The sequence below is a fragment of the Salvelinus namaycush genome, chromosome 7 (genome assembly GCF_016432855.1).
Source record: "Salvelinus namaycush isolate Seneca chromosome 7, SaNama_1.0, whole genome shotgun sequence".
NCBI classification, from domain to species: domain Eukaryota; kingdom Metazoa; phylum Chordata; class Actinopteri; order Salmoniformes; family Salmonidae; genus Salvelinus; species Salvelinus namaycush.
The window spans coordinates 32,729,193-33,017,550 of record NC_052313.1 but is presented as its reverse complement, the minus strand read 5'-3'; the positions used below and the strand labels follow the sequence as shown (position 1 = coordinate 33,017,550).

The window sequence follows — 288,358 nt, the reverse complement described above, 5'->3', positions numbered from 1 at the left end:
CATGGCGGAGAAATGTTGTTTATATCTGAGCGCACCTCAGGGGTTGAGATGGAGAGCGACCGCATTTCAGCCGTGCGTAATTGGCCGACTCCCACCACGGTAAAGGAGGTGCAGCGGTTTCTAGGCTTTGCCAATTACTCCCGGAGGTTTATCCGGGGTTTTGGTCAGGTAGCGGCTCCCATTATCTCACTGCTAAAGGGGGGTCCGGTTCGGTTGCAGTAGTCGGCTGAGGCGGATAGGGCTTTTGGTCACCTAAGGGCTCTGTTTACCTCGGCGCCCGTGCTGGCCCATCCGGACTCTCTTTGGGGTTCACGGTCGAGGTGGATGCGTCCGAGGCTGGGATAGGAGCCGTGCTCTCTCAGCGCTCGGGCACGCCACCGAAGCTCCGCCTTGGTGCCTTCTTCTCGAAGAAACTCAGCCCGGCGGAGCGAAACTATGATGTGGGGGACAGGGAGCTGTTGGCTGTCGTCAAGGCATTAAAAACGTGGAGACATTGGCTTGAGGGGAATAAACACCCCTTTCTCATCTGGACTGACCACCGCAACCTGGAGAACATCCGGGCAGCGAGGAGACTGAATCCTCGTCAGGCAAGGTGGGAAATGTTTGTCACCTGTTTTGTTTTCACCCTTTCTTACAGACCAGGTTCCCTGAATGTGAAGGCAGACGCACTGTCCCGGCTGTATGACACAGAGGAGCAGCCCATGGATCCTATTTCCATACTCCCTGCCTCCTGCCTGGTGGCGCCGGTAGTATGGGAGTTGGACGCGGACATTGAGCAGGCGTTACATGCAGAGCCCGCTCCCCTCCAGTGTCCCACTGGGCGTCTGTACGTTCCATCTGCTGTCCGTGACCTGGTGATCTATTTTGCTCACACGTCACCCACCTCTGGTCATCCAGGGATCGGTCGGACAGTGCGCTGTTTGAGTGGGAAGTACTGGTGGTCCACCTTGGCTAAGGACGTGAGGGTTTATGTTTCCTCCTGCTCGGTGTGCGCCCAGTGTAAGGCTCCTAGGCACCTGCCCAGAGGTAAGCTACACCCCTTTCCCATTTCACAACGGCCTTAGTCGCACCTGTCGATTGATTTTCTTACCGATCTCCCCCCTCACAGGGTAACACCACGATCCTAGTAGTTTTGAACCGTTTCTCTAAGTCCTGCCGTCTTCTCCCTCTGCCCGGTCTCACTACAGCCCTACAGACTGTGGAGGCCTTGTTTACTCACGTCTTCCGGTACTACGGGGTGCCTGAGGATATAGTGTCTGATCGAGGTCCCCAGTTCACTTCGAGGGTCTGGAGGGCATTCATGGAACGTCTGGGGGTCTCGATCAGCCTTACCTCGGGTTTCACCCCGAGAGTAATGGGCAGGTGGAGAGAGTGAACCAGGATGTGGGTAGGTTTCTGCGGTCTTATTGCCTGGATAAGCCGGGGGAGTGGGCGGCGTTCGTGCCCTGAGCTGAGATGGCTCAGAACTCGCTCCTCCACTAACCTCTCCCCCTTCCAGTGCTTACTGGGGTACCAGCCAGTTCTGGCGCCTTGGCATCAGAGTCAGATCGAGGCTCCTGCGGTGGACGACTGGTTCAGGTGCGCGGAGGAGACATGGGATGCCGCCCATGTTCACCTCCAGCGGGCTGTGCTGAGCCAGAAAACCAGCGGAGACTGTCACCGCAGTGAGGCTTTCGACCCGAAACCTGTCCCTCTGCCTACCCTGCCGGAAGCTGGGACCGCAGTTTGTGGGGCCATTTAAGTCCTGAGGAGAGTGAACAAGGTTAGTTACAGGTTACAGTTTCCCCCCGATTACCATATTAACCCCTCGTTCCATGTTTCTCTCCTCAGGCCGGTGGTGGCTGGCCCGCTCCAGGAGTCTGAGGTGCGGGAGGTTCCTCCGCCCCCTCTGGACAAAATGGATTAAATTGAGATCTTGTGTCACTGGCCTACACACAATAACCCATAATGTAAAAGTGGAATTATGTTTTATTTACATTTTTCCAAATTAATAAAAACTAAAAAAGCTGAAATGTATTAAGTCATAAAGTTTTCAACCTGTTTTGTTATCGCAAGTCTAAATAAGTTCAAGAGTAAAAATGTGTCCCTCAATCGAGCAGTGAATTTTGAACACAGATTCAACCACAAAGACCAGGGAGGTTTTCTAATGCATCACAAAGAAGGGTACCTACTGGTAGATGAAAAAAAAGCAGACATTGAATATCCCTGTCAAGGTTGTGCTCTACTGGTGGAGAAGTCAGGTGCAGGAGAGCAGAGTTGTGAACAGGCGCACACTTTATTTAGGCAGAGGCAAATAAAACAGACAGACGCCACTGCGTCAAAACCTCCAGCCAAAGGTAAAAAGTGCAAGGCGCGAAAGTCACAAAAATAAGCAAATGTTTAATAATTTAACATCCTTCGTGAAATACCACGGAATACAGGGAAAAAACCAGCCTGGCACGTAACACGTAACATGAAACACGTAACAAAAACAATTCCAACAGAAAGACATGGGAGGGGGGGTGCAGAGGAATAATAACATGCAGTGTGATTAGGGAATGTAAACCAGGTGTGCAGGGAGAAAGACAAAACAAATGGAACAATGAAAAAATGGAGCGGCGATGGCTCGAAAGCCGGTGACGTCGACCGGCGGAAGTCGTGACAATCCCTTTGAGCATGGTGAAGTTTATAATTACAGTTCGGATGCTGTATCAATATACCCAGTCACTACAAATATACAGGCGTCCTTCCTAACTCAGTTGCGGGAAAGGAAGGAAACCACTCAGGAATTTTACCATGAGGCCAATGGTGACTTTAACTTCTTCTGGCTGCAAGCCCGAGGCCGCCCACAACATGACAACAGCCACTTCAAGTGCAGGGCGCGAAATTCAAAATATATATTTTTAAAATATTTAACTTTCACACATTAACAAGTCCAATACAGCAAATGAAAGGTACACATCTTGTGAATCCAGCCAACATGTCCGATTTTTAAAATGTTTTACAGCGAAAACATCACGTATATTTATGTTAGCTCACCACCAAATACAAAAAAGGACAGACATTTTTCACAGCACAGGTAAGGTAGCATGCACAAAGCCAACCTAACTAACCAAGAACCAACCAAACTAACCAACAAACAACTTCATCAGATGACAGTCTTATAACATGTTATTCAATAAATCTATGTTTTGTTCGAAAAATGTGCATATTTCAGGTATAAATCATAGTTTACATTGCAGCTACAATCAGAAATTGCACCGAAAGCAGCCATAATAATTACAGACACCAACGCCAAATAACTAAATACTCATCATAAAACATTTCTGAAAAATACATAGTGTACAGCAAATGAAAGACAGGCATCTTGTGATTCCAGCCAATATTTCCGATTTATCAAGTGTTTTACAGCGAAAACACAATGTAGCGTTATATTAGCTTACCACAATAGCCAAAAACACAAGCAATTTCCCAGTAGCAAAAGTTAGCGATCGTAACAAACAAGCAAAATATATATAATTTTTGACTAACCTTGATTTTCTTCATCAGATGACAGTCCTATAACATCAGGTTATACATACACTTATGTTTTGTTCGAAAATGTGCATATTTAGAGCTGAAATCAGTGGTTACACATTGTGCTAACTTAGCTACTTTTTCCACAACGTCTAAACAGCAACGATATTTTTCTGACACTTTTTCTGACACACATATTCTGACCAAATAGCTATTCATAAACATAACTAAAAAATACATGTTGTATAGGAAATGATAGATCCATTAGTTCTTAATGAAATCGCAGTGTTAGAATTCTAAAAATAACTTCATTACGATATGCAGCTTCGGTATAGCTAGAGTACCCAAACGTTGGGCGTCGGCGACTAGTTCACATGTACGACAGATATATGAAATAGCATCATAAAATGTTTCTTACTTTTGCTGATCTTTCATCAGAATGTTGGACAAGGTGTCCTTTGTCAAGAACAATCGTTGTTTGGATTTGGAACGTCCATTATCCCTCTCGATTTAGCAAGCACACTAGCCAAGTGGCACGACGCTCTCCATGTCAACAAACGGAAGAGAACGGAACACGGCAAAACTCCCGGAAAAATTTCAATAATCTGATTAAACTTTATTGAAAAAACATACTTTACGATGATATGGTGACATGTATCAAATAAAATCAAAGCCGGAGATAGTAGTCGCCTATAACGATAGCTAAACAGAAGGCAAATCCATGTCTCTCTTCGCGCCTTCCTGAAAACAGGAAATGGAGGACACGTCATTCCATGAGCTGTAATTCGAGTCCAGATCAAGTTACACAGTCCATTTCTTCTCTCACTCCTTGTCGACATCTAGTGGAAGACGTATGAAGTGCATCTAAACTAATACATAACAAGGGCTTTAATAGGCAGCCCCTGGAACAGAGCCTCAATTTTAGACTTTCCACTTCCTGTCAGGAAGTTTGCTGCAGAATGAGTTCTGTTTCACTCACAGATATAATTCAAACGGTTTTAGAAACTAGAGAGTGTTTTCTATCCAATAGTAATAATAATATGCATATTGTACGAGCAAGAATTGAGTACGAGGCCTTTTTGAAATGGGCACCTTTTATCTGGCTACTCAATACTGCCCCTTCAGCCCAAACAGGTTAAAACAATTACAGAGTTTAATGGCTGTGATAGGAGATAACTGAGGATGGATCAACAACATTGTAGTTATTCCATAACACTAAACTAAATGACAAAGTGAAAAGAAGGAAGCATTCACAGAATAAAAATGTTTTTAAACATGCCTACTGTTTACAATTAGGCACTCAAGTAAAACTGAAAAATATGTGGCAATGAAATGTATACAAATTGTTATGTTTGGGGTAAATCCAACACAACACATCACTGAGTACCAGGCTGCTCAGTATGTGTAGGTAATCCTTTCAAAACACAGATTTTTTTTAAAGATAGCTCTTCACTTTCTGGAAGACCGAGTTTTGAAAACAGTGGAATGCCCAGTGGAATCAGAGTATGATAGATAAGGTGATGGAGAAAATTCAGGTGTTTGATTGCAAATGAGGAAAGAGTTGAAAGAGGACACAGAAGGCTGTTGTATAAAACTAAGGGCAACCGTGGCATCCGTGACAGAGAGGGTCAAGCATTCATCCATACATGTGTAACAGTTTAACTTTAGTCCGTACCCTCGCGCGAACCAGGGACCCTCTGCACACATCAACAACAGTCACCCACGAAGCATCGTTACCCATCGCTCCACAAAAGCCACGGCAAGGGGAACCACTACTTCAAGGTCTCAAAGCGAGTAACGTAACCGATTGAAACGCTATTAGCGCGCACCACCGCTAACTAGCTAGCCATTTCACATCCGTTACATTCACCCCCCTTTCGACCTCATCCTTTTCCGCAGCAACCAGTGATCCGGGTCAACAGCATCAATGTAACAGTATAACTTTAGTCCGTCCCCTCGCCCCGACCAGGGCGCGAACCAGGGACCCTCTGCACACATCAACAACTGACACACACGAAGCATCGTTACCCATCGCTCCACAAAGGCCACAGTCGAAAATGTATACTGTTACATTGATGCTGTTGACCCGGATCACTGGTCGGGGGGAAGCCTGTTGGATTTTAAATAGACAGTAGTGTGTGTGTGCCTTTCCACATCATGTCCAATCAATTTAATTTGTGCCAATATAATCCTCCAAACAACGGTTTCAAGGGCATTATCACTTTTATACAATATGTTAGCAACATATTCAAATAATGATTGACACATTTTCATTAACGTTATTTTGATGAATTTATTAATACTATTTCATCCATCCACAAGATATAGTCCAGACACAATTCAAGGGTTGCCACCCAAGCCAGCTGGCCATTTGTTCTATTGGTTTCAGTTTCAGAAACATGAATGCTGAAGAATCTAGGATTGGTTAGCAGCTACGCTGGACTCCGAGTTGGTTTTAACTGACATATCAACAATTCCGCTCTCAGTTTGGCATGGAGTATCTAGAGGAACAGCGAAATCACAATGAGCAACAATGTGTATGTCGGCTTAATTAAAAAGTTGAGGGAAGATGGGTAAAAAGCTGCCCACCCAGTGAACGGCTACATACGGTATGTAACTGTTAGCTAACTAAATCATTCCAATGTGCCTTGCAAAAGTATTCATCCCCCCTTGCCGTGTTTCCTATTTTGTTGCATTTCGATCTGTAATATAAATAGATTTTTATTTGGATGTCATGTAATGGACATACACAAAATAGTCCACACTGTATCTTTGTAGTGACTGGGTGTATTGATACACCATCCAAAGTGTAATTAATAATTTCACTGTGCTCAGAGGGATATTCAATGTCTCCTTTTTGTTTTACCATCTACCAATAGTTGCCTGTCTTTGCGAGGCATTGGAAAACCTCCCTGGTCTTTGTGGTTGTAATTCAGTGCTCGACAGAGGGAGCTTTCAGATAATTGTATGTGTGGGGTCTACAGCAATGAGGTAGTCATTCAAAAATCAATGTTAACACTTATGTATGCGGAGTCCATGCAACTTATTATGTGACTCGTTAAGCACATTTTTACTCCTGAAAGTATTTAGGCTTGCCATAACAGAGGTTGAATACTTATTGACTCAAGACATTTCAGCTTAAATGTTTTTATTCATTTGTAAAAATGTCAAAAAACATTTAATTCCACTTTGACATTGTTGTGTGATCCAGTGACACAAAATCTCTATTTAATCCATTTTAAATATGGGCTGTAACAACAAAATGTGGAACAAGTCAAGGAGTATGAATACATTCTGAAGGCATTGTATACTTTCTGTATATTTCAGCAGGGCACTGTGGAAGAATAACCTGAGTTTTACAAAGAGAAAATAACATGATTACATGGTCCTCAGTCTAACCACATGTGATTAGAGGTAACAACAATAACACAAACAACATTACCCAAATTCATGTTTGTGCCATTCTTACTGTAAAATGAGGAAACGTGGCTGTCAATTTATAAAGCTTTTGCCATCTTACCATCACCACATATCCATGAACCTCCCACGAAGCTCTGCGGCCCAACCCAAATACTGGGATGGAAGCAAATCTAAGAAGTTATAACTTCATAACAAATCATGCAAAACATTTATAGTAAAGAGAAATATGTTAGTTAACTGCAATCCCGCTGACGGGATCGATATGACAACAGCCAAGTGCAGGGCGCCAAATTCAAACAACAGAAATCTCATAAATAAAATTCCTCAAACATACATGTCTTATATCATTTTAAAGGTAATCTTGTTGTTAATCCCACCAAAGTGTCCAATTTCAAATAAAATTTTCAGCGAAAGCACCACAAACGATTATGGTAGGTCACCGCCAAATCACAGACAAACACAGTCATTTTCCCAGCCAAAGATAGGAGTCACAAATAGAGATAAAATGAATCACTAACCTTTGATGATCTTCATCAGATGACACTCATAGGACTTCATGTATGTTGTGTTTGAACAAGTTCATATTTATATAAAAAAATCAGAGTTTACATTGGCGTGTTACGTTCACTAGTTCCAAAAACATCCAGTGATTTTGCATAGCCACATCGATTCAACAGAAAAACTCATCATAAATGTAGATGATAATACAAGTTATACACATGGAATTATAGATATACCTCTCCTTAATGCAACCGCTGTGTCAGATTTCAAAAAAAAATTACGGAAAAAGCAAACCATGCAATAATCGGAGACGGCGCTCAGAACAATAGTCAAATTATCCGCCATTTTGGAGTCAACAGAAACCAGAAATTACATGATAAGTTTTCCCTTACCTTTGATGATCTTCATCAGAATGTACTCCCAGGAATCCCAGGTCCACAATAAATGCTTGATTTGTTTCGATAATGTCCGTTATTTATGTCCAATTAGCTACTTTTCTTAGCGCGTTTGGTAAACAATTCCAAAGTCACGAAGCGAGTTCACTAAAACCTGACGAAATGTCCAAAAGTTCCGTAACAGTCAGTAGAAACATGTCAAACGATGTATTGAATCAATCTTTAGAATGTTGTTAACATAAATCTTGAATAACGTTCCAACCGGAGAATTACATTGACTTCAGATGAGCGATGGAACGGAGCTCCCTCTCATGTGAACGCGCATGGTCAAAGAATGGTCACCTCATGGCAGACATGACTAATTCTTCTCTCATTCGCCCCCCCTTCACAGTAGAGTCATCAGACAAAGTTCTACAGACTGTTGACATCTAGTGGAAGCCGTAGGAAGTGCAAACTTATTCATAACTCGCTGTGATTTCAATGGGATCTTGGTTGAAAATCCACCAGCCTCAGAATTTACACTTCCTGTTTGGATTTTTTCTCAGGTTTTTGCCTGCCATATGAGTGCTGTTATACTCACAGACATAATTCAAACAGTTTTAGAAACTTCAGAGTGTTTTCTATCCAATACTAATAATAATATGCATATATTAGCAACTATGAATGAGGAGTTGGCCGTTTACTCTGGGCACCTCTGTGCACCTTTCATCCAAGCTACTCAATACTGCCCCTGCAGCCATAAGAAGTTAATGTAGAGACAAACAACTATGCATATTTTTGGGTTATAAAGTACATTTATTAAAATCGCTATTTCTCCCCCAAGAGTCAATTGACACACTGATGCGTCAATCTAAGTAACATAATACATAATCAAAATCCATCAGTTTAAGCTAAAGATAGTTTTCTTTGCAATCGATGCGTCTCAATCCACCGCATACGCAGATATCGCACTTCCGCATCTGTGGTGAAAGGTGGCAGAGCTAGAGCGGTGTTTGACAGACCATGACACATCCCGGAAATCGGTCTTCTCACGAAACATCTGTAGCGTCCGAACACTTTGACCTACATACTACTATGACCACTCTATGGAAAGGGGATACTCTCGTCTTAGCTTGCTAATTCTTAAAAGTCTATATGACAAGCTAACATTAGACAGCTAACTATACATTTAGCTTGCTATATGGGCATTTGACATTCGTGTTGTTTAATGTTTTAGGGACTCTTGATCAAACCAGCAAACCAGGCTGTCATCTTGTGAAACCCAGTGGATGTCAAGAAAATGCTTTAGCTAGATAATGTTACTGCAAATTTTATAAACAATTTTGTAAGCAAGCTTTGCTGTTCATAAAAAACAAGTGTGACTAGTCATTGTTCTTTATTGTAGAAACGTTAACCTTAGAGATTGAAGATATTTGCCAGCCAATGTAGCTGAAGTAACGTAGCCAACTAACTATGTTGCTTAAAGTCTGGGTAACCATTTGATTAGCTGTTCAGGAGTCTTATGGCTTGGGGTAGAAGCTATTTATGAGCCTCTGACCTATTTTTTGCATTCTGGTAGCCTCTTGCTGTGCGGTAGCAGAGAGAACAGTCTATGGTTAGGGTGGCTGGAGTTTTTGACCATTTTTAGGGCCTTCCTCTGACACCGCCTGGTATAGAGGTCCTGGATGGCAGCAACCTTGGCCCTGGTGATGTACTGGGCCGTACGCACTACCCTCTGTAGTGCCTTGCGGTTGGAGGCCGAGCAGTTGGCATACTAGGCAGTGATGCAACACGTCAGGATGCTCTCGATGGTGAAGCTGTAAAACCTTTTGAAGATCTGAGGACCCATGCCAAATCTTTTCAGTCTCCTGAGGGCAAATAGCTTTTGTCGTGTCCTCGTCGCGACTGTCTTGGTGTGCTTGGACCATGTTAGTTTGTTTGTGATGTGGATGCCAAGAAACTTGTGCTCTCAACCTGCTCCACTACAGCCCGGTCGATGAGAATGGGGCCGTGCTCAGTCCTCCTTTTCAAGTACTCCACAATCATCTCCTTTGTCTTGGTCACATTGAGGGAGAGGTTGTTGTCCTTGCACCACGTGGTCAGGTCTCTGACCTCCTCCCTATAGGCTGTATCATCATTGCCAGTGATCAGGTCTACAGCAAACTTAATGATGGTTTTGGAGTTGTGCCTGGCTGTTCAGTCATGAGTGAACAGGGAGTACAGGAGCGGGCTGAGCACGCACCCCTTAGGGGCCCCCGTGTTGAGGATCAGTGTGGCGGATGTGTTGATACCTACCCTGACCACCTGGGGGCGACCCGTCAGTAAGACCAGGATCCAGTTGCAGAGGGAGGTGTTTAGTCCCAGGGTCCTTAGCTAAGTGATGAGCTTTGTGAGCACTATGGTGTTGAACGCTGTGTTGAATAACATTCTCACATAGGTGTTCCTTTTGTCCAGGTGGGAAAGGGCAGTGAATAGAGATTGCATCATCTGTGGATCTGGTATGCAAATTGGAGTGGGGCTACAGTTTCTGGGATAATGGTGTTGATGTGAGCCATGACCAGCCTTTTAAAGCATTTCATGGCTACAGACATGAGTGCTACGGGTTGGTAGTAATTTAGGCAGGTTAACTTAGTGTTCTTGGGCACAGGGACTATGGTGATCTGCTCGAAACATGTTGGTACGAAATTTTGAACATAAATACAAGGGTTCATTGGATCAGTCTAAAACTTTGCACATACACTGGACAAAATCTAAATTGCAGCTGGGCTGGATTAATACATGAAGGCCTTTCTCTTGCATTTCATAGATGATGGTACAAAAAAAAAGATAAAAAAAGTTGGTTGTTTTCTTTGACTTATCTTTTACCAGATCTATTGTATTATATTCTCCTACATTCACATTTCCACAAACTTCAAAGTGTTTCGTTTCTAATGGTACCAAGAATATGCATATCCTTGCTTCACGGCCTGAGTTACAGTTAGTTAGATTTGGGTATGTCATTTTAGGCGAAAATAAAAAAAAACGGGTCCAATCCTGAAGAGGTTTTAACCTGATGAGGACAGAGGGCGCTGTTGTCACTTTGGGGGAAAAACGTGCCCAATTTAAACGGCCTCGTACTCAATTCTTGCTCGTACAATATGCATATTATTATTACTATTGGATAGAAAACACTCGCTAGTTTCTAAAACCGTTTGAATTATATCTGTGAGTGAAACAGAATTCATTTGGCACAAACTTCCTGACTAGGAAGTGGAAAATCTGAAATCGATGCTCTCTTCTGGGTCCTGCCTATAAATGGGCATGAGACCTATTAGTATACATGCACGTCATACACCTTCCCCTGGATGTCAAGATGCAGTGAGAGAAGAAATTGAGTGTTTATCTTGGTCTGAGATGGAATACGTCCTCTTGGAATGACGTGTCACCGATTTCTGGTTTTCAGGAAGGCGCGAGGAGGACAGTGGGATTGCCTTTTGAAAAGCTGTCGTTATAGGCGACTACTATCTCCGGCTTTGATTTTATTTGATACATGTGACAATATCATCGTAAAGTATGTTTTTTCAATATAGTTTTATTAGATTTTTGAAATTTATTCGGGACGTTCGGCGTGTTGCGTTGTGAGCCCTTTGTTCAGAATGGAGAGCTTCGCGCCACTTGGCCAGTGTGCTTGCTAATTCAAGAGGGAAAAACGATGTTCTAAATCCAAACAACGACTGTTCTGGACAAAGGACCCCTTGTCCAACATTCTGATGGAAGATCACCAAAAGTAGGACCCATTTATGTTGTTATTTCATATATCTGTCGAACTGTGTACTAGTAGTTTTGCGCCCAGGTTTTGGCCACTCTCTCGCTATAACATAAGCCTTATGTCGTAATGAAGATATTTTTAGAATTCTAACACGGCGATTGCATTAAGAACTAGTGTATCTATCATTTCCTATACAACATGTATTTTTTTGTAATGTTTATGAATAGCTATTTGGTCAGAATAGGTGAGAGTCTAATAGAAATATCCGCACATTCTGGGAAAAATAAGCTACGTTAGCATAATGGATAACCACTGATTTCAGCTCTAAATATGCACATTTTCGAACAAAACATAAGTGTATGTATAACCTGATGTTATAGGACTGTCATCTGAGGAAGGTTCATGAATTCCTTTTCAGTGGAATGTGGGAGGAGTTCCGCTGGCGGAACGCTGGAGCAGTAAAGGTTAATCTGTCTGGCACCGGGGTTCCGCTAGCGGAACTCCTCCCACATTCCACTGAAAAGTCAGAGCGCGAAATTCAAAAAATATTTTTGAGAAATATTTAACTTTCACACATTAACAAGTCCAATACAGCAAATGAAAGATACACATCTTGTGAATCCAGTCAACATGTCCGATTTTTTAAATGTTTTACAGCGAAAACACCACATATATTTATGTTAGCTCACCACCAAATACAAAAAAGGACAGACATTTTTCACAGCACAGGTAGCATGCACAAAGCCAACCTAACTAACCAAGAACCAACCAAACTAACCAAGAAACAACTTCAGATGACAGTCTTATAACATGTTATACAATAAATCTGTTTTGTTCGAAAAATGTGCATATTTGAGGTATAAATCAGTTTTACATTGCAGCTACCATCACAGCTACCGTCAGAAATAGCACCGAAGCAGCCAGAGTAATTACAGACACCAACGTCAAATACCTAAATACTCATCATAAAACATTTCTGAAAAATCGATGGTGTACAGCAAATTAAAGACAAACATCTTGTGAATCCAGCCAATATTTCCGATTTTTTAAGTGTTTTACAGCGAAAACACAATATAGCATTATATTAGCTTACTACAATAGCCTCCCACACTACTGCATTCATTCATCAAGGCACGTTAGCGATAGCAATAGGCACGTTAGCGATAGCGAATAAACCAGCAAAAGATATTAATTTTCACTAACCTTCATAAACCTTCATCAGATGACAGTCCTATAACATCAGGTTATACATACACTTATGTTTTGTTCGAAAATGTGCATATTTAGAGCTGAAATCAGTGGTTATACATTGTGCTAACGTAGCAACTTTTTCCCAGAATGTGCGGATATTTTTATGACACTCAACTATTCTGACCAAATAACTATACATAAACGTTACTAAAAAATACATGTTGTATAGGAAATGATAGATACACTAGTTCTTAATGCAATCGCCGTGTTAGAATTCTAAAAATAACTTCATTACGACATCTAGCTTAGTTATAGCGAGAGAGTGCCCAAACTCTGGGCGCAAACGACTATTTCACATGTTCGACAGATATATGAAATAACATCATAAAATGGGTCCTACTTTTGATGATCTTTCATCAGAATGTTGTACAAGGGGTCCTTTGTCGGGAACAATCGTTGTTTGGATTTAGAATGTCCTCTTCTCCAGTCAATTAGCACAGAAAGCTAGCAAAGTGGCGCGAAGCTCTCCTTCCTGAACAAAGGCACACAACGCAACACGCCTAACGTCCCGAATAAATTTCAATAATCTAATAAAACTATATTGAAAAAACATACTTTACGATGATATTGTCACATGTATCAAATAAAATCAAAGCCGGGGATATTAGTCGTCTATAACGACAGCTTATCAGAAGGCAAAACCAGGTCCCTTCACGCGCTCTCCAGAAAACAGGAAACTGGTGACACGTCATGCCGAGAGCTTTTATTCGACCCCAGATCAAGTTATACACTCCATTTCTTCTCTCACTGCCTGTCGACATCTAGTGGAAGACGTATGAAGTGCATGTATTCTAATAAATATCAAGGACATTTATAGGCAGGCCCTAGAACAGAGCATCGATTTCAGATTTTCCACTTCCTGTCAGGAAGTTTGCTGCAAAATGAGTTCTGTTTTACTCACAGATATAATTCAAACGGTTTTAGAAACTAGAGAGTGTTTTCTATCCAATAGTAATAATAATATGCATATTGTACGAGCAAGAATTGAGTACGAGGCCGTTTGAAATGGGCACGATTTCACTGGCTACTCAATACTTTCCCTTGCAGCCATAAGAAGTTATTGTGTGGAGCATAAAAATGCCAATGGATGCGTAGCTATGGAGCCGATCTGTGTATGGACCCTAAAACATTTGGTATAAATATGAGTTCAGAACAGTGGTTTTAATTTTGAATTGCTTCCACTGGTTAATCATTCATCCTCAAGTGAAGGAAATGTGACTGTTACATGTCAAACTGCTGGTATGGATATTCCTGCTGCAGTACTACTCCACATTGATCTACAACCAGAGGGTGGGTACAGTCATTACGGGCACATTGTTGTTTTGCAGTTCTCATATGGCAAGTAAATATTTGTTGCATGAGAAAAATAAGGCAACCTATTATTGCCGCCCGTACAGGCATTGTGAAAAACACAAGGCTCATCGTCAATGAATTGCATGGTACACTATATTTTGGCCGCTTCTGCTGTTTGCTAGTGATGTCCCATTCCACACAGGGTTATTTATCTCTTCCTACCACTAGTTGCTATGTTTTCGAGGGGACACTCCCCCCACCGAGGAACACTCAAAAATAAGTGGGAGGGCTAAGGGGGTGTATTGGGATTGAGCCTTGAACTTCTAATAAAGAACCTTTGATTGTGCATTGCCTTTCTCTGTGGATATGTTGGCCATGGGATCCTAGAACTCTGCTTTTGTCTCAGACATGACATTTAAAAAAAGGTGACCAACTCATCACCACCAGCACCATTTTGCTTCCTCTTTCCATCTCTACCCAACCCCCCCCCCCCCAACACTCATCTCTCGCTCTCCTTTCTTTTCCTATGTTTCTGTACACTGAGTTCAGTGGGCAAAGATTAAACTGAATGCAAAGCTTGGCCTGATGATTCCAGGAACAGAGTAGCATACAAATGGTTACTGATGGAGGATATTTTCTTTAAAGACACCATGCTGCTGCAGGGAAGAATAAACCATATGAAAAATGTATGGACTGTAGGTGTCTGTAAATTACCTGCCAAAATGTTTCATGACTTGTAATATGCCAGCTACTGAAGAAGGAATGAGGGTATTTTATGCAATTGCATCCAACCATAATTCCATGGTGATTTCTGCTCAGGTTTAATTAAGTGATCATTCCCGAGAAGCCCGTGTTTGGAGGATAAATTTGCACGGGTGTTGTTAGGTCCGAGACGAAGTCGAGGCCCGGCAAATCGTGCCAATATATCATCCAAACTCCGGCTTCGAGGGCATTATCACTTTTATACAGCGGGCTACCAACATATTCAAATAATGATTGACGTATATTTTCATTAAAAACGTATTTTGGTGAATTTATTCATACTATTTGATCCTTCCAAAGATATAGTCCCGAAACAAATCTTGGGTTGCTACCCAACCCGGCTGGTGGTTCGTTTTATTGTTTCGGTTGCCAGAGACGCGACCCAGTCGTTCAGTCTTTTTGTTCTATATCTATGGACGCGTCCCAGTCATTTGTTCTAAATGTTCCATTGCCATACTGGCTGGCAACGTTCTTATCTCTTGCTAGCTAGCCAACTAACAGTCATGTCAAACAGTGCAGACAGAATAACAACAGTAGCTCCATTTGTTTAAGCTGTTTTCTAGTGACATTTATTTGGATACATCCATAACAATGAGCTAATGAGGCATGATTTCATCTGGCATAGAAAATGTGCTCTCTCGTTAGGACACTGTTGTGCAGAGGAGCTAGCCAACACAGCTATCACAACTTCCAACTGAAGCTGGAAAGACTGAAAACTACCTGCAATTTTTTTCGTTTTACCTTTGTATATATCCATCTAAAGGATGCCAGCTGATTCATTATTTAGACTGGCTGAGAAACGCTTCCTGCCTCTCTTTCTTCTCCCGACTCCCGACCGCTACACATTCATTTCTATGGGACATTTGGAGATTGAATTTGAATATTGAAGCAATGTTGCAAATGTCGGAGAGACAGACAGCAAGGTTTATACAAATCTCCGCTGTTGAAAACTAAATGTTGGTCTAAAAGAAATGTGAGAATTTTTTGATGCTTTTTATAGTGGAAATCAAGTTCATGACTTCCCTGCCTGGGCTGATGAGATAGTGGGTTGTGCAGTCAGATGGAACAGAGTAAATAAGCATTTTAACGTCATAGATTTTAGCTGGTGGTAACTTGTGGAATAGACACCGGCTGGATTGCACTTTTAACCAATCAGCATTCAGGATTAGACCCACCAGTTGCATAAACAGAGCTCAATAATGCACACCAAATAAGACCAACATGCAATTATAAATCAAACACCCTATGACCCCTTTTCATTCTAGAATGTTAGTCCCCTTTCAAAATTGGCCAACTACAATAATGCACTCTTGACAGACATTCTGATTTAGATTTTTCCTATGTCCTCGTTATTCATTATGATGCTGTGATGGCATTGTTCATCCTGTCTCTGACTCTGAGGTCTTGATACGATGGAAGGGAAAGACTGAGTGAGCATTCCAAATGGTATCCTATTTCCTATATAGTTTACTACTTTTGACCAGAGCCCTATAGGCTTTGGTAAAAAAGAATGCACTTTATTGGATATAGGGTGCCATTTGAGACGCAGTCTGACTGTCAGAGTAATGCTCATACAGCATGACTCACCCCATGGTCAGGTTATTACTTCTCTCCACAGTAAAGCCCATTCCCTAGAAGAAATTAGATTTAAACAGCAGAGCTAGAGGGTCAGGGTGTCGTTCTAAACCCCTTCATCAGGCTCTGTCATAAATAAAGTTATAACCACTGTGAAAAAGACTGGGACCCTAGTGATATTAAGTAAACATCTGTCGAGTTTCACAAAACGATACTTGGATGATATGTTCCCTCCAAGTATTGATGAAAAATGCATCCTATCATTGATTATCATTTGTGTAGATTTCCACCTGTAAGAGCTGCTGGGTCCTGGTATCTTCGCGAGGTGTGAAGGAAATCAATTTGATGATGGGCATGAAAACAAAAAAAGACTATGAGAGTAGATAGCACTAATCAGTGGCTGAGATATCTCCTTATAGTGATGTGATATACAAATCAATATCTCATTGAGTGATGAACTTTAATTTCACAACGTGTGTTTTGGTTTTTGTTTTGTCTATGCCTAGTAGTAGACCGACCCATACTTTGTGATATTCTGTCTTTTTATTCCAAGAGTTGGAAAACATACTTTTGTTGCCCTAAAGGTAGTAGTGGAATAGCAAGATGCTCTTTCAGAGATAAAGGGTAGAGTCAGGCTTTGATGTCAAACTGCCAGCTTTGACATCCTGCCTTTATTTAAGATGATTTTTGGGGTTATGCAGCATGAGAAAGATCTGATTGTGCTGTTCACTGAAACTTCTCTTATTTGCCACCACTAGAGCATATAAGGGAAGCAGAATATTTTTATATCTCTTTGCAGCACCTTGTCTATGGCTGAACTCTACTACCTCCTTTGCAGTTAACTGCAGACCCTGGTTTATGTCACAAATGGTCCCCTATTCTATATGTAGGGAATAGGGTGCCATTTGGGACAGATTCCTGTTAGCTCCATTTCCCATGTAGATCAACACAAATAGGGCAGTGGATGGATGGTTGCCTCCAAGCTTAGGAGAACATTACACACAGACATGATGCTCTGTTCTGGTGCAGCTTACTGTATATAATAACATGGTGAGAAAGGTATGGGACAACCAACCTTAAATACAAAAAAAAAAAAAAAGATATTTAAAATATAAAACATAAAATCAGATAATACTTGCTAAGACGTCACTCTCTCCCCAGTGGTTTTATACAGTTGAAGTCGGAAGTTTACATACACCTTAGCCAAATACATTTAAACTCAGTTTTTCACAATTCCTGACATTTAATCCCAATAAAAATTCCCGATCTTAGGTCAGTTAGGATCACCACTTTATTTTAAGAATGTGAAATGTCAGAATAATAGTAGAGAGAATAATGTTTTTCATCACATTCCCAGTGGGTCAGAAGTTTACATACACTCAATTAGTATTTGGTAGCATTGCCTTTAAATTGTTTATTAAAACTTCTTGTCAATAGGGGGTGCTGTTAGCACTTTGTAATAATTACGTTCCCAAATTAAACTGCCTCGTACTCAATTCTTGCTCGTACAATATGCATATTATTATTACTATTGGATAGAAAACACTCTCTAGTTTCTAAAACCGTTTGAATTATATCTGTGAGTGAAACAGAACTGGACTTAGAGCAATTTTCCTATGTGGATGTGAGAATGCAGAATTCTGCAAGCTGCTCTGAGATCTGTTTATAAATCTGCCTGTCTTCTATTGGTTGAGATGCACTGCATACGCCTTCCCCTGGATGTTAGCGAATAGTGAGACTTGAAATGGAGTCTCTACGCAGATCTGAAAGGTTATAAATAGCTTGGGAAGGAAGGGTCTGGTCTTTTCCCTCTTCGTTCTGACGCAGGGAGGACCTTGGCATATCGTACTAGAACCTTTGGTTATAGCTCTTAGAAATATCCGGCTGTGTTTTTATTCGATATAGGCGTTAAAGACATCATAATGTTGTTATTTTAAACCAAATTATATCAGTTTGTCAGTATATTGCGATTTTCGGGTATTTATTTTTGTGGCGTTCTAGGGAGTTGGGTATCTCTGGCTCACATGCTAATGTTTACTGCTAATTGCAACGTTGAAGACGACATTCTACAACCGAGCAACGATTCTTTTGGACAAAGGACACCTTTCCCAAGATTCTGATGGGAGTTCATCAAAAAGTAAGAACTATTTATGCTGTTAATTCGTTGTTCTGTTGAAAAATGTAAAATGCATAAGCCGCCATTAATTTCAGTGCAGCCTCGCTTTAACGCACGCTGTATGTTGTAGTAACGTTAATTTAAAAAATCTAACACAGCGATTGCATTAAGAACTAATGCATCTTTCATTTGCTGTCCAACCTGTATTTTTTAGTCAAGTTTATGATTATTTATCGATTAGAATAGGTGCCTCTCCCAAGATTTCTCCCGACATTTTCTTGGCAGCTTGGCTACTTTTCTCATTGTATAACCACGATTTGTGCCGCTAAATATGCACATTTTCGAACAAACTCTATATGCATTGTGTAATATGATGTTATAGGACTGTCATCTGAAGAATTCTGAGCAGGTCAGTGAAAAAATTAATATATTTTGGTGGTTTATACGTTATCGCTATTTTTGGCTTGAATCAATGCTGTTGTGTGTTTGCTATTGTGGTAAGCTAATATAACGCTATATTGTGTTTTCGCTGTAAAACACTTAGAAAATCTGAAATATTGGCTGGATTCACAAGATCTGTGTCTTTCATTTGCTGTACGCTGTGTATTTTTCATAAATGTTTTATGACGAGTATTTAGGTAATACACGATGGTCTCTGTAGTTATTCTAGTTGCTTTGGTGAGAGTTGTGATGGTGGCTGCAATGGTAAACTATGATTTATACCTGAAATATGCACATTTTTCTAACAAAACATATGCTATACAATAAATATGTTATCAGACTGTCATCTGATGAAGTTGTTTCTTGGTTAGTGGCTATTTATATCTTTATTTGGTCGAAATTGTGATAGCTACCTATGCAGGAAAAAAATGGTGGAGTAAAAAAAGTGGTGTCTTTTGCTAACGTGGTTAGCTAATAGATTTACATATTGTGTCTTCCCTGTAAAACATTTTAAAAATCAGAAATGATGGCTGGATTCACAAGATGTGTATCTTTCATCTGGTGTCTTGGACTTGTGATTTAATGATATTTAGATGCTACTATTTACTTGTGACGCTATGCTAGGCTATGCTAGTCAGCTTTTTTACTGATGGGGGTGCTCCCGGATCCGGGATTGGGAGGAATTAGAGGTTAACTTGGGTCAAACGTTTTGGGTAGCCTTCCACAAGCTTCCCACAATAAGTTGGGTGAATTTTTGCCCATTCATCCTGATAGAGCTGGTGTAACTGAGTCAGGTTTGTCAGTTCTGCCCACAAATGTTCTATAGATTTGAGGTCAGGGCTTTGTGATGGCCACTCCAATACCTTGACTTTGTTGTCCTTAAGCCATTTTGCCACAACTTTGGATGTATGCTTGGGGTCATTGTCCATTTGGAAGTCCCATTTGCGACCAAGCTGTAACTTTCTGACTTTTGTCTTGAAATGTTCCTTCAATATATCCACATAATTTTCCTCCCTCAAGATGCCATCTATTTTGTGAAGTGCACCAGTCCCTCCTGCAGCAAAGCACCCCCACAACATGATGCTGCAACCCCATGCTTCACGATTGGGATGGTGTTCTTCGGCTTGCAAGCCTCCCCCTTTTTCCTCCAAACATAAAGATGGTCATTATGGTCAAACAGGTCTATTTATTTCATCAGACCAGAGGACATTTCTCCAAAAAGATCTTTGTCCCCATATGCAGTTGCAAACCGTAGTCTAGCTTTTTTATGGCAGTTTTGGAGCAGTGGCTTCTTCCTGCTGAGCGGCCATTCAGGTTATGTCGATATAGAACTCGTTTTACTGTGGATATAGATACTTTTGTACCTGTTTCCTCCAGCATCTTCACATGGTCCTTTGCTGTTCTAGGATTGATTTGCACTTTTCACACCAAAGTACATTCATCTCTAGGAGACAGAACACGTCTCCTTCCTGAGCAGTATGATGGCTGCGTGGTCCCATGGTGTTTATACTTGCATGCTATTGTTTGTACAGATGAACGTGGTACCTTCAGGCATTTGGAAATTGCTCCCAAGGATGAACCAGACTTGTGGAAGTCTACAACTTTTTTTCTGAAGTCTTGGCTGATTTCTTTTGATTTTCCCATGATGTCAAGCAAAGAGGCACTGAGTTTGAAGGTAGGCCTTGAAATACATCCACAGGTACACCTCCAATTGACTCAAATTATGTCAAATAGCCTATCAGAAGCTTTAAAAGCCATAATCATTTTCTGGAATTTTCCAAGCTGTTTAAACCTCTCCGGGATATGTGGGACGCTAGCGTCCCGCATGGCCAACATCCAGTGAAAATGCAGAGCGCCAAATTCAAATAAATTACTATAGAAATTAAACTTTCATGAAATCACACATGCAATACACCAAATTAAAGCTACACTTGTTGTGAATCCAGCCAATGTGTCAGATTTAAAAAAGGCTTTACGACGAAAGCACACCAAACGATTATCTTAGCTCAGTACATAGCCACAGAAAAACACAGCCATTTTTCCAGCCAAAGAGAGGAGTCACAAAAAGCCTAAATAGAGATAAAATTATTCACTTTGATGATCTTCATCAGATGACACTCATAGGACTTCATGTTACACAATTCATGTATGTTTTGTTCGATAAAGTTCATATTTATATCCAAAAATCTCAGTTTACATTGGCATGTTACGTTCAGTAATGTTTTGCTTCCAAAACATCCCTTGATTTTGCAGAGAGCCACATCAATTTACAGAAATACTCATCATAAATGTTGATGAAAATACATGTGTTGTGCATGGAACTTTACTTCTCTTAATGCAACCGCTGTGTCAGATTTCAAAAAAGCTTTACCGAAAAAGCACACCATGCAATAATCTGAGTACAGCGCTCAGATCCCATACAAGCCAAAGAGATATCCGCCATGTTGATAGCATCTTATGCTTTAGCCGAAAAGCCTTTTTGAAATCTGACATGTTGGCTGGATTCACAACGAGTGTAGCTTTAATTTGGTATCTTACATGTGTGATTTAATGAAAGTTTGATTTTATATATATTTTTTTAAATTTGGTGCTCTGCATTTTCCCTGGCTATTGGCCAAGTGGGTCGCAAGCGTCCCGCCTATCCCAGAGAGGTTTTAACTTCTTATGGCTGCAGCCCGAGGCCGCCCACAATATGACAACAGCCAGCTCAAGTGCAGGGCGCGAAATTCAAAATATATATTTTTTTAAATATTTAACTTTCACACATTAACAAGTCCAATACAGCAAATGAAAGGTACACATCTTGTGAATCCAGCCAACATGTCCGATTTTTAAAATGTTTTACAGCGAAAACAGCACGTATATTTATGTTAGCTCACCACCAAATACAAAAAAGGACAGACATTTTTCACAGCACAGGTAGCATGCACAAAGCCAACCTAACTAACCAAGAACCAACCAAACAACTTCATCAGATGACAGTCTTATAACATGTTATACAATAAATCTATGTTTTGTTCGAAAAATGTGCATATTTCAGGTATAAATCATAGTTTACATTGCAGCTACAATCAGAAATTGCACCGAAAGCAGCCATAATAATTACAGACACCAACGTCAAATACCTAATTACTCATCATAAAACATTTCTGAAAAATACATAGTGTACAGCAAATGAAAGACAGGCATCTTGTGATTCCAGCCAATATTTCCGATGTATTAAGTGTTTTACAGTGAAAACACAATATAGCGTTATATTAGCTTACCACAATAGCCAGAAACACATGCCATTTCCCAGTAGCAAAAGGTTAGCGATCGTAACAAACCAGTAAAATATATATAATTTTTGACTAACCTTGATATTCTTCATCAGATGACAGTCCTATAACATCAGGTTATACATACACTTATGTTTTGTTCGAAAATGTGCATATTTAGAGCTGAAATCAGTGGTTATACATTCTGCTAACGTAGCTACTATTTCCCACAACGTTCGGATATTTTTCTGACACTTTTTCTGACACACATATTCTGACCAAATAGCTATTCATAAACATAACTAAAAAATACATGTTGTATAGGAAATGATAGATCCATTAGTTCTTAATGAAATCGCAGTGTTAGAATTCTAAAAATAACTTCATTACGATATGCAGCTTCGGTATAGCTAGAGTACCCAAACGTTGGGCGCCGACGACTAGTTCACATGTACGACAGATATATGAAATAGCATCATAAAATGTTTCTTACTTTTGCTGATCTTTCATCAGAATGTTGGACAAGGGGTCCTTTGTCGGGAACAATCGTTGTTTGGATTTAGAACGGCCACTTTCCCTCTCAATTTAGCAAGCACACTAGCCAAGTGGCGCGAATCTCTCCATCGTCAACAAAGTCAGAGAACGGAACACGGCAAAACTCCCGAAAAAATTTCAATAATCTGATTAAACTATATTGAAAAAACATACTTTACGATGATATGGTCACATGTATCAAATAAAATCAAAGCCGGAGATAGTAGTCGCCTATAACGGCAGCTAAACAGAAGGCAAATCCAGGTACCTCCTCGCGCTCTCCAGAAAACAGGAAATGGGGGACACGTCATACAAAGAGCTTGTATTCCACTTCAGACCAAGATAAACACTAAATTTCTTCTCTCACCGCCTCTTGACATCCAGGGGAAGGTCTATGAAGTGCATGTATACTAATACGTATCATTCCCATTTATAGGCAGGAAGTAGAACAGAGCCTCGATTTCAGACTTTCCACTTCCTGGTCAGGAAGTTTGTGCCAATTGAGTTCTGTTTGACTCACAGATATAATTCAAACGGTTTTAGAAACTAGAGAGTGTTTTCTATCCAATAGTAATAATAATATGCATATTGTACGAGCAAGAATTGAGTACGAGGCCGTTTGAAATGGGCACCTTTTATCTGGCTACTCAATACTGCCCCTGCAGCCCAAACAGGTTAATGCATTTAGCCAATCAGTTGTGTTGTAGCAAGGTAGGGGTGGAATACAGAAGATATACATATTTAGTAAAATACCAAGTCCATATGCAACCCAAATCGGGAAACTAGGGGTTTGTCGCTAGTCACGATTTCACAGGAGAGCTGTTTGAACATACAATTGTTTTTTTAGCAAAATGCTTTTTTTGGCAGAAATGCCTTCTTGAACATGAACTTTAATGTGCCTTAATATCAAACGTGTATGCCATCTGTAAATACAAATAAAATTGTTCAATTATGAGCCTAGTTGGTTTAGCCACAGAAAAAGCTTCCCACTAGCCATGATTTGCTGAGATAATGAGTGGTCTGGATGGGTCGCTAGCTAATGTTATGTGTATGATCTTATTCTTCGTATCTCAGACACATTTGCTTGACTAGTTATAGCCATAGAACCTGGTTGGTTAGCTACCTGCAGATTCATGCAGGGTAGTAACGTCATGAGTTTTGATCATGGTCCGTTGTTTAACTAGCTACATATCTTAACAAAAGGCTCCATTCTAATTTTGACAAAGTATTTTCATTTCATGTTAGTGTACTGTTAGCTAGCTAACATTAGCTAGCTGGCTCGCTAACTAACATTACGTCATGCGTTGGGATTCATTGTTTACGTAGCTAGCTATGTAGCTACATTTCTTAACAAAAGACTCTCGTCTTAGTGTGCCAGAGCGCAGAATAATGGATGAATTTTTGAAATCTCAAAATCGGTTGAATATGTCCGGTGTCAGTAAATGTCGGCAACAAAGCGTTATTCAATTGTTGCCAGCAGCACTGTTAGTCACCAACGCTCTGGATAACATGACAACTACCTAACCAGCTCTGCTAGGGGGAGTAAAATGGTCAGAGTGGGGTGTTCTCTCATTATGTGTCTGGAAGTAGCTAGCCAATGTTAGCCAGTTAGCTTGGGTGCTTGACTGTCATTGTGAGGTCAGAGCACTCTGAATTTACGAATGGACAATCTGACAGCACAGTTGCAGTCACCAACGATTTGGATAACTAAACAGACAAACCAGCTCTGCTAGGGTGTGTAAAGTTCAGTAAGCTCTCTCTCTTAGATGTCTGGAAGTAGCTGGCAAGTTAGTACAGAACGCACAGATCAGCCCCTAAAGAGATGGGCGTGGCTAAGGTTTAACTTAGGGTTAGGCTCCTTTTTTCTCCACTTCCTGTCTGAATGACGTGCCCAAAGTAAACGGCCTGTAGCTCAGGCCCTGAAGCCAGGATATGCATGTAATTGGTACCATTGGAAAGAAAACACTTTGAAGTTTGTATAAATGTTAAAATAATGTAGGCGAGAATCTAAAGAAAAAACTACCAGAATCTTTTGGGGAGAAAGACCATCCTCTTAGAAAGGCAAGAGAAAGGTCATGTTGAAAATTAGCTGCCTGTATGTAATTCCTATGGCTTCCACAGGGTGTCAGCAGTCTATGTTCAAGTTTTAAGGCTTGTAAACTCAAACAAATAAGAAATATCCATTTTAGCAGAAGGACACAGTCTTGGAAATTCGTCTTTGCGCGCACATGAAGACATTACGCTCCTGCTAAAATCGGTTTCCTATTGAACATACTTCTTTGCGTAAGAAATATTATAGTTTGATTACATTTTAGGGTATCTAAGGAGTGAATAGAATTTTTCAGATTCCTTTGTCTGCCTGTTGAACGAGTGGATTACTCAAATCGATGGCGCCAACTAAACGGACGTTTTGGGATATAAAGAAGGGTCTTATCGAACAAAACAACACTACATGTTATAGGTGGGACCCTTTGGATGACAAATCAGAGTTAGATTTTCAAAAAGTGCTGTGCTGGTGGAAAAATATTTTGATCTGGGGCCGTCCTCAAACAATTGCATGGCATGTTTTTGCTGTAATAGCTACTGTAAATCAAACAGTGCAGTTAGATTAACAAGAATTTAAGCTTTCAGACGATATAAGACACGTATGTACATAAATGTTTAAAATCCATAATATTTATGAATATTTCTTTGAATTGCGCTCCCTCCAGTTTCACCGGATGTTGTCCCTCTAACGGGACCCCTAGCCCTAAGAACAATGCTGAATGGGTGTAGACAAAAAAGGGCTCTCCAATAGTAGTACCAAAACATTGAAGGACGGTTTTCTTAAAAGTGGGTTTACAAGTTGATCAACTTTAAAAGCATAGTTACTTTCCCATTGTTTCCTCAAATGCAGTGTATGATATTCCATTTTGTGGCTCTGAGTCTCTACTTTTATCCAATGTAAAAAACTGAAATTCAAATGTTGCTACATAAGACCGAATCCAGGTGGTGAGTAACATATAATGGCAAGTACAGCTCAAATAAGCATAGAGAAATGACAGTCCATCCAATACAGCAAATGAAAGATAAACATCTTGTGAATCCAGCCATCATTTCCGAATTTTTAAAATGTTTTACAGCGAAAACACAATATAGATTTATATTAGCTCACCACAATAGCCAAACACACAACGCCATTTATTCACCGCTAACATAGCTTTCACAAAACCCACAAATAGAGATACAATTAATCACTAACCTTTGAACAACTTCATCAGATGACAGTCTTATAACATCATGTTATACAATACATTTATGTTTTGTTCGAAAATGTGCATATTTAGAGGTACAAATCGTGGGTTTACTTTGTGAATACGTAGCCATAATGCACCAAATTGTCCGGAGAAATTTTGGACAGTCACGTAATCTAACCAAAAAACTCACCATAAACTTTACAAAAAAATATAAAGCCATAAATATAAGCCAGTTGAATAGGCAGGCCCTGACACAGAGCCCCATTTTCAGAATTTTCACTTCCTGTTTGGAAGTTTGCTGCCAAATGAGTTCTGTTTTACTCACAGATATAATTCAAACAGTTTTAGAAACTTCAGAGTGTTTTCTATCCTAGCAGAGACCAATCGCTATGCCTTGGATCTACAGGAGAAGAGAGCCAGGAGTGGGGGGGGACAACCACAATTAGTGAAATGTATACCTTCCTGGTGACAGTTCTTCTCATGGGGATAGTAAAGAAGAACTCCCTTAGAGAATACTGGAGCAGACATCCTATGTTTGCAACTCCCTTCTTTGCAACCCTCTTTTCCCAAGACTGCTTCCTAATTCTGCTGCTATGCATTTCATCAACAACGCTACTGCCATCTTAAACGACCCGTTATACAAAACAAGAAATGTTAACAGCTGGCAGTAAAGTGCCATAACAAACGAGACGTTCATGTCCTCTCCACTGTCCATACAGCAACCATGTCGGCCACAGGGAAGGTGGACCACCTGACGTGAGAGAGAAACATCAAACCAGACTGTGTGCTTGACTATAACCTCAAAATGTGGGCAGTATATAAGGGGGACATGATAAACAGCTTTGTGGAATGCACTCAGAAAATGACCAAGTGGTATAAGAAGATATTCTTCCAGGGTAGCTTCAAAATACAACAAGCCAGTACTTCTGACGCAACTAGCATTGTTTTACAGAGCTAATATAAGAATGTAGCTAGGTACATCAGCACGATTGAATATAACACCATAACGTTCATGAAATGAGTAACGTTACCTCGTGTGTCTGCGGTTATAGGGAATATACACAAATATATTATGCTCCATACACACAGTGCGCTACAGTTGAAACGGTATAACACAACACACAAACTATTATAACGTAATAAGGCACTTACTTTGATAGAAATGCAGTCTGGATTTGAACATGGGTGTCTGTAGTGACGCCTCTAGCACTGAGACGCTGTGCCACTTGGGAGTCATAAGGCCAGGGTAGCTTCAAAATATAACACATGCTAATACTTCTCTGACGCAATTAGCATTGTTTTCCAGAGCTAATAGAAGAATGTAGCTGACTATCTAAGCATTGAATATAACACCATAAAGGTTACGAAATCAGTAACATTACCTTGCGTGTTCGCGGTAATAATGAATATACACAAATATATTATGCTACAGTAGAAACGACATAACACGACATGCAGAAAGTATTATAATGTTATAAGGCACTTTGATAGAAACACATTTCCAAAGTTGTTATTGGTAACAAAAACAACGTTGATTGCGATGCAGGCAACAGACGGAAAATGTGAACAAGGGTATGCAGGACGGGAGATGAGCAAATGTCTGCAGACTTGAACTGCATAAACAATTGGGAAGTGTTTGGGGAATTTTGTCCGGTTCAGAAATGTCCCAAAAATTAATTGGTCCGCAAAAGTTAAAATTACTACTTTTATGTGAATGAATGAGGCGGAACACACCTCCTATTCAAACTGTCAAACATCCCGGTAACGGGATGATATGACAACAGCCAGTGAAAGTGCAGGGCGCCAAATTCAAAACAACAGAAATCTCATAATTAAAATTCCTCAGACATACATGTTTCTTATACCATTTTAAAGGTAATCTTGTTGTTAATCCCACCAAAGTGTCAGATTTCAAATATGCTTTTCAGCGAAAGCACTACAAACGATTATGTTAGGTCACACCAAACCACAATAAGCACAGCCATTTTTCCAGCGAAAGATATCAGTCACAAAAAGCAGAAATATAGCTAAGATGAATCACTAACCTTTGATGACCTCCTATGACACTCATAGGACTTCATGTTACACAATACATGCATGTTTTGTTTGATAAAGTTCATATTTAAATAAACAAATCTGAGTTTACATTGGCGCGTTACATTCACTAGTTCCAAAAACATCCAGTGATAGTGCATAGATGATAATACAAGTTATACACATGGAAATATAGATATACCTCTCCTTAATGCAACCGCTGTGTCCGATTTCAAAAACGGAAAAAGCAAACCATGCAATATTCTGAGACGGAGCTCAGAACGAGTCAAATTAGCCGCCATGTTGGAGTCAACAGAAACCAGAAATTACATGATAAATGTTTCCTTACCTTTGATGATCTTCATCAGAATGCACTCCCAGGAATCCCAGGTCCACAATAAATGCTTGATTTGTTCGATAATGTCCGTTATTTATGTCCAATTAGCTACTTTGGTTAGCGCGTTTGGTAAACAATTCCAAAGTCACAAAACGCGTTCACTAAAACGTGACGAAATGTCCAACAGTTCCCTAACAGTCAGTAGAAACATATCAAACAATCTTTAGAATGTTGTTAACCTGTTTGGGCTGCAAGGGGCAGTATTGAGTAGCCAGATAAAATGTGTCCATTTCAAACGGCCTCGTACTCAATTCTTGCTCGTACAATATGCATATTATTATTACTATTGGATAGAAAACACTCTCTAGTTTGTAAAACCGTTTGAATTATTTCTCTGAGTGAAACAGAACTCATTCTGCAGCACATTTCCTGACCAGGAAGTGGAATGTCTGAAATCGATGCTCTGTTCTTCTTCCTGCCTATAAATGGGCACAAGACCTATTAGTATACATGCACGTCATACACCTTCCTCTGGGTGTCAAGAGGCTGTGAGAGAAGAAATGAGGTGATTATCTTGGTCTGAGATGGAACACATCATCTTGGAATGACGTGTCCACCATTTTCGGTACTCTGAAGAGCGTGAGCTGGGCAGTGGGGTTGCCTTTTGTTTAGCTGCTGTAATAGGTGACTACAATCTCCGGCTTTGATTTTATTTGATACATGTCACCATATCATCGTAAAGTATGTTTTTTCAATATAGTTTCATCAGATTATTGAAATTTTTTCGGGAGTTTTGCCGTGTTCCGTTCTCTTCCGTTTGTTGACATGGAGAGTGTCGTGCCACCCGGCTAGCGCGCTTGCTAAATGAAGAGGGAAAGTTGCCGTTCTGAATCCAAACAACGACTGTTCTGGACAAAGGACACCTTGTCCAACATTCTGATGAAAGATCAGCAAAAGTAAGACCCATTTTATGATGTTATTTCATATATCTGTCGTAGTCGCCGGCGCCCAAGTGTTTCTGGCTATTGTGCTAAGCTAATATAACGCTACATTTTTTTTTCGCTGTAAAATACTTAATAAATCGGAAATATTGGCTGGAATCACAAGATGCCTGTCTTTCATTTGCTGTACACTATGTATTTTTCAGAAATGTTTTATGATGAGTAATTAGGTATTTGACGTTGGTGCCTGTAATTATTATGGCTGCTTTCGGTGCAATTTCTGACTGTAGCTGCAATGTAAACTATGATTTATACCTGAAATATGCACATTTTTCTAACAAAACATATGCTATACAATAAATATGTTATCAGACTGTCATCTGATGAAGTTGTTTCTTGGTTAGTGGCTATTTATATCTTTATTTGGTCGAATTTGTGATAGCTACTGATGGAGTAAAAAACTGATGGAGTAAAAAAAGTGGTGTCTTTTGCTAACGTGGTTAGCTAATAGATTTACATATTGTGTCTTCCCTGTAAAACATTTTAAAAATCGGACATGTTGGGTGGATTCACAAGATGTGTACCTTTCATATGCTGTATTGGACTTGTTAATGTGTGAAAGTTAAATATTTAAAAAATATATATTTTGAATTTCGCGCCCTGCACTTTGAGCTGGCTGTTGTCATAAGTGTACCGACGTCGGGCTGCAGCCATAAGAAGTGTTAACATACATCTTAAATAACGTTCAAACCGGAGAATTACATTGACTTCAGATGAGCGACGGAACAGAGCTGCCTCTCACGTGAACAAAGCATGGTCACCTCATGGCAGTGGTTACTCATTCCTGTCTCCTTCGGACCCCCTTCACAGTAGTCATCAGACAAAGTTCTATTCACTTGACATCTAGTGGAAGCTGTAGGAAGTGAAAACTCATCCATATCTCGCTGTAATTTCAATGGGAGCTTGGTTGAAAATCTACCAGCCTCAGAAAAAATACAAACAGGAAGTGGAACTTCTCAGGTTTTTGCCTACCATATGAGTTCTGTTATACTCACAGACATAATTCAAACAGTTTTAGAAACTTCAGAGTGTTTTCTATCCAATACTAATAATGATATGCATATATTAGCAACTATGACTGAGGAGCAGGCCATTTACTCTGGGCACCTCTGTGCACCTTTCATCCAAGCTACTCAATACTGCCCCTGCAGCCATAAGAAGTTAAAATTGACAAGTTGAAAAAAAAACTATATAAAAACAGGCTGCGTGCTTTGGTTTGAGGGCAGCGCGGATTATTTTATTTTAATTTTATTTTATTTCACCTTTATTTAACCAGGTAGGCAAGTTGAGAACAAGTTCTCATTTACAATTGCGACCTGGCCAAGATAAAGCAAAGCAGTTCGACACATACAACAACACAGAGTTACACATGGAGTAAAACAAACATAGTCAATAATACAGTAGAAAAATAAGTCTATGAGCAAGTGAGGTGAGATAAGGGAGGTAAAGGCAAAAAAAAGGCCATGGTGGCGAAGTAAATACAATATAGCAAGTAAAACACTGGAATGGTTGATTTGCGGTGGAAGAAAGTGCAAAGTAGAGATAGAAATAATGGGGTGCAAAGGAGCAAAATAAATAAATAAATACAGTAGGGAAAGAGGTAGTTGTTTGGGCTAAATTATAGATGGGCTATGTACAGGTGCAGTAATCTGTGAGCTGCTCTGACAGCTGGTGCTTAAAGCTAGTGAGGGAGAGAAGTTTTTCCATTTTCAGGGATTTTTGTAGTTCATTCCAGTCATTGGCAGCAGAGAACTGGAAGGAGAGGCGGCCAAAGGAAGAATTGGTTTTGGGGGTGACCAGAGAGATATACCTGCTGGAGTGCGTGCTACAGGTGGGTGCTGCTATGGTCACCAGCGAGCTGAGATAAGGGGGTACTTTACCTAGCAGGGTCTTGTAGATGACCTGGAGCCAGTGGGTTTGGCGACGAGTATGAAGCGGCGAGAAGGATCGGAGGACCAATACGCAGAGTGGTTTAATATATTCCACGAAAACAAGACACAATACAAAATAACAAAATAACTAACCTAAACAGTCCCGTGTGGCGACAAACACTGACACGGAAGACAAACACCCACAAACCAACAGTGAAAACAGGCAACCTAAATATGGCTCCCAATCAGAGACAATGCAAAACACCTGCCTCTGATTGAGAACCATATCAGGCTAAATTAACAAACCTAAACATAGAAACAAATAACATAGACTGCCCACCCCAACTCACGCCCTGACCATACTAAATAAAGACAAAACAAAGGAAAATAAAGGTCAGAACGTGACAATTGCATAGCGGAAAAGGTATGGTGGGATTCGAAATGAAAGGTAATCTTTTTGTTGACTTGGCTTTCGAAGACCTTAGAAAGGCAGGGTAGGATAGATATAGGTCTGTAGCAGTTTTGGTCAAGAGTGTCCCCCCCCCCTTTGAAGAGGGGGATGACCGCAGCTGCTTTCCAATCTTTGGGAATCTCAGATGACACGAAAGAGAGGTTGAACAGGCTAGTAATAGGGGTGGCAACAATTTCAGCAGATCATTTTTGAAAGAAAGGGTCCAGATTATCTAGCCCGGCTGATTTGTAGGGGTCCAGATTTTGCAGCTCTTTCAGAACATTAGCTGACTGGATTTGGGAGAAGGAGAAATGGGAAGGCTTGGGCGAGTAGCTGTGGGGGGTGCAGTGCTGTTGACCGGGGTAGGGGTAGCCAGGTGGAAAGCATGGCCAGCGGTAGAAAAATGCTTATTGAAATTCTCAATTATAGTGGATTTATCGGTGGTGACAGTGTTTCCTATCTTCAGTGCAGTGGGCAGCAGGGAGGAGATGTTCTTATTCTCCATGGACTTTACAGTGTCCCAGAACGTTTTTGAGTTTGTGTTGCAGGAAGCAAATTTCTGCTTGAAAAAGCTAGTGCATCCGTAATGGGTCAGCGGTCAAACGACCTCCACTCATCACTGTCAAACGCTCCCTGAAACACTTCAGCGAGTAGGCCATTTTTTTTAAATAACCAGGCATCCTCTACTGACGGGAGGAGATCAATATCCTTCCAGGATACCCCGGCCAGGTCGATTAGAAAGGCCTACTTGCTGAAGCGTTTCAGGGAGCGTTTGACAGTGATGAGTGGAGGTCGTTTGACCGCTGACCCATTACGGATGCAGGCAATGAGGCAGTGATCGCTGAGATCTTGGTTGAAAACAGCAGAGGTGTATTTAGAGGGCAAGTTGGTTAGCATGATATCTATGAGGGTGCCCGTGTTTACGGCTTTGGGGTGGTACCTGGTAGGTTCATTGATAATTTGTGTGAGATTGAGGGCATCAAGCTTAGATTGTAGGATGGCTGGGGTGTTAAGCATGTTCCAGTTTAGATCGCCTAGCAGCACGAGCTCTGAATATAGATGGGGGGGCAATCAGTTCACATATGGTGTCCAGAGCACAGCTGTGGGCAGAGGGTGGTCTATAGCAGGCGGCAACGGTGAGAGACTTGTTTTTAGAGAGGTGGATTTTTAAAAGTAGAAGTTCAAATTGTTTGGGTACAGACCTGGATAGTAGGACATAACTCTGCAGGCTATCTTTGCAGTAGATTGCAACACTGCCCCCTTTGGCCGTTCTATCTTGTCTGAAAATGTTGTAGTTAGGGATGAAAATGTTAGAATTTTTGGTAGTCTTCCTAAGCCAGGATTCAGACACAGCTAGAACATCCGGGTTGGCAGAGTGTGCTAAAGCAGTGAATAAAACAAACTTTGGGAGGAGGCTTCTAATGTTAACATGCATGAAACCAAGGCTATTACGGTTACATAAGTCATCAAAAGAGAGCGCCTGGGGAATAGGAGTGGAGCTAGGCACTGTAGGGCCTGGATTCACCTCTACATCACCAGAGGAACAGAGGAGGAGTAGGATAAGGGTACGGTTAAAAGCTATGAGAATTGGTCGTCTAGAACGTCTACAACAGAGAGTAAAAGGAAGTTTCTGTGGGCGATAAAATAGCTTCAAGGAATAATGTACAGACAAAGTTATGGTAGGATGTGAATACAGTGGAGGTAACCCTAGGTATTGAGTGATGCAGAGAGAGATATTGTCTCTAGAAACATCAGTGAAACCAGGTGATGTCATCGCATGTGTGGGTGGTGGAACTGAAAGGTTGGATAAGGTATAATGAGCAGGGCTAGAGGCTCTACAGTGAAATAAGCCAATAAACACTAACCAGAACAGCAATGGACAAGGCATATTGACATTAAGGAGAGGCATGCTTAGTCGAGTGATCATAAGGGTCCAGTGAGTAGAGGTTGGTTGGGGTCACGGCGATTCAGACAGCCTGCCGGGCCATCGGTAGCAAGCTAGCATAGGAGGTCTGTTTTTAGCCAACTTGTGCGTTTCCTTCGGTAGATTAGTGGGGTTCCGTGTGGTAGAGGGGATCAATCCAATTGGCAAAACAGATATAGTTATAGTGACCCAAGAAAAATTGTCCGATAGACTTATTCAGATAGCAGCCGATAAGACAGCTAACGATTAGCGGGCCACCGATGGGCGTTCAGGTAACGTCGCGACGGAGGTGCCAGTTTGATAACTCCCTCGGGCAGATAACGTCGGTAGTCCAGTCGTGAAGGCCCGGTGGGGCTCCGCATTGGCAGTAAAACGGGTCCGGATAGGTGATTGTAGCCCAGGAGTGGCTGATGGAACTCTTCAGCTGGCTAGCTCCGGAATAATTGATGTTTGCTCCGGGATCGACGTAAGCCAATAGTCACACGGGTAGCAGCTAGCTAGCTGCGAAATCCAGGTGTAAATGTCCAGAGCTTGCGGTTGAAATCCAGGGATATGGAGAAAAATAGGTCCGGTATGTTCTGGTCTGAGTCGCGTTGTACAAAAGTGGTGATAGATTTTCGAGCTAAAGGAATAGCTGAAGACCACAAACCGTGGTTAGCTGAAATACTAACGTTAGCCAGTAAACTGGCTAGCTTCTGGGTAGCTTCTGGATTAGCTTCTGGCTAGCTTCTGGCTAGCTTCTATTGTGGATTTTCAGATTTGAGGTAAATAATACTTATTTTTTTTTATTGGTGAGGCGGGTTGCAGGAAAGTGTTTTAGGAAAAGAAAATATATAAAAGATATGCGAAGAAAGGTGTAAATATATATATATATATATGGGACACGACAAGACGAGGACAAAGGACGTGTGACTGCTATGCCATCTTGGAGACTAAAGAAGATTAAATGTACTGTTGCGTAACAATCACATTCTGGAATGGAGAGAACGTTCTAACATCACGTGCATAAAAAAACTCACGCTGGGGCGACCGTTAGAGATATTTGAAACTCACGCATGAAAGGGTTTTAATTAAGATGGCACAAACAATAATCAGTCATTTGGCCTGGTGAGCTCATCAGTAGTGACTGTACTGTGGCCCACCTCCAGGAGAGGGCGCAGTCGGGCAACTTGATCCCGCTGATCCCTCACACTTTTTTGGGGGGAAGGGGGATTTATTGGTGGACATAAGACTGTGAAAACATTAGGAAATCACTTCCAAGTTATTTTAATTTTGGAAATGTGTTACAAAATATTCCCACACATGATTGTATACAAATGTAAGCAAGGTTTGACATGATTATGGTCATTTTGCAGTCTACAAATAATTGTATTATGTTCCAGCCCCCCGTCCATCCAGTCAAGAAAAATGTGCCTGTGCCTGAATTTAGTTGGTGAGCCCTGAAGTAGTGTATAGAGTGCCATTTGGGACCTTGACAATACATTGTGAGGCGCTATGGTGATAGAGAGATGATGTCACTCGGAGGGAAAAGTTCAGCCTTGGGGCACAATAATAACTCCTTTCTTTCCCTTTTCCCTATCGTTATATGTAATATTAATGAGTGATGACTGAGCCTCGATAATGAATAAACTATTTATCTTATGACTAAATTGCTCCTCCTTAGGGGGTTTCAGATAACATTAATATAGAAGGTAGGATTTGTCGGTTAATCATCTAAAAATACAGATGATAAAAAATGTATTTCTCTAAACAAACAGTACCTGACATTAAATACTTACCTTTTTTACCTTACAAATATTCCCTCTCAATAGAAAAACTAGCATTGCACTCTCTCATTCACCTGAGGTTTGATGGTCATCCATTGAAATTAATTACGAAAAAGCCTGTCTGCTTTGATGCCAAACTGCCCAAAGAAAGCAAAGGTTGCTTTGAGTTGTGCGGAAAATACTGTATTATCTTATTTGTTTCTAATCCAATCCTTAGCATATTTCAGGTACACTAAAACACAATGTTCAGATGCAGTCTCAATGGTAAGCATGGTTTAGACTGTAGAAACCCCAGTGGTTTGTAGGGTTTTTGTATTTCGGTCTCTCCTAGTGATGGGAAGTTTTGATATTTTTTACTGACATTCAGATACTGATACTGTCACTCACTCTGCTGCTGCCCAAGTTGTGATGTTCAGAGGCTTTGCAGCTTCACAGAGTAAATTGTGACCAGGGATTGGTGTTGTCAGGGGCTGCATGGGGCTGTGAGTTAAGGATCTATTAAAATAGGAATCCTTTTCCCAGCGCCTTTCCTGGAACTGTGCAGGCAGCACTTCTTCAGGCAGACAGCTTTGGGAGCAGGGCAGATATAAGACAGTGGTGCCCAGCTATGCACATCCCAAATGACACCATATTCCCTACTTAGTGCAACGCAACACATTTCACTACTTTTGACCAGGTCCTATAGGGCTCTGGTTAAACATATTGCACTATATTAGAAGTAGTGTGCCATTTGGAACGCACACCAGGCCTACGATGGGGGCTATTGATGAGTGACTGCGGTAAACCACAGAACTGTGCTAGGCGCTGCTGCATCAGGCAGTGTTTGATGACAAGAGCAGTGTTTTAGCCTCTTTCAGCAGATCGCTAAATGATTTAAAATTGTGTTCTCTATCTCAATCCCTCTTTTACATATTCATTAAGAACTGCAAACAACTTAAATGTGCAGGGGTCTTAGAATACCAGCTAAATAGACAATATAACTACAGCAGACTACCGTATCTAATGTTCTTCAAAATGATTGCAAACATAAATAGGCTTTACTTATCAACCTATAAAAGCCTATTAGATAACTATTTGCAATATCTAAAAGTGTTGATTTCAGTAAAGCTCTCAAGGCACAATGTGGTATTGTTGGTAGGAGTCATTGAGTTATACTGTAGTTACATTTCAAAACAAATTTTATATGTTACATGCGCCGAATAAAACAGGTGTAGACCTTACAGTGAAATGCTTACTCACAAGCCCTTAACCAACAATGCAGTTTTAAGAAAAATACAGAAATAAAAATAACAAATAAATAAAAAGCAGCAGTAAATTAACAGTAGCGAGGCTATATACAGGGTCAATGTGTGGGGGCACCGGTTAGTCGAGGTAATTGAGGTAAAATGTACATGTAGGTAGAGTTATTAAAGTGACTATGCATAGATAATAACAGAGAGTACAGTGCCTTACAAAAGTATATATCCCGCTATGCATTTTTCCTAATTTGGTGCATTACAACCTGTAATATAAATAGATTTTTATTTGGATTTCATGTAATGGACATACACAAAATAGTGAAGTGAAAGGAAAAAAATTACTTGTTGCATAAAATTATACAAAAAAAAAACTGAAAAGTGGTGTGCATATGTATTCACCCGCTTTGCTATGAAGCCCCTAAATAAGATCTGGTGCAACCAATTTTAAATAAAGTCCACCTGTGTGCAATCTAAGAGTCACATGATCTCAGTAAATATACACCTGTTCTGAAAGGCCAAAGAGTCTGCAACACCACTAAACAAGGGGCACCATGAAGACCAAGGAACTCTCCAAACAGGTCAGGGACAAAGTTGTGGAGAAGTACAGATCAAGGTTGGGTTATAAAATAATATCCAAAACTTTAAACATCCCATGGAGCACCATTAAATCATTATAAAAAATGGAAAGAAAATGGCAACACAACAAACCTGCCAAGAGAGGGCCGCCCACCAAAACTCACAGACCCGGCAAGGAGGGCATTAATCAGAGGCAACAAAGAGACCAAAGATAACCCTAAATGAGCTGTAAAGCTCCACAGCGGAGATTAAAGTATCTGTCCATAGGACCACTTTAAGCCGTACACTCCACAGAGCTGGGCTTTATGGAAGAGTGCCCAGAAAAAAAGCCATTGCTTAAAGAAAAAAATAAGCAAACACGTTTGGTGTTCGCCAAAAGGCATGTGGTAGACTCCCCAAACATATGGATGAAGGTACTCTGGTCAGATGAGACAAAAAGAATAGCTTTTTGGCCATCAAGGAAAACACTATGTATGGAGCAAACCCAACACCTCTCATCACCCTGAGAATACAATCCCCACAGTGAAGCATGGTGGTGGCAGCATCATGCTATGGGGATATTTTTAATCGGCAGGGGACTAAATACAGGGAAATTCCTAAGGGAAACCTGTTTTAGTCTTCCAGAGATTTGAGGTTCACCTTCCAGCAGGACAATGACCTTAAGCATACTGCTAAAGCAACACTTGAGTGGTTTAAGGGGAAACATTTAAATGTCTTGGAATGGCCTAGTCAAAGCCCAGACCTCAATCCAATTGAGAATCTGTGGTATGACTTAAAGATTGCTGTACACCAGCGGAGCCCATCCAACTTGAAGGAGCTGGAGCAGTTTTGCCGTGAAGAATGGGCAAAAATCCCAGTGGCTAGATGTGCCAAGCTTATAGAGACATATCCCAAGAGACTTGCAGCTGTAATTGCTGCAAAAGGTGTCTCTACAAAGTATTGACTTTGGTTGGGGTGAATAGTTATGCAAGCTCAAGTTCTGTTTTTTGTCTTGTTTGTTTCACAATTATAAATATTTTGCATCTTCAAAGTGGTAGGTATGTTGTGTAAATCAAATGACACAAATCCCCCCAAAATCTATTTTATTTCCAGGTTGTAAGGCAACAAAATAGAAAAAAAGCAGAGAGAACAGTCTTTGACTAGGGTGGCTGGAGTATTTGACAATTTTTAGGGCCTTCCTCTGACACCGCCTGGTTTAGAGGTCCTGAATGGCAGGAAGCTTGGCCCCGGTGATGTACTGGGCTGTACACACTACCCTCTGGAGTGCCTTGCAGTCGGAGGCCGAGCAGTTGCCATACCAGGCATTGATGCAACCCTTCAGGATGCTCTAGATGTAGCTGTAGAACCTTTTGAGGATCTGAGGACCGATGTCAAATCTTTTCAGTCTCCTGAGGGGGAAAATGTTTTGTCGTGCTTTCTTCACAACTGTCTTTGTGTGCCCTGAACCATGTTAGTTTGTTGGTGATTGTCATGACCGTCGTATGAATAATTGGACCAAGGCACAGCATGAGTAGAGTTCCACATTTGAATGATAGTGAAACTTCCAAAACAACAAAGATATAACGATCGTGAAATACGTAGCGCACATAGGCACTCATACAAAACAATATCCCCCATCGCAGTTGGGAAAAAGGTCACACTAAGTATGATCCCCTATTTAGAGGTAACGATTATCAGCTGACTCCAATTGGGAAACATACACACACACCAACATAGAAATATAATACCTAGAAACCCTAGTCATGCCCTGACCTATTACACCATAGAGAACCCAGAGGGCTCTCTATGGTCAGGGCATGACAGTGATGTGGACGCCAAGGAACTTGAAGCTCTCAACCTGCTCCACTACAACCCCGTCGATGAGAATTGGGGCATGCTCGGTGCTCCTTTTCCTGTAGTCCACAATCATCTCCTTTGTCTTGATCACATTGTGGGAGAGGTTGTTGTCCTTGTACCACACGGTCAGTTCTCTGACCTCTCTATAGGCTGTCTCGCCGTGTTGGTTATCAGGCCTACCACTGTTGTGTCATTGGCAAACTCAATGAGTTGAATATCCGTTCCTGGAGCAAACAAACTACTTAACTCTGGAAAAACACCGAACAATGGTTGATGTGAAAGTGCACCTCATGTAAACATATAGTCAATTAAATATTGTGTACAAGATTGATTGTCATATTTTATATTTCAATAGTCATGTCCCCGCACATCTCCCCACACGCATCTCCTGTGCCATATTTCAATTCTCTGAACAAAAGGTGTCCATCCCACTCTTGCTAGCTTTTTAACATGACAGTTATTTCCTGCTGTAGACTAAGAGGGGGGTTATTTTATGCCAAGTCACGGTCAAGTGTTGAAATAGAACCAAGGCCTAAGAACAAGTCCTTATTTCTGCATGGCAGACAAGGTGTGAATCTCAAATCGCACTATATAAGGCTGTACTTTTGACCAGATCCCTCAGGTCACCAGTGTAGTATAGGTAATAAGGTGCCATTTGGGACACAATCAGAGAATGTCAAGCACCGACTAATTATAGTGTGACGCATTAGAACCATGCTCTAAGTCTGAGTCAAAAATGGCACCCTATGTGGGCTATTATGTGCACTGCTTTTGACCACAACAGTAGTGCACTATATAGGGAATAAGGTGCCATTTGGGACGCACCTAGTCTAACACAAACAACAGGTCTCAGCGCTCATCAACGTGTAATTAAAGATGCGTTACAGCAGCAATGGGTGTAGTGATAGAATAAAATACTGCTCATCACATCACTTTGGTTTGTAAAGGCTTAAGAATATTTTCTCATATTGATCCCCTGTATTCATAATATTCAGCTGATCAGTTATCATAATGGGGAATTGCAGTTGTAACACTTTGATAGCACAGCATTAGACGTCCAAACCAACATAGAAAAATGTCCACTCTCATCACCCCATTGTCCCGAGGTAATGTGGTAATCTGGTAGCTGTAATTAAGAACATTAACATTTCAACAAATCTTGTTGATTACACTGAACATTTCAAATGATTTGCAATGGATGTTTTTTATGAATGCACTGTATATACAGTACCTTATGGGTGTTTTTGGGATATATCACTAGAATCAACAGCATGCTCAAAAAGTATTTTTCATAATTTTTCAGGCTGTTAGCTTTGCTGATTAGCTTTACTTTGTAGACATGTCATTTCTCAAAAAAGACAAATCTGCTACTTATTTTTGATTGATGTAGAATATTTTTTTTTATCCCCCCTCATTGGAAAAAGCACATGGCGCCACACACCCAGAAAGTTGCCTCCTGTGTTTTGCCTTTGAAAACATGTTTTCATTACATGAGGCAAATGTGAATAAGTAATGCACAGCTCAAGGCACCACTGGTGTAAGAGGTATTGACTTGACTGAGTATTGTCATGGATGATAGCAGTGGGAGCAGAACTGGTAGTTCACTATCCACTATGCATAACAATGGGCTGACTGTTTTAGCAGCCACTGTCGGATGCAACCAATAAATAATGGCACTGACGTTCCACTATTTTAATAAGGTTTGTTGTATTAAATGTTCTAAAAAAAGAATGGTAACAATTGACGTACTTAACGGTATGTTCATGCAGCATCTTAAAGCACCTTATAGATTATTATTAAAGATTAGAAAACCAAGAAATGAAAGGTAAATGCATTAAAGTCCAGCCTTATGTCGCCATCTCCAAATAGTGGTTGGTTACATAATACACCCGGGTGATTTTGTTTAGACAAATTGTAAAAAAACATTGGAGAAACCATGTGTGAGTGAAAATTATGACGCTTTCTTCAAAGAGGACCTCTGAATAATTCAATCAAGTTAATGAAGGTTCGTGAAAAATGTAATTCTCATACATCGCAGTCTCTGACAGACACATCTCAAGAAAATTGGTTGCGAAAGAGTGTTCTGAAATGGGGGCGAAGCTCTCCATAATTCAAAATCTCAGGGGTTTGCTCTTTGAAATCAAGAATTAGTCAATCTAATTGAGAGGCATGATCCCGATCGAGTGATGTCTCAGTTGGGTTCCCAGTTTTCTGCACAGTAACAATTTCACATGCGAATAGGAGTTTCTGAGAACTTCCAAAGTAAGATATTGTTTCTCAATTCAATCAGGAAAGTATCTGTACTCTTTTTGAATAATTACATGGATAAAGTCACAGATGCCCCACACCAGGCTCAGTCTTGGCCATTAACACTCAGCAGGAGATGAGATATACAGTTGAAGTCGGAAGTTTACATACACCTTAGCCAAAAGCATTTAAACTCAGTTTCACACAATTCCTGACATTTAATCCTATTAAAAATGCCCTGTTTTAGGTCAGTGAGGATCACCACTTTATTTTATGAATGTGAAATGTCAGAATAATAGTTTCATCGCATTCCCAGTGGGTCAGAATTTTACATACACTCAAATAGTATTTAGTAGCATTGCCTTTACATTGTTTTACTTGGGTCAAACGTTTCGGGTAGCCTTCCACAAGCCTCCCACAATAAATTGGGTGAATTTTGGCCCATTCCTCCTGACAGAGCTGGTGCAACTGAGTCAGGTTTGTAGGCATCCTTGCTTGCACGCTCTTTATCAGTTCTGCCCACAAATGTTCTATATGATTGAGGTCAGGGCTTTGTGATGGCCACTCCAATACCTTGACTTTGTTGTCCTTAATCAATTTTGTAAGTATGCTTGGGGTCATTGTCCATTTGGAAGACCAATTTGCGACCAAGCTTTACTTCCTGACTGATGTCTTGAGATGTTGCTTCAATATATCCACATCATTTTCTTTCCTCATGAAGCCATCTATTTTGTGAAGTACACCAGTCCCTCCTGCAGCAAAGCACGACGACAACATGATGCTGCCACCCCCGTGCTTCACGGTTGGGATGGTGTTCTTCGGCTTGCAAGCTTCCCCCTTTTTTCCTCCAAAGATAACAATGGTCATTATGGCCAAACAGTTATATTTTTGTTTCATCAGACCAGCGGACATTTCTCCAAAAAGTACTATCTTTCTCCCCATGTGCAGTTGCAAACCGTGGGCTGGCTTTTTTTTTTGCCGATTTTGGAGCAGCGGTTTCTTCCTTGCTGAGCAGCCTTTCAGGTTTTCTCGATATAGGTCTCGTTTTACTGTGATTTCCTCCAGCATCTTTAAAAGGTCCTTTGCTGTTGTTTTAGGATTGATTTGCCCTTTTCACACCAGTACATTCATCTCTAGGAGACAGAACGCGTCTCCTTCCTGAGCGGTATGACGGCTGTGCGGTCCCATGGTGTTTATACTTGCGTACTACTATTTGTACAGATGAACATGATACCTACAGGAGTTTGGAAATTGCTCCCAAGGATGAACCAGACTTGTGGAGGTCTACAATTGTTTTTCTGAGGTCTTGGCTGATCTTCTGATTTTCCCATGATGTCAAGTAAAGAGGCACTGAGTTTGAAGGTAGGCCTTGAAATACATCCACAGGTACACTTCCAATTGACTCAAATTATGTCAATTAGCCTATCAGAATTCATTTTCTGGAATTTTCCAAGCTGTTTAAAGCCACAGTCAACTTTGTGTGTGTAAACTTCTGACCCACTGGAATTGTGATACAGTGAATTATAAGTGAAATAATATGTCTGTAAAAAATTGTTGGAAAAATTACTTGTGTCCTGCATGAAGTAGATGGCCTAACCGACTTTTCAAAACTATAGGTTTTTAACAATACATTTGTGGAGTGGTTGAAAAATAAGTTTTAATGACTCCAACCTAAGTGTACGTAAACTTTCGACAAACTGTATAATAATGTCTCTGTTTCAATAATTACACATTATGAAACTACATGCCTTGCTGCTGAGAGTACAGCTGGAGCTGCAGAAGACAACTATACATCCTGCTTTTGGGCCATAACTACACATGCTACAAGTAGCAAGTGTATTTGTTTTTTTTTCCATAGTTTGTGCAGTATTTCATGCATTTTGCGTCAATCTCCAAAAAGACTTTAATATTTTTCATAGGAGTGCTGTGAAAGGCACCACTTGATTAATAAGCACTTTATTGTCAGCATTGTGGAAGCACAAAGTAAATAATATAATTAAAGATTGACCACTTTGATTGAGACTAGGAAGACCTTACTGGAGTAAAGGTTTTTCAATGTGACTATGACAGAGAGAATCTCATTTCAACAACTGCACTGTCTGTTGCAACATAAGTGATCAAAACAAGCATATTGCCCAAAGAGACAGAACTAACTCTCTCACTCAGTCGCATGCACGCACGCACACTGAGGCTTTACCTCAGTAAATTGCAAGTGCCCTTCTCACCAGTTCATGCATAAAGATGTTGGGTGCCATTTGAGACAAATATTGATTGCTTTTCAAATGGCTAGTTGCCCAGTATGAAAATGATTCACTCACACCAATCTCTCCTCACTCTCTCTGCTGCATGTTGTATTCACGCTGTACCTCCTTCGATTATTTTACTCATTTGCTTTCTGCTTTTGATGAAAAGCATGCACTTGCATTTCTAAAAGTATTATTGATACGTGATTTTGAGGTTAATTTAAAAGAAAAAAATGGCTTCTGTATAAAATAGGTGAATGGCCATAGCAACAGGATACATTACAGAATCCTGCTTTAAGAACCAACTGCACCCTGCTCCTGATACACACCAGCCCCTCCTTTCTCTGTAGTCTCTATCAGTAAACTAGTGTGGCATCTGTCACTTTTAGTGGTTCTCACATTTCATGTGTCTGTATGAGATTTACAGTGCATTCAGAAAGTATTCAGACCCCTTGACTTTTTCCACATGTGTTACTCACCACCTGGATTCGGTCTTATCTTCTACCTCCCAATCCCGGGTCCGGGAGCACCCCCACCAGTAAAAAAGCTGACTAGCATAGCCTAGCATAGCGTCACAAGTAAATAGTAGCATCTAAATATCATTAAATCACAAGTCCAAGACACCAGATGAAAGATACACATCTTGTGAATCCAGCCATCATTTCTGATTTTTAAAATGTTTTACAGGGAAGACACAATATGTAAATCTATTAGCTAACCACAATAGCAAAAGACACAACTTTTTTTGTCCACCATTTTTTTCCTGCATAGGTAGCTATCACAATTTTGACCAAATAAAGATATAAATAGCCACTAACCAAGAAACAACTTCCTCAGTTGACAGTCTGATAACATATTTATTGTATAGCATATGTTTTGTTAGAAAAATGTGCATATTTCAGGTATAAATCATAGTTTACCATTGCAGCCACCATCACAACTCCCACCAAAGCAACTAGAATAACTACAGAGACCATCGTGTATTATCTAATTACTCATCATAAAACATTTCTTAAAAATACACAGCGTACAGCAAATGAAAGACACAGATCTTGTGAATCCAGCCAATATTTCAGATTTTCTAAGTGTTTTACTGTCACGGTTTTCTAAATTAGAACCCAGAAGCAGACCAGGACACGGAGAGTAGGACGAAGGTGAGTATTTATTTACAAGTTTAAACGTAGAGGTAGAATGATCCAGGTGGCGGAGCGGGCAGCGGAGGTGAGTTGATGGGAGTGAATAGGCAGATCCAAGGGAGTAACAGAAGCCACCGACGACCAGGCAGGGATGGGGTGAGTGTTCCGGGTGAATGATGTTCATGGCTAACGATCCGGCAGGGAATGTCAGGTCAGAGCTTATGAAGTGGAGGGGTGATGATCAGGACCAGGTGTGCAGATAGCTGATGGGATACAGGTGCTGGTAATCAGAGATCTCCCAACTAGCTACGTCGCCCGGCAACCAGACAGGGTGCGTTCCAGGACACCGGAAAAACACTCCAGGACAGAACACAGGCAAAAACAGACTCAGGAAGCGGGATTCGTGACATTTACAGCGAAAACACAATATAGCGTTATATTAGCTTACCACAATAGCAAACATCACAACAGCATTGATTCAAGCCAAAAATAGCGATAACGTATAAACCACCAAAATATATTAATTTTTTCACTAACCTTCTCAGAATTCTTCAGATGACAGTCCTATAACATCATATTACACAATGCATATAGAGTTTGTTCGAAAATGTGCATATTTAGCGGCACAAATCGTGGTTATACAATGTGATTAGTGGCCAAAACTTCAAGCAATCTGTCCGGCGCCATCTTGGAGAGGCACCTATTCTAATCGAAAACTATTCATAAACTTGACTAAAAAATACAAGTTGGACAGCAAATGAAAGACAAATTAGTTCTTAATGCAATCGCTGTGTTACATTTTTTAAATTAACGTTACTTCAGCATACAGCGTGCGCTAAAGCGAGACCGCACCGAAATTCATGGCGGAATTATTATTTGACATTTGTCAACATAAATACGAATTAACAACATAAAGATTGCTTACTATTTGCCGAGCTTCCATCAGAATCTTGGGCAAGGTGTCCTTTCTCCAGAACAATCGTCTTTTGGTTGAAAGATGTCCTCTTCTCATGTGGAAATAGCAGCTAACGATAGCCACCCACTGGATAGGTGTCCAACTCGTGAAAGCGCGTCACAAAGAAATCCAGGAAAATCGCAATAAACTGATATTAACTGCTATAAGTCGGTTTAAATTAACTACCTTATGATGTCTTTAACACCTATAACGAATAAAAACATGACCGGAGATATAGAACTGCTAAAACGAAAGCGTTTGCAGGACGCCATTGTGATGTCCCCTTGCGCCAGATGCCCCGTTGAAAAGAAGGCTACTTCCGTTCCATGATCCTTTATAGTGGCCCAGATTGCGCAATCCACTCCATTCAAATTCTCCCCGCTTACTGACATCTAGAGGAAGGCGTATGCAGTGCATGTAGCCCGATGGCTTACATGGGGACTTATAAACTGACCTCAGAACAGGGACCTCGATTTCTGAAATCTCACTCCCTGACAGGAAATGTGCTGCAGAATGAGTTCTGTTTCACTCAGAGAAATAATTCAAACGGTTTTAGAAACTAGAGAGTGTTTTCTATCCAATAGTAATAATAATATGCATATTGTACGAGCAAGAATTGAGTACGAGGCAGTTTAATTTGGGAACGTCAATATTACAAAGTCCCAACAGCACCCCCTATTGAGAAAAGGTTATGTAGCAAAATGTGAAATTATGTTTTTCACATTGGATAAAAGTAGAGACTCAGTGCTACAAAATGGTATATCATGCACTGCATTTGAGGAACAATGGGAAAGTAATTCTGCTTTGAAAGTTGATCAACTTGTAAACTTACTTTTGAGAAATTCGCCTTTGAATGTTTTGGTATCTAGTGAAGAGCTTTGTCTACAACCATTCAGCATCGTTCACCCCCTCTTACGCTTTAGCTCCAGCCATCTTGTTTCGTTCTCGGAGTGCACACTTGACGCTCTGGCTGAGGATTTGTTTACCTCTGGATAACATGAAAACAGCCTAACCAGCTCTGCTGGCCACAATTTCATTACACTTTTTTGCAGATGTTTCCTGACACTGGCCATAGTCAACGGGTGTTGTACACACGTCACATAACGTTAGTTAACGAGCCAGCCAGCTAGCTAGCTAACAGTACGCTTTAGCTTAATAAGATATATAGCTAGCTAGGTAGGTAAGTAAAAAAGAACCTAGCTAGGTAAACAACGTTTAAGATCACACACACGTCACGTTAGCTAACGAGCCAACCAGCTAACATTAGCTAGTTAAAAAACAATGAACAATGTGACAACAATGCCACAGTGCTGGGAACTAACCAACCATGTTCAATGTTAGCTAGCTAACGTTAGGCTCTAACCAGAAAAGCAAAGGCTCTGGGAAACAAATAATAACGTTAGCTAGGGAGCCAGCCAGCTAATGTTAGCAAGCTAATAGTACACTAGCTGGAACTGAAACCACTTACTGTCAAAATTAGAAATGTGTATGTAACGCTCGTCTTTATGTGGAAGAGAGGAGGACCAAGGCGCAGCGTGGTGAATGTTCATGATGTTGAATTTTAATGAATTATCCAACTAAACAGGACACTGACAAAATACAAAATAACAAAACGACGTGAACAGACCTGAACTTGAGAACATAAAACATGAACGCACGAACAGGTAGGCACAAACGAACGAACGAAACGAAACAGTACCGTGTGGTGAAACAAACACAGACACAGCAACAATCACCCACAAACAAACAGTGAGAACAGCCTACCTTAATATGGTTCTCAATCAGAGGAAACGTAAAACACCTGCCCCTGATTGAGAACCATATCAGGCTAATACAATGAACCCAACATAGCAACACATAACATCGAATGCCCACCCAGCTCACGTCCTGACCAACTAAGCAAGGCTAAACAAAGGAAATAAGGTCAGGAACGTGACACTACCCCCCCCCCCCCAAGGTGCGGACTCCGGCCGCAAAACCTGAACCTATAGGGGAGGGTCTGGGTAGGCATCTGTCCACGGTGGCGGCTCTGGCTCTGGACGTGGTCCCCACCCCACCATAGTTAATCCCCGCTTCCGTGGCCTCCTCATAATGGTGACCCTCCAAATTAACCCCACTGGACCGAGGGGCAGCACCGGACTGAGGGGCAGCACCGGACTGAGGGGCAGCTCCGGACTGAGTGACGGCTCTGGCAGGTCATGGCTGGCTGACGGCTCTGGCAGTTCATGGCTGGCTGACGGCTCTGGCAGGTCATGGCTGGCTGGCGGCTCTGGCAGGTCATGGCTGGCTGGCGGCTCTGGCAGGGCATGGCTGGCTGGCGGCTCTGGCAGATCCTGGCTGGCTGACGGCTCTGGCAGATCCTGGCTGGCTGGCGGCTCTGGCAGATCCTGGCTGGCTGGCGGCTCTGGCGGATCCTGGCTGGCTGGCGGCTCTGGCGGCTCCTGGCTGGCTGGCGGATCTGGCGGCTCCTGTCTGGCGGGCGGCTCTGGCGGCTCCTGTCTGGCGGGCGGCTCTGGCGGCTCCTGACTGACGGACGGCTCAGGCGGCTCCTGACTGACGGACTGCTCTGGCGGCTCCTGACTGACGGACGGCTCTGAAGGCTCAGGACAGACGGGCGGCTCTGAAGGCTAAGGACAGATGGGCGGCTCAGACGGCGCTGGGCAGACGGGCAGTTCAGACGGCGCTGGGCAGACGGGCAGTTCAGACGGTGCTGGGCAGACGGGCAGTGCAGACGGCGCTGGGCAGACGGCAGACTCTGGCCGGCTGAGGCACACAGTAGGCCTAGTGCGTGGTGCCGGAACTGGTGGTACCGGGCTAAGGACACGCACCTTAAGGATAGTGTGGGGAGCAGCAACAGGGCGCACAGGGCTCTGGAGACGCACAGGAGGCTTGGTGCGTGGTGCCGGAACTGGTGGTACCGGGCTGGAGACACGCACCACAGGGCGAGTGCGTGGAGGAGGAACAGGGCTCTGGAGACACACTGGAAGCCTGGTGCGTGGTGTTGGCACTGGTGGTACTGGGCTGGGGCGGGGAGGTGGCGCCAGATATACCGGACCGTGCAAGCGTACTGGCTCCCTTGAGCACCGAGCCTGCCCAACCTTACCTGGTTGAATGTTCCCCGTAGCACGACCAGTGTGGGGAGGTGGAATAACCCGCACTGGGCTGTGTTGGCGAACCGGGGACACCATGCGTAAGGCTGGTGCCATGTATGCCGGCCCGAGTAGACGCACTGGAGACCAGACGCGTTGAGCCGGCTTCATGGCACCTGGCTCAATGCTCAATCTAGCCCGGCCTATATGAGGAGCTGGAATGTACCGCACCGGGCTAAGCACACGTACAGGAGACACTGTGCGCTTTACCGCATAACACGGTGTCTGCCCGTACTTTCGCTCTCCACGGTAAGCTCGGGGAGTTGGCGCAGGTCTCCTACCTGACTTCGCCACACTCCCTTGTAGCCCCCCCCCCCCCCCCAAGAAATTTTTGGGCTTGACTCTCGGGCTTCCTACCGCGTCGTCGTGCTGCCTCCATTCGCCGGTATCCCTCCTCACACTGCTCCAGAGAATCCCAGGCGGGCTCCGGCATTCTCCCTGGGTCGATCGCCCACCTGTCGATCTCCTCCCACGTAGTGTAGTCCAGACTCTGCTCCCATGTCCATTCCTCCTTGCGCTGCTCCTGCCTGTTACCATGCTGCTTGGTCCGGTTTTGGTGGGTGATTCTTTAACGCTCGTCTTTATGTGGAAGAGAGGAGGACCAAGGCGCAGCGTGGTGAATGTTCATGATGTTGAATTTTAATGAATTATCCAACTAAACAGAACACTGACAAAATAACAAAACAACGTGAACAGACCTGAACTTGAGAACATAAAACATGAACGCACAAACAGGTTGGCACAAACAAACAAACGAACGAACGAACGAAACGAAACAGTACCGTGTGGTGAAACAAACACAGACACAGCAACAATCACCCACAAACAAACAGTGAGAACAGCCTACCTTAATATGGTTCTCAATCAGAGGAAACGTAAAACACCTGCCCCTGATTGAGAACCATATCAGGCTAATACAATGAACCCAACATAGAAACACATAACATAGAATGCCCACCCAGCTCACGTCCTGACCAACTAAACAAGGCTAAACAAAGGAAATAAGGTCAGGAACGTGACAGTGTAGTATCTGAAAATGTAGCTAGCTAACGCTAGACTATTTTATCTGTGTACATCATCATGATGGACGCATCTCCCTGTCAGGAATGCCATACTACGGATGCCCTTAATTTGAAAATGTAATCTGGAGACCGGTGTTTTCTCCATCTCTTTAGCTATCATACTCTAATTCCACTGATTTTAAAAACTTGATCATCCAGAAAATGGAGAGCAAAACTTACACAACCGTTCAAAAGTTTGGCGTCACTTAGAAATGTCCTTGTTTTTGAAAGAAAAGCACATTTCTTTTTACCATTAAAATAGCATCAAATTGATCAGAAATACAGTGTAGACATTGTTAATGTTGTAAATGACTATTGTAACTGGAAATGGCTTGTTGCAAAATGGAATATCTGTGTAGGCGTACAGAGGCCCATTATCAGCAACCATCACTCCTGTGATACAATGGCATGTTGTGTTAGCTAATCCAAGTTTATAATTTTAAAAGGCTAATTGATCATTAGAAAACCCTTTTGCAATTATGTTAGCACTGCTGAAATGTGTGCTGATTAAAGAAGTAATAAAACTTGCCTTAAACTAGTTGAGTATCTGGAGCATTTGTGGGTTCGATTACTTTCTTCTGAAACTCAAAAGTCTATTCTTGTTCTTAGAAATGAAGGCTATTCCATGTGAGAATTTTTTAAACATTTTATTTCACCTTTAACCAGGTATGCTAGTTGAGAACAAGTTCTCAATTACAACTGCGACCTGGCGAAGATAAAGCAAAGCAGTTCGACACATACAACAACACAGAGTTACACATGGACTAAACAAACACAGAGTAGAAAAGGTACAGTGTGTGCAAAGGATGTAGGATAAGGGAGTTAAGGCAATAAACAGGCTATGGTTGTGAAGTAATTACAATATAGCAATTAAACACTGGAATGGTAGATGTGCAGAAGTTGAATGTGCAACTAGAGATACTGGGGTGCAAAGGAGCAAGATACATAAATAAATAAATACGGTATGGGGATGAGGTACTTGGATGGGCTATTTACAGATGGAGTGATCTGTGAGCTGCTCTGACAGCTGTTGCTTAAAGCTAGTGAGGGAGATATGAGTCTCCAGCTTCAGTGATTTGTGCAGTTCGTTCCAGTCATTGGCAGCAGAGAACTAGAAGGAAAGGCGGCCAAAGGAAGTGTTGCCTTTGGGGGTGACCAGTGAGATATACCTGCTGGAGCGTGTGCTACGGGTTGTTGCTGCTATGGTGACCAGTAAGCTAAGAAGGCGGGGCTTTACCTAGCAGAGACTTGTAGATGACGTGTAGCCAGTGGGTTTGGCGGTGAGTATGACGCGAGGGCCAGCCAATGAGTGCGTACAGGTCGAAGTGGTGGGTAGTATATTGGGCTTTGGTGACAAAACAGATTGCACTGTGATAGACTGCATCCAATTTGTTGAGTAGAGTGTTGGAGGCTATTTTGTAAATGACATCGCCGAAGTTGATGGTCAGATTTACGAGGGTATGTTTGGCAGCATGAGTGAAGGATGCTTTTTTGCGAAATAGGAAGCCAATTCTAGATTTAATTTTGGATTGGAAAATCTTGGATTGGAAAGTCTGGAAGGAGAGTTTAGTCTAACCAGACACCTAGGTATTTGTAGTCGTCCACATATTCTAAGTCAGAACCGTCCAGAGTAGTGATGCTGGAGGGGTGGGCAGGTGTGGGCAGCGATCAGTTGAAGAGCATGCGTTTAGTTTTACTTGCATTTAAAAGCAGTTGGAGGCCACGGAAGGAGAGTTGTATGGCGTTGAAGCTCGTCTGGAGGTTAGTTAACTTCTCTAGGGTAGGGGGCAGCATTCGGAATTCTGGATGAAAAGCATGCCCAAAATAAACTGCCTGCTTCTCGGGCCCAGAAGATAGGATATGCATATAACTGGTAGATTTAGATAGAAAACACTCTAAAGTTTCCAAAACTGTTAAAATAGTGTCTATGAGTACAACAGAACTGATTTGGCAGGCGAAAACCTGAGAAGTCCATTCGGGAATTAGTTTTTTTTTTTTTTTTTCTAGTATTCTATTCGATGCCATTACAGTATCCATTGACTTAAGACTCAAATTGCAGTTCCTTTGCCTTCCACTAGATGTCAACAGTCTTTAGAAATTGTTTCAGGCTTGTATTCTGAAAAATGTGGAAGTAAGAGCAGTCTGAATGAGTGGACCCTAAAGTGTCACAGAGCTTTTTCATGCGCGAGACAGAGAGAGTGCCTTTCTTGTTTACCTTTTATATTGACGACGTTATTGTCCGGTTGAAATATTATAGATTATTTAGGCTAAAAACAACCTGAGGATTGAATATAAACATTGTTTGACATGTTTCTATGAACTTTACAGATGCAATTTGGATTTTTTGTCTGCTTGTTATGACTGCGTTTGAGCCTGTGGATCACTGAAGAAAGCGTGTGAACAAAACGGAGGTTTTTGGATATAAAGAGACTTTATCGAACAAAAGGAACATTTATTGAGTAAATTAATGTCTGCTGAGTGCAACCATATGAAGATCATCAAAGGTAAGGGATTAATTTTATCTCTATTTCTAAATTGTGTAACTCTTCTACTTGGCTGGTTACTGTTTGTAATGATTTGTCTGCTGGGCTATGTTCTCAAATAATCGTAAGGTATGCTTTCGCCGTAAAGCATTTTTTAAATCTGACACGTGGTTGGATTCACAAGAAGTTAATCTTTAGACCTATGTAACATATGTTTTGTTTTCTGAATTTGAATTTGGCGCCCAGCAGTTTCACTGGCTGTTGAAGAGGTGGGACGTTAACGTCTCACGTACCCAAGAGAGGTTAACTTCTTATGGCTGCAGGGGCAGTATTGTGTAGCTTGGATGAAAGATGCACAGAGGTGCCCATAGTAAACGGCCTGCTCCTCAGTCATAGTTGCTAATATATGCATATTATTATTGGTATTGGATAGAAAACACTCTGAAGTTTCTAAAACTGTTTGAATTATGTCTGTGAGTATAACAGAACTCATATGGCAGGCAAAAACCTGAGAAGTTCCACTTCCTGTTTGTATTTTTTCTAAGGCTGGTAGATTTTCAACCAAGCTCCCATTGAAATTACAGCGAGATATGGATGAGTTTTCACTTCCTACGGCTTCCACTAGATGTCAACAGTCAATGGAACATTGTCTGATGACTCTAATGTGAAGGGGGGCCGAAGGAGACAGGAATGATTCACCACTGCCATGAGGTGAACACGCATTGAACACGCGCGTTCATTTGAGAGGCAGCTCCGTTCCATCGCTCAACTGAAGTCAATGTAATTCTCCGGTTGGAACGTTATTCAAGATGTATGTTAACCTCTACTGGATGTTTGTCCCTAAACCGGGACAGTTGTCGCTTACGTGCGCTAATGACTGGAATGACGTTGTATACAACATCCAACTTTCCGGGACATCGGCATGTCTTATATGGGCAGAAAGCTTAAATTCTTGTTAATCTAACTGTGGTGTCCAATTAACAGTAGCTATTGCAGTGAAAAAATACCATGATATTGCTTGAGGAGAGCGTACAACAAAAAGCTTTTATTAGGGCAACTGGTTTGATACATTCCCCTCTGAAGGTAAATCATGTACTCACATTCAGTAATCTTGCTCTGATTTCTCATCCTGAGGGTCCCAGAGATAAAATGTAGCATAGTTTTGTTTGATAAAATCCATTTTTATGTTCAAATGTAGGGACTGGGGTCTACAGTTTGACCCCACTGCTGTCTCTGGCTTCCCCACCCCCTGCCTAGGACCAGGGTACATGCAAATTGATTTGAGTTTATATATTATATAATAGTTTACTCATCTTCTGAACTGTGTCAAAATGTGGTTACTGTAGGCCTGCTTTCAATGTGCTTTTGAGAGTAGGTCAGAGGAAAGAAACGTGTTCTACACTCAATTATTTAAAAATGCTCTGTGCTGTGCTTCACTTTAAATTGATTACTGTGAGGTCCTAAATGGCACCCTATTCCCTACATAGTGCACTACTTTTGGCCAGGGCCCTATGAGCCTCCATGTCTGATTCTCCACTTAAGCTGTCAATTCATTTAGTCTGTGATATGATAACCTGTCACATTCATGCTCAGATATTTGATTCAGTTGGAGGTGCTAGCTGAAATGACAAAAGCTGTTTACATGCAGTGCTGGCTTCAGTGTAAACCCCTGAGTGAATAATCATAGTCAATAAATCTGCATATTATTAATTTGGTTTGCTTGGGAAAACAGAACTGTAGAGATTTGCATTGCTCATTTAGATATTTCACAACTTTAAAAAAAGAAACAATCAATCTTTGCCTCAAATGTGAAAAGCCTTCAGACAAAAAGACGTTGCTGTTACTGTTTATTATCCATTCCGTTCCGTAGTCACTTTATCCCTACCTACTCTATATATAGTACATATCTAAATCAAGTACTGTACCTCGTACCCTCGCACATGTTACATTTGTTCTACTATTTTTCTTTTTTTCCCTCTCTGCATTGTTGGGACGGGCCCGTAAGTAAGCATTTCACTCTTAGTCTACCCCTTTTTTTTTTTTTACAAAGCATGCGGCAAATAAAATTTGATTTGATTTAGTTACTCAAAGTTGTTGCTAGCAAATCGTGCGACCAATTATCAACACTCAGAGAATGGAGTTGATTGTTCCTCAGCTATCTTTTGGGATGCACCCACATACTCAGCTAACTCTACATCTTGTATTAGGCAATAATTTATTCCCTGGCAGTCTGTGAATGTATAAGAAATTTGAGAATCATCCCCGGACTAGCTTTTCCAGTCATTATTAAACATAAAGCAGTATAACATAAAAAACTAGACTGCCAAGGATGGTTTGGATGGTATGGACGATTTGATGTATTGTACAACTAAATATGAACATGTACAGTATTATAAGTGTCATCCTCTCTTGGCTTGACTTCCATTCCGCCAAACCATTATATGCAGAATACTTTTGGTGATGGATTTAGGTCTACGTACTGTTCAAAACTTGTTGGATTTCGGTCCATAAATCCATGATTTTATATCTTGAGCTGACCTTACATATGCGAAAACAGATTTATAACAAATTAAATTATCTTGTCCCAAAATGAAACAAGCCTTTGCAACATGTTTAAACTGTCATGAATCCACTGGATTGGAAGCATCATCAAATGTCAATGTTGTCTATTTTTCCTGCAAGTCAATCATCTCAATGTGGATTTTAGAGATGTTAGATGTGTCTCACTCAGTGTCCAGCAGCAGATAATTACATCATTATTATTGTGCATCACAAATGGCACTCTATTCCCTACATAGTTGTCACGCCCTGACCATATAGAGCAGGGGTGTCAAACTCATTCCACGGAGGGCCTAGTGTCTGCAGGTTTTTGGTTTTTCCTTTCAATAAAGCCCTAGACAACCAGGTGTGGGGAGTTCCTAACTAATTAGTGATGTTAATTCATCAATCAAGTACAAGGGAGGAGCGAAAACCCGCAGACACTCGGCCCCCCGTGGAATGAGTTTGACACCTGTGATATAGAGCCTTTTTATTCTATATTTTGGTTAGGTCGGGGTGTGACTAGGGTGGGTAATCTAGGTTGTTTTATTTCTATGTTGGCCTGGTATGCTTCCCAATCAGAGACAGCTGTTTATCGTTGTCTCTGATTGGGGATCATATTTAGGCAGCCATTTCCCCACTGTGTTTTATGGGACCTTGTTTATGTGTAGTTGCCTGTGAGCACGCCATAGCTTCACGTATCGTTTGCTCTTTATTGTTTTTTGTGCGTTTCACTTCTAATAAAATGTTGTGCCGATTTCACGCTGCGCTTTGGTCTGAATGTTATTACGACGATCGTGACAATAGTGCACTATTTTTGACCAGAGCCCTGTAGGAATAAGGGAATTGAGACACAACCCACAACCATTATGACCAGATTGCCTAGAATAAAATGTTGGCATGTCGTCGTAAATTGACACCCATCTGTGGGTAATTTATGAAGTGTTCCGTCACAATGACAGAACCTATTACCTAAATAGGGTAAGCAGCAGAATTTTGGGGTTGTGATTGCTGGTGTTGTCATGATAGAATTATCTATTGTTTGATCTCCTCAGGTGAGAAGCCAACAATGTTAATAAAAAAAATAGCATGCATTTTTCCCTCTCCACATTTTGGTGCTGCAGGGATTGTAATTAAATAAATAAATAACTCCAGAAAAAGGTTTATTTTGCAGCTCTATTCAGTACATGCCAAGGATTGGCACTACCATTTTGATAAACATTGATAAAACATTACCACAATGATAAAAGGAAAGGACTCATGAATAGCCCTTATAGAAAAACACATTATTTTCACATGTAATTGTAACGGATGTGAAATGGCTAGCTAGTTAGCGGGTACGCGCTAATAGCGTTTCAATCAGTTACATCACTTCCTCTGAAACCTAGAAGTAGTGTTGCCCCTTGCTCTGCAAGGGCCGTGGCTTTTGTGGAGCGATGGGTAACGACGCTTCGTGGGTGTCAGTTGTTGATGTGTGCAGAGGGTCCCTGGTTCGCGCCCGGGTCGGGGCGAGGGGACGGTTTAAAGTTATACTGTTACATTGATGCTGTTGACCCGGATCACTGGTTGCTGCGGAAAAGGAGGAGGTTGAAAGGGGGGTGAGTGTAACGGATGTGAAATGGCTAGCTAGTTAGCGGGTACGCGCTAATAGCGTTTCAATCAGTTACGTCACTTGCTCTGAAACCTAGAAGTAGTGTTGCCCCTTGCTCTGCAAGGGCCGTGTGTTTTGTGGAGCGATGGGTAACGACGCTTCGTGGGTGTCAGTTGTTGATGTGTGCAGAGGGTCCCTGGTTCGCGCCCGGGTCGGGGCGAGGGGACGGTTTAAAGTTATACTGTTACATAATCACTTGATCTCATGAAATAAATGTGACAATATGGGGATGCAAAGAATTTCAAAATGTGATAAAATGAAAGTACAGGTGACAACATTAGAGCACATGTAAAAAAGAAAAAAAATTGTTATTGAGAAGATTTTTCTTTAAAATGCATATTTGACCTTAATTCAATTGAAACAGCCTTGGTCCCATGCAGGTTTTGTCTAGTTCCCGGTTTGTTCCAGGGAGGTCCCCAAGAACATCTTCAGGTCATGGTCCGCTGGATTATTTGGGACTCATCCTCACTTGGGATTTGAACTCACAACCAATTTTTCTGAAAATAGAACTTTGACAGAACATGTAACCATGGTATACCAGTAGTAACTGCGGGTGGTACATATGTGGTATATTAACTTTACAGAACTCACACACATAAGCAAATGTATTTGAACCCATGGGTTTATCACTTGCTAATTTCTGTTTACAAGGTACTATGTATACATGTGTTTTGCTATGTGGGAAACCCATTGATTCTCATGGATTATATGTATGTATGAGAACTCACAGGTTAACAATATATCAATGCATTTACACAATAAGCTCCACAATGGACACCAGATATTACCCCTATACCATGTTCCTTTACAACCAGGGAAGAAGCAACCCGTTCAGGAGCCTACTCTTCACATGAGAGCTTGTAATCGTAAAGAGTAAATAATGTGAATATACTCAGCAAGCTAATATAATGTTATTGTATTGTTAAAGCTAACATGCATGTCATGATGTAGCTAATTAGTGTGGTAATGGAGCGTGTTGTCCCACAGGTATTGTAATACAGTGCCTTCAGAAAGTAAACCACCCCTTGTCTTTTCCTCATAATTATTGTTGTGTTCCAGCCTGAATTCAAAATTGATTAAATTGAGAGATTTTTTTGTCTCTGGCCTACACACAATGGGGTCCTCTGTGTAGCAGACTCTGTTTGGCTAGAGTCTGATGTTACTTGTGTCCCAAATTACACCCTATGTAGTATGTACAACATTCTTCAAATGTCTCTCTTGTTTTTACTAATTCCGTCAGGAATACAGAACTTTGTTTTGCTACACAACTTTTGAATTGGCTACAACTACAAAAAACATACATGTTTTGTTAGTCAGGCTTGTAGGCCTGTTGTAAGGCAGGTCCTCACCTGACATAGCCGGCAAAAACGTTGTCTATGGGCACAAACCCACCATCGCTGGACCAGACAGGGCTGTACCTGTCCCGCAGGTGTGATGTTCGGATGTACCGATCCTGTGCAGGTGTTGTTACACGTGGTCTGCCACTGCGAGGACAATCAGCTGTCCGTCTTGTCTCCCTGTAGCGCCGCCTTAGGAGTATCACAGTACGGACATTGCAATTTATTGCCCTAGCCACATCTGCAGTCGTCATGCCTCCTTGCAGCATGCCTAAGACACGTTCATGCAGATGAGCAGGGACCCTGAGCATCTTTCTTTTGGTGTTTTTCAGAGTCATTAGAAAGGCATCTTTAGTGTCCTAAGTTTTCATAACTGTGACCTTAATTGCCTACCGTCTGTAAGCGTCTTAAAGACCGTTCCACAGGTGCATGTTCATTAATTGTTTATGGTTCATTAAACAAGCATGGGAAACAGTGTTAAAACCCTTTACAATGACGATGAGGTGAGGTTATTTGGATTTTTACGAATTATCTTTGAAAGACAGGGTCCTGAAAAAGGGATGTTTATTTTTTTGCTGAGTTTACAATGTAGAAAATAAATAAAAAATCAAGAAAAACCCTTGAATGATTCGGTGGCAAAAAAATTTGACCGGTTGTGCATATCTAATATTTCCATTACTTTAGGATATTATAACTTATACACAGTATTTATGTTGTGCATGGTATTTATTCGGGAGATTTAGATACATTTAATCCAGCGAAAGATGGTTGTTGTGTTTTCTGAGTAGTTGTTGCAGAACCAAAAGTTCAGAAACAGTATTATGTGTCATGTTGCAGTGTCTCCTTACGGTCATAACAGAGATTTGATCCAGTTTACTTCTAAATGGTTGACATCTCAGTTTGTTGTTTGATACTGTCATAAGCCTGTGTCTACGTGTCTCTGAAGCTACTTCTCACAACCAGTAACATACTACACACTAGCTGAAAATACATATACCGTACATGTCTCCATAAAGAAATAAACTTTAAACAGCACTCAACTTTTTTGTCTTTGTTCAGACACCTTTGAGAGATCATATCTTACATTTCTGCTCCCACAATACTCCTTCCTGAAACCGTGTCAGACTGTTCAAAAGAGCTCAGGCTAACACTGGCCTATTTCAGTGACAAGACGGGCAAGGGAGTACCTCTCTTTTTTCTTCTCCGAAACAATGATCTGGCAAAGAGATACCTCCCTTGTCTGTCTCCTGCCCCAAAATATTGTTTGTTTCTTTCTGAATTCTGTATGTTGCTAGTTCAGGTATACTTTCGACATAGACTAAATCAACAAATCAAAATATATTTTATATCTGAGAACCTTCATTTAGCCACCCTTTGCCTTGATGACAGCTTTGCACACTCTTGGCATTGTCTCAACCAGTTTCATGAGGTAGTCACCTGGAATGCATTTCAATTAAACAGGTGTGCCTTCTTAAAAGTTAATTCGTGGAATATCTGTCCTTCTTATTAATGTGTCTGAGCCAATCAGTTGTCTTGTGATAAGGTAGAGGGGTATACAGAACACAGGCCTATTTGGTAAAAGACCAAGTCCATATTATGGCAAGAACAGCTCAAAAAGCAAAGATAAATGACAGTCCATCATTACTTTAAGACATGAAGGTCAGTCAATCCGAAAAATGTCAGGAACTTTGAAAGTTTCTTCAAGTGCAGTCGCAAAAACGCTGTGATGGAACTGGCTCTCATGAGGACCGCCACAGGAATGGAAGACCCAGAGTTACCTCTTCTGCAGAGGATAAGCTCATTAGAGTTACCAGCCTCAGAAATTGCTGCCCAAATAAATTCTTCACAGAGTTCAAGTAACAGAGACATCTCAACATCAACTGTTCAGAGGAGACTGTGTGAATCTGGCCTTCATAGTCAAATTGCTGCAAAGGAACAACTCCTAAAGGACACCAATAAGAAGAGACTTGCTTGGGCAAAGAAACACGAGCAATGGACATTAGACCGGTGGAAATTGGACATTTTTGGTTCCAACCACCTTGTTTTTGTGAGACGCAATGTGGATGATCTCTGCATGTCTATTTCCCACTGTAATGCATGAGGAGGAGGTGTTATGGAGTGGGGTGCTTTGGTGACACTGTCTGGGATTCTACATTCTGCACCAATATGCCGACCTATCTGGTTTGGGCTTCGTGGGACTGTAATTTATTTATCAACAGGACAATGACCCAACACACCTCCAGGCTGAGTAAGGGCTATTTGACCAAGAAGGAGAGTGATGGAGTGCTGCATCAGATGACCTGGCTTCCACAATCCCCCAACTTCAACCAAATTGAGATGGTTTTGGATGAGTCGGACCGCAGAGTGAAGGAAAAGCAGCCAACAAGTGCTCAGCATATGTGGGAACTCCAAGACTGTTGGAAAAGCATTCCAGGTGAAGCTGGTTGAGAGAATGCTAAGAGCTAATGAAAAGCTGTCATAGCAAAGGGTGGCTATTTGAAGAATCTCAAATATAAAATATATACTTTTTTGGTTACTACATGATTCCATATGTGTTATTTCATAGTTTGTCTTCACTATTATTCTGCAATGTATAAAATAGTACAAATAAAATAAAACCTTTGATTAGGTATTCTTAAACGTTTGACCGGTAGTGTCACGGCCGTTAACAGAAGAGGACCAAGGTGCAGTGTGGTCAGCATACATTTTCTCTTTATTTGGAAAAAAGACACCGAACAAAACAACAAACACTACAAAAACAAACCGTGAAGCTAAAGGCTATATGCCCTAAACAAAAGTCAACTTCCCACAAACACAGGTGGGAAAAAGAGCAGCCTAAGTATGGTTCTCAATCAGAGACAACAATAGACAGCTGCCTCTGATTGAGAACCACACCTGGCCAAACACAAAGAAATAGAAATCATAGAAATCAAGAAACTAGAATGCCCACCCTAGTCACACCCTGGCCTAACCAAAATAGAGAAGAAAAGCCTCTCTATGGCCAGGGCGTGACAGGTAGTGTATAGTGAATTTACACCTGTGGTCTTTGTGATCATCAACACAATATATTCAGTAATGCAGCAGCTTTAGGGGTAGTCTTGGTCATGAGGGTTCTCAATTCCCACTGTCTATGTTCTTCACCTGAGGGTTATAGCTTTGCCATGGATAAGAACCCTGCTATATCCTCTGCCTGGGGTTGACAATCTTACTCAAATGCTGCTGAATGCTTTGACTTCTGGGTTAGTTGGCGCACTTAATAGAAGTTTTTGGCCAGTGGCAAAGTGGCAGTGTAGCCTAGTGGTTAGAGTGTTGGGTCAGTAACTTAAAGATTGCTGGATCAAATCCCTAAGCTGACATGTTAAAAATATGTCACTCTGCCCCTGAACAAGGCAATTAACCCACTCTTCCCTGGTAGGCTGTCATTCTAAATAAGATTTTGTTCTTAACTAACTGGCCTAGTTAAATAAAGGTACAAAATATATAGATACATTACCTTCATACTTAACATGTGGATTTTAGTATGTTATTTAGCAAAAAAAATATGTGGGCTTGGTAATTACATTCTGAATACTTTCCTGTTTTTACTAAGTGATGCTTTTAATTATAATTTCACCACAATATAAAACACAGTTTATATTTTTAGTGGGTGAAACATGTCTATCCTCTGTGGATCAAATCTCATAATGGTCAGTAGGGTGTATTTCTTGCACTTAAATAATAGCATTCTTGCACTTAAATAATAGCATTGGTAATGCCCCTGCAGGGACAGTGGGATTGTGAGAGATGGTGTAAATCAACTATGCGATACCAGGTGTTGGAGAGGAGAGTGTCGTTTTAGTTTTAGGATAGGGATGTGGATTTGTTGTCGGTACAGTGGTGGGGTAGAGGTATAGTGAGGGCTGTTGGTCATGGCTGAGTGCTCTGATCTCCATATCTTCACAACCCAGACTCGGTCTCCAAGGTCACCTTTTCCCACTCAGTGAAGCTGTAAGGGTCTCCGTGCATAATCCCCTATTTATTCCGATGGCGGAAAAGCACAAGCCGAACGAAGACACAATGCTCCAGTTAAGTTTGTTAAACCTTGTGTTTTTATGCTTATGCCCACCTGGAATTCTCATGTGGCAGTCCAGAATATATTACAAATGCTAACAAACAAAGGGGGGCGTCCACTCAGTCTTACAGTGAAGTGGTGTTACACAGAGGGGCCATAATAAATCCATACGTTTGCATGAATTACAATTTGGCGGTTTACAATTATGATTCCTTGTATCATAGCTGAAACTACGTGCGTTGGCAGTAGCATCAACTAATCCCACCAGACACAACAAAGGTATTTAGGGATCATGTTGGTAAACCATAGTCACATTGTAATAGTGCTATTGCATTATCACTTAACCTGTTGAGGATAGAGGGCACTATTTACACTTTGGGGGAAAATCGTGCCCAATTTAAACGGCCTCGTACTCTATTCTTGCTCGTACAATATGCATATTATTATTACTATTGGATAGAAAACACTCTCAAGTTTCTAAAACCGTTTGAATTATATCTGTGAGTAAAACAGAACTCATTTTGCAGCAAACTTCCTGTCAGAAAGTGAAAAATCTCAAATCGAGGCTCTGTTCCAGGCCCTCCCTATCATTTTGCTTGAGATTTATGACTATACATGCACTTCATACGCCTTCCACTAGATGTCAATAGGCTGTGAGAGGTGAAATGGGTCTCAATCTCTTTCTATGGGCAAAAGAGACAGCTTGGAATGACATGACCCCAGAATTCGTTTGTTCAGGAAGCGCATAAAGGTCACCAGTATTGGATTGGCTTCTGAAAAGCAATCGTTATAGACGTCTTATATCTCCGGCTTTGATTTTATTTGATAAATGTGAAAATATCATCGTAAAGTATGTTTTTTCAATATAGTTTTATTAGATTATTGAAATTTTTTCGGGAGTTTAGACGTGTTGCGTTCTTTGCGTTTGGTGACGAAGGAGAGCTTAGCGCCACTTAGCTAGTTTTGCTTGCTCATTCGAGAGGGAAAAATGCCATTCTAAAACCAAACAACGATTGTTCCCGACAAAGGACCCCTTGTACAACATTCTGATGGAAGCTCAACAAAAGTAGGACCCATTTATGATGCTATTTCATATATCTGTCGGAACATGTTTACTAATAGTTTGCGCCCAGATTTTGGGCACTCTCTCGCCATAACGTAAACTGCATGTCGTAATGAAGTTATTTTTAGAATTCTAACACGGCAATTGCATTAAGAACTAGTGTATCTATCATTTCCTATACAGCATGTATTTTTTAGTAATGTTTATGAATAGTTATTTGGTCAGAATATGTGAGTGTCAGAAAAATATCCGGACGTTGTGGGAAAAATATGCTACGTTAGCACAATGTATAAGCACTGATTTCAGCTCTAAATATGCACATTTTCGAACAAAACATAAGTGTATGTATAACCTGATGTTATAGGACTGTCATCTGATGAAGCTTATCAAGGTTAGTCAAAAATTATATATCTTTTGCTGGTTTGTTACGATCGCTAACTTTTGCTGCTGGTAAATGGCTTGTGTTTCTGGCTATTGTGGTAAGCTAATATAATGCTATATTGTGTTTTTGCTGTAAAACACTTAATAAATCGGAAATATTGGCTGGAATCACAAGATGCCTGTCTTTCATTTGCTGTACACCTTGTATTTTTCAGAAATGTTTTATGATGAGTATTTAGGTATTTCACGTTGGTGTCTGTAATTACTCTGGCTGCTTCGGTGCTATTTGTGACGTAGCTGTGATGGTAGCTGCAATGTAAAACTGATTTATAGCTCAAATATGCACATTTTTCGAACAAAACATAGATTTATTGTGTAACATGTTATAAGACTGTCATCTGATGAAGTTGTTTCTTGGTTAGTTTGGTTGGTTCTTGGTTAGTTTGGTTGGTTTTGTGCATGCTACCTGTCACGTTCCTGACCTGTTTTCTGTTGTTTTGTATGTGTTTAGTTGGTCAGGGCGTGAGTTGGGGTGGGTAGTCTATGTTATGTGTTTTCTATGTTGGGTTAATGGGTTGCCTGGTATGGTTCTCAATTAGAGGCAGGTGTTTGACGTTTCCTCTGATTGAGAACCATATTAAGGTAGGTTGTTCTCACTGTTTGTTTGTGGGTGATTGTTCCTGTGTCTGTGTATACCACATGGGACTGTTTCGTTTGTTCGTTCGTTTTAGGTAGTCTGTTCCTGTTCGTGCGTTCTTCGTCTATATGTAAGTTCGTTTGTTTCAGGTCTGTTGACTTCGTTTATTGTTTTGTAGTTTGTTATAGTGTTTTGTCAGTGTTTCGTCTTTCATTTAATAAATTAGTATGTATTCATCACCCGCTGCGCCTTGGTCCGTTCATTCACCACAAGACGAAGTTACAGAATCACCCACCAACAAAGGATCAAGCAGCGGTGTAACGGGAGAGAGCAACAGCGCACGAAGGAGGAATGGACATGGGAGGATGTTTTGGACGGCAAGGGTTGCTACACATGGGAGGAGATCCTGGCTGGAAAGGATCGCCTCCCATGGGAACAGCTGGAGGCAGCTCGGAGAGCGGAGGCAACCGGAGAGAGGAACCGCGTTATGAGGGGACGCGTCTAGCACGGAAGCCCGAGAGGCTCACCCAAAAATTTCTTGGGGGGGGGGGGGGGGGGCTAAAGGGTAGTGTGGCGAGGGCAGGTAGGAAACCTGCGCCCACTTCCTATGCTTACCGTGGAGAGCGGGAGTACGGGCAGACACCGTGTTATGCAGTAGAGCGCATGGTGTCTCCTGTACGGGTGCATAGCCCGGTGCGGGTTATTCCACCTCCCCGCACTGGGCGGGCTAGAGTGAGCATTGAGCCAAGTGCCATGAAGCCGGCTCTACATATCTGGCCTCCAGTACGTCTCCTCGGGCCGGTGTACATGGCACCAGCCTTACGCATGGTGTCCCCGGTTCGCCAACACAGCCCAGTGCGGGCTATTCCACCTCCCCGCACTGGACGGGCTACGGGGAGCATTCAACCAGGTAAGGTTGGGCAGGCTCAGTGCTCAAGGGAGCCAGTACGCCTGCACGGTCCGGTATATCCGGCGCCACCTTCCCGCCCCAGCTCAGTACCACCAGTGCCTACACCACGCACCAGGCTTCCAGTGCGTCTCCAGAGCCCTGTTCCTCCTCCATGCACTAGCCCTATGGTGCGTGTCTCCAGCCCGGTACCACCAGTTCCGGCACCACGCATCAAGCCTCCTGTGCGTCTCCAGAGCCCTGTACGCACTGTTCCTTCTCCCCGCACTCGCCCTAAGGTGCGACTCGCCCTAAGGTGCGTGCCCTCAGCCCGGTACCACCAGTGCCGGTACCACGCACCAGGCCTATAGTGCGCATCGAGAGTCCAGTGTGCCCTGTTCCTGCTCCCCGCACTAGCCTTGAGGTGCGTGTCTCCAGTCCGGTACCACCTGTTCCGGCACCACGCACCAGGCCTACTGTGCGCCTCAGCAGGTCAGAGTCGGCCGTCTGCCCAACGCCGCCTGCACTGCTCGTCTGCCCAGCATCGTCTGAGCCATCCGTCTGCCCAGCGCCGTCTGAGCCATCCGTCTGCCCAGCACCGTCTGGGCCATCCGTCTGCCCAGCGCCGTCTGAGCCATCCGTCTGTCCAGCGCCGTCTGAGCCATCCGTCTGCCCAGCGCCGTTTGAGCCATCCGTCTGCCCAGCGCCGTCTGAGCCATCTGTCTGCCCAGCGCCGTCTGAGCCATCCGTCTGCCCAGCGCCATCTGAGCCGTCCGTCTGCCACGAGCCATTAGAGCCGCCCGTCTGCCACGAGCCATTAGAGCCGTCCGTCAGTCAGGAGCCGCTAGAGCCGTCCGTCAGTCAGGAGCCGCCAGAGCCGCTAGCCAGTCAGGAGCTGCCAGAGCCGCCAGCCAGTCAGGAGCTGCCAGAGCCGCCAGCCAGTCAGGAGCTGCCAGAGCCGCCAGCCAGTCAGGAGTTGCCAGAGCCGCCAGCCAGTCAGGAGCTGCCCTCCAGTTGTGAGCTGCCCTCCAGTCGTGGGCTGCCCTCCAGTCGTGAGCTGCCCTCCAGTCATGAGCTGCCCTCCAGTCATGAGCTGCCCTCCAGTCATGAGCTGCCACTCAGTCCGGAGCTGCCACTCAGTCCGGAGCTGCCACTCAGTCCGGAGCTGCCCTACAGTCCGGAGCTGCCAGTAGTCCAGAGTTGTCCCTCTGTCCTAAGCTACCTCTCTGTCCTGAGCTACCTCTCTGTCCTGAGCTACCTCTCTGTCCTGAGCTACCTCTCTGTCCTGAGCTACCTCTCTGTCCTGAGTTGTCTCCTCTATTTAGGAGGGGCCTTGGTGAAGGTTCCTGGACCATGGTCGGGGGCGAGGGTCGCCACTCAAGGGACGCTAAGGAGGGGGACAAAGACAATGGTGGAGTGGTGTCCTCGTCCACCGCCGGAGCCGCCACCGCGGACAGATGCCCACCCAGACCCTCCCCTTGAGTTTTAGGGGTGCGCCCGGAGTTCGCACCTTGAGGGGGGGGGGGGTTCTGTCACGTTCCTGACCTGTTTTCTGTTGTTTTGTATGTGTTTAGTTGGTCAGGGCGTGAGTTGGGGTGGGTAGTCTATGTTATGTGTTTTCTATGTTGGGTTAATGGGTTGCCTGGTATGGTTCTCAATTAGAGGCAGGTGTTTGACGTTTCCTCTGATTGAGAACCATATTAAGGTAGGTTGTTCTCACTGTTTGTTTGTGGGTGATTGTTCCTGTGTCTGTGTATACCACATGGGACTGTTTCGTTTGTTCGTTCGTTTTAGGTAGTCTGTTCCTGTTCGTGCGTTCTTCGTCTATATGTAAGTTCGTTTGTTTCAGGTCTGTTGACTTCGTTTATTGTTTTGTAGTTTGTTATAGTGTTTTGTCAGTGTTTCGTCTTTCATTTAACTTGCCACTATAGGGGGTGCTGTTTTTGCATTAGCATAATTTCCTCTACAGATTAAACTGCCTCTTATTCAATTATTGCTCTTACTATATGCATATAATTAATACCATTGGATAGAAAACAATCTATAGTTTCTAAAACCGTTTCAATTTTGTCTCTGAGTTAAACAGAAGTCATTTGACAGCACTTTCCCTGACCAAGAAGAAGAATGCAAGATGTGTATGCTCGCTTCAACGCTCTGCCTATATATGGTCACGCCACCTATGACCCGAAACACACTTCATTCGTCTTCCTCTGGGTGTCAAGAGGACGTCAGAGGAGAAATTTTTTGTTTACCTTGTACTGACGTGAAATAAGACCTATTTCTTTGGCGTGACCGACAACTTCCGGTTCTCTGACTCGCGCTATTTGGAGGTGCGATTGTCTACTGTTTTGCTGCCGTTACGGATGAAAACTATCTCCGTCTCGAAGTTTGTTTGATACATGTGACCATATCATCTTAATGTATGTTTTTTCAATATAGTTTAATCAGATTATTTGAATTTTTTCGGGAGTTTTGCCGTGTTCCGTTCTGTGACTTTTTTTACTTTGGCCAGTCGACCAGTACATATGCTAAATGAAGAGGGAAAGTTGCCATTATGAATGGATTGAACGACTCATCAGGACTAAGGACACATTGATCAACATTCTGATGAAAGATCAGCAATAGTAAGACCCAATTTACGATGTTATTTCATATATCTGTCGTGCATGTGAACTGGTCGCGGGCGCCCAGCTGGTTCTGGCTGGCGTGGCTATGCTAATTTAGCGCTACATTTTGTTTTCGCTATAAAACATTTAATAAATCTGAAATATTGTTTGGATTCACCAGATGTTGGGCTTTCAATATCTGTACGCTGTGTATTTTTCTGAAATGTTTTAAGATAAGTAATTAGTTATATGACGTTGGTCTCTGTAATTGTTCTGGCTGCGTCAGCACTATTTCAGATTGCAGCTGCAATGTAGAACTGTGATTTATACCTGAAAAATGCACATTTTTCAAAAAAAAACTATGCTATACCATAAATATGTTATCAGACTGTCATCTTATGAAGTTGTTTCTTGGTTAGTGGCTATATATATTTTTATTTAGTCGAATTAGTGATAGCTACTGACGCAGGAAAAAACTGTTGGAGTAAAAAAATTGTGTCTTATGCTAACGTGGTTAGCTAATAGATTTACATATTGTGTCTTCCCTGTAAAACATTTTAAAAATCTGAAATGGTGGCTTTATTCACAAGATCTGTATCTTTCATCTGGTGTCTTGGACTTGTGATTTAATGATATTTAGATGCTACAATTTACTTGTGACGCTATGCTAGCTATGCTACTCAGTGGGGGGGGAGTGGGGGGTGATCCCGGATCCGGGTTGGTGACTCGTTAAAGGTTAATAAATTAGTATGTATTCATCACCCGCTGCGCCTTGGTCCGTTCATTCACCACAAGACGAAAGTTACACTACCTGTGCTGTGAAAAATGTCGGTGCTTTTTTGTATTTGGTGGTGAGCTAACATAAATATACGTGGTGTTTTCGCTGTAAAACATTTTAAAAATCCGACATGTTGACTGGATTCACAAGATGTTTATCTTTCATTTGCTGTATTGGACTTGTTAATGTGTGAAAGTTAAATATTTCTCAAAAATATTCTTTGAATTTCACGCTCTGCCTTTTCAGTGGAATGTGGGAGGATTTCCGCTAGCTAAACCCCGGGGTTAGACAGGTTAAATAACTTAACCAGAAAGTTGTGGTTTTTAACCACAGTAATGTGCTCTGAGTAAGGTGAGGCAAACAGTTTGTACTTTAACTAAATGATCCTCTCTTGTTCAGCCATCCACCAACTTGCAGTACTATATTTTGAGTTTGATGTTTTACCTTGGATAGATTAGCATGTTTCATTAAACAATGACAGCATCATAATAACATTTGTGTCACCAAACCTATACATTACCTTTCTTACAGATGTTCTTAAATGCAGCCTTTAGTTTTTTTTCACATTTCCCATCATATAAGCCAGGTGGGAAAATGGTGGGGAAAAAATATTAACGAAAGTGTTGACAAAGCTGTGACAACATTTAAGTTAGATTAACCTGTTTGGGCTGCAAGCCCGACACCGGTACAATTATGACAACATCCAGCTCAAGTGCAGGGCGCGACATTCAAAAGCTAGTTTTTAAAAATATTTAACTTTCACACATTAACAAGTCCAAGACACCAGATGAAAGATAAACTTCTTGTGAATCAAACCAACATGTCCGATTTTTAAAATGTTTTACAGGGAAGACAAAATATGTAAATCTATTAGCTAACCACGTTAGCAAATGACACGACTTTTCTAACTCCATCAGTTTCTTACTCCATCAGGTGCTATCACAAATTCGACCAAATAAAGATATAAATAGCCACTAACCAAGAAACAAATTCATCAGATGACAGTCTGATAACATATTTATTGTATAGCATATTTTTTTTCGAAAAATGTGCATATTTCAGGTATAAATCATATTTTACATTTCAGCTACAAATCAGAAAGTGCACCGAAAGCAGCCATAATATTTACAGACACCAACAGACACCAACGTCAAATGGCTTATTACTCATCATAAAACATTTCCGAAAAATATATAGTTTGCAGCAATTGAAAGATAGGCAACTTGTGATTCCAAACAATATTTCCGATGTATTAAATGTTTTACAGCGAAAACAAAATGTATCGCTATATTAGCGTAGCCACAATAGAGAGACACATTTGGGCGCCCACGACCCGTTCACATGCACGACAGATATATGAAATAACATCATAAAATGAGTCTTACTTTGGCTGATCTTTCATCAGAATGTTGAAACAGGCGTCCTCTGTCCAGATGAGTCGTTGTTTCGTTTCAGAATGAGAAATATCCCTGTTCATTTAGCATTTCCAGTAGCCGTGGCCCAACGTAAACACAGTCATACGACGGAACACGGCAAAACTCCCGAATAAAGTTTCAATAATCTGATTAAACTATATTGAAAAAACATACATTACGATGATATGGTCACATATATCCAAAAAAATTCGAGCCGGAGACGTTAGCCGTTCGTTAGGAAGGCAAAACAGAAGTCCATCCCACTTCCTTCAGAATACCGGAAGTTGGCGCTCAGGTCAAAGAAATCGTTTTTTTTCCACCATAGACCAAGAGGAGCAAAAAAATTCTTCTCTGACATCCTCTTTACACCAATAGGAAGGCGTATAGACTGTCAGCAGACTCCTAGATGTTATGACCATGTATAGGCATCAGATTGAAAAGAGCATAGATTTCTGACATTTCACTTCCTGGTCAGGAAAAGTGCTGCAAAAGGACTTCTGTTTCACTCAGAGAAATAATTCCAACTCTTTTAGAAACTAGAAAGTGTTTTCTATCCAAAAAGAATAATAATATTCATATTGTACAAGCAAGATTTGAGTAGGAGGCCGTTTGAAATGGCCACCTCTTCCAGGTTACTCAGTGCTGCCAGTTGCAGCCATAAGAAGTTAACTGCATGTTTCAAAAGAAAAGCGTCTTGCTCATAATCAAAAGATTGTGGCACACTCTTTGCATCCCAAATGTCACCCAATTTGCTATAAAGTGCACTACTTTTGAGCAGGGCTCTGGTCAAAAGTGCTGCACTGTATAGGAAATAGGGTGCCATTTAGGAAGAAGCCTGAGTTTCTCTCTCAAGTTTTTCTTCTTCAGGTTTACGAACAGTGACTCATTTGATAGCATTTCAGCACGGATCCTATCCACAATGGCATACTGTCAGAGCCGCAAATCAACTCTGTCAGTTCCAATAAAATCAAACGTTTTTTTCCTTCAGTGAAGATGCATACTAATGCACATTCTCACGCACACTCTTGGCTCTGTCACTGCAAATGTTGGCCTGCCATATCTCACAAAAGGGAGGAAGGAAAGAGGAGGGAATTAGGTCAGGACTTGAGGAACAATGTCTAATTTTAATGCATGAGAGATAAGACCTTCAAACACACACAGTATTTGAGTCAGTGGCTAAGATGCTGCTTTTAAGCTACCCTCAAAATGACAAAATTCTTTCATCAAAGAGTGGCAATAGAACATTCTGTAAATGGTAGGAAAAATGTACCTAGTCACACTAGATGGAGAAAGTGATGCTACTACTGTGAACTAAGCACTTCAATTTCAGGAGCATTTTTTCACAGCAGTTCTCCGCATGTGTCAGGATGACATTCATATTTCATATTTCCGAGTGATACTGGCAAGAGCAGTTGTAATTAAAATATATATTGTGAGAGTTCAGTGACCGGCAGGAGGAAGGTGAAGAGGATAGATGGGAGGTGTATCGGCTCGGAAGGTGAGTTAACTTCTTGCGAATATAGGGGGTGCTGTTTCGACTTAGCATAAATCGGGCTCCAGATTAAACGGCTTCCTACTCAATTCTTGCTCGTACAATATGCATATTATTATTATTATTATTGGATAGAAAACACTCTCTAGTTTCTATAGCCGTTGGAATTTTGTCTCTGAGTGAAACAGAACTCCTTCTACAGCACTTTTCCTGATAGGGATTGAGATTTCAGAAATGTTGGCCACTGGTCCCAGGTCAGTTTTAAAGTCCCTGTAAATGCTATGGAGAAACAGACACTGCCTACGTCTTCCTCTGGATGTCAGTACGTGATGACGCTTTGAATGGAGTCGATTGCGCAATCAGAGCCACTATAAAACACCAAAACGTGGAAGTAGCATTCTTTCCCTGGCTGCGCCTGACGCAAGATGGACATCAGACTTGCCTCCTTCCAAATGGTTGTTTAGCCAGTAATATTTCTCCGGTCATGTTTTTTACTCGTTATAGTTGTTAAAAACATCATAAGGTAGTTAATTTGAACCGTTTTATAGCAATTTATATCCGTTTAGTGCGATTTTGAGGAATTTCTTTGTGGTGCACTTTGAAGCGATGGGCACGTTTCGGGGTCCCGGTCGAACGTTAGTGGGCATTTCGACGGACAAGAGGACATCTTTCGACCAAAAGAAGATTAGACCCAAGAAAGGATACATTGCACAAGATACTGATGGAAGATCGCCTCATAGTAAGAAATATTTAAGATGATAAATCGTTGTTCTGTCGAAAAAATTTAAACGCATATTCCGCCATTTTGTTTTGTATAGCTTCGCTTGGCGAACCCTGTATTGCACAGTAAGGATAATTTTAGAAATGTAATTCAGCGATTGCATTAAGAACTAATTTGTCTTTCGATTCCTGTCAACCCTGTATTTTTTAGTCAAGTATATGATTAGCTATTGATTAAACTAGATCACTCTGAAAGATGGCGACCGACATTTCCATGCTTGTATTGCTACTATTTTCATTGTATAACCACGTTTTTTTATGGCTAAATATGCACATTTTCGAACAAACTCTATATGTATGTTGTAATATGATGTTACAGGAGTGTCATCGGAAGAATTCTGAGAAGGTTAGTGAAAAAATTAATATATTTTGGCGATGATTACGTTATCGCTCTCTTTGGCTTGAATCGATGCTCTGGTAACGTTTGCACATGTGGTATGCTAATATAACGATTTATTGTGTTTTCGCTGTAAAACACTTAGAACATCTGAAATATTGTCTGAATTCACAAGATCTGTGTCTTCCATTGCTGTGAGCTGTGTATTTTTAAGAAATGTTTTATGATTAGTAATTAGGTAAGACACGTTGCTCTCTGTATTTTTTCTAGTCGAGTTGTGATGGTGGGTGCAATTGTAAACTATGAGTTATACCTGAAATATGCACATTTTTCTAACAAAACCTATCCTATACAATAAATATGTTATCAGACTGTCATCTGATGAGGTTTTTTCTTGGTTAGTGGCTATCAATATCTTTATTTGGCCGAATTGGTGATAGCTACTGATGCAGTAAGAAAATGGTGGAGTAAAAAAATTGTTGTCTTTTGCTAACAGTGGTTAGCTAATAGATTTACATATTGTGTCTTCCCTGTAAAACATTTTACAAATCAGAGATGACGGCTTGAATCACAAGATCTGTATCTTTCATTTGGTGTCTTGGACTTGTGATTTCATGAACAATTTTTTTTATGATATCCCTGTAACTTTAGGCTAGGCTATGCTAGTCAGCAATTATGCTGGGGGGGATCCCGGATCCGGGTTTGGTGGTCGGTAGAGGTTAACCACTCCTTATTACGCCATCAAGCGGCGTCTCTTGTACTGGCTGTCCAAACGTAAAGGGGTAGAACAGGAACTGCTAATAGTTCCTGTTCATACAGAGATGTGGTGTTACACATGACCCATACACATATACTAAGTGGCCACCTCGCCTTGTATCCTTTTCCCTCTCGCTCTCATCCAACACTTCCCACTCTGCCCCTACTCGGATGGTATCGCGCCGTCCCAACCTTCGCTCTCTCTCCCCCGCTACTCTCTCCTCTTCCATCCTATCATCTCTTCCCTCTGCTCAAACCTTCTCCAACCTATCTCCTGATTCTGCCTCCTCAACCCTCCTCTCCTCCCTTTCTGCATCCTTTGACTCTCTATGTCCCCTATCCTCCAGGCCGGCTCGGTCCTCCCCTCCTGCTCCGTGGCTCGACGACTCATTGCGAGCTCACAGAACAGGGCTCCGGGCGGCCGAGCGGAAATGGAGGAAAACTCGCCTCCCTGCGGACCTGGCATCCTTTCACTCCCTCCTCTCTACATTTTCCTCTTCTGTCTCTGCTGCTAAAGCCACTTTCTACCACTCTAAATTCCAAGCATCTGCCTCTAACCCTAGGAAGCTCTTTGCCACCTTCTCCTCCCTCCTGAATCCTCCTGCCCCTCCCCCCTCCTCCCTCTCTGCGGATGACTTCGTCAACCATTTTGAAAAGAAGGTCGACGACATCCGATCCTCGTTTGCTAAGTCAAACGACACCGCTGGCTCTGCTCACACTGCCCTACCCTGTGCTTTGACCTCTTTCTCCCCTCTCTCTCCAGATGAAATCTCGCGTCTTGTGACGGCCGGCCGCCCAACAACCTGCCCGCTTGACCCTATCCCCTCCTCTCTTCTCCAGACCATTTCCGGAGACCTTCTCCCTTACCTCACCTCGCTCATCAACTCATCCTTGACCGCTGGCTACGTCCCTTCCGTCTTCAAGAGAGCGAGAGTTGCACCCCTTCTGAAAAAACCTACACTCGATCCCTCCGATGTCAACAACTACAGACCAGTATCCCTTCTTTCTTTTCTCTCCAAAACTCTTGAACGTGCCGTCCTTGGCCAGCTCTCCTGCTATCTCTCTCAGAATGACCTTCTTGATCCAAATCAGTCAGGTTTCAAGACTAGTCATTCAACTGAGACTGCTCTTCTCTGTGTCACGGAGGCGCTCCGCACTGCTAAAGCTAACTCTCTCTCCTCTGCTCTCATCCTTCTAGACCTATCGGCTGCCTTTGATTCTGTGAACCATCAGATCCTCCTCTCCACCCTCTCCGAGTTGGGCATCTCCGGCGCGGCCCACGCTTGGATTGCGTCCTACCTGACAGGTCGCTCCTACCAGGTGGCGTGGCGAGAATCTGTCTCCGCACCACGTGCTCTTACCACTGGTGTCCCCCAGGGCTCTGTTCTAGGCCCTCTCCTATTCTCGCTATACACCAAGTCACTTGGCTCTGTCATATCCTCACATGGTCTCTCCTATCATTGCTATGCAGACGACACACAATTAATCTTCTCCTTTCCCCCTTCTGATAACCAGGTGGCGAATCGCATCTCTGCATGTCTGGCAGACATATCAGTGTGGATGACGGATCACCACCTCAAGCTGAACCTCGGCAAGACGGAGCTGTTCTTCCTCCCGGGGAAGGACTGCCCGTTCCATGATCTCGCCATCACGGTTGACAACTCCATTGTGTCCTCCTCCCAGAGTGCTAAGAACCTTGGCGTGATCCTGGACAACACCCTGTCGTTCTCAACTAACATCAGGGCGGTGACCCGTTCCTGTAGGTTCATGCTCTACAACATTCGCAGAGTACGACCCTGCCTCACACAGGAAGCGGCGCAGGTCCTAATCCAGGCACTTGTCATCTCCCGTCTGGATTACTGCAACTCGCTGTTGGCTGGGCTCCCTGCCTGTGCCATTAAACCCCTACAACTCATCCAGAACGCCGCAGCCCGTCTGGTGTTCAACCTTCCCAAGTTCTCTCACGTCACCCCGCTCCTCCGCTCTCTCCACTGGCTTCCAGTTGAAGCTCGCATCCGCTACAAGACCATGGTGCTTGCCTACGGAGCTGTGAGGGGAACGGCACCTCCGTACCTTCAGGCTCTGATCAGGCCCTACACCCAAACAAGGGCACTGCGATCATCCACCTCTGGCCTGCTCGCCTCCCTACCTCTGAGGAAGTACAGTTCCCGCTCAGCCCAGTCAAAACTGTTCGCTGCTCTGGCACCCCAATGGTGGAACAAACTCCCTCACGACGCCAGGTCAGCGGAGTCAATCACCACCTTCCGGAGACACCTGAAACCCCACCTCTTTAAGGAATACCTAGGATAGGATAAAGTAATCCTTCTAACCCCCCCCCCTTAAAAGATTTAGATGCACTATTGTAAAGTGGTTGTTCCACTGGATATCATAAGGTGAATGCACCAATTTGTAAGTCGCTCTGGATAAGAGCGTCTGCTAAATGACTTAAATGTAAATGTAAATGTTGTGACACCTAACAACGCACTGCTCCCAAGCAATCATACCCTAACCCTCTTATCCCTCTCCCAATTACAGAGACCCTGTTTGAGCGCATAGCCATTGACCTGGTGGGACCCCTTCCCTATTTGGCGTGCGGACATGAGTACATCTTGGTGGTGGTGGATTATGCAACAAAGTTCCCAGAGGCTATTATTCCCCTGAGGTTGATGGCAACCAAAGCCATGGCAAAGGAACTGTATCTCATGTTCTCCCAAGTGGGCCTCCCGGCCACCATTCTGACTTACCAGGGCACGCTTTTCATGTCCAGACTGATGAAAGACCTGTGTCAATTATACCGCGTCGAACAAATAAGGACTAGTGTGTACCACCCCCAGACGGACGGGCTTTGTGAATGGCTGAATAAAACCATCAAGAGCATGCTTCGCCGGGTGGTGGGATGGGAAGATTTGTGATATGTTGTTTCCCCACATGTTCACGCTCTGGGGTGTGCCCCAGGTATCCACTGGCTTCTCGCCTTTGGAGCTATTCTATGGGCGGTCCTGTCACGGCATCCTTGACTTGGCCAGGGAGGCCTGGGAGAACCAACCCTGCCAGTACCATTCCCTCATCGAACACGTCACATTCATGAAGGACCGAATGGCAGCGATATGGCCTGTGGTGAGGGAACACATGGCCAAAGCGCAGGAAACCCAAGCCTGAGTGTACAATAGAACGGCCAAGCCGCAACAGTTCCGCCCTGAAGAAGATACTCCTCATCCCCACGCCGGAACACAGGCTCATGGCTAAGTGGCAGGGCCCATATCTCGTCTTCCCGGTCAACTACAGGGTGAGTCAGCCCGGACGACGGCGCCCTCAGCAGATATACCACATCAACCTGTTGAAAGCATATGTGGAACGAGAGGCAAAGGAGCTGATGGAACTTAACTTCTTTGATATAGGGGGCAGCATTTTCACTTTTGGATGAATTACGTGCCCATAGTGAACTGCCTCCTACTCTGTCCCAGATGCCAATATATGCATATTATTATTACTATTGGATAGAAAACACTCTGAAGTTTCTAAAACTGTTTGAATGATGTCTGTGAGTATAACATATATAACTCATATGGCAGGCAAAAACCTGAGAAAAAATCCAAACAGGAAGTGAGAATTCTGAGAGTGGTCGATGTTAAAGTCATCGCCTATTCAATTCCCTGTAATATATGGATCTGTTTTCACTTCCTACACCTTCCACTAGATGTCAACAGTCAGTAGAAAGTGGAATGAAGCTTATGCTGTGTTGTGGGACCGGATGGGAGGTGTTTGAGTCAGTGGTCTGGCAGAGTGCCAGTTCTTGGTCACGCACTTTCCTCATGATATCGTCATGCGTTCCATTACTTATAGAGACTGAAAAGACTGCTCCGGTTTGAACGTTATTGGATGTATATGATAACAACATCCTGAAGATTGATTCTCTACTAAGTTTGACCAGTTTATTCGACTTGTAATATAACTTTTTGAAGTTTTCGTCCGACGTTTGCCTGCATCTGCTGTAGCGTTTGGACATGTGTACTACACATGCTAGCAAAATTAGCTAATTGGACATAAGTAATGGACATTATCGAACAAAACAACGATTTATTGTGGAACTAGGATTCCTGGCACTGCATTCTGATGAAGATAATCAAAGGTAAGGGAATATTTATGATGTAATTTCGTATTTCTGTTGACTCCAACATGGCGGAGAAATGTTGTTAAATCTGAGCGCCGTCTCAGATTATTGCATGGTGTGCTTTTTACGTAAAGTTTTTTTTAAATCTGACACAGCGGTTGCATTAAGAACAAGTGTATCTTTAACTTCTACTTCCTCCCAATCCCGGGTCCGGGAGCACCCCCACCAGTAAAAAAGCTGACTAGCATAGCCTAGCATAGCGTCACAAGTAAATAGTAGCATCTAAATATCATTAAATCACAAGTCCAAGACACCAGATGAAAGATACACATCTTGTGAATCCAGCCATCATTTCTGATTTTTTAAATGTTTTACAGGGAAGACACAATATGTATTTCTATTAGCTAACCACGATAGCAAGACACAACTTTTTTTTCCCACCATTTTTTTCCTGCATAGGTAGCTATCACAATTTCGACCAAATAAAGATATAAATAGCCACTAACCAAGAAACAACTTCCTCAGATGACAGTCTGATAACATATTTATTGTATAGCATATGTTTTGTTAGAAAAATGTGCATATTTCAGGTATAAATCATAGTTTACCATTGCAGCCACCATCACAACTCTCACCAAAGCAACTAGAATAACTACAGAGACCATCGTGTATTACCTAATTACTCATCATAAAACATTTCTTAAAAATACACAGCGTACAGCAAATGAAAGACACAGATCTTGTGAATCCAGCCAATATTTCAGATTTTCTAAGTGTTTTACAGCGAAAACACAATATAGCGTTATATTAGCTTACCGCAATAGCAAACATCACAACAGCATTGATTCAAGCCAAACATAGCAATAACGTATAAACCACCAAAATATATACATTTTTTCACTAACCTTCTCAGAATTCTTCAGATGACAGTCCTATAACATCATATTACACAATGCATTTAGAGTTTGTTCGAAAATGTGCATATTTAGCACCACAAATCGTGGTTATACAATGAGAAAAGTAGCCAAGCTGCAAAGAAAATGTCAGGAGAAATCTTGGGAAAGGCACCTATTCTAATCGAAAACTATTCATAAACTTGACTAAAAAATACAAGTTGGACAGCAAATGAAAGATAAATTAGTTCTTAATGCAATCGCTGAGTTAGATTTTTAAAATTAACGTTACTGCGCAATACAGCGTGCGCTAAAGCGAGACCGCCCCATAATTCATGGCGGAATTATTATTTTACATTTGTCAACATAAGTACGAATTAACAGCATAAAGACTGCTTACTATTAGCTGAGCTTCCATCAGAATCTTGGGCAAGGTGTCCTTTCTCCAGAACAATCGTCTTTGGGTTGAAAGATGTCCTCTTGTCCGGTCGAAATAGCCGCTAATGTTAGCCACCAACTGGAGAGGTGTCCAACTCGTGAAAGCGCATGACAAAGAAAATCCCAGAAAATCGCAATAAACTGCTATAAACTGCTATAAGTCGGTTTAAATTAACTACCTTATGATGTCTTTAACAACTATAACGAATAAAAACATGACCGGAGATATAGAACTACTAAAACGAAAGCGTTTGCAGGACGCCATTGTGATGTCTTCTTGCGCCAGGCGCACCGTTGAAAAGGACGGTACTTCCGTTCCACGGTCTTATAAAGGGCCCCAGATTGCGCAATCCACTCCATTCAAATTCTCCCCGCTTACTGACATCTAGAGGAAGACGTATGCAGTGCATGTAGCCCGATGGCTTACATGGGGACTTATAAACTGACCTCAGAACAGGGTCCTCGATTTCTGAAATCTCACTCCCTGACAGGAAAAGTGCTGCAGAATGAGTTCTGTTTCACTCAGAGAAATAATTCAAACGGTTTTAGAAACTAGAGAGTGTTTTCTATCCAATAGTAATAATAATATGCATATTGTACGAGCAAGAATTGAGTACGAGGCAGTTTAATTTGGGAACTCATTTTTACTAAGTCGAAATGGCGCCCCCATAGGCTCAAGAGGTTAATGTGCAAGTAGAGATACTGCGGTGCAAAGGAGCAAGATAAAGAAATACAGTATGGGGATGAGGTAGGTAGATAGATGGGTTGTTTACAGATGGGCTATGTACAGGTGCAGTGATCTGTGAGCTGCTCTGACAGCTGGTGCTTAAAGATAGTGAGGGAGATATCAGTCTCCAGCTTCAGAGATTTTTGCAGTTCGTTCCAGTCATTGGCAGCAGAGAACTGGAAGGAAAGACTACCAAAGGAGGAATTGGCTTTGGGGGTGACCAGTGAGATATACCTGCTGGAGCGCGTGCTACGAGTGGGTGCTGCTATGTTGACCAGTGAGCTGAGATAAGGCGGGGCTTTACCTAGCAGAGACTTGTAGATAACCTGTAGCCAGTGGGTTAGGCGACAAGTATGAAGCGAGGGCTGACCAACGAGAGTGTACAGGTCGCAATGGTGGGTAGTGTATGGGGCTTTGGTGACAAAACCGATGGCACTGTGATAGACTGCATCCAGTTTGTTGAGTAGAGTGTTGGAGGCTATTTTATAGATGACATCACCGAAGTCGAGGATCGGTAGAATGGTCAGTTTTACGAGGGTATGTTTGGCAGCATGAGTGAAGGATGCTTTGTTGCGATATAGGAAGCCGATTCTAGATTTAATTTCGGATTGGAGATGCTTAATATGAGTCTGGAAGGAGAGTTTACAGTCTAACCAGACACATAGGTATTTGTAGTTGTCCACGTATTCTAAGTCAGAGCCGTCCAGAGTAGTGATGCAGGTGCGGGGAGTGATCGGTTGAATAGCATGCATTTTGTTTTACTTGCGTTTAAGAGCAGTTGGAGGCCACGGAAGGAGAGTTGTATGGCATTGAAGCTCGTCTGGAGGTTAGTTAACAGTGTCCAAAGAGGGGCCAGAAGTATACAGAATGGTGTCGTCTGCGTAGAGGTATCAGATAATCACCGGCAGCAAGAGCAACATCATTGATGTATACAGAGAAGAGAGTCGGCCCGAGGATGGAACCCTGTGGCACCCCCATAGAGACTGCCAGAGGTCCGGACAACAGGCCCTCCGATTTGACACACTGAACTCTATCAGAGAAGTAGTTGGTAAACAAGGCGAGGCAATCATTTGAGAAACCAAGGCTGTCGAGTCTACCAATAAGAATGTGGTGATTGACAGAGTTGAAAGCCTTGGCCAGGTCGATGAATACGGCTGCACAGTAGTCTCTTATCGATTGCGGTTATGATGTCGTTTAGGACCTTGAGCGTGGCTGAGGTGCACCCATGACCAGGTCTGAAACCAGAATGCATAGCAGAGAAGGTACGGTGGGATTAGAAATGGTCGCTAATCTGTTTGTTAACTTGCCTTTCGAAGACCTTATTTTTTTATTTCACCTTTATTTAACCAGGTAGGCTAGTTGAGAACAAGTTCTCATTTACAACTGCGACCTGGCCAAGATAAAGCATAGCAGTGTGAACAGACAACAACACAGAGTTACACATGGAGTAAACAATAAACAAGTCAATAACACAGTCGGGAAAAAAATGAGTCTATATACATTGTGTGCAAAAGGCATGAGGAGGTAGGCAATAAATAGGCCATAGGAGCGAATAATTACAATTTAGCAGATTAACACTGGAGTGATAAATCATCAGATGATCATGTGCAAGTAGAGATACTGGTGTGCAAAAGAGCAGAAAAGTAAATAAATAAAAGCAGTATGGGGGGTGAGGTAGGTAAATTGGGTGGGCCGTTTACAGATGGACTATGTACAGCTGCAGCGATCGGTTAGCTGCTCAGATAGCAGATGTTTAAAGTTAGTGAGGGAAATAAATGTCTCCAACTTCAGCGATTTTTGCAATTCGTTCCAGTCACAGGCAGCAGAGAACTGGAAGGAAAGGCGGCCAAATGAGGTGTTGGCTTTTGGGATGATCAGTGAGATATACCTTCTGGAGCGCGTGCTACGGGTGGGTGTTGTTATCGTGACCAGTGAACTGAGATAAGGCGGCGCTTTACCTAGCATGGACTTATAGATGACCTGCAGCCAGTGGGTCTGGCGACGAATATGTAGTGAGGGCCAGCCAACTAGAGCATACAGGTCGCAGTGGTAGGTGGTATAAGGTGTTTTAGTAACAAAACGGATGGCACTATGATAAACTGCATCTAGTTTGCTGAGTAGAGTATTGGAAGCTATTTTGTAGATGACATCGCCGAAGTCGAGGATCGGGTAGGATAAATATAGGTCTGTAGCAGTTTGGGTCTAGAGTGTCACCCCCTTTGAAGAGAGGGATGACCGCGGCAGCTTTCCAATATTTGGGAATCTCAGACGATACGAAAGAGAGGTTGAACAGGCTAGTAATAGGGGTTGCAACAATTTCGGCAGATGATTTTAGAAAGAGAGGGTCCAGATTGTCTGGCCCGGCTGATTTGTAGGGGTCCAGATTTTGCAGAACTTTCAGAACATCAGCTGTCTGTATTTAGGTGAAGGAGAAATGGTGGGGGCTTTGGCGGGTTGCTGTGGAGGGTGCCGGGCAGTTGACCGGGGTAGGGGTAGTCAGGTGGAAAGCATGGCCAGCCGTAGAGAAATGCTTATTTAAATTCTCAATTATAGTGGATTTATCGGTGGTGACAGTGTTTCCTAGCCTCAGAGCAGTGGGCAGCTGGGAGGAGGTGCTTTTATTCTCCATGGACTTTACAGTGTCCCAGAACTTTTTCGAGTTAGTACTACAGGATGCAAATTTCTGTTTGAAAAAGCTAGCCTTAGCTTTCCTAACTGCCTGTGTATATTTGTTCCTAACTTCCCTGAAAAGTTGCATATCACGGGGGCTATTCGATGCTAATGCAGAACGCCACAGGATGTTTTTGTGCTGGTCAAGGGCAGACAGGTCTGGAGTGAACCAAGGACTAAATCTATTCCTAGTTCTACATTTTTTGAATGGGGCATGCTTATTTAAGATGGTGAGGAAGGCACTTTTAAATAATAACCAGACATCATCTACTGACGGGATGAGGTCAATGTCATTCCAGGATATCCCGGCCAGGTCGATTAGAAAGGCCAGCTCGCAGAAGTGTTTTAGGGAGCGTTTGACAGTGATGAGGGGTGGTCGTTTGGTCTCAGACCCATTACGGATGCAGGCAATGAGGCAGTGATCACTGAGATCTTGATTGAAAACAGCAGAGGTGTATTTGGAGGACGAGTTAGTTAGGATGACATCTATGAGGGTGCCTGTGTTTACAGATTTGGAGTTGTAGCTGGTAGGTTCATTGATAATTTGTGTGAGATTGAGGGCATCAAGCTTGGATTGTAGGATGGCCGGGGTGTTAAGCATGTCCCAGTTTAGGTCACCTAGTAGCACGAGCTCAGAAGATAGATGGGGGGCAATCAATTCGAAAAAAATCAAGGGATCTGAATACTTTCCAGCTGCACCCGTCCTACCTACAGTACCAGTCAACAGTTTGGACACTCCTGCTTATTCCAGGGTTTTTCTTTATTTTTACTATTTTATACGTTATATAACAATAGTGAAGACATCAAAACTATGAAATAACACATATGGAATTGTGTAGTAACAAAAAAAGTGTGAAACAAAATATTTTGATTTATGTTTTAGATTCTTCAAAGTTGCCAACCTTTGCCTTGATGACAGCTTTGCACACGCTTGGCATTCTCTCAACCAGCTTCATGAGGTATTCACCTGGAATGCATTTCAATTAACAGGTGCACCTTGTTAAACGTTAATTTGTGAATTTCTTTCCTTCTTAATGTGTTTGATTCAATCAGTTGTATTGTGACAAGTTAGGGGGATAGACAGAAGATAGCTCTATTTGGTAAAAGACCAAGTCCATATTACGGCAAGGACAGATGAAAAAAGCAAAGAAAAACAACAGTCCATCATACCTTTAAGACATGAAGGTCAGTCAATACGGAAAATGACAAGAACTTTGAACATTTCTTCAAGTGCAGTCGCAAAACCCATCAAGCACTATGATGAAACTGGCTCTCATGAGGACCGCCACAGGAATGTGAAGACCCAGACTTACCTCTGCTGCAGAGGATACATTAATTAGCATTACCAGCCTCAGAAATTGCAGCCCAAATAAATGCTTCATAGAGTTCAAGTAACAGACACAGCTCAACATCAACTGTTCAGTGGAGACTGTGAATCAGGCCTTCATGGTCGAATTGCTACAAAGAAACCACTACTAAAGGACACCAATAAGAAGAAGAGACTTGCTTGGGCCAAGACACACAAGCAATGGGCACTAGACCGGTGGAAATCTGTCCTTTGGTCTGATGAGTCCAATTGATGATTTTCGGTTCCAACCACCGTATCTTTGTGAGACGTAGAGTAGGTGAATGGATGATATCCATGGACCATGGAGGAAGTGTGATGGTGTGGGGGTGCTTTGCTGGTGACACTGTCTGTGATTTATTTAGAATTCAAGGCACACAACTAGCATGGCTTCCAAAGCATTCTGCAGCGATACACCATCCCATCTAGTTTGCGATTTGTGGGACTATCATTTGTTTTTCAACAGGACAATGACGTTAGGGCTATTTGACCAAGAAGGAGAGTGATGGAGTGCTGCATCAGATGACCTGGCCTCCACAATCACCAGACCTCAGCCAACAAGTGCTCAGCATATTGTTCGAAAAGCATTCCAGGTGAAGCTGGTTGAGAGAATTCTAAGAGTGTGCAAAGCTGTCATCAAGGCAAAGGGTGGCTACTTTGAAGAATCTAAAATATATTTAGATTTGTTTAACACTTTTTTGGTTACTGCATCATTCCATTGTGTCATTTCATAGTTTTGTGGTCTTCACTATTATCTAGAATGTAGAAAATAAATAATAAATAAAACCCTTGAAAAAGTAGTTGTGTCCAAACTTTTGACTGGTACTGTACACAACTCACTTATCATATAAAATACATTTGGTAAGACTAGCCACCTCCTCATAATACCTGGCTCCATCTGCACCATTGTTTAAGAATCTCAATAAATTATCTATTTACAACATTAATGTATGCCAATTATGCTCTTTCAACTAAAAATACTCATAGCTCCTGGCCAGTTTACCTAAACCCTTCAACGGATTCTGTCTGAAATCTAACACAAGACGCTGCGATAACGTTCACCCTCCCCACTGCCGCACCTCACATAGTCAATTCTCTATCAGATATAGAGGTACCATACTCTGGAATCCTTATTTTCACATTGACAAAATATCATTATCCCTCAATAATTTAAAGTGACGTCTGAGGGTCAGCCTACTGAACCAAACTACTCAGTAATCTCCTCCATATAGCCTAACTCTTACAAACTCACATGAACACACACATTATATATATTTTTTATATTACTGATCAATCAATTTATACATTTATAATTAGTAGGTTTTTATCTGTGTTAACATTTTTTAAATATATTTGTACTTATGTATTGGATATTGTCTTTTTTGTGCTGTGGTTTTCATGTAAGCCGTTGGGCTACCAACCACACCTGCACAGTTTACATTTTTTTTTTACTTGTTTTTTATCTGATTTGATGTCTATCACTTGTTTTCTTTGGTGCAAATAAATAAATAGTATGCATCCTTGTTAAATGACTCACTAGTGGCAAAGCCTTCGGGGCTGGTTGAAAGCTGCTCTACTCTATAAAAAGACTCCAAAAGTGCAGCACTAACTTAAAGGAGATCATAGGCCAAAACAAGATATCTCAACCGATTCTGAAAAAAGGATTGAAGAGGCACGATGGTGGAATGTCCATGAGAAATAAGAGATACTGAAGTGGGTACATAAAAGGTGAAAACCATTTTGAAAAAAATAAGGCTGTGGCAGTCTCTTCGCTGTCTCATACCTCCTCCCACTGAAACAGACTTCCCACAGGATAAGTGAGCTTCACATGACTTTCTTCGGCCGGCGACAGTGCATTACAGAGCAAGCATCAAAATGTTCTGTGAGAGTAGCAGTCAATTGTGCCTATTGGGTAACGCTGCCTGCAGCACTTATGCACCACCCACAGCTATTCTACATCTCTTTCCATCTCTGTCCCCCCATCAAATGAAAAAAACCTATGATATACAGTGCAATCAGGAAATATTCAGACCCCTCGACTATTTCCACATTTGGTTACGTTACATTCTTACTCTAAAATGAATTAAATAAATAAAGAATCCTCAATCTACACACAATACCCCATAATGACAGAATCAAAACAGGTTTTTAGAAGTTTTGCAAATTAATTACAAATAAAAAACTGAAAAACCGTATTTACATAAGAATTCAGACACGTTTACTATGAGACTCTAAATTAAGCTCAGGAGCATCCTGTTTCCATTGATCATCCTTGAGATGTTTCTACAACTTGATTGGAGTCCACCTGTGGTGAATTAAATTGATTGGACATGATTTGGAATGTCACAGACCTGTCTATATAAGGTCCCACAGTTGACAGTGCATGTCAGAGCAAAGACCAAGCCATGAGGTCGAAGGAATTGTCTGTAGAGCGCCGAGACGGGATTGTGTCGAGTCACAGATCTTGGGAAGGATGCCAAAACATTTATGAAGCATTGAAGGTCCTCGAACACAGTCGCCTCCATCATTCTTAAATGGAAGAAGTTTGGAACCACAAAGATTCTTCCCAGAGCTGGCCGCCCAGCGTAACTGAGCAATCTGGGAAGAAGGGCCTTGGTCAGGGAGGTGACCAAGAACCCAATGGTCATTCTGACAGAGCTGCTGAGTTCAACTGTGGAGATTGGAGAACCTTCAAGAAGGACAACCATCCCTGCAGCATCCACCAATCAGGCCTTTATGTTATAGTGGCCAGATGGAAGCCACTCCTCAGTAAAAGGAACATGACAGCCAGCTTGGACTTTGCCAAAAGGCACCTAAAGACTCTCACCCCATGAGAAACAAGATTGTCTGGTCTGATGAAACCAAGATTGAACTCTTTGGCCTGAATGCCAAGCATCACGTCTGGAGGAAACAGAGCGCTCAGGAACTTGGATTGGGCCTAAGGTTCACCTTCCAAAGACAACGCAGGAGTGGCTTCGGGACAAGTCACTGAATATCCTTGAGTGGCCCAGCCAGAGCCCGGACTTGAACCCGATCGAACATCTCTGGAGAGACCTGAAAATAGCTGTACAGCTACACTCCCCATCCAACCTGACAGCGCATGAGAGGATCTGCAGAGAAAAATGGGAGAAACTCCCCAAATACCAAGCTTCTAGTGTCATACCCAAGAATTCTTAAGGCTGTAATCGCTGTCAAAGGTGCTTCAGCAAAGTACTGAGTAAAGGATCTGAATACTTATTTAAATGGTTATTTTAGGATTTTTTTTATACATTTGCAAAAAAACGTCAAAACTCCAAAAGCAAGACAGAGAGGAAAAAAAGAACATTACCATAACCTTTACCAAATGATTTTTGACCTTTCTTTGCACCTCAAATTCTCATTTGGTAATCTTATTCAAACACACCAAGACTGGACATGACAAACCATTAAATACTCCAGCAACATATAATATCTGGGCATCTAGTTTGCAAGGCTGAGTTAGGGAAAGGGGGATACCTAATCAGCTGTACAACTGCATTCAAATCAAATCAAAGTACAACAGGTGTAGACCTTACACTGAAATGCTTACTTACAGGCTTTAACCAATAGTGCAAAAAAGGTATTAGGTGAACAATAGGTAGGTAAAGAAATAAAACAACAGTAAAAAGACAGGCTATATACAGTAGCGAGGCTATAAAAGTAGCGAGGCTACATACAGACACTGGTTAGTCAGGATGATTGAGGTAGTATGTACATGTAGATATGGTTAAAGTGACTATGCATATATGATGAACAGAGTAGCAGTAGCGTAAAAAGGGGTTGGCGGGTGGCGGGACACAATGCAGATAGCCAATGTGAGGGAGCACTGGTTGGTCGGCCCAATTGAGGTAGTATGTACATGAATGTATAGTTAAAGTGACTATGTATAAATGATAAACAGAGAGTAGCAGCTGTGTGTCCCCCCTACCCCTCTTTTTACACTATGTGAATAGTCCAGTTGGCCATTTGATTACCTGTTCAGGAGTCTTATGGCTTGGGAGTATAAACTGTTGAGTAGCCTTTTTGTCCTAGACTTGGTCCTCCGGTACCGCTTGCCATGCGGTAGTAGAGAGAACAGTCTATGACTGGGGTGGCTGGGGTCTTTGACAATTCAACTGAAATGTCATCTGCATTTAACCCACCCCTCTGAATCAGTTACATAGTTGTAGTTAGTTAGTATTTCCAATATACTATTATTGTCTTTACACTGTTGTCCGATTGCTTCTCAGATTTGTACATTTCACTCCTGAAAAACACCATACACAGTTATGACCAATTATTGGCACCTTTGATGAAGATGTGCAAAAAATGCTGTATAAAATAAATACTGGGCTGCTGTATATTGTATACAACATTATATTTTATACAAATACAATTTTGTATAACAAGTTACAATTTTGTTTCTCAAAAAGGTAGGGGTCAAATTACTGGCACCCTTGTTTTCCATACTGCAGCACCCTCCCCTTGCAAGGATAACTATCAGGAATCAAGGTAAGACCCAGATGCAGATTGTCAAAGTAACAATGTTTATTGTGGCTACAGGGGCAGACAAAGACAGGTCAAAGCAGGCAGGGGTTGAAAATCCAGGGTATGGCAAAGGTACAGGATGGCAGGCAGGCTCAGGGTCAGGCAGAGAGGTGAGGCGGGCGGGTACAGGGTCAGGACAGGCAAATGTAAAAAACCAGGAGGATGAGAATAGAGGCTGGGAACCGATAGGCACTGACAGGAAAAACGCTGGTTAGCTTGAACGAACAAGATGAACAGGCAACAAACAGACAGAACACAGGTATAAATACACAGGGGATAATAGGGAAGATGGGCGACACCTGGAGGGGGGTGGAGACAACACTGAGCCTTTTCAACCCCCAAAAATATGAGATTGGAGAACACATTGGAAGGGATTGCAGACCATCCCTCCATACAAAATCTTTCCAGATCCTTGATATCCTTCGTCTGCGCTTATGGACTGCCCTCTTCAATTCAAACCACAAGTTTTCAATGGGGTTTAACACCGGAGACTGAGATTTTGATGTATGCTTGGGATTATTGTCTTGCTAAAATATTCAGTTGAGAGGCAACTAAAATGTCCTAGTTGTCACGATCGTCTTCTTGAGAGAGATTGGACCAAGGCGCAGCGTGTGCAAAATACATCTTCCTTTTATTGAGAAGAGAGAGAAAACACAAAACGAACACTATATACAAACTAACAAAACAACATACGACCGTGAAGCTAAATAACGTAAGTGCACAGACAAGCAACAAACGTTCAACATAGACACACATAACATAGAATGCCCACCCCAACTCACGCCCTGACCGACTAAACACATACAAAACAACAGAAAACAGGTCAGGAACGTGACATAACCCCCCCCTCAAGGTGCGAACTCCGGACGCACCAGCATAAAGTCTAGGGGAGGGTCTGGGTGGGCATCTGACCACGGTGGTGGTTCAGGCTCTGGGCGAGTTCCCCACCCCACCATAGTCACTACCCGCTTTCGTAGCCTTCTCCAAATGGCCACCCTCCACATTAACCCCACCGGACTAAGGGGCATCACCGGACTAAGGGGCATCACCGGACTAAGGGGCATCACCGGACTAAGGGGCAGCACCGGACTAAGGGGCAGCACCAGGATAAGGGGCAGCACCAGGATAAGGGGCAGCACCAGGATAAGGGGCAGCTCCGGACTGAGGGACGGATCCTGGCTGGATGGCGGATCCTGGCTGGCTGGCTCTGGCGGATCCTGGCTGGATGACGGCTCTGGCGGATCCTGGCTGGACGGCTCATGGCTGGCTGACGGATCTGGCTGCTCATGGCTGGCTGACGGATCTGGCTGCTCATGGCTGGCTGACGGATCTGGCTGCTCATGGCTGGCTGACGGATCTGGCTGCTCATGGCTGGCTGACGGATCTGGCTGCTCATGGCTGGCTGACGGATCTGGCTGCTCATGGCTCGCTGACGGCTCTGGCTGGTCATGGCTCGCTGACGGCTCTGGCTGGTCATGGCTCGCTGACGGCTCTGGCTGGTCATGGCTCGCTGACGGCTCTGGCTGATCCGGTCTGGCGGAAGGCTCTGGCTGATCCGGTCTGGCGGAAGGCTCTGGCTGATCCGGTCTGGCGGAAGGCTCTGGCTGATCCGGTCTGGCGGAAGGCTCTGGCTGATCCGGTCTGGCGGAAGGCTCTGGCTGATCCGGTCTGGCGGAAGGCTCTGGCTGCTCCGGTCTGGCGGAAGGCTCTGGCTGATCCGGTCTGGCGGAAGGCTCTGGCTGATCCGGTCTGGCGGAAGGCTCTGGCTGCTCCTGTCTGGCGGAAGGCTCTAGCGGCTCCTGTCTGGCGGACGGCTCTAGCGGCTCCTGTCTGGCGGACGGCTCTGTAGGCTCATGGCAGACGGGCGGCTTTGCAGGCTCATGGCAGACGGGCGGCTTTGAAGGCTCAATACAGACGGGCAGTTCATGCGGCGCTTGGCAGACGGACAGTTCAGACGGCGTTGGGCAGACGGGCAGTTCAGGCGCCGTTTGGCAGACGGGCAGTTCAGGCGCCACTTGGCAGACGGGCAGTTCAGGCGCCGCTTGGCAGACGGGCAGTTCAGGCGCCGCTTGGCAGACGGGCAGTTCAGGCGCCGCTTGCCAGACGGGCAGTTCAGGCGCCGTTGGGCAGACGGCAGACTCTGGCCGGCTGAGACGCACTGTAGGCCTGGTGTGTGGTGCCGGAACTGGAGGTACCGGGCTAAGGACACGCACCTTCAGGCTAGTGCGGGGAACAACAACAGGGCACACTGGACTCTCAAGGCGTACTATAGGCCTGGTGCGTGGTACCGACACTGGTGGTACCGGGCTGAGGGCACGCACATCAGGGCGAGTACGGGGAGAAGGAACAGTGCGTACAGGGCTCTGGAGACGCCCTGAAAGCCTGGTGCGTGGTGCCGGAACTGGAGGTACCGGGCTAAGGACACGCACCTTCAGGCTAGTGCGTGGAGGAGGAACAGGGCTCTGGATACGCACTGGAAGCCTGGTGCGTGGTGTAGGCACTGGTGGTACTGGGTTAGGGCGGGGAGGTGGCGCCGGAAATACCGGACCATGCAGGCGTACTGGCTCCCTTGAGCACTGAGCCTGCCCAACCTTACCTGGTTGTATACTCCCCGTCGCCCGACCAGTGCGGGGAGGTGGAATAACCCGCACCGGGCTATGTAGGCGAACCGGGGACACCATGCGTAAGGCTGGTGCCATGTAAGCCGGCCCGAGGAGACGCACTGGTGGCCAGATATGTAGGGCCGGCTTCATGACATCCGGCTCAATACTCAATCTAGCCCTGCCAGTGCGGGGAGGTGGAATAACCCGCACCGGGCTATGCACACGTACAGGAGACACCGTGCGCTCTACTGCGTAACACGGTGTCTGCCCGTACTCTCGCTCTCCACGGTAAGTACAGGGAGTAGGCGCAGGTCTCCTACCTGACTTCGCCACTCTCCCTTCTAGCCCCCCCCCAAGAAATTTTTGGGGTTTACTCACAGGCTTCCGTGCTAGACGCGTCCCCTCATAACGCCGGTTCCTCTCTCCGGTTTCCTCCGCTCTCCGAGCTGCCTCCAGCTGTTCCCATGGGAGGCGATCCTTTCCAGCCAGGATCTCCTCCCATGTGTAGCAACCCTTGCCGTTCAAAACATCCTCCCATGTCCATTCCTCCTTCGTGCGCTGTCTCTCTCTCCCGTTACACCGCTGCTTGATCCTTTGTTGGTGGGTGGTTCTGTAACGATCGTTTTTGGGTGAGAGATTGGACCAAGGCGCAGCGTGTGCAAAATACATCTTCCTTTTATTGAGAAGAGAGAGAAAACACAAAACGAACACTATATACAAACTAACAAAACAACAAACGACCGTGAAGCTAAATAACGTAAGTGCACAGACAAGCAACAAACGTTCAACATAGACACACATAACATAGAATGCCCACCCCAACTCACGCCCTGACCGACTAAACACATACAAAACAACAGAAAACAGGTCAGGAACGTGACACTAGTACTGGATAAAGTTCATGATGTCGTTGGCAAATCATCGGTACGCTTGTGGTGGAATATTCTAATCAAGTGAGAGAGACTGTAATTTCTTAAAACAAACATCTTTATTCATTATCGATTAATAATTGCAATAATGAAATGAAAATAGTCAGCCCAACAGTCTTGACAGTCTTGACTGTTGGGCCGAGTAGCCTAAATGATAATGAAAAAAACTGATCTTATATAGGACCTAAAAAATGCTTAGTCAGCCTGGTTCCACTCCTCCCATAAGCCACCTTGGTCCAACTCCTGGTTATCTGCACGGGATGTTGTTTTACCCCCAACCCGGCTTAGTTTCCCAGATGCCAGGAAGATGAGACAGAGGCATTGTTCAAAACTCTTCTAGGCTATCTCTATCTCAAGTCACACACACAACATATTCTCTATGGAATGCCAGCTTTAGGTTTTTATCACAAAGTCATTGTCAGCTCAAGCTATCTCTAGCAAAACCCATTTCCACCTCTTTACAGAAACCCAGAATTAAACAGAAATGTCCTTCTATTTGTCTATCACACGCTACAGCCATTTTTGTGAGGAATGATTTTCAGGATGTCTCTTGGTCTGACAAACTACGCTGTAATTCTGCCACCTTCCACCGCAGATGTGGAAGGCCTACAAGCGATTGCAGTGCATTGAGATGCAGCCCATACAAATGCAATTGACTCTCGTGGGTTAAAAACCCTAGCCTCTTAAGGATTAGCCCTTTTTTTTTTTCAATTTTCGCCTAAAATGACATAATGATATGGCTGGGACAATGCTGGGAGAAAAGGCCAAAAAAACTATACAGACAATGACCATCAAACAACACTGTTTCACGATGTGTCAGTGACATGGCCAGGTCATCTGATGCAGCACTCCATAACCCTCCTTCTCGGTCAAATAGCCCTTACACAGCCAGGGGGTGTATTGGAAGCATCAGCAATAACTTGGTAACATAGATCATTAAGATGTCTTATCTGCATAATATGCTTATATGATTGAACTGTTGAACTCTTGTTATTAGAATGTATCCCTTCGACTCTGGTGTTGGCAGTTGCACGTCCTCCTTCATTTAGGCCTCAGTCACCTGGGGCCAAGAGAAGTGATAGACAAGCCTGTCTTCTCCCATGCCCCTGTTGCTATGCAGAATATCAGAAAGAGAAGAGGAAAGGAGGGAACCAAATCTCTTTATTAATAACTTTTCATGTTCAAAATTGTGCACTCTCCTCAAACAATAGCATGGTATATTGGACAGTGCAGTTAGATTGCCAATATCAGATATGTCTATGTCCTGGGAAATGTTCTTGTTTTTTACAACCTCATGCTAATTGCATTAGCCTACGTTAGCTCAACCGTTAAAGAAAAACCACATGATTTCAAGTGGAAAATTGAAGTGTTTTTGGACAGCTTCACATGTGAAAACATGTTTTCACATGTTGCTTTATAGGTTGTCAAGTTATCACATTTACTTCACATGTGATCACATGAAAACATGTGTTTTAAGGGAAGGACGGTAGGACCAGTGGACCCAAAATAAGATCCACCACCACATTTTACAGTAGGTACGGGGTTCTTTACATCTTCTTTCAATGCCAAACCCACCAGTGGTGTGCATGGACAAAAATCTATATTTTTAATTCCCCCCCATTCAAGTTCCTCCCTCACTTCTTACGCATTGCCTTGTACGCTTTTTCCTTCAGAATCTTTTGCATTACTCATAGCAAGAAGTTATGTTGTCCTTGAAAGTGAAAATAAATCTATATGAATTCGATTTAAGGGCATGCTCTCTCAGAGATTGACTACAGACTACCTCTTGAAGCTCTGATTTTACTGGCTTAATCTCTTTACACACATGCACACACACACACAAATACACACACAATTCAATATCTGGTCCAACTTTTGAATACAAGTCTCCTCTCCTTTTCCTGACTGGTGACTGTACAGAGAGAGTTGTGAGGAGCAGCTTTTCATCAGTGAAAAAAAGCGGTATGGGAATTGTTCTGAATGCCACCTGAGTTGGCGAGTTTCGATTTCAGCGGTATGTACAGTGCATTCAGAAAGTATTCAGACCAAATTGTTTTACATTACAGCCTTATTCTAAAATGTATTAAATTGTTTATTTCCCTCATCAATATACATACAATAACCCATAATGCCAAAACTAAAAAAGGTTTCTATAAATGTTTGCAATTAAAAAAACTGAAATACCACATTTAAACAAGTATTCAGACCCTTTTACTCAGTACTTTGTTGAAGCACCTTCGAAAGCGATTACGGCCTCGAATTCTCTGCAGATCCTCTCAAGTTCTGTCAGGTTGGATGGGGAGTGTCGCTGCACAGCTATTTCTGGGTATCTCCAGAACTGTTTGATCAGGTTCAAGTCCGGGCTCTGGCTGAGCCACTCAAGGACATTCTGTGTCCCGAAGCCACTCCTGCTTTGTCTTGGCTGTGTGCTTAGGGTCGTTGTCCTGTTGAAAGGTAAACCTTCACCCCAATCTGAGGTCCCGAGCGCTCTGGAGCAGGTTTTGATCAAGGATCTCTCTGTTCTTTACTCTATTCATCTTTAACTCTATCCTGACTAGTCCCCCAGTCCCTGCCGCTGAAAAACATCCCTGCAGCATGATGCAGCCACAGCCATGGTTCACCGTAGGGATGGTGCCAGTTTTCCTCCAGACGTGATGCTTGGCATTTAGACCAAAGAGTTCAATCTTGGTTTCATCAGACCAGAGAATCTTGTTTCTTATGGTCTGAGAGTCTTTAAGTGCCTCTTGGCAAACTCCAAGCATGCAGTCATGTGATGTTTACAGAGGATTGGCTTCCGTTTGCCCACTATATCATAAAGGCCTGATTGGTGGAGTGCTGCAGAGATGGTTGTCCTTCTGGAAGGTTATCCCATCTCCACTGAAGAACTCTGTCAGTGACCATCGGGTTTTTGGTCACCTCTCTGACCAAGGCCCTTCTCCCCCAATTGCTCAGTTTGGCTGGGCGGCCAGCTCTAGAAAGAGTCTTGCTCATTCCAAACTTCTTCCGTTTAAGAATGATGGAGGCTACTGTGTTCTTGGGGACCCTTCCCCAGATCTGTGCCTCGACACAATCCCGTCTCGGAGCTCTACAGACAATTCCTTCGACCTCATGGCTTGGTATTTGCTCTGACATGCACTGTCAACTGTGGGACCTTTTATACAGACTGTTGTGTTCCTTTCCAAATCATGTCCAATCAATTGAATTTACCACAGATGGACTCCAATCACGTTGTAGGAACATATCAAGGATGATTAATGGGAACAGGATGCACCTGAGCTCAATTCTGAGAAAAAAATATTTAATCAATTTTCGAATAAGGCTGTAATTTAACAAAATGAGTAAAAAGTGAAGGGGTCTGAATTCCAAAGGCTCTGTATGTTTTGTGTTTAGTCATACGAGTTGAGACTGTGCCATTGTGCTGGAATATCTACAACTCTTCTAGCAAGGTACAGTATGTATGTGGACAAATCACCCCACCTGACCTCATCTCTTTCCACCTATGAGTGTGTTCGAAATCGCAACTATATTCTCTATTTAGTGCACTATATTGGGCATACAGTGCCATTTGAGATGCAACCTATGACTTAATCTATGACCCAACATTTTAATGAGTGAAAGGTAGCCAACTAATCACAAAATATTAAGTCCGATAATGACATGGTCAAATTAATATTATATTTGAAGATTGAATCAGGGGATGGTCTATGCATATGGTAAAGGTTTCAGTTCAATCACTCAACATCTGAGGAAAGCTTGGTTGAGATCTTAACAGTTTAGCTATGAACTATTAACTACTGTAGCTATTAGTGTTACTAAATGATATGTGGTTGAATTTACATGTAGACATTTAGGTAGCAGGTTGACATTTGTCTTGAGTCTTGCCCTGGAGGCAGAACTGAGCGGTTTCCACTAGATTTCCACTATATTGTAAAATTCATCAAAGCAAAAATGTGCATTTAAGGTTCAGTTTAGTAGTGTGGTTAACTTCTCTGTGCTACGGATCCCTTTAGCGGGATCATTTTCCTTAACAAACGCTGAATTGCAGGGCGCAAAATATTACTAAAAATATTTATAGTCATGCAATCACAAGTGAAAGCACTACAAACGATTATGTTAGGTCACCACAAAACCACAATAACCACAGCCATTTTTTCCAGCTAAAGATAGCATTCACAAAAACCAGAATAGAGATAAAATTAATCACTAACCTTCAATTATTTTCATCAGATGACACTCATAGGACTTCATGTTACACAATACATGCATGTTTTGTGTGATAAAGTTCATACTTATATACAAAAATCTGAGTTTACATTGGCGCGTTACGTTCACTAGTTCCAAAAACATCCAGTGATTTTGCAGCCACATCAATTTGACATCAATTTGACAGAAATACTCATCATCATCCGTCATCCGTGTTATACATGGAATTATAGATATACCTCTCCTTAATGCAACAGCTGTGTCAGATTTTAAAAAAAACTTTACAGAAAAAGCAAACCATGCAATAATCTGAACGGCTCTCAGAAAAAAAATAATAATAATTATCCGCCATGTTGGAGTCAACAGAAATCAGAAATAACATTATAAATATTCCCTTACCTTTGGTGATCTTCATCAGAATGCACTTCCAGGAATCCTAGTTCCACAATAAATGTTTGATTTGTTCGATAATGTACATTAGTTATGTACAAGTAGCTACTTTTGTTAGGGCGTTTAGTACATAAATCCAAACGCTCGTGCAGGTCCAGCCGAACGTCGGACGAAAAGATCAAAAAGTTATATTACAGGTCGTAGAAACATTTCAAACTAAGTATAGAATCAATCATTAGGATGTTTTCATCATAAATCTTCAATAACGTTCCAACCGGAGATTTCCATTGTCTGTAGAAAAGCCATGGAACGCAGGTCGCTATCATGTGAAATGCGCATGACCAGGACCTGGCTCTCTGCCAGACCACTGACTCAAAGAGCTCTCATCCAGCCCCACATCACAGTAGAAGCCTCAAACAAGTTTCTAAAGGCGGTTGACATCTAGTGGAAGCCGTAGGAAGTGCAATATGGCCCCAGGTGAGTCCGCACCAAACTCACCCAGAACCCCCTGTTGGTCACATGTTTGTCTTAATTTTTTTTCTTAAATTTTTTCCCTCTTGCCAGCATAGGGCGCTAGTCGATTCAGGCGCAGCTGGGAACTTTATGGACTCGCTCTTAAGTTAGGTGTTCCGCTTGTGCCGATAGATTCTCCCTTCCCCGTGCACTCCCTAGATAGCCGGCCATTAGGGTCAGGGGTGGTCAGGGAGACCACGGTTCCCCTGGACATGGTGACGCAGGGGAATCATAAGGAGCGTATCAGTCTTTATATTATTGATTCGCCTGCGTTTCCAGTGGTGCTAGGGATTCCCTGGCTGGCCCGGCACAATCCAGACATTTCGTGGAGACAGGGGGTTCTCCAGGGGTGGTCAGAGGAGTGTTCTGGAAGGTGTTTGGGAGTTTCCATCGGTGCCACGTCGGTGGAAAGTCCAGACCAGGGTCCCACGGTGTGCATTCCCCCCGAGTATGCCGATTTGGCAATCGCTTTCAGTAAAAAGAAAGCGACTAAATTACCACCTCATCGACCGGGAACGGATTGTGCGATAGATCTCCAGGTAAACGCTGCGCTTCCCAAGAGTCACGTGTACCCATTGTCCCAAGAGGAGACGTTGGCTATGGAGACATATCTCACTGAGTCTCTGGGACAGGGGTACATTCGGTCCTCCATCTCACCCGTCTCCTCGAGTTTCTTTTTTGTGAAGAAAAAGGAGGGAGGTTTGCGTCCGTGTATTGATTATAGAGGTCTAAATGCCATCACAGTGGGGTTTAGTTACCCACTACCTCTCATTGCTACGGCAGTGGAATCATTTCACGGAGCGCAGTTCTTCACAAAACTGGATCTCAGGAGCGCGTATAGTCTGGTGCGTATTCGGAAGGGAGACGAGTGGAAAACCGCATTTAGTACCACATCGGGCCATTATGAGTACTGCGTCATGCCGTATGGGTTAAAGAATGCTCCAGCCCGTTTTCCAATCCTTTGTAGACGACATTCTCAGGGACCTGCACGGGCAGGGAGTGGTTGTTTATATCGATGACATTCTGATCTACTCAGCCACTCACGCCGCGCATGTGTCTCTGGTACGCAAGGTGCTTGGTAGACTGCTGGAGCATGACCTATATGTCAAGGCTGAGAAGTGTGTGTTCTCCAAACGAGCCGTCTCCTTTCTGGGTTATCGCATTTCCACCTCGGGGGTGGTGTTGGAGGGTGACCGCATTAAGGCCGTGCGTAATTGGCCGACTCCGACCACGGTAAAAGAGGTGCAGCGGTTTTTGGGTTTTGCCAACTACAACCGGAGGTTTATCCGGGGTTTTGGCCAGGTAGCAGCTCCCATTACCTCACTGGTCCGGTGCGGTTGCAGTGGTCAGCAAAAGCGGACGGAGCTTTCAACAGGTTGAAGGCGCTGTTCACGGATGCGCCCGTGTTGGCGCATCCGGACCCCTCTCTAGCATTCATAGTGGAGGTGGACGCGTCCGAGGCTGGGGTAGGTGCTGTGCTATCACAGCGCTTGGGTACGCCACCAAAACTCCACCCCTGCGCTTTCTTCTCGAGGAAGCTCAGCCCAGCGGAGCGTAACTATGATGTGGGGGACCAGGAGTTGTTAGCGGTGGTCAGTGCTCTGAAAGTGTGGAGACACTGGCTTGAGGGGGCTAAGCACCCCTTTCTCATCTGGTCCGACCACCAGAATCTGGAGTATATTCGGGCAGCTAGGAGACTGAACCCACGTCAGGCATGGTGGGCCATGTTCTTCACCCGATTCCGGTTTACGTTATCGTATAGACCGGGCTCCCAGAACGTAAAGGCGGATGCACTATCCCGTTTTTACGACACGGACGATCGGTCCACCGAACCTACTCCCATCCTTCCCGCCTCGAGGCTGATAGCACCAGTGGTGTGGGAGGTGGACTCGGACATCGAGCGGGCGTTACGGGCGGAACCCGCTGCTCCTCAGTGTCTGGCGGGGCGGAAGTACGTGCCGCTTGGTGTTCGGGACAAATTGATTCGGTGGGCTCACGTCCTACCCTCCTCGGGTCACCCTGGGGTGACGAGGACAGTGGGGAGCCTTCGGGGGAGGTATTGGTGGCCTACCTTGCCTAGGGACGTTAGGGTTTATGTCTCCTCCTGTTCGGTATGCGCCCAGAGTAAGGCTCCTAGGCACCTTCCTAGAGGGTCTCCCTGTTTCACAGGGGTTGCTCGGTCATGCTCAGCACGTGTATCCGAGTGCTGGAGCTGATGACGTCCACCATCTCAGTAGTACCACTTGGACTACTGAGAATGAGAGACTTCCAGTGTTGGCTATCTGCCCAATGTCTGTGTACATGACGTCACCTCAATCAAAAGATTATGGTATAACCTCAGAATGTCGATTGGCTCCGTCACTGGAAGAGCTCCTCAATCTTCACTTCTGGCACTCCCTTAGGGGCATTGTCAACGTGTAAGCTGGTGATGACAGAGGCATCACTCAAAAGGTGGAGCGCAGTCTATGAGGGAAGAGCAGTAAATAGAGTGTGGTCCCAACAACTCCACTTCGCTCATTTAAACCCTCTCAAACTGCTGACAGTGTTTCTCTCACTCTCACTGAGGCACTTTCTGCTCTTCCTTCGGAATTGTCACACCCTGGTCAGGACAGACAATGCGACTGCGGGGCTTCCAAGATGAGGGTTACATCTTACACATATTATCAGAGAACTGGGGTTATGACAGTAACCCTACATTTTAAGTTGATAAAAAGTACTGATTTAAGTTCACAACACAATAATGTAGATTAATACATAAAATACACTGTAGAATATATTTTAGAATATATTTTACTGTCTCTGAAATGATAGTATGATTTTGCTCTTCACATTTATCTGTATTTTTAACGCCATTCAATTTGATGTATATTTTATTCTATTAATAATCGTTTTTGTCACATCAATTTAACATGTGAGCTGTGAGACTCTGACAGCAGCAGTTTGTGTCATGCATTTTTTATGTCTTTTAATATACTCACTCTGTGGCCTTACATTGCAATCAAGTTGAATGGCATGTAGTCAAACAACTTTTCAAGGTGAGAGAGGACTTGTTTGGAATGGCATACCTGTACATTTTACAGTGTAAAAAAAAAAAAAATTTACACGATTCAATTTGAATTCACATTAGGCTTTTTATCATTTTAATGGACCCGCATATTTGTACCCATATAATATTTCTCAATAAAAGCAGGTTATATCTATATGCATATTCGACGATTCAAGCTCTATTAATTTACAGCTTTTCCCTCACTCAGACAACGCGAGGTGCTCAAGTGCAGAGCGGCTGTCAGTCAAAACCCATACAGTGCTGTGAAGCGCAGAGCTCTGATGTCATGTATAGCATTTTACTGTACGGCCACTGTGTTCTGATTGAGGTGTTTAACAGTGCTCAAATCTGCCATTTTCAACCCGTATACGGGTACGAGTGTAAAGGAATACAGAATAATTTAAACATCATTGTTTATTTCATTATAGTAGCATTTCACAGTTATGAGAGGATTTCAGAAGGTCATCCAACAAGATAGTACTACGGTAATGATTGTGTTTTTATTCAAGATGTAGGGCAATTATTTTGCTTCTCTGTCGTTAACTACATACTTTAGTCGGAGACTGCCATCATTAAAGTTGTTGGGTTGGGGAGGTCCTCCGATCCAACTAATGTCTGTGGGCGTTTGATCCTGGTCTTGTCATCAGCTCTGCTGAGGGACCACATTGAGGGACCACTAGCTCTGTGGATGATGTGGGAGTAGATAGGATGAACGACCAATATAGGAACTAGACTTATTACAATCCCCATATGTCTCATGCAGAAACCAGTGATGAGAAATCATTTTGATCATAACATGAAATTATGTGTACAATAAACTCCCTCCTGTTTGATCCCATCTGTTCCCACCTGGGATATGCAGGACATCCGCTCTACGAAAGCAATTACCCACTATGCAATAAGGAAACCGCTACAAGTAAATACCGATTATACCTAAGCAACATTGTCCTTCATTCAATGTAATTAACTTTTCAATGCCCTTTATTGTTGCCAAATTTTTGGTAAACACGTAAAGTGTGAGTTGACGAGACAGCCTATAGGGAGGAAGTCAGAGACTTGGCCATGTGCCAGGACAACAACCTATGTCTCAATGTGATCAAGACAAAGGAGATGATTGTGGACTACAGGAAAAGGAGGACGGAGCACGCCCCCATTCTCATCGACGGGGCTGTGGTGGAGCAGGTTGTGCGCTTCAAGTTCCTTGGTGTCCACATCACCAACAAACTAACATAGTCAAAGCACACCAAGACTATGTTGAAGAGGGAACGACAAAACCTATTCCCCCTCAGGAGACTGAAAAGATTTGGAATGGGTCCTCAGATCCTCAAAAAGTTCTACAGCTGCACCATCGAAACCATCACTGCCTGGTATGGCAACAGCTCAGCCTCCGACCGCAAGGCACTACAAAGTATAGTGCGAACGGCCCAGTACATCACTGGGGCCAAGATTCCTGTCATCAAGGACCTCTATACCAGGCGGTGTAAGAGGAAGGACCTAAAAATGGTCAAAGACTCCAGCCACCCTAGTCATAGACTGTTCTCTCTGCTACCACACGGAAAGCGGTACAGGAGCACCAAGTCTAGGTTCAAGAAGCTTCTAAACAGCTTCTACCTCCAAGCCAGAAGACTCCTGAACACCTAATGAAATGACTACCCAGACTATTTGCATTGCCCCCCCCCCCCCCAACCCCTCTTTTACACTGCTGCTGCTCTCTGTTTATTATCTATGCATAGTCACTTTAATAACTCTACCTACATGTACATATTACCACAGTTACCTCGACTAACCGGTGCCCCCGTACTGGTGCCCCCTGTATATAGCTTCACAATTGCTATTTTACTGCTGCTCTTTAATTATTTTGTTACTTTAATTTTTTTTTGGGGGGGGGGGGGGGGGGGGGTATTTTTCTTAAAAGTGCGTTGTTGGTTAACTTCTTATGGCTGCGCTTCACCGGGATGATATGACAGTGACAGTGCAGGGCGCCAAATTCAAACAACAGAAATCTCATAATTAAAATTCCTCGGACATTCATGTGTCTTATATCATTTTAAAGGTAATCTTGTTGTTAATCCCACCAAAGTGTCCGATTTCAAATATGCTTTTCAGCGAAAGCACTACAAACGATTATGTTAGGTCACCACAAAACCACAACAAGCACAGCCATTTTTCCAGCGAAAGATAGCTTTCACAAAAAGCAGAAATAGAGATAAAATTAATCACTAACCTTTGATGATCTTCATCAGATGACACTCATAGGACTTCATGTTACACAATACATGCATGTTTTGTTTGATAAAGTTTATATAAAATAATCTGAGTTTACATTGGCGCGTTACATTCACTAGTTCCAAAAACATCAAGTGATTTTGCATAGCCACATCGTTTCAACAGAAATACTCATCATAAATGTAGATGATAATACAAGTTATACAAGTTATACACATGGAATTGTAGATATACCTCTCCTTAACGCAACCGCTGTCAGATTTCAAAAAAACGTTACGGAAAAATAAAGCATGCAATAATCTGAGACGGAGCTCAGAACAATAGCCAAATTAGCCACCATGTTGGACTCAACTGAAACCAGAAAATACATGATAAATGTTTCCTTACCTTTGATGAACTTCATCAGAATGCAGTCCTAGGAATCCCAGGTCCACAATAAATGCTTGATTTGTTCGATAATGTCCGTTATTTATGTCCAATTAGCTACTTTGGTTAGCGCGTTTGGTAAACAATTCCAAAGTCACAAAGCGCGTCCACTATAACGTGACGAAATGTCCAAAAGTTCTGTAACAGTCAGTAGAAACATGTCAAATGATGTACTGAATCAATCTTTAGAATGTTGTTAACATACATCTTGAATAACGTTCCAACCGGAGAATTACATTGACTTCAGTTGACCGATGGAACGGAGCTCCCTCTCACGTGAACGTGCCAATTCAATGCGTGGGCACCTCATGGCAGTGATTACTCATTCCTGTCTCCTTTGGCCCCCCTTCACATTAGAGTCATCAGCCAAAGTTATATTGACTGTTGACATCTAGTGGAAGCCGTAGGAAGTGAAAACTCATCCATATCTCGCTGTAATTTCAATGAGAGCTTGGTTGAAAATCTGCCACCCCCAGAAAAAATCCAAACAGAAAGTGGAACTTCTCAGGTTTTTGCCTGCCATATGAGTTTTGTTATACTCACAGACATAATTCAAACAGTTTTAGAAACTTCAGAGTGTTTTATATCCAATAATAATAATAATATATATCCAATATTTCCAATACTAATAATAATATGCATATACTATGACATAGGAGCAGGCCGGTTACTCTGGGCACCTCTGTGCACCTTTCATCCAAGCTACTCAATACTGCCCCTTCAGCCATAAGAAGTTAAGGGCTTGTTAGTAAGCATTTCACTGTTGTTTTCGGCGCATGTGACAAATATCATTTGATTTGATCTGTGTGATAGCTAGCGACGTGTTTTCCTCCTTGCACAGGTTCCCACGGTGCCCATCACTGTATATTAACCAAGCCCAATAGTTTCAATGTGTTAAGTTATTGAGGAGAGGTTTTCTCTTCCACACTGAGATCTGCAGATTACTAAAGATAGAAGCGTCGTTCAAGAGAGCACTTAGGAACAGTAGCTGTGACAGCTTCATTTCCATATTCAGAAAAACTCTTGAATCATGCCCCTAGATGAGGTATAAACTACTGTAAAATAACCCGAGTTGATTAAAAACACCTGTTTGATATTGGTTAATAGCTCTGAACAGCAGTGTGAATGGGTATACAGTATGACTCATAAGAGGAAAGTAATGCATAGATTCTAGAAAATGGAAGACGGTTATGAGTGAGTAGTCTTTGCCCACGTTATTGTCCTATATGCAAATGTGTATTGTGTTTTAAACATTTGGAGGTTTGATACACAGTGACAACACATCACTACTGGTCTCTCTTATTGTATGACTCCAAAATTGAGAAAATCCTTGACCAAAAATGTATAACCGTCATTAATTATGCACTGAACAGGATTGCTAGTTTTTTTGCTGTCTTACAACTGGTAGGAGGGTATTACCACTGCCAGATGGTGAAGCATGATTAATCACTCCAGAGAATGCATTTCTACTGCTCCAGAGTCCAATGGCAGCAAGCTTTACACCACTCCAGCCGACGCTTGTCATTGTGCATGATGATCTTAGGCTGCTCTGGAATTGAAACCCATTTCATGAAGCTCTCGACAAACACTTCTTGGAACTCGGTAGTGAATGCTGTAACTGAGGACAGACGATTTTTACACGCTTCAGCACTCGGCGGTCTCGTTCTGTGAGCTTGTGTGGCCTACCATTTCTCGACTGAGCCGTTGTTGCTCCTATACGTTTCCACTTCACAGTAACAGCACTTACAGTTGACCGGGGCAGCTCTAGCAGAGCAGAAATTTGACAATGACTTGTTGGAAAGGTGGCATCCTATGACGGTGCCACGTTGAAAGTCACTGAGCTCTTCAGTAAGGCCATTCTACTGGCAATGTTTGTCTATGGAGACTGCATGGCTGTGTGCTCGATTTTATACACCTGTCAGCAACGGGTGTAGCTGAAATAGCCAAATCCATCAATTTGAATTGGGTGCCCACATACTTTTGTATATATTGTGTATCCTCCCATCACCAGTATTTGCTTTGTTTTCTCTTTATCAATTCAGTATCTGTCTGCTAGCTAGCTCTCTCTCATGTTTATGCAGGTTGGTGAGCCTCCACTACTGCTGTCTGTATTTGGTCTGTCTGCATCTGGTCAATGTCAGTAACAGGGTGACTCATTGCTGAAATGTTGTGATTTTCAGAAAGGCCACACTAGAGCACCGGGGTATACTGGTCCATTACAACAGCCACCGAGATCAAACAATACATTCATAATGGCAGAAGCCAACTATTCAAAATTGATACAGAGCGGGGGTGACTGTGTTTCATTAAACAAACACCCACAGTTACTACTCCATGCTCTGGCCTCTGGGCATCAGCCTGTTATTAATATGGAAGGCTCCAAGCTTATAATGCTGTCTGTTCCCATTTCCGTTCCATTATCAATGGAATGCTCCCCATTGTCAATATTGTCACCAAAATTCCTAGACAATAGATCAGCTCGCAGGCCCCGGACAGTATTACAGTAGACTGAGGCTATAGGGACCTTATTGAATCAAACCTGGTATTCTGTTTCTGGATAAGAATAATATTACATTTCCACACAACGCCAAACCAGTTTGAGAATGTTCTTTCCCAAAACCAGAACAAAACATAAATCAATGAATCATTGTTTTTATCAGTGGTGTTTATTTAAGAAAACAGTGTTTATTACATTGACTGAACTGCATGATCTTGGTTAGCCCTAAATACATTTTTACAAGTACAAGTCTATACACCTGACTCACCTGACTGAAACTTCAATTTCCGTGTGGGTCATGGAATAATTAGAAAATCCTCAAGTGTCTTCAAAAATATGTATATGATTAAGAGATAAATAGATAAATACGTTAACAAAGGAACCCCCCCCAAAAACTCCATCACAATAAATAAATAATGATAAATAACATTCAGAATATCTTTGGCCAAACTTGGGCCACATAATTGTGTCATAACTTGTCCAACTGAGAGTAGTCTCAAAACGACATGCCTCTGTCTGCCAGTCAGCCTATGCTTGCGTGACCAGATTGAGAGAGATAGAGAGAGAGAGAATAAAAAAATAAGAAAACAATTATTGAGGCACTTATAAGGATATCAAAGAAGAAAATGCTTGCATTTTCTGTGTTTCTGTCTTTCTTCCCCCTAGCAGTGAGAAAACAAAGTAAAATAAATAAGACATAAAACAACATTCACTATAAAAGTAGTTGAAAGCCTGTCTTTTTCATCTAGCTATCTATCCTCCTTTTATACATCTTTGTGATTGAGGATAGGAAAAACCCAAAAGAAAAAAATTGACAAACAAATTCATTTGCTAAAATAGAAAACCCTTAAATAAAGGAAAAAAACTAAAATAATGGCATTTTATGTCCACTTTTGGATTCTATGAATAACATAATCAAAGTCTGTTTTCTGTTGTTGTCGTTGTGTCTGACTGAGTGTCCGACTGCTCTCCAAATAATCCTGCCAGAGTCTTAAATCGAGGACCCCATTCGTTGAGGTAATCATAGTCCTCATTGGTATCTACAACCAGAGACTCGATGGAGCTGAGCGACTCAGCTACAGAGCCCTCCCCTTCATAGGCGTAGGTAGCTAAAGAGTCATAGGGTGGGGCTGAGTTGTCCACATCATTTTCTTTCAGTCGCTGATTGATGAAGTTGCAGATATCTGCACTGTCTTGGGAAACAGGCGGTTGGTTTTTGCCGGTTTTCGTCTCGGGTTTGACGTCACGTCGGAAAAGGTCCCGGTTCTCTTTCAGGAGTTTCTCTTTGATGACTTTGGGGTTGCAGAGGGTTCCCATGTCGAAAGCGTGGGTGTCCTCTTCGCCCCCACCCTCGTCGTCGTAGTGGATCACATTGTCACGGATGTCCTCCTTGGACGTCATCAGGGTCTCCTTCTTCTGTCGTCTCAGACCCACGTAGAGGACCACAATCACTGGAGAGAGATCAAAGAGAGATTAAAACAGTGGTTTATGAAAACTATGAATCAATCGGAATGGTATTGGTAGCCTATATGGTGTTGGTTATAATATTGCTAATACAGCATAGTTTGTGAAAAATAGGCTAAGATATAATATACAGTGCTACTTGCATGGGGAAATGTAATAGAATGCATTTGATCAATTACCGCACGGCAGCGGTACCGGAGCGCCATGTTGAGGTCCCCCAAGCCATAAGACTCCTGAACAGCTAATCAAATGGCTACCCAGACCCCTCTTTTACGCTGCTGCTACTCTCTGTTTATATTCTATGCATAGTCACTTTAACTCTACCTACATGTACATATCACCTCAGTTACCTCAACTAACCGGTGCCACCGGACATTGACTCTGTACCGGTGCCCCCTGTATATAGCCTCGCTTGTTATTTTACTGCTGCTGTTTAATTATTTGTTACTTTTATTTTCAATTTTTTTGTTATCTGTTTTAAAGCATTGTTGGCTTGTAAGTAAGCATTTCACTCTAAGGTCTCTAAGGTCTAATTCATGTTTTTGTTGATGGCTTGAGACGGTATACATTTCCCTGGCATGCATGTTATGAGACAGGTCATGGTATTGTTTCCTGGCACAGCAATCAATTGACCTGCCAATGATGAAGTGGCCAAATCTCCCACACATGTTGTTTCTTAGCAACATACTGTATGTTATGTACTGAGTACTGACCTGACAACAAACATTACATAGCCTACTGACAATATATCATAGTCAAGCAAAATACACTGATCTTTCCAGGGGGGTGTATGGGTATTCATAAGAAAGTACTTCCACAGTGGCAACTGGCAAGTAATTTCCCTTACCTTACAGATACCCTTTTAAATCGTCAAACCCAATGGAATCTCTGCCTGTAGCTGCCCATATCGAATTTACATCTCTCACACACATTTTTTTAAAGCAAGGGGAACAAAATATTATTCCAAAATTTGTTCCTCCTCCCTGTGGTAATTCACAATAAACATTTCCCATATGGGTCTTCAATTGGAGTATTCACAGGGGAAAGCAATACATGGTTCCAAACACATATATATATCATATTCAATTGAAATGAAGAAAAGATAAAGGAAAAATTTAAATAAAAAGCATGGGTACTGGAATAGTTTGTCCTTCTCCTACTTTAATTTAACTCAAACAGTGTGTCAGCATCCCCCTGTGGTCAAGGTCTGTATTTCAAGCACTGTCATTATTATTTGGACATATCTTTCTAGGGTGGTAGCTGTGTGTGATCTATTTGTGATGGGGAGCTGTGCTGATGCGAGGCTGGGCTCATACGGCCAGTTCAACAGACAGTTTGATTTTCTCATTATTTCCACACAGGAAGGAACACCTGGGTTAGCTTGACAAATCCACCATAGAAAATAACTGTCTCTCCCCTCAAAAAATGTTTTTTCTTTAAGTTGTGTTACACACATTTTCTCAGAGAGCATGACTTGTTGGAATAACAGTTGTGCCAGCCAGAACCTAAGGGCTTGTTGACTCTGAGCTCTGATAACAGTTCTTACCATGTGGTCAACCCTTTCAACACTAACTCTTCCTTCACAGAGAGGACAGTGGGTGAAGAGGGCCTTCTTCTTACTAGCAAAGACTCATTCAACATGAAAAATATCTCCTCGCAGTTTGCTCAACTAATTTTATCTTTGTAGACCCGTAATTTACGATAAATTGACTTGGCAGGAGAAAAAGGAGACTTTAGGCCATGGTGTGGTCCAAGTAACACATTTATCCTCTACGGGATCGGCATCCCTATACCGTGACAGTTGGTGCTAATGTGAATAGAATGAAGTTGTAAGTAACATCCAACTTTCATAGACATGTCTTATATGTAGAAAGCTTAAATTCTTGTTAATCTAACAGCACTGGCCAATTAACAGTAGCTGTTACAGTGAAAAAATGTCATTCTAATGTTTAAAGAGTGCACAACAACAAAAAACTTTTATCACAGCACTTGGTTTGATACATTCACCTCTGAAGGTAAATAATCTACTTACATTCAGTAATATTGCTCTGATTTGTCATCCTGAGGGTCCCAGAGATAAAAATGTAGCATAGTTTTGTTTGATATATTCAAATGAAGGAACTGGGTTTTAAAGTTTGAACCCCTGCTGTTTCTGGCCCCACACCCATCCCTACCGGCCATCTAGATGTGAGAAGGTTAGTGTATTTGCTGTCGGGAAGCAAATTTTCCATCATGTATGACCTTCCTGGTAGTGTGTAAACTTACAAAATTATATGGTAATAAAAAATGTATGTTCTCTGTACTTGAAAATGTATCAATTGACCAATTTGGCACATTTGGGCAGACTACTGTGTGCAGTATTGCAATGCTTCACTGGATCAGTCTGAAACTTTGCACATACACTGCTCCCATCTAGTGGTAAAAATCTAAATTGCGTCTAAACTGCAATATTATATTATGGCCTTTCTCTTTTATTTCAAATATGATAAAACATAAATAATCAAAACACATGTTTTTTGTTTGTATTATCTTTTACCAGATCTAATGTGTTATATTCTCCTACATTCATTTCACATTTTCATGAACTTCAAAGTGTTTCCTTTCAAATGTTATCAAGAATATGCATATCCTTGCTTCAGGTCCTGAGCTACAGGCAGTTCGATTTGGGTATGTCATTTTAGGCGAAAATGTAAAAAAAGGGTATGATCTGTAAGAGGTTTTAATACACAATCCTCCTGTGTACATACATTCACATTCCATATGCAATATGTGAGAGCAAGTTACATCTTGGATGCAAGGACATAGTATTAACTGATGTGGCTAGTAGCAATAGCAGTTAATTGCAAATTATGTTTTCTGAATCGCAAGATTATATAGACATTTTTAATTACGTATGCATGCATCATAACAAATAGTGGTTGATATGAAACTGATAGATAAACTTTCAGTTGAACAGTGAGACATCTAATATTTTGTCATGTCTGGTACAGAGAGTGATGTTTAGCAGTTTGAGCCAGTTCAAGGTCTGTTTGCATATTTATAAGCTAACATATGGAATTGTTTTAAGATGGTCATACCAAGGATTATTTCGCTATTTGATTTAGTATTTTAAGACCTCTAAGGTTTCAAAAAAATAATGATTGGATGAAACATTGAATTTCCCATTACTGCTATTAGCCAATATAATCCTGTTTGTAACCCTCGTCTTCCTCCTCTACTGAGGAGGAATAGTAGGAAGGATCGGAGGACCAATGCGCAGCGTGGTAAGTGTCCATATTTTAATAAAGAAAATAGAACACTGAACGAACGAAAACCGAAACAGTCCCATATGGTGAAAACACAGACACAGGAACAATCACACACAACCCACAATAACAAACAGACTACCTAAATATGGCTCCCAATCAGAGACAACGACTGACACCTGCCTCTGATTGAGAACCATATTAGGCCAAACACATAGAAACAGAATAACATAGAAAAAGGAACATAGACTACCCACCCAACTCACGCCCTGACCATACTAAAACAAAGACGTAACAAAAGAACTAAGGTCAGAACGTGACAGTACCCCCCCCCCCCCCCCAATGGTGCGGACTCCGGCCGCAAAACCTGAACCTATAGGGGAGGGTCTGGGTGGGCATCTGTCCGCGGATGCGGCTCTGGCGCGGGACGTGGACCCCACTCCACCATAGTCTTAGTCCGCTTCAGTGGCGTCTTTGGAGCAGCGACCCTCACCGCCGACCTTGGACTGGGGATCCTAATAAAGGGCACCACTGGACTGAGGGGCGTGTCTGGACTGAGGGGCAGCTCCGGACTGAGGGGCAGCTCGGCCTAAAGGGCGGCTCAGGTGCCTCCGGACTGAAGGGCGGCTCAGGCGGCTCAGGACAGAAGGGCGGCTCAGGCGGCTCAGGACAGAAGGGCGGCTCAGGCGGCTCAGGACAGACGGGCGGCTCAGGACAGACGGGCGGCTCAGGCGGCTCAGGACAGACGGGCGGCTCAGGCGGCTCAGGACAGACGGGCGGCTCAGGCGGCTCAGGACAGACGGGCGACTCAGGCGGCTCAGGACAGGAGGGCGGCTCAGGCGGCTCAGGACAGGAGGGCGGCTCAGGCGGCTCAGGACAGGAGGGCGGCTCAGGCGGCGCTGGACAGGAGGGCGGCTCAGGCGGCGCTGGACAGGAGGGCGGCTCAAGCGGCGCTGAACAGGAGGGAGACTCTGACAGCGCTGGACAGACGGGAGCACCTGGAGGAAGGAAACGGAGAGACAGCCTGGTGCGTGGGGCTGCCACCGGAGGTCTGGTACGTGGAGGAGGCACCGGATAGATCGGACCGTGGAGGCTCACTGGAGGTCTCGAGCACCGAGCCTGCCCAACCCTACCTGGTTGAATGCTCCCCGTAGCCAGGGCAGTGCGGCGAGGTGGAATAGCCCGCACTGGGCTGTGCTGGCGAACCGGGGACACCATGCGTAGGGCTGGAGCCATGTACCCCAGCCCAAGGAGACACACTGGAGACCAGATGCACAGAGCCGGCTTCATGGCACCTGGCTCGATGTACACTCTAGCCCGGCCGATACGAGGCGCTGCTATGTACCGCACCGGGCTATGCCTGCGTACCGGGGACACCGTGCGCCTCACAGCATAACACGGTGCCTGCCCTGTCCACCTCTCTCCACGGTAAGCACGGGGAGTTGGATCAGGTCTCCTACCTGACTTAGCCACACTCCCCGTGTGCACCCACCCCGATACATTTTTGGGGCTGCCTCTCAGGCTTCCAGCCGCGCTTTTGTGCTGCCTCCTCATACCACCGCCTCTCAGCTTTCGCTGCCTACAGCTCTGCCTTGGGGCGGCGATATTCTCCCGGCTGTACCCAGGGTCCCTTGCCATCCAAGATCTCCTCCCACGTCCAGGAGTCCTGAACCCGCTGCTCCTGGGTACCACGCTGCTTGGTCCGGTTTTGGTGGGTGATTCTGTAACGCTCGTCTTCCTCCTCTTCTGAGGAGGAATAGTAGGAAGGATCGGAGGACCAATGCGCAGCGTGGTAAGTGTCCATATTTTAATAAAGAACATAGAACACTTAACAAAAACAACAAAGTGAACGAACGAAAACGAAACAGTCCCGTATGGTGAAAACACAGACACAGGAACAATCACCCACAACAACAAACAGGCTACCTAAATATGGCTCCCAATCAGAGACAACGCCTGACACCTGCCTCTGATTGAGAACCATATTAGGCCAAACACATAGAAGCAGAATAACATAGAAAAAGGAACATAGACTACCCACCCAACTCACGCCTTGACCATACTAAAACAAAGACATAACAAAAGAACTAAGGTCAGAATGTGACACTGTTGAATAACATATTACTACATGGAACAACAGATAGTGCCCCCCAAAAATCTAAAGGTAGTTTGTTCTGAAGTGTCTGTCCTATTTCTGAGAGATATAAGAAAGATCAGGAAACATGTATTTTTATTTTTACTTTTACTGTATTTATCCCGTTATTTTAGGCACTAAACTATTTCCATGTATACTTCCATTAATTTTTATAAACTTGTACTGCGGACCTTCAGACGAGTCTTGTGGGACTTGTGGGCGTCCTAGAGCAAAATGGGGAACAGCAACCTGTTCGTGAGAGTTGCATCTTAGTTTGTGGTCATAGTTTGTAGGCCAAACCATTCGGAGGCTACAGACGTTACTGTGAGAAGACCGATATTTGGGATGTCTCATGGTCTGACAAACATCACTCTAGCTCTGCAACCTTTCACCGCAGATACGGAAGGGCAATATCGTCAGATGCGGTGGATTGAGCCCATGCAAAAAATAGATCTCTAGTTTAAACTGATGGATTTTGATGGGAATGTTTTTATTATGTTAATTAGATTTCCGCTGGACCGCAGAAATTGTAGGCTATGGGTTAAGCAGATTAAGTATACTAGAAAGAATGGCACTGGAATGGATATCTGCCGTTTTACGGGCTCCTGAACAAATCTGCTGTTTTTTGCGCTGATCTGAACTTTTTGTGGTACTTGACTAGGGTAGGGGGCAGCATTCGGAATTTTGGATGAAAAGCGTGCCCAAATTAAACTGCCTGCTACTAAGGCCCAGAAGCTAGGATATGCATATAATTAGTAGATTTGGATAGAAAACACTCTGAAGTTTCCAAAACTGATATGGCAGGCAAAAACCTGAGGAAAATCCATCCAGGAAGTGGGAAATCTGAAGTTTGTAGTTTTTCAAGTGATTGCCTATGCAATATACTGTGTCTATGGGGTCAGATTGCACTTCCTAAGGCTTCCACTAGATGTCAACAGTATTTAGAACGTTGTTTCAGGCTTCTACTGTGAAGGGGGAGCAAATACGAGCTGTTTGAACTAGTGGTCTGATTGAAAGCCTTTAGTTAAGTAGTGCGCGGCCATGAGCGCGAGCTCAGTTCCCTTTAATTTCTAAAGACAAAGGAATTGTCCGGTTGGAATATTATTGAAGATTTATGATAAACATCCTAAAGATTGATTCTATACATCGTTTGACATAATACTTGTATTTTCATCAACATTTATTATGAGCATTTCTGTAAATTGCTGTGGCTCTCTGCAAAATCACTGGATGTTTTGGAACTACTGAACGTAACGCGCCAATGTAAACTCAGATTTTTGGATATAAATATGAACTTTACCGAATAAAACATACATGTATTGTGTAAAATTTAGTCCTATGAGTGTCATCTGATGAAGATCATCAAAGGTTAGTGATTCATTTTTATCTATATTTCTGCTTTTTGTGACTCCTCTCTTTGGTTGAAAAATGGCCGAATGCTTTCTGTGACTAGTTCCTGACCTAATATAATGATATGTTCTGCTTTCGCCGAAAAGAGATTTTGAAATCGGACACTGTGGTTGGATTAACGCACATTTTTTCTTTAAAATGGTGTAAAATACTTCTATGTTTGAGGAATTTTAATTATGGGATTTTTCTTGTTTTGATTTTGGTGCCCTGCAGTTTCACACTGCCAGGTCTTTGACCTCCTCCCTATAGTCTGTCTCACCATCGTTGGTGATCAGGCCTACCCACAGTCGTGTCATCAGCAAACTTGATGATGGCATTGCAGTCGTGCGTGGCCACACAGTCGTAGTTGAACAGGAAGTACAGGAGAGGACTAAGCATGCACACCTGAGGGTGCACGCTGACCCTCAAGACGGGTGAGTCTGGGTCTCAACCCCACCCTGTGCAACTGGGTCCTGGACTTACTGACGGGCCGCCCACAGGTGGTGAGGGTAGGTAACAACATCTCCACCCCGCTGATCCTCAACACTGGGGCCCCACAAGGGTGCGTTCTCAGCCCTCCTGTACTCCCTGTTCACCCACGACTGCGTGGCCATGCACGTCTCATACTCAATCATCGAGTTTGCGGATGACACTAGTGGTAGGCTTGATTACCAACAACGACGAGACGGCCTACAGGGAGGAGGTGAGGGCCTTCGGAGTGTGGTGTCAGAAAAATAACCTCACACTCAATGTCAACAAAACAAAGGAGATGATCGTGGACTTCAGGAAACAGCAGAGGGAGCAGCCCCCTATCCACATTGACGGGACAGTAGTGGAGAGGGTGGAAAGTTAAGTTCCTCGGCGCGTACACATCACGGGCAAACTGAAATGGTCCACCCACACAGACAGCGTGGTGAAGAAGGCGCAGCAGCGGCTTGTCACCAAAAACACTCAAACTTTTGCAGATTCACAACCGAGAGCATCCTGTCGGGCTGTATCACTGCCTGGTACGGCAACTGCTCCACCCACAACCGTAAATCTCTCCAGAGGGTAGTGAGGTCTGCACAACGTATCACCGGGGGCAAACTACCTGCCCTCCAGGACACCTACACCACCCGATGTCACATGAAGGCCAAAAAGATCATCAAGGACAATAACCACCCGAGCCACTGCCTGTTCACCCCGCTATCATCCAGAAGGCGAGGTCAGTACAGGTGCATCAAAGCTAGGACTGAGAGACTGAAAAACAGCTTCTATCTCAAGACCATTAGACTGTTAAACAGCCACTAGCGTTGAGTGGCTGCTGCCAACATACTGACTCAACTCTAGCCACTTTAGTAATGGAAAAATTGATATAATAAATGTGTCACTAGCCACTTTATATAATGTTTACATACCCTACGTTACTCATCTCATATGTATATACTGTACTCTATACCATCTACTGCATCTTGATGTAATACATGTATCACTAGCCACATTGAACAATGCCACTTTATATAATGTTTACATACCCTACATTACTCATCTCATATGTATATACTGTACTCTACACCATCTACTCTATCTTGCCTATGCTGTTCGGCCAACACTCATTTATATATTTTTATGTACATATTCTTATTCATTCCTTTACACTTGTGTGTACAAGGTAGTTGTTCTGAAATTGGTAGGTTAGATCACTTGTTAGATATTACTGCATGGTCGGAACTAGAAGCACAAGCATTTTGCTACAGTCGCATTAACATCTGCTAACCATGTGTATGTGACAAATAACATTTCATTTGATTTGGCTGACCAAGCGGATACAGGAGTGCCATCACCCAAACAGCTGGAAAGGCAGATGAAGGTTGCACTGGATTAGGAATCCCAGTCGTCAAGTATGTGTGAGCAATGCTCCCATACACTACACTATGCATGTGCAGGTTTCTTTTCACTGACCACCCGCTTGACTGAACTGCCTAATGGCATACATGAGTGGCTCATGACTCTTCGCATTCCGCTGATGAACAACTCCTCAGCCACAATCATCAGTGATGGAGGCGGTGAGTGTAATTTTAAAACATTTTGACCACTCTGTATTGGTCACGGGCACTGCAAAATAATGACACATTTTTACAGCCGTTCATGACACACACACCCTGGAAACAAGCTGCTATGAATGCAGATGAGCTTCTCTTTAAGTGGGATGAGTTTAAGACAATACTCTAAAGACAAGTTTTACAGCCCTGACCTTTAGGGTTAAGTTAAAGCTTAAATCAGTCCGTGTCCAAGGAGTAATGAGACAATGGGATTGGGTGATGTTTTACGAGGTCGATCCAATCCGGGGGGGGGGGGGTGCGGCGGGGGGGGGCTCAGGCTCAGCTCCCTCATTCCTATCCATCAAGGCTCATACCTCAGCACTCCATTAATATTTACTCTGTAATTAAATCCTAGCCCCGTGAATAAGACACAGGAAGTGACACTTCATTCTGCTCCCAATTGTCACGTCGACAAGTCTGTGAGGTCTGTGAGGATATTCTCACAATACATTGTTAAATGGATCACAATGGTTTGGAGAGCAGATCAAATCAAATTGTTTGGTCACTTACTGTACACATATTTAGCAGATGTTATTGCGGGTGTAGCAAAATGCTTGTTTTCCTAGCTCCAACAGTGCTAACAATTCACAACTATACACATACATCTAAAAGTAAAAGAATGGAATTAAGAAATATATAAATATTAGATTGAGCAATGTCGGAGTGGCATTGACTAAAATGCAGTAGATTAGAATACAGTATATACATATGAGATGAGTAAAGCATTATGTAAACAGTATTTAAATATTATTAAAGGTACTAGTGTTCCAGTATTAAAGTGGCCAGTGTCCAAGTCTATGTATATAGGGCAGCAGCCTCTAAGGTGCAAGGTTGTGTAACCGGGTGGAAGCCGTCTAGTGAAGGCTATTTGACAGTCTGATGGCCTTGAGATAGAAGCTGTTTTTCAGTCTTTCGGTTCCAGCTTTGATGCACCTGTACTAACCTCGCCTTTTTTAAATTTATTTTTTATTTCACCTTTATTTAATCAGGTAGGCTAGTTGAGAACAAGTTCTCATTTGCAACTGCGACCTGGCCAAGATAAAGCATAGCAATTCGACACATACAACAACACAGAGTTACACATGGAATAAACAAAACATACAGTCAATAATACAGTAGAAAATAAGTCTATATACAATATGAGCAACTGAGGTGAGATAAGGGAGGTAAAGGCAAAAAAAGGCCATGGTGGCGAAGTAAATACAATACCAAGTAAAACACTGGAATGGTAGATTTGCAGTGGAAGAATGTGCAAAGTAGAAATAGAAATAATGGGGTGCAAAGGAGCAAAATAAATAAATACAGTAGGGGAAGAGGTAGTTGTTTGGGCTAAATTATAGATGGGCTATGTGCAGGTGCAGTAATCTGTGAGCTGCTCAAAGCTAGTGAGGGAGATAAGTGTTTCCAGCTTCAGAGATGTTTGCAGTTCGTTCCAGTCATTGGCAGCAGAGAACTGGAAGGAAAGACGACCAAAGGAGGAATTGGCTTTGGGGGTGACCAGTGAGATATACCTGCTGGAGCGCGTGGTACGAGTGGGTGCTGCTATGGTGACCAGTGAGCTGAGATAAGGCGGGGCTTTACCTAGCAGAGACTTGTAGATAACCTGTAGCCAGTGGGCGACGAGTATGAAGCGAGGGCCAACCAACGAGAGTGTACAGGTCGCAATGGTGGGTAGTGTATGGGGCTTTAGGGACAAAACGGATGGCACTGTGATAGACTGCATCCAGTTTGTTGAGTAGAGTGTTGGAGGCTATTTTATAGATGACATCACCGAAGTCGAGGATCGGTAGAATGGTCAGGTTTTACGAGGGTATGTTTGGCAGCATGAGTGAAGGATGCTTTGTTGCGATATAAAAAGCCAATTCTAGATTTAATTTTGGATTGGAGAAGTTTAATCTGAGTTTGGAAGGAGAGTTTACAGTCTAACCAGACACCTAGGTATTTGTAGTTGTCCACGTATTCTAAGTCAGAGCCGTCCAGAGTAGTGATGCTGGACGGGCGAGCAGGTGCGCACAGTGATCGGTTGAATAGCATGCATTTAGTTTTACTTGCGTTTAAGAGCAGTTGGAGGCCACGGAAGGAGAGTTGTATGGCATTGAAGCTCGTCTGGAGGTTAGTTAACACAGTATTCAAAGAGAGGCCAGAAGTATACAGAATGGTGTCGTCTGCGTAGAGGTGTATCAGAGAATCACCAGCAGCAAGAGCAACATCATTGATGTATACAGAGAAGAGAGTCGGCCCGTGGATTGAACCCTGTGGCACCCCTATAGAGACTGCCAGAGGTCCAGACAACAGGCCCTCCGATTTGACACACTGAACACTATCAGATAAGTAGTTGGTAAACCAGGCGAGGCAATCATTTGAGAAACCAAGGCTGTCGAGTCTGCCATGCCTTCTGGATGATAGTGGGGTGAACAGGCCGTGGTTTGGGTGGTTGATGTCCATGATCTTTTTGGCCTTCCTGTGACATTGGGTGCTGTAGATGTCCTGGAAGGGAGGTAGTTTGCCCCCGGTGATGTGTTGGGCAGACCACACTCCCCTCTGGAGAGCCCTGCGGGTGAGGGCAGTTGTCATACCAGGAGGTGATACAGCCCAACAGGATGCTCTCAATTGTGCATCTGTAAAAGTGTGTGTGGGTTTAAGGGGATAATCCAAATTTATTCAGCCTCCTGAGGTTGAAGAGGCGCTATTGCGCCTTCTTCACCACACGGTCTGTGTGGGTGGACCATTTCAGATCGTCAGTGATGTGTATGCCGAGGAACTTTAAGCTTTCCACCTTCTCCAATGCTGTCCCATCGATGTGGATGGGGGTGTGCTCCCTCTGCTGTTTCCTGAAGTCCACGATCAGCTCCTTTGTTTTGTTGACATTGAGTGAGAAGTTATTTTCCTGACACCACTCTCCCAGGGCCCTCACATCCTCGCTGTAGGCTGTCTCGTCACTGTTGTGTCGTCTGCAAACGTGATGATTGAGTTGGAGGCGTGCTTGACCACCCAGTCATAGGTGAACAGGGAATAAAAGAGGGGGCTGAGCATGCACCCTTGTGGGGCCCCTGTGTTGAGGATCAGAGAAGTGGCGGTGTTGTTTCCTACCATAGGAAGTCCAGGACCCAGTTGCACAGGGCGGGGTTCCGATCCGGGGCCCCGAGCTTAATGATGAGCTTGGAGTGTACTATGGTGTTGAATGCTAAGCTATAGTCAATGAACAGCATTCATACATAGGCATTCCTTTTGTCCAGATGGGATAGGATGGTGTGCAGTGCGATGGCGATTGCATCGTCTGTGGATCTATTGGCGCGGTAAGCAAATTGAAGTGGGTCTAGGGTGATAGGTAAGTTAGAGGTGATATAATCCTTATCTAGCCTCTTAAAGCACTTCATGATGACAGAAGTGAGTACTATGGGCGATAGTCATTTAGTTCAGTTACCTTTGCTTTTTTTGGGTACAGGAACAATGGTGATGTCCGTAAACACTCCAGCCAGCTGGTCTGAGCGTGCTCTGAGGACGCGGCTCGGGATGCCGTCTGAGCCGGCAGCCTTGTGAAGGTTAACACCCATAAATATCTTACTCACATTGGCCAAGGAGAAGGTGAGCCCACAGTCCTTGGTAGCAGGCCGAGTCGGTGGCACTGTCTTATCCTCAAAGCTGGCGAAGAAGGTGTTTAGCTCATCCGGAAGCTAGACGTCGGTATCCGCGACGTACCTGGTTTTCCTTTTGTAGTCCTTGATTGTCTGTAGACCCTGCCACATAGGTCTCATGTCTGAGTCGTTTAATTGAGACTCCACTTTGTCTATGTACTGACGTTTTACCTGTTTGATTGCCAAACGGAGGGAATAACTACACTGTTTGTATTCGGCCAAATTCCCAGTAACCTTGCCATGGTTAAATGTGGTGGTTAGCGCTTTCAGTTTTGCGAGAATGCTGCCATCTATCCATGGTTTCTGGTTAGGGTAGGTTTTAATAGCCATAGTGGGTACAACACCTCCTATACACTTCCTGATAAACTCAGTCACCGTATTCGTCGATGTAATTCTCAGAGGCTACCAAGAACATCTCCCAGTCCGCGTGATCAAAACAATCTTGAAGCATGGGTTCCAATTGATCAGACCAGCATTGAAAATCTTAGTACGGGTACTTCCTGTTTGAGTTTCTGCCTGTAGGAAGGGAGGAGCAAAATGGAATCATAATCAGATTTGCCGAAGGTAGGGCGCGGAAGGGCCTTGAAGGCATTTAGAAAAGTTGAGTAGCAGTGGTCCAATGTTTTTCCAGTGCGAGCACTACGGTCAATGTGTTGGTAAATCTTTGGTCGCGTTTTCCTCAAATTTGCTTTGTTAAAATCCCCAGCTACAATAAATGCGGCCACAGGATAGGTACTTTCCTGTTTGCATAAAGTTCAGTCAAATCAAAGTATATTTGTCACGTGCGCCGAATACATTGAAATGCTTACTTACCAATAGTGCGAAAAAAGGTGTATGTGTAGGTAAGTAAAGAAATAAAACAAAAGTAAAAAGACATTTGAAAATAAGAGTAGCAAGGCTATATACAGACACCGGGTTAGTCAGGCTTATTGAGGTAGTATGTACATGAATGTATAGTTAAAGTGACTATGCATATATCATAAACAGAGAGTAGCAGCAGCGTAAAAGAGGGTTTGGGGAGGCACAATGCAGATAGTCCGGGTAACCATTTGGTAACCTGTTCAGGAGTCTTATGGCTTGGGGGTAAAACTGTTGAGAAGCCTTTTTGTTCTAGACTTGGCACTCCGGTACCGCTTGCCATGCGGTAGTAGAGAGAACAGTCTATGACTGGGGTGGCTGGGGTCATTGACAATTTTTAGGGCCTTCCTCTGACACCGCCTGGTTTAGAGGTCCTGGATGGCAGGCAGCTTTGCCCCAGTGATGTACTGGGCTGTAAGCACTACCCTCTGAAGTGCCCTGCGGTCGAAGGCCGAGCGATTGACGTACCAGGCAGTGATGCAACCGGTCAGGATGCTCTCGATGTTGCAGCTGTAGAACCTTTTGAGGATCTCAGGACCCCTGCTAAATCTTTTTAGTTTCCTGAGGGGGAATAGGCTTTGCCGTGCCCTCTTCACGACTGTCTTGGTGTGCTTTGGACCATTCTAGTTTGTTGTTGATGTGGACACCAAGGAACTTGAAGCTCTCAACCTGTTCCTCTACAGCCCTGTCGATGAGAATGGGTGTGTGCTCGGTGCTCCTTTTCCTGTAGTCCACAATCATCTCCTTAGTCTTGGTTACGTTGAGGGATAGGTTGTTATTCTGGCACCACCTGGCCAGGTCTCTGCCCTCCTCCCTATAGGCTGTCTCGTCGTTGTAGGTGATCAGGCCTACCACTGTTGTGTCGTCTGCAAACTTAATCATGGTGTTGGAGTTGTGCCTGGCCATGCAGTCGTGGATGAACAGGGAGTACAGGAGGGAACTGAGCACGCACCACTGGGGAGCTCCAGTGTTGAGGATCAGCGTGGCAGATGTATTGCTACCTACCCTCACCACCTGGGGGCGGCCCGTCAGGAATTCCAGGATCCAGTTGCAGAGGGAGATGTTTAGTCCCAGGTTCCTTAACTTAGTGATGAGCTTTGAGGGTACTATGGTGTTGAACGCTGAGCTGTAGTCAATGAATAGCATTCTCACATAGGTGTTCCTTTTGTCCAGGTGGAAAGGGCAGTGTGGAGTGAGATAGAGATTGCATCATCTGTGGATCTGTTTGGGCGGTATATAAATTGGAGTGGGTCTAGGGTTTCTGGGATAATGGTGTTGATGTGAGCCATTACCAGCCTTTCAAAGCACTTCATGGCTACAGACGTGAGTGCTACGGGTCTGTAGTCATGTAGGCAGGTTGCCTTTGTGTTCTTGGCCACAGGGACTATGGTGGTCTGCTTGAAACATGTTGGTATTAAAGACTCATTTAGGGACTTGTTGAAAATGTCAGTGAAGACACCTGCCAGTTGGTCAGCACATGCCCGGAGCACACGTCCTGGTAATCCATCTGGCCCCACAGCCTTGTGAATATTGACCTGTTTAAAGGTCTTACTCACGTTGGCTACGGAGAGCGGGATTCCACAGTCGCCTGGAACAGCTGATGCTCTCATGCATGCCACAGTGTTGCTTGCCTCGAAGCGAGCATCGAAGTGATTTAGCTCGTCTGGTAGGCTGGTGTCACAGGTCAGCTCGCGGCTGTGCTTCCCTTTGTAGTCTGTAATAGTTTGCCCTGCTACATCCGACGAGCGTCAGAGCCGGTGTAGCATGATTCAATCTAAGCCCTGTATTGACACTTTGCCTGTTTGATGGGTCGTAGTAGGGCATTGCGGGATTTCTTGTAAGCTTCCGGGTTATAGTCCCGCACCTTAAAAGCTGCAGCTCTACCCTTTAGCTCAGTGCAAATGTTGCCTGTAATCCATCGTTTCTGGTTAGGGTATGTACGTACAGTCACTGTTGGGACGACGTCCTTGATGCACTTATTGATAAAGCCAGTGACTGATGTGGTGTATTCCTCAATGTCATCGGAAGAATCCCAGATAATGTTCCAGTCTGTAATAGTAAAACAGTCCTGTAGTTTAGCATCTGCTTCATCTGACAACTTTTTTATAGACCGAGTCACTGGTGCTTCCTGCTTTCATTTTTGCTTGTAAGCAGGAATCAGGAGGATAGAGTTGTGTTCGGATTTACCAAATCTAGGGCGAGGGAGAGCTTTGTACGAGTCTCTGTGTGTGGAGTACAGGTGATCTAGAATGTTTTTCCCTCTGGTTGCACATTTAACATGTTGATAGAGATTTGGTAGAACTGATTTTAGTTTCCCTGCATTAAAGTCTCCGGCCACTAGGAGCGCCGCCTCTGGGTGAGTGGTTTCCTGTTTGCTTATATCCTTATACAGGTCTTAGTGCCAGCATCTGTTTGTGGTGGTAAATAAACAGCCACGAAAAGTATAGCTGAGAACTCTCTCGGCAAGTAGGGTGGCCTGCAATTTATCACAATATACTCTACTTCAGGTGAGCAAAATCTAGAGACTTCCTTAGATTTCGTGCACCAGCTGTTGTTTACAAATATGCACAGACTGCCCACCCTAGTCTTACCGGAGTGTGCTGTTCTATCCTGCCGGTGCAGCGTATATCCCGCTAGCTGAATATCCATGTCGTCATTCAGCCACGATTCTGTGAAGTTTTTGATGTCAGGTTGGTAGGATATTTGTGATCGTACCTCGTCTAATTTATTGTCCAATAATTGCACGTTGGCGAGTAATGTTGACGGTAACGGCAGCTCTCCTACTCGCCTTCTGCGGGTCCTGACGAGGCATCCTTCTCTTCGTCCTCTGTACCTGCGTCGCTTCCTCTTGCGAATAACTGGGATGTCGGCCCTGCCGGGTGTTTGGAGAATATCATGTGAGTCTTGCTTGTTGTGAGTCTTGCTTGTTCCGAGGTGAGTGATCGCTGTCCTGATATCCAGAAGCTCTTTTCTGCCGTAAGATACGGTTGCAGAAACATTATGTACAAAATAAGTTACAAATAACGCAAAAAAAACACATAATAGCACAATTGGTTGGGCGCCCGTAAAACTGCTTCCATTTCTTCCGGCCCCATTATCAGATTTAGTTATTGTGTAGTTCTTTGAGGGCCGTTGTGGTTTTGGCTTGAGGGGGAAAATACCCGGCTGTGACTATAAGAATTCTCTTAGGAGGCATTTGATTGTGAGGTATTTTAGGTCGGGTGAACAAAAGAACTTGAGTTTCTGCATGTTATCACAGTCACACCATGAATAGGTAATCATGAAACATACACCCCCGTCTTTCTTCTTCTCTGAGAGTTCTTTATTCCTATCTGTGCAAAATACTAAGAACCCAGCTGGCTGTATGGATGAGGACAGTATATCCCGAGAGAGCCATGTTTCTGTAAAACAGTGTATGTTACAATCGTTGATGTCTCTCTGGAAGGAGATCCTTGCCCTGAGCTTGTCTACTTTATTATCCAGAGACTGAACGTTAGCGAGTAATATACTTGGAAGTGATGGATGGTGTGCACGCCTCCTGACAAAACGTCTACTCTGAATTCCTCTTCTCCGCTGGCAGTGCTTTGGAGTAGCCACTGGATTAATTAAATTGCCCTGGGGGGTGCGAACAAAGATTCCAATTCGTATTCCTGGTCGTAATGCTGGTGAGTTACCGTTGCTCTGATATCCGCCCATAAATTCCGGCTGTATGTAATAACACAAAAGAAAATCTAGGCTAATCATGTAAGAAATAACACAGAAAAAAAAAATACTGCAAAGTTGATTAGGAGCTAGAAGTTGAGCTGTCATATCTGTCTGTGAACATCTGTGAACTAAATAGCCAGTGTGAGCTAATCTACCGGGCAGTGGCATCAGTTTCCCTGAAAGCTAAATTATTTTTGTCACCGGCCAAGCCAACCAATACTATAGTTTTAGTAAGGCAAGCGGTTATGATTCGTCAGCTTGTAGGGGTAAGGGTTGCATTACAGCTAGGGTTAGGGCTAGCCTTCATAAGTGATGTTAATGTGGGTTTCTCTCCTGGGTTGTATGTACAGGGACATTTACCGTTCTGTTACAGTCATTACTGTAAATGACTCATCTAGTAGAATTCCTTAAGGCAAAAGACATGAATTTCACATGTGAACTTGTGTGAACTTAATGTGATAACGTGACAACATGTAATAACATGAAACTACACGTGACATGTTAGCAAATTTGAAGTGCTCCAAAAACATATGATTTCACATGTGAAATTTCATGTTAAAGCATGTGTTTTTTTGTTTTAGGGATAACGATGCACAGAAAAAGGGCTATCAGAGCCCCTGTACTATGCCCCACCAGGAGAAATTACACAGTCATAATTTAGTAGACCCTACCACAAGAGTAAATTACTCAATATTCACCCAGTAGAATGACAATACACTGACTATTGTGGTGGTTAGTCTAGTGGTTACGACACTGCTTTGTGGGTATGTTAGTGTTTTTGTGAACGTTGGTTCATGCTCTGGGTGGGCCTTACAAGGATAAACAGCATAAGACAGTCAATTCTGACTAGGAGGAGTGAATGAGGCATAAATGACTCACCTAGTAGAATGATAATGCACAGGAGGATGGCTATCAGAGCCCCTGTACTCAGCCCCACCGGGAGGAAGATGGCCTCTGCGCTGCAGGTGAGGAGTGATCCGTCTGACTCGCAGCCACACACACGGATGGTCAGGATGCCTGTGCTGCTTTGGACGGGGTAGCCGTTGTCCTGGATTACAACGGGCAGGAAGTAGATCTTCTGGGAACGCCGTCGAAAACCGCTCTGCAGAGTCACTATCCCGGCTGTGTTATCTGGGACAGAAATAAACAAAACACCCCATTGTTTAACTATGGATGAATAGTAATATAGTCTTATTAAGGATATGGTACAAAGAAACAGCTATTGTTAATAGTCTTATTTGGGATACACTAACCTATACAATGAGACAATGAACCTGTGTTTTCTTGTGCATGTGTGCCTGTTGGAAATTACATCAGAAATGATGTAAGTTGGTTCTTTTACTGCCCCGTGTCATAAACAAGGCTGACCTGACCTGACATCAGCCAGCATGTTGCCTCAGAAAACATTTAAACTGCCTACGGGACAACATGGCAGCCTTACCCCCTACAACTGAGTGCTCTGGGAAACTGTTTGGTTTTGTTCATTCAGCTAACATTGCCTGCAAAGAAGAGTAAGGGAAGCATGTACTCAGAAAGTAAGGTGGTGTTGGGGCTGGTGCTGCAGCAGGTGTGAAGTTGGTCAGAGGAATAGACCTGGACAGTGTTTCTCAGGAACGAGGCGATGTGTCAGCTTGGACCAGCCCCAGACCTGTCCACTGTGTCTAGACTGTCTGACCCCTGTCAGGATTGGTTTGTTCGTCTGACAAAGCATGGGACTTTTTCCTGACAGGGGTTCAAGGTGTCAAAAAATACTTTCAATTTTATGCACAGACTATGGGCTCTGGTCAAAAGTAGTGCACTGTAAAGGGAAAATGGTGCCATTTGGAATGCCATCTGTATTTTTTCTCTTTTCTCCTGCTTTGCTAGACTTCGCCAGTGGTGATTTGAATGCCTTGTCCCTGCATATCAGATCTCACCCCTGAATCTGGAGATTGTGTCTCTTGGCAATGTGATGGCAGGGCAAAAAGCTGTGAGACGCTGTGTCCAAAAAGTAAAACTGGATCAGAGGTTCTAGCCAGGTCTCTCTTCAAGGTTGAGAAATGCATTCGTTTCCACAGCTTCATACTGCAATAGGTCACACTCGTCTTTACCCTCCTTTGCATGTTAGTCTTCCAAGGCTGTGTTTCACAATATCCCCATTGGAAAGAGACACATTACCTTTCTGAGAATGTACTATATGACAACATCAATTCTATAGAATTGACACAACAGTAAACATTTTTCTACATTTATAATAATCACAAATCAATTATATTACACAGTTGACTCCCAATGATGGTAATGGCCATGGTTCCTGCACAAAATGTCTAGAAATATATATTATTTTGCTTGGATATGTAAAATAACACTGTATATCAGGTCCTCACAAAAACACAAGGTACTCACAAGAACACAAGTCTAAAGGTTAAAGCCTGTGACCTTCTTGCAGGTGTTATGATGGATGCACTGTATCACCTAGAGATATGTTAGATGCTGTCATCATACTTCTTCATTATCAGGACTACTTTTTCTTCCTCCCTGGCATAGTGTCAGAAACCTGGTCAAGATAACTCACTTCCAAAGTCGCGGATAGTGAAGTTCTTGTTGTTGATGTCCTTCTCTGACGGTTTGAAGGAGAACTTATGACCATTTTGAGGTAGATCCTGGTCCTTTGCACTGAAGGTTTGAATTACCTGAGAGAGAAACATTTTTTACATTAAACTGGCACACTGCCCACCCCCCCCCCCCCCCCCCTTTTTTTCTCACTCAGTTACAATCTACATGTGGATAATGTGAGTATTTTTTTCCTGGTTGGCTAGGCCAAATATGACTGAAAACAAAGCCGCTAATTAAAGGTTGACTCACAGGTGCGCTTTAAGAATATACTTATGAATATTTTTTACTAATGATGATGATGATTCATTGAAACATTCCGACAAATATTTAGGTAAATAGTTACCAACACATCAAATAATCTGTTAGCGATTGTCCTAGTTTCTGTGTATAAGAAACAGGTTTTAATTGACCTTAAATGTTCCTGAGGGAGAAATAGTAATGATTTGTTCCCGGCTGTTGTAAAAAAAATGCATTTGGAATTTTAATATACAGAGGTAGTTTTATATTTTTCTAGTTATTTTAGCATTGTTTATACACAATACACTCACACTGTTGGGACATTAGGTTATCCTTTAAGTTCTGTGACTCATAAAGTTACATTAAGGAGTTTTTTTCTACATATTTCTTTGACTGGCAACAATATTAAAAATCTACCCCTTGCAGCCTTTTCTCAGAGTGAACATACTGTATTCCCCTGACCACTCCCATGAACACACAATGAATCATAGACTCACTATGCCCCATTCAACAGAAACAATTGAAATCAAATTAAGAATTCTGTTTTTATTTATCTAAATCTTTGCAACAATAAAGCCTTGTTTTATTATCACTCTGTAATGGCCAAAACCTGGACACAAAGCGATCTATACATACGTGTGACCTGAACAGGGACATATCCGTAAGAGAAAATTAATTAAACATTGTTTCTAAATGCACATATTCTAATGATGTTGTGTTTTACTTGTCTAAGGGCAACAGGGGGTAATGGATTCCTGTCACAGTCTATCAATGCACAGGGCTATGATCTCAATGGGAGGTTGTTTAGCCTCGCCTCTCATCCTCTCTTCGCTTCTACTCGCCTCGCCTCGAAACACTCCTCTTCCCTAATCTACTCTGCTCTCCTCTGTGTGGCTTCAGTTTGGGATGATAGCCCCTTGCTTCACTAAACTCGACCCTCTTAATTTTCGAATGCATTCAAGTACATGTAATTGTGTTTTTGATAGATTTCTTATTTTCTCTCTTTCACTGAGAATACACAAACAGTGTGTTTGTCACAGTCCATTAGCTGTGAAGGAACAGAACCTTTATCCTGCATTGCCTACACCTGACATTGTCGTATGTCCTAAGGCAAACGTCTCTGTTTAAAGAAGTCATACTGTATGCCTTCTGCGTAGCCTTCCTTGCTGCTTTCAAATGGAAATATGTATATCTTGTTTTTCTCACCTGAATACATCCCTGGTTTACTGTTCAGGGGAGGTTGATATTTTGGTATTTGGTATTTTATTAGGATCCCCATTAGCTGTTATAAAAGCAGCAGCTACTCTTCCTGGGGTCCACAAAAACATGAAACATAATACAGAATGACATAATACAGAACATCGATAGACAAGAACAGCTCAGAGACAGAACTACATACATTGCTGCTGCACAGTGTGATTTGCTTCAGAATACCTGTACTGTACTGTAAGTGCTTTGTCTGTTCTTTGGCAGGCAATTTGAGGGGGGATAATCATCAAAGGGTATGATGTCTCTTACAAAAGAAGACCAACCTTCTTTTCTCTTACAAAAGAAGGTTGGTGAGTAACAGCGGTTACTCACCAACCAGCTGTGAGTAACCGCTGTTAAATCTTGCTGTTAAAAGTACTAGTATGGAAAGCATGGAGTGGAACATATATTATTCTCTGAGGGAGAAGAAAGGCTACGTAAAGTTAAGTGTACATCTTGGCGATGGTTAATACTAGAGTTCCTGAAAATAGTTAGATCTAATGTTATAGGGTTGAGGTCAAGATTAGAAGTGGTGAAAAAAAGAGGTAATCACCAGCTCTGAAAAATGTGTAACTAATATATCATTAAAATAAAGGTTCATTGAGCAAGGCATAACCCACTCTGCACACCACATAATTTAAATGTGGATAATTGGGTAATATTTGGTTGAGACGTTGATCAATGAAATTATAACCTAATTATCACCCACTCAAAAAGTTTGTTTAATTTCCAATGTGTAATCACAATGCTTTCAGCCATCTAAAAGCACCACCAAAATCCAATTAAAAATGTCAGATTTCTGGTTTAGTTGTCACCCAAATGTATATCGCTGTTCTTTCAAACATTTAAAAGCACAGCAAAGTTCAAATGGGAACACAATTTCAAATACTGTATGTTATCACTGTGCTTCATCTAATAGTGGAACCAAATTACCTTGATTGCAGTTCAGAAAACATTGAAAGTACGTGGTGCAAGTGATCAATGCCGTTTGAGATTCTGCACAGATTATTACTGCAAATGTGAAGATCTACACAGACCTGCGACGACCTATGCATGCTATCTCAAATATGCACACTTTATATGATTAGCTACATATGACGAAATGTATAATTACAGTAACCTCAAAATGTGGCCATGGATGTGTTACTCATTTTAAGGTTGAATGTTACATTAGTTTGTAAAATAGCCTTAACTTTAAGCTGTTTACTGTGTTACAATAGCAATTAGGGGTTCAAGCAGCGAAGCTGCGTGAAACCCGAATGTACTTGTTAACATTGCTTTTTAGGGATTCCAGGATAGCATCTCAAGAAACATGGCCGCTACTGACCAATAAACATTGACGTGGGCGTGGTCTTGGTCATAAATACATAAAACTCTGACACGGATATTTGTATTGTAACAAAACTTGATAAACATGTACCAAACAAGACTCAACATATCTATGCACATTCAGATTGACCATACTGCGGTGCTATAACAAGCCATGTTTATATCTCCTGATCTGTTAGACTCAGAATAATGAAATTTTGCACATATGCTCAGGGATATGTGTTTAGCTGACCTGTAAAGTATGGTCACATGGCACTGCTTGACAGGAAAACACAATGCAAGCTTGTGCAAGCTTATTTGGCTCATAGTTGTCATATTGTGTTTTAAAATGTGCATCTATAGATGCTATATACTACATTTGGTGACGATCTGTCCAGTGGTTCTGTTTTAAAGTAGCCAACATCATGACATGTTTTCCAAAATACAATAAATGAGTATTGCATGATCTGTATGATTTTGAGTTCTGCTAATTGGTAATCATGGTAAGGAATGCGTAAGTAGCTTATCCTAGGGCAATGTTTCTAATTTGTCCTGATGGTGTCAAAGTGGGTCCACAGCTTGAACCCCGGCAATGCTGCTTGCAGCTATATTATTGAATTGTGTTTGGTTAACAACTCAACGAAGTAGAAACATTTAAAGGAGATGTATCTACTGCTTGGATAGTACCAGCTGAGCCACTGGCTTAATCCCGTTCTGTAAACTTGTATTTTTGGTTGAGTTGGAGACATGAATCCAACATATAATTTGTTAACTTGTCGACAAGTTAATAGGCTATTTAGTGTAATTCAAAAATGATATATAATTGTGTTTGGTTGTCAATGCAGCAAAATATCAACATTTGAAGGAAATGTGTCTTCTGTGTTGATAGCCTGCTTTATTTCCAGTTTGTACAAATTAATAATTGATATGTTGGATTCATGTCTCCATCTCAACCAAAAATATAAGTTAAAGAGTAAGACTAAATCAAATCAAACTTTAAATGTATTAAAAGTAATATGATTTAGTCCTATTCTTTAACTTCGATTTGGTTGAAATGGAGACTTGAATCCAACATTTCAATTATTAATTTGTAGAAAAACTGGAATTATAGCCAGTGGCACAGATGGAACTATCCAAGCAGAAGATACATCTCCTGCAAATGTTGATATTTGGTTGCGTTGACAACCAAACACAATTCAATATCACTAAATATCATTACATTTGAAATCAACCAGAGCTTGAAACCCTAGGCCTATTGTATTATCTATTTTTAGGTTCAGGTTGAATTGAAGTAATAGCTGTTGATGACATTGTTAATGCTTTAGTATTTAGACCAATATCATTGATTATACATGAGTGATTAAGTATGGTCACATGGAATTTGCTCTGTTAAACCTACCTTTTGGAATGACTTCAATAGCAATAGTGAATCTATTTAGTTTTGAAGTGATCTCTCAACAATCCTTCTCACTATAGCACATTGGTAATAGTCAGTGATATCCTAGCTAAGCCGGGCTTGGTTAAATCCCTGGATGGGAGACCAAAGGGTAACTGTAGATATATCAATTCTCCAGTAGAAGGTGCTGCCCAGCCTATTGTTATTTTTCTAATAGTGGATATAATGTTAAAGATCTGATGATGTTCTAAAGGTACAAATGACAAGGTGTTTCTATATTGAAATTTAGTTACCATGTTGACATGATACTGTGGTTGAAATGTTACCCTCAAAACACAGTTCAGGTTGTCTTTATTGAAATCCATATGTAATATCTAAGTAGATTCCACATCACAATTTGTTGACAAATGACTTTGAAACAACATTGATTCAACCAGTTTGTACCCGGTGGGAAGTAAGGATAATGCATCTTTAGTGTGTGACGGAAAAGTCTTTCTAGCTATTTGGTAAATCCCCAAAGGAGCTCTGTCGGCACACTAACTGCATGTAGATGTTTGCTAATATGCTAATTTGTAGGCACGGGTGGTTTACAATGTGCACATGCAGAGACTCCCCTGCATCCAAATAAATCATCTGAATGTACACTTGCTTGCTGATGAACAAAGCACTCCCAACCCCTCGATTAGCTGAAATAAAGCAGATGGTTTTAGCATTATGCAAAACTCTGATACAATGATACCAGTGATATGCATGGCAATGAGCTTTTGTTTTATATGATTTATTTAGTTTTAAATAAACATTTTAAAGCATATTGCACACAGCGGAATATTCATTTTTAATGGTTCTTTGTAACCACTATAGGCCCTGGTCGAAGGTAGTGCAGTACATAGGAAATATGGTGACATTTTGGACATAGCCTTTGGGACTCATATACACACACACACACACTCACTTACCTGGCCTACTTTGGCATTTTCACACACAAAGCTCTCGTAAGGGATGGCTAGTTCAGGGGCAAATTCATTGACATCCAGTACATGAATGGTGACAGCCACTCTACTGGTCAGCACTGGGCTATCTGAGGAGTAAAATCACAAACAACAATGAGCATAACAATTACAAATGCTTCTAGTTAATGCGTTTCATTGTGCTTACCTATGGGTTAGTTAGTGTAAGAAGAGGGAAAACAGAGTGTTAGATTATACAGTTCCCTATTGATTATACAACCCTGACATCATGTGGTTGTCTAATGCACTGCAGTCTTAGGATTCTCAGATGCCTGATGTATTCCTCAAAAGTGTCCATGTATTGGAGAATAAATACAAAGTCAATACCTTAAAATAAATATGTTCTTTCAGTATTTTAAAAACAGAAGACTATATTCCATGAACAATAAACACAGTATGATTGATCGATTATAGCTATACTTGGTTCTACCCATTAGTTGTGTACAGATTGTGCAAACCATTCTCCCTCAGACTTCTGCTATGGGCTCCAGCTTAAACTGCTGTTGAAATGCAAGTCACATATTAATGACATTGTCAAAGCTCCCTAGAGGAGCAGTTACCGGAATCTCTGCTTTTGAAACAATATTTCTATACAGCTATGGCACAAGGGGGAAATGTCTTCTTTGTATTCAGAGGCAGAAGTGAAGGTAAACTTTATGGATTTGAAGTGGGGGGGGATAGGCTATGCTTTGCAGTGCAGGCTTATAGGGAAGGGAGTGGTGGATGGCCCTCCTCCCCTCCACAGGGGAATTGAAGATGCAGCTAGGGCTCAGCCAGAGACCTGTGTGCGACCTTGATGGAAAAAGCAATCTTCCTCACAGAAAAAAAATGACACTGAGTACGGGATTTGCTGCTTTCCGCACTGATCGCCACCACTAACGCTGATACTCCTCTGGCAGAAATGTTGGACATTGCGCATCTGTCTCTATCTCTATACCTCTCCCTCCCTGTGATATTTTATCTGAAGGTCCTCTGGTTTTCTCTTGGCCCTCTGACGCAGAACAATGAGCAACTATTTTCTATGAAAGGTGCATTGTATCCTTTCAGGAAGCAATACTTGTAGACCTATTGTATTATAGACTGTGTTTATAATCAAATAGAGGTCACTAAATGGTATTTCTATCATTCATGGAACTGCAAGGCAAACCTCAACCTATCCAATGATTTATATACACTAGATGTTGTGTAGGGGGCACTGTGTTGAAGCCACTGCGCCTCCATCTTGGTTCTCCCCCACCAGTGTAAAAAATATTGTGGAAGCTATAGAAATGCAGTTATTTATGTATACATTAGTTTTTAGCACATTCCATTATATTATGTCAGATAAACATAAAACATATACAAATATTTTCCTTTAACCTCTACGGGATCGGTGTCCTGGGATGCCAAGAGCGTGCAAAGCTGTCATCAAGGCAAAGTGTAACTACTTTGAAGGATCTCAAATTTAAAATATATTAGGATTTGTTTAACACTGTTTTGGTTACTACATGATTCCATATGTGTTAATTCATAGTTTTATGTTTTCACTATTATTCTACAATGTAGAAAATAGTAAAATAAAGAAAAACCCTTGAATGAGTAGGTGTGTCTAAACTTTTGACTGGTACTGTAATAATTTGTTATCACTGTGAGCCCCTTATGCATGTTTGGCCTCCAATCCGATTTTAATCCACATAGTGGGAACATAACAAAACATAGCACACAGACAGACACACATCTAAGAAGAATCACACAGGGCCCATACCGGCCATTACAGGAGCCACTGTAAAACGCTCTGTCAGGCTCTAAGGTCTCACAACTGATCTAAAGTCAAAAGTTTGGAGATACAAAACTGTAGTCCCAGAGAGAGCCCAGGTTTATCTATATTGGACGCCAAGTGTCCAGGCATTCTATAGCATCCAACACTGTTACGTTTCCTATAAACACTGGACACAAGTGTATTCCGCTCACAAGTAAACGGCCTCTCTAGGAATTTAGGCCCTCAGAGGGGAAAGCTAGGTGGATGTAGGTGTGTTAGTGAGGGGAATAAAGGCGCCTGAATCTTCCCAGCTGAAACAGTTCGGAAAAGTGATGCTTTTGTTCGTTTTGGACGTTGTTCGGGCAGACCATTTAAAAAAAAATCAAGGACAGCCGAAGTTCAAGAGCCGAAGTCTACGCCCCTTTGTCCATGATTGGTCAACTGTAGGGGTAGGCAAGTTTCTTCTTCTCGATTCAGCCTGCAACTCAGTGTGCATTTAAGATTATGAACGACAACTTCAAGCATTGATTGACGAGGAGGTACAGAAGTACCTGCACCTCTACAATTCTAGCCATGCATTATATAAAGACCAGCATGCCAATTCATGGAGGGAGATTGTGGAGACGCTGGGGTCCGACCCAAATACTTGTTCACAAACGTTGATGCATCTTCCATGGCTTGTTCGGCACGTGAAGCATGGGAAGACTGAAAGCAACATGCCGACTACACCAGGTATGTTGGTGTATTTTGAGTCTGACAGGCGAACGGGGAAAGAAGGATGGAGGAATGTGAGAGGTATGTGTGCAAAAAGGTGATCCAATGAGCCCCAATCGCTGATTCACATGTTGAGTATGATGGCTGAGCCCCCATCACCCCCACATCCCCCCACCCATATCAGTCCATCCATCCACCTCTCCATCACTCCACCCCCCCCCCCCCCCACCACTCCATCCCTCCGTCCCTCCATTACCCCAATGACTCCAGAAACATAAATTAGAATTTCATGCCAGTTTTTAAGGCGATAAAAGCAGCTCACTTTAATGGCCCTTATTTCACAGTCCGTTCTAAAGAATATACAGCGTGGGTAATTTTGATTGAGCACCAGCCTGCCTACCAGATAATGACTTTGATGGCTCTTAGCAGATTTGATGACTTGATGACGATGGATTTGCTTATTTATCTGGAAATTTGCTCCACTTTTCTAAATAAAAATATATAATTAGTCTGATGGCAGGTCTTAAATTCACAGTGAGTGTAAATTAACTCTTAAATCAACACTGCAGGGCTCTCCATCATTAATATATATACCTCTTTTTTTGTGACGTGACTGAAAACATAGACTTTCTTCATCATTGTCAACATAAGATCATTCAAGCAAGAACATTTTGATCTTAAAGACATGCTCTGGAACTTCTTTTTTTTTTACCTCCCGCTTTGGGCTGGATGTGTCAATGTGTAGTTCATTTATGCCAAATCTATTAGAAGAATTGATGTTTTACCTCAATAAGCCACGACATCCCTAGTTTAAAAGAGCATGTTTTCGGGAAGCTTTACGGCACCATTTTCCCTCCATTTCCCCCCACGTGGGCCAGCCCCCTAGCAATTACCCAAGCAATTTGAGTTCTAGCCAATGATCTTCAGCCCCTCGCTAGTTGAGTGACATCTAGCAAGATGCATACATATGTGCACATATCTGCACATACAGTATGTGACATAGTACGCAATTTGCTGGTGACCATTTTTGGCTCGTGAGCTCTACTTTCACATCTACTGGCTAAGAAATATACAAAAGTACCAGAGAATCTATTTAAAATATAATGAAAAAGAAACCTTGAAATGGAAGGCAGTTAAAACATATTTTAAGGTAGAGCATGAAAAGGTAGAGAGGGTAAAGAATGAAGAGACAGACAGAGAGAGAGTTTCAGAGACAGTTAAGGTGGGTACGGCCAGAGGAAACAATGTCCTGATAAAATAAGCTCCGGGGGAGTATTCATGCTTTACGGTTGCCAATAAACGACTCAAACAAAATGAGATTGACTATTGACTTGATTAAAACCACCTTAAATCTGTCACACAGATTTCAAAAGACAAAGGCGACAGTGATACCTGCATGAATCGTGATCTATCTGTTGTCACATACTTACTAAGTTTGGTGGCCACAATGGTGATATTGTGCTGGGCGATATGTTCCCTGTCCAGTAGTTCGTTTGTGGAAATCGTTCCCTCCACTGGATCAATGTCAAAGTAGCTGTCCAGGTCACTCTTCCAGTCGATGGAATACCTAATAAAACATTTGGTAAATTAGGCAATTTCCCACACAAGAGGGTAGCAAGGAATTGATTTCCCCCATGGATAAATGTATAGAGTTAGGTGTAATGTATTCAGCCAGGGGTTGCATCCCAAACTGCACCATATTCCCTATGAATCCCTATGGGCCCTGGTCAAATGTAATGCACTATATAAGGAATAGGGTTCCATTTGAGACGCAGTGAGGTAATATTTATTACTCATACACTGAGGGCATTTCCACAGAATGGGCTGTGGTAAGCAGCATACATCACAATTGAGTAACGGTGGCGCATGTGTCTTGGTTATGCTGACTAAATATTTTTTTAGAGTGACACAAATGGAGTCAACAACATGCACAGTCTTTTAAAGAAACATTGCTCTAGACATGTACTTTCAATAAGAGTTAAGGACCACTGAAAGCAGCATCATCATTAAGATGTAGGCCACACAACGTTCCTACAAAGATGCAAGCTGATCAACGTATCGTTTTCAAACCAAAGAGGCATTTGTTGATTACTAAAGAGGCTTTTTTGTTAGTTATCGAAGAGGCATTTGTTCATTCCTAAAGAGGCATTTGTTATTGATGTTGCTGCATGGCAAAATTGATATGTTCAGCCAATGGTTTGTCTTCCGGTTATTGCAACGTGGTCGACTTGGGCCTAAACAATGTCTTTCTCTAATATTATTTCTGTAAACTTGGTACTCTTTGTATGGCGCTATACTGTGGTTAGTAATGTTATATATTGGTAGCACAGCTCTCCAACAGCTTGTAAAAAGGCAGTTTGGCCTGATTTTTCATGATATCTGTTTCTCATCATGTCTGATACGTGTGGAACCAGTTCTAACCAGATAACATGTTTCATGTTTTATAGTCAAACATCCAATTATCCTAGCCCTCTCTTTAACCCTGTTTAGTTGAAGGCCTTGAAGTAGACTCGATCTAGCCAGAACCACTCAGTGTTAGGCCTACTTTCTTTGATGAATATTACACTAGAACTCTGATCACTGGTTCAAAGGGAAGAATGCTTGTAAATGTATCCTTAGGGCATGACCATATTTTTCTAGTTGAATCTCAACCTGTCTATTTTTTTAAAACAATCTCCCTTTTGAAATGGTACTTTTGAGATATTCTTTGTAATTGTTAGTGTGCAAATATGGCATGACTTCAAAAGGAATATATATCATGTTTCCAAAAGATACCACCAGTCTTGAATTTGATATGAATTTAATATTGCATTTTACAAGAAAAATATGCTATGGAAAAATGCTAATAATCTATTGTTTTTATTTTTGATTTAACCTTTATTTAACTATTTATTATGATTTTTTATTCGTTTTTAACTTTAGTTTATTTGGTAAATATTTTCTTAACTCTTCTTGAACTGCACTGTTGGTTAAGGGCTTGTAAGTAAGCATTTCACGGTAGGGTCTGCACGTGTTGTATTTGGCACATGTGACGAATAAAGTTTGATTTGATTTGAACTAGGCAAGTCAGTTAAGAACAAAATCTTATTTTACAATGACAGCCTACCTCGGCCAAACTCTCTCCTAACACATACGACACTGGGCCAATTGTGCGCCACCTTATGGGACTCCCGATCACCGCCGGTTGTGATACAGCCCGGGATCAAACCAGGGTCTGTAGTGACACCTCTAGCACTGAGATTGAGAGCCGTAGACCGCTGCGCCACTCGGGAGCCATTATCCTCTAGTCCCATTTTAATAAAGAAAACCTTATCAATAAAAAACACGCCAACAGCTTTCATAAATACTTCATTGTGAGTATCTAACATAAGTTTGTAGTCAGTCAATGGAACGACTGAGTGAACAAAAATAAGCAAAGCTGACAATTTCACTGCAATGAAAAGCCACTGATAGACTCCAGTGTGTCAGTCTACTTTTCAGCACCTGGACAGCTCAACTCACTACTGAGCACCTTAGACAGCTCTAGACACTGTTCAGGACCATGGATAGCACATTTTATAGTTCAGCATCACACTGGTGAGTGATATAGCACTGAATTCAGCACGTCTATGCAGTGTTCACTGTGAACTGCAAAACTTTCTCTGTTCAACCCATTGGCATTGATGTACGTCCTGAGCCTCAAACTAGAGCAGTTTGAAGGACAAAGATTCACCACACCTACTCTTCTACTCTTTCAAATGCAATGTAATACAATGTATTTTCTGGCTCTCTTTTCTCAGACTTCTCAGAAAGAGAACTCAAAAGAGAACTCACATTTGCCAATCATGGCAATGGAACATGTTTCCTTTCAATATTTCTCATAAATATGAATAGGCTGTGCAGAAGCTTGCACATAAACTGAACACAACAATCTAAAATAATGTGGACAGTACAGTCAAGTATTTGTGTTGTGAATGGCACACACTTATGCTCTACTCCACAGCACAAACTAATGTTCGCCTCTATCAAGCCACTATTGAGAAAGCCTTGAAGGTCTTTCTTGTGATAGAGTATGATGGAGGAGGCTGAGAGTTTACAGCCAAGGTGGGGGCACTGGATGCTGCATCACTTCCTTTCACAATACTTTCAGATGTCCGTGATCTCTGGTCATGTCAGAAAAGGTTGCACAAATCCCTCAGAGTCATCTGAACTTTCAGTTGATGGTTGGAGTAATTGTAAAATGCAGTTTTCATGCTTGCGCTTCCCTTCAGTTAAAGATAACTTGGTGATGCACCATTGAATAGTGGGAGTTTGTGGAGGCAAAACTCTAAAAGTGTGATTCGCTATGCATGAAAAGTCATTGGTACTCTTGTTTTTAACTATGAGTTATTTTCTGACTGCATGAAAATGAACAATGTCAACTTTGGAGTTTCTGAATAATTAAACACACTCAAGACAAAGTGAAAAATCAAACAACTGAGAGCAAAGGCTTTTTGTTCTACAAATCTCTACCTCGCCCATTCTATTGTATTTTACGAGATTAAATATTCATATTAAAACAAATACTTTCTTGGATGCAACAGGCTATTTTTTGCCATTTGTGTCTTGTGCAACCACTGAATAGTACATCCTTGAAAATCCTCATTGTAGAACTAAAAGCAATCTGTCTGAACAGAAATAGACTCCAAAGCAAAATACCCCTCATACATTTTTTAACAATGCACTCTGTTTCCATCTGTGCACGAGACACTCAATTGTCTTCTACTGTACTCTCTGTGCTAAGATTTTAATTGAAATGCTATTTGCAAAAAACAGAGCGAGAGAGAGCTAGAGAGTGTTTGGGCTCAGGGTTGGGGAGTATCATTACATGTATCCTGTTATATGTATCTGATAAAAAAAAAAAGATTTTTAAAAGTCCCTGTAATCCTAATCCTTTTCAATGAAATTCAAAGCAGCATTGAAAAAAGGCACAAGTTTTGTTTTCCGCCTGAAGGAATATGACCACAAGTCAGAGACACACCAAATGCATTTGATGGATCACAGGAAAAGATCAGGAATAGGCTTTTGTAAGCTACAGTCCAAGCCATGTCTTTCAATGGTGTGACTGCTGATGACATCCAAAGATGATCCAATTTCAATAAACACTTTGAGGTTAGGGCGATAGCAGTGGTGTAGCCTATACGGGCGATACGGATATCACTTACTATTAATATTTACATAGCTCATTGAATCACACTGCTGCTCTCTCATTTAGCTTTTTGCGTCTTACGGATTGTGATTGTTGTGGATGGCTGTTCACAAATGTACACTACTGTTCAAAAGTTTGGGGTCACTTCGAAATGTCTTTTTTTTTTTAAAGAAAAGCCAATTTTTTGTCCATTTAAAATAACATCAAATTGATCAGAAATACAGTGTAGACATTGTTAATGTTGTAAATGAGTATTGTAGCTGGAAACGGCAGATTTTTAATGGAATATCTACACAGGCGTACAGAGGCCATCATCAGCAACCATCACTCCTGTACGAGATCTTCAGTTTCTTTGCAATTTCTTGCATGGAATAGCCTTCAATTCTCAGAACAAGAATAGATTGACAAGTTTCAGAGAAATTGCTTTGTTTATAGCCATTTTGAGCCTGTAATCGAACCCACAAATGCTGATGCTCCAGATACTCAACTAGTCTAAAGAAGGCCAGTTTTATTGCTTCTTTAATCAGAACAACAGTTTTCAGCTGTTGTGTGTGCATAGTGTGGATCGCAGCTATGGAGTTCCTCCCGTCTAAACTCTTCTGTGGTATTATGCTCCATACTGTAAAAAATGAATTTATTTCAAGAAGACCACGAGTGCAACTGAAAAAAATAAACATAAGCCTAACAAACACATGCTCAAACACACACTTTTTATAGACTTGAACAGCTGCAAATTATTGAGATATCAAAGTGTCACCATCAAAAACGTAGCCTAATTGTATTATCTGTAGTAGAAAGCAATGGGTTAGAAAAAGCCTACATAACCAGCCCATGAAGTAAAATTCAACCTCCATTTATTGCCAGCTATGTTAACTTCTAACATTGATTTATCCTGCAAAAGATGTTGATCAACTGGTAATATAAATTTTTTGTGTTCTTCTAATGGCTCTTAAGGAGAAAGTAATCTAAAAGTAACTGAAAGTAATCATATTACATTACTGAGTTTTGGTAATCCAAAAAGTTACATTATTGATAGGTCACTAGTAACTGTAACAGATTTCAATTAGAAAGTAACCTACCCAGCCCTGTTTGGGCTTTATTGTTAGTTGAGTAGTTAAATCAGGTTAGTATTGTTCAGCTCGAGCAAAAGTCTGTAAGTTGCAAAATGGGAGTCCCCCAGGCTGAGGAGTAATGAACAGAGTGTTACAGCACTACCCAAGGTATTTCTTAAACCATAATAAAAGTTGTAACTTTACTTGACAGGACTGCTGCTAGTTAGAGGTAGACTGCTAGAGATAAAGAGAGTTTGGGCTTTATTGTTGTTGAATCAGGTTAGTGTAGACCAGGATCAAAGATCTTACAGTGCCTCCCAAGGTCTTCTAGCTCCTCATGATATTCCCTAAACCATAATAAAAGTTTGTACTTTACCTGACAGGGCTGTTGCTAGCATCCAGATCCTGGGCGGTGACTGCTCCGATTATGTCACCTACAGGTGAGTCCTCGTATACATCCATCTCATAGGAGGGCTTAGTGAACACTGGAGGCTCATCTACATCCAGGACATTAATCTTCACTGTGGCCGTGTCTTTAAAGGCCCCTAAGCTGTGGAACCGTGGGTCCAGGTGGGCGTTGGATGCATCTACCTTGAAGGTGTAGGCCTTCTTCGTTTCGTAGTCCAGCGGCTGATAGAAAGGAAATAAATGATTAGGTGTGTTGACTTCAACACCTTACACTCATGGATAGGGCCAAGTGTAGATGTTTCTAATATAATAACTATACAAAGCATATGCGTGACCATTGTAGCAATTCAAAGAGAAAACTTTGGAGATCATGGGGTAATGATCAGACCAAAGGTGAGGACACAACATTTCACCTGACACAAGACTTAATCCAAACATCGCACGGATTAATTTATGTGCGTTTTACATTTGCTGTAGACCTACTATTCACGGCATTTGTGAATAACAAAAAAAGAATATACTCCGGATACATTCTGTAACATAATAATAATATTAATAGACATTTTGGAGTAGGTGCAAGATAAGAAAAAAATTATTACAAGGGTTTGAGTGAGAGGTCCTAACTGGTGTCTCCAAGTGGCCACACACCTCTCCGAACTGTGCACAGTTCATAAGTAATTTCAATGCACTTTTATGACTCAAGGAATGAGCCTTCAACTATAAGGTGCTTTTTTTGAGCTCTCCTAGCTTGACCATTGAGGAACTGAAGCAAGCACAGTTTAGTAGTTTTGTTTGGAACACAGCCCTGCATCCCCACCATCACACAATTACTGTTTTTGTTTACGAAATCCAAAAACATTCCGTTATAAATCGCAATCTTGGTCAGGTGGGCATCATTTGAAAGTTTATTCTACTGCCAACATGGCTAGCTATGTTATAAAGTATGATATTACAGTGTTAGGCTTTCAAACGGCACTTCAGATACATTTTGGTGTGCATAGAATGGAGTCATGAGTACATTCAAGAGCGCGTTCCCCAGCTAACTTTCTTCACAATACGACACACATAGGCTCATTCTGTTCAGGACAAACCAGGGTATAATGCATGTCATCCTTGTAACAGTGGATCAAATATAGCGATCATAAATGTTGATACTGTATATGACATGACTTTTCAAATATGGAAATGTTACATTCACATTTGTACTCATGGGTGTGTGGTTTGCTTGTATAACATCAAAGTGGTGTTTATTATAATCCTCTACATCTCATCTTTCAGAACATATTGACTGCTCATTTTACAGCATTTCCCTCACTCAGACAACAACAAATATGCAAAAGTAGCCCAATTTGCATGAGGGATGGGCGCATCTGCTTGTCATGTGAGGTGCTCAAGTTTATAACGGCTGTCAGTCAAAACCAATACAGCGCTGTGAAGTGGAGAACCTGAGCTTTGACTTCATGTATGTATAGCATGTTACTGTACAGCTACTGCGTTCCAATTTAGGCGATTATCAATGACTGAATCTGACATTTCCAGCCCGTATATGTAATGACAAAGGCTGTGCGTAGAAAGGGCTACCAAAGGTGAAATTGCAGTAATGCATGTTTAGTTACACCCACTCAATGTTTTCCACATCCTCAATGGATTTCACTCCATGCAATAAAGTCGAGCTGCTGTAGAATAGACCCTTCTACATGGTTCAAGAGCATTCACTGCTGCATGAAAGCTCTCTGAAACTGTCGGTTAACAGGTTAAAGTTGTTGATTTAAAGTGTTCTCCCTCCTATATCTGTGACATCTCTGATTGGGTTAATTAGCTAGAGCTCAGGGTTGCATCCGTAACCATCAGTAACCACGCTGTGTCTGCAGCTGCGATGTAAACATCCACTAGCGGTGATAACCATGTATGCACCACTACCTATCTCCTGGAATCTCACGTGTGACGGCCAGTCACTCACGTACGTATTTATACAAACACACACATACATATAAGTACACAGAGATACGTACCAGCAAACACACACACACAGATATATACACACACATGCAAGCATGCACACTATTGCACCCACCCACACACACACATACACTATCCACTCATGTGTTACCACAACAGCACTCACTCAGACAGATCCTGGTGGTCAGACTACACTAGTCTTGTGTCACATTTGTTTCTGTGTACTTCAACATTACTAACAGACAGTCACTATTGCACCAACACTGGCAACAAAATCCCCTTATTGTGCCAACAAGTAAAAGCATCTGGTAATAGCTGAGAGAAAATGTGTGTGTTTGAAGAGGCCGCAAGCGAGGGGACGAAGCTGTGAATTTAACATGATAGATTTTCTATGAGCAATCAAACACGGCGAATGTAGCAAGATAATGCAAAGACACAACCCCGGTAAATGACTACCATCCTTCTTCATGGTACTATAACTGCCTCGCCACGGTTTCGTTACAAATGGTAGCCTTTTTCCTACATAGTGTCCATAGGGCTCTGGTCAAAAGTAGTGCACTACATAGGGAATAGGGAGCCATTTGGAACACATACACTATCTCCATGGTAGCCTACAGTAGCCTCAGAACTATTACAGGTGTCTGATAAAAAATAAAATGCTGCTGTATGTGTGAACGGGAGCCAATTTGAGAGCAATCATTGACCATCATCCACTGTGACTGGTTTGATTACAGTGAGCCAGATGCAACTGACTGGGCTCAGCTCAGCAATAGCATCTCTCTCGACAGAAAATGCACTCCATTACTTGCGATCACTCTCAGCAATAAAGAAATACAGAGGAGCATGGTGCCTATAGCTACAGTTTACACAACACTTGTAAAATGGAATAGCACGTAATACATTCAAATTGCCTCACAATCAGACGCTTGATCATTGTAAATATGTTAAGGTAAATTAGTTGCTAGCTTTTAAAAGGTCACCTTAGGAAAAAAAGTACAGTATATGTCTATTTACGTTCTTTCATCACGCATAGGTATTTTTTATGTTCTTCAGGTTGGGGATCAATTGCATTCAAAGAAATGCTGTTCCCTTACCTTATAGCTCATACACACACTACACTACACTGCCTGCACTACACTGCAATGCATAGCTCAGCTGAAATACAGGCACAGGTGGAGGGAGGTTGAGAGGAGAGGTGGGCAGCAGAAGCTCTACAGTAGGCCTCATTAGACACACTCTCACTGGAGATCTGGAGCGATATGGCATACGCAGTACGCAGTACGCAGTACTAATACACAAACACCAATGAACGCGAGCATGCACGGACACACACGCATGCATGTACACACGTGCGCACACAAATTCAAGGTAAATTGGGTTCTGGAGTTATACTCAAATCTTTCCAAATCTTTAGAAAGAGAACATGATCGACTCTTGCTAAAATTGAATTACGTTAGCTATCCCCAAGCCTGTAAAAGTGTTTTATTGCTTGAACTTTTCCTTTGTCCTGTAAAATTTTTATCAAGTCCTGTCCACAGTGTTATTTTTCAAGGTCAGGAGCTTTGGCTTGTAGACGTCGTTGTAAAGTATAGTGTGCCAAGCAGTGAATTAAATTAAGATATTGTAACAGTAGAGTCAAAATGAGAATGCGGTTAGAGGAGGTAAACGCACTCTCGGCCAGCCACAGTTTTCTACTGCTATATGGAATTGTTTTAAGAAGGTCATACCAAGCAACATTTTGCTATTTGATTGTTAATCATAAAAAAATATATATACAGTATATACAGTACCAGGCAAAAGTTTGGACACACCTACTCATTCAAGGGTTTATATTTATTTTTACTATTTTCTACACTGTTGAAAAATTGTGAAGACATGAACACTATAAAATAACCCATATGGAATAATGTAGTAACCAAAAAAGTGTTAAACAAATTAAAATATGTTATATTTGAGATTCTTCAAAGTAGCCACACCTAGCCTTGATGACAGCTTTGCACACTCTTGGCATTTCTCAACCAGCTTCATGAGTTAGTCACCTGTGCCTAGTTAAAAGTTAATTTGTGGAATTTCTTTCTTTCTTAAATACGCTTGAACAAATCAGTTGTGTTGTGACAAGGTAGAGGTGCTATACAGAAGACAGCCATATTTGGTAAAAATACCAAGGTCATATTATGTCAAGAACAGCTAAAATAGGCAAAGAGAAACAACGGTCCATCATTACTTTAAGACATGAAGGTCAGTCAAGTGAAATCGAAAAAAACATCAAGCACCATGATGAAACTGGCTCTCATGAGGACTGCCACAGGAAAGGAAAACCAAGAGTTACCTCTGCTGCAGAGGATAAGTTCGTTAGAGTTAACTGCACCTCATATTGTAGCCCAAATAAACGCTTCACATATTTCAAGTAACAGACACATCTCAAATTCAACTGTTCAGAGGAGACTGTGTGAATCAAGCCTTTATGGTCGAATTGCTGCAAAGACACCACTATTTAATATATCTTTTTTAAAATATTTATTTAACTAGGCAAGTCAGTTAAAAACAAATTTTACAATGACTGCCTACCTCGGTCAAACCCTCCCCTAACCTAGACGATGCTGGACTAATTGTGCATCGCCCTATGGGACTACTACAGGACACCAATAAGAATAAGAGACTTGCTTGGGCTTAGAAATACGAGCAATGGACATTAGACCGGTGGAAATCTGTCCTTTGGTCAGATGAGTCAAAATTTTAGGAGTAGGTGAACAGATGATCTCCAGAGGAAGGAACAGAGGAAGGAAAATTAAGTGCATATATTGAAGCAACATCTCAAGATCAATCAGTCAGGAAGTACAAGCTTGGTAGCAAATGGGTCTTCCAAATGGACAATGACCCCAAGCATACTTCCAAAGTTGTGGCAAAATGGCTTAAGGACAACAAAGTCAAGGTATTGGAGTAGCCATCACAAAGCCCTGACCTCATCCTATAGAACATTGTGGGCAGAACTGATAAAGCCTGTGTGAGCAAGGAGGCCTACAAACCTGACTCAGTTACACCAGCTCTGTCAGGAGGAATGGGCCAAAATTCACCCAACTTGTTGTGGGAAGCTACCTGAAACATTTGACCCATGTTAAACAATTTAAAGGCAATGCTACCATATACTAATTGAGTGTATGTAAACTCACTGGGAATGTGATGAAAGAAAAGAAAGCTGAAATAAATAATTCTCTTTACTATTATTCTGACATTTCACATTCTTAAAATAAAGTGGTGATCCTAACTAACCTAAAACAGGGAATTTCTGGATTAAATGTCAGGAATTGTGAAAAACTGAGTTTAAATGTATTTGGCTAAGGTGTATGTACACTTCTGACTTCAACTTTATATACATATGGACCGTTCCAAAATAAATGATCTAATGACTCTGCCTCCTGGGAAGATTGTATCCCCAATATATATAACATTCTATTGTTTGAAAGATTTTTGTATAATTATTTATATTACAAAATGTGAAGTTTTGAATCCGGTGTTGTTTTGAGTGTCAATTCATAAACCATGTGCCATGGAATCGGTACATCGAAAATGTCTTAACAACTATTTTGCAATTTATGTGGCACAGCTGTCAATTTTTTGGTCCTTAAATGAAACTGGTATATATTTTTATTTATCACAATTTTCTTGCCAACAGACAAGTTCCTTACTTTTTCCCCTTTCCACTTGCCTCTTCCATTTTTGTAGTTATGCTACAATTAGTTGGTTGTAATTTTGGGTAGAGCAGACATTTCCCTATGTGTGACATAACTCCACCAGTCCTATTTATGATATATTTTACAAAGATTTGACCTTTAAAAAAAAAAAATATCGAAAAAAAAGTACTTTTTTATCAATTAGTATATATGGGTTTTACCATAATATTTGTTGTATTATGAGTTCTGTCTTTTCAGGTGGATTAACCTGAAATTGTAACCAACTTTCAATAGCTTGTTTAAAAAGTAACAATATTTTTGAGATTATTTCATTTTCAAATAACCGAAAGTGAGCAGTTGTAATCTGAATAAAGGGAAAAAGACCATTCTTGAACATGGGGAGAGACATTCTTACTAATTTACTAGAGAACCATTTTGGATTTAAGTATAACTTTTGTATGACTGATGCCTTTCGTGAGAGGTCTAATGCTTTAATATTTAATCATTTCTGCACTATGAATTCATATTCATTATATAAATAGGGCCTTTTAATTTTGTCTGGCTTGCCATTCCAAATAAAATTGAATATTTTTGTTCATATAATTTAAAAAGCGACATCTGTTACAAAACACCAAAACGTGTAATGACGTTTGGCGATTGTCATTAGGCCTACACTGTAGCCTGCAATAATGCATATTGCTTACAAATGTATCTTTTTTGTCATGTTAAAAGTTGGTACACCTGAAAAGGAGCTGAAATACTGGACGCAAATACAGCTGTGTCTGTCTTGAGCTGATCGGCGGAGGAAACTGTGGGGACCCAGTTAAAACAAAGTTGCAATTTCACTAGCAGGCTGAACCCAGTCGATACAGCAAGTTTGCTAGCAAAAGCTAAAGAAAGCGAGAGAGGCAGACAGTCGGAGTGGAGAAATTAATACAATGTGATTAAAATAACCTGAACCAACCGTCACTGGTTTAATCCATGACAGAGAGTTGGGGGAGTTCGTTTCTTTGGAATAATCTTTTATTTTCATATTTAACGCTGTATCACTACAACAATGCATTTCATAAAAATTGGTTAAACTAGAGCTCCTGCATTTAAGGAAGCTCATATCTCATTTTGGGGGAATGGGGGGGGGGGTCTCCCCCATAATTCACACACTGCTCTCACCTCCCTCTCTAGAACATGCCTCATGTATCCATGTCCATGGTCCATTTTGAGCTTTCCACATTCCTGAAGTGTTTCATTATGATAGGAATTGGTATGCAAGTTATTGTACGGTATTCTAGGCTGCATCCCAAATGGCACACTATTCCCTATATGGTGCATACTCTGTTTGGACCAGAGCTCCATGGACCCTTATATAGGAGGGTGCCATTTGAGACACAACCACAGAGAACGATTTCTCTTCTCAACAGGGGAATGTGTAAAGAGGACAGACAGACAGACAGACTTCCTCTCATGTCAGTGTTACTGCTCTTCAACATCACAACAGAGCCCGCTTTGAATTCTAGACGCGCTGGCCTAGCCCTTTGATATGTAAATGTACACCTTCGTTGCACTGGCGGTGATCCTGAATGAAGGAAACCCAAGGTTTTTCTACTGAACACTATTAATGATCCAAGGGGACTTTGTTAATTTTGAATTAATCAAGGTACAGTTGTCGTAATCATTTAGGTAAACAAGCTTTGAAAATATGTTTTTAGTCTATGATAAAAATGTGAATTTATAACACAGTACAAGTGACAACATTTGTTATACCAGCACTACCAGCACAGCATATTGTAAACTGTCAAATGCACTTTTTTAATCTATATGGCTTTGACTTTGGGGCTGCTTTTGGGCTTCTCATTCTGATCTACCTCCCTGAGCGCGTGAATGTGTTTTATGGAGGCATTTCTCAGCCTAGCTACTCCCTGGTGCTTTATTTTGGAAGCAGAAGCAGGATGATACATTTTTAATAGGTTCTCCATTTGTTTGTTTTGAGTTCAATATTAAAATAACTGATCTTTCAACAACCCCCGTTTTTTCCCTCTGTCTTCCTTTCTTCCTCCCTCCATTTTCATCCTTCCCTGCCTCCCTCCCTCCCTTCTCCCCCCACCCCAACCCCTCTAACCATCTTACAGTATGCTAACACATTGAGGTAAATACAGTATAAACCCGTTTTTTCACAGAATAATTGTTGCATTATGACACTTTATCACAACACAGCTCAATATCAACACACCTGTTTATGCTAGCTAAATGCAAGTATAACAACCAGACAAACAAACAACAAAACAAGCCGGAAGATGAAAGCAGGTTTGAAATAGATCAATCCTTCCTGATAAATATTTCATTAGAGGCTGAGTCATAAATCCCATTTAGTATTATTTTTGTACAATGTCACTCATGAATCATTAACTTCCCTTGTCTTCTTCACATGACGTCATCCCGATGAGAGCAAATCAAAGCCAAGCAGGGCAGTCAACACATCACAAACATTTTTTAATTCCACTCACGTGCATTGTAGTGATTTTCATAAACAACAACAGAGGAAGGCAAAAGAAGTAGGGTATTTTCTGACTGCAGATCAGTGAAGCCATTGTGTATAGTAAATGGCTCAGTGGTTGAGGGCCGGTCCAATAGCTCTGTTTGGAGCCACAGTATGGGGGTGATTTTCACAGGGTCATCTCAGCCATTGATTGACTGACAGCTCGACAAAGTTCTACCCATCATGGGGATGTCCAACTAGCATTAGGCCTCCACCTCCACCCTCCACGACCCATAGGGCTCTGGTCAAAAGTAGTGTGTTGTATCAGGAATAGTGTGCCGTTTGGGACGCAGACATTTGGTGCTGGTCTGAGAGACCTGCAAGCCAGCTAGTAGCCTAACAGAAGTTCTGCCTAGCTGTCCACACTGCAGCGAGCTGAGCCTATAGTAGTGGAGTGACTCCTCACACTACATACCTGGCACTCTAATAGGACAGGGTTTAGCCCCGAGATGAACCCTGGCACACAGCTCTAATCTATTACACCCCCACATCCACACGCCTCCAGGCCACTAGAGACAAACCACAACTCCATCCTGAGTGGCTCTTAGTCCTCCTTATTTACCTTTTTCAATCTCTTTATTTACCTTTTTCAATCTCTTTCGCTTCCTCTCTCTTTTGTCATAGAATTATTTCTATATACCCCTCTCTCTCTATTTGACTTTCTTTTCCCTCTCTTTGATACAAAAAACTAAAACACCATAAACACACACGTGTACATACACACACACACACACACACACACACACTTTCAAAGCGTGATGAAGGTGTTAGTCTGCGTTGGGCCACCTGTTAATCCTGCTGATCTGTGGCATCTTCTTTGCCTTCCTCCTCCTCTTCCTCCATGGGTGCCTTGCACACCAGGGCCCAGAATAACTCCACTAACCTCCTAGTATAATATCCAGCTCAAACCACAGCCGTTTGTTGTAAGACTGTTCTCTCCGTTTCAGCACGGCATGTGCTCTATCTAATAGTGTTACACTGTATCCAGACAGGAAGACTGCATTCAAATGAACAGAATAAATGCAAATTAGATTTTCATAACTTTGGGGTTTAGTTTGTTTTGTACTTTCAAAGGACTTTAATCTTCATTGAATAAATATTGAAACGCTCACTGGAATCCATTGATTCCTAAGTGCCCAATGGGTGGCACTGTGTCCACTTATATCTAATACTTCCACTTACTTCAGCTTTTGTTTGACAAGCAGAAATCCAGCCTCAAACTTTTCACTCCTCCACTGAAGACATTGCGGCTGTCTTTGCACTTAGCTCTCCACAAACATCATCTGACCATTACCTTTTTCAGAGCCCAGTAATAACTCATCAGGACCAAAGAAGCGGTAATGGTTTAGAGGCTCTCCGATGATTTAATGTTCACACAGCCCACTAATGGCATTTGTGATAGAGAAATGAGACTGCTGACAGTGTCTGGCTTTGGCAAAATTAAGTGTTACATTGATGACTACAGACCGGGATGAAAAGGTCCACTAGACTAGCTGAATACTGACAATGGTTCTGACTTTGAAAAGTAAAATTGTTAGAGAGGCAAGTTGGGGAGGAATAATTTCAGTTTGTCCTTCAATACTGCTGTTTGACTGTTCATTTTGCATTGTGTTCCTTTTTTTATTGCATTGTAGCTAAATGCATCTCTCTTTGGTGCTGTAATGCTATTGTTATATTGTACATTTTGAATGTGTGATAATATTAAAGGAGATAAACTAGCACCTCACATTTTTTGTGACCATGGACACTGTACCGAATTTATCTGCTCCGAATATAAATCACATACAGTGCCTTGCAAAAGTATTCATCCCCATTGCCGTTTTTCCTATTTTACTGCATTACAACCTGTAATTTAAATGGAATTTTATCTGGATTTCACGTAATGGACATACACAAAATAGTCCAAATTGGTGAAGTGAAATTAAAAGAATTAAATATTTTTTTAAAAACGTGAAAGTGGTGCGTGTATATGTATTCACTACACCCCCTTTGATATCAAGGCCCGAAATAAGATCTGGTGCAACCAACTACCTTCAGAAGTTACATAATTAGTTAAAATAAAGTCCACCTGTGTGCAATCTAAGTCTCACATGATCTGTCACATGATCACAGTATATATACACACCTGTTTTGAAAGGCCCCAGAGTCTGCAACAACACTAAGCAAGGGGCACCACCAAGCAAGCGGCACCATGAAAACCAAGGAGCTCTCCAAACAGGTCATTGACAAAGTTGTGGAGAAGTACAGATCAGGGTTGGGTTATAAAAAAATATCAGAAACTTTGAACATCCAAAAGAGCATGATTAAATCCATGATTATTACAAAATGGAAAGAAAATGGCATAACAACAAGCCTGCCAAGAGAGGGCCGCCCACCACAACTCACAGACCAGGCAAGAAGGGCATTAATCAGCGAGGCATCAAGGAGAACAAACATCTCTTTGGTCTCTGAAGGAGCTGCAAAGCTCTGTCCATAAGACCACTTTAAGCTGTACACTCCACAGAGCTGGGCTTTACGGAATAGTGGCCAGAAAAAAAGCCATTGCTTAAAGAAAAAATTAGTAAACACATTTGGTGTTCGCCAAAAGGTATGTGGCAGCCTCCCCAAACATATGGAAGAAGTTACTCTGGTCAGATGAGACTAAAATGTTGCTTTTTGGCCAACAAGGAAACCGCTATGTCTGGCGCAAACCCAACACCTCTCATTACCCCGAGAACAGCATCCCCACAGTGAAGCATGGTGGTGGCAGCATCATGCTGTTGAGATGTTTTTCATCAGCAGGGACTGGGAAATTGGTCAGAATTGAAGGAACGATGGATGGCACTAAATACAGGGAAATTCTTGAGGGAAACCTGTTTCAGTCTTCCTGAGATTTGAGACTGGGACGGAGGTTCACGTTCCAGCAGGACAATGACCCTAAGCATACTGTTAAAGCAACACTCAAGTGGTTTAAGGGGAAACATTTAAATGTCTTGGAATGGCCTCGTCAAAGCCCAGACCACAATCCAATTGAGAATCTGTGGTATGACTTAAAGATTGTTGTACAACAGCGGAACCCATCCAAATTGAAGAAGCTGGAGATGTTTTGCCTTGAAGAATGGGAAAAAATCCCAGTAGCTTGATGTGCCAAGCTTATAGTGACATACCCCAAGAGACTTGCAGCTGTTATTCATGCAAACGGTGGCTCTACAAAGTATTGACTTTGGGGGGGTGAATAGTTATGCACACTCAAGTTCAGTTTTCTGTCTTATTTCTTGTTTGTTTCACAATAAAACATATTTTGAATCTTCAAAGTAGTAGGTATGTTGTGTAAATCAAATGATACAAACCCCCCAAAAATATATTTTAATTCCAGGTTGTAAGTCAACAAAATAGGAAAAATGCCAAGGGGGTGAATACTGTCGCAAGCCACTGTACAGTATATCACACATTGGTTTTCATTGAGCTTTACTAGCTTGGTATTCATCTCATCATGCTGTACTTCTGGTTGGCACGCAGGATAAAGAGTCTTTCTAAATGAGAGACAAAATGAATCCTATACAGTATTTAAATGGATCCCCTGGACAGGAGCCAACAAGGGTTATGCCAAACATTTTGCCACTAAACAATATCATTACTTTAGGCTTAGTACATATCAGCAGCCCAGTCATTTTTTAAAGGAAGACTAGAGGAAGCGAATAAACACACAAACAGACAAATGCACCACAAACACATTTATTCTGACTAAAAGCCTCTTACAAGCACAAGCCCAGGATCTACTGTATGGGCAATTAGTTATCTCCCTCTGTTGTTCATTCTCAGTTTGGGTGTAACTTTGTTTGTATGTGTGTGTGAGTGCGCGTGTCACTGCATGTGTGTGTGATTGTGCTCATGCATATTCAGGCAAGTGTGTGTGTCTCTCAGCATGTGCGTGTGCATGCCTCCCTTGGTAGGACTTAGAGGTCACTGTAGAGGAAACCTGTCTATTGTCTCTGGTAATCTTTTCTTCTGCAAAGGGGATGACTAACCCCCAATGTGTACGTCCCCATCCCTCCAAGCCTCGCTCTGCATGTTTCTGTATGGGCAGACTAGGCACCAGATGATTATCCCCTGAAGCCATTACCATGCCTGATCCTCTTATCATTCAACAAACCTGAGTAGGGGTCTGCCAAACTGTGTGCAGAGCTGCTGCTGCTTCCCCCTGCCCTCTCCCCCGCTCACCACAGATGCTCAACGCAGGGGCGAGGAGAGAGGAAAGAGAGAGGGATAGAGAGAGAAAGAGAGAGGGAGTAGATAGAGAGAAAGACAGAGAGAGAGCAAGAAAGAGAGGGAGAGAGAGGAAGAGATTCAAATTGGGGCCTGTTTGCACACACCACTCTAGAGACGGGCAGCGATCCATTCTAAGACTGTCTGTAGGCGGCTCAGCATTCTGAGAACATGGTCAAGAACTCATAATGACTCCATCTCCAACCTCCTACCTTTTCCCTTTTCACACCCATCTACTCATACCCCACTGCGTCCTAGACATGGGTCGAAGAACATGTTGTTTAGAAAACTACACCGTGGGGGGATCCAATGTGAGTGGCTCAAAGATCTTCCCCATGGACAAAGGCTTTGTGCAGTCACCTCCCAGCGAGGGGAATACATCACACTGTTCCATTGTTGTGATGGCACCATATCAAACACAGGAGGTAAAAAACAATAAAGGAGCGAAAGGATTGAAAGGCATCCCTGGCCCATCCATCTGCAGTATTTACAATGTAAACAAATAAATGTCCTCATTTACATCATAATCTGGGCCTGTCTTCTTTTCTAATCCATTGTTCACAACTGGAGAAGGTCAGATTTTCTGATCTATAGCTATGATCCACTCGTAAGCAGATCATATGTATAAACACACACAAACGTACATACATACAAGCACACAAACATACGCGCAGTCAAGCACATGGCACAGAATCCAAATATGTATTCTCTTCAGCCAAATGTTCCTGCATAGTTCTAAGGATAAAAGGAGTACACGTACATTTGTTTATGTGGGAGGATGGACATTTTTTTTTTCAACCAGAGAAACAATTGAAGAATGTGTGATTCCCCAAAGTATCATATTCAGTCACTTTTTCATACATCCCCTGAAAAGGCACAGAAACAGAACAGAAGAACCAATTAATGATACCATTTTGTCATGTCTGCACCGGTTTAGCTACTTTTGTGCTTTTGAACTTGATTCAAAAATCTGTATTTTCCACACTAATACGTTTTGAACACAACTATTTGGATACATTGTCCTTCAAACTATTAGCCTCAAAAAGGTGCATTTTCAAATTTATACATAAACAACCACTATTGTGCTACAAGGGAAATGCCTCTGAAATACTACAACAAGAGAGCTTCTGTGAATATGCACAGTGCTCACATAAGAGCTTTGCCTGAAAACGGAGCAACTGCACATTTTAGTTCTTGAAAGCACCTGGTTGGGTGGCGTTGACAAATCTTGTTATATTTAACTGACACAAAGGTAGAAGATTTATGTAATTATTCTCTCTTTTGCTCGTTCATGCATCATACATCTTTTTTAATCAAGGGAGGGAAACCGTTTTTCCAGGAAAAAAACTAAATAATCTATCTGAGCCATTAATATCCAACAGCCGAGACTATCTTGAAAAGTAATGGATTCATCCCTATGTGACACCCTATTCCCCATAGGGCTCTGCTCAAAAGTAGTGAGACGTGTACGGAATAGAGTGCCATTTGGAACTCAGGCCAATGTCTACTTCTGACATTCATCTTTTCCTCCTTTGCATTTTGAAGATATCCTCGAACATGTCGGCGTTGTAATTATGCAAAGTTATGTTTTCTCTGGCAGTTTTGTTCTGTTTCCCGCGTTATACTTCTCACCGCGCTGCCAACATATAGCATTTAAAATCACTACTGGGGTTTTTAACTGCCTCAAACACCACCACCTAAAACTTGCCTGAGGGGAACTCAAGAGTACTGTGCGTAGGGAATGCATGTGAGTCAGTGTGAGTGGGAAGTGGGAACATGTGCAGAAATTGATGGCTCTAAGCAAGTTCTTGTTTGTTTTGACGGGGGCTAATATAAGCCTAGTCAATGTGTACAAAAATAAAATCAGGTTCAGTATCCAATAGGTATTTGCCTATTCTGGCAGGTCAACATGCATCGAGCATATTTATCCATTTTGCAAAGTGACCATATGTCATTTTAAATGAATCTTTCCATGGCAGGTTGGGAATATTTATAGATGTGGCACTTAAGATTTCATCCCAGAGCAACTGTCCTTACAGTAATGGACAACACCAAAGCAATACACTACCAGCAAATACTATAAACATGAATCTGTGAGTCTGTTTCCCAAACGGCACCATATCCCCTATAGAATACACTATTTTTAATCAGGGCCCATAGGGCTCTGGTTAAAATGTGTGTACTATATAAGCATTAGGGTGCCATTTCAGACAGAACAGGCTACACATATGCCTGTAAAAAAACAAAAAAAACAAGCTAGTCATATAGGTTCCATTTACCAATACAGACTAATGGGACTAATCTACGTTTTAGATTTAATTCACAGCAACAACTTAACAATAATAGTACTATATGAACTTCTTAGCCAAACACCTTGTACCATTTCTACAAAGCTTGAAATGACTAGTCAGCAGTATTGCTGACCTCATGAAAACACATGAGATCCTTAATCCATTATATTGTCCATAACAATGTCCTAATAAAGGCATTATGCGGGTAGACTGCATAGCCAATCCCCAAGAGCAGGGCTCTCCAAACCTCTTCCTGGAGAGCTATCGTCCTGTAGGTTTTCACTCCAACCCTTATCTAGCACATCTGATTCTAATAATTAGCAGATTGATACGCTTAACCAGGTTAGTTACAACTGGGGTTGGAGCGAAAACCTACAGGATGGTAGCTCTCCACGAACAGGGTTGGAGACCCCTGCCCTAGAGGACTGATACTAAAAAGCTTATGCAACTGAAGCAGTGTAGGCTGGTGAGGGGAGGACAGCTCATAATAATAGCTGGAATGGAATGAATGGAACGGTATCAATATGGACAATTGTGTGTATGACATTGTTCCAATCATTCCGTTCCAGCCATTACTACTGTATGAGCCCGTGCTCCAATTTAAAGTGCATCCAGATACCACGTGACTGATGAAGACGCTTACCCTTTTGAGAATGATGATTCCTTCTTGATTGTGTTCACTGGTGATGATGTCAAACATGTTGTCTCCGTCCCCCGGTACGACGTTGTACTCTACTTCTGCGTTCTTCCCGATGTCCAAGTCATGAGCTTTGATCCTTCCCACAGCAAAACCCACAGCAGAGGACTCAGGGACTCTCAGGTGAAAGAAACCTTACAGACAAAAACAAATAGATAGATTAAGCTAGACTAGTTCATTTTCAACTTCTGGCATTGTATTGGGCTTTTTTTCAGTGTGTCCCGAAATGGTTTGGAAGTGAGCAACAGGGCAACTGCATATGCTAATTGACATTGTCATTATTTGTGCAATGCAGCAAGAGAGAGAGAGTGAGAGAAAGAGAGAGAGAGAAAGATAGAGAGAAAGATTAAGAGACATTTAGAAAGAGAGAGGTACCGTAGATAGAGAGAGAGAGGCACTGTAGAGAGTGAGAGAAAGAGAGAGAGAGAAAGATAGAGAGAAAGATTAAGAGACATTTAGAAAGAGAGAGGTACCGTAGATAGAGGCACTGTAGAGAGTGAGAGAAAGAGAGAGAGAGAAAGATAGAGAGAAAGATTAAGAGACGTTTAGAAAGAGAGAGGTACTGTAGATAGAGAGAGAGAGGTACTGTAGAGAGAAGGAGAGAGAGAGAGAGAGAAGGAGAGAGAGAAAGAGAGAGAGGGGGAGAGAGAGAGAAAGAGAGAGAGAGATACATAGAGAGACAGACAGCAGCAGTAATAAATATCAAATAAATATCAATAAATAAATATATAAATATCAAATATCAATAAGAACACGAGAAAGTAAGAAGCTATATACAGGGTAAGTTCCATATTCACAATGTGCAGGGATACTGGAGTGAAAGAGTTAGATATAGTGCATTCGGAAAATATTCAGATCCCTTGACTTTTTCCACGTTTTGTTATGTTTCAGCCATATAAAAATATACAGTGGCTTGCGAAAGTATTCACCCCCTTGGCATTTTTCATATTTTGTTGCCTTACAACCTGGAATTAAAATAGATTTTTGGGGGGTTTGTATCATTTGATTTACACAACATGCCTACCACTTTGAAGATGCAAAATATTTTTTCTTGTGAAACAAATAAGACAAGAAAAACAGAAAACTTGAGCATGCATATGTAACGCTCGTCTGATGAAGAAGGAGTGGACCAAAGCGCAGCGTGGTTTGCGTTCATGATATTTAGTTAAATCTGAACACTAGAACAAAAATAACAAAGCGAGAAACGAACAGTTCTGTAAGGTAACTAAAACCATACAGAAAACAACTACCCACAAAGCATAGGTGGGAAAAAGATACCTAAGTATGGTTCCCAATCAGAGACAATGATAGACAGCTGTCCCTGATTGAGAACCATACCCGGCCAAAACAAAGAAATACAAAACATAGAAAAAGGAACATAGAATGCCCACCCAAATCACACCCTGACCAAACCAAAATAGAGACATAAAAAGCTCTCTACGGTCAGGGCGTGACAGTACCCCACCCAAAGGTGCGGACTCCGACCGCAAAACCTGAACCTATAGGGGAGGGTCTGGGTGGGCATTTCTCCGCGGTGGCGGCTCTGGTGCGGGACGTAGACCCTCGCCGCCGACCCCGGACTGGGGACCCTCGTAGCGGGCCCCGGACTGGGGAGACCTACAGGAGGCCTGGTGCGTAGAGGAGGCACCGGATGAACAGGGCTGTGGGAGAGCACTGGAGCTCTGGTGCGCAGCCTTGGCACCACTCCTCCAGGCTGAATTCCCACTTTAGCCCGGCACAGGCGGAGCGCAGGCATAGGACGAACTGAGTAGTCCCAGTGCACCGGAGACACAGTACGCAGGGCCGGCGCAGGATACCCTGGGCCGAAACGGCGCACCGGAGACCAAGCACACTGAGCTTCCACAATCCGCCCTGGCTTGGATGCCCACTCTCGCATGGCACTTGCGGGGGGCTGGCATATAGCGCTCCGGGCTATGAGCGCGCACTGGAGACACCGTGCGCTTTACCGCATAACACGGTGCCTGACCAGTACCACGCTGCTTACGGGGAGTTGGCTCAGGTCTATCGCCTGACTCCACCATTCTCCCCGTGTGCCCCCCCAAATATTTTGGGGGGCTGCCTCTCGTGCCTGCTGCGCTGCCTTGCCCAATATCGCCGCCTCTCAGCTTTAGCTGCCTCCAGCTCCTTTTTCGGGCGGCGATATTCCCCAGCCTGTCTCCAGGGTCCCTTTCCGCCCAATATCTCCTCCCATGTCCAGGAGTCCTGAACCCTCTGCTCCTCCATACCACGCTGCTTGTTCCGTTGGTGGTGGGTAGTTCTGTAACGCTCGTCTGATGAAGAAGGAGTGGACCAAAGTGCAGCGTGGTAAGTGTTCATGATATTTAGTTAAATCTGAACACTAGAACAAAAATAACAAAGAGAGAAACTAACAGTTCTGTAAGGTAACTAAAACTATACAGAAAACAACTACCCACAAAGCATAGGTGGGAAAAAGGTAACCAAGTATGGTTCCCAATCAGAGACAACGATAGACAGCTGTCCCTGATTGAGAACCATACCCTGCCAAAACAAAGAAATACAAAACATAGAAAAAGGAACATAGAATGCCCACCCAAATCACACACAGACCAAACCAAAATCGAGACATAAAAAGCTCTCTACGGTTAGGGCGTGACAGCATAACTATTCACCCCCCCAACCTCAATACTTTACAGCTGCAAGTCTCTTGGGGTATGTTTCTATAAGCTTGGCACATCTAGCCACTGGGATTTTTGCCCATTATTCAAGGCAAAACTGCTCCAGCTCCTTCAAGTTGGATGGGTTCCGCTGGTGTACGGCAAACTTTAAGTCATACCACAGATTCTCAATTGGATTGAGGTCTGGGCTTTGACTAGGACATTCCAAGACATTTCAATATTTCCCATTAAAACTTTTTAGTGAAGGAAGAGTTTTCGGAAATTCGGGTGAATGACTTGCCCAAAGTAAACTGCTTGTTACTCTGCCTCAGAAGCTAGGATATGCATATAATTGATAGATTTTGTCACGTTCCTGACCTGTTTTCTGTTGTTTTGTATGTGTTTAGTTGGTCAGGGCGTGAGTTGGGGTGGGTATTCTATGTTGTGTGTCTAGTTCGTCTGTTTCTGTGTTCAGCCTAATATGGTTCTCAATCAGAGACAGCTGTCAATCGTTGTCCCTGATTGAGAATCATATATAGGTGGCTTGTTTTGTGTTGGGGATTGTGGGTGGTTGTTTCCTGTCTCTGTGTTTGTGTTCTGCACCAGATAGGTTTTCTCGGCTTTCACGTTTGTTATTTTGTTATTTGTTAATGTTCATCGTTTATTGTTTAATTAAACATGTTGAACACTAACTGCGCTGCATTTTGGTCCTCTCCTTCATCCCAGGAAGAAAGCCGTTACAGAACCACCCACCAACAAAGGACCAAGCAGAGTGGCTACGGGCAGCGACAGCAGCGACAGCAGGAGCAGGGAAAGGAGAAATGGACATGGGAAGACGTTTTGGACGGCAAGGGTTGCTACACATGGGAGGAGATCCTGGCTGGAAGGGATCGCCTCCCATGGGAACAGCTGGAGGCAGTTAGGAGAGCAGAGGCATCCGGAGAGAGGAACCGGAGTTATGAAGGTACGCGGCTAGCACGGAAACCCGAGAGGAAATCCCAAAAATTTCTTGGGGGGGGGGGGGCTAAAGGGTAGTGTGGCGAGGGCAGGTAGGAAACCTGCGCCCACTTCCCATGCTTACCGTGGAGAGCGGGAGTACGGGCAGACACCGTGTTATGCGGAAGAGCGCACGGTGTCTCCTGTACGGGTGCATAGCCCGGTGCGGGTTATTCCACCTCCCCGCACTGGGCGGGCTAGATTGAGCATTGAGCCAAGTGCCATGAAGCCGGCTCTACATATCTGGCCTCCAGTACGTCTCCTCGGGCCGGTGTACATGGCACCAGCCTTACGCATGGTGTCCCCGGTTCGCCAACACAGCCCAGTGCGGGTTATTCCACCTCCCCGCACTGGACGGGCTACGGGGAGCATGCAACCAGGTAAGGTTGGGCAGGCTCAGTGCTCAAGGGAGCCAGTACGCCTGCACGGTCCGGTATATCCGGCGCCACCTTCCCGCCCCAGCCCAGTAACACCAGTGCCTACACCACGCACCAGGCTTCCAGTGCGTCTCCAGAGCCCTGTTCCTCCTCCACGCACTCTCCCTGTGGTGCGTGTCTCCAGCCCAGTACCACCAGTTCCGGCACCACGCACCAAGCCTCCTGTGCGTCTCCAGAGCCCTGTATGCACTGTTCCTTCTCCCCGCACTCACCCTGAGGTGCGTGCCCTCAGCCCGGTACCTCCAGTTCCGGTACCACGCACCAGGCCTATAGTGCGCCTCGAGAGTCCAGTGTGCCCTGTTCCTGCTCCCCGTACTCGCCCTGATGTGCGTGCCCTCAGCCCGGTACTTCCAGTTCCGGTACCACGCACCAGGCCTATAGTGCGCATCGAGAGTCCAGTGTGCCCTGTTCCTGCTCCCTGCACTAGCCTTGAGGTGCGTGTCTCCAGTCCGGTACCACCAGTTCCGGCACCACGCACCAGGCCTACTGTGCGCCTCAGCAGGTCAGAGTCGGCCGTCTGCCCAACGCCGCCTGTACTGCTCGTCTGCCCAGCGCCGTCTGAGCTGCCTGCACTGCTCGTCTGCCCAGCGCCGTCTGAGCTGCCTGCACTGCTCGTCTGCCCAGCACCGTCTGAGATGCCTGTCTGCCCAGCGCCGTCTGAGCCATCCGTCTGCCCAGCGCCGTCTGAGCCATCCGTCTGCCCAGCGCCGTCTGAGCCATCCGTCTGCCCAGCGCCGTCTGAGCCATCCGTCTGCCCAGCGCCGTCTGAGCCATCCGTCTGCCCAGCGCCGTCTGAGCCATCCGTCTGCCCAGCGCCGTCTGAGCCGTCCGTCTGCCCAGCGCCGTCTGAGCCATCCGTCTGCCCAGCGCCGTCTGAGCCGTCCGTCTGCCACGAGCCTTCAGAGCCGCCCGTCTGTCCCGAGCCATTAGAGCCGTCCGTCAGTCAGGAGCCGCTAGAGCCGTCCGTCAGTCAGGAGCCGCCAGAGCCGCCAGCCAGTCAGGAGCCGCCAGAGCCGCCAGCCAGTCAGGAGCCGCCAGAGCCGCCAGCCAGTCAGGAGCCGCCAGAGCCGCCAGCCAGTCAGGAGCCGCCAGAGCCGCCAGCCAGTCAGGAGCCGCCAGAGCCGCCAGCCAGTCAGGAGCCGCCAGAGCCGCCAGCCAGTCAGGAGCCGCCAGAGCCGTCAGCCAGTCAGGAGCCGCCAGCCAGTCAGGAGCCGCCAGCCAGTCATGAGCTGCCCTTCAGTCATGAGCTGCCCTCCAGTCATGAGCTGCCCTACAGTCATGAGCTGCCCTCCAGTCATGAGCTGCCCTCCAGTCATGAGCTGCCCTCCAGTCATGAGCTGCCCTCCAGTCATGAGCTGCCCTTCAGTCATGAGCTGCCCTTCAGTCATGAGCTGCCCTCCAGTCATGAGCTGCCCTCCAGTCATGAGCTGCCCTCCAGTCCGGAGCTGCCATTCAGTCCGGAGCTGCCATTCAGTCCGGAGCTGCCACTCAGTCCGGAGCTGCCACTCAGTCCGGAGCTGCCACTCAGTCCGGAGCTGCCATTAGTCCAGAGTTGTCCCTCTGTCCTAAGCTACCTCTCTGTCCGGAGCGATTTCTCTGTCCTGAGCTACCTCTCTGTCCTGAGCTACCTCTCTGTCCTGAGCTACCTCTCTGTCCTGAGCTACCTCTCTGTCCTGAGCTACCTCTCGGTCCTGAGTTGTCTCCTCTATTTAGGAGGGGCCTTGGTGAAGGTTCCTGGACCATGGTCGGGGGCGAGGGTCGCCACTCAAAGGACGCTAAGGAGGGGGACAAAGACAGTGGTGGAGTGGTGTCCTCGTCCACCGCCGGAGCCGCCACCGCGGACAGATGCCCACCCAGACCCTCCCCTTGAGTTTTAGGGGTGCGCCCGGAGTTCGCACCTTGAGGGGGGGGTTCTGTCACGTTCCTGACCTGTTTTCTGTTGTTTTGTATGTGTTTAGTTGGTCAGGGCGTGAGTTGGGGTGGGTATTCTATGTTGTGTGTCTAGTTCGTCTGTTTCTGTGTTCAGCCTAATATGGTTCTCAATCAGAGACAGCTGTCAATCGTTGTCCCTGATTGAGAATCATATATAGGTGGCTTGTTTTGTGTTGGGGATTGTGGGTGGTTGTTTCCTGTCTCTGTGTTTGTGTTCTGCACCAGATAGGACTGTCTCGGCTTTCACGTTTGTTATTTTGTTATTTGTTAATGTTCATCGTTTATTGTTTAATTAAACATGTTGAACACTAACTGCGCTGCATTTTGGTCCTCTCCTTCATCCCAGGAAGAAAGCCGTTACAGATTTTGATAGAAAACACTCTAAAGTTTCCAAAACTGTTAAAATAATGTCTGTGAGTATAACATAACTGATTAGGCAGGCGAAAATCCATCCAGGAAGTGTGATTCTTTGTATGTGGGTGGTTTTCAATTGAATGCCTATTGAGTATCTAATGGGTTAGGACCCAGATTGCAGTTCCTATGGCTTCCACTAGATGTCAACAGTCTTTAGACATTGTTTCAGGCTTGTTTTCTGAAAAATTAGGAAGAATGAGACCTTTCTGTCAGGGGACTGGGGAATCATGCAGTGCTGGTTTGCGCCCGTGACTGTTTGTGCACCCTTCATTCTTTTTCCTTTCTATTGAATACGTATTGTGCGGTTGAAATATTATCAATTATTTAGACAATTGACAACCTGTGGATTAATTATAAACATGGTTTGACATGTTCAACGAACTTTACCGGTACTATTAGGATGTATTCGTCTGCATGTTTTGACCACCTTTGAGCCAGTGGATTACTGAACAAAACGCGCCAACAAAACAGTTTTTGGGATATAAGAGGGACTTTTTCGAACAAAACAAATCTGTATTGTGTAGCTGGGACTCTTGTGACTGCAACCAGATGAAGATCTTCAAAGGTAAGTGATTCATTTTATCGCTATTTATGACTTTCGTGACTCCTCTACTTGGTTGGAAAATGTTTGTATGCTTTTGTAAGCGAGCGCTGTCCTCAGATAATCGCATGGTATGCTTTCGCCGTAAAGCCTTCTTGAAATCTGACAAAGCGGATGGATTAACAAGAAGTTTATCTTTAAGCCGATGTATAACACTTGTATTTTTATAAATGTTTATTATGACTATTTCTGTATTTTGAATTTGGCGCTCCGCAATTTCACCGGATGTTGTCGAGGTGGGTCGCTAGCGGCACGCCTGCGCAAGAGAGGTTTAACCACTCGAGTGCTGCTTCAGCAGTATGCTTAGGGTCATTGTCCTGCTGGAAGGTGAACCTCCGTCCCAGTGTTAAATCTCTTGGAAGACTGAAACAGGTTTCCCTCAAGAATTTCCCTGTATTTAGTGCCATCCATCATTCCTTCAATTCTGACAAGTTTCCCAGTCCCTGTCGATGAAGAACATCCCCATAGCATGATGCTGCCACCACCATGATTCACTGTGGGGATGCTATTCTCGGGGTGATGAGAGGTGTTGGGTTTGCCCCAGACATAGCGTTTTCCTTGATGGCCAAAAAGCTCAATTTTAGTCTCATCTGACCAGAGTACCTTCTTCCATATGTTTGGGGAGTCTCCCACATGCCTTTTGGCAAACACCAAATATGTTTGCTTATTTTTCTGGCCACTCTTCCGTAAAGCCCAGCTCTGTGGAGTGTATGGCTTAATAAAGTGGTCCTATGGACAGATACTCCAGTCTCTACTGTGGAGATTTGTAGCTCCTTCAGGGTTATCTTTGATCTCTTTGTCGCCTCTCTTATTAATCTCTTGGCGCACAGATCCCTTTAACGGGATCATTTTCGTAAACAACCGCTGAATTGCAGAGCGCCAAATTAAAAAAAATATATATATTTTTTTCTCATGAAATCACAAGTGCAATATACCAAAACACAGCTTAGCTTGTTGTTAATCCACCTATCATGTCAGATTTTGAAAACATACTTTACAGTGAAAGCAATCCAAGCGTTTGTGAGTTTATCGATCACTAGACAAAACATTACGAACAGCTAGCAGCAATGTAGATTGGTCACGAAAGTCAGAAAAGCAATAAAAATGAATTGCTTACCTTTGATGATCTTTGGATGTTTGCACTCACGAGACTCCCAGTTACACAATAAATGTTCCTTTTGTTCGATAAATATTATTTTTATATCCGAAAACCTCAATTTGGGTGGTGTGTTATGTTCAGAAACCAACACGCTCGAGCGGTCATGAAGGTCAGACGAAAATTCCAAATAGTATCCGGAAAGTTTATAGAAACATGTCAAACATTTTTTATAATCAATCCTCAGGTTGTTTTTAACATAAATCATCGATAATATTTCAACCGGACGGTAAACTATTCAATAAAAGAGAAAGAAAATGTCGAGCTACAACTTTCGCGCGCATGAACTAATCGAAGGACATTCAGCTATCCACTGACGCGTTTTGATAAATCTCGCTAATTTTTCAGAATTAAAGCTTGAAACTATGTCTAAAGACTGTTCACACCCTGTGGAAGCCATTGGAAAAGGAATCTGGTTGATATCCATTTAAATGGAGGAAAGGCAGGCAATGGAACTTTGATTTTTCAAAATAAGAGGCACTTCCGGGTTGGATTTCCTCAGGTTTTCGCCTGCAAAATCAGTTATGTTATACTCACAGACAATATTTTGACCGTTTTGGAAACTTTAGAGTGTTTTCTATCCTAATCTGTCAATTATATGCATATTCTATTATCTGGGCCTGAGAAATAGGCAGCTTACATTGGGAACGTTATTTTTTCCAAACATAAAAATTCTGCCCCCTAGCTTCAAGAGGTAATGCCCTTCTTGCCTGGTCTGTGAGTTTTTAATGGGCGGCCCTCTCTTGGCAGGTTTGTTGTGGTTCCATATTCTTAATTTTTTTAAATAAATGGATTTAATGGTGCTCCGTGGAATGTTCAAAGTTTCTGATATTTGTTTATAACCCAACCCTGATCTGTACTCCACAACTTTGTCCCTGACCTGTTTGGAGAGCTCCTTGGTCTTCATGGTGCCGCTTGCTTGGTGGTGCCCCTTGCTTAGTGGTGTTACAGACTCTGGGGCCTTTCAGAACAGGTGTATACATACTGAGACCATTGACAGATCATGGGACACTTAGATTGCACACAGGTGGACTTTATTTAACTAATTATGTGACTTCTGAAGGTAATTGGTTGCCCCAGATCTTATTTAGGAGCTTAGTAGCAAAGGGGGTGAATGCATATGTACGCACCACTTTAAAAAAAAATATTTTTTTATTTTGGCATAGTATTCTTTTTGATGATCAATTTACACACAATACCCCATAATACACCTTAGCCAAATACATTTAAACTCAGTTTTTCACAATTCCTGACATTTAATCCTAGTAACAATTCCCTGTCTTAGGTCAGTTAGGATCACCACTTTATTTTAAGAATGTGAAATGTCAGAATAATAGTAGAGATAATGATTTATTTCAGCTTTTATTTCTTTCATCACATCCCAGTGGGTCAGAAGTTTACATACACTCAATTAGTATATGGTAGTATTGCCTTTAAATTGTTTAACTTGGGTCAAACATTTCAGGTAGCCTTCCACAAGCTTCCCACAATAAGTTGGGTTAATTTTGGCCCATTCCTCCTGACAGAGCTCAAAACTGAGTTGGCTAAGGTCTATGTAAACTTCTGACTTCAACTGTATGTATGTATGTATGTTTATAAGCTGTATTCATAAATATGCATTTTTAAATGTGTTGAATTGATCCATGTTGTTCAAAAATGCTGACTTCAGATTTTCATAGATCAATAAATTAATAAAAATTGAAAATCTTACACAATAACACAATCTGCATGTTTGGCCTGCCTCCAGTTTCTTACTTGTGCACTGATTAACTATTTATTTTAAATGATTTGTTTGGAATCTTAAAGTATATACTTAATTCCAGAAATGTTATTACAGGCATCAGCTCCCATGCTGACTCTGTCTTGAGTTAATGTCACGCCCTGACCGTAGAGATCCTTTTCTTTCTCTATTTGGTTGGGTCAGGGTTTGATTAGGGTGGGCATTCTAGTTTTTTCGTTTCTATGTTGGCCTGGTATGGTTCCCAATCAGAGGCAGCTGTCTATCGTTGTCTCTGATTGGGGATCATATTTAGGCAGCCTTTTCCCACCTGTTGTTTGTGGGATCTTGTTTTTGTATAGTTGCCTTGAGTGCTGCACGTTTGTTATATTCTTTGTTGTTTTGGTTGTAAGTTTCACTATTAAATATAATGTGGAACTCTACCCACGCTGCGCCTTGGTCCACTCATTCCAACGAACGTGACAGTTAAACAACACTGCAACTGAAAACAGAGAAATTCTCTTAAAATAATGAAGAACTAATTAATGGAAGATACATTTCTAAGTATGTTTAATTGGATGTGGCAAGGTACTAAGCTATAAAATAAATTATATATAGTGAAGAAATATAAAGAACATAGACATATGTCCTTTGGGCATCAGCATTATAATCAATTATTCAATCATGATATGAAACGGCAATATTAAAACCGATATTATGAATATGAAACCGAAATGTAAAAATGTTAAGCAAACTTCATACACACAACAGCACCAACAGAATAACAAAGAGCTCCCTCCCTCCATCGAGTGGTGTGTGCAAACAGACCCCTATTTGAATCTCTTCCTCTCTCTCTTTCTCTCTCTCTTACTTTTGGAGAACCTTGGTGGGTTGTCGTTGACGTCGCTGAGGGTGATGTTGATGGTGGTGGTCCCAGCCAGACCTCCCAGCTGACCTCCCATATCCTTGGCCTGGATAAGCACCTGGTACTGCTCCTTCACCTCGCGGTCCATGTTCGGCAAGGCCGTCCTTATTATACCTAGCGACAACATGGTATCATTAGAACATGTCAAAACGGCTGATATCTAGGAATTTTACTTTTATGTCACATGAGCTGTGCAGTCCAAATAGGGGATAGGTGGAGACATGATAATAGAGATGGGACAAGGTGAGTGTTAAGGCGCTGCTGCTCGATGCCCCCTTTTTCTGCTAGAGGATTCAAATGTACAAATGACCTGGGTATTAGCACCCCCCTTAGAAAGAGCCTACACTCAGAGGTGCATTAATGTACCTGAAGTCAAGGTGTGCATTAAAGGGGAGCCAGGGGGTGCTCAGCTCCCTTGAATGAGAGGTTAGCTCCCCTAAATGCACCAAAAGTTTTTCTTAAAATATAGTGGTAAATATTAAAATAAAACAAACACCCCCACCTCTCTGTCATGGTTCAACTATTTATTTCTATGTGGCGGCGCTATCCACACAGAAGTGCTGAATTTCGGCCTCAGCTGAGCTCCTTTATGCATAGATTTTTCTTCGTACTTCCTAATTTCCGTAATTTGTGTCCCATGCATCCTTGATAAAAAATTGCTTATGCCTTTATTCCAATGCATTCGATTTATCCGTTGATTAATTATTGTTTGCTTTTGTCAGTCAGCTGTTTAGAGCGCTAATTGCTTTGTTTTTCAGGTGTTCTCCATGCCGTCCGTGGCCAGAAGTAGTTTAATCTGCTTTATTATTTTCTATCAATATTTGTTTTCTTTCCTGGATATCACTAGACAACTAACCTACAGCTAGACACCAATGCGCATCCAATCCATCCAACAAGTAGGCTAAACGTTAATAACAGTATTTTAAAAATATATATATTTTACCTTTATTTAACCAGGTAGGCCAGGTGAGAACAAGTTCTCATTTACAACTGCGACCTGGCCAATATAAAGCAAGGCAGTGCAACACAAACAACAACACAGAGTTACACATGGACTAATCAAACGTGCAGTCAATAACACAATAGAAAAAAAGTCTATATATAGTGTGTGCAAATGGCGTGAGGAGGTAAGGCAATCAGTAGGCCATAATGGCGAATAATTACAAATGAGCAAATTAACACTGGAGTGATAGATGTGCAAATGATGATGTGCAAGTAGATATACTGGTGTGCAAAGGAGCAAAACAAGTAAATAAAAACAATATGGGGATGAGGTAGATAGATTAGATGGGCTGTTTAGAGATGGGCTGTGTACAACTGCAGCGATCGGTTAGCTGCTCTGATAGCTGATGGTTAAAGTTATTGAGGGAGATATAAGTCTCCAACTTCCGTGATTTTTGCAATTCGTTCCAGTCATTGGCAGCAGAGAACTGGAAGGAAAGGCGGCCAAAGCAGGTGTTGGCTTTGGGGCTTTGGTGACAAAACGGATGGCACTGTGATAGACTGACTATAAGGTGACTCTTTCTGTTAAAAGAGGTTAACTTTCGGTTAGAAGCATATATTTTCGCAATGGCATAGGCCTACATTATTTTGGATTTGTGTGCCCATGAGAACTGTTTTCACAGTGAAATGTTTTACATAGGCATAGTTACACTTACAGTGCATTTTCCAAGATCTCAAAGATCCATGGTTCATACCGGGTTTAAGTTAAATATTCAAATGAAATAGTTAAATGCTTAATAATTACAAATAACACTGTCGTAAATGTCATTCATGTAAGGAAAGAAAGGTAGTGTTTTATGTCACATGATCTGTTTAGACTCCATGCATTAACTTGTGAATATGGACAACTCATGAACAAGGGTGTGAAACATGTTTTGATTCAACTAATGTACTGTATTATATTGAATGTAGGCTACCTGTTCTGCGTGTGTTCATGTGTGAAAAATTGTCTCGGTTGAGAGGGTAGGCTACCGGCAGTGGTGTAGGCCTAGTGGAGGGTAAATGCAAGTAAACGCTGTTAACCCACCTTTTTTAGAAGAATGCATTAAAAGTATAGGGAGTAATTTTTTTCACTTTAACCTGCAATCAGAGTTTACTCATCTATTTTTTTACCACTACATCACTGGCTATCGGTAGGCCTATTTGAAGTTCATGGTAATACACATTGTAGCCTGGTCTAGTAAGTTCACCATGTGTGTTAGGGTGACCATCCTGTTTTTTCTAGGACAGATTCAGACCCATTTCAGGTGTCCCTACTTTTCAGTCTACAAAAAAGGTAAATTCGTAATCAATGGCAATCGCTGAATGTCATTATGCACACTTTCTGGTGTTTTGTAAACAGATGTCTATTTCCATTCATCAAATGGAGCAAGTGTACATGCAGTTTAGTTGATGGAATAATTTTGGAGAGGACGAACATGCACAGGTAGCCTACTTTGTGAAGTGATTTGTTTGGCTATCAGATTAAAATATATGACTGGTCGTGTTCATGACACATTAAAAGGTAATTCATTTTATCTTTTAAATGGCGTAAGTTCATGCACTCAATAGAACCCCCCCCCCCCCCCCAAATGTCATGGTGTAATTCGCACTCTGATGAGATATTTAGTGGAGGCACTTGACATTCACTACTGAACTTAGTGAGGCTTTGAGGGACCTTGAGATCAGAGCAAATATACAGAAGAGTAATGGCCAGGTCAGGTTGGAAGATGTCAGCGTGATAGAAGATATGTAAAGGGGGCAAGATGTACGTTTACTTTTCTTGTATTCCCCCATCAGTCACATGAAAAGGACAGATGTCACATTTAATCCTAAAATCCTGTGTTCTGCGTGTGCAACAATCAAAGGATGATGTTTTTTGACAATCTTATCATGTTTAGGGGATTCACGCTCTAGCAGGGAGGGAGGATGCTGTGAAGTGTATGGTGATTTAGTCATGTGATTCCTTCCCCCTCTTTTCTTTTCCCTCTCTCCTTCTTGTTTGTTCGGCTGCATTGATGTATGCTTGGCTGTAGAGGCAGGCTCAGCATGGCAAACATTTGTTTTAACAGTTTTTTTCGCCATCAGGTTGGAAATACAGTCGCAGTGTGTGTTCTGTATACTCTCCAGGGTGGAAAGGCATGTTCTGTGATAGATTCTCCTTATTCCCTTTCTCCCTGTGATATCACATTGGAAATGGTTAACGTGATCCATTTCCTTTTCTTTCCCCCCTCTTCTTTCTTTTGCCCATTTTGAACTGTGTTATCATTGTGGACATTGTGCTGAAGGTTCTAACTTTTTCCATGGTAATCTCTGTTTGAGCATTAAAAGATAATCTGCTCTATGTTGTATCAGTGTAAAAATACCATCTATTGCATTTTAACCATGGTATAGTATCTGTTTCGTTCCACGTGCAGAATACAGTTACGGGAATGATTTTTAGGTGTGCTTGCTGAAAGCAACAACTACTGAAATCCAACATACTTGTTATTATTAGATGTGCTTGCTGAAAGCGTTTAAGGGTCTACCGCTCTGGCTCAGCCAAATGCATCATGGGAAGAAGGCCAATGAGACGTCCTTTGGAGCAATGGACTCTGGAGGGAAGAGCAGTCTTCATGACATGGGTGTCATACAAAGGATCTCCTTCAATCCAACAGGGCCAACAGTTTGACCTGGACATTTTTTTTATAACCCATTGCATCATTTGCTCAAAACTCAGATATAAAAAGCCAAGTGGCATATGAGGAGAAATAAGGAGTGTGTCAGTATTTAATGTTGATCAGGAGTTTGAGAGAGCTGGTAGTAAACCATGAACCCTTCAGCCCGCCAGTTCCACACCATAATGCCTGCATTAACATTCTGAAGTGGCTCATGGGATTGCAGGGACACTGTCTCTCTTCACACTCCAGCTAACTTCCTCGGCAACCACGGCGAAAGACACACACACAAAAACAGACTTTCACACCACATAACCACTTATCTGATTGAGTATCGCTGCAGGCCCTAAGGATTTCCAATATCAGGGGATAAGAATATGGCCATGTGAAACCGAGAGCAGAAATATGTCTATGTTCACTCAGAAGAGACAAACAATGACTAATAATAATCAGTTTCCATCCTGTTCCGACTGAGGGCCGAGAGGATTCGAAAGGACGGAGGAGGGTGGACAGAAAACAGCTGCAGCCAAGCTGTGTTTAACCTTTGACTACTATAGTAAAGTAAACATTTTCACACCAAAAAAAAACTTTTAATGAACCCGGCTGCATTGCATCACTCCAAACCTTGCTGCCATGAAACTCTCACTGTTTTTAATGCCCCTCACCAAAACGCTGAGTGGGATGCAGCTATTTTTCAAAGTATTTTATTACATACAGTAGTTCCTTGTTCCACCAGGAGTGGGATAAAAACATCTCGAACACCCCCCACCCCACCCCACCCCCTGCTTATCGGATGTTGAACAGTAAACAAGTTCTTCTGAAACAACAAAGAGAGAACTTTTGAGAAAGAGAGCACTCCAGAGCGAAGTATTGGAAGAAGCACAAGTGCAATTCTTTAAAAGACTTGACCCGGCACCCGGTCGTTTCAGTTTATGAAACCAATATGAATGTGGACCACATCAGTGTGCTGAAGTGTCTGCCTCCCACGGGGCAATCCTTTCTGATTCCTTCACCAACAAAAAAATCTGCTGTTTTGGAGAAGGAGCGTTATTAAAAGCGGGAGATTCAAAAACTTTTTGGACAATAACAGATAGTTCAACCAAGACTCTTGAGGATACTGCTTTTCTCCAGTGACATACATACATTTTCTTTCAATTGCTTTCAGATTAAAATACATAATAGAAATCTAAATTACAACACAGACAATTTGACTTTTGGACACATTAATAGAAGTAGATACTGTATCGAACAGTACACTACTGTCACGACTTCCACCGAAGGTGGCTCCTCTCCCTGTTCGGGCCGTGCTCGGCGGTCGTCGTCGCCGGCCTACTAGCTACCACCGATCCATTTTTCCTTTTCGTTTGTGTCTGTCTGTTTTTGTTATCACCTGTGTCTGATTAGTTAATTTCGGTGGGTTTATTTACCTCCGCTGCCTGCTAGTCTTTGTGCGGGATTATTTGCTGTGTTAGCTCTGTTAGGGGTGCGTGATTGCGCCACAGGTTTTTTTTCCTCACAGTCGTTGTACCGTTGGTACTGTATTAGGAGTAGAGGTTTCTCCTCCACGTGTTTCCTGATTTTCCCTAATTGTGGCGACTTCGTTGGGGTGTGTTTCCCCACCTGTTGTTGTTGGGTTGGGACTTTATAATAAACGACTGTGCCACTGGAAATTCCTTGCTCTCCTGCTCCTGACTCCTGCACCTACCTCTTCTTAGGAGGCACCTAAGAACTACAGCAAATACATATGGGTTGGAGTGTTGTAGGGTTTTTGACAGTTAGCTGTCTATTATAAGACTGATGCTCGCTGGCCCCAGTTGGCCCCTGGACACGCATGATGGGCAGGGTCAAAGAGGTGCTGATCCCTTGACACTGGCATAGATCCAGACCCACTACCATTATGTTTGCAGTCACTACCACTACTATTTCACGCCATAATTCCTTCAAGACAAGCAAGCACACACATTTTCTTCAGGAAATGCCCTTTTCTGGTTTAAATGTACATTGTTACAGAGGACAAAGCTGTGAGCACTGCACACATTTAATTACATGACTATACTAGCTACAGAATTTAACTGCTGCCATACACAAACAGGCCTAAACCCAATTTCCTAGTATTGAGGTATGTGAAATGTAATTTGTAGGTGCTATTATTGATTGTTTTTCCTGCTTTAGCAAAAAAGTATAGCAATGATAGAGAAATGTGTTAGTCCACAGTAAAGAAATGGAAGTTATAACGTGTCACTGTTTCTAATCCATTGCTCTCTAATCAAATCAAGATATTTTGCTCATTTGTTTATTCGGATCGATAATGTGAAATTAAGTTGAAGACAACATCTTGTCCATACTAATGTTAAAAAGTTTGAATATCTGCCCGCCTATTACACTTTCACAGCTAGAACTTGGCATTCTTCTTTTAACAAGTTTTGTGTCTTTAGTATCATTAAAGGTGAAGCCTGTTATCTAATAAATTCTCTAATTATTATTACGTGATTAAACTAATCATGTAACTGTAATTAACTAGGAAGTCGGGGCACCACGGAAAATCTACAGATTACAAAGTAAAATTTTTCAGAATACAACTCCTCAGATATTTTAATATCTGATCAATTAGTCTTCTATTAATTAATTATTCTTTACCTTACATCAGTCTCATTCCAAACGTCGTAAATTGTTGGTTATTTGCACGAACCCAGCCTAAACTATGAATCATCCATACACCAATTGGCTTAATCATTTATTTACTAACTAACTAAGTGATCACAGAAATGAATAACAAACAAACAGTAGATATTGGTTACTAACAATGATAGGGAAGATCCCTTAGTGGGCTGAACCGATATGACGGCTTGGTATACAAAGAAAAGGGGGTGTGGACCGATAAAGGAGCGGGAAAGACCAAATGGATCACTACACACAGTGGAAAGTTATATTAATTGAAATGCTAATCCTTTGCACATGAACGCTCGCTCATTCGGGAATAATTGCAATCAATATATTTATGCCCAAATGTCGTTGTTGTCTTCTCTCTTGGAATCGTCGGTCCGTCTGCTGGAGAGTCAGTTCATCAGAGAGTCTTTGGTTACTCATGGTGGTAGCTCTATCGGCGGCTCCTGATAGTGTCTGTTGTAATGGATCCGTCAGGCGTCCAATGTTCTTAGAGTAGATGTTTCGGCGGTTGTCGGTATTCGCATCCCAGGTTTACATAATTTCTAGCTGCAGACTAGTAATTAGTATCTAAGATTTGCTCTTATTCTGTAGGGATCGATAGTCTCAGAATTTAACCATTTCCACCCGTGTAGCCAATGCGCCACGTGGTATGGTTTTCTAGTCTTGGTACTCAACCACTGCAACCACAGCTCACGCTGGGGGGTTTGCTTAGTCTGAAGAGGATTTCCTCAGGAGGGTGTTTTATTCGTAACACTAGAAAAAGGAGGTTCCATGACGCCTGATCATGTCTGTACTCACAGTGGCCAATGACTTAGTTAAACTTTACAGGGAATACAATCGTCTCATTCTGAAGTTTAACGTCACAATACATCATTTCACAAATAGTTTCATCTTTACTCATTAACTGTATAGAATAATTAGATGCAAACCCCACAATTGAGAAATGTACACATTCAGAGATATAGTTATACGTGTTTCCTGTCCTCCATGAGGTCACCAAATGAAACCCACTCATCATACCCGTACCTTAAGTATCCACGGACCCTTCCCACATTCTCACAAGTGGACATATAGTTTAATTCTCCCATTTTGGGGATTTAGGAGTTCGGCCAAGTGAAATCCCTTGTTCTCTCTCCGTATTCTCTCTTTCTGCATTGCCAGGGGGAGAGAGTCTCCGCCAGGAATTTACAGCCTGAAAAAACAGAACCTGGGTGTAGGAGAGAGAGAGAGGGGGAAGCCACGATCTACACCCAGAAAGGGCCACGTCATGACACAAGAAAGCTATTGACATTGTTTAGACAGACAGGTATCCCGCCTTTTTGTTATTTCAAACGATCTATAAACATAACAGCATTCAACATTGACAAACAGTACCAATTAAGATACATTTTTGACTGATGTTGCCCATCTTATTTACCAGTCTTGGGATCCACAGAGAAGTATGGCTGGCCATGGAGGATGCTGTAGACCACTCTGGCACTGTTTCCATAGGTAGGGTCATCTGCATCTGTGGCTGTCACCTGCATCACATAAGTCCCTGTGAAACAAACGCGTACATTTGCATCATTCAGATGGAGTCATTTTTTACGTTTTTTTTCCCGTACAGTTTAGCAGCTTGTGCCACCATGAATGCATCACAAATGGCATTCTATTCCCTAAAAAGTGCACTAATTTTGACCAGGCCTCAGGTCAAAAGTAATGCCCTATGTAGGGAATAGAGAGCCATTTGGGACAGAGCCACAGAGACTAAAGTGTGAAGAGGATATGATAGAAGATAATTGTGCAATATTGGAACGTTGAATTATTAACTATGTGAAATATACATTTGCAGAACTATGCAAGTGGATGTTTAGCCAAAAGATACTCATTCATTTGACATTGCAAGCAGGAAGCAAAGAGCCATCCACAGCAGGAATAGGAAACAAGATGGCAGCCATCCAAACTTCCTGCAGTACCAGGAACAGAGTTAATAGCTGTAGCTTGAATCTAAAACAGCATTGCATTAATCCACTGACTCTACAGAAGCTTGTATATCTACAATTCAATCCAATTGGAAATTATTCTATCTACAAGCTCAATGAAATCACTACTGTGGCTAAATGAGATATGTCTTTCTTAGTCCATATGTACAGGCTGGTACTGTACAGTATGCTAGGTGGACATCCAAGGGAAGCTACATCCACAAATGGCCATTGACACATGTTAATCTCTTAGTTGGTTTTAGCAAGGCTTCATTAAACAGGATGTGCGCTGTGAGCAGATGATAACAATTGTATGAAAACATTAGGTGAGAGAGATTAGAGTGTTAATCCTTCCTAACAAAGCCCTGCACCACGCATCCGGGTATAATGGAGCTGAGATGCTGGTCATTTACACTTTAACTACTATAGGAAGTTACTTTGTACTGGTTTATCAGCACGTACTGTATTAATGCTTTTGCTTGTGCTTTTTAGTGATACAATCCTTTTATAAACAGCTCCAGTTCCACAAAGCTTTTAAATAAAAGTGCTTTGTTTAAAATGGGCTAATAATAGCTAAACAAACTATACACCTGTCACGTCCTGATCTGTTTCACCTGTCCTTGTGCTTGTCTCCACCCCCTCCAGGTGTCGCTTATTTTCCCCTGAGTATTTATCCCTGTGTTTCCTGTCTCTCTGTGCCAGTTTGTCAAGTCAACCAGCGTTTTTGTTTTTCAGCTCCTGCTTTCCCAGTCTTTATTTTCTCGCCCTCCTGGTTTTGACCCTTGCCTGTCCTGATTCTGATCCCACCTGTCTGAACCCCTGCCTGTCCTGACCACAAGCCTGCCTATCGCCTGATACTGTTTGGACTCTGACCTGGTTTATGAACTCTCACCTGTACCCGACCTGCCTTTTGCCTACCCCTTTTGTCATAATAAATAATCGGAGCTCAACCATCTGCCCCCTGTGTCTGCATTTGGGTCTCGCCTTGTGCCCTTATAACACCACTTTTAACTTGGCTCATTCTAGTTCCTTGAGAAAAAAAACACAGTACTCATCAAAATTGGTCTTTGAATCCACACCCATTTGCCCAAGGAAGGGTTATCAGTTCCATACATTTTATTAATGTAATTAGAAGTGATTCATATTTTTCTCAGGTACAGACTCCATCAATGCCGTTTTGAAACATTTATCACACACACTGCAGAATAATCTGAAAATAATCATCATTCCCAAAGCATACAGCCCTCCTGCTCAATTCCTAATTTAAAGGAAACAGTCTTTTCGCCGGCAGGTCCTACATTCCTGCCCCTGATTCGGAACACACATCCACCCATCCACCCCGCAGGCCCACACACGCACGAACACACGAACACACAAACACACACACAGACTGCCTTCCAGCTCTGTTTACCTGCATGGAGTAGAAGACTGGGCCATGTTTTAGATGGTGATTTAAAAAGGTACACTCCACACAGTGTACACTCCACACACAGTTTGTGTGTGGAGTGTACATTGACTGTACCTTGCTCCATTCAGCGTTTGGAGAGATCTAATATGCTGTTCTCTTCACCAGGGCTCCATTGCTATTCAGAAGAAGAGGAGCCAATCTGAGTGAATTACCTTGATCTCCCTTCCCTGAGGTAGAGAGCATAAAGACAAGCCTCGATCCGCAATGTACTCATGCATTTTGGGCATAACTGTCTCGCTTGCTGAAAAGTCAAAATCTGTGGATATGTTTTCCTCTCTCTTGTTCTACCTGTGGCTATAACACTCCCTTTCTTATAATATATTTTTGTACTCTGTCTCGATCTAAAACTCTATGTGATAGTTTTTAAATTCTGAGAAATGCATTTATTTTGTTATGTCAAGTTTGCAGGTAATTGAAGCATTTTGTGATATTATGCCTGCATTCCAAATTGCACCCTATTCCTTACATAGTGCACTACTTTTGACCAGAGAAAAGTAGAGCACTATCAATCAATCAAATGTATTTATAATAAAGTCCTTTTTTACATCAGCCAGTGTCAGAAAGTGCTATACAGAAACCCAGCCTAAAACCCCAAACAGCAAGCAATGCAGATGTAAAAGCACGGGACCAACAAAGTCTTTGGTGATATTTCTTCTTACCTACAGGTGACATCTCGGGGACACTGGCTGTGTATGGCCCTTCTAGAAACTTTGGCTCATTGTCGTTGATGTCCTGGACCTTGATTACAAACTCTGATTCGGGCTCCAGGGGCCTGTTGGTGTCGATATCGACAGCCTGTGCGCGGAGGGTGTAATAAGGCTTCACCTCCCTGTCAAGGCTTCTTAAGGCATGGATGTCCCCGGTCGTTGCGTCAATGGTGAAAATGGAGCCGGCCCCTTCTCCCATGAGAGTGTACTTCACCTCGCTCTCGCCCTTATCCAGATCAGTGTGCAGCTGCAAGACAAGAGGAAAAGGACAGGTTCAGTCCAAACAATGATACTGCTAATAATTCAATGAGGCCACTGGGGGAGAACAGTTTCAAGTAAAAGGCAGTTCATGAAGCGAGTCGATGGGACTGACTGCACCTACAGAATACAATGAAAAAACCCTACATAGTAGGATATGTGCTGCTAAAACCACAAACAGTATATACAAAGCAGCATATTTTTTGCCCCAGCTCTAGGGATTTGGGATGTGCATATGATCTACATGACTGCACTCCCAACATTAGGTACATCCAGCACCTTTTCTTCTAAATGTGTCTGCTCTAAGGTGGTTGTATGCTCACAGTATAAGTGTAATCATGCTCTCAATGCTCTGCTTTAGCATGTGCGTGTTTTCCTTAAAGGGATAGCTTGCTGGCAGATACTCATAGACTTCCAGTCATTGCGCTAATGCTAGTTAGTGTAACAGTATAGCTTCACGTCCCTCTCCTTGCCCCTACCTGGGCTCGAACCAGGGACCCTCTGCACACATCGACAACAGCCACCCTTGAAGCATCGTTACCCATCGAGCCGCAAAAGCCACGGCCCTTGCAGAGCAAGGGGAACAACTACTTCAAGGTCTCAGAGCGAGTGACGTCACCAATTGAAACGCTATTAGAGCGCACCACCGCTAACTAGCCAGCCATTTCACATCGGTTACATTATCATTATCATACAATACCTCTAACTTTGTTCATACTGGACACAGAGGCATATCTGACCCTGGGGAAGTAGATAAAGGACCTCATTGCAACAACAAAAAACTGAAGTATCCCTTTAAGTAAAAAAAAAAATATCCATATCTGCAAAATCTGATTTAGTATGACAGGTCAGCCTGGGGGCATATGAACTGGCTTGACACAGTTCTTTCTCCACTTCACAGTGCAGCTTCTCTTTGTATAATTGCTATGGTTCCATCCCAAATGGCACCCTATTCCCTACATGAAGGGAATATGGTTCCATTTGGGACACAGTGTAGCACCATATCAGAAGGCTTTTCTTTGGCCACATGCGGTACACCTGTTGGCATGGAAGTGTTTTTTCCCTGTACAGGACATCAAACCAACAATGTTAACACAGAAATGATGGCCAATGTGACACAACATGGACAACATTTTTCCCAAGCAAGATGTACTGTAGTTCTCAGGAGCCAACAATAAGTCCCACAAGAGTGATTTGTTTTTACCACACAGGTACTCACATTGAGTCCAACTCCATGCAAGCAGAGGCTTGCGTGTTCCCCAATACACATATCTGTTCCTCACATAATCTAAGAGTTGTGCCCTTCAATGGCTAAATATGTTCTACACAAACTACGTAAGCCTTCTACCTGCCCATCCCTCTCATTGTATCTGTTTTTGTCCTAGTCTGCTGTACAGTGAAGTTTTTAATGCTATGCCCATAAGTAAATCAATTGATGTACCAAAGTGGAGACTGACTGGATTGTGATTCATTTAGAATAAGTAAGTATAGCATATTATAGTTTATTTAATGCACATTCCAACTTATCCAATACAGAAACCCCAGGAGTGACAGTCTTTTTTCAGACCCTGCAAATTGATTCATAACTGCAAAATTCAAGTTGAAAAATAAATACAACCCCCCCCCAAAAAAATAGGCCCATTCCCCACATTAATTAGAAGCCAAATGTTAAATGATAAAAAATAAAAAATGCCATTAGGCAAACAATGCTAATCAATTACACAAAGACAGTCAATGAGGAGCCCACAGAGCCCAACAGACTAGAGGATAAAAGCTTTTAAGCACTGCAGAAAGATCGTTTTTGTTGATTTGTTGTATAGTACAGTTAGAAAATAAGTGAAATGTATTTTATATACACTTTAAGAGGTTTGAAACCAAATCGAAACTGTGTCCATCTTGCTAATAATCACCTAAATTAAAGCCAGACGATCAGGGAGCATTAGAAATTCCTATATTTGTTTTACCGTTATGTAACTAGGCAAGTCAGTTAAGAACAAATTCTTATTTAAAAATGACTGCCTAGGGACAGTGGGTTATCTGCCTTGTTCAGGGACAGAAATACAGATTTTTTACCTTGTCAGCTCGGGATTCAATCTAGCAACCTTTTGGTTACTGGCCCAACGCTCTAACCACTAGGCTACCTGCCACCCTTATATATAGTGCATTATATACTATTATATATATTATATACTATATATTATTATACTTATATATAGTGCATTTGGAAAGTAATCAGACCACTTGACTTTCTCACATTTTGTTACGTTACAGCCTTATTCTAGAATGGATTTAAAAAAAAAAGTAATTGTGCAAACGTATAAAAATAAAAACAAACTGAAATAATACATTTATTTAAGTATTCAGACTGTGTACTTAATACTTTGTTGAAGCACCTTTGGTAGTGATTACAGCCTTCAGTCTTCTTGGATATGACGCTACAAGCTTGGCACACCTTCATTTGGGGAGTTTCTCCCATTCTTCTCTACAGATCCTCTCAAGCTCTGTCAGGTTGGATGGGGAGTGTGACATCACAGCTATTGTCAGGTCTCTCCAGAGATTTACGATCGGGTTCAAGTAAGGCCGGGCTATGGCTGGGCTACTCAAGGACATTCAAAGACTCGTCCGGAAGCCACTACTGAATTGTCTTGGCTGTCTAATTAGGGTTGTTGTCCTGTTGGAAGGTGAACCTTCGCCCCAGTCTGAGGTCCTGAGCGCTCTGAAGCAGGTTTTCATCAAGGTTCTCTATGTACTTTGCTCCTTTCATCTTTCCTCAATCCTGACTTGTGTCCCAGTCCCTGCCACTAAAAAACCTCCCAACAGCATGATGCTGCCACCACCACCATGCTTTACCGTAGTGATGGTACTAGGTTTCCTTCAAATGTGATGCTTGGCATTCAGGCCAAAGAGTTCAATCTTGGTTTCAACAGAGACCAGAGAATCTTGTTTCTTTAGGTGTCTTTTGGCAAACTCCAAGTGGGCTGTTATGTGCTTTTTACTGAGGAGTGGCTTCCATCTGGCCACTCTACCATAAAGGCCTGATTGGTGGAGTTCTGCAGAGATAGTTGTCCTTCTGGAAGGTTCTCCCATATCCACAGAGGAACTGTGTAGCTCTTTCAGACCAAGGCCCTTCTGCCTCGATTTCTTAGTTTGGCCGGGCGGCCAGCTCTAGGAAAAGTTTTGTTGGTTCCAAACTACTTCAATTTAAGAACGATGGAGGCCACTGTGTTCTTGGGGAACTTCAGTGCTGCAGAAATTTTTTGGTAACCTTCTCCAGATCTGTGCCTCGACACAATCCTGTCTTGTAGCTCTACGGACAATTCCTTCGACCTCACGGTTTTTGCTCTGACATGCACTGTCAACTGTGGAACCTATATAGACAGGAGTATGCGTTTCCAAGTCATGTCCAATCAATTGAATTTACCAAAGGTGGACTCCAAAGGTGGACAGAGCGGCATGGGCAAGATGCAATAGATGGTGTAAAATACAGTATATACATATGAGATGAGTTATGCAAGATATGAAAACAATGTTAGATTGGCATTAGTAAAGTGACTAGTGATCCATTTATTAAAACCTCTCTGGGATATGTGGCCAAAAGCCAGGGAAAATGCAGAGCGCCAAATTCAAATAAAATGATATAAAAATCAAACTTTCATTAAATCACACATGTAAGATACCAAATTAAAGCTACACTCGTTATGAATCCAGCCAACGTGTCAGATTTCAAAAAGGCTTTTCGGCGAAAGCATAAGATACTATTATCTGATGATAGCACAACAGTAAACAAAGTGAGTGTAGCATATTTCAACCCTGCAGGCGCAACACAAAACGCAGAAATAAAATATATATCATGCCTTACCTTTGACGAGCTTCTTTTATTGGCACTCCAATATGTCCCATAAACATCACAAATGGTCCTTTTGTTCAATTAATTCCGTCCATATATATCCAAATATCCATTTATTTGGCGTGTTTGATCCAGAAAAAACAGCTTCCAATTTGCGCAAAGTCACTACAAAATATCTCAAAAGTTACGTGTAAACTTTGCCAAAACATTTCAAACTACTTTTGTAATACAACTTTAGGTATTTTTAAACGTTAATAATCGATCAAATTGAAGACGGGTCTATCTGTTTTCAATACAGGAGGACAACAAACTAACGCTACTTTTCTAGTCTTGCGCAACTCTCAAACAGTACACATAACGTTACACTGATCCAAGATGGCCGTACTTCTTCATTGCACAAAGGAATAACCTCAACCAATTTCCAAAGACTGGTGACATCCAGTGGAAGCGGTAGGAACTGCAAACAAGTCCCTTAGAAATCTAGTATCCCAATGAAATCTCATTGAACAGATAGTGACCTCAAAAAAAAAATCTGAATGGTTAGTCCTCGGGGTTTTGCCTGCTACATAAGTTCTGTTATACTCACAGACATGATTCAAACAGTTTTAGAAACTCCAGAGTGTTTTCTATCCAAATCTACTAATAATATGCATATCTTATATTCTGGGAATGAGTAGAAGGAAGTTGAAATTGGGCACGCTATTTATCCAAAAGTGAAAATGCTGCCCCTTATCCTAGAGAAGTTAAAGTGGCCAATAATTTCAAGTCTGCATGTAGGCAACATCCTTTCTGTGTTAGTGATGGCTGTTTAACAGTCAGATGGCCTTAAGATAGAAGCTGTTTTTCGGTCTCTTGGTCCCAGCTTTGATGCGCTTGTACTGACCTCGCCTTCTGGATGGTAATGGGGTGAGCAGGCAGTGGCTCGGGTGGTTGTTGTCCTTGATGATCTTTTTGGCCTTTCTGTGATATCGGGTGGTGTAGGTGTCCTGGAGGGCAAGTAGCTTGCCCCCGGTGATGCGTTGTGCAGACCACACCCACCCTCTGGAGAGTCTTGCGGCTGTGTGCGGTGCATTTGTCGTACCAGCCGGTGATACAGCACGACAGGATGCTCTCAAATGTGCATCTGTAAAAGTGTGTGAGGGTTTTAGGTGACAAGCCAAATTTCTTCAGCCTCCTGAGGTTAAAGAGGCGCTGTTGCACCTTCTTCACCACACTGTCTGAGTGCGTGGACCATTTCAGTTTGTCCGTGTTATGTGCGCCGATGAACATAAAACTTTCCACCTTCTCCACTGATGTCTTGTCGATGTGGATAAGGGGGAACTCCCTCTGCTGTTTCCCGAAGTCCACGATCATCTCTTTTGTTTTGTTGATGTTGAGTGAGAGGTTGTTTTCCTGACACCACACTCCGAGTGCCCTCACCTCCTCCCTGTAGGCTGCCTCGTCGTTTTTGGTAATCAAGCCCACTACTGTTGTGACGTCTGCAAACTTGATTATTATGTTGGAGGCGTGCATGGCCACGCAGTCATGGGTGAACAGTGAGTACAGAAGGGGGCTGAGCACACACCCTTGTGGCAACCAAGTGTTGAGGGTCAGCGTAGGGGAGATGTTGTGTCCTACCTTCACCACCTGAGGGCGGCCATCAGGAAGTCCATGACCAAATTGAACAGGGCGGGGTTGAGACCCAGGGCCTCAAGCTTAATGATGAGCTTGGAGTGTACTATGGTGTTGAATGCTAAGCTATAGTCAATGAACAGCATTCTTACATAGGTATTCCTCCTTTGTCCAGATGGGATAGGACATTGTGCATTGTGATGTTGATTGCATCGTCTTGGGGCGGTAAGCAAATTGAAGTGGGTCTAGGGCAGGGGTGGGCATTTCCAGTCTTCGAGGGCCTGATTGGTGTCACAGTTTTGCCGCAACCCCAGCTAACACACCTGACTCCAATAATCACCTAATCATGATCTTCAGTTTAGAATGACATTTGATTCATCAGCTGTGTTTGCTAGGGATGGAGAAAAACTGTGACACCAATCAGGACCTTGAGGACTGGAGAGGCCCTCCCCTGGTCTAGGGTGACAGGTAAGGTGGAGGTGATATGATCCTTGACTAGCCTCTCAAAGCACTTCATGATGACAGAAGTGAGTGCTATGGGGCGATAGTCATTTAGTTCAGTTACCTTTGCCTTCTTGGGTGCAGGAACAATGGTGGCCATCTTGAAGCACGTGGAGACAGCAGACTGGGATAGGGATAGATTGAAAATGTCCGTAAACACACCAGCCAGCTGGTCTGCACATGCTCTGAGGACACGGCCGCAGAAGCCGTCTGGGCCGGCAGCATTTCGAACGTTAACACGTTGAAATGTCTTAATCATATCGGCCACGGAGAAGGAGAGCCCACAGGCCTTGGTAGCGGGCCGAGTCGGTGGCACTGTATTATCCTCAAAGCGGGCAAAGAAGGTGTTTAGTTTGTCTGGAAGCAAGACATCGGTGTCTGTGACGTGGCAGTTTTTCCTTTTGTAGTCCGTGTGTCTGTAGACCCTGCAACATACGTCTCGTGTCTGAGTCATTGAATTACGACTCCACATTGTCTCTAAACTGACATTTCGCTTGTTTGATTGCCTTGTGGAGGGGAAAAACCACACGGTTTGTATTTGGCCATATTCTCAGTCACCTTTCCATGGTTAAATGCAGTGGTTCTCGCTTTCAGTTTTGCGCGAATGCTGCCATCGATCCACGGTTTCTGGTTAGGGTAGGTTTAAACAGTCACAGTAGGTACAACATCTGGTATACACTTCCTTATAAACTCACTCACCGAATCAGTGTATACGTCAATATTATTCTCTGAGGCTACCTGGAACATATCCCAGTCCGCGTGATCAAAACAATCTTGAAGCGTGGATTTCGATTGGTCAGACCAGTGTTGAATAGTCCTTAGCATGAGTACATCCTGTTTTAGTTTCTGCCTATAGGAAGGGAGGAGCAAAGTGGAGTCATGGTCAGATTTGCCAAAAGGAGGGCCTTGTATGCATCGCGGAAGTTAGAGTAGCAGTGATCCAGTGTTTTACCAGTGCGAGTGCTACAGTCAATATGCTGATCGAATTTAGGTAGCCTTGTCCTCAAATTTGCTTTGTTAAAATCCCCAGAGACAATAAATGCAGCCTTAGGATATATGATTTCCAGTTTGCATAAAGTCCAGTGAAGTTCCTTGAGGGTTGTCGAGGTATCGGCTTGAGGGGGGATATACACGGCTGTGACAATAACCGAGGAGAATTCCCTTGGGGGATAATACGGTTGGCATTTGATTGTGAGGAATTCTAGATCAGTTGATCAAAAGGACTTGAGTTCCTGTATGTTGTTACAATTACACCATGAGTCGTTAATCATGAAACATACACCCCCGCCTTTCTTCTTCCAGGAGAGATGTTTATTTGTGTAGGTGCGACGCACAAAGAATCCAGGTGGCTGTACCAACTTCGACAGCATATCCCGAGAGAGCCATGTTTCCGTGAAACAGTGTTACAATCCCTGATGTTTCTCTGGAAAGCAACCCTTGCCCTCATTTTGTCTACCTTGTTATCTAGAGACTGGACATTAGTGAGAAATATACTCATAAGCGGTGGGTGGTGTGCATGCCTCTGAAGTCTGACCAGAAGACCGCTCTCTCTACCTATTCTCTGGTGTTGTTTTGGGTCAGCCTCTGGAATCAGTTCAAATGCCCTGAGTGGTTCAGACAAAGGACCCGCTTTGGGAAAGTTGTATTCCTATTCGTAGTGCTGGTATGTTTACGTCGCTCTGATATCCAATAGTTCTTCCTGGCTGTATGTAATAACACTTAAGATTTTCTGGGCTAAAAACGTAAGAAATAATACCTAAAAAAAACAAATACTGCCAAGTTTCCAAAGGACTAGAAGCGAAGCTGCCATCTCTGTCGGCGCCATCTTGTGAATCTGAATGCACTGTATTGCTAATTTTGACAATGAATAAATATTTTTAAAAATCTGTGCAGCCCTCCGGACCTTGTGGAAGAGTGAATGCGGGCCCTGGGGAAAAATGAGTTTGACACCAATGCTCTACCGGTTCTGCCGCAGTGCATTTTTCCCCAAGTTTTAACACACTAATCAATAAAATGCAGACCTATGCACGCTGCGTTCAAATTATCACATTAGTAAATCCCATTCGTACACTTCTGTTTGCCTTTTTGTGATTTACACAATGTTATCATTTTGTAAATCCCAAAAAGGCAATAAACTATTAAAATAAAGAAAGTCGCACACTCCATATATAAACTCCCAGCAATTTAATGGGTATTTACTAACGTTTCGGCATCACTGTGCCTTCCTCCCAAAAAGGCAAACAGAAATCGGGTTAACAAAATTAAAACATTCACAGAGAGGCGATAATATACATGAGCGATGAAGCAGCCCTATCTGAAGGGGTTTTATGGTTTGCTGAGGGGTAGTTTAGACAGACAGTGAGGCTACGTCCCAAATGGCACCATATTCCCTATATAGTGCACAACTTTGACTAGAGGCCTTGGTCCAAAGTAGTGCACTATATAGGCAATAGAGTGCCATTTGGTAGGCAGCCTATGGAACTATGCCAAGATTTAATGCCATACATAAACATATTCTAGATACCTGAGATACATGTTTGGAATATACAACATGACTAGCTACGAGAATAATACTGTTTTTTAATTTGATCAGAGATAATCCATGTTGAGTTGGTGCATTGCAGGGTATCAAACAGATATTAGCCCCTTGATGCTACACACTTTCTTCCTCACAATAGGTACAATTAGCGAGATGCTCCGCTCTTGTTGACACCATGCAGCTATAATAACAAACATGTAGTCAGAATAATAATTATAATCATATCGTCAAATGTTTCTTTTAAGAGAATAACACAATTTTATCTTGTTATTATGATAATGTTTGATTGCTCACCATGGACAAGTGGAGTCACTGAGTGCAATGTAGAAGTATGTATTCGAATATGCCAGCAGTATAATATGACAAAATGCACAGTAAACATATAATTGACCCTTCTAGTCTGTTTTAGGCATGAAAATAAAGTATTACCATGTGGGGCTGGCTTATACAGTTAAGAGATTCTGAAGGGCCATTTTAATAATGCCCTGTGTGAATAGTGTGTTACAGTACATGCATATTGTTTTACTGACGATGCTGTAATACTACAGTTAATCATAAATGGCACCCTATAGACCACTTTCGGCTCTGGTCAAAAGTAGTACACTAGGGAGTAAGGTGCCATTTGGGAAGCAGATATTCAACTCTGCTGTGGGGCTTGTTCTGTTCATGGTTGTGAGTAGCCTGCCTGGGTCTCTCCTGCAGGATTTTCAACAGAGGCTGCTGCTCTGCTCCCTCATTTATTGGTCATGCAGTAGAGCCGCATATTGATTGATTCCAGTGATTAAAGTGGTAAATTTAACCAACCTCTGTAGAAAACGCAATAATTGGATTGCCGAAACCGGGATAATACGGAGGCAACATCTCATGTGACATGGCTTCAGCAGAGAGCAATATGAACAAGGCTTAAATACTGCAATAGAGGAGCTCATAAGGTAGCAAGCTAGTACACTGTAGGACTCAGAGTAGCTGGGTCGCTACACCAATTCGGTGCCTTTTGAGAAGTGTAACGTTGTCTGATTTCACATAATATTAACATTCTGTCATAAAAAGCACATGTTGAACTTCTTTAAAAACACCCCCCCCCCCCCCCCCCCACAAAAAAATAATAATATAGTAAGTGCCAAATAAAGTAACAGGGTTGACCATAACAGGGTTGACCATAACAGGGTTGACAACTTCATTTAAAAGGAAAAGTCCACCCAAAATATATGTTTTGGTATTTGTTTCATTAGTCCATAGTTGACATAACTTAATTGGTGACAAGCAAAACATTTTAGGGCTTTCATGATTTATAACTTTCAAAATACAGAAATCATCCCTGTATGATGCATTTTGCATCATATGATGCTGCATTTCACAGGTTTTACGTGTTATACTCGAACCCCTCAGTTTTCCACCACAAAATACCAGAAATGGCCAAAAAGAGTACAACTAGCTCACCTGCTTTTGCACTATGATTAGATTATCAGATGAATAGTTTCACCACATTAAAATGATAGTTCAATTCATGTAGAGTGCCTTGCAAAAGTATTCATCCCCCTTGGCATTTTTCCTATTTTGTTGCATTACATCCTGCAATTTAAATATATTTTTATTTGGATTTCATGTAATGGACATACACAAAATAGTCCAAATTGGTGAAGTGAAATGAAAAAAAGAACATTTTCCAGAAAATTCTAAAAATGGAAAAGTGGTGTGTGCAAATGTAATCATCCCCTTTGCTATAAAGCCCCGAAATAAGATCTGGTGCAGCCAATTACCTTCAGAAGTATAGCTTTTTGGCCATCAAGGAAAACGCTATGTCTGGCGTTGTAACGGCAGCCTTCCTCCTCTTCGTCTGAAGAGGAGGTGTAGCAGGGATCGGACCAAGACGCAGCGTAGTTTGTGCTCAACATATTTAATAAAGACGATAAACGTGAACACTTACACAATACAAAAATAACAAATGTGGCAAACCGAAACAGTCCTCTCTGGTGAAACGAACACAAAGACAGGAAACAACCACCCACAAACCCCAACACAAAACAAGCCACCTAAATATGATTCCCAATCAGAGACAACACAAAACACCTGCCTCTGATTGAGAACCATATTAGGCCAAACATAGAAACAGACAAATTAGACACACAACATAGAATGCCCACCCAGTTCACGTCCTGACCAAACACTAAAACAAGTAAAACACACAAGAACTATGGTCAGAACGTGACAGGCGTAAACCCAACATCTCTCATCACCCCAAGAACACCATCTCCACAGTGATGTTTTTCATTGGCAGGGACTGGGAAATTGGTCAAAAATGAAGGAATGATGGATGGCGCTAAATACAGGGTAATTCTTGAGAGAAACCTGTTTCAGTCTTCCAGAGATTTGAGACTGGGACGGATGTTCACCTTCCAGCAGGACAATGGCCTTAGGCATACTGCAAAAGCAACACTCGTGTTGTTTAATGGGAAACATTGAAATGTCTTGGGATGGCCTAGTCCAGTGCTTCTCAATTATTTTCTGTTACGTCCCCCCTAGGACGAAGTAAACATTTCGCGCCCCCCAACTCTCCGCCGCGACTGTAAATATAATTTTGTCTATAAAATTGTTATAAGTACACCTCTGCATAACATTGTATCCTTATTAACATTAAAGAAAACAAAAAAAACAAAAAAGAAAGAAATATAGATCAACTTACAACAAAGAATAACTTTATTAACATTGTTTTTAGTCTGTAACAGAAAAGACTTAAAGTGCATCGATTTGCCTGAAAAAAAAAAAAAATATTTAAACTGTAAACATTTTTTTACCATTTGATACTGAAAAATTAAATTAAATATAATCAATAAATAATAATAAATTCAAATTGATCAGCAACATTAACTCAGGAGCACAATATATGAAACACTTTGACCTATAAAACAAAAATGAATAAAACAATTTGTGCTGATTTTTTAAAATCAAAATGAGGAAGTCATAGTTTTTATTTTTGCAGCACTTGCGTCATCAGTAGTATCAGCTCCTCTGCTATGGAGTTTTTTTTTTTTTCAGGTACGCCACCTGATATGATGCTAACAGTGCTCGCTGGTTTACTGAAGTGGCATTCACAAAGCGGGACGATTGTTGGCAATTTTTTCGCTGAAAAAACTCAAGCGGCTTATCAGCGTGATTGGGGTGTAATGTCTTTAAGTGACGCCTTAATTTATTTGGCTTCATGCTGTCCGCTGCCAACATTTTTAGACACAGTAAACATACCGGTCTTTCCTCGTCTCCCACCGTAGTCACAGTGAAGCCAAGCGCTACAGACGCGTCGTCATATTTCCTCGTCTTAGCTTTCGGGAGACTTACGTTTGTCTCATTATCTCCGTCTCTCTCCGCCTTTCTTTTCATCCCTGTTAAATAGTTTTCCATGGTGTCTCTTAAGGGTTTGTTATCTCCTGCTCTGTGCTGTGTGCTCTTGTTCGGTGCAGAAAAAAACTACTCCCTGCAGCAAAAAAAGCATGTTCCCCAGGGTCACACGTGCCCCCCCTGGCATCGCTCCGAGCCCCCCAAGGGGGGCGCGCCCCACTATTTGAGAAGGACTGGCCTAGTCAAAGCCCAGACCTCAATCCAATTTAGAATCTGTGGTACGACTTAAAGATTGCTATACACCAGCGGAACCCATCCAACTTGAAGGAGCTGGAGCAGTTTTGCCTTGAAGAATGGGTTAAATCTCAGCGGCTAGATGTGCCAAGCTTAGAGACATACCCCAAAAGACTTGCAGCTGTAATTGCTGCAAAAGGTGGCTCTACAAAGTATTGACTTTGGGGGGGCGGGGTGAATAGTTATGCACGCTAAAGTTCATTTTTTTTCTCTTATTTCTTGTTTGTTTCACAATAAAAAAATATTTTGCGTCTTCAAAGTGGTAGGCATGTTGTGTAAATCAAATGATACAAACCCCCAAAAATCTATTTTAATTCCAGGTTGTAAGGCAACAAAATAGGAAACATGCCAAGGGGGGTGAATACTTTCGCAAGCCACTATATTACTGGTGTAGGAAGCCAATGGCTAAGACATGACAATTTAGGACGTAGATGTAGGCTCTGCCCTAATTTGTGCTCTCTGTCACCTCTGGCAGCATGGCAAATGGTCCAACAAAACACGAAGGACAGCAGCCAGTATGCCCTTTCCCCCTTTGAGGAGCCAAAATGTCTCTATCTCTCTCACTCTCAAATTCAATTTAAATTTAAGGGGCATTGTTGGCATGGGGGAAAATTGTTTACATTGCCAAGTCAAGTGAAAGAGATAATAAACAAAAGTGGAATGAACAATAAAAATTGTACAGTAAACATTACAATTGTAAATATTTCAAAAGAATAAAGACATTTCAAATGTCATATTCTGTATATATACATTGTTGTAATGACGTGCAAATAGTTAAATAAATAAACATAAGTTGTATTTTCAATGGTGATTATTCTCCACTGGCTGCGCTTTTCTTTTGGCAACAGGTCACAAATCTTACTTCTGTGATTGTACACTGTGTATTTCACCCAATAGATATGGGAGTTTATCAAAATTGGATTGGTTTTCGAATTCTTTGTGGGTCTGTGTAATCTGAGGTAAGTATGTGTCTCTGTTAAGGTCATACATTTGGCAGGAGATTACGAAGTGCAGCTTAGTTTCCACCTCCTTTTGTGGGCAGTGTGCACATAGCCCGTCTTCTCTTGAGAGCCAGGTCTGCTTTCGGCGTACATTCTTAATAGCAAGGCTATGCTCACTGAGTCTGTACATAGTCAAAGATTTCCTTAATTTTGGGTCAGTCACAGTGGTCAGGTATTCTGCCACTGTGTACTGTCTGTTTAAGGCCAAATAGCATTCTAGTTGGCTTAGTTCTTTTGTAAATTCTTTATAATTATCTTCTTGTTTTCTCATGATTTGGTTGGGTCCAATTGTGTTGCTGTCCTGGGGCTCTGTGGGGTCTGTTTGTGAACAAAGCTGCAGGACCAGCTTGCTTAGGGGGCTCTTCTCCAGGTTAATTTCTCTGTAGGTTATGGCTTTGTTATGGAAGGTTTAGGTTTTAGGTGGTTGTGGAATTTAACGGCTCTATTCTGGAGTTTGATGATTTGTGGGTGTCGGCCTAATTCTGCTCTGCATGCATTATTTGATGTTTTACGTTGTATATTTTTGCAGAATTCTGCATGTGGAGTCTCAATTTGGTGTTTGTCCCATTTTGTGAATTCTTGGTTGGTTTTGCGGACCCCAGACCTCACAACCATAAAGGGCAATGGGTTCTTTAACTGATTCAAGTATTTTTAGCCAGATCCTAATTGGTATTCTTTCAATGGTATAGAAGGCCCTTCTTGCCTTGTCTCTCAGATCGTTCACAGCTTTGTGGAAGTTACCTGTGGCGCTGATGTTTAGGCCGAGGTACGTATAGTTTTTTGTGTGCTCTATGGCAATGATGTCTAGGTGGAATTTGTATTCGTGGTCCTGGCAACTGGACTTGTTTTGAAGCTGTGCAGTAGATTTAGGTGCTGCTGTAGGCCCTCCTTGGTTGGGGAGAGAAGCACCAGAACATCAGAAAACAGTAGACATTTGACTTCAGATTCTAGTAGGGTGAGGCCGGGTGCTGCAGACCCTTCCAACGCCCTCGCCAATTCTTTGATATATACGTTGAAGAGGGTGGGGTTTAAGCTGCATCCCTGTCTCACTCCCCAGCACTGTGGAAAGAAATGTGTGTTTTTTGCCAATTTTAACCACACTCTTGTTGTTTGTATACATGGATTTTATAATGTTGCATATTTTTCCCCCAACACCACTTTCCATAAATTTGTATAGCAGGCCCTCATGCCAAATTGAGTCTAAAGCTTTTTTGAAATCAACAAAGCATGAGAATACTTTTCCTTTGTTTTAATTTGTTTGTTTGTCAATTAAGTGCAGGGTGAATGTGGTCTGTCGTACAGTAATTTGGTTTAAAGCCAATTTGACAGTTGCTCAGTACATTGTTTTCCCTGAGGAAATGTACAAGTCTAATGTTAATGATAATGCAGAGGATTTTCCCAAGGTTGCTGTTGACGCATATCCCCCAGTAGTTATTGGGGTCAAATTTGTCTCCACTTTTGTGGATTGGGGTGATCAGTCCTTGGTTCCAAATATTGGGGAAGATGCCGGAGCTGAGGATGATGTTAAATATAGCTAAATGGAATTTGTGGTCTGTATATTTAAAAATTTCAGTTAGGATACTATCACGTATTCTCTCTCCTGCCTCTGTGTCATCAGGCTGCTGATTATCCCGCACACCTGTCACCATCGTCTCACGCACCTGCACCTCATGACACTCACCTGGACTCCATCACCTCCTTGATTATCTTCCCTATATCTGTCACTCCCCTTTGTTTTTTCCTCAGGTGTTATTGACTCTGTTTTCATGTCGGTGCGTTTGTGTTTCATGTTCATTGTTTCTTTTATTTATTAAAACAATCACTCCTTGAACTTGCTTCCCGACACTCCGCACACTCGTTTCTGATACTGTCAACCCCACAGGTCTTTTTGTGTTGGAGGCTTTATTTTTTGTCCTGTAGTTCATTCAATGTAATTGGATAATCCAGTGATTCCTGGTGGTCTAATAGTTGATTCTTAGATTTGTATTTGATCATGTATATGTTTTTGCTATTTGTTTTTTATTATAGAGCCAAAATGATTGGAGAGGTGGTTTATCCATCTCATTTTTGGATAGGTAACTCTGTTTCTTGTTTAGAGTTTTCCAAAATTGGTTAGATTCTATGGATTCTTTAATTACATTGAGCTGATTTCTGATGTGCTGTTCCGTCTTTTTCCATAGTGTATTTTTGTATTGTTTTAGTGATTCACCATAGTGAAGGCGTAGGCTCAGGTTTTCTGGGTCTCTATGTTTTTGGTTGGATAGGTTACTCAATGTCTTAGGTTTTTGCATTCTTCATCAAACCATTTGTCATTGTTAACTTTCTTCAGATGTCTGCTTGCAATTTTTTGATTTGAATAGGGAAGCTGAGAGGTAAAATATACTATTTTGGTTTTCTACTGCCAAGTTTACACCTTCACTAATACAGTGAAAGATTTTGTCCAGTGAGTTGTCTAGAAGGGATTGAATTTGTTGTTGCCTTTTTTTTGGGGTGGATTTCCACACTACTTTCCATCTATAGCTTTTCTTAATATTATTCAGTTCCTTTGGCTTGATATGCCTAATGATTGAGCAAAGCTCTGTTCATGTAGAGTGTAAATTTGCTGTGATCTGATAGGGATGTCAGTGGACTGACTGTGAACGCTCATAGAGACTCTGGGTTGAGGTCAGTGATAAAGTAGTCTACAGTACTACTGCCAAGAGATGAGCTATAGGTGTAGCTACCATAGGAGTCCCTCAAAGCCTATGTACATACCCAGCGTCCGACAGAGCTGCAGGAGTTGTGACCCGCAATTCACTACACTCGGAATAACATCTGCTGTGATTTTATTGGATTTCTGTTGGTTATGTTGTAGTTGTGTCTAGGGGGGCATATGGGGGAGGGAATGCTATCACCTCCAGATAGGTGTTTGTCCCCCTGTGTGCTGAGGGTTTCAGGTTTGTGTCCAGTTCTGGCATTTAGGTCGCCGCAGACTAGTACATGTCCCTGGGCCTGGAAATTGTTGATCTCCCCCCTCTTGGATGGAGAAGCTGTCATCGTTAACCTGTCTGGCCCCAGCGTTCCGCTAGCGGAACTCCTCCCACATTCCACTGAAAAGGCAGAGCGCGAAATTCAAAAAATATTTTTTTGAAATATTTAACTTTCACACATTAACAAGTCCAATACAGCAAATGAAAGATACACATATTGTGAATCCAGTCAACATGTCCGATTTTTTAAATGTTTTACAGCGAAAACAGCACGTATATTTATGTTAGCTCACCACCAAATACAAAGAAGGACAGACATTTTTCACAGCACAGGTAGCATGCACAAAGCCAACCTAACTAACCAAGAACCAACCAAACTAACCAAGAAACAACTTCATCAGATGACAGTCTTATAACATGTTACACAATAAATCTATGTTTTGTTCGAAAAATGTGCATATTTGAGGTATAAATCAGTTTTACATTGCAGCTACCATCACAGCTACCGTCAAAAATAGCACCGAAGCAGCCAGAGTAATTATAGAGACCAACGTGGAATACCTAAATACTCATCATAAAACATTTCTGAAAAATGCATCGTGTACAGCAAATGAAAGACAAGAATCTTGTGAATCCAGCCAATATTTCAGATTTTTTAAGTGTTTTACAGCGAAAACACAATATAGCATTATATTAGCTTACTACAATAGCCTACCACACTTCCGCATTCATTCATCAAGGCACGTTAGCGATAGCAATAGGCACGTTAGCGTTAGCGAATAAACCAGCAAAAGATATTAATTTTCACTAACCTTCATAAACCTTCCTCAGTTGACAGTCCTATAACATCAGGTTATACATACACTTATGTTTTGTTCGAAAATGTGCATATTTAGAGCTGAAATCAGTGGTTATCCATTATGCTAACGTAGCTTCTTTTTCACAGAATGTGCGGATATTTCTATTAGACTCTCACCTATTCTGACCAAATAGCTATTCATAAACATTACAAAAAAATACATGTTGTATAGGAAATGATAGATACACTAGTTCTTAATGCAATCGCAGTGTTAGAATTCAAAAAATATTTTCATTACGACATAAGGCTTATGTTATAGCAAGAGAGAGTGGCCAAAACCTGGGCGCAAAACTACTAGTACACAGTTCGACAGATATATGAAATAACATCATAAATGGGTCCTACTTTTGGAGATCTTCCATCAGAATGTTGGACAAGGGGTCCTTTGTCCAGAACAGTCGTTGTTTGGATTTAGAACATCGTTTTTCCCTCTTGAATTAGCAAGCACACTGGCCAAGTGGCTCGAAGCTCTCCTTTCTGAACAAAGGCACACAACGCAACACGCCTAACGTCCCGAATAAATTTCAAAAATCTAATAAAACTATATTGAAAAAACATACTTTACGATGATATGGTCACATGTATCAAATAAAATCAAAGCCGGAGATCGTAGTCGCCTATAACGACAGGTTTTCAAAAGGCAATCCCACTGTCCGCCTCGCGCCTTCCTGAAAACCAGAAATCGGTGACACGTCATTCCAAGAGGACGTATTCCATCTCAGACCAAGATAATCACTCCATTTCTTCTCTCACTGCATCTTGACATCCAGGGGAAGGTGTATGACGTGCATGTATACTAATAGGTCTCATGCCCATTTATAGGCAGGACCCAGAAGAGAGCATCGATTTCAGATTTTCCACTTCCTGGTCAGGAAGTTTGTGCCAAATTAGTTCTGTTTCACTCACAGAAATAATTCAAACGGTTTTAGAAACTAGAGAGTGTTTTCTATCCAATAGTAATAATAATATGCATATTGTACGAGCAAGAATTGAGTACGAGGCCGTTTAAATTGGGCACGTTTTTCCCCCAAAGTGACAACAGCGCCCTCTGTCCTATATGGGGATTCTACTGGGGGGATATAGGTAGCACACATGAGGGCATTTTTCTCTTAAAACTTCTTAATAATAATTCATGAATCATACAAGTGTTATACAGTACATCGGTTTAAAGATTAACTCCTTGTTAATCCAGCCAGTGTCAGATTTCAAAAAGGCTTTACGGCGAAAGCAAACCATGCTATTATCTGAGGACAGCACCCCATCAAACACATGAAAATCACATTTCAACCCGCCAGGCGCGACACAAAAGTCAGAAATAACGATATAATTCATGCCTTATCTTTGAAAATCTTCTTCTGTTGGCACTCCAATATGTCCATTAAACATCACAAATGGTCCTTTTGTTCGATTAATTGTGTCGTTATATCTCCAAAATGTCCATTTATTTGGCGCGTTTGATCCAGAAAAACACCGGTTCCAACTAGCGCAACATGACTACAAAGTATCTAATATAGTTACCTGTAAACTTTATCCAAACATTTCAAACAACTTTCCTAATCCAACTTGAGGTATTTTTAAACGTAAATAATCGATAAAATTGAAGACGGGATAAACTGTGTTCAATACCGGAAGAAAACAAAGTGGAGCGAGCTTTCAGGTAATGCGCGCCAACCACAACAGTACACTAGACTCGACCCTCGTTCTGAACAGCCCTACTTCTTCATTTCTCAAAGGAAAAACATCAACCAATTTCTAAAGACGGTTGACATCTAGTGGAAGTAATAGGAACTGCAAGCAAGTGCCTTAGAAATCTAGATCCACATAGAAACCCATTGAAAAGAGTGACCTCAAAAAAATTATATTCCTGGATGGTTTGTCCTCGGGGTTTCGCCTGCCAAATAAGTTATGTTATACTCACAGACATAATTTGAACAGTTTTAGAAACTTTAGAGTGTTTTCTATCCAAATCAAATGTTCTAATGCATATCCTAGCTTCTGGGCCTGAGTAGCAGGGAGTTTACTTTGGGCACACTTTTCATCCGGACGTGAAAATAGTGCCCCCTAGCCTTAAGTTTAAGATCATTTCCTCATTCATTTCTAGCCAGTTGTAAAATTTTCCTGTTTTGACTAATTTATTAGTGGGTTAGGTCTGCTCTATACCAAATTAGCCTACCACCTGAGTCTCTTCACCAAACTACCAGGTGTGAAACAGGGGATGGGACTACCAGCTCTCTATAACTTAGAAGGCAACCAGTGGGTCCGTCTACTTTATACCATGTTTCTTGTAGGATGACAATGTCTGTATTTCCATTTTATTTGAAGTCTGGGTTCTTGCTCTTTAGGCCAAAGGTAGATGACCTCAGACCTTGTATATTCCAGGATGAGATAGTAGAAGTTTGTGTTCCATAATGTCTAGTATTGTTTTTGTGCGGTTTAGGCCCGGACCATCACAGTAAGTGTGAGCAGAGCATGTTGAGCATCTGATACATACCTCTTGGGTCACAGGATGGGGCTTGGGTGGGTGTAAATGTGGGGGTTGGGCCTGTTGCTCTGCTAACGGCCTGGGCATTTGTCCTGATGTCATGTTGAGGTCCTTGCCGCATGGGGTGGGCAGAAGGGGCATTGGTCTGATATGAGGAGTTGTATATAGTGTGGCCAGGGTTTGGTTGGGGTGTGGCTGTGGTCTGGGTGTTGGTCCTCTTGGCGTGAGTTCTCTCTGTGCATTTCCTTCAGGAGGGGGGTCTTGCAGATCTAGGAGGATGTCTCACTGGTCTGGGCGGGGTGTCCGATGTTCTGTTGCATCCTGTGTGAGGTGCTGGGGCAACGGTTGAGGGTGATGTCCTTCAGGGTCCGAGCAAATGTTGGGATTGCTGCTTTGTAGAGGTGGACCTGGTCGTTCAGGGTGGAGGGGTGGGCCAGGTAGACATTAGGTTTTGATCCACAGTCTCGCGAAATGCTTGCATTCACCCGCTGTATGGTGGCAGGGTGAAAGTATTTGTGTGGCAGCAGGGTGGAGATAACTACTTGTGTGTTGGGGAAAGTCGAAAAAGCTTTTTCAATCACTCCCTTGAGTGCTGTGGCCACCCTTTCCTGCTGGGTCCTCAGGTAATTTGTGCCCATGTGAATTATGATGTGGCTGGGGAACCCTAGTCTGTCCTCTGACAACTGCTCCAGGGCATGCCTAGTGTTTTGGCACCAGAGCTTAGCCACTTTGTGTTTGGGAAAAAGTTTATCCTCTTGAATGTATTTGCTGTTCAAGTCAATGAGGAGCAGAATCTCTGGCTTTTGTGTGTCCTCGGTGGATGTGGGGATTGTCAAGAGAGCTATCAGGGGATCTGTCTCAGTCTCTCTGTCTCGGTGTATCCAGAGGACTGACTATTGAAATGTGTTTCAGTGATGCTATCTATCTTTATGATATCTGTGGTAACTTGTATCTGTACAGGAAGAACTCTAAACCAGTCTTTGTAAAGGGATTTTTTTCTTTCTTTAGGCATTCTGCCTTATCTTCACTGGTCATCACCACATACGCCTTTAGATGCTGTGTCATACTGTGGAGATTGGGCCTGAGTATCAGCTTAATGTAACTTGGTATTGTTTTCTTAGTCAATGGTGGTTAGTTTAGGTTTGAAAGAGTCACACCTTCACATTTTATGAATGGAATGAAAAGCCTTTGTTCTGCCTCTGCTCATGTATTCTGCCCATGGGTTGTATAAAACATGTATTGTATACTACCCAGACCCATGGCCTGAGTTGATCTGAAAAGTTAATCCTTTGTATTGTAAATGAACCGTAGTTAATGCTTGTTAATCCATTGTAATTTAAATTTATGCCTTGTATAGTGTTTTCATTTTACATTGTAATTCAATATATTTGCCTTTAGAATTCTATTCTCAGACCTTTCTTGAGGGCCTATTACTGTAACTCAACAATAGTCTCTTGCATATTGCAAAATCATCTTTATGGAGTCAGATATTCAGTTTAATAGGCTTTGTTCATATTAATTGCATAGTCTTACTATGGGTCGCATGTGAGGAATGTATATTACATATGATAAATGTTAGCCCACTACACAGTCATTGTGATATTATTAATCTTAGTTCAGGTACCAGTACAATATGTTGAGCAGGCCCGGTAAGTGATACTGATCGTAACACTAACCATTTAGAAATATGTTCCAAAGCCGATTCAAGCAGAAATCCCATTATTAAAGTGGACAAAAATATATGAAAAGGTATTATATTGGCAGGGCTAGATGAATGACATCATTATCTTTCATTTTAGCTCCTCTCCTTTCACCGAGCCTTGCTATATTCATCATCAACATACATTACAATTGTAAATGCCATCAGCTCCTTAACACATTGTAATGAGCAGTGGAATTACTGGCAGACCTGATGCGTAATTCTAGGTACCGTAATCTGTTCAAATTATTTCACGTCTACATCCATGAATTTTGTTGGCATTGAGTTTTGAGCCAAACACTGGAATGAGAAGGTTTTTTTGGTTTGTTTATGAGGACATCATTACAGTTAGGAGTCTAATCCACATTCATTGTGACACTTCAACCCTGCTTTCAAATATGTTTCCATTATTCAGAATACATCACAAGTCATGAAATTGAGTTCTCTAATTGCCACATACAGGCACACAAGCATGCACGAATGCAGGCGTGTTCGCGCGCGTGCGCACGCACACACACACACACACACACACACACACACACACACACACACACACACACACACACACACACACACACACACACACACACTATCCACAATCTGACATGCAGAGTGAACAGCCAAAGTTTTGTGTCTGTATTATGCCAGACATCAAGTTTGTGCTTTAGGCATGCTTCATGGTTAGATCAACATGATAATTGTCAACTACTTTGCTGTGTCTCTATGCATGGCAACCTTGATTATTTTGTAGGTCACGGAACATATTTCTCCATGATACTGCATGGTGCAGGACATGCAAGCTATGGAGTCTGTGGTTCTAGATTAGTAGTTAATTAAACATTGGCTGTCAACCATTAACTGATCCAATTGAGCTATTTTACTATAGTGGCCACCATAATAGTGGTGAGGGAGATAGGCTGCTCACCCATGCGATGTCTTTACACACTTATGCAAAGTAGGTGACTCCCATGCTAACTATTATCATTGTTTGCTATGCCTAACACAGTGGGATCATAATGAAGTGCCTAAATCTCAAACAGTCCGGCATTGAAAATCTCACTTTTGTTGTTGGGGGATGCGGTGATCAATCAACAGATAAGACTTATTGGAAATATTTTTACTACCTAACGATAGGTTCTTTTTGAAATGGCCAAAAGTTAGAAGGAACTGGTCAGGGAAAAGCGAAAACAACTGCCCTTTCCCCAAAACTATTTTATTGACTCATATTGAAATGAGAGACCTTTACAATATAAGTGGTAAAGAATTAAATGTGGGTTACACTGTCATGTAAGTATTGACCCTATTTCTACGATTTATTGCATATTCGTACAATGTTTGTCCTCAGATTAGAGGTGATATTCCACTGTAATCAATTCTCTATACTGTACATTGTGGCCACTTTAAAAGTAGGGGAGAGCGGGGATGGTTGTAACACGGGTATGGTTGTAACACTTGCAATTACTCCAATCAGGAGCGAGGTAGAATCAGGTGATTCACTGTGCACAAGCTCAGTTTAGTCCTGAACCGTCGTGTGAAAAAGCAAGTCGTAAATTTGTTTTTGTGATGGCATCAACTGATGTGTAGTTCCATTCACCAAACTTATATCAGGTTTATAACCAGTCTGTGTAGAGATATTTGATATTTGAGCAATGCTGAAGTTTTAACATTTACAGTAGCTAAAATAGAAGCTAGCTAATGGCTGCAAGGGTAAGGGTTAGTTGTAACAACCTGTGAGAAAATGTTACAACTCACCCAGAGTAAAGCTGAATGTTTTTGGTACATGTTTTCTTTTACTTTCAGCATGAATAGATCATGGAAAAGAAAGACAGACAGGTGAGTACCTCTGCACACTTTGAACTTAGCGTCAAATGATGTAGCAGAGCAGGGGAAGTCAATCAGATCGGTTGCAAAGTTGCATGGCGTGTTATGTGACGCTGTCCAGATTCTGCAAAGCAATAAAGAGGCTACTGGAGAAGGGGTCAAGAGAGCTGTAGGCTACCGTAGTGGAATCAGGGTCTTCATGTATGAGCAGGAGCAAAAGTTGTAAGAGTATCTCTTGAGGGCAGCTGATTTATGACCACTGTGCCCACTGCTATCCAGCCCACCTCTCCAGCTGCCTCCCAGGTCGCCTCTCCGGCTGCCTCCCAGGTCGCTTCTCCGACTGCCTCCCAGGTCGCCTCTCCGACTGCCTCCCAGGCCAATTCCATCTGCCTCCCAGGTCGCCTCTCCGACTGCCTTCCAGGCCAATTCCATCTGCCTCCCAGGTCGCCTCTCCGACTTCCTCCCAGGCCGCCTCTCCGACTGCCTCCCAGGCCGCCTCTCCGACTGCCTCCCAGGCCGCCTCTCCGACTGCCTCCCAGGCCGCCTCTCCGACTGCCTTCCAGGCCAATTCCATCTGCCTTCCAGGCCACCTCTCCAGCCACTTCGCAGGGCACCTCCCCACATGGAAACACCTGATTACTCTTCAGATTTCAACCCAGTTGATGCACGCCCCTTCCTAAAAGCAGGGCCCAAGAAATTACAACAAGGAGTAGGAAGAGGAGAAAGACAACAAGCAGGCATTGGAAGAAGAGCATAAAAAGTCAAGCACTCAGAAGGCAAAAATAAAAATGGCCCTGCCTTAAACTGCTGGAAAGAAGCAAGTCAAGACAAACAAAAAAGTGTCCTGCCTAAGAAAAAAGACAAAACAAAGCACATTGAACAAGACGATTCAGATTCCTCCAACGAGGAACACTTCTGCATTGTGTGTATAGAGCACTTAACAATTCCAAGTCCAAGAAGGTCTGGGTGGTGCTGGGAATGCAAATTGTGGGTCCACAAGCCTGCACCACAGGACAGCCATACTGTCACAACTGTGACTTTGATTAATTGAACATGTCCAACATTCAGACACACGCATGCACACTCACACAGACACACACACACACACAACACAAAAATATAGGTGTTTCGTTTAGCCTAGTTGTTGTTTGGTTGAGAAATATAATTTAGTGGAGGGTAAAATAATAAACATTTTAATATTTGCTATTTCTGCCAAACAAAATGTTAAACATGGCAATGTTGCTCTCGTGATCTCAATGAAGGCATTCAATAATTATGCTTTTTTTTTTTTTTTTTTTACTTCTGTTACAATTCACCCCAAGCATTGTTACAACTAACCCAGACCATGGGGCAAATTGTAACACTTCACTCCTTTTATTTAAGACGACACCATGCATTTGCAGTTTGATTTACATATATAATAAAAACACCAATTTGTAAAGGACAAATGTAGGTCGTTTGTATCAAGTTTTGAATACACTACCATAAACAATCTCTGAGAAACTGACAAAAAGTTGAACAGTGTTTCAACCATCCTCGGTCTCCCCAATGAGGTAATTTCTAAACCTTACCTTGCCATGGGGAGTTTTTAATGATTTTGTTTAGTATACGGCAGTGTATGGTTGTTTAGTATACGGCAGTGTATGGTTCTTTAGAAAGCCTTAGCAACTGGCCCCCTCTCGTGACAGTCCTATGAAAAGGACATGGGTCTGCAGTGTGGTTCTTTCAGGACAACCTAGAAGAAAAAAGAAAAAAGAAACGCACACCTATGTAGGCGAGGTGCTGGCTAGCGGAGTAGAAAACTAGAAAATAAAGGAGAGCCGCACACTCTAGGAGCTCAGATGCAAAAATATTTAATTACCAACGTTTCGACAGGCAAGCTGTCTTCATCAGGGTACAATCACAGACACTGCGGGATGACTCGTTTATATATAGTGTCAAGACACACAGGTGTCTGTAATCATGGCCAACAGTGGCCTAATATCATTGGTTAATTACTCATATTAAAACGGCATAGAATGAGCAACATACAATTAATACAAATGGATAACATACGATCATAGACTCACTAAAGGCCACACAAGCCTACAAACAACCACAATGGCAAAGTCACAACAATCACAACAATCACAAGAATGGCTTCAGATCAAAGTCCACATTAAGACCGAAGGGAGCAAGGGTCTTTAAATTAAATATCCAAGCAGCCTCTCGTCTTAACAATAAATTATCAAGGTCACCCCCTCTCCTAGGGAGGGTGACATGTTCGATGCCAATATAACGCAAAGATGAAATCGAGTGGCCTGCCTCCAAAAAGTGGGCCGCAACTGGGTAGGTCAAGTTTTTGCACCTAATGGTGCTACGATGCTCTGAGATACGTACTTTTAATTCACGCTTTTTTAATGATTTTGTTTAGTATACGGCAGTGTATGGTTCTTTAGAAAGCCTTAGCAACTGGCCCCCTCTCGTGACAGTCCTATGAAAAGGACATGGGTCTGCAGTGTGGTTCTTTCAGGACAACCAACACAGTGGTGACCCACTGAGCCACAGCCTTTGTAAATACACCATAAGCCCATAAACCATTCCAGCTTTATGTGGGTCCAATGAAACCCATATCAAAGTGGGTTGGGTGTATAGGGGGTGGATGTGATCTTGAACAAAGGCTGTGTGTGATTTCCTGTGACAGAAGTGGCAACACACACATCAGACACATACACACATACACAAATTATATCCTATATTCCATAATGATGTTACAGGAACATTGCTGCCTTTTTCAAATATTGAAAATCGCATAAATTGCTCAACATCATAACCCAAATACACTGTATATCTGCTTTGGTTCGCCCACTTATGAAGAGCTGGGAAAGTAGCATGCTGTAGTGTTTTCAGTTGTTATTTATGTACTTCTCCCAAGGTCAAGCTGTAGTTTACACTTCCCAGTCAACTGTTGTCAAGGAAATACTGTGACACACTTTTTATGTTCATCACAGAAACTCTCCAAAACCACACCTTTTGTGTTAGTCATTCATAGCGTTTAAAGTGAGGTCTGCCATGATGAGAGAGAGGATGCTGCTGCTGAGCTCAGCGAGGAGGGTTTATTAGTGATTGAGAGGAAGGAGCGGTTCTTGATTTATGGCTCATCAACTGGTAGAAGTTTTTCTTGCAGATAGCAATTGCTCAGCATTGGGATTGTAGGACATTATCTAAGTGTTGAGCGGACGAGTCTTGCCTTCATTATCCCCAAAGGCTTTCTGGGCTTTTATTTCCGTGTTATAAAAAGGAACATTGCTGTGTAGCCGATGGAAGATGCTTTAAGTTGGTAACGCATTGCATGCACCTATAAATTGGTTTTTGCATAGCCTACAGTTGAGCAGACGTGTTTAAGGATTTCCACAAATGGCGAAAACATTTTGCTGGGTGTGGAAAGTAATGGGCCTTATATAAACAAATTTCATACATCAATTAAATTATAGAAGACATTAGCAGAATATTTTTTTATACCACACAAAATGCAGCCTACAATGCAACTCGCTATTCCGGTAGGATCCATTTTTTATTTTATTTTTTATAATAATGATTTATTTTATCATTATTATTATTATTATTATTGTATTTAAGTGTTATTATTTTAAACCTATTTATTAATCTAAACCAGTTATTTAAATATCCTACACAAAACATGTTTTGTTTAATTCTGTTAAATTAAGCTAGATCTGTCTTTTGAAATGTGTGTTCCGTATTTACTTTAAGATACTGTAGGTTTTAAGTAGGCCTGTTGTAAAATCAATACCATTAGCATATTTGGGTACTGTAGGCATTAGTGGTTTCATGGTAATTGCTGCAATATAGCCTGTTCAAAACTTTTCTGAAGGTTTAAACCAGTTCACAAGTGTTTTGTTGAATTATTTTTAAGTAATTTTCTTTGGCCAAATGAAGTTCCAACTGTGATGTTGTGTTTGCCGTGATACAATATCCTGCGAGTATTTTCCCTAGAAACAATGGCTTGACTTACTTTTGATTTTATCTACATGAAGTTTAGAAACCTTTTAACCTTTGTGAAGGTTAACTGTGGTGTGGCTATTAGCCTATTATACAAAGGCAGCACACACTGGCACTCCAACTGACTCTTACAGTTGCACTCACAACTTAGAGTAGCAAGTGCATACATTTTCATATTCATTTGTACTGTTCCACAAAGGGGAATCAAACCCACAACCCTGGTGTTACAGGTGACATGCTCTACCAACTGAGCTACCCAGGAACACAGGTTTTGCACTCAATGGATAAGGTACATTTCTCAAATATCCAATTAATTGAAATCCTCCCGGTTATCTGTCTGGCACAGGGTTTATGTTAGCCGGTAGCCTAATAGCCGGCTTTTGGCAAAAATAAATAATATTGTCACCAGCCAATTGTCCTGGTGAATAAAAATTGCTAAATAATTATTTGTAGCCTATTCATTGATGAAAATAGCAGTCAATGGAAATACATTTGACAGGTCAAGCTTATCAGTCGATGGGTTAATTTGCAGAATTGAGTGGAATTAAATTGGCATGCATATATTCGTTATGTATCTTATTGATCACAAGAACACAGCATACAGCTATAGGGCCTTTGAGCGGAAAATCTGTCAGACAGCGCTTTTATAAACCCAATCATTGTGCAACAAGTCTAAATACAATTGTGTGTTAAAAATAGTTTTAATGTCCACGATTAAAAAGATATACTATTTTTAGGCATATTTCTCATGGTAGCCAAATTGAAGAGCACTTCCCATTCGCTATTCATATGCATAGGCAGGAAGGTAGGCTTCATCAGCGCATCACACACCACTTTTCAATGAGCTCGAGGCGGTATGTATTTTTAAAACATATATTCATTGTTTGAAACCTGAACGTTTTACCTCCTATTATGAGGCATGTTTAACCTTGCTTCAAAGAAGCCTAGGCAAAGTCCGACCATATCCGTGGAGGCAATTATTTTATATAGACTTCCATATTTCATTGAAACCAGTAGCCTATTTCTATCATGTTCTATTGGTTTTACATTTTATTTCATTGTCCGGTTGCCAAAGGCACAATCCTAGTCATATTAGCAACCCATAGTTGTTGCATCTTTAGATTTTCAACATTTTGAAAATATATTTTCATCTCTGTCACTTCGACTACAGTGTTTTACGCTAATTGTATTGTGAAACAAACATTTGCGCATAACCTATGGCCTTGTCCACATTGTTGAGTTTATAATGTGAAGAAATAATAGTGTATCAACATTTGAAGCTAAACTTTCTGATCTGTTGCATCAGACTCATTGCTTTTTCACTTTTTTTATGAAGTTGAATGCATGCAAGTCATTGTTCTTGTATTGTGTTCATTCCTTTGACACACTGACAAGTCAAAATGCAAAAGTGACTTTTTCCTCCTCTTGTGTGTCACAGAAGAAAACAAACATTGCTTTGTTTGCATTCATTAATGCAAAATAGACGATTAGGCAGTTCTTGAAGAACTCCATGCAGGTTGACGTTTATTGTCATGAGTCTTGTTCTGTGGCAGAACTGAGCAATTTCCCCTTAGACCAGCTGCAATGTCAAAATTGGCTATATTGTAAAAATTCATGAACACTTAAATTAGCTATTTGGTCTTAATATAGGGTTAGCATTAGGCATTACAGCTAGCTGTAGGGTTAAGGTTAGGGTTAAGTTTAGGGTTAGGTTTCAAATCAGATTTGATGACCACTCTGGAGAGCTGCCTCCAGAACAAGATTCATGATGAAAATTGCTAACCTTCTTCCTCCATCTTCCCTGCCTCCTTCCACTAACTAATTACTGCAGCACACAGTTTTTAAATTTAAGCACCACCTTCGCCAAATCCTGATTCGTCCAAATAATCAGTGACAAAACCCCAGTCATTATATTACAGCTCTGACAGATGCTCTGTTTACACGCAGAATCTTCCCACTAAATATTAACGTCTAGTGTAAGTTTGAAAGCAGAACCCTTTCTGTGAATTTATTTTGATCTTTGTAATGAATCACTGCAGCTCGGAATCCCCAAGTTGTGAATTCATGACAAAAACGGTTTGAAGTCATATGAGATTCTCAGCAGAGCAAGATAACACAAAACCTATTCATCATACTTAATTTGGAGTGAACTTGTACAAGAGTCCTTCCTCAACCTAACCCATGGAGCATGCTCACAAAATGCAATCATCTCTATCTCAGCAGGGGACTAACCACAAGTCCCTTTTAAAGAGATTTAGCACAACAAACTCCTAATCATTGCCCAAGGATCTGCTTTTTTCTTTACAGCTTGTTTATGCCCTTTGTCCAGCTACTTGTACTAACAGACACGGGGGTGAGAAGCAGACAGGAGACCTGGGCTGTGTCCCAAATGGCACTCTGTTCCATATTTAGTGCACTACATTTGACCAAAGCCCTGTGGGCCCTGGTCAAAAGTAGCACACTATATAAGACATAGGGTGCCGTTTGGGATGCAGACCTGGTCAACAGATCTCACTCTACTGAATTATTCACTGTCTAATAACTCTGCTACTTTAATCTCTTCTACTAATGAGGAACATCTAATGATAGCCCTTATGATTCCCAGCCTAATAATAGTGTATGTTTTCTGTAGATGCCATGGTCTCTATGGCCTGGAAATCATCTAGGCCAGGGATGGACAACTTTGATAAGGGTGGGGCCACAACTCATCATGAGGGGCCACAGTTGCTCGCGAGTCTGCGTACCCATGTCCATTTCCTGCAATTCTACACATTTTGTCATGGGGCATAGGGAAAATGTTTCAGTTTTAAAGCTAATTTCCTGCAATTTTACACATTTTGCCATAAGGTGGAGAGAAAAGTTTGCAGTTTTTTAATATGATATCTGAGTGAGACTGACTAACAAAATCAATGGGGGTCCGTTTAGAAAACTGGCCACTAGACAAAAAATGTTTTTTGCTTACATGGGCTAATGGCTTATGCACAACCAAATGTCAAAATTGCACCTTGTGCAATGTACTATTCAAACTCGCAACAGTACGTTGATCTGAGGACCTTCAAAAGGAGGGCCGCCAGTAGCTCGTCCCTGATCTAATCCTATCACTGAAAATGTGCCCCACATGTATGGCCTCTGCATTCGTACAAACAATAACAAACAGACATAAGATGTTAGCTATATCATGTTGGTTGTTGGTAAACTATATGTACTGTACTTTATGTAATGCATAGTAAGTAAAGTGTGTTTGCATTCTGGTGTGAATGTATTGCTGCAATTCGTCTTGATGTATTATAGACATTCATTCCACACAACATTACAGCCCACTCTAGTCAATTACTGCATTGAAAATAAAACTGTAAAACAATAAAACCATACGGCTACAATATGTATATACCAAGACTGTGCGTGATCTAAATCCCTGCATTAAATGCTGTCTGACACCCAGCCCATCCAGTGTCCATTGTCCAGGTAGCCAATGATCCATTAGGTCTCATCCTGTGACACTGTATTTTGGTCGCAACAGCTTTTCTCTCTTTAAGATTGTCTTAAGCGAAGTCCAGGGACTTGATCTCCAAATGCCTTTCATATGGCAGATAATCAGTCAATTATTTTTGAAGCTGTGCAGCGGCCTGGGATTAAGTGACTTAGGAGTGCAGCAGACAGACAGCATCCTGGATGCTTTAGTCTGGGAGACTTCCACAAAGAATGCTGCACACCAGGGCTGATTGAAGTGGCACCTGGGCAGATAAGCTAGTATAACTATTATCCTGCCTAAGCTTAGGGGTGCCAAATTACAACTTCAGCCGTAGAATCCCTCTGAGTTTAGTTAAGGATGTCTTAACCCAAAGCAAGGATAAAAAAACATATTGTGTTAGGGGAAAAGACAGCCTGGCGGCTGTGATGCGAAAAGTGGTGGTGAGGTGATGTGTTAGTGGCTTGCAGTGCAGTTCAGACTTATTTCAATTCAGTATTATAAGGCTATAAGGTGCATGTCCTCTGTCTTTTATTGCTGTAAGCATGATCCCTCCACCTCGTAACAATGATGTTCTGACAGCTTTAGAAATGCCACCATTTAAATTAATTCCTGCTGGGGCATTGATCTACTCACCACACGAATGCTGCTTGTGGCTGCTATGGAAATGTACATCTGACATATCCTAAGACACTCATGAATAGATATGTTTCACAAACACAACCCATTGTGATATTAAAATGGTGAGACATAGTCCGTACGAGTGAAGCTAACTAAAAGAGTGTCAATTGGCAATAGCAGGCTGATTTCAAGGGATGGAGAACTTTGACTGAGCTGAAGAGATGGATAGCTGCTATCTTGTGGGCTCTTGACCAATTCCACTATTTATTTTTTTCACGCTGATCTAAAAAAAATTGCACATAATATTTCTGCCATCATTTTCTATGACCAAAAACAGCTTCTAGACATCAGAACACTACTGCTCATCCCAGACCATGCCCTAATCCCCGGGACTCGAAAGAGGAAGAGACGGCACAAGAGAGGCAAACGAGAGGACTCCCTGATGAGACTACATTGACAAGTAAATCAATCGCCTCTACACTCAGTTCTATTAACGAACGTACAATCAGTAGAGAACAAACTGGATGAGCTCCGTTCGAGACTATCCTATCAACGGAACCTGAAGAACTGTAATATCCTATGTTTCTCGGAGTTGTGACTGAACAAGGACCTGGATAATATAAATCTAGCAGTTTTTTTCTATGCATTGTCAAGACTGAAATGGCAGCTTTGGGTTAAGGGGGAGGTGTGTGTGTGTGTCTTTGTTAACAACAGCTGGTCAAATCAATTCAAATGTATTGGTCACATACACATGGTTAGCAGATGTTAATGCGAGTGTAGCAAAATGCTTGTGCTTCTAGTTCCGACTATGCTTGTTATATATTACTTCAATCTAACAAATTCACAACAACTACCTTATACACACAAATACACATACATGTAAAGGGATGAATAGAATATGTACATATAAATATATGCATGAGCGATGGCATCCGGCATAGGCAAGATGCAGTAGATGGTTTAGAATACAGTATATACATATGAGATGAGTAATGTAGGATATGTATACATTTTTAAAGTGGCGTTATTTAAAGTGACTACTGATACCTTTATTAAGTGCATTTAATTAAGTGGCCAGAGATTTGAGTGTATGTTGGCAGCAGCCTCTCTATGTTAGTGATGGCTGTTAATCAGTCTAATGGTCTTGAGATAGAAGCTGTTTTTCAGTCTCTCGGTCCCAGCTTTGATGTACCTGTACTGACCTCGCCTTCTGGATGATAGCGGGATGACAGGCAGTGGCTCGGTGGTTGTTGTCCTTGATGATCTGTTTGGCCTTCCTGTGACATCGGGTGCTGTGGGTGTTCTGGAGAGCAGGTAGTTTGTCCCCGATGATGCGTTGTGCAGACCGCATTACCCTCTGGATATCCTTGCGGTTGAGAGCGGTGCAATTGTCGATGTGGATGGGGGGGGGGGGGGGGGATGCTTCCTCTGCTGTTTCCTGTAGTCCACGATCATCTCCTTTGTTTTGTTGACGTTGAGTGAGGCGTTATTGTCCTGACACCGCACTCCTAGGGCCCTCACCTCCTCCCTGTAGGCCGTCTCGTTGTTGTTGGTAATCAGGCCTACCACTGCAGTGTCATCTGCAAACTTGATTATTGAGTTGGAAGCGTGCATGGCCACGCAGTCATGGGTGAGCAGGGAGTACAGGAGAGGGCTGAGAACACACCCTTGTGGGGCCCCAGTGTTGAGGATCAGCGGGGTGGAGACGTTGTTTCCTACCTTCACCACCTGGGGACGGACCGTCAGAAAGTCCAGGACCCAGTTACACAGGGCGGGGTTGAGACCCAGGGTCTCGAGTTTAATGACGAGTTTGGAGGGTACTATGGTGTTAAATGCTGAGCTGTAATCGATGAACCACATTCTTACATAGGTATTCCTCTTGTCCAGGTGGGACAGAGCAGTGTGCAGCGTGATGGCGATTGCATCGTCAGTGGACCTATTGGGGTTGGGGAGGTAAGCAAATTGGAGTGGGTTTAGGTTATCAGGTAGGTTGGAAGTGATATGATCCTTGACTAGTCTCTCAAAGCACTTCATGATGACAGAAGTGAGTGCAATGGGACGATAGTCATTTATTTCAGTTACCTTAGCTTTCTTGGGAACACGGAACAGTTGTGGCCTTCTTGGAGCATGTGGGGACAACAGACTGGGATAGGGATTGGTTGAATATTTCCGTAAACACACCAGCCAGCTGGTCTGTGCAAGCTCTGAGGATGCTGCTAGGAATGCCATCTGGGCCGGTAGCCTTGCGAGGGTTAACACATTTAAATGTTTTACTCACGTTGGCCACGGAGAAGGAGAGCCCACTGGCTTTAGTAGCGGGCTGTGTCAGTGGCACTGTATTGTCCTCAAAGTGAGCAAAGAAGTTGTTTAATTTGTCTGGGAGTAAGACGTCGATGTCAGCGACGGGGCTGGTTTTCTATTTTTAATCCGTGATTGACTGTAAACCCTGCCACATACGTCTCGTGTTTGAGCCGTTGAATTGCAACTCTACTTTGATAAGATCACATGTCCGAACAAAGGATCCGCTTCAGGAAAGACGTATTCCTGGGCGTAATGATGGTAAGTTGACATCGCTTTTATATCCAATAGTTCTTCCCGGCTGTATGTAATAACACTTGAGATTTTCTGGCCTAACAATGTAAGAAATAGTACATTAAAAAACAAAACCATCATGCTTGTGCACAATCTCTAATGTTAACCTCTCTTGGGTAGGGGGCAGTATTTTGAATTTAGGATGAATGAGGTGCCCAATGTAAACTGCTTGTTACTCAGGCTCAGAAGCTAGGATATGCATATGCATGGTAGTATTGGATAGAAAACACTCTAAAGTTTCCTAAAATGTTGAAATAATGTCTGTAACAGAACTGATATGGCAGACGAAAACCTGAGGAAAATCCATCAAGGATGTGGGATATTTTTGATAAGGGTACTTTTCTATTGAATGCCTATACAGTATATAAATGGTTATGACCCAGATTGCAGTTCCTATGGCTTCCACTAGATGTCAACAGTCTTTAGACATTGTTTCAGGCTTGTATTCTGAAAAATGAGGAAGAATGAGACCATTCTTTCAGTGGACTCTAGATTGAACCAGAGCTAGTTTGCTCGTGTGACCGATTGCGCGCCGTTCATTGTTTTTCCTTTCTATTGAAGACGCTATTGTCCGGTTGAAATATTATCGATTATTTAAACAATAGACAACCTGAGGATTAATTATAAACATCATTTAACATGTTTCGACGAACTTTACCGGTACTATTAGGATGTATTCGTCTGCATGTCAGGACCGCCTTTGAGCCAGTGGATTACTGAACAAAACGCGCCAACAAAACAGAGTTTTTGGGACATAAAGAGGGAATTTATCGAACAAAACAAACAGTTATTGTGTAACAGGGACTCTTGTGACTGCAATCATATGCAGATCATCAAAGGTAAGTGATTAATTTTATCGCTATTTCTGATTGTGTAATTCCTTTACCTGGTTGTAAAATGTTTGTGTGCTTTTGTAAACGGGGCGCTGTCCTCAGCATGGTATGTTTTCGCCGTAAAGCCTTTTTGAAATCTGACAGAGTGGCTGGATTAACAGGAAGTTAATCTTTAAACCGATGTATAAAACTTGTATTTTTATGAATGTTTCATTTGACTATTTCTGTATTTTGAATTTGGCGCTCTGCAATTTCACTGGATGTTGGCCAGGTGGGACGCTACCGCCCCACCTGCCCATAAGAAGTTTTAAGGTAGTCTCAAAGTTTTGCTTGCCTGAGTTGAAAAACCTCATGATAAACAGCAGACCAAGAGAGTTTATCTATATTTTTTGTAGCTGTCTATTTAACACCACAAACCGATGCTGGCACTAAGACCACACTCAACGAGCTGTATAGGGCCATAAGCAAACAATAAAATGCGCATCCAGAAGCGGTGCTCCTGGTAGCCAGTGATTTTAATGCAGGGAAACTGAAATCTGTCCTACCTCACTTTTACCAGCATGTCACCTGTGCAAGTGGTGGCAAATAACTCTAGATCACCTTTACTCAACACACAGAAACACATACAAAGCTCTCCCTCGCCCTCCATTTGGCAAATCTGACCATAAATCTATCCTCCTGATTCCTGCTTACAAGCAAAAACTCAAATTTGAAGTATCAATGACGCTCTCAATACGGAAGTGGTCCGATTAAGGGGATGCTACACGACATTAACATTAAGGAGTTTACCACGTCGGTCACCGGCTTCATTACTAAGTGCAACGACGACGTCGTCCCCACAGTGACAGTACGTACATATCCCAACCAGAAGCCATGAATTACAGGCAATATCTCCATTGAGCTAAAGGCTAAAGCTGCCACTTTCAAGGAGTGGGACACTAATAATCCGTACACTAATTAGAAATCCCACTACTACCTCCGATGAGCCATCAAACAGTCAAAACATCAATACAGGACTAAGATCGAATCCTACTACGCTGGCTCTGATGCTCGTCGGATGTTGCAGGGCTTGCAAACTATCACGGATGACAAAGGGAAACCCAGCCGCGAGCTTCCCAGAAACACGAGCCTACCAGACAAGCTAAATTCCTTCTATGCTCGCTTCGAGGCAAGCAACATTGAACCATGCATGAGAGCACCAGCTGTTTCAGGTGACTGTGTGATCTGGCTACCCGTAGCCGATGTGAGTAAAAACAGTTTAGCAGGGACAGCCAGATTACCAGGACGCGTACTCAGAGCATGTGCTGACCAGCTAGCAGTTGTCTTCACTGTTATTTTCACCTCTCCTTGCTGCAGTTTATAATACCTACAGTACATGTTTTGAGCAAACCACCATAGTCCCTGTGCCCAAGAACGCCAAGGTAACCTGTCTAAATGACTATCATTCGTAGCCATGAAGTCCTTTGAAAGGCTAATCATGGCTCACATCAACACCATCATCCCAGCCACCCTGGACCACTCTAAATCACACACTGTTCCAACAGATCTACATATGACGCAATCTCTATTGGACTCCACACTTCCCTCTCCCACCTAGACAAGAGGAACACCTATGTGAGAATGTTGTTCATTGACTATAGCTCAGCGTTCAACACCATAGCGCCCTCCAAGCTCATCAATAGCTCAAGACCCTGGGACTGAACACCTCCCTGTCACGATCGTCTATGGGTGAGAGAGAGGACCAAGGCGCAGCGTGTGCAAAATACATCTTCTTTTATTTAGAAGAGAGAAAAACACGAAACGAACACTATACACAAACTAACAAAATAACAAACTGACGACCGTGAAGCTATAATGACAAATAGTGCTGACACAAACACTACACATTGACAACTACCCACAAAAGCCTACTGCCTATGGCTGCCTTAAATATGGCTCCCAATCAGAGACAATGAATGACAGCTGTCTCTGATTGAGAACCAATCTAGGCAGCCATAGACATAACTAGACAACTACACTCTTCTCTGCCCCATACACATACAACACCCCTAGACTAGACAAAACACACAAAGACAACCCACCCCAACTCACGCCCTGACCAACTAAATAAATAAAAGAAAAAGGAACAATAGGTCAGGAACGTGACATAACCCCCCCCCCTTAAGGTGCGAACTCCGGGCGCACCAGCATAAAGTCTAGGGGAGGGTCTGGGTGGGCGTCTGTCCACGGTGGCGGCTCTGGCGCTGGTCGTGGTCCCCACCCCACCATAGTCACTACCCGCTTTCGTAGCCTCCTCCAAATGGCCACCCTCCAAATTAACCCCACTGGATTAAGGGGCAGCACCGGACTGAGGGACAGCACCGGACTGAGGGGCAGCACCTGGCTGGCTCTGGCGGATCCTGGCTGGCTGACTCTGGCGGATCCTGGCTGGCTGACTCTGGCGGATCCTGGCTGGCTGACTCTGGCGGATCCTGGCTGGCTGGCGGATCCTGGCTGGCTGGCGGATCCTGGCTGGCTGGCGGATCCTGGCTGGCTGGCGGATCCTGGCTGGCTGGCGGATCCTGGCTGGCTGACGGATCCTGGCTGGCTGACGGATCCTGGCTGGTCATGGCTGGATGACGGCTCTGGCTGGTCATGGCTGGATGACGGCTCTGGCTGGTCATGGCTGGATGACGGCTCTGGCTGGTCATGGCTGGATGACGGCTCTGGCTGGTCATGGCTGGATGACGGCTCTGGCTGATCCTGGCTGGATGACGGCTCTGGCTGATCCTGGCTGACGGAAGGCTCTGGCTGATCCTGGCTGACGGAAGGCTCTGGCTGATCCTGGCTGACGGAAGGCTCTGGCTGATCCTGGCTGACGGAAGGCTCTGGCTGATCCTGTCTGACGGAAGGCTCTGGCTGATCCTGTCTGACGGAAGGCTCTGGCTGATCCTGTCTGGCGGAAGGCTCTGGCTGATCCTGTCTGGCGGAAGGCTCTGGCTGATCCTGTCTGGCGGAAGGCTCTAGCGGCTCCTGTCTGGCGGAAGGCTCTAGCGGCTCCTGTCTGGCGGACGGCTCTGTAGGCTCATGGCAGACGGGCGGCTTTGCAGGCTCAGTACAGACGGGCGGCTTTGCAGGCTCAGTACAGACGGGCAGTTCATGCGGCGCTTGGCAGACGGGCAGTTCAGGCGCCGTTGGGCAGACGGGCAGTTCAGGCGCCATTGGGCAGACGGGCAGTTCAGGCGCCGCTGGGCAGACGGGCAGTTCAGGCGCCGCTGGGCAGACGGCAGACTCTGGCCGGCTGAGACGCACTGTAGGCCTGGTGTGTGGTGCCGGAACTGGAGGTACCGGGCTAAAGACACGCACCTTCAGGCTAGTGCGGGGAACAACAACAGGGCACACTGGACTCTCAAGGCGTACTATAGGCCTGGTGCGTGGTACCGGCACTGGTGTTACCGGGCTGAGGGCACGCACATCAGGGCGAGTACGGGGAGAAGGAACAGTGCGTACAGGGCTCTGGATACGCACAGGAGGCTTGGTGCGTGGTGTAGGCACTGGTGGTACTGGGCTGGAGACACGCACCATAGGGCTAGTGCGTGGAGGAGGAACAGGGCTCTGGAGACGCACTGGAAGCCTGGTGCGTGGTGTAGGCACTGGTGGTACTGACCTGGAGCGGGGAGATGGCGCCGGAAATACCGGACCATGCAGGCGTACTGGCTCCCTTGAGCACTGAGCCTGCCCAACCTTACCTGTTTGTATGCTCCCCGTCGCCCGACCAGTGCGGGGAGGTGGAATAACCCGCACTGGGCTATGTAGGCGAACCGGGGACACCATGCGTAAGGCTGGTGCCATGTAAGCCGGCCCGAGGAGACGCACTGGTGGCCAGATGCGTTGGACCGGCTTCATGACATCCGGCTCAACGCTCAATCTAGCCCGGCCGATACGTGGAGCTGGAATGTACCGAACCGGGCTATGCACTCGTACAGGAGACACCATGCGCTCTACTGCGTAACACGGTGTCTGCCCGTACTCTCGCTCTCCACGGTAAGTACAGGGAGTAGGCGCAGGTCTCCTACCTGACTTCGCCACTCTCCCTTTAAGCCTTCCCTTTAAGGCTTCCTTGCTAGTCGCGTACCCTCAACTCCGGTTCCTCTCTCCGGTTGCCTCTGCTCTCCTAATCGCCTCCAGCTGTTCCCATGGGAGGCGATCTCTTCCAGCTCGGATCTCCTCCCATGTGTAGCAACCCTTGCCGTCCAAAACATCCTCCCATGTCCACGAGTCCTGGTTTCTTTGCCGCTGTTGTTGGTTCCTCTCACGCTGCTTGATCCATGGTTGGTGGGTAGTTCTGTCACGATCGTCTATGGGTGAGAGAGAGGACCAAGGCGCAGCGTGTGCAAAATACATCTTCTTTTATTTAGAAGAGAGAAAAACACGAAACGAACACTATACACAAACTAACAAAATAACAAACTGACGACCGTGAAGCTATAATGACAAATAGTGCTGACACAAACACTACACATTGACAACTACCCACAAAAGCCTACTGCCTATGGCTGCCTTAAATATGGCTCCCAATCAGAGACAATGAATGACAGCTGTCTCTGATTGAGAACCAATCTAGGCAGCCATAGACATAACTAGACAACTACACTCTTCTCTGCCCCATACACATACAACACCCCTAGACTAGACAAAACACACAAAGACAACCCACCCCAACTCACGCCCTGACCAACTAAATAAATAAAAGAAAAAGGAACAATAGGTCAGGAACGTGACACTCCCTCCCAGCACAACTGGCTCCTGTACATGCTGACGGTATTTTGGTATTTGGTATTTTTTTAGGATCCCCATTAGCTGTTGCAAAAGCAGCAGCTACTCTTCCTGGGGTCCACACTAAACATGACATAATAAAGAACATTAATAGACAACAGCTCAAGGACATACATATTTTTTTTATTACACAAGGCACACTTAGCCTACTATCAATACATACAAACAAACTATCTTGGTCAAATAAGGGAGAGGCGTTGTGCCGTAAGGTGTTGCTTTATCTGTTTTTTGAAACCAGGTTTGCTGTTCACTTGAGCAATATGAGATAGAACGGAGTTCCATGCAATAATTTCTCTATATAATACTGCACACTTTCTTGAATTTGTTCTGGATTTGGGGACTGAGAAAAGTCTGGTGGGGTAAGTGTGTGTGTCAGAGCTGTGTGTAAGTTGACTATGCAAACAAATTGGGATTTTCAACACATACATTTTTCGGGCCGCCCACAGGTGGTGAGTGTAGGCAACAACACATCCACCACGCTGACCCTTAAAACGCTGACCCTCAACAATTACACTACCGTTCAAAAGTTTGAGGTCACTTAGAAATGTCCTTATTTTCGAAAGAAAAACACATTTTTAGTTCATTAAAATAACATTAAATTGATCAGAAATACAGTGTAGACATTGTTAATGTTGTAAATGACAATTGTAGCTGGAAACGGCAGATATTTTATGGAATATCTACATAGGCGTACAGAGGCCCATTATGAGCAACCATCATTCCTATGTTCCAATGGCACGTTGTGTTGGCTAATCCAAGTTTATCATTTTAAAAGGCTAATTGATCATTAGAAACCCTTTTGCAATTATGTTTGCACAGCTGAAAACAGTTGTTCTGATTAAAGAAGCAATAAAACTGGCCATCTTTAGACTAGTTGAGTATCTGGAGCATCAGCATTTGTGGGTTCGATTACAGGCTCAAAATGTCTAGAAAGAAACTTGTCAGTCTATTCTTGTTCTGAGAAATGAAGGCTATTCCATGTGAGAAATTGCCAAGAAACTGAAGATCTCGTACAACGCTGTGTCCTACTCCCTTCACAGAACAGCGCAAACTGGCTCCAACCAGAATAGAACGAGGAGTGGGAGGCCCTGGTGCACAACTGAGCAAGAGGACATGTACATTAACAATGTATACACTGTATTTCTGATCTATTTGATGTTATTTTAATGGACAAAAAAATGTACTTTTCTTTCAAAAACAAGAACATTTCTAAGTGACACCAACATTTTCAATGGCAGTGTAGTTCCCTCCTGTACTCCCTGTTCACCCATGACTGCATGGCCAAGCACGACTCCAACATGACCATTAAGTTTGCTGACGATACAATGGTGGTTGGCCTTGATGATGATGAGAGCCTATAGGGAGGAGGTCAGTGATCTTGCAGTGTGGTGCCAGGTCAACAACCTCTCCCTCAACAAGACAAAGGAGCTGATCATGGACTAGAGGAAATGGAGGGCCGAGCACGCCCCCATTCACATCAACGGGGCTGGAGTGGAGCCGGTAAAGAGCTTGAAATTCCTCAGTGTCCACATCACTAAGGAATTAACATGGTCCACACAGTCGTGAAGAAGGCACGACAACTCCTTTTCCCCCTCAAGAGGCTGAAAAGATTTGTCATGGGCCCTCAGATCCTCAAAGTTCTACAGGTGCATCATTGAGAGCATCTTGGCTGGCTTTATCACAGCTTTGTATGGCAGTTGCTTGACATGTGACCTCAAGGTGCTACAGAAGGTAGTGCGTACGGCTCAGTGCATCGATGAGGCAGAGCTCCCTGCCACCTAGCACCTCTATACCAGGTGGTGTCAAAGGAAGGACCTAAAAATTGTCAAAGACTCCAGCCACACAAGTCATAGACTATTCTCTCTGCTACTGCACGGCAAGCGGTACCGATGAACCAAGTCTGAAACCAACAGGACCCTGAACAGCTTCTACCCTTCATGTGCCACTGCTAGTGTTTATTATCTATCCTATTGCCTAGTCACTTTATCCCTACCTATATGCACTATCATAACTCTCTCTTTGCTGAGGATCTAAGGCTTTGGATCAGCTTGGCAAATAGCTGACAGATAGCCAGACCCCCCCCCCCCCCTCTCCCACAGGAGAGGAGAGGGGGAAGTTGGGCCGGTTTTGACACCTTAAGTACTGCAGTGCATCTCCTCATGGATTGCACCAGATTTGCCAGTTCTTGCTGTGAGATGTTACCCCACTCTTCCACCAAGGCACCTGCAAGTTCCTGGACATTTCTGGGGGGAATGGCTCTAGCCCTCACCCTCCAATCCAACAGGTCCCAGACGTGCTCAATGGTTTTGAGATCCGGGCTTTTCGCTGGCCATGGCAGAACACTGACATTCCTGTCTTGCAGGAAATCACGCACAGAATGAACAGTATGGCTGGTGGCATTGTCATGCTGAAGGGTCATGTCAGGATGAGCCTGCAGGAAGGGTGTCTTCCCTATAACGCATAGCGTTGAGATTGCCTGCAATGACAACAAGCTCAGTCCGATGATGCTGTGACACACCGCCCCAGACCATGATGGACCCACCACCTCCAAATAGATCCCGCTCCAGAGTACAGGCCTCGGTGTAATGCTCATTCCTTCAACGATAAACGCGAATCCGACCATCACATCTGGTGAGCCAAAACCGTAACTCATCAGTGAAGAGCACTTTTTGCCAGTCCTGTCTGGTCCAGCGACGGTGGGTTTGTGCCCGTAGGCGACGTTGTTACCGGTGATGTCTGGTGAGGACCTGCCTTACAACAGGCCTACAAGCCCTCAGGCCTACAAGCCATCAGCCCAGCCTATCTCAGCCTATTGAGGACAGTCTGAGCACTGATGGAGGGATTGTGCATTCCTGGTATAACTCGGGCAGTTGTTGTTGCCATTCTGTACCTGTCCCACAGGTGTGATGTTCGGATGTACCGGTCCTGTGCAGGTGTTGTTACACATGGTCTGCCACTGCAAGGACGATCAGCTCTCCGTCCTGTCTCCCTGTAGCGCTGTCTTAGGCGTCTCACAGTACGGGCATTGCAATGTATTGCCCTGGCCACATCTGCAGTTCTCATGCCTCCTTGCAGCATGCCTAAGGCACGTTCACACAGATGAACAGGGACCCTGGGCATCTTTCTTTTTGTGTTTGTCAGAGGCAGTAGAAAGGCCTCTTTAGTGTCCTAAGTCTTCATAACTGTGACCTTTATTGCCTACTGTCTGTAAGCTGTTAGTGTCTTAACAACCGTTCCACAGGTGCGTGTTCATTAATTGTTTATGGTTCATTGAACAAGCATGGGAAACAGAGTTTAAACCCTTTACAATGAACATCTATGAAGTTATTTAGATTTTTATGAATTATCTTTGAAAGACAGGGTCCTGAAAAATGGATGTTTCTTTTTTTGCTGAGTTTATATACATTGCATTTCTTGTCTGAATGGCCGATGGTTAGGGTGCTAATTATTATGATTTCTGTGAGCATAGTTTCGAAATGTATCCAAGTGTTCTCTATCTTTGTTTCTCCCTCTCTTTATCTTTCCCCACTCCCTTTCCATTGTGTAACAAGCCGTCATATCGTGTCAGTCCACTAGGAACTTTTATCTCATGTAAGTGTGTTTGTGTATTGTGTTAATATTTGTTGATTCAAGAGGTCTGCAACATTCAGAATGAGACTGATTGAGGTAATGATTAATAAGTGACTGTTATTGATGTCAGATAAATCTATATATCTTTAGAGTTTAATTTGGGAGATGGTAACTCATTAAACAACTTTTCCCGTGGTGCCCATAAATTCCTAATGAGTTATTTGTTACATGATTAATATAATTGGGTGACAATTAAACATAGTTAGTTGATAAGATAAATTACAGTCATCACATTAAGTCACGTCACAACAGTACATACATTGCCTTTGGAAAGTATTCAGACGCCTTGACTTTTTCCACATTTTGTTACGTTACAGCCTTATTCTAAAAGGGATTACAAAAATAAAAATCCTCAGCAATCTACACACAATACCCCATAATTACCAAGCAAACACAGGTTCTTAGAATTTTCTGAAAATGTATGTATAACAAATATATATATACTGAATACTTCTATTCATAAGTATTCAGACCCTTTGGTATGAGACTCAAATTGAGCACAGGTGCTTCCTGTTTCCATTCTACAACTTCATTTGAGACTACCTGTCGTAAATTCAATTGATTGGACATGACTTGGAAAGGCAAAAAACTGTCTATATACACCTGTCAGAGCAAAAACTAAGCCATGAGGTCAAAATAAATGTACTTAGAGCTCCGAGGCAGGATTGTGTTGAGGCATAGATTTGGGGAAGGGTACAAAAATATGTCTGCAGCATTGAAAGTCCTCAAGAACACAGTGGCCTCCATCATTCTTAAATGGAAGAAGTTTTGGAACCAACAAGACTCTTCCTTGAGCTGGCTGCCCGGTCAAACTGAGCAATCGGGGGAGATGGGTCCTCAGGGAGGTGACAAAGAACCCACTGGTCAGTCTGACAGAGCTCTAGAGTTCCTCTGTGGAGATGGGAGAACCTTCCAGAAGGACAAGCATCTCTGCAGCACTCCACCGATCAGGCTTTTATGGTAGAGTGGCCAGACAGAAGCCACTCTTCATTAAAAGGTACATGACAGCCCGCTTGGATTTAGCCAAAAATGCACCTAAAGACTCTCAGACCTTGTGAAATAGATTCTCTGGTCTGATAAAACCAATATTGAACTCTATGGCCTGAATATCTCGCGTTACGTCTGGAGGAAACCTGGCACCATCCCTATGGTTAAGCATGGTGGTGGCAGCATCATGCTAAGGGGATGTTTTTCAGCTGCAGGAACTGGGACACTAGTCAGGATTGAGGGAAAGATGAACGGAACACAGTACAGAGAGATCCTTGATGAAAACCTGCTCCAGTGCACTCAGGACGTCAGACTGGTGCGGAGGTTCACCTTCCCAACAGGACAATGAACCTAAGCACAAAGCCAAGACAACGCAGTAGTGGCTTCGGGACAAGTTTCTGAATGTCCTTGAGTGGCCCAGCTGTAACCTAACAAAATGTGGAACATGTCAAGGGGTCTGAATAATTTCCAAAGGCACTGTATCTACCTCAATTACCTCATACTCCTGCACATCGATTCGGTATTGGATCTCTTTGTCTATACAGTGGCTTGAGAAGGTATTCACCCCCTTTGGCATGTTTCCTTTTTTGTTGCCTAACAACCTGGAATTAAAATAGATTTTGGGGGGGGTTTATGTCATTTGATTTTAACAACATGTCTACCACTTAGAAGATGCAAAATATGTTTTATTGTGAAACAAACAAGAAAATAAACAGTACACTTGAGCGTGCATAACTATTCACCCCCCAAAGTCAATACTTTGTTGAGCCACCTTTTGCAGCAATTACAGCTGCAAGTCTCTTGGGTTAAGTCTCTATAAACTTGGCACATCTAGCCACTGGGATTTTTGCCAATTCTCAAAGGCAAAACTGCTCCAGCTCCTTCAAGTTGGATGGGTTCCGCTGGGGTACAGCAATCTTTAAGTCATACAACAGATTCTCAATTGGATTGAGGTCTGGGCTTTGACTAGGCCATTCCAAGACATTTCAATTTTTCCCCTTAAACCAATCGAGTGTTGCTTTAGCAATATGCTTATGGTCATTGTCCTGCTGGAAGGTGAACCTCCATCCCAGTCTCAAATGTCTGGAAGACTGTAAGGTTTATGTCAAGAATTTCCCTGTATTTAGCGCCATCCATCATTCCTTCATTCCTTCAATTCTGACCAGTTTCCCAGTCCTCCCTCTCTTTGCTTTCTCTTCTTCCTCCCTCTCATCCTATTTCTACTTCTCCCTCCATTTAACACTGGTTCAATTCCTCCCTTGCTGCTAGCTATATGATTTATCGAAACACTTGCATGATATAAAAAACACAATGTATAACATCCTTACCTTGCCCACATACTGTGGATCTGACCCCATGTACTCCTCCAGCACAAAGAACTGGTTCCACACCCATCCCCTCTTGACTCTCGGAAACCCCGATGCTCCATTCCTCATCGAGCCCGCCAGGCTCCTTGGATTCTCCTTTCCCAGTCTGCTCCTGCTCAGTGGTGGACCTGGCGGGCGCACTAAAGACAGGGAACCTTTGTCGAAGACAAACCAAAGGAACAGCAGCAGGCAGTTCCTTGTAAGCATTGGCGGTCTGTGAGGTTGAGGTCTCCAAGGTAAAGTCCCACAGACGGAAAGCCAGATCAACAACTGTAAGAACCAGAGAGTTGAATCCGTGTAGGGGAGAGTGGACTGGATGCAGCCAAGATGAGGAGCCTCTGGCCTGGTTAGTTTGCCTGTCACGCTCAACGATTAATGGAGCTCATCACCTGGAAGAGAGAAATCAGAAAGAAACGTTTTAACATCCTTTCTGTATCCTATATTTCAATGAGTCACCTGTTGGATAATGGTACTGGATCCCATTTACACAAAACACAGAAAACAATGCTTGAGTATAAAAGAGAAACTCATTTTGAAATGGTAATGTCTGTATTTTTGGCACCGTCAAAATGTCACCTTGAGTATCACAGAGTATGGAAATAAATGACTATGGATGATCTTATAATCATGTCATAACAATTCACATTCATATTCCCCAGAATACATCAAAACAACTCATCTACAGAGGCAACCTTGTATTGCATCTCCAATGACATGCATGATGGATAGAGACGGATAGAGATAGTTATCAAATCAGTGTCTGGACTGCCCATACAAAACACTATGGTCCCAAACAATCCCAGATCTCTTTCTTCCCTTCACCCACTCTCATGCTGCATATATAGTCCACTACTTTTGACCAGGGCCCATAGGGGTCTGATGAAAAGTAGTGCATAATTTAGGGAACAGGGTGCCTTTTGGAACGCAGACACACAGCTAGAGTTCTCTTCAGCTTTGACAACCAGCTGCCACAGAAGATTGTTCCCCTTGCTACAGACTGTAATTTGACAGCTTTCACCCCTTAGAATGAAAACCTCCGGAGATTAAGAACAAATAATCCAGCTCCTGTGCAGTTGAATATTTAATATTTTTTTTGTCCTGATATGATATTATCTAGATACTGTATGTCTGTATTTTACTGTTTCCAGTGTATTTTCATTTAAATGTCGTTTGAGCTATTGGTGATGGTTTAGAATTCCAAGTGTGGTGAAGGGCTTATCTGGTTGTAGGAGATTCAATTTGATCTTGCATTCCTGAATGTGTCTCTATTTTACTATCTTATTTTATATTTTTTTTATATAACAAAGTGCCTAGCAGGAGTTTGCTTTTCAGCAAGCATCACTGTATACATGTTGCCTCCTGATATAGTCTCAAAAGCTCTTGATAAATGCCTGTTAAAGGAAACATGTCAAGGTACAACTTTATCATGTTTTCTGGTTTGCACGCACTACACTGTAGGATGTGTAGCAGGTGGCTAGTACCTCTGATGGAATAGAGAAACTATGCCTTTTTTATCTTAGACCTTCATGTGTGAGAGCATAATTCATCCATCAAAGCTCTAAACTTTAATTGAGACCAACCATAAGGAATAAAGATTGTGACATAATTTATAAAACGAGAAGTAGATTTCACCTCTTTTTTTATAAAAGGGAGATCACAATTTTGTTGAGGAGGTCTCTTTTTGGTTTAGCAGAGTGCCACATGAAAACAGCTTGATGAATAGATGCCATTACCTGTCCCACTGCATTCCCAATCATTCCAATTACACAATGGAATACAATCTTGTATTGTGCATCCAAATGACACCCTATGCCCTACATAGTGCAGTACTTTTGACCAGCGCCCTGTGGGCACTATCTTGGAAATAGGGTGCAGTTGTAACCTTCTTCCTAAAAAACACCAAACAAAATGAGATTCTGTATAAAAACGCAACTTCTATACAGCTAGACTTTTACGCAGCAGGTTAGGATAATTAACATAGCAGATTAGGAGAATTAGGTTAAGGTTAGGGAAAGGGTTAGGAGCGAAAATGCTCTCTTAGTCCCAAACAGGGCCGTCATATGAGCTATTTGCTGTTCTGTGATCTTAACAGGATTTGTACAATTGAATGCGGGCTTATGTCACGACTTCCGCTAAAGTCGGTACCTCGTCATGATGAATGCTCCACCAGTCTTCCAAGCCTTTGTAGACAAGATTTTCAGGGACCTGCATGGGTAGGGTGGAGTGGTGTATATTGATGACATACTCCGCTGCACGCGCCGAGCATGTGTCCCTGGTACACAGCGTGCTTGGTCGACTGTTGGAGCATGACCTGTATGTCAAGGCTGAGAAATGCCTGTTCTTCCAGCAGTCCGTCTCCTTCCTAGGGTACCGCATTTCCACCTCGAGGGTGGAGATGGAGAGTGACGGCATTTCAGCCGTGCGTAATTGGTCGACTCACAGCACGGTAAAGGAGGTGCAGCGGTTTCTAGGGTTTGCCAATTACTACCGGAGGTTTATCGGGGTTTTGGTCAGGTAGCGGCTCCCATTAGCTCATTGCTGAAGGGGGGCCCGGTACGCTTGCAGTGGTCGGCTGAGATGGACAGGGCTTTTGGTCACCTAAGGGCTCTGTTTACCTCGGCTCCCATGCTGGCTCATCCGGATCCCTCTTTGGCGTTCATAGTGGAGGTGGACGCGTACGAGGCTGAGATAGGAGCCGTGCTCTCTCAGCGCCCGGGTACGCCACCGAAGCTCCACCACTGTGCCTTCTTCTCGAGGAAGCTCAGCCCGGCAGAGCGAAACTATGACGTGGGGGACCGGGAGCTGTTGGCTGTCATCAAGGCTTTGAAGGCGTGGAGACATTGGCTTGAGGGGGCTAAACACCCTTTTTTCATCTGGACTGACCACCGCAATCTGCAGTACATCCGCGCAGCGAGGAGACTGAACCCTCGCCAGGCAAGGTGGGCCATGTTTTTCACCCGTTTTGTTTTCACCCTTTCTTACAGACCAGGTTCCCAGAACGTGAAGGCAGACGCACTGTCCCGGCTGTATGACATAAAGGAGCGGCCCATGGATCCCACCCCCATACTTGCTGCCTGGTGGCGCTGGAAGTGTGGGAGCTGACGCGGACATTGAGCAGGCGTTAGGTGCAGAGCATGCTCCCCTCCAGTGTCCTGCTGGGCATCTGTACGTTCCGTCTGCTGTCCGTGACCTGCTGATCTATTAGGCTCATACGTCACCCTCCTCTGGTCATCCAGGTATCGGTCGGACAGTGCGCTGTTTGAGTGGGAAGTACTGGTGGCCCACCTTGGCTAAGGACGTGAGGTAAGTTACACCCCTTACCCGTTCCACAACGGCCATGGTCTCACCTGTCGATAGAATTTCTCACAGATCTCACCCCTCACAGGGTAACACCACGATCCTGGTAGTTGTGGACCGTTTCTCCAAGTCCTGCCGTCTCCTTCCTCTGCCCGGTCTCCCTACGGCCCTACAGACTGCGGAGGCCTTGTTCACTCACGTCTTCGTCTTCTACGGGGTGCCTGAGGATATAGTGTCTGACCGGAGTCCCCAGTTCACGTCAAGAGTCTGGAGAGCGTTCATGGAGCGTCTGGGGGTCTAGATCAGCCTTACCTCAGGTTTTCACCCCGAGAGTAACGGGCAGATGGAGAGAGTTAACCAGGATGTGGGTAGGTTTCTGCGGTCGTATTGCCAGGACCGGCCGGGGGAGTGGGCGGTGTTCGTGCCCTGGGCAGAGATGGCCCAGAACTCGCTTCGCCACTTCTCCACTAACCTCTCCCCCTTCCAGTGCGTACTGGGGTATCAGCCGGTTCTGGCTCCTTGGCATCAGAGTCAGACCGAGGCTCCTGCGGTGGACGACTGGTTCCGGCACGCGGAGGAGACATGGGACGCCACCCATGTTCACCTTCAGTGCGCCGTGCTGCGCCAGAAAGCCAGAGCAGACCGTCACCGCAGTGAGGCCCCGGTGTTCGCACCGGGGGACCGGGTCTGGATTCTCGACCCGAAACCTGCCCCTCCGCCTGCCCTGCCGGAAGCTGGGTCCGCTGAAAGTCCTGAGGAGACTGAACGAGGTGTGTCACAGGTTACAGCTCCGCCCGATTACCGTATTAACCCCTCATTCCATGTTTCTCTCCTCAGGCCGGTGGTGGCTGATCCGCTCCAGGATACTGAGGTGCGGGAGGTTCCTCCGCTCCCTCTGGACATCGAGGGGCCCCGGCGTACGCCGTTCGCTCCATACTGGATTCGAGGCGTCGGGCGAGGGGCCTTCAGTACCTCGTGGAGTGGGAGGGGTACGGTCCGGAGGAGAGATGCTGGGTTCCGGTGGAGGACGTGTTGGACCCTTCAATGCTGCGGGAGTTCCACCGTCTCCATCCGGATCGCCCTGCACCTCGCCCTCCGGGTCGTCCCCGAGGCCGGTGTCGGCACGCTGCTGGAGACGCACGTCAAGGGGGGGTACTGTCACGACTTCCGCCGAAGTCGGTTCCTCTCCTTGTTCGGGCAGTGTTCGGCGGTCGACGTCACCGGTCTTCTAGCCATCGCCGATCCACTTTTCATTTTCCATTTGTTTTGTCTTGTTTTCCCGCACACCTGGTTTACATTCCCTCATTATTTGACGTGTATTTAACCCTCTGTTCCCCCCATGTCTGTGTGTGGAATTGTTTGTTGTTACGTGTATGTGCACGTCAGACTGGTTTGCGCCGGGTTATGTCAACCCGTATTTTGTTTATTGTTCTTAGTGCCGTGTGTCTGTTCGCCGTAATAAAGGGCTCCGTTTGCTACCCAATTCTGCTCTCCTGCGCCTGACTTCCCTACAGCCAGTTACGCATATCCTACAGCTTAGTAAACCGTGGCATATCAGACCAGTGTCAACAGAGAAAGCCAGTGTGTTATTTTTTTTCAGTTTGTCTCCCATTTCTCCAATTATCCCAGTCCGGTATTCACATCAACTAATGCATGAAATACAGTCTAACCCTGCTTTTATATCATCCACGCTAAGAGATGCTTTACAGTGTTGATCCATTCATGGGCTAGTAGGAGCATAGTATAATTCCATTGTGTTATCTTGACATTTGTGTACAATGTACAATAGTGTATTGAAATAACCTTGAATAGCCAACCCATGTTTTCTTCTGAATTCAGATAGAATGTATCAATGACACCACTTCAACCACTCTCAACTGCAAAAGTCAAAATCTAGAGTAGTGTAGATATTCCTGTATTAGCTCAGAACCCTTCACAGACAAACAGTACATTTCCGTTGAACTTGACACACTTCAGCATAAGTGCTCTACATTATCCACATGAGTCCACTCCAACAGCACCTGAATGCCTTAGGCAGTTAAGAATAGAAGACCATTTGGGCTAATTAGGCCCAATCATTGATCCAGTTAAGCAATTAAAGTATTGGATTCAACAAAACCCAGTAAAATACTATTGTCCTTTTAGGCTTCTTTTCAAATAAATTAACCAAACTTTGGCAATATATTAACACATTTACAGTGAACAATGCCAATCATAAATTGAGCAATCATTTATATAATTTATTTCCTTGAATTGCCTATGTGCTCCCTCTCCAAAGGTGGTGACCCCTTGGACATAAATAATTATTGCCCGATCTCTAAACTGTGTTACCCAGCGACATTTTTTACATTGTTAATAAACACTCAGCTTAGATATTTTCTAGCTTATGTTTTCAGGTCAGGTCACAGCATTTTCTCTGCTGCTTCTTTTGTGTTAAATTACATTGTAAATTGCATGGACAGAAGGCAGCAATGTGCTGCCCTTTTTATAGACCTGTTGAAGGCTTTCAACACTGTTGACCACTCATTATTAATTCATAGACTGTCTGAAATTGGCCTGGGTCTGGCAGCCTGCTTTCGGTTTGAAAACTACCTGACAGACAGGTTACAATGTCTATCTTCTGATGGTGTTAAGGTTTCATTCATATTACTAAAGGTGTCCCACAAGGGTCGATTTGGGCCCTGTACTTTTTTATATCTTTGTAAACAATATTAGTTTGTCTGTAAGAATTTGTAACCTCCACTTGTATGCGGACGATACTGTTGTGAAGGCTCTTTCAGAACTACAATCTGGCTATTTTGTTGAACTGAAATTGGTACTTAATGCAGGTGAAAAAAAGTCAATGTTATTTTCCAAAAAGCTTCAAATGTATCTGATGATTTATGCATATGTACATTGGATGGTGCCCACATTGATCGTGTCCCCACTTATACATATCTGGGTATCTGGTTTGGCGAAAAGCAATTTTTCAAAAAGCCTAGTGAGATGGTAGTTAAGAAGTTGAGAATCAAAATGGACGTCCTTTATAGGAATATGGCATGCCTCTATTAACTAGCAGAAAACATATCATTCAGTTGACATTCGTTCGGCTTTAGACTATGGTGATATCATCTGTATTAATGCAGCCGCCACTGTATTGAAGTCATTGGACACAGTTTATCATAGCACACTATGCATTATTACGGGTGATAGGTTCAGTACACATCACTGCATTCTGTATCAGACCGTAGGATGGCCCTCTCTTAAAGCTTGTAGTTAAATGCACCGCTCTCTTTATACTCTCTTTTTGTTTATAAAGCCCTCTTGTGCAAACTTCCACCATTACCTTACTTCATTGTTAATTAAATTACAGTCATATGAGTCACCAGACCCGATCACAGGGATGGTTAACTCTGGAGATCCCTTCGGTCTCCACTGATTTAGGTAAATCTGCATTTCGTTTTTTTGCACCTTACTTGTGGAATGGTTGGAGGTTGGAGGGTTTGGTACGGATAGGGCAGTTCAGACTGGTTGATTACTTTTTTACTGAGGAATGTGTTTGATTTTCAGGATTGTGTTTTGTACTTTTCTTAAATTGCTTGTAAATATTGTTTGTTTTATTGAGTTGAAATCATAAATATTGAGTTGGAATTGTAAATATTAGGAATTTATACAATTGTGTGCAGGGCTTGCTTGAGAGGCCTTGGTCTAAATGGGATTCCCTGTTTAAAACCATTTGAATAAAAATTTTCTTTAAGAAATAATACGCCAGAAGTAAGAGGAGTAAAAACTCTAGGAAATATACTACGAATTGTCCATCAACAGTGGAGACAACTTAGTTTAGGATGATTCAACACCTGGCACACACTCACTGTTTTGTCCCTTCCTAATGTAGTTATGGGTGACATAATAACGTAGGCACCGAGGCTCTAATTTCATCACCACAGCCCTCATTGACACCATTGTCTTTGATTAATTTAATAGATTTGGAACACTGGTGTCAGAGGGAGGATATTCTACCAAGGTTACACCCCCATACACACGGATTCATTTAAGTTTGATACTGTCACTAAAGTAATCTGCAAAGTTCCCCTTGCAGAATCAGGAGGAACTATCTCGACATGAGGTCAGTCCGTTGATCAGACAGGTCATTCCTCATTTCACGAAGACCTAATAGTAAATGACTGTTCCCATAATTCCTGAAAGCGTGTCTATGCTCCACTGTTAGTTCCTGGAAGGTATTTGATTTGATGCATATTTAATAAGATAAGTTCATTACCATGTGTCGGGACTCTGTGCTGAGCCTTGACCTACTGTGTCTGCCTCAGATAACACCACGCAGCCGGCTGACAGCATTCTTACACATCGCCTCCCATAATCAAGGAACATATGGCTCACCGAGCTGCCGGCGCAGATTAGGAACCGTAAGAGACTCCCTCGGAAAGTTATTAGTTGTGAAGGCCGTCGTGAACATAGCAATCAGATAAACAGCATATATTTTATTTTTATGATCGATACAGTGCATTCGGAAAGTATTCAGACCACTAAAATGGATTTAAAACATATCTTCCTCAATATACACATAATACCCCATATTAACAAAGCAAAAACAGGTTTTTAGAATGTTTTGCACAGTTATTAAAAATATAACATTTAAATAAGTATTTACAACCTTTACTCAGTACCTTGTTAAAGCAAATTTGGCAGTGATTACAGACTCAAGTCTTCTTGGGTATGATGCTACAAACTTGGCACACATGCATTTGGGGAGATTCTTCCATTTTTCTCTGCAGATCCTCTCAAGCTCTGTCAGGTTGGATGGGGAGCGTCACTGCACAGCTATTTTCAGGTCTCTCCAGAGATGTTAGATCGGGTTCAAGTCTAGGCTCTGGCTGGGCCACTCAAGGACATGTCCCGAAGCCACTCCTGCGTTGTCTTGGCTGTGTGCTTAGCGTCATTGCCCATGTTGGAAGGTGAACCTTCGCCCCAGTCGGAGGTCCTGAGAGCTCTGGAGGATGTTTTCATCAAGGATCTCTCTGTACTTTACTCAGTTCATCTTTCCCTTGATCCTGACTAGTCTCCCAGTCCATGCCTCTGGAAAACTTCCCCACACCATGATGCTACCAACAACATGCTTCACCGTAGGTCTGGTGCCAGGTTTCCTCCAGACGTGACGCTAGATATTCAGGCCAAAGGGTTCAATCTTGGTTTCATCAGACCAGATAATCTTGTTTCTCAGCCTTTAGGTGCCTTTTGGAAAACTCCAAGCGGGCTGTCATGTGCCTTTTACTGAGGAGTGGCTTCCGTCTTGCCACTCTACCATAAAGGCCTGATTGGTGGAGTGCTACAGAGATAGTTGTCCTTCTGGAAGGATATCCCTTCTCCACAGAGGAACTCTGGAGCTCTATCAGAGTGACCATTGGGTTCTTCGTCACCTCCCTGACCAAGGCCTTTCTCTTCCGATTGCTCAGTTTGACCGGGCGGGCCAGCTTTAGGAAGAATCTTGATGGTTCCAAACTTCTTTAATTTAAAAATGATGGAGGCCACTGTATTCAATGCTGCAGAAATGTTTTGGTACCCTTCCCCAGATCTGTGCCTTGACACAATCCTGTCTCTGAGCTCTACGGACAATTCCTTCGACCTCATGGCTTGTTTTTTTTTTCTGATATGCGCTGTCAACTGTAGGACCTTATATAGACAGTTGTGTGTCTTTCCAAATCATGTCCAATCAATTGAATTTAACACAGGTGGACTCCAATCAAATTGTAGAAACAGCTCAAGGATGATCAATGGAAACAGGATGCACCTGAACTCAATTTCGAGGCTCATAGCAGAGGGTCTAAACACTTACTGTATGTAAATAGGGCATTTCTGTTTTGTTTTTTTATACATTTGCAACATTTTCTAAAAACCTGTTTCTGCTTTGTCAGTGTAGATTGATGAGGAAAAATATATTTAATCCATTTTAGAATAAGGCTGAAATGCAACAAAATGTAGAAAAAGTCAACGGTTCTGAATACTTCCGAATGCACTGTATGTGAAGGGTGATATTTTAATTGTGTCACCACCACGTGTGTTGCTGGGTGACAGGAGTATCGTCCTGAAGTGCAGATAAGTCAAAGTTGTTTTAATAAGGTTAAGAACAAATCTGGACCAGATTCAACAGTAAAATATATATATATATGATTCAGATTTCTTGATATTTCACAAAATTTATATTACAAAGTTTGGCGGGGACAGGTGTCAAAGGCTTTGCGGAGTCTAGACTCACCATATGGTGGTCTACCTACCATAGCTCAATCCACACTGTCATATTTGTATAACAAATGTGGTAGTGGATTAGTCTGTGCTATGTAATTAAGAATATTAATTAAGTTGTTCTCTCAGGATAAATCCCAGAGGAAATATAATTGGGTAGAGAAAGATAAACCAACATTAAAAAATCCAACAGTTGTCAATCCAAAGTAAATTATTTTATTGATGCTTTGATTGAAACATCTGCATGTTTGGCTAGCTGAAGAATTAATAAGCCATCATATCATGTTAACCTTTTTTTTATTTTTGGGAGGGGCTCAGCTTTCATATTGCAGATATATTGTGGGTTCTATCGATGTAATTGTCTGCATCATTTCCAATATCTATATATTTTTTTTATTTTTTATTTTATTTTACCTTAATCATACCATCCCTCCCCTAATTAGAGTAAACTAATGGACAACAATACTTAGGCTTCTACTGTTCACTTACTTGAGTCTCTTCCTCTCTCTCTCCCCCTCTCTCTCTGTATGAAAGTTTATACAGATTTTGTGTCAGTCTGAGCTTGTTCATGTCAACGCCACATAATCATCTTGTTGAAGAAACACAATGCCGCTTTACAGCTGATTTAGGGGCTTTGTCTGCACTGAAAACTCATCTGGTAATGACAACAGATGTTTCAGGGTTCGGCAAACTCAGCATAATGCTCAAGGCAAAGGGAAAAGAACTGGAGTGAAACTCTGGCTGGCTGGCACGATCCGTACTGAATATGTATGTACAGGCACTGAGAGAGACGACCCACAGAAGGAGAAAACACCTTTAACATCAGTAGAGCGTGCAGCCAGTGCAGTCACAGAGATGATTCATAGTAAACTCCAAACTTGCAGTCGTGTTTACGTCGGCCAGACCAAAGCAGGCCTTAATATGCCTGGGAGTCTAAGGGACTAGAGTAGGAGGAGGAGGAGAACAGTGTCGGAGGAAAGGGAAAGAAGACTGTAAAGGAAAGGTAGTCAAAGACAGGTTATAAAGGGACTGACAAACGCTGTGCCAGGCTAAATAAATAATCAGGGAGTAAAGCTTATGAATAAGTGATGGTGACTCTAAAGTTGCTGATATCGACTATAGCAAGGCAGGGTCCCAGCAGGGTAAACCTCGAAATGGTTCCCTATTCCCTATATAGTGCACTGTTTTTGACCATAATTCAAAGGGTTCTGGTCCAAAATAGTGCACTATATAGGGAAAAGTGTACTATTTGTAACATAGCCCCCATCACAGATACACACTTAGTGGAGCTCAAAACAGCCAGAGCTGGGCAGCACCCACTGCAGCAGCTTGACTATCACGGTAGGGTACCACCCCATGGTAACTTTCTCTTCATGAATACAAAACAACTCTTTACAGACTCTCATGTCTGCACATTGCAGGGGTCCGGTAGATAAGGAAGGCTGAGTGAGTTATTTGTTGCGCTTTGGCATTTCGGAGGCACATTCACTCCCTAAGAGTGGATGTTCAAAGACAGTGTGTTGCTCTACAGTCCCTCTAATTTGATTAAGATAAATCAAAGCCTTTTCTGTAATTTTTTCACAAAAGCAGTTCAAAATACCATAGAGTTTGTTAAATAAGCACTTAGAGTCAGTGAGAGACGCTAGTTTAAAAGGCAAGCTGTTAATAGTGCATGAGGCCAGTTATTCGAATTGCTATTGAAGTAATAATTGCTCTTTGATGTTCAGAGAAATGCACCGTCTACAGTACGGGGATGAAAATGGAAAAAATGCCTCTTCTGAGTCTGTTGGGTATTGATTCACACAGTACGCTACCAGAGAAAATAGTTATCAAACTGTTGTGTTGATTCTGGGTAACAAAACAGCTATCAGAAGACATGGAGAAACACAGAATAGCCTTGACCTGAGGTATACGTTTTCTGCCATGTTAGCTTGTTCACCTACCTTTTATTCTGATATCTATCTAGTGACAGATGCAGATATTAATCTGTGAGCGCGTTAGACACGGGTGATGTCATTGTGTTTCAGTCAGAAACCAACAGCAGACAGATAGAAACAGATATATTTCTATAACTCAGCTTGAAGCCCCTTCAGGCAGCTGAAAGCCGTCAGTTAGTGAGAAACTGAGCATGCAATTGGTGTCCTAGGTAGCAGACAGGCAGATGCAGGACCACATGGAGCTGCGACTGTATTTTCACCCCAACCCCGTGTATATGGTAACGCTGCCTGAAACACTCCACTGGTGGCCACTTTTCTGGGTGAAAGAGTAACAGTCCACGACTGAAAGCGTTCAGAGCTGAAGAACTCCCAGACCTTTGGAAAGGGGGAAAGAGAGGGTAGGGAGAAGAGGGTGAAATGCATGCTGGAGGCTTGGGCCTGAGTCTATGGATGGGTCTTAAGCTGCTAGGGATGTGGGGTTTTACCGGATTAAATACCAATCATGTCAGTTATTGCTTGGGCCTGCTAAATCTCTGTGCTTTCCTGTGGACTCTATCCCGATCAATTGACAAGTGATGTGTTTTTCAGCCCCTCAAACACTACAGGAAAAAAACGTGGTTACATTTGTAGAATTAGCTCAGGCTTTAATGCAAATTCACCCCTCATGGATTTGAGTATGCCAACTCCCAGTGCTGGCATATGACGTAAAATATTATTATCAGCAACAGTTAATGAGATGCATGTCCTACTGAACGAAGGTTGCCTCTCTGTGAGAAACTGAACTCTTCCCCCTGACAATATGGAAAGCTTTACTTTACAGACAGCAATGGCCGGAGGCGAAAAGAAGCAACACACTGAGTCCTGGTTCCCCTTTGTGAGGTCTTTCTATGATGCAACAGATATACTGTAGCTCCAAATGAAAGCTCCTCTACGATAAAAATAATATGACAGACCAAAACGCTCACAGGGTCTGAATTATTTATCTTCTCCCAGCCTCTCTGATGTCAAAAGCTACCATGACATACGGTGTATAGAAAATGAAGCAGTGTACTTGATCACATCATGGGGCTTCCTGTATCCTTCAAAAGTGACATGTGGTCCATGTTTGGGTCAGAGCCGCTGTTAGATACTCCAAACTTCACAAACTAGATCTATCAGGACACAAAAGGCCCTGGATGGAGAAAGCTGTCAGAACATGAGTTACTGTGAAGCACCGGACAGATTGACAGGAAAAGAAACATGACTATCCACCTCTTTATAGTTTGAGTTATCACACTAGAGGCACTGAGAGACAATTCCTTGCTTAGTTTCAGTGCTTTTTGAGTTAGCTAACAAAGGGGGAGTTATAAGGTTACACCCTTGAATTTTCGTTGTCTCTGGTTTTTTGTTGAGGTATATGATGTTATGCATCATTAAATTGAGCTGTTGGGGATGCACAGAGAGTAGAGGGAGATAAGGTAGAAGAAATGTGTTGTAATAAGACAGCTACCGTTGAGACTAGATATTTATGCACCTGTGCTGGACGGAACAAGAGAATAATAAAATGCCGTGTCGAAAAACCAGGGATAATCAAAAAAACGTTCATAACATGAAAGAGTGTTGCATCGCCTGAATCAGTTCCCTGATTTCTTGCCAACTCAATTCAAACACCCTGTTGTGAACATTGCATTTTCTCCTTTGTGAGCATATTTTCAAATCTTTGAAATAGTGCAAGCTGCAAACAGGTATACAGTCATGTGAAAAAGCAGGTACACCTCCTGGAAAGTTGTCTTTTTTTCTTTCTTTTTTTACATATTTGGACAGATAAAGGTAACCTAATTTAACAAATGACACTCAAATTATCTACGGAAATGCAATTCCATAGTGAAGAAAAAATAAGTACACCCCTAGCTTCAATAGCTGGTTTTGGCCCCTTTGGCTGAAATAACTTAATGTAGCCGTTTCTTGTAACTGCCTATTAGTCTCTTACATCGACTGGATTGAGCATTTCGACAGGATTGAGATCTGGGTTTTGACTCTGCCATTCCACAACCCTCTATTTCTTCTTTTTGAGCTATTTTGTTGTAACTTTGATTTAGTGTTTTGGATAATTGTCCTGTTGCAAGATCCATGTTTGGTTCAGCTTCAAGTTTTTGACAGATGGCCTCACAATCAACTAAAGAAATCTCTGGTACTATGTGGAATTCATGTTGACTCAATGATGGCATGTTGGCCAGACCCTGAGGCAGCAAAGCAGCCTCCATGCTCTACGTTTGGTATGAGGTTCTACTGCTCAAAGGCAGTGTTTCGTTTTCGCCAAACATGGCGTCTGGCATTGCAGCCAAATGATTCCAACTTTGACTCATCTGTCCAGAACACATTGTTCCAATAGTTTTGGTCATTACCCAGGTGTTGTCTGGCAAACGTCAGTCATGTCTTGATATTCTTTTTTGAGAACAGAGGCTTCTTCCTTCCTGATCTCCCACGTAGGCCAACTTTGTGAAGTCTCTTTCTGACAGCTGACTCATGCATGCACTTCGACAAAGATTGTGGCAAGATTGCCCTGTAGATCCCTTGATGTCAACCTGGGGTACTTAGAGACTTCTATGAGCATCTATCGGTCAGCTCTTGGGCTGAATTTGGTGGGATGACCTGTCCTAAGTAGATTGCCAGCGGTCTTGAATTTTCTTCATTTGTACAGTGACTTGCAAAAGTATTCACCCCCTTTAGCGTTTTTTCTATTTTGTTTCAATACAACCTGTAATTTATTTGGATTTCATGTAATGGGCATACACAAAATAGTATGTGAAATTAAAAACTTGTTTAAAAAAATGTAAAACGGAAAAGTGGTGCGTGCCAATACAGTCACCCTCTTTGCTATGAAGCCCCTAAATAAGATCTTGTGCAACCAATTACATAATTAGTTAAATAAAGTCCACCTGTGTGCAATCAAAAGTGTCACATGATCTGTCACAATCTCAGTATACAGTTGAAGTCGGAAGTTTACATACACCTTAGGCAAATACATTTAAACTCTGTTTTTCACAATTCCTGACATTTAATCCTAGTAAAAATTCCCTGAGAGAATTATTTCTTTCAGCTTTCGTTTCTTTCATTACATTCCCAGTGGGTCAGAAGTTTACATACACTGAATTAGTATTTGGTAGCATTGCCTTTAATTTATTTAACCTGTTTGGGCTAGGGGGCAGCATTTTCACGTTTGGATGAAAAGAAAAAAACAATTGCTTAAAGAAAAAAATAAGCAAACACGTTTGGTGTTCGCCAAAAGGCAAGTGGGAGACTCCCCAAACATATGGAGTTTAGCTTTTTGGCCATCAAGGAAAATGCTATGTCTGGTGCAAACCCAACATCTCTCATCACCCCAAGAACATCATCCACAGTGAAGCACGGTGTTGGCAGCATCATGCTGTGGGGATGTTTTTCATCGGCAGGGACTGGGAAACTGGTCAGAATTGAAGGAATGATGGTTGGCGCTAAATACAGGCACATTCTTGAGGGAAACCTGTTTCAGTCTTCCAGAGTTTTGAGACTGGGAAGGCGGTTCCTTCCAGCAGGACAATGACCATAAGCATACTACTAAAGCAACACTCGAGTGATGTAAGGGGAAACATTTAAAATGTCTTGGAATGGCCTAGTCAAAGCCCAGACCTCAATCCAATTGATAATCTGTGGTATGACTTAAAGATTGCTGTACACCAGCGGAACCCATCCAACTTGAAGGAGCTGGAGCAGTTTTGCCTTTGAGAATGGGCAAAAATCCCAGTGGTTAGATGGGCCAAGCTTATAGAGACATACCCCAAGAGACTTGCAGCTGTAATTGCTGCAAAAGGTGGCTCTACAAAGTATTGACTTTGGGGGGTGTAAATAGGTATGCACGCTCAAGTTCTCAGTTTTTTTGTCTTATTTCTTGTTTGTTTCACAATAAAAATTACTTTTGCATCTTCAAAGTGGTAGTCTTGTTGTTTAAATCAAATGATACAAACACCCCAAACATCTATTTTATTTTCAGGTTGTAAGACAACAAAATAGGAACAAATGCCCAGGGGGGTGAATACCTTCGCAAGCCACTGTAGAGAATCCTTCGGACAGTGGAATGATGTACTGTGATTGCTTGGAAATGGATTTGTAACCCCTCCCAGACTCATGGGCATCAATAATCTTTCTTATGAGTGTCTTGGATTGGTCTTTTGATCTTCGCATGGTGTGTTACCACATACCCATATGGTTAAGACCAAACCAAGTTTTTTATCTTTATGGAAGGCTGGACCCTCCCAAGTTACTCACTAATGATTTTCAAATAATTTGCACCTGTTTTGGTGCACCTGATTCTAATTTTAGCCATTTTATGTAAATGTAGGTGTGTACTAACTTTTTCGGAATGAGGAAAGTGCATTTTTGTTTTTGATTAGTTAAATTTGGTTACTTTTATCAATGAATGTGGTTTGAAGTTACCTGAAGTATCAATTTTTCCAAATATGTACAAAAAAGACCACCTTCCACTGGACTTACTTTTTCGCATCAGTCAAGTTCTTCCACACTGTTACTACAACTCATATTAATATGACACATACAACAGTAGGTTTATATGTGTGCATGCATGCTAGCCTTGAGAAATCTAGTCTGTTTGTGCTATTATTCCACTCCTTGCCACTCCTTGTCATGGCAACAGGTTTTGGAATTCAGGCTACATGCATGAATGTGTTTCAGGGAGAATTCAGATGGAAACCCTAACGTGAATGTCCCTGATCGAACCAGTTTATCAATGTGAATTAAATTAACTCTACCATTTTAATACATCAGCGGCATATCTAATTCTGTTCAATGGCAACATTTGCTCCCTGTGATTTAAAATGCTTAATTAAGCTGTGTAAAGGCCTCAGCTTTCCTAGAAGAACTTCCACATAGTTAATGATAATTGTTTTAACTGTAATGGTTTGTTAATTCAGGGCACACTCCAGAACACAACTGATATTTCTTAATAACTCTGAGAACATATTTATTAATAAAACTACACTTATCCACATAGGTTGTTATGAACACTGAATGAAAATGAATGATTTTGAATATATATCTTAGGTAAGGAAATAATAAGGAGATTTTATTTATTTTCTCAATGAGCTTTAAACAAAGCTGTTATGGTGTATTAATTGGAGGTAAGTATAACTTGTAAAGGGTACCTTGAACCTGTTGTAGAGGAACGGCACATGCTCATAACAGTACACAAGCATCTTATTCATGTCACACCCTGATCTGTTTCACCTGTCGTGTGCTTGTCTCCACCCCCCACCAGGTGTCTCCCATTTCTCCCCATTATCTCCTGTGTATTTATACCTGCGTTTTCTGTTTGTCTGTTGCCAGTTTGTATTGTCAAGTCCTACCAGCGTGTTCCCTGTGCGCTAGTGTTTGTTTTTGCTCGTCCTAGCCTGCCTGCCTGCCTCTGATTTGGATTACGACATTTTGCCTGCCTTGACTTACCTTTTGCCTGCCCCGACTTACATTTTGCCTGCCCCTTCTACTATAATAAACTCTGAGACTTGTGCAATCCGCCTCCTGAGTCTGCATCCTGGTTTTAGCCTGAGCCGTGATAGTATGGACTGGCCATGACTGACCCAGCAGACTCGGCCCAGCTCTGCAATGCTGTCTCCTTCCAAGGAGCCACCATTGGAAGGCACGAGAAGTTACTGCAATGCCTTTTGGAGGGACTCCATACCCTGGCTGAACGGCATCACTATGTGTTCAATATATTGCTGGAACAATTCCGCAGATTCCAAACTAGGCAGCAAGCCACAACAGTAATCCCCCAGACTCTCAGTAACCCCGCCACCAGCGGCGCTTCTTTACAGCCTACCCCGGTGTCCCGAGAACTTCGCTTACCAACTCCGGAGTGCTAGACTGGAGATTCTGGAACCTGACGTGGAGTTTCTCTCCCAGTGCTCCCTCATCTTCGAGCTGCAGCCTCCTTCGTTCCCCTCGGACCGCTCGAAGATAGCTTATTTGATAATGCTGATGTCCGGGAGGGCACTCCCCTGGGCTACAGTGGTGTGAGAGCAACAGCCCACCGTTTTCCTCAGTCTGGAGGAGTTTGTGGTGGAGGTAAGTAAAGTTTTTGGTTGTCCGGGAGAGAGGCTGCTCCAACTACGTCAAGACTCCCGTAGTGTGGCAGACTACACAGTGGAACCTTCACAGATTATCGGAGGTGATTAAAGCCCGGGAGCTGCCCATGGACCTCGTCTCCCTCATAGCCTTGACCATCCGGATTCATGGGCGACTACGGGAAGGTAAGAGGGAGAGGTAGTTTGTTCCCTGTTGTCCTCGATTTGCACCTCGCCTCCGAGGAATCCCGGAAATCCCTGAAGCCTACATTTCCAATGTCACGCGAGTTCTCTTGGAAATCACTGAGGGCTGTCGACTCATCTCCTCCAGAGCCCATGCAACTGGGCAGGGCTAGATTTACTCTTGCTGAGCGCTCAAGCAGACTAAACACCAAGAGCTGTCTTTATTGTGGAGCTACGGGACATTTATTATTGCCTGCCCATTAAAAGACGGGGAGTTTTCAATCTCTCACTTCTCTTAACCCCCTCTATGCTACCCTGTACCCTGTGAGTGTCAGGCAACTACAGTGAGTCTATGCAGTTTCTGCTTCTGAGGAGTCTCCTCATGTACCCATGGTATTGTGGTATCCATGTATCTAGAATTAAACCCTTGTCTCACAGCCCTTTGTGCCCTGTTTCCAGGCCTACCCCTCTCCCCCGCGGTTATCTGGCATACACGGTCAGACGCCTCCTGAGTGTTCGACCTCAGGGCAGGGGATTCCAGTACCTGGTTGACTGGGAGGGTTATGGCCCGGAGGAAAGGTGCTGGGTCACCGCTAGGAACATCCTGGACCCACCCGTCATCGCTGAGTTCCGCCGCTAGCACCCCGGTCAACCCGGTATGAGCCCAGGAGGGATGCCAGCACCACCTGTTTGTCTTGTCCCATCAAGTCCTCCCAGCATGCTCCCATGTTTCCTTTTCTCTAGTTTTTGTTTTTCTTAGTCTTCCCAGTTCTGACCTTTCTGCCTGACCCTGATCCTACCTGCCGTCCTGTACCTGTCTGACTCTGATTTGGATTATGACTCTTTGCCTGCCTTGACTTACCTTTTGCCTGCTCCTTGTACTATAATATACTCTGAGACTCGTACTATCCGCCTTCTGTGTCTGCATCTGGTTCTTAAATTGAGTCGTGATAATTAACTATAATGTTGTGATTCATCTAGTATGGAAATAATAAGTCCATTGCTAGAGCTATTTCCGAACAGGACAGGTAAGTAGGCTGGATACTTCTCATACATATTGATGAAGAAGTTCAAATGCTTTTCAATTAGTATCTTCCTGTTGATGCTTGGTGTTGTCTTAGTTACATAGTCTACAGTAAGACTGCTTTCCCAATTCTTAACGGCAGGGTAGCCTAGTGGTTAGAGCGTTGGGCTAGTAACCGAAAGGTTGCAAGTTCAAATCCCCGAGCTGACAAGGTACAAATCTGTCGTTCTGCCCCTGAACAAGGCAGTTAACCCACTGTTCCTAGGCCGTCATTGAAAATAAGAGTTTGTTCTTAACTGACTTGCCTAGTTAAATAAAGGTTCAAAATGTAAGTCGCTCTGGATAAGAGTGTCTGCTAAATGACTTAAATGTAAATGTTAACAAGCTTACATATTTACCTAAATATATATTGCCTTGAGATCAGATGGGGCCTCTTCAATCATGTCTGAGCAGCTCTGTCCATTACAGCTGTTGTCTTGCACTAATTACCCTGATCTAATAAGATAATTTGCATTGTGTGACAGACAAATCCCAAACTATTATGACTGTCATTGTCAGGCGGCAACCATTTTCCAGCCAATACATCCCGGTTTTTCACTTAATTAGACATTGCCAAATGTTAACATATAAAGCTTGGGTGAGCAATTCAGTCTGTGTTCAGATTTACACCCCGCTGTAGCAGATGGCAATTAATTATATAACAGAGAGGGAAAGAGAAAGAGACAACAATAGGAGCGGAGTCACTGGTCCATACACAATTCCTGTCATTATGGTGGCCACAAAGGACCCCTGCTATGATTGCTTTTGGTGTTTCTCTATTCAAATAAACAAAGGTAGAACCAGGATGAAGAAAAAAAGTATTCCTATGTACATAAGCAAGGGTCCACTACCTTTCTACTTATTCACCAGCTAAATGGGTAGAAAGCACTCACACGGGTCTAATGATAAATATTTAAATATGTAGACCTATTTTTTTCCATTGTTAGCATGAACTTTCTGAGTTGGAAGTGGTGTCACAATCGCAACCTCAAATCATTCAACAGAAACTGCTCTGTTGCACTTGCTTTATGCCGTAATCAGATAAATAAAATGTCTCCCCACAACGATGCCTCAGTCTGTCTATGTACAGTATATGAAGTAGATTGAATTCTACCTAACATGACTCCCGGTGAATAGTCACCCAGACCTTAATTTCTTAGCAGTTTAGAGATTCTAAAATATGAATAGTGAGCTAACGTCTTGGTCGTCTCGGTGTTGTTATCCTCTGAAGCTTAAGTAGGGGCAACGTCGTCATCTCTACAGTTGACTGAATACTGATGGCATCTGACAGTTAATTGATTGCCATTTACAGACTTTCTGTTACGCAACAGGTCAGCCTCGACTTCCTGCTGAGAAATTATTCGCCATCGCCCAGATTCACTCCACCTCACCTCCCATACACAGATGGAGGCTACATCCCAAATTACACCCTATGCTCTATATCGCGCTCTACTTTTGACCAGAACCCTATGGCACCCTATTTATAAAATGAATAAGGTGCCATTTGGGACACACAGAGTTTTCACTCAATCGCTTAGTGCCTAGTGGTTACGCAAGGCCATGCCAGCAGGCAGGGAGTCTATTCTGACTTGATTTATAGCATGAAAAAGGTAAACACTGAAAGGTGCTCTCCTCCCCAATTCTTTATGCCCATCATTGTGCCTTTCGTTTGTTATCTGCATGAAAAAAATGTAACACTGAAAGGGTACATAGATCCCAAATGTATTTGTTTTCTTTTAAATTGTGTGTATTTGTAGAGGATGGTGCATTTGTTAATAAAGTAACTCACATGCTGAGGAACTAACTATCCCTGATTAGAGAAGAGGGAAGGCTGGGAAGAAATTAGACCATCTCGGGATTCACAGGAATATTGAAAAATAATATGAAAATCGTTACTTAGGCTTGAGGTAGGTTTTCTTCTCCGAGTGAATACATGTAGGTACAATGACTGCACTGTATTGTATTGTACTTGACGGTATTGTATTGGCCATACACCATAGGCCATAGGTTAATGTTGGCTTGATTCATCACATACAGTGCCTTAGGAAAGTATTCAGACCCCTTGACTATTCCAAAATTTTGTTACGTTACAGCCTTATTCAAACATTTATTAGATTGCTTTTTTCCCCTCATCAATTTACCCACAATACCCCATAATGACAAAGCAAAATCAGGTTCTTAGAATTGTTTTCTAATTTATTTATTTTTAAATCACATTTACATACAGTTGAAGTCGGAAGTTTACATACACTTAGGTTGGAGTCATTAAAACCTGTTTTTCAACCACTCCACAAATGTCTTGTTAACAAACTATAGTTTTGGCAAATTGGTTAGGGAATCTACTTTGTGAGGTAGATTAATTAATATTTAAAAAAATTTGGGGGGGGTAATTGTTTACAGATTATTTCACTTAAAATTCAATGCATCAAAATTCCAGTGGGTCAGAAGTGTACATACACTAAGTTGACTGTGCTTGACAAATTCCAGAAAATTATGGCATGGCTTTAGAAGCTTCTGATAGGCTAATTGTAAATCATTTGAGTCAATTGGAGGTGTACCTGTGGATGTATTTCAAGGCCTAACTTCAAATTCAGTGCCTCTTTGCTTGACAACATGGGAAAATCTAAATAAATCAGCCAAGACCTCAGAAAAAAAAGTCTGATTCATCCTTGGGAGCATTTTCCAAACGCCTGAAGGTACCACGTTCATCTGTAGAAACAATAGTACGCACGTTTAAACACCATGGGACCACACAGCTGTCATACCGCTCAGGAAGGAGACGCGTTCTGTCTCCTAGAGATGAACGTACTTTGGTGTGAAAAGTGCAAATCAATCCCAGAACAAAAGCAAAGGCCCTTGTGAAGATGCTGGAGGAAACAGGTACAAAAGTATCTATATCCACAGTAAAACGAGACCTATATCGACATAACCTGAAAGGCCGCTCAGCAAGAAAGAAGCCACTGCTCCAAAACCGCTATAAAAAAGCCAGACTACGGTTTGCAACTGCACATGGGGAAAAATATTGTACTTTTCAGAGAAATGTCTTCTGGTCTGATGAAACAAAAATATAACTGTTTGGCCATAATGACCATCGTTATGTTTGGAGGAAAAAGGCGGAGGCTTGCAAGTCGAAGAACACCATTCCAACCGTGAAGCACGGGGGTGGCAGCATCATGTTGTGGGGGTGCTTTGCTGCAGGAGGGACTGGTGCACTTCACAAATAGATGGCATCATGAGGGAGGAAATTTATGTGGATATATTGAAGCAACATCTCAAGACATCAGTCAGGAAGTTAAAGCATTGTCGCAAATGGGTCTTCCAAATGGACAATGACCCAAAGCATACTTCCAAAGTTGTGTCAAAATGGCTTAAGGACAACAAAGTCAAATTATTGGAGTGGCCATCACAAAGGCCTAACCTCAATCCTATAGAACATTTGTGGGCAGAACCGAAAAAGCGTGTGTGAGCAAGGAGGCCAACAAACCTGACTCAGTTACATCAGCTCTGTCAGGAGGAATGGGCCAAAATTCACCCAACTTATTGTGGGAAGCTTGTGGAAGGCTACCCAAAACGTTTGACCCAAGTTAAATAATTTAAAGGCAATTCTACCAAATACTAATTGAGTGTATGTAAACTTCTGACCCACTGGGAATGTGATGAAAGAAATAAAAGCTGAAATAAATCATTCTCTCTACTATTATTCTGACATTTCACATTCTTAAAATAAAGTAGTGATCCTAACTGAGCTAAAACAGGTAATTGCTACTAGGATTAAATGTCAGGAATTGTGAAAAACTGAGTAAATGTATTTGTCTAAGATGTATGTAAACTTCCAACTTCAACTGTAAGAATTCAGACCCTTTACTCAAGTCCTCTAGTCTTTTGGGCCGGCAGGTAGCCTAGCGGTTAGAGTGTTGGGCCAGTAACCAAAATCCCTGGGCTGAAAAGGTGAAGATCTGTCGTTCAGCCCCTGAAGAAGGCAGTTAAACCAATGTTCCCCGGTAGGCCGGCATTGTAAATAAGAATTTCATCTTAACTGACTTGCCTAGTTAAATAAAGTTTAAATTTAAAAAAGTTATATATATTTGTTGAAGCACCTTTGGCAGTGATTACAGCATTGAGCCTTCTTGGGTAGTGTGATACAAACTTGGCACACATGTCTTTGGGGAGTTTCTCACATTCTTCTCTTAAGCTCTGTCAGGTTGAATGGGGAGTGTTGTTGCACAGCTATTTTCAGGTCTCTCCAGAGATGTTCGATCGGGTTCAAGTCTGGGCTCTGGCTAGGCCACTCAAGGACATTCAGAGACTTGTCCCGAAGCCAATCCTGCGTTGTCTTGGCTGTGTGCTTAGGGTTGTTGTCCTATTGGAAGGTGAACCTTCGCCCCAGTCTGAGGTCCTGAGCAGGTTTTCTTCAAGGATCTTTTTGTACTTTTCTCTGTTCATCTTTCCCTCGATCCTGACTAGTCTCTCTCCCACAGCATGATGATGCCACCACCATGCTTCACCGTAGGGATGGTGCCAGGTTTCCTCCATACGTGACGCGTGGGATTCAGGCCAAAGAGTTCAATCTTGGTTTCATCAGACCAGAGAATCTTGTTTCTAATGGTCTGAGAGTCTTTAGGTGCCTTTTGGCAAACTCCAAACGGGCTGTCATGTGCCTTTTATTGAGGAATGGCTTCAGTCTGTCTGGCCACTCCACAATAAAGGCCTAATTGGTGGAGTACTGCAGAGATGGATGTCCTTCTGGAAGGTTCTCCCATCTCCACAGAGGAACTCTGGAGCTCTGTCAGAGTGACCATTGGGTTCTTGGTCACCTCCCTGTTCAAGGCCCTTCTCCACCAATTGCTCAGTTTGGCCAGGCAGCCAGTTCTATGAAGAGTTTTGGTAGTTCCAAACTTCCATTTAAGAATGATGGAGCCCACTGTGTTCTTGGAGACCTTCAACGCTGCAGACACATTTTGGTACCCTTCCCCAGATCTGTGCCTCGACACAATCTTGTCTCGGAGCCCTACGGACAATTCCTTCGACCTCATGGCTTGATTTTTGCTCTGACATTCACTGTCAATGTGGGACCTTATATAGACAGGTGTGTGATTTTCCAAATCATGTCCTATCGATTGAATATACCACTGGTGTACTCCAAGTTGTAGAAACATCTCAAGGATGATCAATGGGAACAGGATGCAACTGAGCTCAATTTCGAGTCTCATAGCAAAGGGTATGACTACTTAAGTTAATAAGATCTATGTTTTTATTTGCAAAAATGTCTATAAACCTATTTTCATTTTGTCGTCATGGGGTATTATGTGTAGATTGTTGGCGAATTGTTCTTATTTAATCAATTTTTGAAAAAGGGTGTAACGTAAGACAATGTGGAAAAAGCCAAGGGGCATTCTTTCCGAATGCACTGTATGTAATACACATGTACCTTTCCCCTCATGTTGACATAATTGTCCTCCATCGCTATCTGTACAATACCACAAATCCATTATCACAAACTCTTATTAATGTGTTTTGTTTGTTGAATTATTTACTATGCCAGATTTCTCATAAACTGCATGTATTATCAACTGAGTTTAATAGATTGATTAAGATGATTCAGTTTTCACAGCAATTCATACCAATTTTCCTTGAGTGTTTAAGTTGTACATTTTTATTCAGAATACAAGCACATTAGATTCTTCTTCACAACGAGATGCATTGCCACTGTGTTCTATTACCACAGTAATCTAAATGCAAATGCAAAACTCTCCTTTTTTCCACCAGGATGATGCTATGGCACAGGATATGCTGCACAAGAATTGAGATGTGCTTTCCTCCCTCCCCATTCTCTATGTGTTTCTTGAAGAATGAAATAAAGTATGAGAACGATAAGGCCGACTGAGTTGGCTAACATGAAGTAAGATGATGCTCAGAAATGCCAGGGTTTCTAGTCAGGTCCCATGCACCACCCTGCAGGTCCCCTAGTCTTAGAAACAATTAGGCTGGAGTAATTGAGCTAAATGGACCCAGTTTCAAAAACGCTTGGTGTTTTTAAGGCAGAGTATCAATTACTGTATATGATCCACTGGGGTACTGGTCGGTGGTGGGGTGTGTTGGATGGTGTTTTAATATTACATAGAGGAAACTAAAAGCAGTTACAACTAATGCCAGAGAAAATCAATTGAGGATTCATGGCTGGCATAACACTGTGCTTTGGGTGGTGCTAGGACGTTATGGTTAGCAAAAAAAAGTAGCCTTATCGAAATCCAGCCAAGATCTATTTTTGTTGTGATATAACGTTTGTGTAAGTAAGCTGTTGTGGATATACTGTAGTTGCCACCTGGACATACATAAAAAATAGTCTTTAGCCCTTCCCTTTCATTTCCTTTCCTCTTTGAGATGTCAGTTCGCTTAGCTTTGCTCTGCGGAGTAGAAAAACCACTGTGTTTGGCTCCAGCCTACCTGGATGCACTGATATGGTTTGGAGGCAGTGAAATGCTTAATCTTTCCTGCCTTCCCTTCTGCTCCCGCCATCAATCTTGCCTTGCATAGGTGGAGTCCTGAGTGACACAGAGCTGAGTTGCTCTCCCCTATCTCCCCTTCCTGTTCCTCCGTAAATGCATCCATAATGCACCAGTTGAACCTGCCTGTCCATTAGGTGAAGCTTTAACACGTGCTGGTGGTCTGATACCAATAATCTCCCCCCTGCACGTTGTCGCTTCAGTTTTGCCACTCTATTTCAGTCTGTATCGGAGCAGTGAATTATTACATGTTCATAAAACCAGGGGCACTCATTATGGTCGCCCTGTCACCTCCGATTCATTTGAGACCCGGAGGGCTGCAAAATACCTGCATCCACATCACTAATTCAATTGTTCTGTTCTTTTTTTTCCCTGAGTCAGAGAAAAATGTAGAGAGAAAAGGGCAATTAAAATGAGGTGCTCTGAGGTTTGTGGTATCTACACTGCCACTGGGTCTTATCTATCTTGTTTTCTGGGGACCGTAGCCTAATTGCACTTTTGATAAGTAGCAACTGAATGTAAAAACGTTACTTGCTCCATTGCTTACCCTGATCAAGTAATTAAATCATGCATCATCTGCTCTGCTGATTACGTCCCCCCTGTCTGTCTGCCTGACACAAACAGATGTAGAATTTGTATTTGATCACCCTGTCAAATGAGAACTTTCCTGCAATGCAGGACATTTCAAACTTTTACAGTATTTGAGGATTAAAAAGGCTTCTGAAGTTTGTAATTTCCACTTTTAAATTTTAGACTTGATTTTCCCTTATGAAAAATGTATCAACCCATAAAAAATGTATTATAATCCACAGAATAATTCACATTTCCTGTTGCTACAGGATTATTTTCCTCCTTTAGCAAACTGGCTCTAATTAAGATCCTACATCTTAAGTTGAGGGATGACTTGTTAAATGAAAATAAGAACATTATTTTAGTTGGCTTTTTTCAACCAGAGGATTATAGATTGGACAATTTGACAAATTAAGTATCATCATTAGCTCTAGAGTAGTAACGATTTCTCAGATAATTCTTAATTTTGTAGTCTCTTGTTGAGTTAATTGTCATTCAAAGATTACTGTAGAGCACACCTCTGATTTTCAATAGTAATATATGCATGTCTGTGTCTAGTATTATATATACACTGCTCAAAAAAATAAAGGGAACACTTAAACAACACAATGTAACTCCAAGTCAATCACACTTCTGTGAAATCAAACTGTCCACTTAGGAAGCAACACTGATTGACAATAAATTTCACATGCTGTTGTGCAAATGGAATAGACAAAAAGTGGAAATTATAGGCAATTAGCAATAAAGGAGTGATTCTGCAGATGGTGACAACAGACCACTTCTCAGTTCCTATGCTTCCTGGTTGATGTTTTGGTCACTTTTGAATGCTGGCGGTGCTCTCACTCTAGTGGTAGCATGAGACGGAGTCTACAACCCACACAAGTGGCTCAGGTAGTGCAGCTCATCCAGGATGGCACATCAATGCGAGCTGTGGCAAGAAGGTTTGCTGTGTCTGTCAGCGTAGTGTCCAGAGCATGGAGGCGCTACCAGGAGACAGGCCAGTACATCAGGAGACGTGGAGGAGGCCGTAGGAGGGCAACAACCCAGCAGCAGGACCGCTACCTCCGCCTTTGTGCAAGGAGGAGCACTGCCAGAGCCCTGCAAAATGACCTCCAGCAGGCCACAAATGTGCATGTGTCTGCTCAAACGGTCAGAAACAGACTCCATGAGTGTGGTATGAGGGCCCGACGTCCACAGGTGGGGGTTGTGCTTACAGCCCAACACCGTGCAGGACGTTTGGCATTTGCCAGAGAACACCAAGATTGGCAAATTCGCCACTGGCGCCCTGTGCTCTTCACAGATGAAAGCAGGTTCACACTGAGCACATGAGCACATGTGACAGACGTGACAGAGTCTGGAGACGCCGTGGAGAACGTTCTGCTGCCTGCAACATCCTCCAGCATGACCGGTTTGGCGGTGGGTCAGTCATGGTGTGGGGTGGCATTTCTTTGTGGGGCCGCACAGCCCTCCATGTGCTCGCCAGAGGTAGCCTGACTGCCATTAGGTACCGAGATGAGATCCTCAGAGCCCTTGTGAGACCATATGCTGACACATGCACATTTGTGGCCTGCTGTAGGTCATTTTGCAGGGCTCTGGCAGTGCTCCTCCTTGCACAAAGGCGGAGGTAGCGGTCCTGCTGCTGGGTTGTTGCCCTCCTACGGCCTCCTCCACGTCTCCTGATGTACTGGCCTGTCTCCTGGTAGCGCCTCCATGCTCTGGACACTACGCTGACAGACACAGCAAACCTTCTTGCCACAGCTCGCATTGATGTGCCATCCTGGATGAGCTGCACTACCTGAGCCACTTGTGTGGGTTGTAGACTCCGTCTCATGCTACCACTAGAGTGAGAGCACCGCCAGCATTCAAAAGTGACCAAAACATCAACCAGGAAGCATAGGAACTGAGAAGTGGTCTGTTGTCACCATCTGCAGAATCACTCCTTTATTGCTAATTGCCTATAATTTCCACTTTTTGTCTATTCCATTTGCACAACAGCATGTGAAATTTATTGTCAATCAGTGTTGCTTCCTAAGTGGACAGTTTGATTTCACAGAAGTGTGATTGACTTGGAGTTACATTGTGTTGTTTAAGTGTTCCCTTTATTTTTTTGAGCAGTGTAATTTCAATCATCATAACCACATGTAATTTGGGGGGTACGAACTGTATATAGTCTCTTCTTTGATTCAGCTAATATATACAATTGAAAGCCATATTATATCATGGTTGTGGTTTGGGATCTACACTCTTAGAAAAAAAGGGTTCCAAAAGGTTTCTTTGGCTGTCCCCATAGGAGAACCCTTTTGTGTTCCATGTAGAACACTCTGTGGAAAGAGTTTTACATGGAACTCAAAAGGGTTATTCAAAGGTTTCCCCTGGGGACAGCCGAAGAACCCTTTTAGGTTCTAGATAGCCATAAGAGTGTCGTGCTCTAGATCAGATGCTGTGACTAGCCAATGAACCATTGGTCCCAGAATGCATTGCTTTAGTTGCTACTCTTTAATGAACAAGAAAACATCAGATGCACCTGTGAGTATGAAAAAACTTGCATAAACCACATTAGAACACAATTTTACAAGTACAGGTAAACTGGTAGTGAACAACACCTTGCATTCAGTACTATGGAATAACAAAATTCACTGAAAATATCGCAAGGCAAGCCCAAACACTGCACTCAGAGTTTGGTTCCACCCAAATGGCACCCCATTCCATACTTAGTGTACTACTTTTGACCAGAGTCCTATGGGTCCTGGTCAAAAGTAGTGCACTACTGTAGAGGATATAGGCATTGTCAGTCTGTCCCATTCACACTTTACTCTGGTGCAGTTAATGAGACACACAAGCTGGCCTGTGGACAGGTGGTCATGGAGAGGTTGTGTTGGAATGTCATTGACTTTATGACATTCAGGGTCATGCGACACTCTGTGAGACTCTTGCTCTTGAGCAGCATGTTAGTAACTGACATCCAGTATGGGTGCATTGTGAGATGACAATGCTATGTTCACAATGTGTGGATGGTAGGTTGCATTCATCCATACACTGCTGAGAAGGGTCGATGTGATGTTTATTTTGTTTTGCAGTAGTGTGCTGTAAATGTTTACTTTTCTACGAAAAATGTCACTAACATAAACATTTTAATCAAATCTAGTAGTAATTATAGGGGGGGAGAATTTTTGATATGGTCCAATAAGCATTCTGAATAAATAATAAAGGGATTTTCACTTTGAGAAAAGGTCTTCTTAATTATTTAAAGCCACAAATGGATTCACCGTTCTACTTCAAATACATTATGGACTAAAGCCTATAAGAGGGTGAGAAGGTGAATAATCCACTGCAAAAATAATTCTACCTTCTGTCTTAACAGAACAATAGAACATGTGTGAGTCCATAAAATATTGCATAAAATATTGAGGTGAATAGAGAACATAATTATCCATAGGTATCCATTCAAATACCTTTTGTGAGTCACCCAGCTCACATATCGATGTGAAATCTATTCTAATTTCAAATTCAATTATAAATCACGTTCAGATCCATAATCAATTATACAGTATATGGAATGCCCAGCACTTCTTACATTACCATTTTTACTCTTATGTATGATTGCTCTCTTGTATACGAACGCTCCTACACACACACATACTTAAAGGGGGCCAGGATTCAATGTGAGCAACTACACCTAGCACTGTGGATAACAAATGTAAAAAAAGGGTGAGCATGCATTGCATTCCAGTATTTACACAGTGTAATGAGTTTTGTGATTGCAAAGAAAAAAACGAAAATGCAGCGTAAGCAAAATAGAACAACGACGTGTTAGGTTAATTCAGTCAAACGTGGAGAAACTGTGTTTTGTTGAGATGTGTATCTCTACCTCACAAGGACTCTATGGTTTAGTGAACAATTGCTGAAGCGTTTTTAACATACACGTAGATACATGCATAATGACAACAATGAACATGAAATAATTCATCCGTACACAAGGTACTGTGTTGAATGTGCAACAGTCAAGACTTCCCTGTTTTTGACCTCATGGTGTCCAAAGATGAACATTGACAGAGTAGCACAGCAAGCGGGCATGCTATGTTACTATATGATAAGGATACACTCTTGAACTATCATTTGCCTGTTCACCATTGCATGCCACTTGTGATTTGTGGCCAAAGCTAAACTAACAAGATGAGGGAATAGTAGAGGATTAGCTGTATAACAAATCATATGATTGATTTGTAATTGAAAATCATTTACGTTCGTTATCACACCCAGTACATGTGTCCCTAGTCCAGATGACAGAAGAGGTGATGTTAATGTTTGTTGGTTGTTTGCGACCTACATTTTGTTAATGCTTATTGAATATTTACATCGATTTTAGATTATGTCTTGAGAGAACACGGTAGTTAAACAAATGACTCTCAAGACTTATATTGGCATGTTGAGTTGCGGTAGCTATAGAAGTTGTAAAGGTAGGAAAGGGGGTTTTACATGTTGTATTCCAGTATTTATTTGACCAATTCAATTGCATTATTTCTTTCTGTAAATTACCATGGTAACTTGCATACCATGTAAACTCTATTCAGACACTGTGTTTTGACTCTCAATTGTATCATTGGTAAGAAATGCAAGTATAACATTTTGTATACACCAAACTAAGGAACTGTGATAACAATAATTATTTTACCTTACAATTATACTTGCATGATGTAGAACACCTGTGGAAGAGTGGTTGGTTGGACAAATTGTAATTTCAGTGCAGGTTGTTTGTGTGTGGAAAAAGTCTGTGCTAACTGAGTAAAACAGGAGGAAGATACATGTTAATTGGTTTGTTTTTCTTTTGCACTGCACTTTATCTTGTCCAATTATTAAACATCATATCTACAATTATAATGAGACCAAAGGATCTTCTTAAGTACTGAATTCTACCTTGTTTACCTCATTCATCTGTTAGGAATGTTATCCGTAATCAAGTAGACACAGGTATTTTAGGCAATTATATATTTATTGACCTGTTTGCTGACTAATGTAAATGCACTCTCTTTTGTGATAGTGATGCCATTAAAATGATTAGCGGTAACAAACTAAGATATTTCAGCTATGCCAAATAATTGTTTTATTTTCAAACTATTTTAATATGTTATTTTTTTGTATATGGTACAATGCTATCTGTGGAAGGGGATTTCTCCCTTGTATAGACCTGTGATTCACCAGAGGTAGCACCTCTGCACCTAATTCCATTAAACAGTAGATTTTGCCAACTCAGTGAACCTACAATGATGCATTTGACCTTGGTCTCAGTGGGCGGCTAGGAAGGGGTGAATGCTGAATCAGCACGTATTATCTGGTTATTAGAAATGCACAGGTGACCAAACAGAGACGGTTTGCTGTTACTGCTAGCCCCTCTAGCTCACTTCAACTCCTTTCTCTTTCCCACCCACCCACACATACACTTTTCTCACCCATTCATTTTCTACTCAACTGCAATTCAATATGAAAAAATAATATGTTTCCAACACATTATGGATTATTAGTCACACGGGGCTTAATTTTGAGATGATTGACTAAGTGAAAAACAAATGAAGAGGCCAAGCCCACCGCTATACAGTATGATCACTGCTTATGCTAATAGTATCCAGTGTGTGTGTGTGTGTGTGTGTGTGTGTGTGTGTGTGTGTGTGTGTGTGTGTGTGTGTGTGTGTGTGTGTGTGTGTGTGTGTGTGAACTTGTTTAACGAATTACAATTTGACTGTGTGTGTGTGGACTTGTTTAACAAATAACAATTTGTGTGTGTGTGTGTGCGTACAGTCATGAGTCATGTTCATTCAGAGGGGGACCATGGTTCTAACATCACAGGATGTTGAAGGAAGGAGAGGGAGTCAACACTTCCTCATAGCCTTTAACAGTTCATTGACTCTCCTCAGACTCAGAGTTAGGGATGGATTCAGTGGCCCAATCTCATCATCATCTTGAACTAATCTCATCATCTTGGGGCATAAAAAAAACATCATACACATTGTAAATTATTACAATAATTATCTAATTGAATTAAATGAAAGCAGATGAAAGGAATGCAAGCGGATTAGAATGTGTTTGGAATTCCTGCCTTATGGCAGCTTTCTGACCATATATACAGTACGTGTTAAAACAGCATGAAATCTGAACATACTCTGCCCAATGGACAATGTAGTAGCCTATGTTAAAATGTACTTTGCTGTATTTTAAAATGCTTTTTGTATTCATGGGTCTACAATTGACAACAACATGTAAACAAACAGCATCCTTATTGACCTCCAAACGCATAAGGAAGCTGTTAAAAAGGGGATGAGAAACTATATGAAAATATATGGGAAATCTTGAGAGCTTCAGTACGATGCGGTGGTGGTGAATGTGGAGGTGCTGCTGTGTTGTTGTCATCTGGCCCTAAATACTGAAAACAATCCATGGCACACAGAGGTGACAGGGAGCATTAGGGATGCAGAAGGTGATTTGTTTTCAATTAAACAGGAAGTCCGTCTTTATATTCCCCTGCATCAAAGTCTTCCAATCAGATCGACTGGCTCTCTAGAAAACCTTGATGTTCTGCTGAAATTGAGGATTCCATGAGGGCCCTGGCTTTTTTATTTATTTCTCTGATAACCAATCTCCTTAGAGAGGCTAACTGGTTCCTGGCGCTAACACTCCATACCATTTTTGCATCCAAAATAGCACCCTATTTCATATGAAGTGCACTACGGGTCAAAAATAGTGCACTACATAGGGTATATGGGGGATGTATCCTATAGCTGTCTTTCCATTTTTACTATGCCGCGGCCTCAGTCTCAAGTCACAAGATAATGTAACGAACACTCCACTAGGCCTCACCCTTACACTGGAGTGGTCTGGGCCCACTACCGTATTTGTAGAGCTACATAAATATGTGTGCTCTGAACACTTAACTGGAGTGACACAGGCAGTACTTTCAGAGCATTTAATGAAAATAGTCTTGACTTGAAAGGGTAAGAATCCTCCTCTTGACAGTGTGACCGGTCCACTTATGTTCACAATAAGGAGGCTGGCTTTACTGAAAGTCAATACAGATATTATTACTGTAAGGTTAGATTAATAGCACAAGGTGAATGCTAAATCGCTAATAGGCAGCTGCCACGATGCTCGTGTGGTAATGTATGATGTAGTGCTGCTGTCAACAAAGTTTATTAGCATTCAACAAACATACATTCTAAAAAGTCAGCCCGGGGACCAATATTTAGCCTCTCTAGGCTAGATGGGACGCTACCGTCCCACCTGACCAACATCCAGTGAAAGTGCAGGGCGCCAAATTCAAACTACAGAATTGTAAATATTTAACATTCTTGAAAATACACATGCAATATGTCAAAATAAAGCTTAACTTCTTGTTAATCCAGCCACGGTGTCAGATTTCAAAAAGGCTTTTACGGCGAAAGCAAACCACGCGATTATCTGAGGACAGCACCTCATCAAACAAACACAGACAATGATATTTCATCCCGCCAGGTGCGACACAAAACTCAGAAATAACGATTATAATTCATGCCTTACCTTTGAAGAGCTTCTTCTGTTGGCACTCCAATATGTCCCATAAACATCACAAATGGTCCTTTTGTTCGATTAATTCCGTCGTTATATCTCCAAAATATCCATTGATTTGGCGCGTTTGATCCAGAAAAACACCAGTTCCAACTCGCGCAACATGACTACAAAATATCTAATAAAATACCTGTAATCTTTGTCCAAACATTTCAAACAACTTTCCTAATACAACTTTAGGTATTTTTTAACGTAAATAATCAATAACATTTAAGACGGGATAAACTGCGTCCAATAGCGGATAAAAACAAAGTGGAGCGAGCTTTCAGGTCGCACGCCCTAACCACAATAGTACACTAGACTCGACCCTCGTTCTGAACAGCCCTACTTCTTAATTTCTCAAAGGAAAAACATCAACCAATTTCTAAAGACTGTTGACATCCAGTGGAAGCGATAGGAACTGCAAGCAAGTGCCTTAGAAATCTAGATCCACAAAGAAACCCATTGAAAAGAGAGTGACCTCAAAAAAAAAAATCCTGGATGGTTTGTCCTCGGGGTTTCGCCTGCCAAAGACGTTCTGTTATACTCACAGACATCATTCAAACAGTTTTAGAAACTTCAGAGTGTTTTCCATCCAAATATAGTAATAATATGCATATCCTAGCTTCTGGGCCTGAGTAGCAGGGAGTTTACTTTGGGCACACTTTTCATCCGGACGTGAAAATACCGCCCCCTAGCCTGGAGAGGTTAGAGGAAGTTTGGGTATTATAATTATTTTAAGCTGTTTCAGTTCATTCATTGGCCGGTGTTCATTGAATAAATCACTTTTTGGAAAATTCAAGTCCACTTTGCCACTCACTGAAGGCCTCTTAGCATAGTAATCAAGCACAGCCCTTCATTTTTCATATTAGCCCCTCAGTGTGGTAGCCTTAAATTCTCAGCTAGGTTTTAAAGGCGGCCTATTTCAGGCACTCAAGTGTCATAACTGCCTTAATCAAACAGTTATTTTTTTAAATATTTTTTTTATATAGATATTTAACCTTGATGTAACTAGGCAAGTTAATTAAGGAAAAAATCGTATTTACAATGACGGCCTACCCTGTCCAAACTCTAAACCGGACGACGCTGGGCCAATTGTGCGCCACCCTATGAGACTCTCACTCACAGCCGGTTGTGATACAGCCTGGAATCGAACCAGGAACTGTGGTGATGCCTCTAGCACTGAGATGCAGTGCCTTAGACTGCTGCGTCAGTCGGGAGGGCACAGGGAGGCTGAGTAATACAAGTGCAATAGCCTGGATGAACAATCAACAGTCAGTCAGTCTCTGCCGTGATGGTGTTGACACACTGAGTCAATCAGTTAGTTCAGCACAGCTTACTGTTTAATAGGTGATCAATTGTATGTAAATTGCTCTTCCCAGGTGTCATCGTTAATGAAGTTGATGTGTGCCTAACACCTCAGCCTGCTTCCCTTCATTGGTATTGACAAGCTAAGAACTAGAAGTAGGAACTCATCGTCTCACATAGAGAGAATTGACACAACTCACAATCCATCACTGTCAAACTACGCTCGGGAAAAAAAGTGCATATGCATTCACCCCCTTTAATATGAAGCACCTAAATAAGATCTGGTGCAACCAACTACCTTCAGAAGTCACATAATTTGTTAAATAAAGTCCACCTGTGAGCAAGCTAAGTGTCACATGATATGTCACATGATCTCAGTATATATAGAACTGTTCAGAAAGGCCCCATAGTCTGCAATACCACGAGGCAAGCGGCACCATGAAGACCAAGGCGCTCTCCAAACAGGTCAGGGACAAAGTTGTGGAGAAGTACAGATCAGGGTTGGGTTATAAAAAAATATCTGAAACTTTAAAACATCCCACGGAGCATCATCAAATCCATTATTAAAAAATTGAATAAATATGGCACCATGACAAACCTGCCAAGAGAGGGCCACCCACCAAAACTTATGGACCAGGCACGGGGGGAATTAATCAGAGAGGCAAAAAAGACACCAAAGATAACCCTGAAGGAGCTGCAAAGCTCCACAGTGGAGATCGGCGTATCTATCCATAGGACCACTTTAAGCAAGACACTCCACAGAGCTGGGCTTTTCTGAAGAGTGGCCAGAAAAAAGCCATTGCTTACAGAAAAAAATAAACAAACACGTTTGGTGTTCGCCAAAAGGCATGTGGGAGACTCAACAAACATATGGAAGAAAGTACTATGGTCAGATGAGACTAAAATTGAGCTTTTTGGCCATCAAGGAAAACACTATGTCTGGCCCAAACCCAACACTTCTCATTACCCAGAGAACAGCGTCCCCACAGTGAAGCATGGTGGTGGCAGCATCATGCTGTGGAGATGTTTTTCATTGGCAGGGACTGCGAAACTGGTCAGAATTGAAGGAATGATGGATGGCACCAAATACAGGGAAATTCTTGAGGGAAACCTGTTCCAGTCTTCCAGAGATTTGAGACAAGGAAGGAGGTTCACCTTCCAGCAGGACAATGACCCTAAGCATACTGCTAAAGCAACACTCGAATGGTTTAAGGGGAAACATTTACATGTATTGGAATGGCCTAGTCAAAGCCCAGACCTCAATCCAATTGAGAATCTGTGGTATGACTTAAAGATTGCTATACACCAGCAGAACCCATCCAACTTGAAAAAGCTGGAGCAGTTTTGCCTTGAAGAATGGGCAAAATCCCAGTGGCTAGATATGCCAAGCTTATAGAGACATACCCCAAGAGACGTGTAGCTGTGATTCCTGCAAAATGTATCTCCACAAAGTATTGACTTTGGGGGTGTGAATAGTTATGCACACTCAAGTTTCCGTTTTTTTTGTCTTATTTCTTGTTTGTTTCACAATACAAAATATTTTGCATCTTCAAAGTGGTAGGTATGTTGTTTAAATCAAAGGAAACAAACACCCCCAAAAATCTATTTTAATTCCAGGTTGTAAGTCAACAAATTTTGAAAAATGCCAAGAGGAGTGAATACTTTCACAAGTATTCAGAGCCCTTGAGTTTTTCCACATATTGTTAAGTTACATTTTTCCCCTCATCAATCTACACACAATACCCCATAATGACGAGGCAAAAACAGGTTTTTACAAATGTGTGCAAATTAATATACAAAAAAATTGTGAAATATGACATTTACATACGTTTTCAAACCGCTTACTCAGTACGTTGTTGAAGTACCTCTGGAAGCGAGTACAGCTTAAAGTAATCTTGAACACGATACTAGAAGCTTGGCACACCTGTAGTTGGGGAGTTTCTCCATTCTTCTCTGCAGATCCTCTCAAGCTCTGTCAGGTTGGATGGGGAGAGTTGCTGCACAGCTATTTTCAAGTCTCTCCAGAGATGTTTGATTGGGTTCAAGTCCAGGCTCTGGCTGGGCCACTCAAGGACATTCAGAGACTTGTCCCGAAGCCAATCCTGCGTTGTCTTGGCTGTGTGCTTAGGGTTGTTGTCCTGTTGGAAGGTGAACATTTGCCCCAGTCTGAGGTCCTCTGGAGCAGGTTTTCATTAAGGACCTCTCTGTACTTTGCTCCATTCATCTTTTCCTCATACCTAACTTATCTCCCTGTCCCTGCCACTGAAAACATCCCCACAGCATGATGCTGCCACCACCATGCTTCAACGTTTGGATGGTGCCAGGTTTCCTCCAGACTTGACGCTCAAAGTTCAGGCCAAAGTTCAATCTCGGTTTCATCAGACCAGAGAATGTTGTTGAGAGTCCATTAGGTGCCTTTTGGCAAACTCAAAGTGGGCTGTCATGTGCCTTTCAATGAGTGGCTTCCTTCTGGTCACTATACCATACAGGCCTGATTGGTGGAGTGCTGCAGAGATGTTTGTCTTTCTGGAAGATTCTCCCATCTCCACAGAGGAACTCTGCAGCTCTCCGATTGCACAGTTTGGCCAGGCGGCCAGCTCTAGGAAAAGTCTTGGTGGTTCCAAACTTCTTCCATTTAAGAATGATGGAGGCCACTGTGTTTTTGGGGACCTTCAATGCTGCAGTCATTTTTTGGTTCCATTCACCAGATTTGTGCCTCGATAAAATCCTGTCTCGGAGCTCTACGGACAATTCCTTCGACATCATGGCTTGGTTTTTGCAATGACATGTACTGTCAACTATGGGACCTTACAGAGACAGGTGTGTGCCTTTCCAAATCATGTCCAATCAATTGAATTTATCACAGGTGGACTCCAACCAAGCTGCAGAAAAATCTCTGTCACATGGAGCGGAACAGGTGAACTCAAGAGCAGACTCAGACAAGGAGACTGGGATGAGGTAACCAAGGTATTTATTGAAACACGAGGGAAGATTGAGTGCAGGCCAGGGGAAGCTTGGGCGGGTAGCTGGAAACCAGGTCTGGAGGCTGAGGCTGGAGCGAGTGGTGTGAGGACATGATAAGCAGGTTCAGAGAGTAATCCTAGGGAGCGTAGAGTGGGGAATCCAGGACAGAGTAACAGGACTGACGAGAAGTCGGACTGGAGACAGGGACCAAAGTCAGGGCTGGCAGAACTGTTGCGGACAGGAGAACAGCGTCAGGCAAGGGAAAACAGGCACAACAGGAACAAACGGCCAGAAACATGGACTGACTGGGCAGAGATTATGATCTGGCAGTGTGGAAGTGGCAGGACTGAGTATTTGTAGAGGTCTTGATTATGGTACAGGTTGCAGCTGGTGGGAATCTGCTCTGACTCCAGCACACCTGTCTCCGCCCACACAATCACACACACAGAGAGAGGGAGAGAGCACTGGGGGAGTGGTGGCAGGTCACGGAGACACTGGATGAGCACTAGAGGGCGTGGCAGGAGCAGATGTGACAATCTCACGGATGATCAATGGCAACAGGACGCACTTGAGCTCAATTTCAAGTCTCATGGCAAAGGTTCTGAATACTTATGTAAATAAGGTAGCTATTTTTCATTTTTAATACATTTGCAAAAAGTTCAAAAGACCTGTTTTTGCTTTGTCATTATGGGGTATTGTGTGTAGATTGATGAGGATTTGTAAAAAATGTAATACATTTTAATACATGTGTATATTTTGGTTCTACAAAGCTGTGTGATTCATAACAATAAATAAATAATTTTACCATGGAATCAATTATCAGTTCTAAACATTCTTCTCAATGCTCATGATTTATTTTTCTGCACGCATATGACAGACAGTTGGTGGTCAGAGCACGTATCTGGAGCTGCTGAGCTGGAGGAGTGTGTATTAATCCTGCTGTAAGACTCATTTGTGGCCAGCACTAGCAGGTCAAACGAATTACTAAAATGAACGAGTAACTCAGAAAAACAAATCATGACCCTCGAGTCAGTAAAAAGATTTGTTAAAAAAGAACTTATCATTCTCGAACTACACATCACTACCCTCAAATTAAATCAAATCAATCTAATCAACACAAAAAATTGTCACATGCTTCGTCAGTGGCGGTCGGTGCCAATTAAGATGAGGGAGGACACTTTAATTTTTTTCATGAGCATGGCCTTCTTTCTATCACAGCATATTGGATGATTGTCATTCATATTCCATTCACCCAGTTCAATGTAACAGCGATAGGTTTAGGCTACTACATGATATTCAAATGTTCCCTATGAATTAAAGTTTGCAACGTAGGTGCACACAGGTTGAGGTACCATTTTTCGGCGACAGACAGTGGCACATTCAATACTGCCTTGCACACTCTTGCCTGCATCTAGTTGATCTAGGGTCAGTGGTGATTTTATCGTGCAAATCTAGGTGGGGCAAACTCCCTCCTAAAACATTTTTGAGACATGCTAGCAAAGCTACTACACAACACTAAACAATACATTACTTGCGCTATAACAGTGAAAAACGGTGCCTACATAAAGCTATCCCAACAGCATTCCCAACACCTCACCACTGCTAGACCTGGCTATCAGCGGATCCAGCGCAGCCTAGCAGCGAAACAGTTCATTCAGCCTCATTTACTGTTTAAAAAAAAAAACATAGCTGATATGGCTGGCTTGCTTAAACAAATGTGGTTTCTACTGACAATTGAGATGTACTGTACAAACTATGGCATAACGGGACAACGAGCAGATGAGGCAATCGGTAATTTCAATTAAGACATTCATTGAAATGTACAGCGACAGAATTCAGAACATGGGCCGTTCTTACAGTATTCTCCTTGTACACTATGTCAGAACACTGGGATAAATAAAGGAGGCACATAAGCAGACAATAAAAGCTCTTACAATAGTCGATGATGACATTTCTCTAAAACAGGCCATAGGCTAAATGTGCACCACCAAGTCAGAACAGTAGGCTAAGTTATGAGTGGGAGAAGGGAGCAAATATAGGGTGAGGCACATGGATTACTAACAGCTTACTACACAACATACACTTCATAATACTTTCTTAGCTACAGTATACATATCTCACTGGCATATTACATAATTTATGCAGCAGCATACAATACATTTTTTGGCAATCCTTTGTTGCAGATTTTGTCATCAAAACTTTGTCATCAAAGTCTGGCATTCTCTGGATTCATGGTGCTTTCAAGACAACTGTGGACTCTGAAAAAATTAAGGTTGAATCATAACGTCAGTGATCTTCAGGTCGGAACTCTAGAAAGAGGCCCGAGTTCCCGACTTGGAATTCCGAGTTGGATGACCATTCAAAACGTATTTTCCCAGTAGGAGGTAGTTTTTCTCAGAGTTCCCAGTTGTCTTTGACTCACTGAAGTCTGAGATTTCCCATTTCTGAGTTTCCAGTTGTTATGAACGTGGAAAAAGTCTTGCTCGATTGACAGCATGGCCAATGTTGAATGTTTATCCTTTTAAGCTTGGAAAAGAGACACTTAAACCCAGAGTGGGACCACACACCCACTCCACTGAATAGCCGGCTAGTGATTGTTTTGCAATGCTTGCAGTTCGCCACGGAATTTGGGATTTCAAACTTCTTATGTAATGTTTATGTCCAATGGCCGATGAGCACCAATGTTTTATCTATAATTTCTCTTCACAATTTCTCTTCATATGACAAGGATTGAAACGGATTTGCAAGTACATTGTCGACTTGATTCATGATAATCACTGCTATCTTGCTAGCTAAGATTTTGAAAGTATGATGTCGACATGATCAGTCCAATCAAAGCAAAAGCTATGGTACATATAACGTGATTTGACATAATTTTATCTGTGGCCAATGACCTTGAACCTTCTTGGATGGGCACTTAATGTAACTCTATGGCACCACACAAAGGGCTTGTATTTTTGAGCTCTCCCCATAGATTATAAGGGGATGTAGTATCCCCAAGAGTGACAAAACACTGAGCAACTAAAGAACATTACCAACCCCTGAGCTCCGTATTATTTTTTATCTGAGCTAGGCTGAAACACCTGCATTTTGTAGCTGCCTTACTCAAGAAAACAAATAAGAGACCATATTTGTATGCGACTTTGTTAACTAAATTATTTGTATTTATTACATTGTTTGCAAACTGATATGTGACACGTATTAATGCCAAAATAACATGCCAAAAATGACTGCCATGAATGACAGGTCACCACTTTCTAAGGTGTAACCATTAGTCCAACAGTTGCAAACAAGAGTTTCTATTGGACAAATTCAGGTATTATTTATCCTTGTTTCGTTCAGTTTGCTTCCGTTTAAGAAACGTTTTTCAACAGAATCAGCAGAATGAATAGACCCCTAATCAGGCGTAAACACAGTTCATTATCATAGCAGCCACATTGTATTCCCTCCTGCATCTATGCGCACTCCTCTCATCTTTTCCCTTCGCTTACGGACTTCAATGCACAACACATCAGCTGTATGTTAGCAGGCGAAAAAACCTTTCCAAGCCGAACCATATCATAACCGCTACACACAGCCTACATCATTGTCACCATAACTAAAGTAATGTCATAGTCAACATAGCTAATAGAACTAATGTGTTAGTAAACCCGCTACAATCATGCAGTGACATTGTAGTGTACAGTCAGTAAGCAGTTTAGCACTTACACCGGTGGGCCCCGGTGGCAATAAATTAGTATAACCAAAAGCTTGCCTTGACTTGGAAGAGTTCCAGTGTTGTGTTGGATAGTGTGTTTGAATAGGCTAAACTAGCTAGCTGCATTTGCTAGCTAAGTAAGTGAAAGTAAAATACTTAATTTCTCTCTTTCTATCTCTCTCTTGCTTCTCCTTCATTATGGAAGAAATTAATTTGTTCAAAACTGTTCAACTATTGTCTTTCTCCCTCTTTGAGTCAGCTATTCACCAAATTGTATGCACTGCAGTGCTAGCTAGCTGTAGCTTATGCTTCCAGTACTAGAGTCATTCTCTGATCCCTTGATTGGGTGGACAACATGTTAGTTTATGCTGCAAGAGCTCTGATCGGTTGTAGAACGTCCTACGGAATTATTACAGTGTAATTCTATGGAAGGGGGTAAGAGGAGGACGGAAGCTGGCTGTCCTCCACCTACACAAGAGTGCTGAGGAGGATCTTATAGATCTTCACTGCAAAATATTGTATTTTAAATCAATTATTTGGTGAACTGAATATATTTTGTATAGTTTTATCTAGGATAACTTTTTAATGTTTTACAATTTTTATTTTTGAAATTCACTGAAGAGGATGGTCCTCCCCTTCCTCCTCTGAGGAGCCTCCACTGGTGTACACTAACAGTGAAATGCTTACCTATGGGCCCTTCCCAACAACGCAGAGAGAAAGAAATAATAGAAAAGTAAAATACGTAATAATAAAAGTAATAATAAATACACAGTGAGTAACAATAACTTGGCTATATACCTGGGGTACCAGTACCGAGGCGATGTGCAGTTGTACTAGGTAATTGAATAATAATAATAGGAATAAAGTGACAAATAATAAACAGTAGCAGCAGCTTAAGTGATGAGACAGAACAGTTACTGTAAAAAGGGTCAATGTAGATAGTCCGGATGCCTATTTGGTTAATTACTTAAATAACTATTAACAGTCTCATGGCTTGGGGGTAGAACGTGTTCAGGGTCCTGTTGGTTCCAGACTTGCCGTGCGGTAGCAGAGAGAACAGTCTATGACAGTGTTTCTTAATCCTGGTCCTGGGGACCCAAAGTGGAGCACTGAATTTGTTGCCTTTGCAATACACACCTAATTTAAATCATTAAAGTTTCATGATGAGTTGATCATTTGAATTGGCTGTGTAGTACTAGGGCAGTGTTACTCACTATTTTTTGCTAAGGGACCACTTCGGGTTGAGACAATCATTCAGAGGGCTGCACAGATATAATTTTTTTATCAATTGAGAGAAAATTCAGAGCTATAGGGCACATGCAATTGATTTGATGTATAGCACATCAAATAGGCTACCTCACGTGTATAAGACGCATATTAAGGGTTACCTCAGTTGTTGGATGAGTGAAAATATCCCTTCTGCTCTTTAACCTCTTGAGCCTATAGGGGCGCCATTTCGACTTTGTAAAAATGAGTTCCCAAATTAAACTGCCTCGTACTCAATTCTTGCTCGTACAATATGCATATTATTATTACTATTGGATAGAAAACACTCTCTAGTTTCTAAAACCGTTTGAATTATTTCTCTGAGTGAAACAGAACTCATTCTGCAGCACATTTCCTGTCAGGGAGTGAGATTTCAGAAATCGAGGTCCCTGTTCTGAGGTCAGTTTATAAGTCCCCATGTAAGCCATCGGGCTACATGCACTGCATACGCCTTCCTCTAGATGTCAGTAAGCGGTGAGAATTTGAATGGAGTCGATTGCGCAATCTGGGGCCCTATATAAGACCGTGGAACGGAAGTACCGTCCTTTTCAACGGTGCGCCTGGCGCATCAGGGACATCACTATGGCCTCCTGCAAAGCTTTCGTTTTAGCAGTTCTGTATCTCCGGTCATGTTTTTATTCGTTATAGTTGTTAAAGACATCATAAGGTAGTTAATTTAAACCGACTTATAGCAGTTTATAGCAGTTTATTGCGATTTTCCTGGATTTCTTTGTGATGCGCTTTCACGAGTTGGACACCTCTCCAGTGGGTGGCTAACGTTAGCGGCTATTTCGACAGGACAAGAGGACATCTTTCAACCCAAAGACGATTGTTCTGGAGAAAGGACACCTTGCCCAAGATTCTGATGGAAGCTCAGCTAATAGTAAGCAGTCTTTATGCTTTTAATTCGTACTTATGTTGACAAATGTCAAATAATAATTCCGCCATGAATTATGGTGCGGTCTCGCTTTAGCGCACGCTGTATTGCGCAGTAACGTTAATTTTAAAAATCTAACACAGCGATTGCATTAAGAACTAATTTACCTTTCATTTGCTGTCCAACTTGTATTTTTTAGTCAAGTTTATGAATAGTTTTCGATTAGAATAGGTGCCTCTCCAAGATGGCGCCGGACAGATTGCTTGAAGTTTTGGCCACTAATCACATTGTATAACCACGATTTGTGCCGCTAAATATGCACATTTTCGAACAAACTCTATATGCATTGTGTAATATGATGTTATAGGACTGTCATCTGAAGAATTCTGAGAAGGTTAGTGAAAAAATTAATATATTTTGGTGGTTTATACATTATCGCTATGTTTGGCTTGAATCAATGCTGTTGTGATGTTTGCTATTGTGGTAAGCTAATATAACGCTATATTGTGTTTTCGCTGTAAAACACTTAGAAAATCTGAAATATTGTCTGGATTCACAAGATCTGTGTCTTTCAATTGCTGTACGCTGTGTATTTTTAAGAAATGTTTTATGATGAGTAATTAGGTAATACACGTTGCTCTCTGTAGTTATTCTAGTCGCTTTGGTGAGAGTTGTGATGGTGGCTGCAATGGTAAACTATGATTTATACCTGAAATATGCACATTTTTCTAACAAAACATATGCTATACAATAAATATGTTATCAGACTGTCATCTGATGAAGTTGTTTCTTGGTTAGTGGCTATTTATATCTTTATTTGGTCGAATTTGTGATAGCTACTGATGGAGTAGAAAACTGGTGGAGTAAAAAAAGTGGTGTCTTTTGCTAACGTGGTTAGCTAATAGATTTACATATTGTGTCTTCCCTGTAAAACATTTTAAAAATCAGAAATGATGGCTGGATTCACAAGATGTGTATCTTTCATCTGGTGTCTTGGACTTGTGATTTAATGATATTTAGATGCTAGTATTTACTTGTGACGCTATGCTAGGCTATGCTAGTCAGCTTTTTTACTGATGGGGGTGCTCCCGGATCCGGGTTTGGGAGGAATTAGAGGTTAACTGAATTTATTCTACATTTATAGTCTGTTGTTGCTATCCTTGTGAGGCAATCCAGGTGTGCATTGATCAGTCTGTTTCTCTATTTTTGTTTTACAATGTTCATTGTTGCCGTCAGTGCACACAGATGCCAGATTTGACCAGTCAATATAAAAACATGTAACAAGGGCTTTCAGAATATCCTCTCCTCGTGTTTGTCCCTGAAGGGGCAGTAAACATAAAAGTTCCTCTCTGAACGACTTGTTTTGAGGGAAGCGGACCCAAAACACATAATCGGGCAATGTCACTTACATCAGTGCTTTCGTAAATTGCAATACTAAAACATGGCGCAACGGATATGTCAGTATTCAGGTGCTCGCCAATGTTTTCTATGGGTCTTTTATGGTCGAGTCTGAGAGTTTTGCAGTCCCTTAATTTGCTTTAAAATAGCTTCCTTGCTTTGTGGTGGATATGTTTTGTCAAAGTGGCATGGTGTGACTGGAAATGTCGCTCTAAATTGGCTCATTTAAAACCAAAGACCGCCTTCTGGCAAATAAGTCCCACTATGCATTACAAAAAATACTTGTGTGTCCATTTCTCTTGGAACTTACTGTGATCTTCTTGAACCGACCATATATTTCGCTTAGCCACTGGAGCCACATTAGCTAGCTGTCTTTTCCCATGGCCATCTTCCTGATTTTCCTGGTTCTCCGGTGGTTGCTCGTTCATAGCTGTCACGTTGTTCTCTAGCTCTTCCCCCTCATTTTCCTTGTCAGGAGATTTCCGTTTACTTTTTACAATAAATCGATCCATGTCTACCAGACTGCAAAATTAGCTAGTACCAAACTGATATGTGTTGGTCGCTGTAGCTGAGCAGGTACATTCTATTTCGGCCTGTTTGTTCAACAGCTGCGCTATACTGCCATCTATCTGACGTCCAGAGAAGATATAGACATATTCATTGAAGTGATTCAGGCCTTCATTAAACACATTTAATTGAAATTGTATTATATTAAAAATGGGAAATAGGAAAATCACCACGAGCCGGAAAAACACAAATGTGAAAAAACACAAATGTGCACCCCTTTGGGTCTCCAGGATCAGAATTAAGAAACACTGGTCTATGACTTGGGTGGCTGGAGTCTGAAAATGTGTAGGGCCTTTCTCTGACAAAGCAGGGTAAAGAGGATGGATGGTAGGTAGCTCGGCCATAGTGAGGTATTGGGCTGTACGCACTACCCTCTGTAGCGCATTGCAGTCGGATGCCAAGCAGTTGCCATACCAACCTGTGATGCAGCCAGTCAAGATGCTCTCAATGGTGCAGCTGTAGAACTTTTAGAGGATCTGAGGGCCCATGCCAAATGTGTCCAGCGTCCTGAGGGGGAAGAGGCGTTGTTGTGCCCTCTTCATGACTGTGTTGGTATGTGTGGACCATGATAGATCCTTAGTGATGTCGACACCGAGGAACTTGAAGCGCTTCACCCACTCCACTACAGCCTTGTTGTGTTTGAAGGCGTGCTCATCCCTCCATTTCTTGTAGTCCACGATGAGCTCCTTTGTCTTGCTGACGTTGAGGTAGAGGTTGTTGTTCTTGCACCACACTGCCAGATCTCTGACCTCCTCCATATAGGTTGTCTCATCTTAGTCGGTGATCAGGCCTACCACCGCCGTGTCATCGGCAAACTTAATGATGGTGTTGGAGTCGTGCACGGCCATGCAGTCATTGGATGAACAGGGAGTACAGGAGGAGACTAAGCACGCACCCCTGAGGGGCCACCGTGTTGAGGGTCAGCGTGGGAGATGTGTTGTTGCCTACCCTCACCACCTGGTGGCAGTCCGTCAGGAAGTCTAGGATCCCTGCTCTGACAGGCATTCTAAATGTAAAGACCCACGCCAGAGATGAGATGCAGGTACGGGCAGTCAAACATGTAATCAGGAACGGACATGAAACAGGAACAGGGTTAGCACACGGGTACACAAGGACATAAGACAATCAATGCTGAAGCAGGGAACAGAGTGGGGAACCAGACAGATATAAGGGAGGTAATGACAGAGGTGATTGAGTCCAGGTGAGTCCAATAATCGCTTAAGCGTGTGACAGGGGGATGGCAGGTGTGTGTAATGATGGTGGCACGGAAGTGCGTAATGCTGTGGAGCATGGCGCCTTCGAGCACAAGGGAGGGGAAGCGGGAGTAGGCGTGACAGTAAAGTGCTGGATATCTTCCAACAGAGATTGTATATTACATTGCACCACAATGTGACACATTAAGAGTTATTCAAATAAGGCTTTACACCGTTATAACTCAAAGAAGATGAATGTACACTGCTGTAGTTGATTGTTTATTCAAAACAACACAGGAAAGTGTAAAATGGCAAGGGAGTGGATTAAAACCAACACTGAAAATTGTAAAATGGCAATCAGAGCTACATTTACGCAACTCTCTGAGAGTTGGATATTGACTCCATTTAGTGTAATTTTAACTCCAAAAAGATCAATACCATGATCAGATTAGTTTTAACACAAAATGGGGGTGTGACCATATAAACCCCAACATAGTGTTACATTTGACTCCATAGGAGTTGAATGAACTCTTGCGTCTTTACTGTGTAGAGTGCCATTTGGGACGCAACCTGTGTCTCAGTCTGGAATCACGGTTACAATGATGATGTGTGTTTTACTGATCAAATTATTGGAAATGTAATGGAAAGGATAACATACACTGTTATTCACATACTATATTCTGGGTTGTATGGAGCACACAAATGGGAACGGCTGTTTTGTGGCTTGTCTGGCACCTACAGTATATTGGCCTTAAAGCCCTAAGAGAGGAACATTTTACATTTTTTCTCCTTTCCCTCTGAACTTCACTCTTCACAAGCTCTATTGAAATATTTAAAAGCAGAGTCTAATGATGACAATAGCTATAAAAGGCTTATGAACAACTTTATTTACAATGTTTTTCTTCTACTGCAGATTTTTGTATTACATTATTCAGTTCCAGGTTTAGCTCTGACTGACTCATCTTGGAAATTATTTATAGTAAAAGGTATTTTCACAGGTGCAGGTCGGTGTGAACTGTTAAAAAGTAAAATTTTATATAAATTGGCAACTATTCCTGGGTAATTATACACAATATAAGGCAGGTTATTGACCATAACTCTTTAATGGAATGGTTAAAAAAAACTAAACTCTTATTGAATATGAGCAAACTACTGTGATAAATAGTCCACTTTGAAAATCCCATTATTTCATTGTGAAATTTATCAATAAGATACTGAATAGGAAAAAAGGAATACATAAAAAAGGGAAAACACAGACAGTGAGACATAATCAATCAAATAAAACAGTGACATGCTTGACTTACTCATTAGGTTAGTAGCTACTACTATACCATGTAATGAAATTAATCTAAAGATTCCGAGGAGATGAGAAGTGTCGGAGAGAGACTGCTTCACTAATTTGAAGATACTAGCTAAGAAACTTGTCACTTCCCTCCCTTCAACCCTCCAGCTTCTAGGCTCAACCATGATTTCCCCAGTGCAATTATTAATGATGTATTTCATGCATCCATGTATTTTCTCAGAGGGTGAAAAACTTAAAATGTTCTTCTGCTGTTTGTGACATTCTTGTGTATTCTCACTCCATTATCATTCTCTTTCCAGTACTTTAAGCGTCCCCCTGTGATACCCATGCAAAACATTCTCACAAGTGTTATTAATGTTAGCAGATAATATATACATTTTGATCAGCATTAACTCTTTACAAATCAGCCATGCCTAACTGGAAAAAGACATTCTCTGTTTTGCATTTTAGTCATGTCTCTTTCTATTATTGACAGTAATTATCAGCAGGGCACCATGAACACCAACTACAGCAAAATCATAATGCCTAAAAGAGCATTTATTTTCTCAAAACACATCAGAAAAACTAAGCTGAAAATAGTATGTGTTGGCCCTCTGCATAATTGTGCAAGATTAAATTATAGGCACCACTAACTTCATAAGTATTTGGAAATTACAGTAGAAACCGCATGCACATACCTAAAGGTGCATGAGGAGTGAACAAACTGTGGTTATATGTAGAAACCAGACAAAAAAAGTATAAATCAAGCCTCGAAAATCGATAAATCAACATATCCCCAAGCAACTGGGAGAGTGTGAGCGATCAGTTATGTACAACAGCGAACCAATCAGTTTGTAAAGTGGTGCGGCAACATAAATCCAACAAGCCCATAGGAAAAGACAAGGAGTAACTCGGAGACGCAAACAAGAGTAATGAACAGTAAAATGCTATGCAGGAAAACATAGCTAAAATGCTCTCAATGCACACCAAACAAACTGCTACAATCTGTTATTACAGAAGTAGATTCGCTCGAATAGAAAGTAAAGACATGCATATGAACGAACAAGATAACAAAATGAGCCTTTTGGAAACAAAGTTGCAAACTTTAGAAGATTAATTGGACCAGCATGAAAACAGAATGAGACAAAACATCATGAGAATTTTGACATTACCGGATGACGAGGAAGGGGCCCTTTCCAGCTACAGTAAGTGGCCAAACTGATATCAATGGAACTTGACGTGGATATATCACCACAAGATCTGAAACAATGGCATAGAATCGGCGTGAAACAGAATAATCCTAAATACCCATGCATGGTACTCTTCAAACTGTGGAACTACTGTGGTTGCTCAACCAAAAGTTTTGAGATTATGTTGCAGGATTTAGAGGTAATTTGTTTGTTTAGTACGGTACCCTGCATCACTGCTTCATTGCTCCAGACCACCGCAAGGGGGAGTTAGAGCACTGATTATGCTTTTGGATCCCAAGGTGGACAGCCGTATAGATTGCAAAATAGTTGGGAAGACATTTCGATGGCACATGGTTTAAGAATTGACACGCAATTTTCCGTTCCGCCTGAACAATAGTGTAAGAATTGCTATTCCTCTGTCCTGCATGCACACCCCCAAAAAATACACTTATTTTTTTGTTTATACTTGATCAGAACAAGCTGTAACTGGACTTTAGCGTATGACTTACTAAAACTGTTGTTACACTAAGGTTTTTAATCTAAGAGAAACGAAAATGACCTGGACCTGGCTGCCATGTACAGTATTATAGTCTCCAAAAAGAAAAATATTACCACAGTCTCTTGCGCCTGTCATTTTCCTTTCATAATGCATCCTTATTTATAAAGTTATTATTATTATTATTAGATATTCTCACAGCACACATTTGTAAATCCCAAACTCTAAAAATAATTGGAAAGGTAGATACAAATGATTTGTGACATTGTGGTTACAATAAAGAATGTAAACAAGATGTAAACAAGATGCTGTGTTTTATTTACAGTAGTGATGGACAACCGGAGGAATTTTGAAAACAACAAAACTTTAGCAGGTGTAGCCCATCATGCAAACAATGTTTGATATTAGCAGGACAATAGACTCTTCACAGCCCGGCTACTGTAGGTGTGAAAATCCCCTAATTTGCAATGTATTTTATGCTTAAGCACTCTAAAGTGTTACATTTCTAACTTAAGACCTCATGCAACCACAAAATATAGATTGCAAAATAGTTGGGAAGAGTTTCCATGGCACATGGTTTATGAATTGACACAGCCCAGCTGCTGTAGGTGTGAAAATCCCCAAATTTGTCCCTAACAGTTCTTCATCAACATCTTTATGCTTTCATTCATAAAATAATGAGAAAAAGGTAATTCAAAATGCAGATGTTTATTTGAACTACATTTTATTTGCACTTCCCCCCAGCTGCAAGACCATGGGTAAAACCTTGCTAAGATGATCAATGTATTTGTTACATTGTTGTATCGTCATTTTCCCCAGCCAAAACGTCTTGATGGCCTTCACCAGTTCAATTTTGTTTGTAGGCTTGTCAGAGTTACGGATGTATGATTTCAGTTGATGCCAAACAAGTTTGATCGGGTTTAAATCAGGAAACCTATACATGTAGAGATAAAAACAATATTTTTAGATATACTGTAGGCCTACCGTAGGTGTTGTAGGTCTTTTACTTATTTAGATATATTTACTCTGCTGGCGTCTTGAACCAGTTTATGCCCTCAATTGCAATGCAAATCCAGGCGGCAGTGTATTTTGGGTCATTGTCTGCATTTGGAGAAGAAACATTTTGCCTAACAGCCAACATTTGGTACAATACCAGAAATATACATGTAAATAGGCCTAAACATAACAAAATACTGCTATAATCCTACCTTGAAATAAACGAGGTGGTCCTAGAAACACCTCTCTGACATAGTGTCCAGCACATCTCTTGATGATTTCTTCCTCAAAGAAATCTTGAGCCATGATACCGTTAAAAGGGGGCAGCAGTCAATTATTGTGGAACACATAGCAGTCTGTGGGGTGTAGGCTACAATATTTGATGTACCTTTTGCTTTTGTAAACAGCTAAACTTACTATCAAAAATTTAAATGTGGCCCTTGTCCCTGGACAAGATTTTGCCCCCCACACATAGAGTTTGAGGGGATGCTTGGGACTTAGCTTGCTTGATCTTCTTCCTTTTCTTCCTGTAGTAACTTTGAGCAAATTGATCAAAGGTCAACGTTGATTCGTCTGTGAAGATGGCGTCATTGAATGTCTCGCCAGCTTTGATCCATGCCTGAGCCAGCAGGACGCAAAGTCCTTTGTTTGTCGGACAAATCATTGGGTCGAAGCTACAGAACAGTACAAAACAAGAGAACACACAAATATATATATATATATACAGTGGGGAGAACAAGTAGTTGATACACTGCCAATTTTGCAGGTTTTCCTACTTACAAAGCATGTAGAGGTCTGTAATTTTTATCATAGGTACACTTCAACTGTGAGAGACGGAATCTAAAACAAAAATCCAGAAAATCACATTGTATGATTTTTAAGTAATTAAAATGGGGGGGGCACGGGGAGATTGGCGGAGTCAGTCTGAGCCAACTCCCCGTGCTTACCATGGGGAGCGAGTGACCGGTCAAGCACCGTGTTATCCGGTTCTGCGCACCATGTCTTCAGTGCGCATCCACAGCCCGTGCGCTCTGTGCAAGCTCCCCGCACTTGCCGTGCTACAGGGGGGATTCAGCCAGGACGCGTTATCCAACCAGCATATCCTGCGCCGGCTCTACGCACTATGCCTCCAGTGCGCCTTCATAGCCCAGTGCGTCCCGTGCCAACTCTCCACACTCACCGAGCTAAAGTGGACGCCAGGATGTGTTGTGGCAGCTCCCCGCACCAGGCTTCCAGTACGTCTCCTCAGTCCGGTGAGACCCGTTCCGGCTCCACGTACGAAGCCTCCAGTGATGATCCATGGCACGAAGCCTCCAGTGATGATCCATGGCACGAAGCCTCCAGTGATAATCCATGGCCCGGAGCCTCTAGTGATAATCCATGGCACGGAGCCTCCAGTGATGATCCATGGCCCAGAGCCTCCACTGATGATCCATGGCACGAAGCCTCCAGTGATGATCCATGGCCCGGAGCCTGTAGTGGTACTGTCACGCCCTGACCTTAGAGATCCTTTATATTCTCTATTTGGTAGGTCAGGGTGTGACTAGGGTGGGAAATCTATGTTTATATTTCTTTGTTGGCCGAGTATGGTTCCCAATCAGAGGCAGCTAGCTGTCTATCGTTGTCTCTGATTGGGGATCATACTTAGGCAGCCCTTTTTCCCACCTTCTGTTGTGGGATCTTATCTTTGTGTGTTGCATGGCTTGCACTCCTAGCTTTACATTCGTTGAGTTGTTTTTGGTGGAACATTTAAAATGAAAGAAAATGTACGCCTACCACGCTGCACCTTGGTCTCATTCGAACGATGGACGTAACACACCCGTGCTTCACGGTTGGGATGTTGTTCTTCGGCTTGCAAGCCTCCCCCTTTTTCCTCCAAACATAATGATGGTCATTATGGCCAAAAAGTTTTATTTTTGTTTCATCAGACCAGAGGACATTTCTCCAAAAAGTATGATCTTTGTCCCCATGTGCAGTTGCAAACCGTAGTCTGGCTTTTTTTATGGAGCTTTTTGGAGCAGTGGCTTCTTCGTTGCAGAGCAACCTTTCAGGTTATGTCGATATAGAACTCGTTTTAATATGGATATAGATACTTTTGTACCTGTTTCCTCCAGCACCTTCACAATGTCCTTTGCTGTTGTGCTGGGATTGATTTGTACTTTTCGCACCAAAGTACATTCATCTCTAGGAGACAGAACGCATCTCCTTCCTGAGTGGTATGACGGCTGCGTGTTCCCATGGTGTTTATACTTGCGTGCTATTGTTTGTATAGATGAACGTGGTAACTTGAGGCATTTTGAAATTGCTCCCAAGGATGAACCAGACTTGTGGAGATCTACCATTTTTTTCTGAGGTCTTGGCTGATTTCTTTTGATTTTCCCATGATGTCAAGCAAAGAGGCACTGCGTTTGAAGCTAGGCCATGAAATACATCCACAGGTACACCTCCAATTGACTCAAATGATGTCAATTAGCCTATCAGAAGCTTCTAAAGCCATGACGTCATTTTCTGGAATTTTCCAATTTTAAAGGCACAGTCAACTTATTGTATGTACTCCTCTGACCCACTGGAATTGTGATACAATGCATTATAAGTTAAATAATCTGTCTGTAAACAATTGTTGGAAAAATTACTTGTGTCATGCACAAAGTAGACGTCCTAACCAACTTGCCAAAACTATAGTTTGTTTACAAGAAATTTGTGGATTGGTTGAAAAACTAGTTTTAATGAATCCAACCTAAGTGTACGTAAACTTCCGACTACAACTGTATACACATTTATATAAAATGTCTTACAGAGCCTTTCCATAAATCCAGCAAGTTTCTTCAACTGTCTTCTGACTGAGATTAGAGCAATGTAGATGTTGTGCCGTGATTCCTGCAGATTACAGATGGCCTTTGCCGAGCGCTCATCATCTTCATCCATTAGTGAGTCGATCGCTTGAATAGTCTTGCTGGAAATGGAATACAATATAAAAATGTGCAGCATACAGTAAAGAAAAGCAGTCGATTTATTTAAGCTTTAATTTTAGCATTATTTGGCCTACTTTACAGTATTGTAGCCTACTGTACCTGTTCATTTTCTCGGGCTTTCGCGTTCAGCATAACACAGGCATCTGATGTCTGATGTCAGTGTTTGCGAATAGCACTGTCCATGACCAAAATCCTCAAGTCTACTAGTATTTTTGTAATGTCTCCAGTAGATTTTCCGTTCCTCCTGAAAGCCCTAGAGATCCTGGTCATTGTGCTACAGTACGTTGTTACAGCATAATCAAAGTGAGGACAATCGGCAATCTGCTGAGTACATATGGCCTATTGTAAGCGAGAAAGTCCCACCTTTCCAGCACTCCTCAACCCGCTCCAAACTCCACACTTAACACAGTTACCGTTCAAAAATGAACTGTTTATCTAAAAAAATGACGAAATGGACATTGTTTTCATCAAGCCAGCTTATTTCTACGGTGCTACCCAATCGATCACTTTCGGTTATTTGAAAACGAAATCATCTCCAAAATATTGATTTTTTTTTAACAAGCCATAGAACGTTGGTTGCAATTTCAGTTTAATCCACCAGAAAAGACAGAACAAATAATACAACACATATTGTAGTTAAACTCAAATATACTAGTTGATTAAAATATTTAAATAATTTTTGTATTAATCTTATTATTAACCCTGCTTTATAATTATATGAAAGCCCCTTAGATATTCTGTGTTTTTATATACAGTAGTGATGGTCAGCTGGAGGCATTTTGGAGGCTGTGATTTCTGGCTGTGAATTCCGCAAACAACGTTTCTAGGATGGGCTGTTAGCAGGACAATATATATTGGTGATATTGGTCATGGCTCCCAAGTGGCGCAGTGGTCTAAGGCACTGCATCTCAGTGCAAGAGGCATCATCACCACAATCCCTGGTTCTAATAGCCCACTGCCCTCATATGGCATGTCTGCTAAAATGTGTTATCTGATTATTCAATGATAGACAGAACAAACATGGTTAACTTTGATTTTATACAAGTAAAGACCAAAACAAACAACAAAATCAAATGTATTGCATGGAAATGGCACAAGATGGAGGGAAAGTTGGAACATAACTAATGAAATTACACTTAACTAAAAAATTTGATTAATCCAGTATAAACGAATGCACAGAGTTTATTATACAAGTGACAAAATTCACAAATTCTACAGCACAACGGCAGAGTCACGTCTTAAGTGTAAAACGAACAATGACTCAATAATCCATGCCTTCTGGGAAGGCTATGAAGTCCAAAAGTTATGGGCAGAGTTAGAAAGTTGTCTGTCAAAATATTACAATGTAAATGTACTTTTAATCCGTCTGGCTGCATACTTCAAAACATGGTATATGAGGGTGCAGTAAGATACCTGATAGGTTGGATGATATTTTTCTCGTCAATCATCTTGAAATCTATGTTTAAAAACTGGACATCAACCAATCCTCCATTAACACAATGGAAAGGTCAAATGCTTAATTATCTAAATGTTGAAAGTGCTTTATTGAACTTGCGAGACATAGCAAGCCAAGAAATTCTGAGCTAGAGCATTGTGAGAGACTGCTTTTGATTTCCAATGCACGGTTCTGACTTCGGAGTTGAGGAGTCGATTCCTAATAGAATCCAAGCTTGACACTCAGAAAGGAGAGTCGACTCCAGGATTCAATGGGCAAGGAGCTGAGGAATCGATTGTTTTGGAGTCTACTCTCCATCACTACTCAGACAAGCTCCCATTTGGAAAGTATTCAGAACCCTTCCCTTTTTCCACATTTTGTTAGGTTACAGCCTTAATCTAAAATGGATTAAATTAAATGTTTTCCTCATCAATCTACACACTGCCCAATAATGAAAAAGCAAACAAAGTTGTTAAGAATTATTTGCAAATGTATTAAAAAGATAAGATAGCTTATTTACATAAGTATTCAGATCCTTTGCTCTGAGACTCAAAATTGAGCTAAGGTGCATCCTATTTCCATTGATCACCCTTGAGCTCTTTCTACAACTTGATTGGAGTGGTAAATTCAAATGATTGGACATGATTTGGAAAGGCACACACCTGTCTATATAAGGTCCCACGGTTGACAGTGCATGTCAGAGCGAAAACCAAGTCATGAGCTCGAAGGAATTGTCCAGAACACAGTGGCCTCCATCCTTCTTAAATTGAAGAGGTTTGGAACCATCAAGACTCTTTATAGAGCTGGCCGCCCGGCCAAACTGAGCAATTGGGGGAGAAGGGCCTTTGTCAGGGAGGTGACCAAGAACCCGATGGTCACTCTGACAAAGCTCCAGAGTTCCTCTGTGGAGATGGGATAATCTTCTAGAAGGACAACCATCTCTGCAGCACTCCACCAATCAGGCCTTTATGGTAGAGTGGCCACACGGAAACCACTCCTCAGTAAAAGGCACAAGACAGCCCACTTGGAGTTTGCTAAAAGGCACCTAAAGACCATAAGAAACAAGACTAGCTGGTCTGATGAAACCAAGATTGATCTCTTTGGCCTGAATGCCAACGTCACATCTGGAGGAAACCTGGCACCATCCCTATGGTGAATTATGGTGGTGGCAGCATCATGCTGTGGGGAGGTTTTCAGTCGCAGGGACTGAGAGACTCACCAGGATCGAGGAAAAAATTACCTTAGCAAAGCACAGAGAGATCCTTAATGAAAACCTGCTACAGAGTGCTCAGGACTTCATACTGGGGCGAAGGTTCACCTTCCTACAGGACAACGACCTTAAGCACACAGCCAAGACAAAGCAGGCGTGGCTTCGGGACATTTCTCTGAATGTCCTAGAGAGGCCCAGCCAGAGCCCGGACTTGAACACAAACGAACATCTCTGGAGGGACCTGAAATTAGCTGTGCAGTGACGCTCCACCCTGAAAGAGCTTGAGGATCTGCAGCGAAGAATGGGAGGAACTCCCAAAATACAATTGTGCCAAGCTTGCAGCGTCATAACCAAGAAGAGTTAAGTCTTTAATTGCTGCCAAAGGTGCTTCAACAAAGTACTTAGTAAACTGTCTGTATACTTACACTACCGGTCAAAAGTTTTAGGACACATACTCATTCAAGGGTTTTTCTTTAGTTTTACTATTTTCTACATTTTAGAAAAATAGTGAAGACATCAAAACTATGAAATAACACATATGGAATCACGTAGTAACCAAAAAGGCGTTAAAAAAATTAAAATATATTTGAGATTTGAGATTGTTCAAATAGCCACCCTTTGCACACTTCTTGTCATTCTCTCAACCAGCTTCATGAGGTAGTCACCTGGAATGCATTTCAATTAACAGGTGTGCCTTCTTAAAAGGTAATTTGTGGAATTGATTTCATTCTTTATGCGTTTGAGCCAGTCAGTTGTGTTGTTACAAGGTGTGTGTGTGTGGGGGGGTGGGGGGGGGTAAACAGAAGATACCGTAACCCGATTTGGTAAAAGAACAAGTCCATATTATGGCAAGTATAGCTCAAATAAGCAAAGAAAAACAACAGTTCATCTTTACTTTAAGACATGAAGGTCAGTCAATACAGAACATTTCAAGAACTTTGAAAGTGCAGTCGCAAAATCCATCAAGTGCTATGATGAAACTGTCTCTCATGAGGACCGCCATAGGAATGGAAGACCCAGAGTTACCTCTGCTGCAGAGGATACTCTGTTGCCACAAAGTTAGAGACACAGAATTGTCTATAATGCCATTTTATGCTGTAGAGTTAAGATTTCACTTCACTGGAACTACGGTGCCTAGCCTGAACCATGAAAAACAGCCCCAGACCATTATTCCTGTGTTTCTAACTTTGTGGCAACAGAAGGTCCTTTCCTGTTTCAGCATGAAAATATCCCCGTGCACAAAGCGAGGTCCATGCAGAAATGGTTTGTCGAGATCGGTGTGGAAGAACTTGACTGGCTTGCACTGATCCCAGACCTCAACCCCTTTGGACACCTTTGGGATGAATTGGAACGCTGACTGCGAGCCAGGCCTAATTGCCCAACATCAGTGCCCAACCTCACTAATGCTCTTGTGGCTGAATTGAAGCAAGTCCCCGCAGCAATGTTCCAACATCTTGTGGAACTTAACAGTTGGCACTATGCATTGGGGCAGTTAGCGTTCTCCTGGCATCCGCCAAACCCAGATTCGTCCATCAGACTGCCAGATGGTGAAGCGTGATTCATCACTCCAGAGAACGCGTTTCCACTGCTCCAGAGTCCAATGGCGGCAAGCTTTACACCACTCCAGCAACTCTTGTCATTGCGCATTATGAACTTTGGCTTGTGTGTGGCTGCTTGGTCATGAAGCTCCCAACAAATCTTTATTGTGCTGACGTTGCTTCCTGAGGCAGTTTGGAACTCGATAGTGAGTGTTGCACCCGATGACAGACTATTATTGTGCTCTACCTGCATCTGCAATCCAAAATTAAATCTAGAATCGGCTTCCTATTTCGCAACAAAGCATCCTTCACTCATGCTGCCAAACATACCCTCGTAAAACTGACCATCCTACCAATCCTCGACTTCAGCGATGTCATTTACAAAATAGCCTCCAACACCCTACTCAACAAATTGGATGCAGTCTATCACAGTGCCATCTGTTTTGTCACCAAAGCCCAATATACTACCCACCATTGCGACCTATACGCTCTCGTTGGCTGGCCCTTGCTTCATACTCGTCGCCAAATCCACTGGCTCCAGGTCATCTACAAGTCTCTGCTAGGTAAAGCCCCGCCTTATCTCAGCTCACTGGTCACCATAGCAGCACCCACCCATAGCCTTGCGCTCCAGCAGGTATATCTCACTAGTCACCCCCAAAGCCAATTCCTCCTTTGGCCGCCTTTCTTTCCAGTTCTCTGCTGCTAATGACTGGACCGAACTGCAAAAATCACTGAATCTGGAGACTCATATTTCCCTTACTAGCTTTAATCACCAGCTGTCAGAGCAGCTCACAGATCACTGCACCTGTACATAGCCCATCTGTAAATAGCCCGTCCAACTACCTCATCCCCATACTGTATTTATTTATTTATCTTGCTCCTTTGCATCCCAGTATCTCTACTTGCACATTTATCTTCTGCACATCAATCACTCCAGTGTTGAATTGGTATATTGTAATTTATTCGCCATCATGGCCTATTTATTGCCTTATCTTACCTCATTTTCACACACTGTATATAGACTTTATTACACTGTATTATTGACTGAATGTTTGTTTATTCCATGTGTAACTCTGTGTTGTTGTATGTGTCGAACTGCTTTGCTTTATTCTTGGCCAGGTCGCAGTTGTAAATGAGAACTTGTTCTCAACTAGCCTACCTGGTTAAATAAAGTTGAAATAAAAAAATTATTTAAAAAAATGTATACAACTCCCATCTGATGTCAACATCAGTAAACAATTTGAGGGCATAATTAACTCCAAAAATGAGTGGTGTTGACTGCATGTTGACAGTGAATTCAAAGCCATTCAGTGGCTAGCCACACTACAAACATAATTTTACCAGGTTCTTGTGAAGCATATGTAGTGACAGTCCACCACAACATACCTGAGAGTTTCCTGATTAGCAAGGGGTAGTAAGGGGAATTGGGCTTCCTGGGAAAATGTTGTCCGAGGTTGCAACAGTAACCAAGGGGGGTTAGGCGTAGCGAAGTGTCAATTATGTCGCCTCCACCCTTAAGTTCGGGTCTGATAAAGAGAGAGAAGAAACAACATGTGGGACTGGTCTAGTCACAATGTCCACTTCGGTCTGACTACTGCAGGATACGTCCATGCAGCAATGCCGATATAAGAAACCAGGGATACTGATGTGAGTACATGACTGACTGTATTGAAGAGAGACCGTTAACCCTACTATACATACATTAACAAAATACATATACCTTAACACGTAGCAACATGGGTAATCTTCCGAGAACATAAATTGTGTTTCTTATTTGATTCCCTACATGGGATTGCAAGTGTTTATTTTTCTCCGAACCGAGTGTGACAAAGAATTAAGAGGTATTCTGCTCTGGCTGCTTCTTTAATCTTTCACACAGCTGAGATGTACAACTCTGCTGCCTCCACTTATAACTAAACATAATGCATTAACCCCCGTGAATCTGCCCCTGTGATACCTCCCACGCTCTACACACACACGCACACACACACACACCCGTCTCCCCTCAGCTCCATCCAAATTCATCATGGGCAGCCTGTGCTGGTTGAGGAAAGTATGTCCAAGCCGACCTTGAGGAAGTCTTGCTCCCAAGAAGACTCACCCACGCCAAGAAGTAGGGTCTGTCAAGATGATTTCTTATTCCATTTAATGGAAGAAGTGCAATGCTTTATCACTCCCGGGGTTCATGGTTTATATAAAGCACGAGGGCCAACCCCACTTGAAATGGTAAGCTGTTTAGTCAAAGCACTGTAAGCTAAAAAAATGTCCTTTCCAGTCACAATGATTTAGGGGCAGGAGTGGTGGACTGTGGGAAATTTTACATTAAACCAGCGGTCTTCTGAATAGTCAAATAAGAAGCAGATGACAATTCCCTCCTATCTTCTCAATGGCATTTTATGTGTCATTTGAAGAGATAAGAGTGACAGAATATTGCTGAAACAATGCCCTTGTTCTTGTGGCCTCAATTTCAACCACAGGGAACTGGAATGCTTTGCTCTATCTCCAACACAACACACACACGGTTTGATGACACCTTATATTGATATATTTCTCCAGAGGTCGGTGTTCGACCAACTAACAATTTCCTGGGACGTTCAATGCTGACAATCAGACAGTATATTAAGATACTGTCAGAATAAAATAAGCATTATTCCATAAACTATTTCTGAAAAATGTATTCTGATATATTCTAAATAAATTATATTTAATTACAACTAAAATTCCATGAAAAACAATAGAATGACAAACCAAATAAATATGTGTAGCAGCTTAGAGGTTTGGTAAATGGGGGTCTCTTCCCTGTCTTCTCTCTGGAGGTGGCAAGAATGATGAAGAACTATAGGCTGTGTGTGTGCACTGCGGAGGCCCGTCAGAGGCTTGATCACTTTGGCCAATCAGAACGACTGACATTGATGTTCGTAACGCTCCACCTCTTGCTGCAGCCCTGCTTGGGATATTTAGCCTACATTGACTATTGGTTGAGACACAGGGCCCATTCCAGCTTGAAATGTCAGAGTGGGCAATTAGAGATGTAAATTGGGCCGAGTTGGAGGTAATAATGCATTTAGGTTATAGTTTATTGAGATGCAGGAGTACACACCAAAATCTTGATTTAATGACTGTTTTAAAAAAATAAATCAGGCAATTCTATGTAGTAAGAATTGTGAAGCAACACAAACATAGGCACAGACACATGCATAACATGTGCACTATAGACACACGTACACATGGATTTTGTGCTGTAGATATGTGGTAGTGGTGGAGTAGGGGCCTGAGGACACACAGTGTGTTGTGAAATCTGTGAATACATAGTTATGTTGTGAAAATTGTATGAACTGCCTAAATGTTGCTGGACCCCAGGAAGAGTAGCTGCTGCCTTGGCAGAGTAATGAGTTATGTTCACTACTTGGTAAATTGTTTTGATAGCATGTTTAATCTATGCACCATTATGCACCATTAAATCCATTATTAAGAAAATGGAAAGAATATGGCACCACAACAAACCTGCCAAGAGAGGACCGCCCACCAAAACTCACAGACCAGGCAAGGAGGGCATTAATCAGAGGCAACAAAGAGACCAAAGATAACCCTGAAGGAAAAAAATAAGCAAACACATTTGATGTTCGCAAAAGGCATGTGGGAGACTCCCCAAACATATGCAAGAAGGTACTCTGGTCAGATGAGACTAAAATTTAGCTTTTTGGCCTTAAAGGAAAACCCTCTGGCGCAAATCTCTGGCGCAAACCCAACACCTCTCATCACCCGAGACACCATCCCCATAGTGAAGCATGGTGGTGGCAGCATCATAATGTGGGGATGTTTTTCATCGGCAGGGACTGGGAAACTGGTCAGAATTGTAGGAATTATGGATGGTGCTAAATACAGGGAAATTCTTGAGGGAAACCTGTTTCAGTCTTCCAGAGATTTGAGACTGGGACGGTGGTACACCTTCCAGCAGGACAATGACCCTAAGCATACTGTAAAGCAACACTCGAGTGGTTTAAGGGGAAACATTTAAATGTCTTGGAATAACCTAGTCAAAGCCCAGACCTCAATCCAATTGATAATCTGTGGTATGACTTAAAGATTGCTGAACACCAGCAGAACCCATCCAACTTGAAGGAGCTGGAGCAGTTTTGCTTTGAAGATTGGACAAAAATCCCAGTGGCTAGAATTGTCAAGCTGATAGAGACATACCCCAAGAGACTTGCAGCTGTAATTGCTGCAAAAGGGGACTCTACAAAGTATTGACTTTGGGGGGGGGGTAAATAGTGATGAATGCTCAAGTTTCTTTTTTTGTCTAATTTCTTGTTTGTTTCTGTCACGCCCTGACCATAGTTTGCGTTGTATGTTTCTATGTTTTGTTTGGTCAGGGTGTGATATGAGTGGGCATTCTATGTTGTATGTCTAGTTTGTCTGTTTCTATGTGTTTGGCCTGATATGGTTCTCAATCAGAGGCAGGTGTTAGTCGTTGTCTCTGATTGGGAGCCATATTTAGGTAGCCTGTTTTTCTTTGTGGGTTGTGGGTGATTGTTCCTGTTCCTTTTTTCCTGTGTTTGTGTTCACTAAACGGGACTGTTACGTTTTCGTTCGTTTGTCAGTTTATTGTTTTGTTCGTTGTTTAAGTATTCTTATTAAAATGAATACTCACCACGCTGCATCTTGGTCCTCCTCTCTTTCGCCCGACGAAGAACGTTACAGTTTCACAGTAAAAATTATTTTATATCTTTAAAGTTGCAGGCATGTTGTGTAAATCAAATGATACAAACCCCCCCAAAATCCATGTTATTTCTAGGTTTTAAGGCAACAAAATGGGGAAAATGGCAAGGGGGGGTGAATACTTTCGCAAGCCACTGTACAAGGCTAATAGTTTGTTAACACCATCTGCTCTAATTTACTCAGGTAATAGTAGTTCATGAAGATCTAAATACATTTTCCCATGAAATGGATTGAGATCAATCTAAATGATTGGCATGGAGATGCAGTTTGGACGATTCACCAGTAAAACGTGAAGAACAATTCATGATTGACAGTGATGAAGGTCTATTTTGAAATTAGTTAGCCTATGCCTAACTCTGTGTTGGAAGACGTTACAGATGGAGTATGCATTTAATGCATGCTCTATAATGATAGGCTATTCAATTGGCTACATCTGTCAGCATAAACTTTGAATGAGGAAATTATTAGGTCATTAAGTTTATTTTGGAGCTCCTCACCTAAACAAATTGCACTACAGCACTGGTGTCTTTTCAAATATATCTCAGTATTTCAGGGTGGATAAACAGAAAGTATATAATTGAATTGTTATGAACTGTGGAGAAATCATAGCATCAGATTTGTGGAACATTGATTAAGCTTCAGGAGACAAAATGAATAGTGCTGATAGTGTTGGTATGTATCTTAGATTCCCAGAGGAAGAGAGTGATTTATGAACAAATATTTTGTTTGCTTTGGGATATCACTGGTTCAGGAAACTGATGCACAATCCGGAACTACAAAAAGAGTATGGCTTTGGGTCGATTGAACTTCACCCTCATTGGTCTACAATAAAAATGTTGCAGTCTTTTTATTTACAACAATCATTTGTGCTCCCGAGTGGGGCAGCAGTTTAAGGCACTACATCTCAGTGCAAGAGGCCTCACTATAGTACCTGGTTCGAATCCAGGCTGTTCAACATCTGGCTTTGATTGGGAGTCCCATAGGGTGGTGCACAATTGGCCCAGCGTTGTCCGGATTTGGCCAGAGTAGGCCGTCATTGTAAAGAAAGAATTTGTTTTTAACTGATTTGCCTAGTTAAGTAAAATAAAATGTACATGAGCGATGTTCACATTTCCTTCTTAGCTGCTTATGTAGTTCCGGAATATCTCCTGGCTTGTGATATCAAACAACTGCCCCTGTTTATATTTTGCTGGCTCATGAGAGCTGCTTCTGCCTCTATCTTCCACTTTAAATGTATGATGTAATTTCCATAGTGTCATGATAAGCATGACAGGGGGGGAAATGGAGTGAGGTAATCAGGAAGGATAGATGATCTGAATCCAACCCCAAATAAAAAATGCTAAGTCGCACGCTAGCCAAATCGGAATCAATACACAGTCCAATGCTGAAACAATCAAAATACAAAGTATTTATATCCAAAGTCTATGCTCCACAGCTTTAAGCGGCCGTGAGCTGTTGTGAATGGTTATACAAATGTTATAATTCTCTATTGATATGATAGGAGTAAACACAAAATATTTCAAAAAAGAATTACCAAAATACTGTTTTTTTGTATATTTTTTTACAAAAAATATATATAAAAAAAAAATTGGAAAAATTCCACTTGGAAATCCAAATGTGAAATATAAATTTTTCATTAGGTGTTCCACAGGGATATGGTGTCCACTGCCTTACTGGGAGGTGGTAGTGTAGCATTTATGGCAGTGTTTCCCAAACGCAATGGGTGCACATTTTGGTTTTTGCCCTAGCCACTACACAGCTGATTCAAATAATCAAAGCTTGATGATTAGTCAATTTTTTGAATCAGCTGTGAAGTGCTAGGGCAAAAATCAAAACACGCCCCCCCCCCCCCCCCCACGTGCATCAGTTTCCTGAATATTAACAGGGGTAAGCTGATGTAAGGGAAAACTTTTATCTCTAATGAAATGAAGATGAGTTTTGACATGAATGAATATAACTCAAAATTATATGTGACATCCGTTAAGAAAAAAAATGTTAATTGCGGTGGAGTAAAAGCCGGGATAGGATAAAAACTGACAAGACAGAGAAATATTGTGAGACTTCTCACATATGGCTGACACAAAATTGTGCTAAAGCACTAATGTTTTATCCATTAGATAGCCTATCTTCTTGGATGAGTGTTTTTTTTTTGTCCCCCATAAACGTTCAAAGATTAATTCATATTTATTTGATGGAAGTAATAGTGTATACCTTTTGGCACCTTTATATTTATCACCTTTCACTGCGTAATCTCTCTGCAGAACCATGATAAAAGCTAATAAATTCTTCAAAACATCCTTTTTGCAGAGGGTATTCAAAGGTTTTGATGATTCTCTCTTGATGTTCATAACCAAGGCGGTAAATTCACAATGATGCCTATTGAATAACAGAGAGAGATACATTATGAAGTTTAGTAATTACAGATGCCCATGTATGATTCTCTCTCAGAATTAATCAAGGATTCCCCACAGACAAAGTGTTTCAATACCGATTGAAGTGTACAGTTACATCCAAACACCAGAAGATAATTCATATTTGTATGAATGATATTGAACTCACACTCAAAGCCATCATCTTTAAAAAGGTATGCTAATGTCTTCGAGTCACCTGAAAGATTTGTGAATTCACCAGGAATGCGGTATTCCTATCTATTTTTGTCTCACATCTACAGCCCTATCCTCCAGCAAAGATATGCCACTAGTAATTCAGCCTCTCAAAATGAAAGGGCCCCTAGCTAGCTTCCTTCTCTGGAAATCATTACAATCTCCCTCTACCTCTAGGGTAAGTAAGCTAATAGTCATTCACCTGCGTGACAGAAAATATTTTCAGTGTTGCCAATGGGGGCCAAGAAGGCTATGTTTAAGATTATGGACTCCAACCAGACCCACACATCATCACATCGTTTTATTTTTCTTCATTTTATTACCCCCCCAACAACCAAGCCCCATCCAGATGATGCCAGACCAAAGAAGGTATTGGCTATTGATGTGTCTGTCTACCTGCATGCCTGCCAGTCAAACCATTTACCTGTGCAAGTGGACTATAACAACAAATACACACCAGAAATGCAGTATAACTATAACACATTGCTGTAATGCAGCAGTCTCCATCAAGGCTTTGCTTATGCATGGCCTCTAGTGAATTCATAACCACCTCAGTCAATCCTGTCGACTGAATCGTGTGGTGAATTTCTCACAGGCATGGAAAAACATTTATTCAAAGGCACAAAAACCTTAGGGTTTTCTCTGCTGTGACTGCTATTTTTAAGACATACTGTTGTGGTATTCAAAAACAGAACTTGAAGGCTATTAGCGAATGCAATTATTTGCCAGTCAAAGAATAATTCACTAGTCAAAAGTGTTTGAAGAAGACCAATATGAACTTGACTGAACGACAATGGATCGGATTCTGTCTCCACATTTCAATGCACACATTCAGTAGCTGATACTTATAAACTGCTGCCTAGACTTCACCCAGAAACAGTTTTGAATGGAACAGAATGAACATAATAAAATGGAATACAATGCCATAGAACAGAATATAAAAGATCAGTTTGAACAGGGGTGCAATGTCAATAACATTCTGTCTGAAAGGGAAAGCCTTTCTTTCTCCCTTCGCCTCTGTCCCCTGTGCCAGGACCATGCGGTGACGGTGTG

At 42.4% G+C, this 288,358-nt stretch overlaps 1 protein-coding gene across 1 annotated transcript; it reads right to left on the bottom strand.

Moving 5' to 3' along the window:
* Positions 1-105,496: 105,496 nt before the first annotated feature.
* On the bottom strand, positions 105,497-222,347 carry LOC120050701 (cadherin-12-like). Its single transcript, XM_038997272.1, has 11 exons — positions 222,102-222,347; positions 176,566-176,860; positions 173,895-174,014; positions 166,119-166,286; positions 155,305-155,492; positions 139,931-140,184; positions 134,766-134,902; positions 130,833-130,954; positions 125,647-125,764; positions 123,972-124,223; positions 105,497-106,032 (listed from the first exon to the last, which is right to left on the bottom strand). The coding sequence occupies exons 1-11, from the start codon at positions 222,345-222,347 to the stop codon at positions 105,497-105,499; spliced, it is 2,436 nt and encodes an 811-aa protein (XP_038853200.1).
* Between the last annotated feature and the right edge of the window lie 66,011 nt (positions 222,348-288,358).

What these genes read in the sequence shown, in the direction of transcription:
- LOC120050701 (XM_038997272.1), bottom strand. Translation starts at nt 222,347, where the DNA reads ATGCTTACAAGGAACTGCCTGCTGCTGTTCCTTTGGTTTGTCTTCGAC. An exon ending in CCCCGAGATGTCACCTGTAG is followed by an intron (nt 174,015 to 176,565) that starts GTAAGAAGAAAT and finishes TTTGTTTCACAG; the next exon opens with GGACTTATGTGATGCAGGTG. An exon ending in CTCTGTGGATCCCAAGACTG is followed by an intron (nt 166,287 to 173,894) that starts GTAAATAAGATG and finishes TGTTGTCGCTAG; the next exon opens with GTATAATAAGGACGGCCTTG.